This window comes from Panthera leo, chromosome D1, assembly GCF_018350215.1.
Source record: "Panthera leo isolate Ple1 chromosome D1, P.leo_Ple1_pat1.1, whole genome shotgun sequence".
Lineage (NCBI taxonomy): Eukaryota > Metazoa > Chordata > Mammalia > Carnivora > Felidae > Panthera > Panthera leo.
Genome location: NC_056688.1, coordinates 21,751,923 through 22,038,422, shown reverse-complemented (window position 1 = coordinate 22,038,422; position 286,500 = coordinate 21,751,923). Strand labels below are relative to the sequence as shown.

The following is a 286,500-nucleotide window of genomic DNA, read 5'->3' as shown; positions in this document are numbered from 1 at the left end:
ACTAAAACTGAAATAGTGGCTTTTCCTGGGTACTGAGCCTGTCAGCCTTTGTGTGTGTGTATTTTAAGTTTATTTATTTAAAGTAATCTCTATACCCATTGTGGGGCTCGAACTCACGACCCTGAGATCAAGAGCTGCATGCTCTACCAACTGAGTCAGCCAAGCACCCCAAGCCTGCCAGCCTTTGAATGGCAACTATATCATCAGCAATCCTGGTTCTGACTACAACTAAACCATTGATTCTCTTGCATCTCCAGCTTGCAGATCTTGGGACTTGTCAGTCTCAGTAATAATGTGAGCCAAATCCTTACAATAAATCATATGTATACCACACACACACACACACACACACACACACACACAAACACACACACACATTTTTGGTTCTGTTTCTCTGGACAACCCTAACTAATACAGAGGGAAAGAATGAGAAGGACATTAAGGAGAAAGAATGAACAAGTCTTAGCAACTGATAAAATATAGATTTGGAGGACAGGGGAAAGAGAGAGAAGATGACTCAACCAGAGGATTGTGTGCTTGAGATAAGTGAAGAGGACAAATAGATTTGGAGAAGAAGACAGTGCATCTGACTTACCCAGCCTGAGTTTGAAAGGCATGGGCTACACCCAGGGGTAGATGTACAGGTTCCTGGAGGGAACTTGGGACTTAGTTTTTGGAAAATAGTTCTAGTCATGAGACAACAATGGGAGTCATCTCTACAGAGAGAGTTGAAATTTTAGTGAATGAGACCATGTAGATTATTTCAAAGAACCTAACCAGCTCCAACTCTCTATAATGAGTTTGAATTCTGGGATTATAACTGTCCTGGTTCCAATATTCTTTTTAACGTTTATTTATTTTTGGGAGAAAGGCAGAACATGAGCAGGGGAGGGGCAGAGAGAGGCAGACACGGAATCTGAAGCAGGCTCCAGGCTCACAAGTCACGAGATCACAACCTGAGCCAATGCTGGATGCTTAACCAACTGAGAGCCACCCGGGCGTCCCTTCAATATTCTTAAAGGTATCTTGGTACCTAAGCCTTTCAAAAATTACAGAATTTATATTGCTGATTAGTGGTTCAGAGACCACTGCTGGAATCCCTCTCAGAACATCCCTGCTAGATGGTCACCCTGTATCTACTAAAGCCTACAGGGACAGGAAGCTCACTCCTTCACGAAGCAGTCCATTTCTCTTCAGTCTGGAGAATTCTTGAGAGAAGGCCAGAATGAAAAGGGGCTTCAGGGGAAGATTTGCCAGTAAAATAGAGGAAGCAGTAGGTGGACCACTGAGGAACAAAGGTATCAAGGAAATCAAAGAAGAGATCTATCAAGAAGTTACAGGAGAATCAGAACTTAGACTCCTGGAGTTATAGATGAGGAGGCTCCTGATGACTGGAGAGAAGATGATTCCAAACAAGTGGTAGAAACTAAAGTCAGATTCCCAGGGGCTAAAGACAGGTTTGGTGAGAGGAGTTAAGCGTGTTGACTGCTTCTTCAAGTGAGGGCCCTTTTAGGGGACTTTGCATTTCCCCTCTGTCAGCAAGGTGTATTTGAGCCTTTCTTGGTATTTGTAGGTGGAGAACCCACCTCTATTATGAATACTTGACTACATGAATACAATTTAGAGTGTAGGTATAGAAGAATCCACCTTTGAACGATTGCTTTATAAAGTAGGATTCATTTTGCAGATACAATTTTATAATGGCTCATATCCATACACAATTAGGCTGGAGTCATCTATTACTGCGTTACAAATCACCCCTACAACTTAATGGCAGAAAACAACAATAAAGACTTATCCCATTATTTTTGTGAGTCATGAATGTAGACAAGTCACAGTGGGGACAGCTTATCTCTGTTCTATGATATCTGGGGCCTCAACTGAGACTCAAATGCTGAGGAGCTAGAAACATCTAAAGGCTTAACTGACACTGGAAGATCCATTTCCGGACATGACTCATTCATGTGCCTGGCAAGTTCATGTTGGAAGTTGGTTCCTCCTGACATGATCTCCACAGTGTTGCCTGGATGTCCTCACAACAGGAAGTCTCACTTCCCAGAGTGAGCAATTCAAAGGGCCCAACGTGGAAGCTGCAATTTTGTTAATGATCTCACCTGGGGAGCCACACACCAGCAGTCTACAATATCCTATTGGTCACAGGACCAGCCCTCTTCATTGTGTAAGGGGTGAATACCAAGAGAACTGGGTCACTAGGGGCCAGCTTGGAGGCTGGTGGCCACACCTGGCATGACAGAGGTCAGTTAAAGCCAGACCAGAGCAGTACTGACAGAATGCTGAAGGTCAGGCAGCTGGCAGAGGCCCAAGCCTAACTGAGCTGGTTCACTGTCTTGGCTATTCTAGCCATGGGGTCTATAGATGCTGTGCTTGCTCTAACAGATTTTTCATTAGCCCAATCCATTAACCTTCCATAGGTGGAGAGTTTATAATTTCCCAAAAGGGAAGCATCAGCTGGGACCTTCAAACCAAAGCCACACAAAGCCGCTTTGCTGGGCTGGACAAACTCTCTGCTTGACACATGTCTATGGGATGCACATTTTCTGGAAGCACATTTTCTGTGGCTGCTAATGAATTTAGAGCTGAGTGGGAAGGGGGAGTGAAACAACAGCAGGACCTCAGAAATGATTCTCCATTGAGCAAAGCTAGAAAGAAATCTACATTAACATGGTAGATTTGCATGAAAATAGTCTTTTCATTCTTTGTAAGGAGCCATAAATATGGATGTGTGGTGACACGCAAAACTTTGCAGGAGCCAGCAGGAGTTTCCACTATGGTTTCATGCTGGAGCACCTACCTCTTCAGCTATTTTGCTGACCCACAGGAGAACGGAAGGCCTAACATTCTTCCTCCTCACCACCTCCTACATGCCCTGGTGGGAGCTTTCCTGCCCTTTTGCCTTTCCAGGTAGAATGATGTGGCTTAGAACAGCCTAGACAGCTCGTCCTGAATAGAAGGGCAGGGAAAACCAGTGGACAGGATGGAAAGGGAAAGGGTAAACATGTGGGAGATACTGAGGTGCCAGAAGCACAGTGGCCCCACTAGAGAAGCTTCACCTAGAAGGTGCTCTCTCTTCTTCTGGCGCAGAAGCACCTCAACAGGACTGCCCCACTTCTCAGCAGAGCTTGCTAAATCGGAGACCTGCTGCTTCTGAACAGCTAAGTCAAGGTGAAAAGGAAGGGATTTTCCTCCAGGAAAAACAAGGGCTTCTGTTTCCATTACACGGCCTTTGTTATTATCGTGCTGTGTGACCAGGGCAAGTCTCAATCTTTCCACCTGTAGTTTCTTCATCTGTGGATAAGAATAATCTGCTTCTCTGGAGTTTGGATATGTAGTTCAGTGCAGAAGGAATGAGTAATTATTCACCAGACTCCAAAGCACCACTAGGTGAAAGGCTTACTGGGGAAACAGGGCAAAAGTGTTACCTTGCTCTCCAGTAATTTCCTGGGCTTCCTTCAGAGCTGTGTGGCATTAAGACAGGACCACAGACTTGGGGGCCAAATGCCTGGACAAACTACTTGCCCTGCCTTCCTGTGTGCCTGGAACAGCACGGAGCTGTTCCCTAGGAGCATTCTCCCCTGCCACTTTAAAATAAGGGACTTGGCCAGTGGCCCTCTGTACAGTGCTTTCTGGTCTTTCATGGCCTTGAGTTTAAAGGCTGGAATGGCCACATGGTGAACTGTGGAATGTGGACCAGATGGACATGAGTTCTCCCCCACAGGTCTCCAGAAGAGCTCAGAGATTAACCCATCCCATTTCTTCACCTTTATTGATCACCTGGGGAACCTCGTAAAAAATATCAGTCCCCTGCCTCACCCAGACCAATTGAATAAAGATCTGAGGGCAGGGCCCCGCTTAGGTATAGTTTAAAAAGCTCCCTGGGTGATGCAGATGTGCATCAAAGCTGAAATCACTTAACCCATCATGATTTACAGCTCTCAGCAGAGAGGCTCAGGTCCAGGCACTGGCCCAAACACTCTTATTAGTTAGAAGCAGGGCTGGAAGTGGACCTTAAGGCTTGTGAACCCCAATCCCTGAAAAGTACCTAGAAGTGACTTCTGGAATCTCTATCTCCCCCACCTATGGAAACTCGTGGATTGTCTCAGTGAAAATTATGCCGCATCCTGAAGGTAGCAATGGAGAGACACCTCCAGAGTGGGAGGGCAGTTGGATCACACACTGACTTTCTGAGAGTCACCTTTCCCCTTGGCAATCTCATGAATCACAGGTGCCTAAGACACAAGACGCCTAATTTAAATTTTAGCTTTGCTAAAAGGGAAAATGGATGGGAAGCAGCCACAGAAAGTCACATATGCCAAGAAAATCCGCCCACTTCAGCTCACCTGTCTTCTGAGGGGGATGCCTGTTGGCTGCCTCCCTGCCTAGGCCCACGTGGTGGAGGCCATTTCCTTTCCCAACAGACCAGAAAGTTCTGCGAGGCCCACTGCAGTCCGTGAGGTCAGAGTCAAGGAGGAAGGCCAGGGATCTTCTATGTGCAAGCTTCCTCTCCTGCTGACATGGTAGAAGGGCCACCCTCCCTCCAGGCCCACATCTCCCCCAGCTGTCCCCTCACTGGTGCCCTCCCAGCTTCAGGAAATGCACCGAAAGTACGTAGCAGAGGGGTGGTTTTGCTATCCTGCTTCATCTTTTCCTGGCTAAGAGACCCAAGATTCAGTCACAACAGAAAGAATTGCTGGACCTGTAGTCGGCAGGTCTGCATTCAGGTTTCGAGTGTTGGATTTGCTTGCCACAAGACCTTGGTCTATTCCTTACTTCCTCTGAGCTTTTGGCACCTCAACTTAAAAATAGGGATCTAGAACCCCACTCTACCTCTGAGGGCTGTGACAAAGACCAGTCTCACTGATGTATGTGAAAAATCTTTGTAAGCCCTAGAGTCTGCTTGGGCGGGGGCCTTCATTATTAGGGAATTGAGGCTGGGATAAAAGTACAAATACTCAAAAGGACTGATTTTTCAGAGAAGTGGAATATTCTGCCCAAACCACTTCAGAGTTGGGAAATAGCTTCAAGGGATCCTTGTCTGGGTCTACAGCAGAACATCCCTGGTATTTATGGGTTCCCTGAGGGCACACAATGGGGCTTACAGAGGGAGGCCTCAGCACAGACCCTGTCCTCTCCTGGAGCCAGAGCCTCCATAAGGAAAGCTACACACTGTATTGCTGCCGAGCAAATGTGATGATCTTCGCTACTGTCATTTATTGTGTCTGGTCCACGGAAGATGCCCATAAAAACATTCGTGGAGTGAAGTGACTTCAATATAAGGTAATGCCCATGCTAATCTCATACCCTCTTGAGATCTTCAACTTGTCAAGGCAGAATTTATAGATATTATGGAGGATTAGATTAGTTGGAAGTGAAAAAGAAATAACCAAACAAATCTCTCCAAGGAGAATACATATATATCCATTGTGGTTAAGAAGTAGGGATTACAAGTATGTACAATACATACATGACAAAAAGAAATAAGAACATAGGGGCGCCTGGGTGGCTCAGTCGGTTGAGCGTCTGACTTTGGCTCAGGTCATGATCTCATGGCTCGTGGGTTCGAGCCCCGCGACGGGCTCTGTGCCGACAGCTCGGAGCCTGAAGCCTGCTTTGGATCTGTGTCTCCTTCTCTCTCTGCCCCTCCCCGGCTCACGTTCTGTCTCTCTCTCAAAAATAAACAAACATTAAAAAAATTAAAAAAAAAAAAGAAAGAAAGAAGAACACAACCCAGTTTCATAAAACTTTTTAGTGACAGCTATTAATACGTGCCCCCAAACTATGCTGGGCATTGTAGGCAGAGTATAGAAAGAAATCACCCGCAATGTTACAAGTGAGGTCAAAGACTGCATGGTGACTGAGGAAGGGGGATCAGGAAGGATTTGAGGAGGGGGTGGCATCTGATGCAGGCCGAAAAGGGGAACTGGGAGAACAATCCAACCAGGAAATCATGTGACAAATGGAAATTCTAGGGCATATTATGATTAAGTCACAACAGCTACTGCTTACTGAGCAGTGGCTATGAGTGGGTACCATGCTGAATGCTTTACATACAATGTCTCATTTGCTCCTCATGATACTCCCACGAGGTAGGTATTTTTATTCCCATTCTGCGTATGAAAAAACTGGATTTCAGATGGTCACAAAGCTAGTAAGTGGCAGGAACAGGGCTCAGACACTGATCTGATTCACAGCCCCCTGCCCTCAGTCCTTGATCTTCCGTAGTCCTGCATGAACGGAACGAATTGCTCATAGAGCGGCACACCGGGGGAAAAGACAGGATGAAGACAAATCATGTAATGTTTTGCTTATGGATTCTGAGGTGACTTTACTGAACAAAGAGGCTGGGGAGGGAGGCCACAGAAGGGCAAAGGTGGGGGAAGAACAAGATCAGAATTGTGCATTGAGATCACTCCAGTGGCCACGGGCACAGTGAACTAGAGACCACGTAAGAGCCTATGGCCGTGATCCAGGCTTGCCATCAAGCTTTGCCACTTGAGAGTGTAATCCTGGGAACAGCAGTTTGAGCTGCTTATCACCTTGAGTTTGTTAGAAATGCAGACTTGTGAGCCCCACCAAGACCTACTGAATCAGAATCTGTATTTTAACATCATACCCAGCTAAAGCTACCGCACACTGAAATCCAACCAGCACTGCCATAAAGGGCAGAAGCTGTGCCTGGCGGGGACCAAAGGGGGGGAGATAGACTCTCCTCCTGGAGGTGCACAGTTTTGGACAGCAGATGCCTTTGGGAATCCGAGGAAAGCCAAGGATCTCACCCCAGAAAAAAGTGCTGCTGCATACCAACATTAGCCTACAACTTTCAGGGCTTCACAGAGCCCTGCAGAGCCTGAGCCACTGCTGGGTCTGTAGGAAATCCCTGAATCTTAATTCATTCATAATTTAGATGGGAAGGAGTGGTAAGGAGTTTACCATTAAAACAAAATTCAAGTCTGAACCCACAGACAGTCATTTTAGTGAACTCTCTAGAGCCTGGATAAGGCTTTGGTCACTACAGCCAGGGAGGGCCAAGGCTCTGTTTCCATTCCCCGCCCCCCCCCCCCTCCACCCCCTTGCATTGTTCTCCAAATCCCCTGGTGATCTGAGCAGATACCCTGGCACTACAAAACAAGGCCTACCCTGGCCTCCTTGAGCTGGACCTGACCTGCCTGTCTGTTTTTCTTTTCTTTAGTCCCAGAAGAGCCAAAATTAGCCTCTCTTTTGTTCATTTTCTTAGGAGCCTCTACATTGTATCTCAGGAAAGGATTATCGTGCTCTGGGGACTCTACCTCACCATGGGATGTGAGGAAGGTGAGGAATGAACAGAAAATGGTCTTTGACAAATTGGTTCAATTCAGACATTCACATGACTTTCCAGGAACTGCCCACCATTGCTTCAGTAAAGCTATTGTTTCAGCTCCCAAATATTAGCCCAATAGGAGGCCAGGGAAAGTTGAGAAGCAGTCAGAGGTTTGAAAACATGACCATGTGAGCAAAGGACTTTTGTTGGCCGTCTTCTGACATTATACTGGAAATGGTGATACCCCAGAGGCTCTTGTCCCATGACTTGAGTTCTTTGTCACTAAGTGAGTCCTTTGGGGGTCAGGAGACACATTAGGGTCACTGCCAGAATGCAGAGAAGTGGGAGTAACTCCTGAGGTGTGGGCTTTGGAGGCCGTAGCATTTGAGCCTGGTTTAATTCTGCAATTACTGACTTCCTTTTACCTATTCTTTTACCTCTCACAATGAGCGCTGCTTGAAAAACAAAACCATGTGCAGTGAGCCGGGGGCAAAGGTGACATGAAAGGTCAGAGCTAAAGGTTTCACACAAAGAATTCAAGGTGTGATCAGGCATTTGCCTTATACAACTTCTCAAAAATTCCAGAGAGCTCCTGCTGACCTCATTCAGGCTTGCTCGGCCTCACCTCCTTGGACATTTGGGAAATGAAGCCAGTGGTGGCAGCAGCACGTGAGAATGTGTTGATGGGAAGAACATTTGCCCCTGGGCTCATGTGGTCACCAGTGACAGAAAGGAGCCATGAGGTGATCAGGGCCCAAGCCTTTCCCTGCTGCCCACCAGCAGCAGCTGTCTCCCCAGCCTGCATTCCCAGGGGTTCACCTCGCTCCCATGGAGAGTTCTGATATAGGGATTCCTACTTTGGACATACATTTTCTTCCATCTGCAAATATGTCCTGCTAGCCACACAGGGCATACAGTATTTGACGAGAGATTTGAGATTTAACTTTGAGAGCTGCACTATGTTCCACCTTCTGATGAGAACTACCTACCCAGGAAACCTCCCCGGTCTCGTACAACTCCCTGCTTAGGCTAACTATAAGGGCAACCTTCTGCCCACTCTGTCCACACCCTCCCCACGGGTCCCTTCCCACTAGGGCATCTCACTAGGATTTGGGACTCCCAGACTTACTGAATCAGCAAGACTTAAGAATCTGTATGATAAGCAGACCACCTCCGTGATTCTGCTGCACACCGGGGAGGGAATCACTGAGTCAGCTGATCTTGAAGGACAGACTTAGCTCCAATACGCTAGATCAAAATATTCCGAGGGATGGCAGCCTCCAGGAAATAAGCCTGCCTCCCAACTTGAAGAGGTGACTTTTACCAACCATTACATCTCAGTCTTCTTGTTTCAGTGATTCTCTACCTTGGCTGGATATTAGAACCAGGCATTGGGTTTAAAAAAATTACACATAATACAGGGGCACCTGGGTGGCTCACTTGGTTAAGCATCAGCTTGGGCTTAGGTCATGATCTCACAGTTTGTGAGCTTGAGCCTCATGTCGTGCTCTGTGCTGTATGGAACCTGCTTGGGATTCTCTCTCTCCCTCTCTGCCTGCCCCTGCCCTACTCATGCACGCACGTGCATGTATCTCTCTCTCAAAACAAATAAACTTAAAAAATTTTTTAAATTATACATAACACAGATTCAAGCAGAGATTAGATGTGTGGGTTTCACCTTCTCTAAGAAGCAAAACAGCGCCTTAAAATCCCCAACAATGGTTCCACCAGAAGAGTGTGTGTCAGCACCTGGTTATCTCGGGCAATATCCTTAATGAGGGTCAATCACGTGGCACCAAGGGGCAAGCAGCCTTTTGAACAAAGTAGGATGTGGGGACCCCAGGAATTACCCTAACGTCCTTTAAAAGACTACCTTCACTGGGGACAGGGCCGTGCCCAGACCCTTTAGGTTCTAAGATGGCCACAGAAGTGTTGTGGACCCCAGGGTGGATCTCTGTGGGGAAGAAGGTGGGAGAATGGAGGTTTTGGCTCCACCAGCTACAGGAGCTGGAACTAGTCCTGACTCAGCACTGCAGGGCCGGCCAGCATCCTGGCAGGAGCCTGCGTACACGAACTGCTGTATTAGGAGACCAAGTCAGGGTACAGTGGGCCACGGGTAGCAAAGGGGGAGGTGGTGGTCCCTTCTCAAAGGGCCACAGCTGGGCCTGAAAGGCTGCTAGGAGCAGCAGGCAAGCACGAGCTGATGACAAGGTAGGACGAGGGCCCAACAGTGACGCTGTAAGGCAGTGAGAGGTCACAGCAGAAGTAATGATAAATGCTAATATTTCTCTGGTGCTATTTGCCCAGCAATGACCTCAGTGCCTTGCACTTATTCATTCATTTAATCACATTTAATAACAGTTCTGTGAGGGAGTCATGACCAGCCCTATTGTAAAGAGAAGGAAACTGAGCTGTGGAGGTTATACAGAGAGTAGCCACCAGGCTGGGAGCCAGGGCAGTCTGGCTCCAGAGCCCACACCAGTAATCACCAGGTAGGCTTTGACGCCCCCATGACGACAGCCATTATTTACTGAGCACTTACTATGTGCTATTACGTTCTCTGTGCTCTTTTAGTCCTCACCACTATCTTATGAGGTGGGAACTGTTTTAATTTCCATTTCACAGATGAGAAAATTGAGGCACAGGGAAGATAAGTAGTGAACTGCTCATCGTCCATTCTATCCCCTCTGGGAACAGAAGCTGGGCTAACCCCACCCACGGCAGTTCCATCACTTTTTTAGAACTTCTAAGCCTTTAGGCTTATCAGAGAACCGAAGCTAGATGAGAATCTTTACTAGGTGATACTGAGCTTCCTGCAATAAAACACGTGCAGTTTTTAGTGAGAACTGGAAAAACAAAGATCATGTGACAATATTTCTACCTCCAAATGTGTAAAAGCAGATCATATCAATTTCAGCAGTCCTGCCCCAAACTTACTAAATCAGAATACATGAAAGGTGGAGCCACGGAATCTGAATTAAAACAACACCAAAAACAAACCACAGGTGATTCTGGTACATAGCCAGGGTTGAGAATTACTGTCTTTATTTCATAGTAATATTTTACAGCCCTCAATGAGCAAGCAGTATTTCCAAAAACCATCTTTAGTTTTCAAATCTTTTTGCTTAGAAAGAAGCTACGTGCGGGAGCTGACCAGAGGAGTGAGCTGGTTAAGGATGGGGGCAGGGAAGCAAAGCCCATGGGGCTTTAACACTCACATCCACGTGCACTTTGTTCATGCCCTCCCTTCGCCTTCTCCATTTGGAAAATCAACATCTGTTCTTCAAATACAGGCCCAAATGTCATATTCCTCGTGACACTTCCCCTGTCTAGCCTCCCTTCCTCCAGCCTTGCCCCGCCAAAGACTGCCACCCCGTAAGCCCACAGCACAAACCTCTCTAAGAGCACTGCTGATCTCATTCCTTCTCTGTATTCTCCCTGCACCACATTTGCAGGACTGGCAATAATTTACATGCTCCCCCTGGCCCAGCAGATGTCTGGGACATAATAACCTCTTGGAAAGTACTAGACGAATGAATATAAGGGAAAGAAAGAAGGGAAGAGCCGATACAGGGATAAAGAAGACAAAAATGGCCAAAGGGGTAACCACAGAGGGAGGATGGCTAGTGAAATCTGATTTAGTGCTGACCCCTTGAGCACATGTGATCCTTGCTCTGAACCATGGGACAGCCAGTCCAGGCACTCACTTGGTCAGCCTGGCACTGTGTGCAGAGTACTGAGAGTCACGTGAGAGCATTTATGATTACACCAGGAATCACTGCTTATTTCTGCTGAGCCTTAAAACAACCTTGTGAGATAAGCAGAGTAGATGTTGATAATCTCATTTTATAGCTGAGAAAACGAAGGCTCAGAAACCTGATAAACATGTCCAAGATCACATGGCTAGGAAGCAGAGCATGGATTAATTCAGATTCACTGCTAGATAAAAGTGGCTCATATTGTTAAGGTTGGAAGAGACCTAGCACATCATCTGATCCAACTCTCTGGTCAATGGCGCATCTTCCCCAGCTGCTCTTCAAGGAGGGGTGATGGAGCTGAGTCAGAGCATGGGGAGCTCTGTGCAACCATTGCAGCTTGGACAGGCCACATGAAAGTTCTCCCTGGCACTGAGTTAAAGTCTTTCTCTGTAGCATATACCTGCCAACTCAACCCCCTCCTCCTGAAGACTAACCAAAGGCACTGCTCCCGTCCCACTCTGCCAGTTCTGCTCTGCTGCCCCTGAGATGCCAAGGCCGATGGGCTGACATCCTGGACTGAGTGGAGGTCCCGCTTCCCTCCTTTGTAGCACTCTGACAGAGAGCTGCCAGTGCCGGCTCAGCCAGGACGCTGACATTCTGGACAGTGTGAGTGTGTCACCACTTGCCTGTGGGGATCTATTTCATCGGTTAAGGCATATCACAAGGGCATCGTCCTCTGCCATTCTCTGTTTGCTCAGGAGAAAATGAGCATCTCAAGGTATCTCAATCCTGCTTCCTCAGAGGTTTAAAGGACTTCACTCACACAACCTCGTAATAAAAATATATACTCAAGGCCTAAAAACCATCTAGCTGAGTTGCAAAACTAATTGTTTTGTGCCTACAAAGTAATAATAACAGATATCTCACTGGCCTTTAGGAGTTGAAAGGCCCTTTCGTGGTTTGTTTTCAGTTTTTGTAGCCCATCAAGAAGGCAGGCAGGAGAGAAGAAAACTGGTTTTTTGTGAACAAAAATAATGGGAATCAGCCTCACAGCTTACAAGTGTGGGATCCGGACTTACCCCAGGTGCTCTCAGTCTGAGGTCAGTGACTTGGACCCGCATGGCCCACCAGAGCAAACCCTGTGCAGACCAGCCAGCCAGGTGCTGACAGTGCCCAGCACCCACAGACTTCCGCTCAGGCCTGAGTGGTGGCTGCTCCCACTGGGACGGTAGCAGACTTCTGAGCACTGCTTCATTTTGTACTCTCTCATCTCAGTAGGAAAAGGCGATTCAGGAGAAGAACCTTTGTCATGGTGCTCCAGGTTTTCCAGGTGTCTAGCTTTCGAAGCCCTGGTTGATCCCCTGGGTCTGACCATTACTCATATCCATGGAGGCACCTTAGCAGGGCTATCTAAGATATAGGGCCTATTTTTATCTCAGTATCAGACAAACTGAATCTATCCACCCTTTGTGGCCTGACATCCCCCATTCAGCTGGCTCTGAATCCAGCCACACTGGGAAGCTGCTAGAGAAGCAGTCCCTAGTAATCCAGCTGCTTCCCTCTTACAAAGCCCTAGGATTTTAGGGACCTCTTCTGGCAAGTGTGGTGGAGAGCCATCTTCATGGTGGAGCTGATGGTGAGAGTCCAAACCATACCTTTGCCCCCAACTTTTTCCTCTGGACAGCTTCAAACCCACAGAAAACCTGAAGGAATAATACAATGAGCATGTGTACTATTCACCTAGATTCACCAGTTCTCATCTCGTCACATCTGCTTTATCACTTTCTCTCCATATACATACACAGCCAACCCCTGAACAACACAGGTTTGAACTGCACAGATCCATTTATACATGGATTCTTTTCAATACAGTCCAGTACTATAAATGTATTTTCTCTTCCTTATGATTTCCTTAATAATATTTTCTCTCCTCTAACTTACTGTATTCTAAGAATACAGTATATGATACACAAAACGCACAAAATATGTGCTAATCAACCATTTATGTCACCAGTAAGGCTTCCAGTCAACATTAGGCTATTTGTAGTTAAGTTTGGGGGGAGTCCAAAGTCATATGCAAATTTTCAACTGTGCAGGGCATCAGTATACCTAACCCCTACATTGTTCAAGGGTAAACTGTACAGATGGCAAACAAATATATTAAAAAATGCGGCATCGTATGCTATGAGGGAAATGCAAAATAAAACAATGAGATACCATGGCACAGCTATTAAAATAGCCAAAATCTAGGGGTGCCTGGGTGGCTCAGCTGGTTAAACATCTGACCTCGACTCAGTTCATGATCTCACAGTTTATGGGTTCAAGCCCCACGCTGGGCTCTATGCTGACAGCTCAGAGCCTGGAACCTGCTTCAGATTCTGTCTCCCTCTCTCTCCGCCCCTCTCCCATCACACTCTCTTTCCTCAAAAATGAATAAACATTAAAAAAAAAATTAAAAAAAAAGGATAGCCAAAATCTAGAACACTGTCACACCAAATGCTGACAAGGAGGTGGAGCAAAGAGAACCCTCACTCACTGCTAGCAGGAATACAAAATTGCACAGCCAGCTTACTCTTACCATATAATCTGGCAGTCACACTGCTTGGTATTTACCCAAAGGACTTCAAAACTTATATCCAAACAAAACCTGCACATGGATGTTTATTGCAGCTTTTTTCATAACTGCCAAATCTTGGAAGAAACCAAGATGTCCTTCAGTAGATGAACAGATAAATAAACTGTGATATACCCAGACAATGGAATATTGTTCAGTGGTAAAAAGAAATGAGCTACCAAGCCATGAAAAGACACAGAGAAACTTAAATGCATATTACTAATTGAAAGAAGCAATATGAAAAGGCTACATACTGTATGATCCCAACTACAGGTATCCCCAGATTTTCAAAAGTTTGTGTTATTCCACTTTGCTTTTACAAAAGCCTTACATTAACACCTATTTTCACTAACTGAAAGAAATCTGAAGATTTTTGCTTTTACGAAAAATGAAAACAGCGTTCAGTTTTTGTTTTGCAGTGAACCGTCACAGAGGGAGCCGGTACCCTCAGCAGTGAGAGTGGCACCACGAAGCTCCTTCCTTGGGAACTACACTCAGCAATCTCAGCATCAAGCCACCACCGCTGTGAAGGTTAGCATCTGTGATTCATCTTGATTTATTTTGTATATCCATTAGCATGATGTGTTCTAGAGTCAGAAAAGCTTAGGAGAGATTATTTTTTTGGGTCTAGGAACACTCAAAAATTTTTCTGTATCAATTAATGGTAATTGCTCCTTAGCTTTACACCATTTCAGCTTATGAAAGATCTCGTAGGAATGCTCTACTTTGGGATAGCAAGGGAAACCTGTGTATGACATTCTGAAAACAGCAAAACAGTGGAGACCGTGAAAAGATCAGTGGTTGCCAGAAGTTAGCAGGGGAGGGCAGGGTAGAAGGATGAATGGACAGAGCATCCAGGATTTCCAGGGCAGTAAAACTACTCTGTATGGTGTTATAAAGATAAATACATGCCGTTATACATTTGTCCCGACCCATAAATGTGCAACACCAACAGTGAACCCTAATGTAAACCGTGGACTTTGGGACTTAAGTTCATCATTTGTAACAAATGTGCCACGCTGGTAGAGTATGCTGATAACTGAGGTGGCTCTGAATGTTGGGGGACAAGGAGTATATGAGAAATTGCTGTACCTTCCTCTCAATTTTGCTGTGAACCTAAAACTGCTCTATAAAAATAATTTTAAAAATACACTGGATGGGATTACCAGCAGGTTAGATGTTACAGAAGCAAATCTGAAAGCATAAATGATAGAAATTATTTCAAATAAAGCACAGAAAAAAAATAATCCAAAAAGAAGCAAATAATCCAATTAAAAATGGATAAAAGGCTTGAACAGATTTTTCTCCAAAGATGATCTGTAAATGTCATCAGGCATAGTAAAAGTTGCTCAACGTCGCTAATCATTAGGAAATGCAAACCAAAACCTCAGTGAAATATCACCTCACACCCATCAGGATGGGTACGATCAAAAAAACAAAATAAGTGTTGGCGTGGATGTGAGCAATCGGAACCTTTGTGCACTGTCGGCAAGGAATGCAAAATGGAGCAACCACTGTGGAACATAGGATGGACATTCTTCAAAAAATTAAAAATAGAACTACCATATGATCTAGGAATCCCACTTCTGAGTATATATCCAAAAGAAGTGAAAGCAAGGTATTTGCACACCCATATCTGCAAACCCATATTCACTGTGGCGTTAAGAAGCAACACATGTCCATCTACAGATAAATAGCTAAATAAAATGTGCTATGTATATACAATAGAATATTAATATAATTCAACTTTCAAAAGGAAAGAAATATGGTAACATGGGAATCTTAAGGACATTATGCTAAGTCAAATAAGCCAGTCACAGAAAGACAAATAACATATGATTACACTAATACGAGGATGTAAAGTAGTCAAATTCATAGAAACAGAAAGTAGAATGGTCAATTACCAGAGGCTATGGGGTGAGGGGGAGTTGTTTAACAGTACAGAGTTTTCTATTTGCAAGATGAAAAAGTTCTGGAGATCTGCTTCATGGCAATGTGAATGTAACATTTATTTATTGACACTACTGAACTGTGCACTTTTTAAAAAGCATGTTAAATAGGGCACCTGGGTGGCTCAGTCGGTTGAGCATCTGACTTCAGCTCAGGTCATGATCTCACAGTTCATGGGTTTGAGCCCCACGTTGGGCTTTGTACTGACAGCTCAGAGCCTGGAACCTACTTCGGATTCTGTGTCTCCCTCTCTCTGCCCCTCCCCTGCTTGTGCTCTGTCTCTCTCTCTCAAAAATAAATGTTAAAAAAAAATTTTTTAAAGCATGTCATATAAATGAACAAATAAAAGGGAAAAATGAAACAAAGTTGTTCTTAGACCTACAAAAGCTAAAAGAATTCATTGCCAGCATACCAGCAACTACAAGAAATGTTAAAGGTTGCAAAATAATACTTTATCTTTTTTTTTTTTGCAAAATAATACTTTAGGTTATGTATATAACTATTCTTCTGGTGTCTTTAAATAATAGACTTTAAAAAATAATAATGTCGTTTGTACATAAAAGTAAAATGCATGGGGGCTCCTGGGTGGCTCAGTCAGTTAGGCGTCTGACTTTGGCTCAGGTCATGATCTCACGGTTCATGAGTTCGAGCCCCGTATTGGGCTCTGTGTTGACAGCTTGGAGCCTGGAGCCTGCTTCCGATTCTGTGTCTCCTTCTCTCTCTGCCCCTCCCCTGCTCGCACTCTGTCTCTGTATCTCTCAAAAATAAATAAATGTAAAAAAAAAAAAAAAAGTAAAATGCATGATAACAATAGGACAAAGGTTGGGATAGGAGAAATGGAAGTATATTCTTGCAAGATTCTTATACTATGATTTTTATGCTATATGTATAGTAGTATAATATCATTGGAAAGTAGACTGTAGAAAAGCTAGACATGTATACCACAAACCCTAGAATAACCAATAATATAACAAAAAAAAGTTATAGCTAACATGCAAAGGAGATCAAACAGAATTATAAAAACATAAAAGTAATTCAAAAGAAGGCAGAAAAAGAAAAAAAGGGGGGAACAAAAAGCAAATGGCACAAATAGAAAACAAATGGCAATATGATACTCTGATATCAAACCCTGTCAATAATCACATTAAAGGTAAATGATCTGAAACACCCCAATTAAAAGGCAGAAATTGTCAAATCTGACAAAAAGTCAAGAATTAATTATATGCTGCTGACAAGAAATGCACTTTAAATATAAAGGAACAAATTGGTTAAAAAATAAGAGGATGGAAAAAAATAAATTGCGCTAGCACTAATTAAAAGAAGGCTGAGTGACTACATTAATATCACACAATGTAGATTTCAGAGAAGACAAAATTCTCAGGGATAATGAAGATCACTTCATAATTATGGAGTTAATTCATTAAAGAGACATAACAACCTCAAACATTTATACATCTTATAACAGAACTTCAAAATATATGAAGCAAAGACTGATGGAACTATAAGGAGATGTGACAAATCCACAGAGATTTCAATACTACTGTCTCAATTACTGATGAAGTAAGTAAGCATAAAAATGGCAAGGACGGGGGTGCCTGGGTGGCTCAGTAGGTTAGGTGTCCAACTCCAGATTCTAGCTTGGGTGGTGATCTCAAAGTGGTTAGATCAAGCCCCATGTGGGACTCTGTGCTGAGTGAGGAGCCTGCTTAAGATTCACTCTCCTTCTGCCCCCTCCCCCAGCTCTCTCACACACTCACACACACACACACACACACTCTCTCTCTCTCTCTCTCTCTCTCTCTCTCAAAGTAAATAAACATTTAAAAAAAAGAGAGAAACTTGAAAATCACATATTTGGAAATTTTTTTTAATGTTTATTTTTGAGAGAGAGAGAGAGAGAGACAGGATGCGAGCAGGGGGAGGGGCAGAGAGAGAGGGAGACACAGAATCTGAAGCAGGCTCCATCCAGGCTCCCAGCTGTCAGCACAGAGCCCAACGCAGGGCTTGAACTCACAAACCATGACATCATGACCTCAGCTGAAATCCAACGGATGCTTAACTGACTGAGCCACCCAGGAGCCCCAAGTATTTGGAAATTAAATAATACACTTCTAAATAACCCAAGATCAAAGAGAAACAAAGGAAACATGAGCAAGTATTTGGAACTGAATGGAAATGAATCCATCAGGTGCTGTTAGAGTAGTGAATTATTTATATGAGAAAAGAAGAAAGGTATCAAATCAACGACCTACTCTTCTACATTAAGAACCCCCCCCCCAAAAAAAGGGAAATTAAGCCTAAAGTAAGCAGAAGAGACTAAATAATAAAGATCAAAACAGAAATCAATAAATTAGGGAACAGAAGAGTGAAAAAAAATGAAAAAGCTAGGTCTTTGAAAAGTTCTATAAAATTGATATATCTTCAGCCACCTAGATCACACATACAAAAAGAAGGAACAAATTATTAAGATACAAAATAAGAGGAGCAACAGAAGCAACATCACTACAGATTCTGCAGATAGTAAAAGAATGATAGAAGAACACTAAAGACAATGTTATGCCAAAGTGTTTAACAACTTAGATGAAATGACAAATTTGTTAAAAGACACAAACTACTAAAGCTTACTTAAGAAAATAGAGATAGCCTAAATAGCCCTGTATCTATTATCAACAGTGAAAATGTTGTTAATAACCTTTCCACAGGGGCGCCTGGGTGGCTCAGTCGGTTAAGTGGCCGACTTCGGCTCAGGCCATGATCTCGCGGTCCGTGAGTTCTAGCCCCGCGTCGGGCTCTGTGCTGACAGCTCAGAGCCTGGAGCCTGCTTCAGATTCTGTGTCTCCCTCTCTCTGACCCTCCCCTGTTCATGCTCTGTCTCTCCCTGTCTCAAAAATAAATAAACGTTAAAAAAAAATAACCTTTCCACAATGAAAAGTCTAGAGTCAGATGGGTTCATTGGCAAATTCTACCAAACGTTCAAGATAGAAATAATACCTATTCTGCATAAACTCTTCCAAAACAAAACAAAACAAAACTGGAGAGAATACTTCCCAACTCATTCTATCAGCCTCTGAAATGAAAACTAATCAAAGATATTACAAGGAAAGTATAAGCCAGTATCTCTTAGAACACAGATGTAAATTCTAAACAAAATTCTCAGCAAATCTAATCAAGCAATATATTAAAAGGACTATACATTGGGGTACCTGGCTGGCTCAGTCAGTTGAGCACCTGACTTTGGCTCAGGTCATGATGTTACGGTTTGTGGGTTCGAACCCTGCGTCAGGCTCTGTGCTGACAGCTAGGAGCCTGGATGGAGCCTGCTTCAGATTCTGTATCTCCCTCTCTCTCTGCTCCTCCCCCGCTCACACTCTCTCTCTCAAAAATAAATAAACATTAAAAGAAAAAGGATTATACATTATCACCAAGTGAGGTGTACCCCAGAAACACAGGGTTGGTTTAACATTCAACTATCAAACAATGTTATTCCCCATATTAATAAACTAAAAAAGAAAAACTATTATGGTCATCTCACTAGAGAGAAAAAGATTTTTGACGAAATCTAACAGCCATGCCTGATAACAATTCCCAACAAACTAAATGGCATCCATGAAAAAATGACAGCTGACATGACACTTAATGATGAAAGACTAAATGTTTTCCTGAGATCCAGGATTGTCCACTCTGAGCACTTCTATTCAACATTGTACTGAAGGTTCTAGCCAGTATAATCAGGCAAGAAAGAGAAAGAAAAGCCATCCAGCCAGATTTAAAGAAAGAAATACAAGTGTCTTTGAAGATAACACATGATCACCATGTAAATAAATCCAATGAATTAATAAGTAAGCTTATTAATAAGGTTGCAGGATATAAGATCCATACCCAAAAATCAATTGTGCATTTCCACATACTAGCAACAACAGCAAAAAATCAGAAACAAATAAAATAAACACCATTTACAAAGCCATTACCAAACACCATTACAAAAATATGAAATACTTAGGGACAGATATGATAAAAGACGTGAAAGACCTATACACTAAAAACCATAATTGAGAAAAACTAAAGAAGAGCTAAATAAATGGAACAATATACCTTTGTCACAGGTTGGAAGACTCAGTATCATAACATGTCAATTCTCCCCAAATTATCTATAGATTCGACACAATCAAAAAATCCAAGAAGGCTTTTCGTATGAATTGACAAACTTATTTTAAAATTCATATGAAAATGCAGGGGTGCCTGGATGGCTCAGTTGGTTGAGCGTCCGACTTTGGCTCAGGTCATGATTTCACGGTTCGTGGATTTGAGTCCCACATCAGGCTCTGTGCTGACAGCTCAGAGCCTGGAGCCTGCTTCGGATTCTGTGTCTCCCTCTCTCTCTGTTCCACCCCTGCTCACACTCTGTCTCTGTATGTCTCAAAAATAAACAAAGATTAAAATTCATATGGAAATGCAAAGGGCCTAGACGAGCCAAGACAGCTCTGGGGAAAAAAACCAGAGGGCTATCACTATGTGATTTCAAGCATTGTTATAAAACTACACTAATCAAAACTGCATGGTATTTGTACTTAGACAAATAGATCAGCAGAAAAGAAGAGCAAGTCCAGAAATAAACCAACACATATATGGAAAGCTCACTTTTTAAACACCTTTACTAAGATAAAATTTGAATGCCATACAGCTCACCATCACAGTAATATGAGAACCTGTTCATCGCTCCCAAAAGAAATCTTATATTGGAAAGAAACTCTGTATTCGTTAGCAGTCACTCTCCATCCCCTCCTTCCCAGACCTAGCAGAGTCTCTATAGATTTGCCTGTTCTAGACATTTCATATAACTGGGATCATACAATATGCAGCCTTTGTGACTGGCTTCTTTCACCTGGCATAATGTTTTCAAAGCCCTACATGTTGTAGCCTGAATCAGTGCTTCATTCCTTTTTATTGCTGATATTCCACTGTATAGATATACCACATTTTATTTCTCTATTCATCAGTTTTTGGACACGCGAGCTGCTTCCACTTCCTGGCTATTATGAATAATGCCGCCACGAACACGTGTGCAGGTTTCTGTGTGGATGTGCACTTCCAGTTCTCTTGGTTATATATCCAGGAGTGGAGCTGCTGAGTCATATGGTAAATCTGTTGAACCTTTCGAGGAATTGCTAAACTGTTTTCCAAAAACAACTGTACCAGTTGACATTCCCCACCAACAATGTATGGGAATTCTAATTCCTCCATATTCTTGTCAACACTTGTTAGTATTTGCTGTTTTTATAACAGCCATGCTCGTGGGTGTGAGGTTTTGATTTGCATTTCCCAATAACTCTTGAGGTTGAGCATCCTTTTAAGTGCTTATTAGCCATTTGTATGTTTGCCTGGGAGAAATGTCTATTTAAATCCTTTTTAATTTAATTGGGATTGTCCTTTTATTACTGAGTTGTAAGAGTTCTTTAAATATTCTGAATACAAGTCCCTTATTAGATATATGATTTGCAAATATTTTCTCCCATTCTGCAGCTGTTTTCTACTTTCTTGATGGTTTTAATTTAATGAAGTACAACTTATTAATTTTCCCTTCCATTTGTTGTACAACGGATTGTTGACATTGGCACAAGGCAATGCAGTGGAGAAAGGATAGCCTTTTTGACAAATTGATATCCACATGCAAAAAATAACTTCACACCATATATGAAAGTGAACTCAAACTAAATTACAAATCTAAATATAAAACCTTAAAGTGATCATCTTTCCAGAAGAAAGCAAAAAAAAAAAAAAAAAAAAAATTATGACCTTGGGTTAGGCAACGATTTCTTAAATATAACACCAAAAACATAATCTATTAAGGAACAAACTGAAAAACAGGTATTCATCAAAATTTATTCTGCTCTTTAAAAGACAGTGTTAAGATAAAAAGACAAACCACAGGATGGGAGAAAATCTTTGCAAAGCATATATCTGATAGAAAAGACTTGTATCTAGATTATACTAAAGAAGTCTTAAAACTCAGTAAGACAACTCAAAAACTTTGGGTTTGAACAGAAATGTTACCAAAAATGATATACAGATGGCAAATAAATACTTGAAAAGATGCTCAACACCTTCAGAGGTATAGGAAATGCAAACTAAAACCACAATGCGATACCATAACACACCTATTCAAATGGTTAAAATAAAAGACTGACTATACCAAATACCAAGTATTGGTGAAGATGTAAAAACTTGAACTCTCTTACACTGCTGGTGGTAAAATTAAATGCACAACCACTTTGGAAACCAGTATGACAGTTTCTTTAAAAATTTAAATATAAACTTACCATATGATCCAACCATTCTACTCCCAGCTATACTCCCAAGAGAAAAGGTAACATATTTCCAAAGACTTGTACATGAATGTTCATTGCAGTCTTTTTTCTAGTAGCCCTAAACTGGAAACAACCCAAATGTCCATCAAGCTATGAATGGATGGTGTGGTATATCTATAAAATGGAATACTATTGTACAACAAAAAGGAATCAGTCTTGATACTACAACAAGGATGAATCTAAAAATAATTATGCTGAGTAAAAGGAGCTGGGCACAAGAGTACATGTTGTAATGAGGCAGTATAGGAAAAATAAGAGGAATCTAATTCCTATAAAGTCACTGGTCTAAGGCCAGTTAAGTTTTCATATGCTTAAAGACAGATACCTCCTTCTGGGCAAGAGAACAAACAAGCAGTAACAACTGTTAGAGAATAAAGGTTGTTTGAGCAAAAACAAAAGAAACAGTTTACACAGAAGTAACAATTTAGAGTCAGCATGAGCAAATATTTCTATTTTTCAGGTACCCTAAAGAATGCTGACCATGGAAAAAGGTATCCTATGACTGTCTTGTGACCAAAGAGTGATATCACACTCTTTGGCCCAGGGGCTGGACCAAATGATCCAGGGGCTGAAGGGCACTTCCTCACTCCTAGTCCCCCTGTCCCTGGGAGGAGTGCCTTTATATGCCATGCATAGTACCCCTTCTGAGCAACATTCCTCTTTCTTGTTGGCTACTTTGTATCCAAGCTATCTCCAAACCAAATATTGACAGAAAGCAAAACAGTCCTTGGTTGCCTAGGGAGGTAGAGACAGGGAGCAAAAGAAAAGTGGGGCTACCAGGGGCATGAGTAAACTTTTGGGGATGATAATATGGTCACTATCTTGACTATGGTAATGGTTTCATGTATATATATGTCAAAACATCAAAGTTTGTACTTTAAATATGTGCAGTTAATTGAACATTAATTATATTTATTTTTTTAATCCACCTACAAGTAGAGAGGAAATAAGTAGCTCATAGAAAAAAAAATGAAAATCTAAGTAATGAGCTTTTGTTAAAAAAATATAACAGATTCAAGACTAAACCTTATACGCTGATAATGTCAACCGCTAAAAATTAATTTGAAACAAAAGAGCTGTTGTTTTCTGAACAGTAGTATGAGGCCAATTCACACCCATACCTCTTCAATAAAGCATGGACTGCTGAAAAATCTGGGCTTCTATCCATTTGTGGCAGGCTATTTACTCCAGGGGAATGATGGCCTTCCTTTTAGTTAGATTAACACAGGCATATACTAAAACCCAGGAAGTTGTCCTACAAAGGCTGAAAGATCAGGCACTGGAAAAGTACAAGAGACTCAGTAGTTGTATTGTATATGGAACTCAAGTCCATCCAGATTCTGACAGCTAATCAAGGCCACGTCTAGTAGAGTGACAAGACTACTTTAAACAAGGATTTTCTTACAACTGTTCTCCCACACTTGCCATTCTTTGCTAAGCCAAAACTCTAAGTCTAACTTGAATACTCCTCAAAGAGTATAAAACATAAGCATATCTTTTATAGTATGATTCAAACTCAAATGCAATGAGGTGAGAAATCTCATTATTGCAACTTGGGCAGACAGAGATGTTTTCATATCAGTGAAGATGAAGATAAAGGCACGTAAGGTGGTGTAGTAGGAATAGGAGAAAAGGTAATGTGTGTGGAAAGGCCAAGACAGGCACATACTCGTTCACAACTGACTTTAAAATATATGTCAACTTGCTTTCTTAAAACACAATGTGTGAAATAAGCAAGAGAATGACAGGAAAAGATTAAGAGTGCAAAAGTTAAAAGATGAGCCTAAGATCATGAAGGGGCTCTTGGCTAGGGATCTACATTTATAGAGATATTACACCAAAGACAGCCAGTAAAGAGAAGTTGTATTTTGAAGGCATTTATATTTTCTCAGTTCAATAACTCCTTATGTTGTGAAAAAGGCAAGCGGTAAAAGTTAATGTTCAGATAATGAACCAAATTGAGGTTTTCAATGGTAAAATTTAAACGGAGCCAAGTGAATGACAACGGAAAAGAGATTAGCTACTGGTATAATTCTCAAAACCAATTATCCTCTAAGCCAGAAAACTAAGATCTAAGGAAACATGTCAGCATTGTTTTTCAAATGTTGTCTCTTTAGATCTTGGTAATAAGACAGTTACTAGAAATAATGGAATCAGCCCTCACTCCCACCCCAACTATTCCTCACATCAAACGTCTTGTAAGAGTTGTGTAGACTTTCTGGTTCTATTTCCTGACCTCCTCACCTAAACCAATGTAGCTTATAGGCCCATCAATCACTGCATCAAAACAACTTTCTCCAAAGTCAATGGTAGTGGTGGTTTACAGGTCATTTAATCCATCTAGCACATATATCCTCAATGGGAGCAATATCGTACCCAAGGTAGCAAAAACTGATTTGAGAGAGCAAAAAAAATGTTACATATTAAAATAGTCTGTGGCCCTCCAAGAAGTCATAGTACCTAAGTAGAAATACAACATACCTAGGCATTCTTCCTTCACTTCTCACGCTGTAACTTCTCCCCAGGTGACTTTATGCATGCCACCTGCTTCAGTTCCCACCCACTAACACCTGTACCTCATAAAGCTACAGCTCATCATACACAGTTCCTCTGAGATTCAAACCTATTTAACTACCTGCCAATTTGACATCCCCATTTGAATATTTCAAAGGTATTTTCCTGGGGAAAAAATCCACAGCTTTGGTCAGATTCTCAGATTAAGAACTATTGCCATATGGTAATTTCAGAAAGGGTCATAAAGTCGAAAATGACAAAGCTAACTTACAAAGTTGACATAAACAGCTATTCTGTAAGTGAGTTCTTATTCTCTGATACCTGTAAGGCCTCTTGTGTAAACAGAACTTTCAGTTGATACACAATAGAAACTAAACTAGGTCAGAAATCAACATGTCAATGTATTGGTTGTTTCCAGAGCACTGAAGCAGGCAATGTAATGTACCTAGCTGTAACACCGAAAGTTATTCTGAAACTAGTGTCAGACTTGGAGTAAAAGAGAGTAAGAATACAAAACACTGCAAATTGGTCCGTACACTTGCTATGCTGAGTGTTGGCCCAACTAAACAAGTATATAGGTCAACACTGACACTTTGAAAAGAATCCTGAAGATAAAGCAGTGTCACAGGCAAACAGCATTTAAAATAGTTTTATCATTCCAACAGTTCAAAAATTCTTGTTGGCCATCCTCCATATTAATAAGGCCACACTACTAACCCTTTACAAAGTTAAACTAAAATACAGACCTGAAACTAAAAATGAGGCCTATCTTTTTGGCTCTATGGTAGTTTTCTTCCAGAGCCAGCAATGTGCCAACACCGATATTCTCAAATAAAAGGAATTCTGCATGTGGATTAAAACACAGGTCTATTTCAGGGGTTAAAGTGGTGCCCTGTTAGAAAAATAACTTCTCAAGGACATGAAAGAAATCTTCCTCTTTGGCACAACAGGATTAAGGTCTAATCTAGCAGGTCTAAATCTTTGCTTGCTGATCCTGTTTTTCTATTCAACCTTTCTGTCTGCTCACTTCCTGATTCTGATAAGTACTCTTCCTTAGTGATTTCTGAAATCATTATTAAAAATAACATAACATTTCCTACTGGATTCTCTAGTTGGATTTCCTTTAAGCACCTCAAACCCAGTATGCCCCAAACTAAACTTATTGTCTCCACATCTACCTCCTTCCAGGCAAATCTGTTTTAGATTTTACCTGGTGGCCTAATTCATAAACTTGGGACTTAACCCTGAATTCTCCTCTGACAAAATTTTATGCACTCTCTCTTATGCTCTTAAAATTGTCTCCTTCTCATTGCCTCCTTGGTTCTGGCTTATTTGAAAGGTGGTGTTACAGACTTCAAAGAGATTGGGTGCCTGAAATCCAATAAATTTGGGACTGAATTCCAGTTCTGCCATTGCTAAGTGTGATCTTAATCTTAGGCAAATTACTTAACCTCATCTTCTTTTCTACAAGATTAAAATAAAAATCAAATTTATCTCATAAGGTTATGGAAACAAGTAAATGAGCTAATGCCTCTAGAACACTCAACACAGTGCCGGGACACATTATAAACACTCAGTGAATGGCAGCTACCACTATCCTGCAGAATTGTATCAATTAAATGAGACCATAATGAATGTAAAGCATTTGACACACAGTAAGGACTTCATATAATAATCCTTTTTAAAAAACCAATTTCCTCTCTCATCTTCTAAGTGTATTATTTCAATAATCTCCTAACATCTAGTTCTTAATCACCTTATCCATTCTAAATGGCTCCTGCTTTCAGGATAAAATCCAAATCCCTTCTCATGACATACAAAGCTGTTTATGATCTTGTCTTTGTTTTTTAAGACTTACCTCTTGCCATTCTTTTAGCTCCAATCATATCCAACTCAGAAGTGTCATATTTTCTCAAGTCACTGCTTTTACAATGTTATTCCTTTTACCTAAGATTCCCATCTACTCTTTTCTCCAAACCAATTACAATTTTTTTTTAAAGTAAATTTCATGTCCAGTGTGGAGCCCAATGCAGGGCATTTACTCAACCGAGATCAAGAGTTGAAGGCTTGACTGATTGAGTCACCCAGGCACCTCCAACTACACTTCTGTCTCATACTACTGCTTCTAATCCTTCAAGACTCAGCCCAGGAAGCCTTGTGCTACAAACATACCCCCAATTCTGAGTTCAAAACACAGTTGCTGTACCCCCATATATTCTTGCGATTTTTTATTCTAATGATATTAAAAGAACTATTTTATTTTACTTGAGATTTTTATACTTATGTTGGTAAGAGAAATTAGTCTGTAACATTGCTTTATTGTAATGCCTTTGTCAGGTTGGCAGTGAGATTATACTGGCCTCTATAATTATTTGGGAAGTATTCCGGGTTTTCCATTCTCTGGAATAATGTAAAACTTGGTATTATTTTTCCTTAAATACTTGGCAACTAACATTTATCGAGCAGCTACTGTGCCAGATTGAGCACATTCATATGTTACCTCATTTAATTCTCATGGCAACTTCAGGAAGTATATACTGCTATTATCCCTTTCCCACACAGCTGGTAGGTAGCAGAGACGGGACCTGAACACATATCTCCACATGCTCTTAACCACATGCTATACTGTCTTGTAATACTTACTATATGGTATTAAACTATGTAATTCATTTGCCTGCTTCCCCATTCATGAGTGAAATCTATCTAGTAAGATCTTTGTGAAGAGTGGGATGATGTGTTTCATTTGTTGCAACCCCTAAGTCTAGCCATCATGTCTACCAATTAATAGATACTCAATAAATTGCTCCTAAATGAATGAATGAAAACATATTATTTGATTCTTAAAACAACTTATTATCAATTTCTGTCTAGAAAGAAGATATATGTTTATTTTAGAATGCTGCTAAAGTGGTTTTGCCTTTTTTTAAAGCTGTTTTGTCTTTCAGTTAAATCATAACTTCCATGCAAAAAAGGCATGCGTGATTTCATTTCTTCAACAAGGAAGAAGCAAAAAATAATAATTTTTAATTGTTTGCAAATGATTGACAACAGATTTAATTTTCTGATACCATCTGTAAGACAGAGACCTTCATATTTTTTCTGGGGTCAAGAGTATAAATCAAAGAAGGAAAAGATTATCCAGTGAGAAAATGGCAATACAACAAAAGCCTTAAGCAGAAAAGCTTTCAAAGAAGGTCAGCATATAGCTAAAGAAGAATTCCCCACTGACTATGCCATGTGGTAGGCATGTCATAAGAAGATTTAGGTTAGACATAAAACATCCACAGCAGGGATGTCCTGGCTTCAGTTATTTGAACTGAACTAAATTTCTGTTCTTTTGCTTGAAGAGTTGATAAAATGCTTACATACTGGCATTACAGAAATAAAAGGATTTTTTATGTAGATCAGATCATAATTATGGTTAAATGACTAGGTGATAGTAAGACAAATTGAGCCTATATATAAGAATGAACTTCCTGAGAACCAATGTCCTTAGATTCTGAAACTATTATCCAGGAAGATTATATAATTATGGCCCTGATGAACATTAAAAATAGAAAACAACCCTTGAAATATTTAAATAGAATCCTGGCTTAAAGGTTACCCTAGACAACATCATGAGGATTTTTTCAAGCCTCTTCCACCCCAATCCTAAACATGTACAGAAAATTTTTTATCGCAGCAGTTTCTGTCAAGCGGTTTTTAAGACAACAATATTCTAATATATCTTGAGGGGAGAAAAAGCATGTGAGAATACAAACATACTAAAGAACCTATTAAACACCTCAGAGGAAAACCATTCTCACCCATGAATTGCCACATAAAAGTTTCAGAAGTCCTTGTACTCTCTATTACGAAATACACAGGATATTCAGCAGCAAGGGGCCCCTGCAGATATTGTTTAGGCTCTCAAAGTCAAAAATACTAATGATAAAAAATTTGAAAAATTAAGAAACATGGAACAGGAGAAAATTATTTTTTATTTTTAGCATCCAAACACATTTCTCAAACATCTTGGAATGTTTTATTCTAGTCATTTTTTTCATCATCATTGGTTGTGCAAAAAGCTTTGTTTCCATTGGGTCCATGGTTTGGGAAAAGTTCAGGGGTGTTTAAGAAGCTGCCCTGGGGCAGGAGGCAGAGATTTGGGCAGAAGTTCCAAGGACAATCAGGCAAGATCGCCATGAAAATGAAATATTTTCATGTCAAGACAAAATTGCAAGTTTTCCATAATCCACTGCTAAAACAAAGAGGAGAATGGCTTTAAAAAAAGGAAAGAATTAGTTCCAAAGACAGGGGCATGCAAGAGTGCCCCTCAAAGGCCACTGGGCTACTATTTCACTTGGGATTTTACATTTATATTGAGGAGAGAAATTAGTCTGTAATGTTGCTTTCTTGTAATGTCCTTGTCAGGCTAGTATTAACGTTATGCTGGCCTCTACAATTATTCGGGGAGAATTCCCTATTTTCCATTCTCTAGAATAGTTTATGTAAAACTTGGTGTTGTTCTTCCTTTAAATATTTGGCAAGAATCCCCCAGTGAAGACATCTGAGTCTGGACCTGAACATGAATTTTTCTCTTTGGTAAGATTTTTTTTTTAAGCTTATTTATTTATTTTTGAAACACACACAATGAGAGAGAGAGAGAGAGAGAGAGAGACAACAAGCAGGGGAAGGGCAGAGAGAGAAGGAGAGAGAGAATCTGACGCAGGCTTCTCACTGCCAGCGTGGAGCCCGACCCAGGGCTCAAACCCATAAACCATGAGATCATGACCTGAGCCAAAATTAAGAGTCAATATTTAACTGACTCAGCCACCCAGGCACCTCTCTTTTTGGTAAGATTTTTAATAACTGATTTACTGTCTTTAAGTGGTATGGAGTGACTCAGATTTCTATTTCTTCTTGCACTGATATTTTTTATTTTTAAAGCAGTTTCTCTTTCATCAAAATGATCCAAATTTTTTAGCATGAAGTTGTTCATAATGTCCTTTTATATCATTTAATGTCTCTAGGCTCTGTAGTAATGGCTCATTTTTCATTCTAATATTGGTAGTGTTGTCTCTCTTTTCTTTTTTACTGATTAGTAAAAGTGGTATGTCCCTGGAAAAACTAAATTTTCAAAGAACTTTTGGCTTTGTTGATTTTCTCCATTGTATATTTGTTTTCCATTTCTGGATGATTTCTGCTCTTTATGACTTCCTTCCCCTTCTTTGATTTGCTATTTTTTCCTAGCTTCTTAAAGATGTAAAGTTAAAACATTGATTTTTACCCTCTTTACTTTTTCTGATAACTGCAATTAAGGCTCTAATATTCCTTCTAAGCACTGTTTTAGCTGCACCTGACAAGTTTTGATCTGTTACATTTTCATTATTCTCTTCACAGCACTTCCTGATAATTTCTATTGTAATTTTATTTTTCACTCAGAATTCCTTTAAAATGTACTGCTCATTGATTTCTAGCTTAACATCACTATAGTCAGAGAACATGTCTGGAAAATAAGCCAGGATATAATCAATCTCGGTAAATGTGCCACGGACACTTAAAAAGAGTATATTCTATCATTGTTCAGTGTTTTTATGAATACTTTTATTTTCCTTGAGGAAATATTTAGCAGCAAAGAGGATAGTTCGTAAGGTAGGTGTATGTTTAACTATATAATATACTAAACAGTTTCCAAACACTTTTCCACTTTCACTACCAATACATCAGTTGTAACTTGTCTACATCCTTGCCAATATCTGACACTGTTGATATTGTCTACATTGATGGAAGGGGCCAAGATGGCAGAACAGCATGGAAGTTTTTTTTGCATCTCTCATCCTTGAAATGCAGTCAGATCAACACTAAACCATCTTGCACACCTAGAAAACTGATTTGAGGATTAACACAATAATCTGCACAACCTGAACCACAGAATTCAGCAGGTACGCAGTGTGGAGAGGTAAACTGGGGACAGAGAAGCCATGGAAAGCAGGGAGCTGTTTTTGCTTGCAGAGAGAGGATGGAGACTGGGGGATATGGGATATAGGAAAAGCACCACCCCCCGAAAGCAGCTGGATAGAAAGTGGAAGACTGGAAACAGCTGCAAAGGACTGAACAAAAAAGGGAAAAAGGAGATAGGAGTTTAAATTCCATTTAGACTCTAAAAACAGGGGGAGTGCAGAGTCTGACACTCTGCAGCTTGACACCTGGCAGTGCTCTGGTGGGAAAGGCAAATCCCTAGGAGCAGAGAGCGAGGTCCAAGGGGTCCTTGGGCCACATGGGGAAAGGCAGTTCCCCTGCTGGGAGAATATTGGTAGAGGCGATGTGGCCTTCCCACAGGCAAAGGTCCCAGCAGATCTTGGAGAAGGGCCACCACATTCACTGGTGTTAGAACAAGGACATTAAGGGTGAAACCTGGTACCAGATGTGTGTTGTGATTTGCCAAAATCCCTGAAATGCTGCTGCTACACAATCGCAGGAACTTTTACTGGGGCTGGCTGGCACCCAGCCACAGTCTCTGAGCATCGGCAGCAGCATGGTCTCCCGAACATTCCTGGGGCCAGTCAAGCACCTGGCCATTGCTCAGTGAGACCCTCCCCCAGAGAGTTGGAGTGGGTAACAGTTGCAGTTGGGAAACACGGCCCCATCTGAGATAAAATTCTGGATGGAGGTGCCTCCTGGCAGCCTGACGGCTTGGTCACGGACAGTGTAGAAGCAGAGAATGGACTTAAGCTGGAGACAAAGGAGGGATGCTTGATTGCCGGTTGGGGAGTGCACAGAGTCCTGAAACTAGATACTGGGTAGCTGGGTGATGTCATTTTCACCCCTCCTGTGAATGCACATACATACCTACAACAATACACTCCAGTAAGCTAAGCAACACCATCTAGTAGAGAATGGAGCTATTACACTAAGCCCCGCCCAAATGGGCCAACTGCGCTCTTGACGAACACAAGTCTCTCTGCCTACTTAGTTTACAGACTATAAAATGCTTCATAGTGTGACTACTACAGGAAAACGGTTGTAATTTCAATTTGTTTTCATTCTGTTCGCTGGTACATCTATTCAATTTTTTTTCTTTTTCTCTTCTTATTCATGAATACAGAAAGGGAAAAATTTATTTTTATTTTCCATTTTTATTAAAAATATTTCTTTCATTTTTTTCTACAATAGTTTTTACTTTCTTGTATCTATCTTAAATTCTATTTTATTTTCATCATTTCATTTTATTCTACTTTATTGTATTCATTTTTTCAAATTTTCACATTTTCCTTTTTTTCCCTTTTTTTCCTTTTCTTATCTTTCCCTTTTTTCTCTAATCTATCAAGCTTCTTTCAACAACCAGACCAAAACACACCTAATATCTAGCATCCTTTATTTGATTTTTGTGTGTATTGTTTTTTAATTTTTTAATTTATTTTTTTTTACATTATTCCTTTTCTTACTTCAAAATGACGAAATGAAGGAATTCATCCCAAAAGAAAGGACAGGAAGAAATGACAGCCAGGGACTTAATCAACACAGATATAAGCAAGATGTCTGAACCAGAATTTAGAATCATGATAATAAGAATACTACCTGGGGTTGAAAACAGATTGGAATCGCTTTCTGTGAAGATAAAAGTCAGGATGAAATAAAAAATTCTATAACTGAGCTGCAATCTAGATGGTTGCTACGGCGGCAAGGATAGATGAAGCAGAGCAGTCAATCAGCAATACAGAGGACAAACTTACGGTGAATAATGAAGCAGGGGAAGACTAAGGCAAAAGAGCACAATATAAGAATTAGAGAATTCAGTGACTCATTAAAAAGGAATGCCATCAGAATCATAGGGGCCCCAGAAGATGAAGAGAGAGAAAATGGGGTAGGTTTATGTGAGCAAATCATGGTGGAAAACTTTCCTAACCTAGGGAAAGACACAGACATTAAAATCCAGGAAGCACAGAAGACTCCCATTAGATTCAACAAAAACCAACCATCAACAAGGCATATCATAATCAAATTCACAAAATACTCAGCAAGGAAAGAATCAGGAAAGCAGCAGGGAAAAAAAAAAGGATTTAACCTATAAGGGAAGACAGATCAGGTTTGCAGCAGACCTATCCACAGAAACTTGGCAGGCCAGAAAGGACTGGCAGTATATATTCAATGTGCTGAATCAGAAAAATATGCAGCCAAGAATTCCTTATCTAGAAGGCTGTCATTCAAAATAGAAGGAGAGATTAAAAGTTTCCCCAGTAAACAAAAACTAAAGGAGTTTGTGACCACTAAACCAGTCCTATAAGAACTTTCAAGGGGCACTCTCTGAAGGGAGAAAAGATGAAAAAACAAAAACAAACACGAAAACAAACAAAAAAGACCAAAAGCAACAAAGACTAGAAAGGACCAGAGAACAGAAACTCCAACTCTACAGGCAATATAATGGCAATAAATTCATATCTTTCAGTACTCACTCTAAATGTCAGTGGACTAAACGCTCCAATCAAAAGACACAAGGTAACAGAATGTATAAGAAAACAAGACCAATCTATATGCTGTTTACAAGAGATCCATTTTAGACCGAAAGACACCTTCAGACTGAAAGTAAGGGGATGGAGAACCATCTATCATGCTAATGGTCAACAAAAGAAAGCCAGAGTAGCCATACTTACATCAGGCAATCTAGACTTTAAAATAAGGACTGTATCAAGAGATGGAGAAGGGCATTATATCATAATTAAGGGGTCTATCCACCAAGAAGACCTAACAATTGTAAACATTTATGCGCCAAATGTGAGAGCACCCAAATATATAAGTCAATTAATCACAAACATAAAGAAACTCATTGATAGTAAGACCATAATAGTAGGGAATTTCAACACCCCACTCACAGCAATGGACAGATCATCTAATCAAAAAATCAACAAGGAAAGAATGGCTTTTAATGACACACTGGACCAGATGGATTTAACAGATATATTCAGAACATTTCATCCTAAATCAGCGGAATATACCTTCTTCTCCAGTGCACATGGAACGTTCTCCAGAATAGACCACATACTGGGTCTCAACAGCCCTCAACAAGTACAGAAAGACTGAGATCATACCATGCATATTTCAGACCACAACACTATAAAACTTGAAATCAACCACAAGAAAAAATGTGGAAAGATAACAAATACTTGGAGACTAAAGAACATCCTACTAAAGAATAAATGGGCGAACCAAGAAGTTAAAGAGGAAATTAAAAAGTACATGGAAGCCAATGAAAATGATAACACCACAGCCCAAAACCTCTGGGATGCAGCAAAGGCAGTCATAAGAAGGAAGCATACAGCAATCCAGGCCTTCCTAAAGAAGGAAGAAAGGTCTCAGATACACAACCTACCCTTATACCTTAAAGAGCTGGAAAAAGAACAGCAAGTAAAACCCCAAACAAGCATAAGACAGGAAATAATAATTAGAGCAGAAATCTATGCTATCAAAACCAAAAAAACAGAACAGATTAATGAAACCAGGAGCTGGTTCTTTGAAAGAATTAACAAAATTGACGAACTACTAGCCAGTTTGATCAAAAAGAAAAAGGAAAGGACCCAAATAAATAAAATCACGAATGATAGAGGAGAGATCACAACCAACACTGAAGAAATACAGACAATAATAAGAGAATATTACGAGCAATTGTACGCCAATAAAATGGGCAATCTGGAAGAAATGGACAAATTCCTAGAAACATATAAACTACCAAAACTGAAACAGGAAGAAATAGAAAATTAGAACAGACCCATAACCAGCAACATATTGAATTAGTAATCAAAAATCTCCCAAAAAACAAGAGTCCAAGGCCAGATGGCTTTCCAGTGGAATTCTACCAAACATTTAAAGAAGAGTTAACACCAATTCTTTTGAAGCTGTCCCAAAAAATAGAAATGGAAGGAAAACTTCAAACCTCATTCTTTAAAGCCAGCATTACCTTGATTCCAAAAGCAAAGACTCCACTAAAAAGGAGAACTACAGACCAATTTCCCTGATGAACATGGATCCAAAAATCCTCAACAAGATACTAGCTAACTGGATTCCACAATACATTAAAAGAATTACTCACCACAACCAAATGGGATTATAGCTGGGATGCAGAGCTGGCTCAATATCCACAAAACAATCAATGTGATATATCACATCAATCAAAGAAAGGACAAGAACCACATGATCCTCTCAATAGATGCAGAGAAAGCATTTGACAAAATATCCTTTCTTGATAAAAACCCTCAAGAAAGTAGGGATAGAAGGATCAAACCTCAAAATCATAAAAGCCATATGTGAAAGACCCACCAATACTATCATTCTCAGTGGGGAAAAACTGAGAGCTTTCCCCCTAAAGTCAGTATCACAACAGGGATATCCACTCTTGCCACTGTTATTCAACGCAGTATTGTAAGTCTTAGCCTCAGCAACCAGACAACACAAAGGAATAAAACTATACATTGAAAACTATAGAAAGCTTATGAAAGAAATTGAAGACACACAACAAAAAAGGAAAAATATTCCATGTTCCTGGATTAGAAGAACATTGTTAAAATGCCAATACTACCCAAAGCAATCTACATATTCAATGCAATCCCTATAAAAATAACACCAGCATTCTTCACAGAACTAGAACAAACAATCCTAAAACTTGTATGGAACCAGAAAAGACCCCGAATACCCAAAGTAATCTTGAAAAAGAAAACCGAAGCTGGAGGCATCACAATCCCAGACTTCAAGATGTATTACCAAGCTGTAATCATTAAGACAGTATGGTACTAGCACAAAAACAGACACTCAGATCAATGGAACAGAATAGAGAACCCAGAAATGGACCCACAAACATATGGCCAACTAATCTTTGACAAAGCAGGAAAGAATATCCAATGAAATAAAGACAGTCTCTTCAGCAAATGGTACTGAGAAAACTGAACACCAACATGCAGAAAAATGAACCTGGACCATTTTCTTACACCATACATAAAAATAAACTCAAAATGGATGAAGGACCTAAACGTAAGACAGGAAGCCATAAAAATCTTAAAGGAGAAAGCAGGCAAAAACCTCTTTGACCTCGGGCTCAGCAACTTCTTATTTAACATGTCTCCAGAGGCAGGGGAAACGAAAAAAAATAAACGAAAGCAAAAACGAAAAAAAAAAAGTCCTGAACTACCAGGACCTCATCAAGATAAAAAGCTTCTGCACAGCAAAGGAAACAATCAGCAAAACTAAAAGGCAACTGACAGAATGGGAGAAGACATTTGCAAATGACATATCAGATAAAGGGTTAGTATTCAAAATCTGTAAAGAATTTATGAAACTCAACACCCAAAAAAACAATCCAGAGAAGAAATGGGCAAAAGACATGAATAGACACTTCTCCAAAGAAGACATCCAGATGGATAACAGACACATGAAAAAATGCTCAACATCATTCATCATCAGGTTAATACAAATCAAAACCACAATGAGATACCACCTCACACCTGTCAGAATGGCTAACATTAACAACTCAGGCAACATATGTTGGCGAGGATGTGGAGAAAGAGGATCTCTTTCTCTGGTAAGATCTCTTTCTCTGCTGGTGGGAATGCAAACTGGTGCAGACACTCTGGAAAACAGTATGGAGGTTCCTCAAAAAATTAAAAATAGAACTAGCCTACAACCCAGCAATTGCACTACTAGGTTATTTATCCAAGGGGTACACATGTGCTGTTTTCAAGGGGCACGTGCACCCCAATGTTTACAGCAGCACTATCGACAAAAGCCAAAGTATGGAAAGAGCCCAAATGTCTACTGACAGATGAATGGATAAAGAAGATGTGGTATATATATACAATGGAGTATTACTCGGCAATCAAAAAGAATGAGATCTTGCCATTTGCAACTACGTGGATGGAACTAGAGGGTATTATGATAAGCAAAATTAGTCAGAGAAAGACAAATATATGAATTCACTCATATGAGACATTTAAGATACAAAACAGATGAACGTAAGGGAAGGGAAGCAAAAATAATATAAAAACAGGGAGGGGGACAAAACATAAGAGACTCTTAAATATAGAGAATAGAAGCTTGCTGGAGGGGTTGTAGGAGGGGGGATGGGCTAAATGGGTAAGGGGCATTAAGGAATCTACTCCTGAAATCATTGTTGCACTATATGCTAACTACCTTGGATATAAATTTAAAAATTAATTAATTAATTAATTAATTTTAAAAATACAACCACAAAAAATAATTGGATTTTATATGTATTAGCAACTATTAATAAATACATTTCTTGGTTTAAACTTAAGAAAAATACTGTCTACATCCTTACCAATATCTGATATCCCCTTCCCCCTCCTCCTTCTTCAAGCTATTCCAGTAAGTATGAAGTGGTATGTCATTGTGTATCTACTGAGTTACCATTTTAAGATTCTATTTGTCAATTCCAGACTTTCTATTTTATTCTATTTTATAGATTCCAATCTCTGGTGAAATTCTCCATATCTTCATCTATTTTTTTCATCTTTTCCTTTATTTACTTGAGTATAGTAATCAACTGTTTTAAAGTCCTTGTCTGCTAATACCAATATCTGTTTCATCTGTGAGTCTGCTTCTGTTGTCTCTTTTTCCTCTTGGCTTTTGGTCATCTGGTCCTATCTCTTGATATGCCTAAAAATTTCTGATTGAACACTGACTGTTGTTTTGAAACAAATTTAGAAGGACGCCTGGGTGGTTCAGTCTTAGGTTAAGCGTCTGACTTCATCTCACAATTTGTGAGTTTGAGCCCCACATCAGGCTCTGTGCTGACAGCTCAGAGCCCAGAGCCTGCTTTGCATTTTGTGTCTCCCTGTCTCTCTGCCCCTCTTCTGCTCATGGTGTGTGTGTGTGTGTGTGTGTGTGTGTGAGTGTGTGTGTGTGTGTGTGTGTGTGTGTGAAAAATAAATAGACATTAAAAACAAATTTTAAACAAATTTAGAAACACCAAATGATATTATCTATGATCAAAAAAAGTTCACTCTTTGCTAGGCAAAGAAGGCAGAGTACAACACCTTAATCCAATCAGACACTCTGCAGAATCAAGGCAGATTTACAGTTTAATTAAGGTTTATCCTACAGTTGGTTAGACCATCTTGTTAGTGTATAACTCTCCATATTCCTGTAGAAGTCTTCAGTCTCTTTTTGACTGAAAGTCTGGTATATTCGCTGGGTCCTAACTCCCCTACCTCGTGCTGGTGGGTCTATAATCTGTGAGATTATAGAAAATTTCTGTTTTCCAGAAGTTTTCAACTTAGACCTTCAGCCTTCTTTATTGCACAAATTTAGACATTGTCTTAAGGAGAAAACTGATAGAGTGTTTGAAGGCTCCTCAAAGTCTGCAATTTTGTTAGTTCAGCACCTGAAAACCAACAAAAGTTCCCCTTGAATCTCTGTCTCCCAGAAATAGCTCTGTTTTTGGTCTCAATTCATGTTGAAACACATACTAAAAATTCCTAAAGAAATCTTTAGTTCTCATTGCTGCCAGAACTCTAGTTCTTTTTTTTTTTCCCAAATGTGTATAGGTCAGCCCTCCCTTAATAGTCCAGAGGCTTCTCAATGTCCCAAATTGAACTTGCTAGCTTTTTTTTCAAATCTAGTTCTTCTTTGGGAATTCCCTACCTATGTTAATGGTACTACCCTTCCATTCAGTTATCCAAGAATAAAGTTAGAAACTACCCTTGATTCCTCTCAACACCAAACTCAATTAGTCATCAAGTCATATGGATTCTATTTTTTTAATTTTATTAAATATATGACTCCCTGTTCCCAATGTCCCCATCATCTCCTACCTGACCTACTAAAATAACTTATTAACTAGACTCTTTGCCTTAGTTTTCTGTCTTCTCCAGACCATTCTGTACTCTGCTGCCAGAGTAATCCTAAAATTATAAATCTGATCCTAAGACTTATGCCTTAAAATTTTTCAGCAGCCTTCTGAAAGCCCCTCTGCCACTTCACTGCCACCAATTTAGCCACCCCAAGTTTCCACACTGTCTCCCACACATACCTTATACTTTTACATGAAGTTTCATGATGATCTATCAAATTCCAATTCATGCTTCAAGACCCAGCTTGGGTATTAACTCATCTATATACAAACCTCCCTAGCCTGTCCCTGCCTTCTCATGTAGCATTATAATTATTATTTTCATCTCCTTTTCTTTATTTGTCTGGCCTTCCTTGGTATTCATCCTATTTACCTTCATCATCATCATCATCATCATCATCATCATCATTATCATCATCATCATCATCACTACCACCACCATAATAGTAATATATATTATTTACTATGATTTTATTAAATGCCAAATACAATGTTAAGTATTTTACATATATTTCTCCATTTAATTCTATCAACAACCTAGGAGACAGGTATTATAATCCTCATTTTATAATTAAAAACACTGAGTCTTGGAGGTTAAGAAATATGCTGAAGGTTACACAACTAATAAGTTGCACATTCAAACCCAAGACTATTTGATTCAAAACCTGTGCTATGAACCACTACCCTGCCACATACACATTTAATATTCTTGGCATATAATCAGCACCTGGCATGTGCCAGGCTCTCAATAAATGTTTGTTTGTTGAAAAATTCCAAAAAAATTACATATGAAAGCCCTTCTAAATTATAAAACTCTGTATGAATACTATTATTTGCTACCACTCTCAGTTTATGTTGATTTTTCTACTTTGCCATCCTTATCTGCTTCCCCAATAAACACACATTTATCCACCTAGGCCCAAGTGAAATGTAATAATTTCTCTAACTTTCCAGATGGAATCAGTAATCCCTCTTCTGTGTTCTCAGGGACTCTGTGCCTACTCCTTCTATTGTAATAATTATACTACTTATTTGTATACAATTATTCCCCCATTCACCTTAGATTATGAATTTCTCAAGCAAAGGAACCACTTTTTATTTATCTTTGTATTGCCTATGCCTAGGACAGTCCCATGATATGAAAGTGCCAGATTAATGTTTGCTGAATAAATGCAGAATCACTCTCAGACCAGCTGGATAAGAAGTGAAGTCCTTGCTTTGGAAATCACATTTTTCCCCCTCAGCTTTATTGAGAGATAATTGATAAACACATTGTGTAAATTTAAGGTGTACAATATGTATTAATGATTTCATATACATATATAGTGTGAACTGATTACCACAATATTAGTTAACACTTTCATCACTTCACAGTTACTGTGTGTTTGTGTGAGCATGATGAAAAAATTTAATATCTACTCTCTTAGAAAATTTCCAGTATGCAGTACAGTGCTGTAATGATAGTCACCACACTGTACATTATTAGGTCACCGGAACTCCTTTATCCTATAACTGAAAGTTTACAGCCTTTCACCAACATCCCATTGCCCCCATCCCCCAGGTCCTGGCAAACACCAATCTATCTCTGTTTCTATGAGTTCATTTTTTTAGATTTCACATATAAGTGATATCATAAAGTATTTCTTTCTCTGATTTATTTCATTTAGCATGATGCCTTCAAGGTTCATTTATGTTGTCACAAACGGCAGTATTTCCCTTTTTCATTGCTGAATAATATTCCATTATACATGTGCCATTTTCTTTATTCATTCATCTGCTGACAGACACTTAGGTTGCTTCCATGTTCTAGCTATTGTGAATAATGCTGAAATGGATATGGGGGTACAGACACCTCTTCCTTCAGATATAGACCCAGAAGTGGGATTGCCAGACCATATGTAGTTCTATTTTTTAATATTTTGAGGAACTTCCATTTTGTTTTCCATTGTGACTGCCCCAATTTATATTCCCACCAACAGTGTACAAGGGTTCCCTTTTCCCCACATCCTCGCCAGCACTTATCTCTTGTGTTTTTGATATAATAGCCATTCAAACAGGTGTGAGGTGATATCTCATTATGGTTTTGATTTGCATTTCCCTGATGATTAGTGATGTTGAGCACCTTTTCATATATTTATTGGTCATTTGTACGTCTTCTTGGAAAAAATGTCTATTCAGGTCCTTTGACCATTTTTTAATTGGGTTGTTTGAGTTTTTTCCTATTTAACTGTAGAACTTCCCTATATATTTTAGATATGTACATCTGACCAGATATATACTTTTCAAATATTCTCTCCTATTCCACAGGTTGCCTTTTCATTTTGTTGATTGTCTCCTTTGCTGTGCTGAAGTCGTTTAGTTTGATACAGTCCAACTTGATTCTTTTTGCTTTGTTGCTTATACTTACAACGTCATATTCAAAAATCATTGCCAAGGGGCAACTGGGTGGCTCAGTCAGTTGAGTGTTCAACTTCAGCTCAGGTCAATATCTCATGGTTTGTTGAGTTCAAGTCCCACACTGGGTTGCTGCTGTCAGCCTGTCAGTGCACAGCCCGCTTCAGATCCTCTGTCACCCTCTCTCTTCCCCTCCCCTGCTTGTACTCTCCCAAAAATAAAATAAGTATTTTAAAAAAGAAATCATTGCCAAGACCAATGTCAGAGCGCCTACCCCTATGTTTTCTTCTATGAGTTTTATAGTTTCAGGTTTTATGTTCAAGCCTTTAATCCATTTTGAGTTGATTTGTGAAGGTGTAAGTTGATTTGTGAAGGTGAAAACTGGAGCCACTTTTCATTCTTTTGCATGTGGATATCCAGTTTTCCCAACACCATTTATTGAAAAGACTATCCATTCCCCATTGTATATTCGTGACTGCTCTGCTGTAAATTATTTCTGGGCTCTTTATTCTGTCCCTGTATCTCTGTATTTGTTTTATGTCACTACCATCTGTTTTGATTACTATAGTTTTGTAATATAGCTTGAGATCAGGAAGTGTAATGCCTCCAGCTTTGTTCTCCTTTCTCAAGATTTCTTTCACTATTTGGGGTCTTTCGTGGTTCCATACAGAGTTTAGAATTTAGGACTGTCTTTCCCATTTCTGTCTTTAGAACTTTGATAAGAACTGCTTTAACTTTGTATACTGCTTTAGATAGTATGAACATTTTAAACAATATTAATTCTTCTAATTTATGAGCTTGGAATATCTTTCTATTTATTTGCATCTTCTTCAATTTCTTTCATCAGTGTTTTAGTTTTCGTGTATAGATCTTTCACTTCCTTGGTCAAATTTTTTCCTAAGTATTTTTTATTCTTTTTGATGTTTTTGCAAATAGGACTTTTTTCTTAATTTCTGTGATAGTTCATTGTTAATATACAGAAACTCAACTGATTTTTGTAAACTGATTTTGTATCTTGCAAAATACGGTATTACGGAGTTCATTTACTAGTTCTAACAAGTTTTAGGTGTTGTCTTTAGGGTTTTCCATACATAATATGTCATCTGCAAATAGAGTTTGATTATTCCTTTCCAATTTGGATGACTTTTATTTCTTCTTCTTATCTAACTGCTCTGGCTAGGACTTCTGGTACTAAACTGAATATAAGTGGGGAGAGTGGGCATCCTTGTCTTGTTCATGATCTTAAAGGATTTCAGCTTTTTTATTGAGTATGACGTTTAGCTGTAGGCTTATCATATAGGATACATTCCCTCTATACCAATTTATTGAGAGTTTCTTTTATCATGAATGGATGTTGAATTTTGTCAAATGCTTTTCTTGCATCTATTGAGATGATCACATGATTTTTATCGTTCATTCTGTTAATGCAGTGTATCATACTGATTGATCTGTGGTTTCTGAACCATTCTTGCATCGTTGGAGTAGATCCCACTTGTTCCTGATATATGACCCTTTTAATGTACTGTTGAATTCAGTTTGTTAATATTTTGTTGAAACTTTTCACATCAATATTCATCAGGATGACCTGTACTTTTCTTTTCGTGTAGCAACTTTGTCTGGTTTTGCTCTCAGGGTAATGCTGGCTTCATGATGAATCAAAATGTGTTTCCTTCTCTTCAGTTTTTTTGGAAGAGTTTAAGAAGACCTAGCATTAATTCTTCCTTAAATGTTTAGTAGATTCACCAATGAAGCCATCTGGTCCCGAACTTTTGTTTTGGGGAAGTTCTTGATTGCTGATTCAATCTTCTTATTTGCAGTTGGTCTGTTCAGATTTTCTATTTATTTATGTTTCAGCCTTGATAGGTTGCATGTTTCTAGAAATTTATCCATTTTTTTCTACGTTGTCCAATTTGTTGGCATATAAGTGTTCACAGTAGTCTCTTATGATCCTTTGTGTTTCTGTGGTATCAGCTGTAATGTCTCCTCTTTTGTTTATAATTTTACTGATTTGAGTCCTCATTTTTTTCTTGGTTAATCTAGCTAAGCATTTTCTTTCTTTTTTTTAACGTTTATTCATTTTTGAGAGAGAAAGGGAGAGAGAGAGAGAGAGAGAGAGAGAGAAGGAGGGAGCGAGCGGGGGAGGGGCAGAGAGAGACAGAAAGAGACAGAGAGAGACAGAATCTGAAACAGGCTCCAGGCTCTGAGATATCAGCACAGAGCCTGATGCAGGGCTTGAACTCACGAACTGTGAGATCATGACCTGAGCTGAAGTCAGACACCAAACTGACTGAGCCACCCAGGTGCCTCTAACTAAGTATTTTCAATTTTGTTTGTCTTTTCAAAAAACCAACTCTTAGTAACATTGATCTTTTGTATTTTTTCCTATTCTGCTCTAATCTTTATTATTTCCTTCCTTCTACTATCTTTGGGCTTACTTTGCTTATCTTTATCTAGTTTCTTGAGGTGTAAGATTAGGTTGTCGTTTTGAGATCATTTCTCTTTGAAGGCATTTTTAGCTATAAACTTTCCTTTTAGAATTGCTTTTGCTGCATACCATAAGATTTAGTATGTTGTATTTCCATTTTTGTTTGTCTAAACATTTTATTTCCCTTTTGATTTCTTCTTTGATCCATCGGTTATTCAGGATTGTGTTAATTTTCATATATTTGTGAATCTTCCAATTTTCCTCATTACTGATTTCTACCTTCATACCAATGTGTTTGGAAAAGATACCTGATATAATTTCAATCTTCTTGAATTTGTTAAGACTTGTGTTATGGCCTACGTGGCATATGATCTATCCTGAAGAATGGTCTGTGTGTTCTTGAGAACACACAGTCTGTTGCTGTTAGATAGAATGTTCTGCATATGTCTGTTAAGTCCATTTGGACTATAGTGTTGTTCAAAACCAGTTTCCTTATTAATTTTCTGCCTGAATGATCTATCCATTGTTTAAAGGAGGGTACTAAAGTCTCCCACTATTATTGTATTGGTGTTTATTTCTCCTTTCAATTCTGTTATTATTTGCTTTCTGTTTAGGTACTCTGATGTTGGGTGCGTAAATATTTTTAATTGTTATATCATATTGATGAATTTACATAAGAACCTTCTTTGTCTATTGTGACCCTTTTCAACTTAAAATCTATTTTGTCTTCTATAAGGATAGACACCCCCACTCTATTTTGGTGACCACTGACTGCATGGAATATCTTTTTCCATCCCTTCACTTTCAGCCTATATGTGTCCTTAAAGCTAAAGTGAGTCTCTCATAGGCATCATTTCTCTTTTAAGACAGTGTGGTATTGGCAAAAGAATTGACAAATAGGTCAGTGGAACAGAAAAGAGAGCCCAGAAATAGACCGGTATAAAGTTAACTGATCTCTGACAAAGGAGCAAAAGCAATACAGGGAAGCAGAGATAGTCTTTTCAACAAATGGTATAGGAACAACTGAATGTCCATGTGCAGAAAAATGAACCCAGACACAGATCTTACATCCCTTATAAAAATTAACTCAAAATGGATTATCAAGCTAAATGTAAAACACACAATGACAAAATTCTTAGGAGATAACACAAAAGAAAATCTAGGTGACTTTGAGTATGGCAAATAATTTTATATATATATATACTTTTCTGTTTTTTGAGAGAGAGAGAGAAAGTGCACGCGAGAGAGCACTGTCAGTACATAGCCCAACACAGGGCTCGATCTGATGAACCATGAGATCATGACCTGAGCTGAAATCAAGAGTCAAATGCTTATCCGACTGAGCCACCCAGGTACCCCAATTTTTTAGATACAATACCTAAGGCATGATAGATGAAAAAAAATAATTATAAGCTGGAGTTCATTAAAATTAAAATCTTCTGCTCTCCAAAAGACAGTATCAAAAGAATGAGATTTAAAGCCACAGATGAGGAGAAAATATTTGTAAAAGACACATTTGATAAAGGATTATTATCCAAAACAAAGAACCCTTAAAACTCCAGAATAAGAAAACAAATAGTCCAATTAAAAAGTGAGCCAAAAACCTAAACAGATACCTCACCAAAGAAAATGTACAGATGGCTAATAAGCATATGAAAAGGTGCTCCACATCATAGGTCATCAGCAAACTGCACATTAAAACAACAAGGTACTGCTACACAACTGTTAGAATGGCTGACAACCAAAACACTAACAAACCAAATGCTGGAGAGGATGTGGAACAACAGAAACTTTCATTCATTGTTGACAGAAATGCAAAATGGTACAGCCACTTTGGAATAAAGTTTGGCAGTTTCTTTCAAAACTAAACATACTCTTACCATATGATCCAGCAAGCATACTTCTTGGTATTTACCCAAAGGAGGTGAAAACTTACACCTAAATGAATCCTGCACATGAACATGTAGAGCAGCTTTATTTATAACTTCCGTATCTTTGAAGAAACCAAGAAGTCCTTCAGAAGCTGAATGGATAAACTCTGGTACATCCAGACAATAGAATATTACTCAGTGCTACAAAGAAATGAGCTGTCAAGCTATGAAAGGTATTAGAGGAAGCTTAAATGAATATTACTAAGTGAAAGGTAGCTAATTTGAGAAGGCTACATATTGTATCCCACCTATATAACATTCTGGAAAAACAATGGAGACAGTAAAAATATCATTGGTTACCATGGGCTGGGGAAGAGAAAGATGAAGAGGTGAAGCACAAAGCATTTTAGGGCAGTAAGACTATTCTGTATGACATCTGTATGACATCATATGTCATTTATTTGGATACAAGTCATTACACATTTGTCAAAATATATAAGAATGTATACAACACTAAGAGTGCATCCTAGTGTAAAATATGGATTATGATGTGTCAGTGGAAGTTTATCAGTTGTAACAACTGTACTACCATGCTATAGGATGTTGAGAGTGGAGAAGGCAGTCCATGTGTACAGGCAAAGGAGGTAAATAAAACTCTCTGTACTTTCTGCTTAATTTTGCTGTAAACTTAAGATTGTTCCAAAAAAAAAAAAATTCCACCAAAAAAAAAAAAAAAACCATAGCTCTTAACCAACTTTTCATACTTCTTTCCAGATCAAAAACACTTGTTTCTACTATGCCTAATGATTTCTAAAACCCAGTTTTCAAAATCATCTTAACTGGCAATTGAAGGCTCATAATAAGGATCAAAGAACTTACTTTTCAGCTTTCTTTTGATGTTCTTTTTGCCTTTGTTGTTCTTTTACTTGTTCTCTTTCAATATCCATGAAAAGTCGTCTGTATCGCAGGTATTGCTTTTGACGCTAAAGGAAAGAAGTTAAAATTTCTTAAGATTCTGCTCTCAGAGGACTTCCCAAGGAAGGAAAATTTCCTTGTGCCATAGACAAGAAAACTACATATTACAAAAGTTACATGGAATTAAGTCCTTAATTTCTTTTTTTTTTTTTAAGTTTATTTGTTTATTTTGAGAAGGAGAGAGGGAGAGCACATGTACATGTGCACATGCATGAAGGAGGGGTGGAGAGACAGGGAGAGAGAGAATGCCAAGCAGGCTGTGCTCAGGACAGAGCCTGACACAGAGCTCGATCCCACAACCACAAGATCATGACCTGAGCCAATATCAAGAGTCAGACACTTAACCGATTGAGCCACGCATGCGCCCAGTCCTTAATTTCTATTTATGGTGACCTAGGATAATATCACATACAGCAAGAGCTTTATATTCTCAAGCACATGGCTATTAGATATTACAGACAAATCAGAGAAAGAAGTATTGATTTTTGCCCTTAGTATAGTCCTTGGTCAACAGCACTTGAGGAAATGATTGTATAGGACATGATAAGATTTGGTACTATATTTACTCTGTGTTCCCAAGTTATTAAGTACCATAGAAAGCCAAAGAAAGAATGTGAGAGGTATTTTATGAAAGAAAAATAGTCACTTTAACTTTTCAAAATTAAAACCATATCACAAAAGTATACTCGAAACCAAGCCTAATACAGTGGAAAGAGGGAAGAAGGACTGGGAATATCTGAGCATCATACTTTTAAAGGGAACAAGTATAATAAAAGCAGTGCTACTGCCCTGTGTGTGACCTGTTCATACTTCTGGGTTTATACATTCTCTTTTAAGGACAGAAGCTACTCAAAGGGCACTAGTGCACACACAGACGTGGTTTTGCCCTTTGAGCAGCTGATGTCCTTTCGGTAAAAATTATGAGAGTCTAATAGCCAGTTCTTAATATTGAGGATACGTCACAATTATCAGTGGTGTTCTTTAAAAACACAGATGCCCCAAACCTACCTTTTCAGATACTGATCAGTATATCTGGTTTGGGTCAAGACATTTGTATTTTAAAAAAAGCTCCACATCTGATTCTAGCACATGGACAGTGTTAAAAACTGCTGGTTAAAACTAACATTAGACTGAGAAGGGAAAAAAGGAAGTCATAAGTTAAAACTCTTCCTTTAGGTCATTGTAACAAATATAGACTAATGGGAAAAATTCACTAGGATCAGATCTCTGATTTTACATCAAGGTTATCTTAAATCCTAGGGGCTTAGAAGAAAAGTTCAACACATTATAAAGAGTCGAGTAACTTCTTTGCCTTTATCCATGGAACTTGTAGTATTAGCTCTAAATGTGTAAGTACACAATAAATTGTTCCCAATTTCACACTATTATAGTAGAAAAGCTGGTGTCCAAAAGCAATTATCATTACATACCTCTTTCTTGTCTTCTTCTTGATCTACTCCAGACTGAAGTGCTGGTGGAATTTGGAATTCGGTGTTCAATCTTGACTGATATTCACCATACACCTGCTAGAAGTCCAGTCACACAAAGTGAAAAAACTGCCCAAAGCTAGCCCTGCACGTGCTTTTGCTATTTTCATCTATTGATTCTTTTCTCCTGCAACCCTGTGCTCTATTGGATAAAAACAAACAAAAACTCAATAAAATAAAATAAATTAAAAAAGAATGAAAGAAGCAGAGTCAGAAGGAAATAAACCAAACAAAAAACAATAAACCAAAGAAAATGATTCAGGTCAAAAACATGGATGAATTAGTAACAAATCAAAATGTTCAGAATGAAAGTTCTTCTAACATGATCGCTCGAAATCACTCTATTATGCATGTGCTTGGGATTGAATCCAGGATATAAAGCCAGATCCCTTATTATCTTAAATCTGTAATCAATTTCTATTTATACAACTCTTTGGTGGGTGTGAGCCCAGAGAAGAAGGGCCTGAAAATGTTATAACATCAATTGACATGGAAGGGAGGAAACTGAAGCTAAAGTTCCCCCAAATTACTATAAAAGCCTTATGATATAACCTGGTATACCTGCTTTGACACTCTATGAGTCAAATTATGATCTCTAACTTTCAGAAATTAAAGTCATTTTAATATTACTTTTTCTTAGCTTAGAAGTTATTTATCTTTTAGCAAAGTTTCAGGATAGAAGATCAGTATTGTATTTCTATTACTTGCAATGAACAATCTGAAAATGAAATTAGTGGAAAAATCCACTTAAAATACCATCAAAAACTTACTTAAAATAAATTTAACAGAGGAACTGTAAGTTTTATACTCTGAAACCTAAAAACATTGTTGGAAGAAATTTAAAAAGATCTAAATGAATAGAAAGACATCTCCTGCTCATGGATTGGAAGACTTAATATTGTTAAGATGGCAGTACTCTCCAAATTGATCAACAGATTTAACGCAATCTCCATCAAAATTTCAGATGACTTCTTTGCAGATGTTGGCAGGATGATCCTAAAATTCATATGAAAATGCAAGGGACCCAGAGTTGCTAAGATGGCTTTGAAACAGAAGAACAAAGTTGGAGCAATTACTCTTCCCAATTTCAAAACTTAACACAAAGCTACGGTAATCAAGATAGTGTGGTACTGCCACAAGAACAGATTTATGGGAAAAAAAAAAAAAGAAAAGAACAGACTTATAGATGAATGGAACAGAGCTGACAGTTCAGAAAGAAACCATTATGTTTACAAACAACAGATTTTTATCAAGAGTACAAAGAGAAATCAATGGGTAAGAAGAGTCATTTCGACAAATGATGTTGGGAGAACTGGATATCCACATGCAAAAGAATACCTTATACCACATGTGAAAATTAACTCAGAGCAGATCACAGACCTAAATGTAAGAGATATAAAATTCTTAGAGGAACACATTGGAATAAATCTTCATGATCCTGGATTAGGTTATGGTTTCTTAGATATGACATTAAAAGCACAAGCCACAAAGAAAAAAAAAACAACTAACTTAAACTTCTTCAAAACTTAAAACTTTTGTGCTACAAAGGAAACCATCAAGAAAACAAAAAGCCTACAAAATGGGAGAAAACATTTGTAAATCATATAATAAGGGGCTTATATGTAGGATACATTAGGAACTCACAAAACTCAATGATCAAAAGATAAGTAACTCAATTACAAATTGGACAGATAATCTAATAAGGAGTTTTGTAAAAAAAAATATCCAAATAGCGAATACACATGTGAAAAGATGCTCACCATTAACCATCAGAAAAATGTAAATCAAAACGACAATGAGATACCACTTCACACCCATTAAGAGAGCTATAATTAAAAAGACAGATAATAAGTATTAGTGAGAATGTGAAGCAATTGGACCCCTCATGCACTGTTGGAGGGAATGAAAAATAGTGCAGCCACTTTGGAAAAGAGTTCGGTGGTTCTTCAAAAGGTTAAGCATAGAGTCCCAGCAATTCCACATACAGGTACCCTCAAGAGAAATGAAAACACATCCACAAAAAAACTTGTATGCAAATGTTCACAGCAACATTATTCATAACAGCTAAGAAGTAGAGACAATTCAAATATTCATCAGCTGATGAGTGGATAAATAAAATGTGCTCTATGCATAAAATGTAATATTACCCAATGAATAGGAATACAGTACTACTACATGCTACAAGTCAGTGAACTCTGCAAATGTTACACTTAAGTGAAAAAAGCCAGTCACCAAAGACCATGGGTGATCATGGATTCCATGATCCCACTTATATGAAATGTCCAGAACAGGCAATCTCTAGACAGAGAAAGGGGTTACTGGTTGCCTAGGGCTGGGGGTGAGAGTGAGAGGAAAAAGGAATTGGCTGCTAATGGATAAGGACTTTTTGGGTATGATGAAAATGTTCTAAAATTCATGGTGGCAAAGTTTGCACAACCCTTAGAATATACTAAAAACACTGAATTGTATACTTTTTTTTTTTCTTTTTTTTTTTTAATTTTTTTTAACATTTATTTATTTTTGAGACAGAGAGAGACAGAGCATGAACGGGGGAGGGTCAGAGAGAGAGGGAGACACAGGATCTGAAACAGGCTCCAGGCTCTGAGCCATCAGCACAGAGCCTGACGCGGGGCTTGAACTCACGAACCGCGAGATCATGACCTGAGCCGAAGTCAGACGCCTAACCGACTGAGCCACCCAGGCGCCCCTGAATTGTATACTTTAGATTAATTATATGGTATGTGAATTACACTCATTTCTCAAAATCCCACACACCTTATCTGTGAATTTGCCTATTCACTAAAATTTGTTTGTAATCCCAAAATTAACACTTGCAATGCTTTTATGGTCATCTGCAGACATGTACAGAGCTGTGAAAAATTTGAGTCACCAGATGTGCATGTTGCCAGCTAAGGTCAAACAAGGTGATGCTTTTTGTTCTTTTTGTTTCAGCCTTCATACTGTAAACAAGTATTCTTTTCAAGGTCTATTTAGTGCCCAGGTTTTTGCATTTTTGTGCATTTTGTTGGTGATTTTGCTGTTTAAAATGGTTCCCAAGCACAATGCTGAAGTACTATCCAGTATTCCTGAGCATAAGAAGGCTGTGATGTGCCTTATGGAGAAAATACATGTATTAGATAAGCGTCATTCAGGAATGGGCTATAGTGTTATTGGCCCTGAGTCCAATGTTAATGAGTCAACACCATATATTAAATAAGGTATCTCTGAACAGAAATTCACATAAAATAAAGTTAGGTATTGATCAGTGACCAAAATGTTATGATCAGAAGCTCACAAAAACCTAACTCTGTTATCTTCCCTAGCAACATTGGCTCAGCATTCACCAATTCAGTGTGTGTGGCAACTTTATATAACTATCATAACAAGAATCGATTATATTATTTCATTCAAGCTCTTATGTTTAAAGCTATTTATCTATTTGTTATAGATAAAATCTGAAAATTATACACAACAGTGGCTGATGGTAGTCATCTCTGGAATTTTTGGTTATTTTTTCTTTTTGTTTATTTGTGTTTACTTTTGCTACAATAAAAATGGAAACATTTTCTGCTTTCAAAACAGTAAGAAAAACTGGACTTCCAGCACTGGGCAAAGAGTAAGCTCACTATGGACCTGTCTCTCTGTCTCTCTAATTTTGTCTCTGTTTCTAATTAAGAACTCCAGGAAATGTGGCCCATGGTATCGGGGGAGAGTATAGGGGGCTCATTCTTCTTATCCTGAAGAAGAATGAGCTAGAAAAGTGGATTCCTTAAATCTGTGTATGAATTGGCATACACCCCCAAATCACCCCTAAGCTGGGCATGCATGGGATGGACCTAAAGGAGTATAATGAAGGCTCTGAGAATCAAACATTAAAGACCCTATTCACAGGAAGTGAGAAAGAACTTATAGTATAAGTTTAAACCAGGTTGATTGCCTACTAGAACAAAGAAACAAATAACATTCTTCAGAGGATTTCATCAGTAGCCAGAGTCTCACAGTATAATATTCAAAATTGGATCCAGAAGAAAAGGTGGCAGAAGAATCCAGAATATGGTCCAAAGACAGTTAACTCTTCTTCTGAGATAGCAGGAATAGGTAAGAATGGCAAGAAAGCAAATGACTGAGGGAGTAATTGCGTGATGGCTTCTATTTTCTTCATGACAAGTCTGAGAGTATGGGGACACAGTAAGAACTTAAGAAGTATTTAAGGTTTACAGTTGTAAGTGTGGCCCATAGGAAGAGGGAGCTGACAAAATGCTAAGCGGCACAAGGGACCCAGCTGTGACTCTAAGCCCTAAGTATGAATGTGATCTAAATCTACACTATTGAAATGTTTTTTTCCAATAAGGCAGGATTATTTTGGGAGCCTAAAAAGGTAAAGGACGGATCCAGGGGTGAGGATTTTCAGGGCTTGTATGGCAGAAGGACATGAAGAAGAGGTTCTGACCACTTGGCAGCACCCTCGATCAAATGATCAGGGTTAGGTACCCCTCTTTTGTGTTCAGTTAATGCCCTCTGCACCTTCTACCTTCAGTCATGTTACTTAGTAATCATCTGCTTAGGTGTCAGTCTCTCTTCTTTAGACTGTCTGAAATTTGAGTTCTGATTCACAATTGTGTCTTTGATATTTAGTGCTTAACCAATGGCTAACACCTAACAAAGTGATAAATAAATGTTTGATTGATTAACTAATTCATTCAAAACATATTTAGCAAGAGATCATCAGGTACCAGGCACCATATTCTAAAGGCTGTCCATATATTGGTAAAAAAAACAGGTGTGGTACCTCTCCTCATAAAGCTTACACACCAGTGGAAAACATGTTAAATGAATAAATAATTACAAATTGTTTTGTGTACTGAGAAGGAAAGAGAATGCAAGGATAGAAAAAACAGAAGGGAGACCTATTTTTGACAAGGTGGTCGGGATAGTTTTTTTTAAGGAGCTTTTATTTTTTTTAACATTTTCATTTACTTTTGAGAGATAGAGGGAGACAAAGCATGAGCAGGGGAGGGGAAGAGAGAGAGGGAGACACAGAATCCAAAGCAGGCTCCAGGCTCTGAGCCGTCAGCACACAGCCCAAAATGGGGCTCGAACCCACAAACCGTGAGATCATGACCTGAGCCGAAGTTGGACGCTTAACTGACTGAGCCACCCAGGCGCCCCTCTAAGGAGATAACTTTTAAGCTGAAGCCTCAAGGAAGAGAAGGGACCAGCTTTGTGAAGAAAAAAAGAGATGGCTATCCAGATAAAGGAAAAAAACATATGCAACAGACCTGAGGTAGGAAAGAACCTGGCATACTTCAGAATACATGACAGTGTAGAATAAAACATGACAGCATCCCTCTAGGCCAACTTCATGGACCCAAACTAAAAATTACAAAAGAGCTGCTAAAAGTTTAGTCCTGAAAACCTCAGCCCAAATCCTACTTTCTGCCTTTCTTCTCCTTTTCTTCTTGTTCTCTTAAAAAGGCCAAAAGGAAATGTCTTTTTATCTGTTTTATATATCCTAACAACACCAGGTGCCTGAAGGCTCTGTTGTTAAAATAACATACAACCACAAGATAGAAATTATCCAGACAGTGGTAAATTCTAGTGGGAATAAACTAGACTTCACGAAACCATGGAAAAATCTTAGTAGGCCAGAATATTGTAACATTTTCTTGAAAAACTATAGATCTTAACTCAGTACATCAAAGCTTAGCTTATATATATAAACCCTAACAAGCTCTAGCCTGAACTCTGAACAGTTTATTTCTTGGTGATCCCATCTTATGCTCTCCCAACTTACTGACAGAGATCTAGGCCTGATCAATGGGTAGAAGATTCTCCTGCCCCTTCTCCCTCAGAAACCACTCATTTCTTCCCCTCTCACACCAGAAACAACACCTCTTCTAAAAGAATGTATATATAAAATATAGCTTTTCCAACAGGCAACAAGTGCCCCTGACAATACCCAAGGTTTCAGTGAGAGCAGTAATCTTATGTCAGGATAGGTTCTACACACTATGAAATAAAACAAGAATCTGCTTTTTGCTCACCCTGAGCACTTGCAGCCCAATCCTGTCTAAATTCCATTACTCATACTCCACCTGTCTTCTGCTGGAAGCCTCTCTCTGGTGCTTGGGTGGAAGTTGCTGATGGCCATCCAGAAACAAATCCTCTTGCCATCTTTCTGCTGTCCCAACAGACGGCTGCTGCCTGAAGCATAAGGTCTAAAACATACAAAAGCACTCACCAAAGCATGCGAGCAGTTAAATAATGCTAGTAAAAGTACTGTAGGCTGCAGTGATAGCCCTGACGTACTCCATGCAGGTCAGAATAATCTGATACGTTATGCATATGAGTATGCATTACACTTCCTGCCACTATTATGGATCTTAACTGTATTCACGAAGAAATCATCCATAAGCTTCTTCATCCATAAAACAAGGATAATAGTATCTATCTCCCAGGTTATTGTCAAAATGAGAAATGAGACAATGGACACAAAGTTCTAGAACTATTTTAATTATGGAAAGTGCTTAATGAATGTAAGCTGCTTTTCATAATATTATTGGCAATATTATTGACAGTATGAGTAAGAGAGAATACCACCAGCAGCAGCTGCAGCACTGTTGTTAGAAGCAAAGCTCTGGCAAGCCCAGATCAAACTCTAATTTACTTTCTGCTGTTTACTTTTTATTATACTCTCCTCTACCTGTTCTCTGGCAGAACGTGGATCCTGGATATCATGTAAAACATATTCACAGCACTCTGGAAATAACTCCTTTCTCCATCTCTCATCTGTCAAATTATGTAAGGCCTGCCCATAGCTCCTGTGCTAAAAGACACCGTAAACACTGAATATCAATTGCCTAAGCAGGAGCATCATGACGGGGCAATAGTAAAAGCTTCAGTAAAGAGGCCTGAAGCAGTTTCAACAGGTCAGAATGGTGTGATACATCACAGAACAAGAGGACATCACAGCTTTGCCCATTAATACTGACCTTAACACTAAATCCCTAAACAGTTACTATATTGCCCTATTAAATTTGAGCCAAAACCTAAGCAATTTATTCTCTGCTACTTATTCCTCACTCTACTCTGCTCTGCTTATTCCCTGAGAGAGGCTAGGTCTTAAACACTGGGTGAAACATACCGATGGCACTCCAGAAACAATTCTTCTTTCAATCTCCCATTTCTCAAAAGAGGCAGGTTGCTTGAGACACTTGTTCTAAAGGAAAAACAAAATATAAAACTGTGTAAGCAGAAATGATTTTAGACATCACTGACAAATCCAAAATAATGATACTAGCAGAGGATAATATAACAGAACTGGTGTGTACGTGTGCTTCCATCTGTTAGTACAAAATTCCCAAACATAAATCAAAGTAGGAAAGAAAATAGTATAATGCATCCCAAGATACCCATCCCCCAACTTCAATAATTAGTAACGTTTTTTTTCCATCTATCTCTTTTGCCACTTTTTTTCCTGGACTATTTGAAAGCAAATCCCAGATTATTCTGGTACCTTTTTTTTTTTTTTTTGCATGGGGTATCCCCTTATTCAACAAATGGAAGCAGATAAGGCAACAAAGCAGTATTTTTATAATGATGCTAACATTTTCCCAAGGTACAGCCAGAACACAAGCTTGTGTCATTTCCACAAGTACTCCTACTCAATGTCCCCAGTAACTGCATGCACAAACACTAGAGGTTCAGGAAGTTCTGAGGTGGCAAACAGCTTGTTTTGCCCTTCATCATAACTGGTTTGCAAACTGGATGCCTGGTTTTGGTGTACTGCCTCAGTTGGTCAAGAGTAGAAGCCCTTCAGTATTTACGAGACTAAATGTAGAAAGCCAAATAAGCCTCCAGGATATGAGTTTACAAAGAACGATTTACTGTTAACCAATCAATATTACATAAACCCTGTCTCTTGGTTAACCCCAATGACAGAGGTATGCTTTCTCACCTGGACAGACTTTAGGTCTGGCACATTTCAAAATAACTGAAGATGTTATGCTCTTATCTTCCCTCCAGCAGCTTTATTTCTATGTAGCTTACATGCAAACTAGCTTGATAAGCTCCAACCCCAATTTTAAGTAATTTTCTGTTACTATTTCAGGAAGGAGATAGTCCTCCCACTGTTTTTGCTCTACATGTTCTCTAGGAGAGGCTCAGTCCTGGCTTTAGGTTTAACATACTGATAGTACTCCAGAGGCAATTCATCACTCACTCTCTCTGCTCTCATAAAAGATGGCAGTTCCTTGAGAAACATGTTCTAAAGGAATAAAAACAGAAAACAAATCATCTGACCAGGGCAATGTGCTAATCTAATATTGTAGGCTTTGGTGAGAACTCCAGGGAAATGGTACCAGGTGAGGATATTCTGATACATTTGGACTTGAATAAGGATGTAACACGTTTAGCTCAACGCTGTAGACCTGAATTTGTAATCCTAAGCCATGAACAGAAGAGTCTGACAAACCCCTCATGTTTAGTAATTTAGGATCTGCCACTTTTTCCTGCACTATTCACGCAGGGACAGTATGTTTATGGTAATACTGTGGGCTTCAGCAGAAGTTGTAGCATCATCTTAGTAAACTGAAATGGTCTGATTCTACACTAAGAATATGAATGTGATTTATCAACCTTCCAAATGACAGAACTGATTTGATTGGATACATTCACTAGACCAGGGTCTTTTGCACCTGATTCTATACTTCACATTACCAATTACTGAGAATGTATAAAACCCAGTTACTTTATCTCCTGTTTATTTCCTTTTTATTCTGCTCTACCTGATCTCTGATGAAGGTATAGTCCTGGAGTTTAGGAGGCAGGTACTGATAACTTGCCAGGGAAAAGCCTTCTCTCCCTTTCTCACTTGACATATCAGAATATGACTCCTTGAAGCGTACTTTCTAAAAGAAAACAAAAACATTAATTATAAATTGCCCAGTGGAAGTAATATGCTAGTAATACTACAGACTTTATTGAAAGCCTTACAGTAATTGTTTAAACTCAAGATAATGTGAAATATGGAATAAAACAGAAAGCCATGATTTTTGTCATTTTTGAAGTCTAGCTGAAAACAACCATTGCAAGTTCCAAACTAAACCCAGAACAATTCAGCTCCTGCTGGTCTCTCTCCTTTTTCTATTCTACCTTGTCCCTGATGGAGGTCTGATCTTGACTGCTGTGTAGAAGATCCTGATGGACATCCAGAGGAAACGCCTCTCTCCCTCTCCTGTCTGTCAAAATTGATGCTGGCTGCTTCAAATTTGCCTTCTAAAAAAAGAACAAACACAAAATATCAATTGTTCATTTAAGAAAGACAAGTTAACCAATAATACTTTAGGCTGTGGTGAGAATTCTGGAATGAACTGAGGTCAGAATATAACTTAACATGGTATGGAATAAAAGAAAACATTATATACTCTATTCCATACACATCCAGTTATGACCCTATATAATTACTTCCTGTTGATCCCTTTCTTCTTATTTTCGGTCTAACTGATCTCTGGTAGAGGGCCGGCGCTGGAACCTAAATAGTAAAAGATAACTGTTGGCACACTTGTGGGCCATGCCTTTTTCCATCTTTCAGGTGTCAAAGCAGATAATGGCTGCCAGAATATTTTCCCTAATATGAAGATTTAAAAAAAAAAAAAAAAGTAAATTGTCCAGACAGGGGTAATATGCTGTTAATACTTTAACACTTAATGAGAACCCTAGACTTTTGAGAAATTAATGAGAAGACTACTTTTTCCAACTATGACTCTCCAAATCAGCTGCAATTGAGTCCTTCCAAACCCCACTCCAAAATTTAACTGGCTATTTTTTCTTCTTATATCTCCTTTCCACTCTATTTTACCTGATCTCTGGGTGGAAAATCCTGTGCTCTGGGGAGAACACACAGGTCTCTGAATAGAAAATGCTGGTGTTGGTCTCTGGGTAGAAAATCCTGGTCCTGAAATTTGGACTGAATATTCTGGTCTTCGGAGAGAACATGCTGGTCCTGACATTTGGGTAGAATATTCTGGTCTTTGGGTAGAAAAACCTGGTTTTTAGGTAGAAAGTCCTGGTCCTGACATCTGAGTAGAACATTCTGGTCTGTGGGAAGAACACACTGTTCTTTGGGTAGCAAATCTTGGACTTCAGATACAATACTCCCATCTTCTAGTTCAATATTCTGGGCTTCTGGCATAATATCCTGAGTTTCTGTCTTAACAGCCTGGGCATCAGGTTCAGTGGCCTGGGCTTCAGGTTCAACAGCCTGGGGTTCAGGCTCAATGGCCTGGGCTTCAGGCTCAACGGTCTGGATTTCAGGCTCAATGGCCTGGGCTTCAGGCTCAGTGGCTTGGCCTTCCACTTCAACAACCTGGGTGTTGACCTTTGGCTCAATACTCTTAGCTTCTAGCTCAACACTCTGGACTCTTGTCAAATCACCCTGGATTTTCAGCAGATCACCTTGGGCTTCTGGAAGATAATCCTGGGCTTCTGGCAGAATATCCTGAAGGCCTTGAAGATCTAACTGCTTTTGCTCTTCCTCTTTCATCACAGCAAATAATGGATTTTTGAATTGTGCTTTCTAAAAGTGAACATAAACATCAAATATAGAATGCCAGGTAGTAGCAACACTCTAGGTTTTCCATAAGACTCCTAAAATAATCTCAAAAAGATATAGTGGTCAAACAAATTACTATAATAAAATGGAAATCAGGATCTTTGCTCAACTTAACAAAACCAAAATCTATAATCCCAAACCAGTACAATACTGGCATCCCTAGTCCAAATCACAATTAGTTTAATTTCTATCATACTATCTCCTTTTACTCAGCTTTACCTGAACTCTGCTGAAAGGTTTGTCCCTGTCTTCAGAAAGGAGATCCTGTTGGTCTCCCCAAAACAAATTTTCTCTCCCTTTTTTATCTATCAAAATAGATGAAGATTCCTCAGAGTCAGGTTCCTACAAAACACACAATCAAAATGAAAAAAGAAATATCTATTACAGGTAGAAACAATGTTAATTACAATAAAATCCTAGGCTTCAGCACACTTTTAATATAATTTAGGAAGTAGGTCAATATAATCAAATATTATAAAAACAAGATATTACAAAAGAAGTATAAACTATATACTGAGAACTATAAAACACTGTTGAACAGAATTTAAAAATATCTAAATAAGTGGAAAAGCATCCCATGTTCATGGATCTCCGAAGACAATATTAAGACATCAATAAACCCTCACATTTACAGTCAACTGATTTTGAACAAGAGTGCCAAGAAAATTCAATGGAGAAAGAATAGTTTTTCAACAAATGGTACTGGGACAAGTGGTTATTCATATGCAAAAAGAATTAACTTAAAACACTTCCTTACACCACATATAAAAATTCACTGAAAATAGATCATGTAAGAACTAAAATTATAAAATTCTTAGGAGAACACATGGTAGAAAATATTGATGACTTGAAACTAAGCAATGGTTGGGGTGCCTGGGTGGCTCAGCCAGTTAAGTGTCTGGCTCTTGACTTCAGCTCAGGTCATGATCTCACAGTTTGTGGGTTCAAGTCCTGTAGTGGGGAGCCTTCTTGGGATTTTCTCTCTCCCCCTCTCTCTGCCCCTCCCATGCTCACGCACTCTATGTGTATGTGTGTGTGTGTGTCTCAAAACAAATAAATAGACAAACTTAAAAAAAAAAAGATTAAGCAATGGTTTATTAGGTATTAAATCAAAAGCATGCAACAAAAGAAAAAATAGATAAATTGAACTACACCAAAAGAAAAAATTTTGTACAAATGATAGCATTAAGAAAGTGAAATGTGACAATCTATAGAATAGGAGAAAATATTTGTAAATCATATATCTCATAAGGGACATGTATCCAGAATATATAAAGAACTCTTATAACTCAATAATGAAAAAACAAATAACTCAATCAAAAAATGGACACCACCACATTAGAATAGACACTTTCTCCACAAGACATATAAATGGGGCAATAAGCACATGAAAAGATACTCAAGATCATAAGTCATCAGGAAAACACAAATCAAAAGTACAGTGAGATATCACTTCATACCACTAAGATGGCAATAATCAAAAAGATGGACAATAGTAAGTATTGGAGAGGATGTGGAGAAATTGGAACCCACATATATTGCTAATGAAAAACAGCTTGGCAGTTTCTAAAAAGGTTAAACATAGAGTGACCCTATAACCTCCAAATTCCACTACTAAAAAAAAGAATGCCCACACAAAGACATGTACACAAGTGTCTGTAGCACAGTTATTCATAAAAGCCAAGAGGTCCATCAACTGATGAATGGATATACCAAATGTGATATAGATATAAAAGGAATATTATTCAGCAATAAAAAAGGAATGAAGTACTGACACATTCTACAATAAACTTTGAAAACATTAGGCAAAGCAAAAGAAGCCAGGTCACAAAAGACCATATATTATATATATGATTCCACTTATATGAAATGTCTAGAATAAGCAAATCTATAGAGACAGAAAGTAGATTAGTTGCTTAGGACTGGGGGTAGGGAAAGGGAGGGAACAGAAAGTGATGGCTAATGAGAATAGGGTTTCTTTTAGGGTTAAGGAAGTGTTATAAAGATTAGATTATGTTGACATTTGCACAAACCTGTGAATACACTAAAAATAACTGAAATGTATACTTTAAGTGGGTAAATAGTATAGTATATAAATTATATCTCAATACAACTGTTAGGAAAAAACACTACTGGTAAATAGTATAGTATATAAATTATATCTCAATAAAACTGTTAGAAAAAAAACACTACTGGACATTAGAATTTTAATCCTTAAACCCAACCTTAATTAGCTGTGGATGGCTCTAACAAGCCATTTTTCCCCCCTCTACTCTACATTTCCCTCCCTGATTTTCTATAAATTTCTGGTAATGCAAAGTAGTTAAAAGTCCAAAGGCCTTGATGGAACTTAAAGAGCAACTGTTCTTTTGTTCCTATATTTATCTTGAGGGATGATGGTTCCCTACAAAATGCTTTCTTAAAAAAACAAAAAAGAAAGAAAGAAAGAAAGAAAGAAAGAAAGAAAGAAAGAAAGAAAAAATGATACAGAAATAAATGGTCTAGAGAAAGTAATATGCTTATGATACTGGGTTGAGTTTTCGTGAAAGATCTGGAGTAATTTTAACAGATTAGGGTGGTTTAACATAGAATAAAGAAAAACAAGTAGTTAGTTCTACCTCAGATTTACAAATAAATCACTCACACATCAAACATATGGAAGGAAATATGCTGGTAGGAGAATATATTAACTTTATAAATGACCACTTGTTCCTATACCAGCCAGTAACAATTTTAGGAGGCTTATGATTTTGTCTTAGTGACCCAACAGTGGGCAAGCAAGTATATCTTCTAACTGTACCTCCAAATCTGGAAGAACAAAAACAACCAGACAGATTCTAAGGTCAGTAAAAATAAGTCTAACAAGGAAATGAAACAAGAGTTCAACCAGGTTACAGATTGTGTCCTTTCTGACTGGCAGATTTCCACTTCACAAAACTGAGGGGGTAGAAAACTATTCAGAATTGAGGGAACAACCACATACATGATATAAGAAATGTGAAAATTTTCACTAATTTCTTAGATCATTCTCATTTCTATGGAGATATGTTTCCAATGTTCTAGCTGAAAAATACACATGTATTCTTTGGAAGCAATAAGCAGAAAGTCTGAATACATCATCATCATCATCATCATGAATTACATTTAAATGGCATCTTTGACATATAAAACTGGTTTATAGAAGGATGTTACCTCAGACTTAATCCTTCTCCCTCTATTGGATAAGTATTTATTTCAGTACTTTTTCTGGAAAAGCATCAATTGAAAGGTTTGAACATATTCCACACAACATAAAATATCAGTCTCTAGGATCTGATAACCCTTTTTTTTCTGGTTTGCTAGAATGTGTCCAATCACTTCATTCTAATACTACTCTGAAGTCAGTACTGGCACAAACTACAGTCGCCAAATCCATAGTATGAAAACCGTCCAAAAACCAAGCCACTGAGAAGTTTGGTACAAAAGAAATTCTATCTTGAGAGTCCTAACAAGACAATGCTACAAAAGGGTAACCATACTAAACGTACCTGGGATGGAATGTCTTTTGTGATACACACCATATATTTATATATTTAACTATAAATATCTTACTATCACTGAAGAGGGAAACATAGATTAGTATTCTACAAATTACAAATACATAAAAGACAAATGTTTTTGATGGTTGTGTTGAGATACTTAAGAAAAAATACAAAAACATTTTTATATATATTTATATATATACCCATTTCTTTCCAAACACACACACACACACACACACACACACACACACACACACACACACACGTATATACATAATCTAGGAAGCAAAACTAAGAAAGAACTAAGAGACAGAGGTGATGAGGGCCACAAAAAAAATAGAGAGAGAAAAAAGATGAGATGGTCCATTTTACTAGATGCTTTCTATCAAAACTTGATATTCATGCCAAAATTAAGTACACACAGGAAAATACATGAGTTTATTTTTAGGATCCAAATCTGTGAACACTGAAATAAACAGCCACAGAACAATATCATTTTACAAGTATAGCCTTAAATATCCTTTTAAGTCTAGCTCTGCATCTATGTTCCAATTATTCACTCTAACCTTGTATTTTGAATCAAAAGAATTTCTTTTTAAATAATAACAGTATTGGGGCTCCTGGGTGGCTCAGTCGGTTAAGTGTCCGACTTCAGCTCAGGTCATGATCCCACAGTTCATGAGTTCAGGCCCCGCATCAGGCTCTGTGCCGACAGCTCAGAGCCTGGAGCCTGCTTTGGATTCTGTGTCCCTCTCTTGCTCTGCCCCTCCCCTGCTCATGCTCTGTCTCTCCCTCTCTCTCAAGAATAAACATTAAAAAAAAAATTTTAAATAACAGTACTGATTTTTTCCTAACTAGAAAGTAAAATATATACTTTATGGAAAATTTTTTAAATAGGGAAAACCAAGAGAAGAAAATAAAAATCACCTGTACTAACACTAACCATAAATAATCAGTATTAACCTCTTGGTCCATTTCTTTCCAGGCTTTTGTCTCTGCACATAGTATTCTCTTCCCATCGCTTTATCTTTATTTTTTCATTGTTTGAAAAATATTCTACATTTATTTGCTTATTATTTGCTTCCCTGCTAGCACAGATGCTCCTGGAGGGATCTTTGTCTATCTTTTTTTTCCTGCTTCTAGAACAATGCCTGGTAACGACAGACATTCTATAAACATTGGCTGCATAATTTTTTTTTAATTTAGAATATATTGTATATAATTTTGTATCCTACTTTTTTCACTTAATTTTGTATCACAGACACTTCTGTCTTTAGATATTCTTTGAAAGCATATTTTTTTACAATAGCTATATATGGATACACCATAATTTTTTAACCATTCCCTACCATTGGATATTTCAGGTTATTTCCAATTATTTTTACAGTTCTAAATAATGTTGAGATGTAAATAAATATTTATGTGTACTTTTTACAACAATTTATTAGAAATTAATTTACCTCTTGGTGGGGAAAGGTTTTTCTTCTACCATCTGGAAACACTGACACATTTTTTTTGTTCACAGTCTTAAATGATGCCAGTCGGTGACGAGCCTGTTTCATGGTTTGACTAAGCTGCCAGGGAAAGGGAAAAAAGAGCAAACAAAAACAGGCTAAAGTTTTAATACCAAATTCACTAAGTGTTCCAACAGGAAAACAGGCCCCTATTATTAAAAAATGCCAGACCTAAGACAAGAGGATTACCTGCAAAGGAGACTGTGGTTTGCTGACAGTACTTTTACAACATGACTTTCATTATTCTAAAATACTGTTATTTCATAACTTGATTTAAGGGCTGTTATTCAAATCATTTTTCAACAACATATGCTTTGTATTAAGAATGTACACAAAATATCAGAACCTAAAAGTTTTAATTAATAATTTTAGAAATTATGAGCAAATACATTCTTTACCTCCTATCCATCTTCTCAATAAGGAGTTATTTCTTCGACTAGTCTTTGCATGCCTAATCACTTTCATCACTCCTTGCTAGAGGACTCCATTCCTAGTCCCTCTAAAATCCTTTTTTCCTGTTTACAAGAATCCCTTCTTCACCCCTAACATTTGAAACCTGTAGCTATTCAAAGTCTTTTCTCAAACCCCCCTTCTTCCAGGAAGTCTTTCTAAGTTAACTCAGAACACAAACTCCAACATCTCAACAGAACCCATTTGTTTCAAGTACTCTAAGTAACAGCTGATAATGAGTATTAATATTAAATACATTGACTTTGTGTTCATTCCCTACATCTACCAGGTCATTTCAGTAAGCACCTGTTTTGATCTCTTTTTCAGAAGAGCATAGCCTATTTTATTTTTCACAAATCTGCACAGAATGTTCCCTTAAAGAAAATACAGAAATGAACAAAGTACCATGTTTTAGGCTAAGCACTACATCATGTAGAAGAAAAGCATATCCCTATACTACAAAGTAAAATTAAGGCAAAGTCAGGACCAGTTCCAACCAATCCAGTAAAAGTTAATGATATCAATTCTCCCTGGAAAGTAAATCATGACTATGATTTACAGATATAAATAACAAACACTTTGGTTTTTACTAATGGTGAGCTAGGGATAAAAACACTCTCACTACCGGTGCAGTTTCCCTACAGCATATCACCTGTTTTGTCCTTGCTTCTAAAGGTCTACACCTCTCACCAGAGAAATCAGCTTGAAACATTACTCTTTATTTTACTAAGAGGGGACTTATTTTTTTAAGAAAAATTTTTTTAATGTTTATTTTTGAGAGAGAGAGAGAGAGAGACAGAGAGCAAGCCAGGGAGGGGCAGAGAGAGAGGGAAACACAGAATCAGAAGCAGGCTCCAAGCTCTGAGCCGTCAGCACAGAGCCCGATGCGGGGCTCAAACTCACGAACCGTGAGATCATGACCTGAGCCTAAGTCGGTTGCTTAACCGACTGAGCCATCCAGGCACCCCTAAGAGGAGGACTTCTAAATTTGGTTAGCAGAATGGCTAAACGGATCAAGATAGAGGTAATCATACTATAAAAAGAGATATATGTACAGTTAAAGTTATAAAAAATACAGAGCCACAAATGTGCCTGCTTTTACTCATTGCCAAGTATAGTAGATGTTATTGCCCTGCACAATGTGACCAAGGATTCAAAATAGCTGTTGTAACAGATTTAAAATAAGGATACATAATCTACATCTCCCAACAAGTCCAAACCTCTATTAGAGTCACAGATTGATTTTAGTCCCTTAAGCAGGATATTTCAACTGGTCCAGCAGTTGGAATATACGTTATAGTCTTTCCATTTCTCTGTCATTACCATAACCCTTCATCAAACCTCAACCCGAAAGCCCTTTCAAGGACCAGCTATGAGGACTGTAATAGGCTGACTAATGGACACTCAAAGACACCAGGTCCTGATCCCTGAAACCTATAAACGTTACTTTATAAGAAAAAAGGGGCTTTGCAGATATTATTAAATTAAGGATCTTAAGATGAGGAGATAATCCTGGACTATCCATATGGGCCCTAAATGCCATCCCAACTGTCCTTATGAGAGAGATGGCAGAGGAAGATGTGGCATACAGAAAAGAAGAAGGTGATGTAAAGACAGAAGCAGTGATTGGTACAATGTAACCACAAGGAAAGGAAAGCCAGCAGACACCAAAAACTAGAAGAGTCGAGGAACAAATTTTCTCCTAGAATCTGTGGAAGAGACCCTGCTGATACCTTCATTTTGGCTCACTGAAACTGATTTTGGACTTCTGGCCTCGAGAACGTCAAGAGAATTAATTTGTCATTTCAAGTCGCTAAGTTTGAGGTAATTTGTTAACAGCAGACAAAAACGAATACAAGGACCAAAGTCAATGTTCATAAGCATTAAACAAAAATATAGAAAATAGGGGAATTTTACAAATCAAATTATTAAATGGGCCTCCCAAGCTATAGGCTCACCAATAACCTAGATCTTGCATAAAAAGGCAGGCTGGGATAATGAAGATTCCTTATCTTACATGATGAACTAGGAAGTATGAGAAATCAGACACAGGAACTGAACCTAAAAGGTCCGAAGCTGGAGAAAAGAGGCTAAAGGAGCCATAAGTATGCCTAAGTTTCAGAGCTGTGATGATGAGAATACCAGTAGTAGAAAAATTAAGCAAATAAGAGAGAAGCATATGTGTAGAGACAGGGAACACTCCCACTTTGCCTGGAACTGTCCAGGTTTAGCACTGAAGGTCTCATGTCCTCAGACAATAAGGAAGGTGGGTCACCCTATGAGAACAACTGAATCAATCAAGTTATTGATTAAATACTAGTTGTGAAAATCAAAGAACCTATGCTGTTGTGATCACTGGAGCTACCTCAGAGCCAGAAAAACTCCTCTGACTCCTTAAGGGAGTTTCTGATTCTGCCATTATCATCCCATGCATGTTCTTGAAATAAATGAAGTCTTGCAGCCAAAGAGCCTAACTCAAACAATAGTTTTCCAATGATAGATTAAGAAAACTTATCAGGTTATTTCACATTGCTTAAATCTTTCTTAATTACCAAAATTAATTGGTATTTCCAGGGTTGAAAAAGCTGGAAAGCCTGCATTACAAAGAGAGAATAAAAATAAAAAACAAGATAATAAAAGATTCAGTGAGAAATAAAAAGCTGAGATATCCCATGCTAGAAAATAGTGGTAAACTTAATAGTGTATTTAAAAAAAATTATTACATGGTGAGAATGAAACAATGATCAGCTGTTCATTGATTCCCAACCAAAATGAAGTTATCAAGGGACACAATAGAAACTCAATCCCTAGAGATAAATATCAGTCTGAACAAAAGCAGGGGGCTAGGCTAGTTCTATTTTATGGGAACACTTGAAATTTCTTCCAGTTTTATGATTATAGTGGCTAACTTTAGGTACCCAATCTTATCTATTTCAGAACAAGTAGGTAATACCAAGTATTATAAGTGAAGGCTGGGGTGGGGGTACAGAATAAGAGAGGTCCTAGCAAAATCACATGTTGGGGTACAGGGCTACATCCAGTTTTGAAGGCCATATTTGAAAAGAGCATATTTGAAAAACTAAATAGCATCCAGAAGAAATCAACCAAGATTATAATGACTGAAAGCATTAGGAATGTAAGAATCAAAAGAGAAAAATGGGGGGCGCCTGGGAGGCTCAGTTGGTTAAGCATCTGACTCTTGATTTTGGCTCAGGTCACAATCTCACAGTCATGAGATCAAGCCCTGTGTTGGGCTCCACGCTGGTCATTGAGCCTGCTTAAGATTCTCTCTCTCCCTCTCCTTCTCCCCTTCCCCCATGTGCACACACATGTGCGCGCGCGCACTCTCTCTCTCCCCACAAAAAAGAAAAAAAGAGACAGAAATGATAGCTATAATCAAATATAATCAAATACCTGAAGTGTCTTAGAGATGACCATGGTATTTTATTTTCTATTACTTGAGAGTGCAAAACTAGGCCCAATGGGTAAAAATTATAGGAACATTTTGACTTAGTATATTGATAAAATACTTGTAATAATTTCAAGACTTCTAAACATGAATAGCCTAAAAAGTGGTCAGTTGCTCAACAGTGGCAGTGTTCTAGCAGAAACTAGAGACAATATAAAAAGAATTCTTTAGAGAAAGAAAGGTTAGACTAGATAATGTCTTCTCTTTTCTAACATTTAATTAAAAATGTAAATAAATTCAGGGGCGCTTGGGTGGCTCAGTTGGTTGAGCATCCGACCCTTGATTTCAGCTCAGGTCATGATCTCACAGTTCATGAGTTTGAGCCCCACAAACTCTGTGCTGATAGCACAGAGCCTGCTTGGTATTCCCTGTATCCCTCTTTCTCTCTCTGCCTCTCTCTCAACAACAACAAAAAAGATCAACTTTTTAAAAAAGATTTTAAAAAATGTAAATAAATTCAAACATATTGGAAATGTCAAACATATAGTAGACAGAAGCTATAATGAATCCCACATACACACCCAAACAGTTTTAACATTATCAATCTGGCCCATCTTATTTTATCTATAATGCCTTACTTCACTTCACCCTTATATTACTTTGAAGTATACCCCAGATATCAAATCATTTCATCCTTAAGTATTTCAATATGTCAGATGAACTTTTAAAACCCTCCAGCTCCAGGATTCTATGGTTCTATCACTCCGTGGCACACGAAAACTGAAAAGTCCACCAATATTCAGAAAGTGAATTATATTCACCATTTACTCAACCACTTCTAGATAAATCAAGGGAGTTAGTGCTTGAACAATGCCTCACTGTCTAGTTCTTAGTGACATCTAGTGGATAAAAACTGCAACAGAGGAGTGGCTGGGTGGCTCAGTGTCAAATTCTTGGTTCCTCTCAGATCATGATCTCATGTCTTGAGTTCAAGCTCTGCGTTGGGCTCTCTGCTGAGCCTGCTTGGAATTCTCTCTTTCTCTCTGCCTCTCCCATGCATTCGCACATTCTCATTCTCTCTCTCTCACTCTCTCAGAAATAACTTTTAAAAAATTTTAAAAAGGGGTGCCTGGTGGCTCTGTGCTGACAGCTCAGAGCCTGGAGCCTGTTTCAGATTCTGTGTCTCCCTCTCTCTCTGCCCCTCCCCTGTTCATGCTCTGTCTCTCTCTGTCTCAAAAATAAATAAACGTTAAAAAAATTTTAAAAAAATTTAAAAAAAAACTGCAACAGAAACAGTAAGATTAAAAAGCATCTAATGTCAAGATGCTATTTGGGCAAAAGTTTATAGGCTTAAAGTAGTTTAGGTCACTGAACATTCTTTAGTAGTTCATCTTTTAAGAAAAAAACGGTATAAAATTTTTTTTTAGTTTTGTAACATTTCAGGCTTTTCATAACCTGATTTCGTCCTATGTAACCTCAATTTTCTGTCATCCTCCTCTATAAACTATCAATCAGAAAGGTTCCATCACTTATTCCCAAATATACCAAGCTCATTATACATCTACACTCTTAACTGTTCCTCCTATCTCAAAATTCTCTTCAATTCACCAATTCAATTCACCTTACCAATTCAAAATATACAACTCAATTCCACCTCTTCCAGGAAATATTTCCTTGGAACTGAAAAATTTTTGAAATTCCCTAGTGCAACTTTATCATCAAATATAGCAAATATCTCTATATTATTATCTAATAGATTGGGGTCTACCAGCTTTACATCTCTACTTGGAAATGTAAACCCCCATAAAGGGTCCCATTTCACATTTCATTCGTTCAATGTTTAAGAAACACAGTATATTCAAATATCTGTGAACTGATGTGTTCTACTTATATACTATACAGATGAAGTAAAATCCTCACTACGGTGGGATTATAGCCACAAGCACCACGAAGGCAACAACCGTGTCTGTTTTCATCAATGTTCTATCCCTTATACTTTATGAAGTGCCTGATTCAATAAATATTTGCTCAACAGATTGTTCATAACCTTAAAAAAGGAAACAAAAATGATTTTTAAAATGATTACTACAAACCAAATGGCAAGAAAAAGTCATAGTTTGGGCAAAGAAAAAAAATTTTTTAAGTATTTCAATATAATATATGCTTATAAAGCTTTCCCTAATTATACTAACAACTATACAATCCCTTCATACTTATGACCAAGCACGTCAGCAGTTACGAAATTTTTATTTTTGCATAATCATCATTTTCTACACTTTTGCTCTCCTCTCACTATCCCTAGAAATACATTTTAAATAAGATGAAGTATAATTCCTACAGCAGAGTTGAAGAATATGGTATCGAGTGGACAAAAGGCTCAGGTACACTAAGGAGAGTTGAGTGCACAGTCTCAAGTGATTTCAGCGGATGAACCTACTCATGGTGATTAATTTTTAAATAACAGATAATCAATTACTTAGGATATGTTACTTTTTTTTTAATTCTATGTCAAGAGTTTACTATGTTATTACTTGACCTATAGATCTATTTATTGTGATTATCAGACTAAAGGACAGAAATGAGGAAAAAGAGACAAAAATAATGAATGAAGTGCCCTGTATATGTACTGTACCTTTTTGCAATAGACGTTAGGAATCAGTTCTGTCCAGATACCATAAACAATAACTTACCCATAACACAATTCCAGTACAATTGGGAAAAAAATCTATGTTCTTTAACTTAAAGCTGTTTCTCATAAGTTTTTAACTCTAGAGTTTGGCAGCTTCCTTTAGATGATTCTAAATTGTCTTACCAAAAATAAATAAATTTAGAATATGTATAAAAAATAAACATCATTCCACTATTCCCCACTTTACAAAAGTAAAAAAAAAGAAGGTAATTAAAAGTGAAGTTGAGTAGGATACCTCCTAATCTCTACTTCATATTATAGATATGGCATGTATCTAAAGAAAATCATAAATAAAATGAGTATGTACTTACAGCCTGGGCTTGTTGTTGGAGTAATTCATTCTGATTCTCTCTATCTTCTAGTCCATCCCCCAGCACCTGGGAAGGAGGTAACCTAGCACTTCCAATTGCAGCATTCAAGTTCTTTGGAAAAACACTTGTTCTTTTAGGAGTTAAATGTGCTGGATCTGAGGACTGCATGGCTATAGAGCCTTCTTTTTCTGCCTACACAAAGGAAGAAAGAGTGAGATTCTTCTAGTGAGATTCTACTCCGGGCCAGTACAATCAAATAATGCCTATAAGTGGCCCAAAAGACTTTAAATCATGGTCAAGGATAGAAAGAGGAAAGCTTTAGCAAGCAATGAAACTAATATTTACCAGGCATCCCTAATGTGCTAATAATTTACCTATCAAATTCTCCTAACAACACTGTGAGACAAATATCATAGCCTCATTTTATAGATAAAGAAACTACAGTCCAGAGAAGTAATAGGCCCAAGGTAACAAAGCTAGCAAGCAGCAAAGCCAAAATTCAAACCCAAATCCAAAATTCTGACATTGTTTTTGATTATTTGGTGAAAACAAAAAAATGAGTCAGAACAACATAAGAATAAAATATGGTTTCTCTTTTGAACTTACTGCTTCATAAGATCTCTGAAGCTGATGCTTTTTTCGCAACCTGATTTGTTGATTTACTCGGCATTTGACTTGTCTCTGAAAATGCTTCAGAGCTTCTTGTTTTTTTCTTAGTTGTTCCTTTAGTTCTTCTTCAATCATATATGCTGAAGTCTTGAAAGATGAAAGAAAATAAACTTAAATGTCAGCAGTTTTGCCTGTTAGGACTGTTTTAAGCACAAAGCTGTCAAGGTACAATCCCAACAAAATAATTCAGTTCTATAATCCAAAATTCCCAGTATAGTAAGGAAATCACAGGAGTTCAGAAGCTGATAATCTAGACATAGCTACTGAGTACCAAGAACTCAAACCAAATCAAAAACTAAAAATTGGAATTTTTGTACTCAAATCAAATCTTAATTTTTCATTGAATTGACAACTAAAGTTGCCTTCATTAATTCTTAATGAACCAATTCAAACCTATCTTGTTACACATTTTCTAAAATGAATAAAACAGTCCAGATACACCAAATTGCTCACCGCTCACCAAACATGTCCTATTATAAAATGCCTTCACACTCAGATTTATGCTCCATTTTTAACCTTCCTGTCATCTCCATCTAGTAAAGTAAAGGTGGTACTCATTCTTTAAGACCATCTAATAACCAACCACCTTCCATAATTGGTTCTTCCTCTGAGCTTCCTGTGCTATAGTACCTCTCATTCTTATTAACATTGAGTGTAATACTTCTCAACTCCCCCATTAGATTAGGTACACTGTGAGGGCAGGAAATGTATTTATCCTCTTTTGTTTCTCCTACAGTATATGACACAGAGCCTTGAATATAAAGGCACTCAATATTTGTGTAATGCTCAATTCTAAAACACATTCTAAACGATCTAGAACATTTTATCCCATTTGAGTCCCTAATCAGTATTCACTTCCTCTGAATGCTTTGAATAACAACCACAGGCATAATTAAAAGCAGTTACTTTTTTTTTAGAGAGAGAGAGAGAGAGAGAGCACAAGCAGGAAAAAGGAGGAGAGGGAGAGAGAGAATCTTAAGCAGGCTCAATGCTCAGCACAGAACCCAACTCGGGGCTTGAACCCACAACCCTGGGATCATGACTTGAACTGAAACCAAGAGTCAAATGCTCAACCAATGAGCCACCCAGGTGCCCCAAGCAGTTATTATTATTAAAGATCTATTACAAGACAAGCACTTTAACCACATTATATCACTAAATCCCTAAAACTACCTCCAATAGAAGGTATTCTTATTCTTTATATTAAAGATGAGGAAATTGGGGCTCAGAAAGATTCATCTTTAGCCCAAGATCCTACAGCTGGCAAGCAGCAGAGCTACAAGTCTCTCTGACTCCAATACTTATGCCCTATACTGTTACTGCTTGTCTCTTGACTATGTCTCTCTTTCATAAGGGATCTTCAAATAAATAAAATCATACTCCTATCCAGCCCTTCTTCTAACACAGTGATTCCAAATTCTAATTCAGAAAAGTGCCTCAAATATTTCATAAGGCAATCATTAACTCTCAAAATGAAAAGAATTTAAATTCCAATAAAAATTACATTTTCCAAGAAGTCTATCCCATATTCTACACAAGTATATACCATAGGAATAGAGTGTACAAAACAAATATCAAAGAACAATTGGGTAAAATAATTCCAAAGGAGAGATATATGTAGTAAAGACTGAACAACTGACCAAAATTAACTCAGGCTCCAGAAAATTAAAGCCATCCTGCCTCTTTTATGTCCATTGTCTGTCTGCCCCCTTTTACCCCCATGCTGAGATTATTGAACATCTTATTAGTGTATGACTGATTCCAAATTGTGAATCTCAACTGTAAACCAAAGGTAAGAGTATACCATATTTTAGAAATATATTTTGCTCAGCAAACACCATTTTTATAAGGCAATCAGAACCCAAGAACATTGTCTCAGATTCTGGGACATTAAGAGATTCCCAGAGTCAAATAAATTTGAGAAATACTGGCTTAAGCAAAAATAGATATTGTTTCAATTGTACAACTAATTTCTCATAGACATAGACTTTTTGTACCCTAAGGACTATCCAAGGGGACAATATAGAAAGAAGTGTTTCTCGCAACAAACAAAGAACATTTTTGGATAATTCACGTATGATGAAACTTATGTTTAGTATTCACAGTAGTCTCCAAAGATGATCTCGCCTTCTCCCCACAGTGAATCAAGCCTCCCAGTATCAACGCTCTTGTGTAATAATCTCCCATACTGATTGTAGTCTGGCTCTGTATATATCCAACAGAATGAGGCAGAAGCATTGGCTCCATGACTTCTCAAGCAAGGTCTTAAAGCAACTTCCACCTACAGCTCTTGGAGTGCTCGCCCTAGGGGAAACGAGCCACCATATAAGAGTTCTACCCTGAGACCACCATGCTGAAAGGAAGCCCAAACTAGCCAGATAGAGAAACCATGCGGAAAGAGAAAGCAACCAAGCAAGCCCGCAGCCATTCTAGTCATCCTAGCCCAGTGCCAGACATGTGAGTGAGAAAGCCACCCTGGACATCACAGCCCAGTAGATGGCCAGATGAAGAGGAAACAAGAAATCCAACCAATAGCCAGAATCCAGTAGAGTTGTCCCAGACATCTCCAGCTATTTCAGCTGTCTCAACCGAGGCTTCAGACATCGTGTTGTAGACGAGCCATCCTCACTGTGCCCTGTTCTAAATCCTGACACACGGTATAATTTGCTTTATGCCACTAACATCTAGGGCAGTTTGCTATACAACAACAGATAATCAGATAAATTATAAAATAATGCGACAGCCATATATGCTGATAGAATACCAGTGTCCTTTGATGCTAATTTAATTAGTGGAAGGGGAGGTCTGAAGCTATGGTATTCTTAGGAATCTCAATGGCTCCTTGAAACTTTGAAACAAAAATGATTAAGAGTTTCCCTTTAAAATAAGCATGTATTAGGTCTACCACACTTTAAAAGTAACTATTCAGCATTTATTCTGAGCTGACAGAAGCTGCATCTGTCAATAAGAGTGGATTCCCCAGACTATACACACTAAATTGGTAGAGTTCTAGGAAATGCTTGATCAAATTGCCGTTGACTGGTACTGATCAAAATTCTGTAAGTGAGGGAAAGGAGACATATATTTTCCAAGACTAATATTTTGAGTTAAAGTTTGGGAACATGAGACTAAATTCTTTTTAACATAGAAAAAGAAAATTCTGGTGGTTTTTAGGCATTTTGATGCTACATTACAAAGATGCCAGGGGCACCTGGGTGGCTCAGGCGGTCAAGTGTCCGACTTCAGCTCAGGTCATGATCTCACGGTTCGTGGGTTCCAGCCCCGAGTCAGGCTCTGTGCTGACAGGTCAGAGCCTGGAGCCTGCCTCGGATTCTGTGTCTCCCTCTCTCTCTGTTCCTCCCCTGCTCTCACTCTGTCTCTCTCACTCTCTTAAAAATAAATAAAGATTAAAAAGAAACAAAGATGCCATAATTTGAGCAATGAAAATGAGGTGTCAATAACTTAAATACCAAAATACCTTTGTACCAAACCTTCTTAACTCTTCTGGGGTGTTTCTTACACTTATCCCTTTTCATTCCTACTTCAACCACCCTTTTTTAAAGCTTTCCCTTTCTATTCCTTATCATGAAACAAGTCCTGATGCCATACTTCATGGCTAAATTGTTACAATTATATCCTAATTCGTCCCCCAGAAGCCAATCTATATCTCACCTCAAAAAATTTTTGAAGCAATTAACCTAGTCAAAACATTGTTTTACCATATTTGTCTGTAAATATTACACAATGCATGAAGTCAATCCCTTATCCAAGATTTCCCTACAGCTGTGGTTCCCAACAGCTCCTATTTTCCACAATCCCACTACACATCCTCTCCAATCAATCTAATCTACCCTTAGAATCCTGAATATACCTCCCTCACTTCCTACTCTCCCCATTCTCCTTAATTGGAGAATCTTCCTCCTTCTTTGATTACCTAATTTCTTCATTAAGCTTGCCTGTATCACATCAACCCAAAGTCCTACCTTTCTTCCTTAAGTATCATAGCACTTAATCATATACTACTTAGACACTTCAAATCCTTTCTGGAAATAGGCAGAAGAGGAATAAATGAATATATATGAACATACATATAAAAAAATAAAATGAATATATGAAATTGCTTTGTTATTTAAAATTTACTTTAAACATGTCTCATTTCTTCTCTGAGATCAAGGACCACTCATATTTTTCGTCTCATGTTCAGCATTTTGTCTATATGTGCAGAATACCCTCACACAATTTGTGCATTCCATAAATACTTACCAAGTGCTTATATTTATCAGGCACTAAGACAAAGTTGGGGATGGTAAAAAATGAGATTTTTTTTTTTTCCCTTGTGCTCTGGAAGCTCACACTCCATCAGGAAAAGTAGACATGCATGCAACTTACTATAAATATAATGTGGTAAGTGCCACGATAAAATTCCAACAAATAGCTAAGGGGCACAGTTTGGTGAAAGACTATCAAAAACCTTCTTACAAAATTGTCCTCCTGCGCTAATTAGTACATATGAGAGTTATTATGGAAACAGGCGCACATGTAAACTTTGCAAAAGTTTCCCTTCACCTGAAATGCGCTTCCCTACGATCTATACTTACAGCATTTTCATTTCTTAAGGACTAACATAGGCTATATTTCCACACTCATTCATTCCACAAATATGTCCTTGAGACTTACTACATGACAGGACAGGAATGAACAAAATATAAAGGTCCGCGTCTTCCTGGAGTTTATAGTTAAAACTTCCTCAGGATCTCAGTCAGAATTAATCTCTTCTTTCCTTATTCTCTTACTGTATCTGAATCTTACAGAATCTCTATCACACACTTACCATAACTCTAAACAATCAATTCATGTTAAATTAAGTGCAGCAACTGTCATCCCTACTAGCTGCAGGGTGTCCAGAAGATACAGACAGTGCGTATGTCTTGTGCACAGCAAGCAATCAAGAGTTTGTGAAATACAGTTTTGGCAAATACATGTTTGTTCTACAATCCTAAGGCAAGAACATAACTATTTATAAAAGGACATCCCCCAGACAGTTCATCTTTATCTAAGCACCAGGGATTAGAGAAGGCTAATATGAAGAAGAAAAAACAAGAAACAAAAAACAAAAAAACAGAAACAAACAAACGAACAAAAACAGGGGAGGAACCCCACCACATCTGCATCAAACTGACACTCACATATGCTGGGACTTCCGAACTATCTGGCAAGGCAGGTTCCACCCAGGCCCCAACTGGCACTATAGCCTGGTTCCTTTCGGCCAGCACTGCCAACACGTCCTTGCTCTTCAGGGGGTTTAAAGCCAGGGGCAACCTTGCGGCATTTCGAGGCTTCTTGAGGGGGGCCATCCTTCCTGGCATGTGACCCCTGGATAGGAGAAAGGAGAAGCTTAAAATCTTCAAGCGACTGCGTTAAAAGCTCAATCTCCTAATCCATCAGCCACAGGCTCCTGGAAAGGAGAGAAACCTGGGAGGAGGCAGTAAGTAGCCTGACAGACAGTCGAAGAACAAGAATTCTGGAGAAGGAAATGGGAACAAATGAAAAGCGTTAAGTTTTAAAGACTGCCTTGTGCAAGGAATGGGGATGAGAGGGGAGAGAAAAGGGATCTACTGAGGGAACGAAGACTGTGCCCACTGGTGGCACCGCGAGGAAAGGGAGGAACGACCGTAGCAGCCAGAGAGGAAGGGGGCTGGTAGGGTCGGGTGGGAACCTGGGTCTGAGGCTGAGTCCAAAGAACTGCTATCCGGTTATGGAGGGAAGCGATGAATGCCGGGGAGTCCCGAGCCAGATAAAAGCCTGTTTCTTAGGCCTCGGGGGTCCCACTCCTGCTGAGATAGCACCGACCAAGCACCGGTGCACAGGTCGCCACACATTCAAACTACTCGGGATTCCTAGGTAACCGCCTCCAGCAAACCGCCACTTTCGGGAGGGCCGCCGGGCCCCGCCCAGTCCGGCCCCGCCCTTCGGTGGCCATGTATCGGCCCCTTCCGGTCTTGCATTCCTTCCCCGGGGATGGGAAAGCGTAAGGGGCGGGACTTCGAGCTCCGCGTCAACGTCACTTCCGCTTCATGTCTCATTCAGGGGGCGGGGTTTGTGAAGGCGCGAGGAGCGGGGCGGGGACGAGTGGTTTCGCGGAGCTGCTGAGTGATGCGACAGTTAAGGTGTGTAAGGCCCCTGGTGCAGAGATGGAGACCAGCACAAAACCTGCGGGAAAAGGTTACGTTGAACTGAAGAGCGCTGACTCAGAGGGCCAGGGGTCCCAATAGAGGGAAGCAGGGGAAAAGAATGGAAAAAACTGGGTCTGACAGAGCTTTCCAACAGGAACAAACTAAACTAACAGTAAATCATACCCATCCTGTGTACACATCATTACGTTTATAAGGCTATTTAATACATACATATTCTTATATTTGAACAGCGCAGCCTCGTCACCCTCTCTGCTCCAAGCTCTACTATAATTCTGGGGCACTTCATTACGTGAAGTACCCATTCATTCGTTCATTTAACATATCATTGAAAGCTTTTTGTATATCAGTACTGTTCTGGGCACTGGAAATATATAGCAGTGAAGAAAACAAATATCCCTTGTTCGTGGAATTTGTAATATGATGAGAAGTAACCGAATAAACACATGAGTAAGTAAATGTGCCTGAGGCTGATGAATACTGGAGAGGAAGAGCAGAGAAAGAAGATGAACAGTGTACTGGAGGGGAAGTGAAATTTTAGATAGTATGCCTTCACTGGGGTACTTTTGAGCAAAGGCTCCAATGCAAACCTCCATGAGATAATGGAACAAGCTACTGTGATCTTCAAAGGAGAGTTAAGTGTTCCAGGTAGAGGGAACAGCAAGTACAATCACTCCAAAGTGGGTATCTGTCTGGCTGTGAAACAGCAAGGAGGCTAGCGTGACTGGTACAGAGTGAGATGGGGAGAGTGTTGATATAGGAAGTCAAAAGTTAGGGGGTGGGCAATTATATAAAGCATTGTAAGCCATGGAAAGGCATTGAGATGGGGAACCACTGGAGGGTTTGAGCAAAGGAATGCCATAATGTGACTCAATTGTTTTTTCTTTAAATCACTGTGGCCACCATATTGAGAATAGACTGAGTGTGGCAGAAGTATAAGCAGTAGGCCAATTAAGAGGCTATTCCAGTAATCCCAATAGGAGATTATGATGTCTTGGATCAGGGAAGTAGTGGTAAAGATGGTGAGAAGTAGTTGGATTCTGAATATACTTGGGAGGCAGAACTTTCAGGACCTGTTGAAAGTTGGGATATGGAGTGTGTGTGAGAGAGAGAGAGAGAGAGAAGAGTCAAGAAAAATTCTAGTGATTTCATCCTGAGCAATTGACAGGATGGAGTTGCCATTTTACTCAGCTGGGGAAAATGGTGGAAGGAGTAGGTTTGAGAAAAAGATCAGGAGTTCAGTTTAAGTTGTGTTTAATTGACATCTAAGATATGATAGAAGTATGGTAGAAGTATCTGCAGTTCATAGGAGAGTTCTGGACTAGAAATATAAACTTGGGAGTTGTTAGCTTATAAATTTAAAGCCAGGAGATGAAATGAAATCATCAAGGGAGTGAATTATAGACAGATAAGAAAAGAGATCTAAGGACTGAGCCGTGGAGTATCCTAACAATAAAGAGGCTAAGAAGGGGAGAGGAATGCAGAAAGAGGGAAGGATCAGCTAGTAAGCTAAGGAAGAAAACCAAGAATGTGTGATAGCTTGAAATCCAAGTGGAGGAAATGTTTTATTGAAGAGAACAGACCATCATGTTAAATCCTGCTGATAGCTCAAATTGGATAACTAAGAATTGACTATTGGGTTTAACAATGTGGTCATTGATGACTTTTAAAAGAGCAGTGTTTTTGGAGTAGTTGGAGAGTATAAGCCTGATGGAGTAGACTTAAAAGAGAAGGGAAGGAGGATTTGGAGACAGCAATTTTAGACAACCTTTTCAATGGGTTTTGTTGTAAAGGGACATAGAGAAATGGGTAGCTGAAAGGAAAGATAGAATCACAAGATGATTCTTTAAAATCACAGCACACATTTTTTTGTTGTTGGGAATTATCCAGTAGATAGGAGAAAGCTGACAATGCAGGAGAGAGATGGGAAAATGTTTGCATCTGAGTCCTTAAGTGGGCAAGAGGGAATGGCCTTAGATCGCAGGAGGAAAAGTTCACTATAATAATAGCAGGGAAAGCAGACTATATACTGGTAATTGGGTAAGATAGTGGTGGGAGTTGGGGAAGTTCTCTTCTAACTGTTCCATTTTCTCTGTAAAATAGTATTGTAGTCAGCCTACAAGATAGCCTCTGATGTTCTCCACCTCCTGGTGTTCACACCCTCTGTAGTCCCCTTTTACACTGTACCAGGGTTGGTCTGGTGACCAATGGAATATGGCAGAAGTAATGATATATCACATCAGAGATTAGGATGTAAAGATGCTGTATTATGTCTCTCTCTTTCTCTCACTTGTTCCCACTCTCTCTCAGATCACTTGCTCGGAGGCCATTTATGTCACAAGCAGCTCTATAAAAAGGCCCACATGGCAAAGTACTTCTGCCAGCAGCCCTGTGAATGATCGTGAAAGTGGATCCTTCAGCCCCAATCAAATATTCAGAGACTATTGTCTTGGCCAACAACTTGACAGCAATCTCATAAAAGACCTCGAGCCAGACTATGCACCCAGAAACTGTGTGAGATAATGTTTGTTGTTTTAATATGCTAAATTTGGATTAGAAAGTGATAACTAACACAGATAGGAAGCAAGTTCATCGATTAATAGTATAGAGGAAGAAATGTTGGAGGTCTGAAGAAGGAAAATAAAGTACAAAATAGTTGTCCAGAAAAGTAAAATCAGAGACCTGTACAATTGCTAGATGGCTGTGAGGACCCATGTGAGATTCATGATTATGAATTTAAAGTGAGACCAGTCAGCATTGTTGATTGTTTTTCTTCAGTTGAATGGTTACAGGCAACAGTAGTAGAAAAATTAATTTTAACCAGGGTTGAGGTTTTACCAAAGTATTACTATCAGGCAAGAAATGAAGATTAGGGAGTTGAAGAGAGTTGAAGATTAGTGCAAGGAAGTAATTAAATGACTGACCATGAAACTTAAAATAGGTAATGTGGAACAGGAGGACAAGTGGGATGTAAGGGGCACTGTAAAGTTAGTAGGATCAAGAGATTAAAGGCTCCAGTGGAGATCTAAGGTTTGTTAAAGCAGGATACTGGAAAGAATGCACCGAAAAGATAAGAGGGGGGATGCTTGAAACTGAGAGTATGGAGACACTGCAGATTGGTCCTGTCAAAGTCTATGGTGGAACCAAGAGGAAGATTAAAAAACAAGATCACTGGGGAAGAAGTCATAGAACTTCTAGTTGCTTCTAGTCAAGCACTGGTTGAAATGTTCCTAAGGTTATCAAAATCACCAAAATATATGACAAGAATAGTGTTGGTGAGAAACAGGAACAACAGTCTTCAGGGAATTTTGAGAAAAGACCCGGAGGTTAGTAGACAAGAATAACTTGGAAAGCAGTGAGTGGTATGGCCTAACAACATTAGATTCAAAGTGAGGGGCGAAGCTAAGGAAAAGGAGGGAGAATGGTTTATAAATAACCAAGTAGCAAGAAGGTAACCTGTTCCACCTCCACCCAGATGGGCAAGGAACAGAAAAAAGCCACCCCTTGGGGCACCTGGGTGGCTCAGGCAATAGGGCATGCAACTCTTGATCTTGGGGTTGTAGGTTCAATTCTCACGCTGGGTGTAGAGATCACTTAAAAATAAAATCTTAGGGGCACCTGGGTGGCTCTGTCAGTTAAGCATCTGACTCTTGGTTTCAGCTCAGGTCACGATTTCACGGTTTCATGTATTTGGCCATACTTGCGATTCTCTCTCCCTCTCTGCCCTTCCCACACTTGTGCTGTCTCTCCCAAAATAAATAAATAAACTTAAAAAAAAATTTTGTAAAGAAAACAGCCATTTCCCTGAGAGGGCCAGAGCGAGATTGATATGTATTCCTACACACACACACACACACACAGAGCCTTCAACACTGGGGAGAGTGTGATTAGGTAGCTCCTTGCTCTCTCTAACTCTCTCTCTACCTCAAGGTCTATGCATCCCGCCAGCAGTTGTGCCAGTGGTTTCATGTGAATCTGTACTCTTGTGATGTCCACGGAGCTCACATCTTGAGCTCTGCTCCCATTTTCTGACCTTTTCACGTGGTTTATCTTCTCAATGGCTGGAGTTCATTTCTCAGCAAAGGGATCTGTTTGCTCAGGAACATGTGTTTTCTTCAGAAACTTAAAAGAATGAGTGTTTCTGGCACCAGAGTCTTGAGGTCCTATACCCCAGAACTCACCAGAGCTGAATTATCTCTGATGTATATGGCTGGGGGATCCCTGGCCATCTCTGCACAAAGCCCTGAGTCGCTGGGTCCTTGGCAACAGTCCACTCCACACAGAACCAATTGTTTGATGAGCAGTAAGAGGCAATTTGCTGTTTGTTTGCCACTGTGCTATTTGTGCCTGACTGACCCACACCGGTAACAAATCAGAAAACTTGATCACCAGTTAGTCCAAAGAGCCTACCTCAAAGAGATGGGAAACCTGCCTATTCCACTCTCATGGGGTCTGGATGGGATCTGGATGGGATCTAGATGTTGGGAACTCAACCCCAGGCAGCTGAATCATGCCCACTTTCACTCTCTTGCCCAAACTTGAGTTAGATTTCCCCAGAACTAACCAATGTTCTGGGCTATTTCCTGAAAGTAGACCATAGGACTGTCCTTCTTTGATCTTCCTCCTCCTTAGCCACCTCTCCAAATAACCTTCCTAACTGGTATATAATCTGTGAGGGTCCTTCTGCTTGCCTACACAGACCAGGTTTTTGTAGCAACAATTCATTGTAAATGGCACCAGTAGCAGATCACTCAGTTGTCTCAATAGCATCTGCCATACTGATCTTTGCAAAAGATTCTCTAATTTTATCATGGATACAGAAGTCTTTTCTCCTTTCTCTTGATGAGTGATTTAAAAAAATTAACATAGCAGTCTCAGCGTCTCTCCACGGTATCAAATACTCTTCTAGGATGGACACAGGGATGCACTTCCCAGATCCCGCTTCAAGGAAGGACTTGCTGGCTCAGCTTTGGGGAATGTTGTCATTTTTCCAGCTGTCAGCTCCTTCAGGGACTGCTTTGGCTCCAGATTGTTGCCCTGCCTTCCCATTGAGAAACAGCCATATCCAGTGACTGACCGATATGGGGATATAAAGGCCCAGAGGTTTCTGCCTAAGTTGGAACAACTCTGATGGGTCATCATTTCAGCTCCAGAGCTCCCTGTGGGGTCAGCTGAGGCTGCCTGGCCCGCGTCACGGCTTGACTTCTCCCTTGCCCACTCCTAGTCCATCCTCCTTTCCACAGGTGTCCATCTCAAGCACACTCCCTGATAAACATCCTGGACAGGAAATTCTGTCACAGAGTCTACTTCCTGGAGAACCCAACTCTGACACCCTCTGAGGGTTGTTAGGCCTCAGACACCAAAGCCCTGGCAGCTCTCAGACCATCTAAGTCCTAGTGCTAAAACCCATAGACTTCTGATCATTATTCTTTTCTTTTTCATCAAAGACACCTGCGATATTTCAAGGATAGGGTCTAACCACAGTTAAAGTCCTTCTTCCTATTCCCTGTTGACACGTTCTAGCCTCTGGATTAAGCTAACTCTCAAGACTTTCTCTAGATAGCCTCTAGACTTTGTAAATATGTGAGCTAATGAAGCTCTTTATTGTTAATGCCAATTTGCATTAGGTCTTATACTGTTGGTAACATAAAGAGCCCTGAGATACGCAAAATAGAGGGAGTCAGTTGGTCAAGAGAGGAGAACAGAGCAGATAAGCAGAAAGATTTAGAGTTACCTACAAAAATTGATTCCAGAAACTGCCCCAGTGTTTGAGCTCTCCTATTCCAGATCCATGCAATATGCCTCTCCTCTGATGGCAACTTCACGGGGATATCTGTTCTGTGTAGCCAGAGAAGTTTCACTAAGGACACTGCTTTAACATAAAGCAGATTTGGCCAAAATGAGTTTAATCTATCTATAAATTTTTATCTGTATTATCCACCATACTTTTGACTGTTTTAGAAAATGTACTCCTAAAATATAAAGGTTGCAATCATTAAACATACTTTAAAAATATGTCGCAGGTTCTTAAAGTATGTCAAAAGAAGAATTTTAAATATGTTTTCTAGAATAAGTAGCAAAGGACTCAAGGTAACTATTTGGAGAAAAACCAAGCCATTGATTTTTGTGTGTTCTGTTTTGATTGTTAATAATTCACTATTAATAGTCACATTTTCTGCATCCCAAACTTCTAGGGACAGCACATTAGCAGTCTAGAGAACAGAGCTTTGGATACAAACTTGGATTTGTATTCTAGCTCGGCAATTGACTGTCTGTTGTCAAATCACATAATCTGAGTCTTTGTTTCTTCATTTGTAAAATGGGAGCAATCAGGATTTTTCTGTGAGAATTCAGTAATATATATGAAATACATGATATGTAATAGGTTTTCAATAAATGCTTATTTTCTTATTTTTTTTATTTTATTTTTTTTTTAGGAATCAAGATAGAAGTCATCTCTTCTACCTTTAGAAGATTTTGATTTGTCTGCACAAGCCTCCCTTCTATTTTGAAGTAGGTAATAGACTGCCCCACCTCTGACTGTGAGGTTAGGCACATGGCCAAGCTGGGGTGGTATTCTATTCTGGTTATAATGATTGATCCAGAGCTGTGCATGTGACACAGGCTAAACCAACCACAGTCCTTCACCAAGATTTTTTTAAAACTAGCTTCATCTAAAATATCTCTGGATGACAAGAAGCACGGTCCCATATGTTAACCACTAGCTACATGTGGCTATTTAATTTTAAACTATTTAAAATTAGATAAAATGTATAATTCATATAATTATAAAATTTATAATTCATACAATTCAGTCCCACTAGCCACAATGTAAAGTACTGAATAGCCATGTGTGACTGTTAGCTACTATACTTCATAATGCAGATACAGAACATTTCCATCATCACAGAAAGTTATGTTGGACAGCATTGATAATCTATAGAATCTGGCAACCATCAAAAACTATAAGAAGGTTTGAGAAAATGAAGCTGATACCAAGAGCTAAGCAAGGGATGAGTAATAACCAAAATGGCTTTTAAGTATCTTAATTCCAATTATTCCAGCTCCCTTCAAGATTTTGTTACACAGTACAAGAAATTTTTCCCTTTTTGCCTCAAATAGTTCACATTGAACTATCACAGCCAAAAAGTCTTGACAAATCAAGACAGCAAACCAGATGCAGAATCCTGGAGGGCTAACTTGGGCAAAGAACTCTGAATAAGACAAAGCTGAACCCTACAAGTACCGCAACAAGGGGTGAAAACTTTGGCCTGTCTTCAAGGTCACCTTCCCTATAAGGGGTCCTCTTTTAAGAAAATTTGTTTCTCCCCCTGTTTCGTGTAACATAATCCATCTTAGTGGCCTTGGACTCACTATTGGGGACCCAATCATTCTCTTGCTGATTAGGCTTTGTTTTTTTAGGTCCTGTTGTCTGCCTTTGTTATGCCCAGAATTCGTGATCCCCAAATACCGCCAGGGAGCCGAGTCCGATGTAAAAGCAAAAGAGCCTTTATTCGAGCTAGCTCGAGCTCAATCCCCTACCTGCACCGACACAGCGGTGAGAAACCGGGGAGAGAGAGCGAGTTTCAAAAGGACAAAGGTTTTATTGGGGCCTAGGGGCAGTTGGTGAGGTAATGGCTATGGCCTCAGCCGATTGGCTGGGGAAGGGTCCTGGGGAAGGGTCCGAGTCCTGTTAGGCAGGTGAGGGGGGGGTTACTCAAGGGGAGGAGGTGTGGTCAAGGTGAAGGACACAGAACAAGATGGAGTCGGCCGGCGTAGGCCCGCCCTTTCACCTTATCCTTCTTTGTTTCACATCTTGTGTCAGAGCCTTCTTTTATTCTACTGACTTTTTACATCGGTGGGCAACCTCTTCCCGGAGTATAGTGTATATAAACACTAGACCAAGAAGCACAGGCTGAGTCTGGACCTTGCCAACTTACAAAACATGTGACTTTGAACAGGCGACTTAGCCTCCTTGATCTTCATGATGATCTTTAGGGAAAAAAAAATACCTGCCACAAAGGGTTGATATTAGATTAAATAAAATAATAATTTAAAAGGCAATTTGCAAGAGGCAATGCAAATGTATTAGCAATTATACTTGCTTACAGATTGAAATGTATCTCTCCCAACTATATTTAAGCACCTATATTGTGCTTAAATTGTGTCTTCCTTTCCTTTCGAATGCGCCGCCTTTCCTCTTATGCCACATCCCACTCCTCCTATTAACGTCTAGAACATGGAGTGCTCTTCACACAGTACGGAATTATTAGATGCTGGCTAGCTGATTTGCATTTCTGTGCCTCCCCCACTGGGAGGAGGGAGAGTGGGGGAGGGAGAGAGGGAGTGTGACAGCAAATTCTTCCCTGGGGGCAGGACAATGGTTGTTGGGAAGACACCATTTGAGGATCTAGAAGGGAAACAATGAAGCTTTTCATGAGTTGGGGGGGATTGTGGCTCCCCCAGGATTTTTCAACCTGTTTTTATTTAAGTACTGAAGCTTTACAAGAACAGAACTCCAGAGATGTCCTCTAGAATGTCCTCACTACATCTTAAATAGGTCTGCAAAAGCATGATCTTTACAACACTTTAATGCCAATTAATTTCCCTCCTTTGTTCCTCTGGAGAGTTGCTGAATAGGGCGCGTTCAGCAGCCAGGGACACAAGCCTGAGTTCCTCCCGGTTTCTGAGGGGGCGGGAATTCTATTCAGAAGTCAAATATTTACTCTCAGCATAAAAGACATTGATGTTTTTCCGTTTGCCAGCATGGAAACAGGCGCATCTCCTCTCTGCCTTACTGAAATTCACCCAGGACCCCTTGCTGTCCCAAGATCATATACTTCTCCCAACACACACCCCACTTTTTTGAGATACCCTATGTCTGCAGAGGGCTTTTCCTCTGAGGGACTCCTCACATTCGAACCGAAGGCCCTGAAAAGGGCAGGAAGAGCCTTTTAACCAGTCTCCACCTTCTATTTGACGTTTCTCAGAAGTAACCTGGAGTAAGGCTACCTAGGAGAACTTTAAATAGGAAAAGGAAAGACAAAATGTCCTTTGCCGGTGGGGGGTGGGGGGGTGGTGGTACATTTCTTGCTGTCCAGATCCCCAAAAAGCTTGTTTTGTTCAAAGGGAGCTAGCTAATCTGTCTCTTGTTCAGTGGTTGCTAGAGCAGCTAGGCCCTGCCTCCTTTGAATACAAAGCCTCACACAAATTCCTTGTTTCCCAGGCAATGCACTGCAGTTCTACAAATTCTCTGGCTGATGTTGGCATCCTGATTCCTCCCTCTCTCTCTGTTCTGGCAAGTTGAATTTATGTCAGGGACAACTCCAGCACCATTCACATATAGGTTTATGGAACCAAGAATCAAAAACAGCTTCAGCAATAATAGAGGGTATCAGGGGTGGACAGAGAGGGCCACCTTATGCTCCGGAGCTTAGCCAGAGAGTTGGTGCTGGGGGGTAAAAGATTAGACCAGGACGAAGACTCCAGCACAGGGGAAGTGGATTCCTATTGCTGAGTTAGGGAGGTGGTCAGAAGCCCCAGCTTTATTGGTGACCAGCCTGCACCTCTAATCCAAGCTCTGCCACTGAGTAGCTACAGGACCTCAGCAAGTTGCTAACTTCTTGGAATTTTAGATTTTCTTGTTTGCAAAGTGGGGTTATCATGTCTACCTAAAAGGGATATTAGGAGAATTAAAGGAACAAATAGATACACTATGCCTGACAGAGTACAATGAGGAGTAGTTTACACACACACACACACACACTCACAAACACACCTATATTAGTTTTTCATGCTGCATAACAAATAGCAACAAATTTAGCAGCTTAAAACAATATATACTTGTTAGCTTACAGTTCCTGTGGGTCAGGAGTGCAGGCTTCACTGGCGCATCTGCTCGAGGTCTCACCAGACTTCAGTTTAGGGGTTGGCTGGCCAGCATTCCTCTCCGAAGCTTGGGGTCCGCTTCCGGGCTTCCGTGGTTGTTGGGAGAATTCAGCTCCTTGTGATTGCAGGGCTGAGGTCCCAGGTTTCTGGCCACCTTTTGGCAGAGGGTCGCCCTCGGCTCTGAGAGGCCACTGGCAGTTCCTTTCCACTTGGCCTTTGCCCACCACACTGTTTACAACTTCAAAGCCAGCAGGACAATCCCTGTCTGGTCTGCTGAGCCTGAGTCTTCAACAACATAACCTAATCAAGGGAGTGGCTATTTTACTGCCTTTTGCCATATTCCATCAGCTAGAAGCACACACGTTCTGCATTTGTGTAGTGAACTTTTCTGGAAGTTTCGAAGAAGTCAAAGGAAGAAGAGTTTCACAGTGTAGCTGTGCGAGCTGTTTTTTTTTTTCTTCAGCGCCCCCCCACCCCCCCGCCCAGCAAGTGGCTTTCTCGTCCCTTCTGTCCCTTCTTTCCTTGACTTCTCTCCTCTCTGCCCGTCCCTTCCCCAAATTCCTGTTTATTTCTAAAACACAGCAGTTTACCTTTTTTGTTCCTTGACTTTTTATGCTTAAGACCTTACCTTCTACTCCATGTGATGTATTTAAATCTTTTCCTTGCTAAAGAAAATTCCCTCTCTAAGAGGGGTTTTGGTTCCATTTATTTGTTGATAGATTCTTTTTCATTCTGCTACTGAAGATTATTTACAATCTAGTGGAAGAACAGATATGGCTCAATTAATGCCAGGAAGTGAATGGAGAGAAAGAGAGGAGAGGGCTAAATATAAAAACCACCACTGGTATTATGGTATTAATCAAGCCAGAACCTCTCCAGTAGTATCATCAGTGCCAGCACAATCTTCCTGGATTCTGGAGACAAAGAAACAGGCCAGATGGGTGGAGACATTTTTAAATCTAATGGTCGAATTGTTAAAATTGGTACTTATATACCAATTTGTGTGTGTGTGTGTGTGTGTGTGTGTGTGTGTGTGTGTGTGTGTGTTTTACCTCTTCTTGCCTCTACTATAAAGTAACATTAGGAGTCCTGGGTTGATCATTACATAACAGGGCAAGTTACTTATCTTCTCTGTCTCTCAATTCCCTCATCTAAGAAATGAAGAAGTGGGACAAGGTAAATCTCAGATGTCTCTTGCTGTGGAGTAAGTCTACTGTTCTGCCATTCCTGCTAGACCTTCAGTTCTTTGAAGGTGGAGCTCATATTTACACTTCCCAATTCCCCAGCCAGGAATTGTATTTCCTTCTCCCCCTTTTTCCCATAGAGGTCTGTGTAGGGTGCTGACTTATTCAAAATCACTAAGTAACTGCTTCCTGTCCTGGGGATGGAATACTTGTGAGTTTAAGTAGGCAGGTGTGCGTGTGTGTGCGTGTGTGCGTGCTGGGGGCTCCATTCTGAGCCTTGGGGGCCCTATCCAGGTGCTCAGCACAGAGGTGTGAGTACAGCAGGCCAGGGCTGTCATGGGTGCAGGGATGAGGAGTTGGGATCCCAGACCCCCAGAGAAGGGGCCAGATGAGGAGCGGCCAGAAGCAAGTCTGTGTAGCAGAGCCAAGAGGACTGGGCCATGCTGCTCGGAAGAGGACAATGCCTCTGGAAATTCATCTATTGGAAGTGCTCAGAGGGGAGAGGGGCACAGGTCTTGGCTAAGCAAGGGCATTACTGTCAATCGGTCCATCAACATCATTTGTTTGAGCAGCCACATTAAGCAGAGCTCAGAATTGGGCCCTGCAAGGAGACTCATAAGAATGAAGAGTTATAGTCCCCGCACTGGAGAAGCTCCCAGGCTAATGAGGATATGGCCACAGTAACATTTTCTGATCTAAGAGTGGGGCATGAAGACTGACAAGTATTAATGGACTTAGAGTTGAAGAGACGTAATATTTATGATCAGGATATCCTTATGAAGTTTATCATCAGTAGTAAGATGAGACAGACATACCCATAGAACATATGGAAGGAGAAAACTAGGTAAGCCAGGACAGGTGGCATAAATGTTACATTATGTATGAGAATAAGTTGGCTTGACTGTTATCTTATGTCTCTGTAACCCAATTTCTTATCAGTACCGCCCCCCAAAAGTGAATCCCAGTTATTTCTGGGAATTCACAAAGAGGTGCTTTATCTGTGCTCACAAACTAGTCTATTGTCTTGCAGTCATTATTTGGTGCCCTCTGTGCACTCACTCCTCTGCCCCAGCTCCCCCTTCACGGCCATCCTCTATTGCATCCAGTTGCTTAAGGTGCCCCCCTCAAATTCTCATCCATGCAATATTCAGCAACTGTTTGCAGAGAACCTACTCTGCGCCCTGCCCTGTATTAGGCAGTAGGTCTACAGAGACCAGTAAGCCATAGTTCTTCAATAAGAGAGCTCTCTGTTTTAAGGGAGAAAGGTACATAAGCAGATACCATAAGCTTCTGTAGGCCTATTCATTTTAAAAAGACCTGAAGCAAGGGGCACCCACATGGCTCAGTGGGTTAAACATCCAACTCTTGACTTTAGCTCGGGTCATGATCTCACAGTTCATGAGTTTGAGCCCGCATCGGGCTGCTCGCTGAAAGTGTAAAGCCTGCTTGGGATATTCTCTCTCTCTCTCTCTCTCTCTCTCTCTCTGTCTCCCTCTCTCTCTCTCTCTCTCTGCCCACATATGTGAGCTTTCCCTCTCTCTCAAAATAAATAAACTTAAGAAAAAAAAAAGACCTGTAGCAGGATTGCAAGGGTGCTGGTTGGACACTCGGCCACAAAGCAACTGCAGTGTCTTCGTGCCCTTACAGCTGCTGTCACCTGCCACAGAAGCCACTCACAGCCCCCTAGGCAGCAGGGAAAAGCTAACTATTAGTCTATCCTGGTAAACTCACTCTGCCCCGACTATTTCAACATTCTCTTGAAGTGTCTCCGTCACTGCTTAGACAGCTCTGGCAACTGCTCATTCAATCTGTTTAGGTTCCTCCCCCAACCCAGCTCATCTCGAAGGAACGTTGGGGTGAGTGTAGGTGGTATGGCTTAGGTGACCTCGTGACAAGAGGGGAGATGGTGTCTGTAGGCCTGTGTGGCATTCTCAGGACCCCTGCTGGTCCCTGCACCCCTCGAGGTTGCTCCCTGGTGTGATGAGCTACATGCTGACCCCACACCAGCAGCTGTTGTCGGTTCTTTGCCTCTTGGCACTTCTGAGCCCCCTCGGGGGAACTTGTGGGCACTTTGGGGCACTCGCATATTCCATGGGTATAAGGAGCCTGAGGTTCCCCCCTAGGGCAAGAGAAGGGAGGATGTTGAGAAGTTAGATCCCACTTAGGTCTCCTGCTATCACAATTTCCTTTCCATCGTCCTTCAGGCTAAAAAAGGCAGACTCCAGCCTTTCTATTTCCTGAACATAATATCCTGCTTTTACTCTTAGACAATAAATAGCCTTTTGTCCTTTACAAAGACTGGCTCACAAGCCTTTTGTCTCACTACTGACTCTAAAATACTATTTTAGGGACACCTGGGTGGCTCAGTCGGTTGGTTAAACATCTGACTTCGTCTCAGGTCATGATCTCGTGGTTTGTGGGTTCAAGCCCTGTGTTGGGCTCTGTGCCAACAGCTCAGAGCCTGGAGCCTGCTTCAGATTCTGTGTCTCCCTCTCTCTCTGCCCCTCCCCGACTTGTATTTTGTCTGTCTCTCTCTCTCTGCCTCTCAAAAATAAACAAACATTAAAATTTTTAAATAAATAAATAAAACACTATTTTAGATGTCAGAAACTGGATATTGACTTTCTCCTTCTCATTGTATGTCTGCCAAAACAAAACTAACTTTACCAGAGGCAGACAGGTGCCTTGAGCTGTGTAGGGGAAAGTCATAGGCACAGAGATGCAAAATGAAAACAAGAATCTCATTTACATATTTCAGAATATTTTTTGGAGTTCCTCTGTAGAGTTAAAAATCAATGCTTCCCTCTTCTACTCTGCACCCTTAGGCTCAGCTGAGCCATGCAATGAGTCTTCAGTTCTAGAAACCTGACCTACTCAGGCTTTCTCCAGGATGTAACAAGAATATTTCCAAAGGTAGCCACCACATTTACACAACTAAGACCCGGCTTATAAACCAAGAGGGGAGCTGTAACTTTGGTCTCCTCAAAATGTAAAGATCACTACAGGAATGAAAAAGAAGAGGCAGGTTTACTTTTTAAGTTTAAAATGTTATCTCTCTAACAATTTCCAAGGTACCCCACTGTACTAAACTGTCATCAGTCCTCCCAACAATTCCTATAAGGAAGCTACTGTTTCCCCAATTTTTAGATGTGAAATTGGAGGCTTAACCAGACTGTGAGCCCTTCCCAAGATCTCAGTTAGTAAGCATACATTCCAGTGACAGTGCCCGTGAGAAGGTGTGGACACAGTCATGAGGGGTGAGGTGGAGCTAAGGGTGCTTTTCCTCATCACAGCCTCAAGACAAAAGGAGATATCGAGGCTGTGAAGCTGGTAACAGAACCCCAGGATGCTGGCTGTTAGAGTATTACCTTCATCTGTGCTCTGACATGTTCTAGAAAAGTGGCTGGAGGCAGGGGAATGAACAGAATGGCTTCTGGAAAGAGGTCCCCAGCATCTATGTGATTCTGTGATAGGAGAGAGAATCCCAAGCAGGACCAGGACAGGTATGAAAATAATAGAATTCAAGTCATTTTCCAATCTTCTTCCTTTGGGGTGGAACAGGGGTTTTCCATTCGTCAGCAGTTCTCTGGGATCTCTCTTTCTCCCAGCTTTTTAAAAGCTCCTCTCCCTCCCTTTTCAGAGCTTATTGGAGGTCTGTCCCTGGCACCCACCCTCCTTCGCAGGAACAAGGAGCGTGAGGTGGAGACAGGATAGGTTGGGACACAAGATCCAGTTCAGAGTGTGTCCCAGCCCAGTCCCCTCACGGAGCCCAGATCCTCATCTCCCCCTGGTAGTGGGGCTCAGCTCAAGCAGGCAAAGAACGGATGGGACCCATCAGATTAGAACCCACATTGGAGATTATATCCTAAGCAGATACCCCATTCTGAACTGGGGATGTAGCGCTTTGAAACTAGAAAATGCCAGGTCTGAAAGAGAGGAAAGAACAAGTCCAGCAATACACAGGGCTCTGTGTATTCAGAGGGAAGTTGGCAGAGTTGTGTTCGGGCAGAGAAACTCCGAGTGGTACAAAGGGACGTGCCCAGAGTGGAGAAATCATGCTAATTGTCTGCACCAGAGCTGGAGAACGCCACCCAAAATGAAGAGAGAAAGGGGAGCCCTGTCCAGAGCCTTCAGTGCCCTGAGCCTCACCCCTTTTGTCTACCTTCTTCTGATCCAGACAGGTAGGAGACCAGAAGGGTAAGAAACGGTCTGGAGAGGGGACCCGGTACTTTCAAAAGAGAGGGAGGGGGAGTTAAAGGGCAGAATGACTTTAGGTTGGGAGGAGGGGAGAGAGCTCAGCTGCCGCCCCGTGGGAAGCATCTCAGTGAATTCAGGCATTAGTGTTGAATGTATTTCTTCATTCTGTGTGCCTCCCGCCCAGCCCCTGCGCCCCTCCCCCAAAAGGCTGCATGACTTTGGAGCTCCCACGGCATTCAGTACATTAGATAGAGGGCAGTGAGCCATTTCTTATGGGATGTCTTGTTGGCGTGGGCCAGTCAGGCATTCTTTCCAAGGGATCATGATGGGCTTGGAGGGGTGGGGGAGATCTGGGGTTTGTGCCTCCCCAACCCCCACCCTGGCTTCTCTGAGCACAAAACAGCAAGGGAGATGAAATAAGCTTTGGAGATAATGAGCCTTTTGGTTTTTGGAAATAACACCAATCCATCCATAATTCACCCCATGCCCTAGACACCTACCTTCTGTACTGCCCCCTACCAACTCCTTAGAGAATTGATCTTACTTTAAATAGATGTGTTTCTGTGTGTGTGTGTGTGTGTGTGTGTGTGTGTGCATGCATGTGCGCACATGCACACACACATGCACTATTCCAGAGAGCCTAGAAATTCACAGTTTGGTGAAGCAAACAGATGCAGAGATCATTTTAATAAAATGCAGAAACTACTATGAGTCAGATACACAAAGGATGTCCAGGATCAGAGAGAGGTCACCTACTCCATCCAGAAAGCTGGTGCTAGAGGTGCAGGGTGGGGTGGGGGAACATCAGGGGAGGTTTCCTGGGAGTGTCTGGACTAAATTTTAAAGGATGAGAAAAAGAGGTAGGTGTGAGAGTGTGCATTATAGTTGGAGAAGTGGGTAAAGGTCAACATTTTAGAATAGCATCCTGTGTTTAGTAGGAGCCCAGCCATTCACCACTGCTAAAGAGGAAAATGTGAATCAGGCGAGAGCCTTGGAAACCATACTAAGATCCCTGGAATATAATCTGTAAACAGTGGAGGAGGGGAAGGGGTATTGGGCGGTTGGTAATCAGGACTGGCAGGACCAGATTTGTATTTCAGATAGCTCACTCTACAGGGAGACATTGGAGAAGAAACCAGAGGCAAACATGAGAGGAAAGGAAGCCTGTATCCATTTGCTAGGGCCGCTGTCATAGAGAATCACAAACTGGGTAGCTTAAACAACAGAAATGTATAGTATCACAGTTCTGCAGGCTGAAAGTCTGAGATAAGGTCACAGGCTCTTCAGGGCTCTAGGGAAGGATCTATTCCAGGCCTCTCTGCTCGCTTCAGGTAGTTCCTTGGCTGGTGCCAACATAACCTGTTTTCACAGGACATTCCCCCTGTGCTTGTGTCTGTGTCCAAACTTCCACTTTTTATCAGGACATGAGTCATGTTGGATTAAGGGCCCAGCCTACCCCAGGATGACCGCAGTTTAGCAATAATCCCATTGCCAAAGAAGGTCACACTCAATATACTGAGGTTAGGACTTCAATATATGGATTCAGGAGTGGACACAATTTAACCCATGACAAGGCTATTGCAATAGTTCAAGAGAGAAATCACATGAGCTGGAAATAGAATAAAAAGAGGGAGAAGCAGGCACATGGAGATAATATTTTGGAGGGAAAGTCAGGACCTAGTGATCGACAGGAAGTAGGAGGATCCAGAAAGGGAGGTAGGATTTCTGTGTGAAACTTGAACCGATCACTGGGATGGGGTCTGAAGTGTGATAATGAGTCCTGACCAGGTTGAGGTTGAAATGCCTAAGAGACATTTGTGGGGAAATGTTGAAAAGCCTGAAGTAGGGGTGGGGACAGGGGAGAGAGGTGAAGAGAGACAGGTGAAGCTCTCAGCCTATAGGTGAGATCCAAAACAGTGAGAATGGGTCATATCGCCTAGGGGGAGAAAATGGGCTAAACGTGGAGCACTGAGTAACCCCAGATTTGTAGGAGGTAGAGGGGGAAAAGGCCGGCTGAGGAGACCAAGAAGGAACACGCAAGAGGGACAGAGGGGAAACTAAAAGACTGTGGTGTCCAGAAAGGGAGTTGGAGTTTTTCTGATAGCATCAAAAGTGTCAAAGAGGTCCAGTATATCAAGGGCCAATTATATCTGCAACTATTATTATCATTATCATTATTATTATTATTATTATTATTATTATTATATTACAATTCAAAGAGTTTGTTGGATACAGAAATTCAGAGGCTAACTCTTAGCCTTAGTGAGAGCGGTCTAGTGGAAATTACAAGGTCAAAGGTAGGCAGTCAGTGGATTGGGAACACGAAGTGCTCAATGTAATATACCAATCGGAGTTCTCCCTAAACGCTTTCCAGGAATGGTAAGGAAACCGTTCATCGAATGGTAAGGAAAAAAATTATAGAAAGATCTTGTCAGTCAGCATGACCAAGGGAAAACAAAAAGTGACAAAGTCTCTTCTGTGTGGGAGCATGTTACTCAGTATATGCGGCAAAAAACATTCTAAATATAAATTATGCTAATAGGATGAGATTTATGACCTATGGTGGGTAAAGAGGTAAAGAAGTACAGGGTCAGGCCACTGTACTGCTGTGGACTCAAGAACAATAAAGAGCTGGGATTCCATAAAGAATTTCTGCCATCCTCACTATATTAGTTAGGAAGATACTAGCATCTGTAATGAATCCCAAAATTTACGTTCCTGGCACTAGCCATGTAATAGTACAGTGTGGTTCTAGACTAGGCCTGGGATGAGGAAGTGCTCTGATTCCTGAAGCTTTTTCAGGGACCAAGCTGATAAAGCTCTCTGTCAGCTTCCAGTAGTCACCCCGAGGTTTATCTCCATTTCTTTCAGGCAGAGAATTTTTTTTTTTTTAAAGGAAAAACATTTTTCTAAACTAGCCTAGAACTGGTACCTATCACTTCCACTGGTTCTACTGGCTGGAACTTGGTCACATGGCCATACCTACCTGCAAAGAAGACTGGGAAATGTAGTTTTTTAAGATTGACGCTTAAAGGGGGCAAGTAATAGTCTTTAATGCTTTGTCCCTAATAGGGACAAATGAGGCTTTCCTAAACTGATCACAGCCCAAGTCATGAAACATTCAAGCAAGGTTTTTCTAGAGGCTGACATATAAACATAAACATGGCATGCCATAAATCTACATAATCTGATTTGCAAAATTTTCCTCTCCCAGATCCTAGAACTATTCCATCCTCCAGGGACCCAATGGGAAGAAGTCCCCTACCTGGCTTCCACCCGTTTAGCCTTAAGATCACCTTCACATTGTAGGTGCTGTCCTTTTCTTCTAACAGAGATATGCACAGAAATGCATTGAGTGTAAGGATATGTTGATAAACCTTTAAAAAGTGAATGAACCCATGTAATCAGCCTCCAAGATCAAGAAATAGAATATTTCAGCATCTCAGAAGCACCTCCCCCAATACTTCAGTTACTATTGCCCTCCCCCAGGGATACAGTGATATCCTAACTTCTAATGCTGATTAATTTTTCATGTCTTTGAACTTCATATAAACTGAATCATATGCCTGCATTCTTTTGTATCTGGCTTCTTTGGCTGAACTCCAAATTTGTTGTTGTTGTTTTTGAAGGGGGGTGGGGGGACCAGAGGGTCCAAAGTGGGCTCGAACTTATGAACTGTGACATCAAGACCTGAGGTAAAGACTGATGCTTAACCAACTAAGCCACCCAGGCACCCCACAATTTGTAAGATTCATTCATGTTGTTGTTGAAATTATAATTTGTTTGGTCTCAGTGCTGTATGGTACTCCATTGTATGCATACACCACAATTTATTTATCTATTCGGGGCGCCTGGGTAGCTCAGTGGGTTAAGCATCCAACTCTTGATTTCAGCTCAGGTCATGATCTCACGGTTCATGAGACGGAGCCCCTCTGTGCTGACAGTGAGGAGCCTGCTTGGGATTCTCTCTCTCCCTCTCTCTCTGCCCCTCCCCTGCTTGCACACAAGCATGAGCGTGCTCTCTCGAAATAAATAAGTAAACATTAAAAAATTATCTATTAAACTTTTATAGACACTTTGGTTGTTTCTAGTTTGGGGCTTTGTCAATATAGTTGCTAAGATATTCTAGTGCCTGTCTTTTGGTGAACAGATGTACACATTTCTTTGGGGATACACCAAGGAGTTGAATTGTTGAGTTATATGTGGTTAGCCTTAGTAAGTATGGTCAAACAATTTTCAGAAGCGATTATGTCCATCTACATTCCCACCAGCAGTGTAACAGAGCTCCAGATACCCCACATCTTCACCAACAACTGTGTTTTCTCTTTTTCATGTTAGTCATCCTAATGAGTAGGCGGTGGTATCAAATTATAGTTTCAAATTGCATTCCCATGATTATTAATAAAGTTGTATCTTTTTCATACCATTATTTGCCATTTGGAGATCCTTTTTTGTGAAGTACCTCTTCTAAGTCTTTTGCCCATTTTCTACTAAGTTTTCTGGATTTTTAAAAAATTATCGATTTGTAGGAGTTTAAGAAATATATTTTGGATATGAGTCCCCTAAAGGGTATATGCATTGCAAATATCTCTCGCTCTGCAGCTTGCCTCTTCACTCTCTTAATGGCGTCTTTTGATGAACAGAAGCTCTTGATTTCACTGTGTCCAATGTATCTTTTTTCTCTTATGGGTACCACTTTTGTGTCCTGTTTAAGAAATCTGTGTCTGCCCTCAAGTCACAGAGATATTCTCCTATGTTTTCTTTTCTTTTTTTAATGTTTATTTATTTTTGAGAGAGGGAGGAGACAGAACATGAGCAGGGGAGGGGCCAAGTGAGAGAGACACACACAGAATGTGAAGCAGGCTCCAGACTCTGAGCTGTCAGCGCAGAGCCTGATGCAGGGCTCAAACTCACAGACTGTGAGATCACGACCTGAGCCGAAGTTGGATGCTTAGCCCACTGAGCCACCTAGACACCCCCTCCTATGTTTTCTTTTAAAAAAACACATTGTTTTACCTTTTGCATTTAGATCTGCAATCCATCTAGGATTGATATTTGTGTAAGGTGTGAGGTAAGGGTCACAATTCATTTCTTTCCTACATGGTCCAGCACCACTTATTAAAAAGATAATCCTTTTCCCAGTGCACTGCAATGTCACCTTTGTCGTTAGCCAAGTGATCATATATGTTTATTTTGGGCCTCTCTATCCTATTCCATTGATCTATTTGTCTATTCTTGTGCCACTATTACAAAGTAAACCTCCTGCGATTTTTATTGGTATTGTGGTAAACCTGTAAGTCGGTTTGGGAGAACTGACAGCTTAACAATAGTGCTAGTTCTGATCTAAAATAGGATAAATCTCCATGTGGCATCTTAATACCTAATAGCTAGGTATGCGTTACTGGACATCTATACTCTTTGAGCACAGATAAAAGGTATATGGACCCCTCTCTTCCTGGATCCCAAGGGCCTTCTTCACAATTTCTGTTTCCTGGCTTTCCCCTACGTTCCTGAGTGGTTGACACTTAAAATGATTTCACACTCTTGTAGGCCCTTGGAGGGCTCAATAGATACCAGTGTAAGAACACAACACAGGAACCTCAACATGTATGCAATCAGTGGTACACCTCTAAGGAGCAGAGGAGGGGGTTGTTTTCAGAGCATCGTTCGTTAGGAAGAATATGAAAAACCGAAAGCAGAAAGCAAAAAGTTTTCCATTTAGAAAATCATGCTGTGTGCTGTCTTTGGATTATTGTATTATTGTAGTTCTGGTCCCTGCACCTCAAAAAAGAAATAATAGAATTGGAGAAAGCCCAGAGAAGTGTGTCTATGATGGTCAAAGGGACTTCCTTGTGGTGACAGACACAAACGAGACAAAAAAACAAACACACACACACACACACACAAAGTCTATAACTGGAGTCAATGGTGTTAGTGAGTATGAATTAGGTGTATAAAGACCAAATCCTAGAATACATGTTTGGCATTGTTTCATCGACACTTCTAAAAGGAAAATTCAAGGCAAATACTGGTAAGAGAAAAATTTTGTTGTTTTTTTAAAAAAATTTTTTAACGTTTTATTTATTTTTGAGACAGGGAGAGACAGAGCATGAACAGGGGAGGGTCAGAGAGAGGGAGACACAGTATCTGAAACAGGCTCCAGGCTCTGAGCTGTCAGCACAGAGCCTGATGCAGGGCTCGAACTCACGGACTGCGAGATCATGACCTGAGCCAAAGTTGGCCACTTAACCGACCGAGCCACCCAGGTGCCCCAAGAGAAAAATTTTGGCAAGCATAAAGGAGCACATAAAGATCAGCAGATGATGGTTGCCTTAAAGGGAGAGGCTATGAAGGGAACCCAAAGCTACTGGCAGGTACATTCTCATGCTTTAAAGCTTGACATTCCTTGGTGTCACAGCTGGTCAAAATCCCACTTGAGAGGGGCCACCCATCTGACCCAGCATGGCATCATTTAAGTTGACAGGTAAATCTTGCTGTGATGTCAATTTCCTTTTGTTCAGCCTCCAGTGGGAACAGAGACTTTCTACATAATGATGCCTCAGAGACTCAAGCACCATGATTAAGTTAATCGCTTCTCAAGGTTGAATAGCCCTAGTCTCTTTTATTTCCACTGTGGATCCTAGTTGTTAGCCATTTCCTCATTTCTGTGTCCTGCTTTGGCATCCATCCCAGTTCACTGTGTCCCCTGTTAAGTTGTGGAACCCTGAACTTAATACCAACTCCAATTTTGGCTAGAGTTTTGGGAAACAGTGTTTGCTCAGCAAAATACTCTCTTTGTCAGCTTCCGAGAAAGACTGCTCCATTCACTTCTGAACATGTGTACAAACACCCCTGCAATTCGTGGGCATACCCATGTTCCTGCACATGAGGAAGGCGCCCACCTACAGGAGGGGGAAGCCTAGGGCAATCCATATGTTATAGGTTTTCCAATGTTTTTATGCAGAAGAATCAAGTTTAAACTGGCAGAAAGAACTGACCTGAGCTGGGAAGACATCACAAAAGGACCACGAGGACCTTGTACGGAATAGGAGAGATATAAGACAAGGGAAGCTCAAGGGAGGGCCAGAGAAGAACGAAGGAAGAGAGAATCCCTTTCACTTCTCTTTGGGGCTTGGACTATCACTTCTCAGCTTCCTAGAAGGAGGAAATGAGAACCCTCAAGGTTTGGTGGTTGGGGTGGCTAAGCCCCAAGACGCCTCTGCATATACCACCCTCACGTGCAAACCCCACTGCTGCAGACTATGTCCTGAATAGATGTTCCCCAACTATTTGATCACCACCACCCTGGCCTTTAATGAAACTCAATGACTCTTTTCAGGGCCACCTCAAGTCACACATACCAAAGTCTATTTGCCTCTTCAGGTTAATCCGAAAGCTTGCTTTTCCAAATCAAGCCAAGCCTGGGACCTAGCAGTTGCTAGGTAAGAAATCTTAAGAAATTAACAGTTGGAAGAAATCCTAAGGATTCTGTGGTTAAATGGATTTCAATCTGATACAGACAGCCAGAGGGATTCCTAGTAGCACCCCAAGTTATTGGGGAGGACAAGAGTCTAGTCTCCACCACCTCTTCTTCCAAATTGATGAGCCAGAACTAGATTTCATTTGTTTTCATCTTCATACATGTTCTATGGGAGCAAATATATCTTTTTTTAAATGTTTATTTATTTTGAGAGAGACAGAGTGTGAGTGGGGGAGGGGCAGAGAGAGAGGGAGAGAGAGAATCTCAAGCAGGCGCCATTCTGTCAGCACAGACAGAGCCTGATGCGGGGCTCGATCCCACAACCCATGAGATCATGACCTGAGCTGAAATCAAGAGTCAGATGCTTAACTGACTGAGCCACCTAGGCGCCCTACCAAATATCTTTAATAAAAAATATTTGAGGGGCACCTGGGTGGCTTAGCCAGTTCAGCATCACACTAGATCTCAGCTCAGGTCTTGATCTCAGGGTTGTGAGTTCAAGCCCCGCCTTGGAGGGGGGCTTATTCAAGCCACATGGAGCCTACTTAAAAAAAATTTTGACAATATTTGATTTGGCCATTCTACTTCCCCCAAATCAAAAATCCTCTCAATAACAAGCATATGATATTCATACATATGGCAGCTTTAATCATTCTAGGACTTAAGGTTTCATGATTCAACCTTCATACTTAAGGTTTCCTGATTCTAACAGACCTGGCAGGTATGGGATCATAGAATGTCAGAGATGAGAAGGCCCCTTGTGATCATCTGGCCCCAAAACCTTATTATGCAGAGGAGGAAACTGAGGCATAGAGAGGTGAAAGAACAACAATTGGCCTTTCCTTGACCCCTTCCAAAGATGATGAGCTTGCTACTTAACAAAGCATTTGTTCCAAAAATTGACTAAATACGTTTATTAAATTTGCTTCAATCTCCTCAATTCATCTTTTAGTTTAATTCCCTTTTGGTTTGGTCTGGGTCCTCTAAGCACAAGGAGAAGAATAAGGAAAGGAAAGGTACAATTTGCTTCCCCAAATCTAAACAGCAGTAGTAGCAGAGTGGGAAACTGGAGAGAAAGAAAGAGGGAACTTCAGGGGTGTGTTACCATCAAAGAGAGCAGCTGGGGGTGCAGAGAGACTGAGAACCTGACATGTATGTGTCTGTTTAGCTAAACTCAGCCCCGCTCCCAACTGACATCCCTCCCAAAAGAAGACCCTCCTTTGGGTGGTTGTGTTGCTCTGCAAGGCCATGTAACACCAATGAATGGCGTCTGTTCAGGTTCCAAAGCTTCTAAGAGGTCTCTGAAATATGAGATATGTCTCTAGATGGGGCAACCATTGGACAAGATAATAAAATCCCAGAATTTCAGGGCTGGAACAAATGAATGAGACATCAAGATTACCACTTATTTCACCTCTCTGAGTCCCGAACAGGTAAGTGACTTTTCCCAGGTCCTAAGTCAACAGTAAGGGCCCAAGTCTCTGATGCTCACTCTTGTGTTCTCTCCACTACACAATAATAACTGATGTATGTGTTGTGCTCTTCCATTGTGAACTTGATAAGGCAGTTGTTCTTGTTATTGTTTGCATCCTGAGTTTCTAAACAAGAAGAATGAGGCCTAGAATGATGGCTTGCCCAGGTCCACACAGCCTGTCAGTGGCGGAGCCCAATCTCATAAGGCCTTTTGATTCCAAACTTTGTTCTACCCATCCCAAATCCCTCTTCTATAGGGGTTGCAAGTTGGGCTGGCGTCTGGGTGTATTTCAAAACCTCAGTTGCAGGACTATTCGCCCCCAGGCAGGTCAAGTGAAGTGTTACATGCAGCAGGGGCAAGGAGAGGGGGAGACTCTTGGTACGAATGAAGAATGGTCTAGTTGTCTTCTGGCCCCTAAACTTCCCCTTTATTGGCACTGTCTTGTGACATACTCCTTTCTTTATGAATCTGTGTTCCCATGCTTCTCCATTCTCTACTTTCCCAATCCCCAATCAAGAAGAAAATCTGACAAATTCACCCTGAGATCTGTGTTTGTCTGTTTTGCTCACTGATCTATCGCGAGGACACAGAATAGTACTCAGTAAACGTTTCTGTGAACGGAGCACATAGCGCGTGCGTTGGCCACAGGTCCTCCTCGAGAGGAGGCAATGGAGAAAACTGCCAGAGGTAGAGAGCCAGGGAGAAGAAGGACTTAGGGCAAGGGCTGGGTGTGAGGGGTGATGGAGAATCAGAGGGGCCAGAACTGTAGTCGAGAGGCATGGCACCAAAGGTAAGAAGGAAGGACTGCCAGGGAGTGAAGGGCCCAGAGGGTGAGGCACAAAGACATCAGAGGACCTAAGGGAGGGAGCAGGAGTAGGGAGCCACGGGCCTGACACTGCCATCTCCCCATGGGCGTCTGTTCACAGAGCCCCTGGAGGGGGTGAACATCACCAGCCCGGTGCGCCTGATCCATGGCACGGTGGGGAAGTCAGCCCTGCTTTCCGTGCAGTACAGCAGCACCAGCAGTGACAAGCCCGTCGTGAAGTGGCAGCTGAAGCGGGACAAGCCAGTGACCGTGGTACAGTCCATCGGCACAGAGGTCATTGGCACCTTACGGCCTGACTACCGAGACCGCATCCGCCTCTTTGAAAACGGCTCCCTGCTTCTCAGTGACCTGCAGCTGGCCGATGAGGGCACCTATGAAGTTGAGATCTCCATCACGGATGACACGTTCACCGGGGAGAAGACGATCAACCTCACTGTAGATGGTAAAGTGCTCTGACAGGGAAGGGGGCAGGGCTGGTGCCTGGGACTGGGGCAGGGTCTGCCCTTACACTGGCCAGACCCTGGGAATCGCAACACAGAAGCCACCGGGGAGCTGAGAGAGAGACCACTGGACACCAGAAGTCGGCAGATAGGCCACAGTGAACGTGTATAGCGTGTTTACTACGTACCAGAAACTATTCTGTGTTTTGAAATATACTGACTCATTTAATGCTTATAATAAGGTAGGGATAGTTAGTATCATTATTCCCATTTTGTAGATGAGGAAATTGAGGCACGAAGAGGTTGAATAACTTGCCCAAAGTCACAGAGCTAGCACATGATAGAACCACTATTTGAACCCAGACATTTGGACCTAGGTTTCACTCAACTGAAATATGTTTCAGGCTGGGCCAGTTTACGACATCTTGAAAGGGCATTTGAGAAGAAGGAAGGGAAGGCCCATGAGGGCGGGGACCATGGCTATCTTGTTCAGCATTGTACCCTCTGCACTTAGTAGGTGCTCAGCAAATACTTGGTAAAGAAATGAATGAATGAACGAACGGATGGGTGGGTGATGGGGAAAGATGGGACCGAAGATCCCTGAAGGGCCTCTGAGACCACAAATTGAGTTGTGATATATTAGAAGGCGGGAGGTAAGAAGGGGAAGGGAAAAGCTGTCTGGCCCATGGCTCACAGCCTCTCTCACCCCCGGGACTCAGTGCCCATTTCCAGGCCACAGGTGTTAGTGGCTTCGACCACTGTGCTGGAGCTCAGCGAGGCCTTCACCCTGAACTGCTCACACGAGAACGGCACCAAGCCCAGCTACACCTGGCTGAAGGATGGCAAACCCCTCCTCAATGACTCGAGAATGCTCCTGTCCCCTGACCACAAGGTGCTCACCATCACCCGCGTGCTCATGGAGGACGACGACCTGTACAGCTGTGTGGTGGAGAACCCCATTAGCCAGGGCCGCAGCCTGCCCATCAAGATCACCGTATACAGTGAGTCTCCCTGCCCGCCTGCCCCTAGGACTCAAAACCCCGAGAGGCAAGTGCTATGAGGGACTGAGGACATCCCAGACAGAGTGCCCCTGGATGGGGAAAGGCAGAGGTGGGCCAACTTTCCATGGAGGACAGCAACAGTGGGCAGTGGGTTCAGTGAGTTCTGCCATGGGCCAGCCATGCTGCTTGGGGCTCCTTTTCTCTTCCTTCCGCTGCAGGAGCTCTGCTCACCATACTTGCGGCCCCTCTGAAGTCTCCCTCGCCTCTCTGCCTCTCTCTCTCCCTAGGAAGAAGTTCCCTCTACATCATCTTGTCCACAGGAGGCATCTTCCTCCTTGTGACCTTGGTGACAGTCTGTGCCTGCTGGAAACCCTCCAAAAAGTCTGGGTAACTCTCCAAGCTCCACACCCTGACACCCTAATCCTTCAATCTGTCCCCACCCCAAGCTCTGTTCTTTTCTTAGCCTTGTAGATACTTATCCTCCCAGGACCCTGCGCCTCTTCCCGGGAGATCCATCTTACCATTCCATGTGTTGCGTATGGAACGAACGACATCATGTGCTCACCACCCCCGACAGCCCGGTGCTGTAATAACGGTCACACTTGCAGGGCACCTTTTGTGGGCCAGGCACCAAGGTTGTGGGCAGTGAACTGCCTTTTAAGTATGATCATCTGCAGTTTACAGATAATAACACCCAGACTCAGATGTGTTAAGTGACTTGCCCTCAATGCTAGCCACAGACGCAGGATGCAAGCCTAGATGTGACTCATTCCAAAGCCTATGGACTATTGCTGCGCCCACTGTGCCCAGCCCATCTCCCTGTTACAAGGACTCTCCTACTGCCACCAGATTCCTCTAGGGACCCTGCCCCCAGGCCCTCTCCTGCTCATGCTCCACAGCTCTGTTCAGAAGCTGGTGGGTTGATTTGCAGGAAGAAGAGGAAGCTGGAGAAGCAAAACTCCCTGGAATATATGGACCAGAATGATGACCGTCTGAAACCAGAAGGTGAGCTCCCAGCCACCCACTCACCCATCCCATCGCCACTCAGATCAGTGGGCTGCTGGGAAAAGGCAGAACTGGGCCACAAGGAAGCCAGCTCTGCAGGGCCCCTTCCTCCACCAACTGCACGAAGACTGCAGAGCAGGGAGAGGTGCGGCCAAGGTAGGACCCCAGGTATTCTGGATCCTTTGGTGGAGGTTGTGTTGGGGCCTTGACTGGCCACTTGGGGAGCAAAGAGTACAGGTGCTGGCTGGTGGCAAGGGCTCTGTACCTGGGCCAGCCACCCCCATTCTTCACCCTGTGCAGCAGATACCCTCCCACGAAGTGGCGAGCAGGAGCGGAAGAACCCCATGGCACTGTATATCCTGAAGGACAAGGTGAGCGGCTTCCTGCTGGTGCCCCACAAACACACAGTGAGCCCTGCCACGTTCTGCTGCTGGGTAGCCATACCATGCTCGTGTCTCTTTCCAGCGCTCAGACTAACCCTGAGAAATATTTGCCTCACCTGCACTTTAGGGATTAGAAAACTAAGGCCTACAGAGGTGAAATGACTTGCCCAGGGTCGAACAAGTAAATACACATAAGTGGCAGATCTAGGCTTCAAACCTAGGTCTCTGGACACCAACTCTGGTGACTTCCCCCACTATACTACAACTAAGTCTGTCCCAGGCTGTCCAAGCCAAGCGGAAGAAGACAATAAGGGGACAAAGCAGTCAAGTTAGTGCATTTGAACATTTCCTGAGCACTTACTTACCAGGCACTATGCTAAGGGGTCTGTATTGCAAGAAAAACCAGACGTATGTCTGCCGCCTTCCACGAGGTGGGAGTGTGGAGGGAGCCGTGCCCGCCTCGGTATTCCCAGCGCCCTCGAGGGGACGCTCACCCCGCGGCGCGTGTCCTTGCAGGACTCCCCGGAGCCCGAGGAGAACCCTGCCCCGGAGCCTCGGAGCGCCACCGAGCCCGGCCCGCCAGGCTATTCCGTGTCGCCGGCGGTACCCGGCCGCTCGCCAGGGCTGCCCATCCGCTCGGCCCGCCGCTACCCGCGCTCTCCGGCGCGCTCCCCCGCCACGGGCCGGACGCACACGTCGCCGCCCCGGGCCCCGGGCTCGCCCGGCCGCTCGCGCAGCGCCTCGCGCACACTGCGGACTGCGGGCGTGCACCTGATCCGCGAGCAAGACGAGGCCAGCCCGGTGGAGATCAGCGCCTGAGCCGCCTCGGCACCCCCGGGGGGTTGGGGGGGGGGGGGAGCCCGGCAAAGCGGCCGGGGCCCGGGGGAAGGCGGGGGAACGCGGCCGCCGCCGCTGCCGCGAGGGGCCAGGGGAGGTCCCCGCGGGGACGAGTCTCGCGTGTGGGCGAGTGTGAGCATGCGCGGGTGGGGGACGCGGTGGGGCAGGGAGGAGTGGCTCTAGTGGTGAAACTGGGTCGCGTCTGCTCCTGTTTCACCAGCTGTGTTCTTAGTGGGTATGGGTTGTGCCCTCTTAGGACCATATAGATTATTAAATTTCTGGCCCAATCCCCCAAGGGTCTTATGAAAACTAACATCAGTAACCTAACTCCCGTGACTATGCAGTGCCCTTCCTAGGGAGCTCTAAGCTTCCACCCAACCTTCCTTCCCTCTGAATGAACGCCTGGTTCCCTAGGACACTTTTTTGGCAAGCTCAGATTAGTGAGGCCACTTGCCCAAGAGGAACAACTGTCCTAAACTAAGGGGAAATCAGATGCCGGTTACTGGGTGTGCAGAGAGGACTGTTCTGAGCATCCGGGGAATCACTGTGAAGGCAGTGCCTCGGAGCACCCTTCTCTGGACACCTGGTACCTGGGGACCTACCAGTTTGGTGAGGCAGGAGCCAAGTACATTGCTTTGGCCCCTGACCTGAACCCTAGCAAGGGCAAAGGATTCAAGCCCCTGCCCCGTGCTTGTGCTTGGCCTCCTCCCAAAGCCTCCCTCTGGGTATACCAAGAATTCTTTCCTCCTTTAGCCTCTATTCCTATAGAGAAAGGGGTTCTCCCTCCCCTGGCCCACAAAGCTACATCAAGTGAAGAACTTTTTAAAAACCCTCACACCTATGCCTTCTCCCTGGCTTCCTTACAAAACAAGCCTTTCAAACAATCATTGTCCCTGGGGAAGGTCCCTGGTCTTCCTTCAGCTGTAAGAGAATAAGGTTCCAGTCTGCAGAGTAATGGTGGGGGAGGGGAGGAGGAGGAGGTTTACTGCTCCCCAGGATGGCAGGGAGACAAGATCCAACCCTTGGCCTCCAGCCTCCCACCTGCCCTGCTCCCAGATGCTCAGATCCCAGGAGACAGAACAAGGGCAGACTCCCTAAGCACACAAACATAGAATACAGAGAGGCTGGGCCGCTGTGTCACTGGGCCATGCCCATGTTACTGAACTCTTGAACAGTTTGCAAGACAGACAGTAATCTACTGTGCAAGGAGTGAGGGCAATTAAAACACTGAAAGAGAAGGAGGGCCTCTGTGTTCTAACCTCTCTTCCGTGATGCCTTTGGGGCCCTTGCATCCCCGGCCCCTCTCCAACTTCCTGAGCTCCAGCCCTGACTCTCCGCTATCTCACAGAGACCCCCCTGTTCCCTGCCCCGCCCCTCCACACTGGGGCAGGTTTTGTGCCAACCCCAAGGGCAACAACATTTCTAATCGGCCCCCTTCACCCTGACCTCCACAGCATGCCCCTCCCAGCTCCCTCCCTGTCCCCATAGCCAGGACTGCTCCCCTCACTCTCCCAGGTGCCTCATCCAGAATGAGGTCATGCCTGGAGGGGAGAGTTGCTCAGGCAGGTGGAAGACGGAGGGCTTGGAGAAGGGGTGCAGGCTGCTCAGCCTTGCGAGGCGGGGTTGGAGTGAGGGAGATGAGAGCATGCTGCACCCCCTGCCCTGGTGCTGAACCCCTGACGGGCTGGCTTCCCAGGCTCAAGCCAAATCTGCCTTAAATCCGGGGGGGGGGGGGGGGGGGGGGGTAAGTAAGGAAGTGGTTTTGGTTTGGTTTGCTTTGGTTTTGATCTTCATCTTTGTATTACCAGCATCTAGCAGAGTGCCTGGCACATCCTGGATGCTCAATAAACTTTTAATGAAATGGAATGGCAACTTTATTGCTCTTGAGTGAGGAGAACAAAGCAGACAGCTTAAAAATACCAGTCCTTTCCCTTTTCCCTTTTCTTCTCATTTTCCATCGTCATTCTTCAGCCTCTTTGCAAATCCCAAATTGTCCGCTTCACAGCCATCACTCACTCACCATGTATTCATTCATTCATTCATTCATTCACTCATTCATTCCAGTGCTCTTTCATTTATTCAACAAATATTTGTTAACCTACCATGCACTAGGCCCTGTGCTAGACGTTGGGGAAACAGTGTAACTATGCCATGACCCCTACCCAGAAGATAGTCCCATGGAGTAAGCAGATCAGCACAATACAGTGTAAAAAATGCATGCCAGAGATAGATACAGTGTCATCTGACACCATGTAAAAGCATCATCCAACTTAGATTAGAGGTATCCGCAAAGGTATCTTAGAAGAGAAGGTCTGAACTTAGTCTTAGATTAGTTGATCAGGTGAAAAACAGGATGAAAGGACACATTCCAGGGAGAAGGGGCAACATGTATAAAAATTTGGAAGTAGAAGGTAAGTCCAGACTACTTAGCACTTATTAAGTGTGGATTACCTAGGGGAAAAGGTTTATTTTAGCACTATAATGGAAGACTAGACTTGGGCCAGTGGCCGGGTGAGAGGGCTGAGTCTGAGACTCCTGGATTAAGTTGGTATCATAGAAGGGAGTCCTAAACTTCTTTTTATTTTTTAATTTTTTTACATGTTTATTTATTTTTGAGAGAGCAGTGTGTGTGTGTGTGTGTGTGTGTGAGTAGGGGAGGGGCAGAGGGAGACAGACACAGAATCTGAAACGGCTCCAGACTCTGAGGTGTCAGCACAGAGCCTGATGCAGGCCTCGGACTCACAAGCCATGAGATCATGACCTAGGCCAAAGCCAGATGCTTCACCAACTGAACCACCCAGATGCCCCCACAAGCTTCTAAAATAAAAATGCAAATCCTTTTTGGAGAAAAGCATCTCCTAAAATTTTCAGAGTTTAAGACCAGTCAAAGATGAGTTGATCATGAAAGTCCATTAGAAGGAAACGAATCACCATGAGTGGGAGTCAGCAGTTATAAGAAGCAGTAGATTTAGAACCCTAAGACCTTCAGATATTGAAATTATCAGGTATAGAATTTAAATAATTAAAGGGGCGCCTGGGTGGCTCAGTCGGTTAGGCGTCCTACTTCAGCTCAGGTCATGATCTCGCGGTTTGTGGGTTCAAGCCCCTCATTGGGCTCTGTGCTGACAGCTCAGAGCCTGGAACCTGCTTCACTTTCTGTGTCTCCCTCTCTCTCTGCCCCTCCCCAGCTTGGACCCTGTCTCTCTGTCTGTCTCAAAAATAAATAAACACTAAAAAAAATATTCGAATTTAAATAATTATGAAATGCCAGAAGAAATGAAAGACAAAATTACAGAAATGAACGATCAATAAGAGACTGTCAAAAGCAACCAAAGTTGAACAGGAACAAAATGGAACTTTTATAAATAAAAATAAAATGTATTGAAATAAAAATGTAAATGAGGAAATTAAACAGCACATTACATACAGCTGAAGAGAGTTCGATTGGAAGATGTTTCTGAAGAAATGTAAGAGTAAGGCACAGACCAACAAGGGGATGAAAAATATGAAAAAGAGAATAAGGGATGTGACACACAGAATGAAAAGATCGAACATCTATTTCATCAAGAGCTCAAGGTGGAGAATAGAGAGATGGAGGAGAAACTATTTTAAGAGTAATGACTGAAGTTTTTGTAGAACTCATGGTAAGTGGAAATATATAGGAAGGTTAACACAGAGCATATGTAAAAAGGTTTCCACACCTCCATAAAATGTAGTAAAACCAGAGCACACCAAATACAAAGAGAAGATATTAAAAGCATCCAGAGAGGGAAAGACGGATCTTGTATGTTTAGACAACAACCATAATAGAAAGCCTTGGAAAGTGGAGTAGGACCTTCAAAATCATGGACACGAGTACCAACCCAGAAGATCGTACCTTGCCAAGCAATCTTCCAAATATGAGGGTAAAATAAAGATATTACCAGATGAACAAAAACTACAGTTTACCATCAACACTATAACAACTCCTTAAGGACATCTTTTGGGAAGAGGGAAAAGCAAGGTTTGAGAGACAAGAAACGATCATGAGTAGAAAGGTAGGCAAATCTAAACAGTGCCTTATAAAATGATAGTAATAGTATCTAACTTGTACTTTCCAAAACCTAACAAATAAAACACAGGGAAATAATAGCATGCAAATTGGGAGGGGGTTATCAGCATGAAACTATTGCAAGGTCCTGGAATTCTTTGGGGAAGGGAAGATGGTTAAGATATTAAACTTCAGACTTGATTAAATATTCAGGGGAATCTTATCAGAGTAACCACCGAAAGAATAAAATGAGAGAATTGGTATAATTTCCAAACCAGTAAAGGGAAAATAGAATAAAGAAACAATCACAAACACAATCAATTTTTTAAGCCAAGAAAAAAGAAAAAAAAATTGACACAGAAAAAGTGAGACAATAGAAAGCCAAAAATAAGGTGGTAGAAACAAGGCTAAATTATAAATAAATTGTAAATGGCCCAAATTCATCAGTTAAAATACAATCTGTTGGATTATATTTTTAATAATTCAGCTATCTGCCATTTAAATGAAATATACCCAAAACAAAGATTTGGAAAAGTTGAAAATAAAGTAATGGAAAAACATATACCAGGCATATAGCAAGTGAAAGGAAGGAAGCTGGGGTAGCTATTAACATAAGACAAATGGACTTTGGAACAAAAAGCCTAATTAGTAGGTTGACCTTACATCCTATTTGCCTGTGACAGTCCTGGCTTACTCCCATTATCCTAGCAACAACTAGTATGCTCTTTGACTCCCAAAAGTATCCCAATTAAATAGATGGACTCCTTAATAAGGTGCCTTGAATTTGAATGCAAATCATTTATTTCAGGAAATACCAGTAGAGTAGTAAGGAAGTAGATCAGGAAAGACATCAAAGTCAGTAAAGGACATGTTATCAAACCAGTTAATACTGTGGGAAACTAGAGCTCAATACTATGGGGAATCCTGAACGAATAGTTTGAAATCAGATTTTAGATAAACAAACTTCAGGATAATCCCAACTGAGAGGCAAGGTAATGGGGGTATTGATCCCTCAAATCCTCATCCATCATTCACTTAGGATAGAAGGCCCTCTTTTCGGGCCTTACCTCTTAGTGCTTCCAACTTGCCCTGCATGTGTCCAAATATGGTCCCCAAATAGAGCTCCATGTATTCACAGAAAGCAGCCTTCAGTGTAGAGGTAAATGCTGAGGAATTATAAATGGAGCCTCAATAGTGTTTGCTACAGAGGGTAACTATATAATATTAAATGATTTACTTCACCAAAAATTTTTTTTAATTGAATCATGTATATCTAATTAATTAACCTCAAAATATATGAAATATATACATATACACCACATTTTCTTTATCCACTCATCCATTGATGAGTGAATATGGCAACAGGTTGTTTCTGTATCTTGGCTATTGTGAGTAATACTGCAAAGAACATGGGGCTGCAGATATCTTTATGAGATCTTGATTTCAACACCTTTGGATATATACCCAGAAGTGGGATTGCTGGATCATAGGGTAGCTCTAGTTTTAATTTTTTAAAGAGCCTCGCTGTTTTCCACGGTGGCTGCACCAGTTTGCATTCCCACCAGCAGTGTACTGGGGTTACCCTTTCTCCATACCTTCATTGTCCCTTGTCTTTTTGATGATGGCCATTCTAACTGATGTGAGGCGTTATATTATTGTGGTTTTCATTTGCATTTCCCTGATAAACCACAGCTACGCATTCACCTGCTACAGGACATCTTGATTGCTTCCAAGTTTTGACAATTACGAATAAAGCTGCTGGAAACATCTGTGTGCAGATTTTTGCATGGACATAAGTTTTCAACTCCTTTGGGTAAGTACCAAAGAGTGCAATGGCCAGAATTCAAGAATAATTTAAACATACAAAATTCATAAATGTTATACACCACGTTTACAGATTAAAGGAGACAAACTATCTCAATAGATACCAAAAAAGATTTGTAGAATTTAAAACTTAATCATGATCAAAAGCTCTTAACAAGCTAGAAACAAGTGCCCTTTGCACTTTTGAAACCTGATAAATAGCATCTACAAAAACCATCTGCAAACCTCATTTTTTAAAAAATGTTCATTTTTGAGAGAGAGAGAGATCAGGGGAGGGGGCAGAGAGAGAGGGAGACAGAGGATCTGAAGCAGGCTCTGTGCTGACAGCAGAGAGCCCGATGTAGGGCTCGAACTTAAAAACCGTGAGATCATGACCTGAGCCGAAGCCGGACGCTCCACCAACTGAGCCACCCAGGTGCCCTGCAGACCTCACTCTTAATGGTAGAACTTTAGAAGAATTCTTTTTAAAATGAAAAAGTAAACAGAGATACCCACAATCACTCCTTGTACTCAGCATTGTACTGCAAAGCAAGAAAGAACAGAACGGTATAAAGATGGGAAACGAAAAACAAAAACAGCATATTTGGACTGCATAATTTCCTACACAGGCAACTCAGAAGAAACTACAAACTATATATCAAGGCATCTCAGTTCTTCTTTGCTTTGTAATGAACCACCCCAAAATTGAGTGACTTAAAAGAATATTGTTACAATTCTCTGTGTCAGCAGTTTGTGTTGGACTGGCTAGGTGATTCATTTGCTGGTGCTGCGTGAGGTCGCCTGTGTGACCACATCATCTGGTATCCTGAACTCGATCTGGATGCCTAGGATGGCCTCACGCACATGTCTGCTGACGGATACTGGCTGTTGGCCGGGAGGTTTAGGAATCTTCAGCTAGAATAGCTCACCTCTACTCCATGTAGCTAAACCAAGCCTCTTCACATGGCAGTCTCAGAGCGGTGTTTCAAAAAGTCAAGAGCAGAAGCTGCAAGCCCCCTAGAGGCTTAGACCAGAAGTTTCCACACATCACTTCTGTATTCCATTAGTCAAAGCAATTCACAAGGCCAGCCTAGCTTCAAGGTGTTGGGGAAAAGATTCCAGTTCTTTGTGGGAGGAAGGGTGACAACATTGCACAGGGACAAGTATACAAGATGGTAGGGATTATTGCAAATATCTTTGTTAATAGTCTCAACAGGAGGCTTACAAGTCAGCTAAAAACACATTTAACAAAAATATGTGTAATATTTATACAGAGCAAAATCTAAAACTTCATTGAAAGGCATCAAAGAAGGGCTAAATAAAAGGAGAGGTATACACGTTCATGATCGGGAAGGCTTAAGGTTATAACAAGTCAGTTCTTTCTATATGTTCAATCAGTTCACAAGGTTTTCAAGGAACCTGATAAGCTGAAACCCCAAGTAGAGCCAAGATACTTCTGAAAAAGAGGAAAGGACTCACCCTACCAGATATCAAAATTGATTAGACAGCTCTAATAATTGAGACGCTCTGATGTTCATGCAGGAATAGACAAATAGGCCAATGAAACAAGCTATACGTATATGGACATTTGATGTGTGACAAGGAATCATTGTAGGTGATTAAATAAGTAACGCTGGGATTATTGTTTACTATCTGAAATATATATACATATATATATATATATATATATATATATATATATATACACATAAGGCATATAAAATAATCAATTAGTGATAGATCAAAGACTTACATGTGAGATTTTTATAGTCTCAAAAGAAAATATGGGAGAATGCCATTTTGGCTTTAGTGCAGAAGAGGTTTTCTTCAAAAACAGAAAGAATGTACTAAACATAAAAATAAACATATCTACAGTAAAATTAAGAACATCTGTTACACCATAAAGAAAGAGGAAATTTAAGGCCAAATTTGTTTTTGCAGCATCTCTAATCCACAGAGAATTATTATCCAGAATATATAAAACTGAAGGTTACTGAGAAAAAGACAGATAAGAAATTAAAAAATGAGCAAAAGATGGAAATAAATACTTCCCAGAAGAAAAAATGCAAAGAGTGAGTAAACACTTGAAAAGATGTTCAGCTTTATTATTTAATCAGGCAAATGCAAATTAAGGCAATAATAAAATATTATTTTACATGTTAGATGGTCAAAAATTAAGAAGTCTACCAACGGTTCTGAGAATGTAGCTCAAGGACATTGGTACAACCAACTGTTTGGGAAAACTATTGTTACCATCTAAACTTGAATATTTGTATGCTCCAAGACCCGGAAATTTTACTACTAGGTTTATTTATTCCCTAGAGAAACTCTTGAACACTTATAGTCATATCAAAAGACATCTAAAATAAAGATTAGGGGCAGCACTGTTCATAATAGAAGAAGAAAAAACCACTTGATATACTACATGGCAAGGAAATTATCAAAGACACTCTTCTGCAAAGAATCATAGAATTGTTCCTGATTCTTGATAGCACCCAATTTAAAGCAAAGCTTCACTTCCTAAGACCTTCCCCAATATCACCCAGTCAAAGCCCAAATCCTAAAACAGGTTCTTTCTAGCACCTTAGTGTTACTAAATAACACTGAGTAAGTAAGTGTCTCTTACTGAGACACTACACAGTTCCCCATGGTATGTGCACACTCCTTAGTTGCAAGGAATAATAAATCCAACATGTTCAATAACAAGTGTGCTTGTAGTGGTCTTTGGCTGGAAGGCATTGACAAGTTGAACACAAAGTACAGTAACTGATGCCTTTTTCTTCTTGGACATGTGAGCAGATGGTTAAATGTTGATGCTAACAGCCTTTGAAATCTCCATTTGGCCCAATCTCCAATGTTTGGTCTAGGTGTGATCCATGGTCATTGGTGTTGAAAACCTCAAGAAACTGTGTGGTTGAAAGTGTTAGATGTAATATCCCCATGAACCTTGTTATTGCCCATGATGTTGATGGGACCAGGAACTAAGGACTAGATGCTATGCCAGTGAGATGGTATCAGGGCAACTTTCCCATTCACTTCCATTTCCCTCCAGCCATTGGCATCTTGCAACAAAGATGAGAATATGAGTAGTTGGGGCTGGCTGTGGCTGTGTCGATCAGGGACGGGGTATGGCATTCCCAGAACACTCAACAGATAATTAACATATATTTAGTATTAACATCTCCATATCTACTATCCATAAACCTCACACAAACATTTTACAGATAAGGAACGTGGGCTCAGAGAGGTCATGTGACTTATTCAAGGTCTCTCTGCCAGTAAGAGGTGAAACCAGGATCTATGCCTAAGTGTGACTGACTTCAAATCCTACCTGAATTCATACTTGCACCCTACCAGCTTGCCCAGCAGGAGTCCTGGCTGCATCTTCAGAGAACACAGAATAAGAAGCCAGAGAAGCCAGGAGCCAGAAGCAGAAAAAAATTTCCTCTGGAGGGTCCTTCAGAAGGACACTTAACTCCTCTCTTCTCTCTTCCCTCTTTTTTTTTTTTTTTTAATTTTTTTTTAATGTTTATTTATTTTTGAAACAGAGAGAGACAGAACATGAACGGGGGAGGGCCAGAGAGAGAGGGAGACACAGAATCAGAAGCAGGCTCCAGGCTCCGAGCCAACAACCCAGAGCCCGACGCGGGGCTCGAACTCACGGACCGCGAGATCGTGACCTGAGCTGAAGTCGGACGCTTAACCGACTGAGCCACCCAGGCGCCCCACTCTTCCCTCTTATACGCAACTAAAGAATTACTCACAAAAACACAAAACTCTAAAACCAAGAGGTGAAGGAAGATACTATATAACTGGTCACTGGCCCCAGAGCAGAACTTCCTTGAAATAACTGGGGGCAGCTCCCACTGACTAATCTCATCCTCATGACTCATCCGGTCGGCTCTTCCTTAGTGGGTGGAAATGAGACAATAGGGATGCTGCTAGGCCAGGTTGCTGGAAATGAGCACTGTGATCTCTGGGAGCCATCCAGACATACCCTACTGTTGGGAATTCCCCTTGGCCATCACGCCATGGATCTGTGAGTGCCCTGGATGCTTGGACTGAGTGAGGAGAGTCTTAATGGCCCCCAGGAACAGCTCAGTTCCCAGCCCTTGGCTCTCCAGAGTCTGGGAATGGAGACAGGCTGAGCTGAAGGCCATCTTCGGGGATGAGGTACGTGACTGAGGGGTAGGGGTTGTTGCTCAGGCTGCTGTAGCCTCAGGGGCTCCATTCTTGGGGCACGGCCCTGGAACTCGTCCTCACTGTGAACCTGCCTGTTCTCACTCAACTGAGGATGGGGCTGGTCACGAATCTGTACCATCTTTATGGATTGTAGAAATTTGAGGAAAATCAAGTTGGCATCAAATCATTAGTGGAGAACTTGGTTTGGCTCCCTAAGTCCAGTGTATAAGCAGAAGAGACTAAAGAAAGACTACTGATAGCAACGTTCTTGGGAGCAGGCAGTGGGGGGGAGGGGCAGACGGGCTTGGGGGCTCCGTACTTGGGAAAATCCTAAATTGTGGTACATGCAGGAAATCCACCTGTCCCGCCACATCCTTCCTTGTCTGGTCCTTGGATGACTTCAGTGTCCACATGAATACCCCCTTCATCACTCCAGCCTCCCAGACCCTTGACGTCATAACCTCTGCTCCACTCTGCCCGACACACGTGTGCCCATGCTCGTTCCAAGGACATTGTCATTGCCCTTAGCTCCTCCATTTCTGAAATACCAGACTCTGTTCTCTAACCCCAATTCCTATTCTTCCAGCCCTGTCACTACGTTGCTTTCACTCTGTCTATTCTTCACCAGCTGGAAATGCCCAGTTTGTAGAGACCATGGTGTTCTCTTGTTCTGATTGTCTTTATCAGTCTTGGTCTGCATTTGAGGGGAAAGAGAAGGTGGAGTGAAGGAGGCCTAGAGCTGTGGCTGCGGCTGGCACGGAGGTCGGGCTGGGAAGGGGGAGGAAGGGAGGGAGTCAGCTGCATTAGGGGCCCCACAGAGGAGCTGGCCGGGAACAATGGGGAACAAAGGCTGGACACTCTTCCGCTGAGCCTCAGCTCCTGGCCTTGGCCTTCCGGGAACAGCTCCAGGAAATGGCTGAGATTCCAGATTTGGGAGGAAGAGACGTGTAAACAGGAGCTGGGCTCTGAGAGGGGAGAGCAGCCTCTCTCTTGGGGGGGGGGGGTTGCGGTGGGGGAGGAGTGGCAGGGTGAGCACAGACTTTTCAGGTTCAGAAGCTATGAGGCTTGCCTGCTATAGCCACAAGGTTTCAGGGATGGAAAGACTCAGTAAAGTTCATTTACTCCAACCACGCTTCCAGGGCCTGAAAAGTATCCCTGCCAAAGATGCTCGAATAGTTTCGGTGATGGGATGTGCATAAAAATAAATAAATAGCAATATTGGCTAACCTTTACTGATCACTTAGAACGCATCAGGCACTGTACTAAGGATTTCATGCAATATCTCATCCCGTCCTTGCTCCAGCCCTTGAGGTGGGAACTATTATTATTATTCCTACTTATTTTTAAAATGTTTTTAAGTTTATTTATTTTGAGAGAGACAGAGACAGCGTGAGTCAGGGATGGGCTGAGAGAGAGGGAGACAGAGAATCCCAAGCAGGCTCTGCTCTGCCAGCGCAGAGCCTGATGCGGGGCTTGAACTCAGGAAACCGCAAGATCGTGACCTGAGCTGAAACCAAGAGTCAGACACTTAACCCACTGAGCCACCCAGGTGCCACATTATTACTCCTAGTTTACAGGTAAGGAAATGAGCTTGCAAGGATGAAAGGACTCTCTCAAGGTCTCAGAGAGCTTATTTGATTTGTCTGTGAGCTGAACAGGAACACACTGTGAGCTTCTCCCGGATTGTCCCAGAGCCTCTAAAGGCTTCCCATCTTCTGCCCTACCCACCGCCTATCCTCGGGCAACCGGGCTGTGGGATGACAATATGCTCCTGCTTCCCTCCCCTTAGCTGCCTCAGCCCACTTCTCTCTCCCCTCAGCTTCTTAGTGCCGTGCCCTGAGCCTCCACCTCTGGGTCCCCATTCCACTCTAGCAGGGAGCCACTCGGAGCAGAGGGGTAAGAACGGCCATCAAGGTTTAGATGGAGGCTGAAAGTTAAAGGACGAAGGCTGTGCTTTGGAACTACGTCAGTGTGAGGATGGCCTTTAGGAAATCCCAGACTAGATCACAAGGTAAACTTTAGGGCCGGGGCTGGAGTCAGGGGTGATGGCTAAAGGGTCAAGGGCAGAGAGTTTCTCTCTGCTGGTCTCCTCCCAGTTCTCCAAGGCACCGAGGGCCAGGCAGGAAGCATGGGTTTCCTCAAAGCTGCTTCCCTCCTGGGGCAGAGTCTCGGTCACAAACAACCACCACCACCCCACCCCGCCCCTCCTTCCCTCCGCTGTGAGCTCAGAGCTGCAGGACAAAGTGCCTGGGACCAGGAGAGAGGCCTGAGAGCAGCCATGGGCTCTGGAGGATCAGGCCTCCTCGGGGCCCCGGGGCCCCTGCCTCTCCTGCTTCTGCTTGTCACCGGTGAGTGTGGCCCTCCCCTCTCCTAGCCCCTGTTCCCTTGATCCAAGGCCTGGACAAGGGGAGAAGAGGTCCCCCTTGCTCCCTTGCTTCCCTTTTTTCATGGGGGTACCAGAGATGATGATGATGATGATGATGATGATGATGGTGTATATGTGAGACAGAGACAGACAGATTGAGAGCTCTGCAGATCCTTGCCTGAATGCCCTGCATACCAGCTCTCTCCCCTCCCAGATTGTTAATGGAAGTTATCTTCAGGCAAGAGAGGGCAGAAGAGATGTTCAGGCATTTGGGGGCCCTGTTGGTAGTCGGACTGGGCTCCGCCCCCCTTTCCCTTCCAGGAGGTATGGCTCAGGACTCCCCACCCCAGATCCTAGTCCATCCCCAGGACCAGCTGCTCCAGGGCCCCGGCCCCGCCAAGATGAGCTGCCGAGCCTCGGGCCAGCCGCCTCCCACCATCCGCTGGCTGCTGAACGGGCAGCCCCTGAGCATGGTGCCCCCAGACATACACCACCTCCTACCGGACGGAACGCTCCTACTGCTGCGGCCCCCTGCCCCGGGACGTGCCCACGACGACCAGGCCCTATCAACAGACCTGGGTGTCTATGCATGCGAGGCCAGCAACCGGCTGGGCACAGCGGTCAGCCGAGGCGCTCGGCTGTCTGTGGCGGGTAAGGCCTGGGAGGGGAGGCCCGGGGCGGGGTGCACCTGAGGCCAGATGCCTGAGGTGAAGACATATAGGGGGATATCTACGAGGGAAGGCCTGGGCTGGGTGAACTGAGGAGGGTGGGGCTCTGAAGAGTTAGCACAAGGCGGCGAAATGGTGGATAGACCAGAATGGGGCCAGTGTGGTAGGAGACACCAAGGCAGGACCTCTGCGGAGGGGAGCACTGGACGTTCCTCCCTGCTGACCCTCCATCATCCCTGCAGTCCTTCGGGAGGCTTTCCAGACCCAGCCTCAGGATACAGTGGCCACTGTGGGCAAGCAGGTGGTTCTGGAGTGCGGGCCGCCCTGGGGCCACCCAGAGCCCACCGTCTCGTGGTGGAAGGATGGAAAACCACTGGCCCTACAGCCAGGGCGGCACGTGGTGAGTGAGCCCCCCTTCCCCATACTTTCTCTGGTCCTGAGCATAACTGGGCACACCCTGAGGGAGTCACCTGCCCTCCAGCCGCCGTGTCCCCTGCAGAATTTGAGGAAGGGAAGGCAATGAGGCCTGAAGCTTCCCTCCCCAGTCTGAGCCCCTCCCACATGAGACACTTCACAAAGCGCCTGGCCCTGACAGGTCTCCAGGGGGTCGCTGCAGATGGCAAGAGCAGAGAAGAGCGACACAGGCACCTATATGTGTGTGGCCACCAACAGCGCAGGACGACGGGAGAGCCGGGCAGCCAGGGTGTCTGTCCAGGGTAAGTCGAGGGTGGTCAGCTAAAGTTAGGGCCTGGTTCTGGCTGGAGTCAGTGTACGTGGGGGTCAACCTGGGATCAGGATCAGAGTGACACGGGCCCCATCGAGAGGGATGTTCCCCAATCCTGGAGTAGAAATAGGAGTGCTCTAGACTGGGAAATCTAGGAGTTGTGGTTTCTCCAAGTCTGGGGGATGTTTCACCCCTCAGTCCCATCACTCTGGCCTACGGCCCCCAGCCCAGCCCTATGCTCTCCACAGAGCCCCAGAACTACAAGGAACCTCTGGAGTTGCTGGCTGTGCATATTCAGCTGGAAAATGTGACCCTGCTGAACCCAGACCCCGAAAAGAGCCCCAAGCCCGGGCCTGCTGTGTGGCTCAGCTGGAAGGTGAGGCCCAGGCCCTAGGGGTTGGTGCCAGTCCGAGCTCAAGAAAGAGCCGGCCGTGAACTCCTTGACCGCCTATCCTTCCTCTGGACTCTTTCCCAGGTGAGCGGCCCTGCTGCACCTGCTCAGTCGTACACAGCCCTGTTCAGGGTCCAGACGGCCCCAGGAGGCCCGGGAGCTCCCTGGGCAGAGGCCCTGCTGGCCGGCTGGCAGAGCGCGGAGCTTGGGGGCCTCCTCTGGGGCAAAGACTACGAGTTCAAAGTGAGACCGTTCTCCGGCCGGGCTCAAGGCCCTGACAGCAACGTGCTGCTCCTGAGGCTGCCTGAACAAGGTCAGAGACAGATGTCTAAAGGACCCAACAGTATACTCTCTGACACCTTCTTGTCTGCGGGCCCCTGGACTGTCCCACTCCAGTTTGGAGGGACGGTGGGCCTTACTCCTGGACTCCCTTCTGCCATGGCCAGGCAAGCAGAGCTGCAGGAATCTCTTATTCTTACCAGTGTGGTCTCTGACCGTGTCCCCATCCCAGATCTTTTTCCTAGAGTCCCCTCCTTCAGCATCCTTTACAGCCTGTTTTCCTCCCCTCCAGTGCCCAATGCCCCTCCCGGAGAGGTGACCTTAAAACCTGGCAACGGCAGTGTCCTTGTAAGCTGGGTCCCACCACCTGCTGAAAACCACAATGGCATCATCCGTGGCTACCAGGTACCCCCCCCACACCACCTGCCTAGTGGTGCCAGGACATCCTCTTGCCTGGCATCCTGCATACCCTTGTTCTGGGCACTAGGAAGCAGCACCTGTGCAGAGAAGCAAGGAAAACTTGCTGTCGCTGAGCAAGGGTCTGCCCGACACTGCCAGGCACTTTCCTATGTGATCTCATTTCATCTCAGAGTCCATCCTGGGTTATTATCCCTAATTTATGGACATGGAGAGTGAGGCCAAGGCCACAGGTGCAGGAAACAGAGCAGGAATCAAACCAGGCTGTGTCTGACTGTCAACTTCTAAGCCAGTGGGATCAGAATGTGGCTCTTGGGCCAGCAACACCAGCATCGCCTGACAACTTGTTAGAAATGCAAATCCTTGGGTCCTTCCCAGGCTGATGAATCAGAAACTCAGGGACGGACCTAGCAACCTGGATTGGTAACAAATCCTCCCAGTGACTGGAAAGCACAGTGAAATTGGAGAACCACGGTCTAACACCTATTTTAGCAGACTGTTTTTTGTCCCCCCTGCTGTCAGCCTAGAGAGAAGGCTCTCTCACTCTGTAGGGAGAAGGGAATAGGAAGTGCGGCTACATCGGGTGGGGGAGTGCTCCCAGGGGAACAGCGGGGCAGGATGACCACATGGCCAGTGGTGGAGGACTCGGCCGCTGGGATGGCGCAGGGGTTGGTGCGGGGTTGAGTGCCCATTTCCCCTTGTGCCTCAGGTCTGGAGCCTGGGCAACACTTCGTTGCCCCCAGCCAACTGGACTGTGGCGGGCGAGCAGACCCAGCTGGAGATGGCCACCCAGATGCCAGGTTCCTACTGCGTACAAGTGGCTGCGGTCACGGGCGCTGGGACTGGGCCCCCCAGTAGCCCTGTCTGCCTCCTCTTAGGTGAGGGCGGTGCCCACCCGTACCCCGCGAGCCCCCATCCCCACCTTCCTCTCGCCCTGTTCCCGCCTCACACGTCCAGCTCATTGTCCGCGTGACCCTCATAGCGCCACCCGCCCCTCCCACTGAGCTCAAATTCCCACATAGAGCGGACCATGGAGCGAGCCACTCAAGAACTCAGCGATGGTCCCTGGACCCTGGAGCAGCTGAGGGCCGCCCTAAGGCGGCCAGAAGTGATTGCTAGCGGTGGTGTCCTGCTCTGGCTGCTGCTGCTGGGCACTGCCGTGTGTGTCCACCGCCGGCGCAGAGCTGGGGTGCACCTGGGCCCGGGTAAGAGGATGGACCCCCGGGTGGCCCAGGCCGCACAATGCAGGGGCTTAGATCTCTGGCCAGATGTCAGGCCCTCTGGATTTAGCTCTCTTCCTTTTGCTCTCTCCCAGGTCTGTACAGATACACCAGTGAGGACGCCATCCTAAAACACAGGTGAGAGATGAAATGGGGGGGGGGGGGCTTGAGGTGAGGGGGCAGGTAGAGGGGCCAAGGGGCCGTGGAGCTGGGACAGAGAGTTGGATGGAATGCTGTCTCCTCTACTGCCAGCCAGTTCGGGACCCTACTACCCAAATCTCTCCTGAACTCCAAGTGAGAATTAATTTCTCTTTCATTAGTGTTCCTACCACACCGCTTGACAGTTGAGTAAACGGAGACGCGAGACTTAAGTGACTTTGCCCGAGGCTACACTGCTAGTAGCTGGCCTTCTGAATTCCCAATCTAGGACTCTTGTCACCCACCTCTCACTAATCCTCACTACACTCTCCTGCTGACCCATTCTGCTAGGTGGGGAGTAACTAGCACGGGACGACCAGCCTACTTTCTCATTTTCTCTGTAGACCCCGGGTCTGCCTAGCAGCGCCTTCGCATTCAGGAAATCACCCAAACAGGGAGTGATCTTCACAATAATCACCCACAGTTCCAGCAGAGGGCGCTCTACCCCTATGTTCTGAATTCTCACGCCTCGTTCTCAGTAGCAGGGTCAGCTTGCGGGTACACCTGCTCCAAGTGTCTTTGGCTGCCAAAGCAAGTCTGTGGTTATGAGACAGGGTGCCAAGAGAGAAAAGATACTTTTTTGTCCTATTGGCTGAGTTTCACACTAAATAACCATTTCATCTCTCTGCTCTTTTATCTCGTTGGATTTCCTCTGAAGGGCTTCACGTTCCAAGTCTGCATCTTTCAACAGAAGTTTATCAAGTACCTACAATGTGCCAGACACGTCCAGCCCTTGGGTTACCATTTTGCAAGGTTCCGAGCGGGCTGGGGCCATATATTCCTGCGTTATTCTGTGCTCACTGGCCTTTCTCTTCCAGCTACCTCCTGGCCTTTGTTCTGTCCCCGAACCTTCTCTGGCTCCCCTGGAACTTTATCCCTTGTCTCTCAAGGGGATTCCACTCTGATTCTCTTGTTCATCCATCTCTTTAGCACAGGCTCCGTCCACCGGACAGCCATGCCAGCATACGCATGCAATCGAGAGCTAGATGTGCGGAAACACGTAGAAGACACGTGGAAGAGGTGGGGTGGGGGAAAATTCCACGTTTACCCTGATGGTACGAAGGGGAAAGGCAGAAGAGCAGCGGGAAGAACTAGCCTGCTATGTTCATAGGGAAAGATAAGCTGTTTGGTCTGGCTAGGATGTAGGGTGCAAGATGTATCGGAGTAAAGGATAAGGTCAGGGAGCTGAAGGCCAGACCAACAAGGGTGCTGCTCGCCCTGCTAGGCAGCTGGTAAGTGGGGAGCCACTGACGGTTCTAGGCAGAGAAGTGCTTTGGTATGATCTCTGTTCTTGAAAGATTGCTCAGGCAGCCAGCAGGACGCCCGGTTCAAAGGGAACCAGACTAGAGGTAGAGAAGGCAAATTCCACGTAGCAAACTCTCGCTCTGCCAGCTGAGTGATCTCACATTTCCTCATTTCAACTCAAAACATCAGCCTTATATGGCAGCCCTTTTACAGATAAAGAACCAGGGCTTAGAGAGGCTAATAGACTTCTTTGCCCAGAGTCGCACACATAGGCTGTAGCAGATGGGGATTTTCACACTGGGTTTGTCTGTCCCCGGATCTGTGTTCCCTTTGTTTCAACACATAGCTGTCTCTCTTTAATGCCTCCTCATTCTGGGCCACTTGGACTTCCCCGGTCCCAGAATAAGAAAGGACCACTGAGTTTTGGGATGCCAGGTCAGAGATCCTAAGGAGTCTGTAAAGGCCTGGAAAGCAGCAAGAATAAAGCTGCTGCTACCCTCTACTCAACCCCTTCTGCTACCCTCTGAACCGGAGGTCTTGTCCAATGATGTTCTCGCTTCACCCCATTTCTTCTGCCCCCCCCCATTGTCCCAGGATGGATCACAGTGACTCTCCTTGGCTGGCAGACACTTGGCGTTCTACCTCTGGCTCTCGGGACCTGAGCAGCAGCAGCAGCCTCAGCAGCAGGCTGGGAGTGGACCCCGGGACCCACTAGACTGTCGTCGCTCCTGTGAGCATGCCCAGCGGGGCCAGGGCTCTGCAGTGGAGCAGGGATCCCAGGGCTGGAGATGGGCGTTGTGGGGGTGGGAGGCACTCACCGTAATTCTTTCTGTCATTTTTACCACAGTGATCTCCTGGGATCCCCGAAGCCCTGGTGTGCCCCTGCTTCCCGACACCAGCACTTTTTATGGCTCCCTCATCGCCGAGCTGCCTTCCAGCCCCCCAGCCCGGCCAAGCCCCCGGACCCCAGCTGTCAGGCGCCTCCCGCCCCAGCTGGCCCGGCTCTCCAGCCCGTGGCCCAGTCCAGACAGCCTCTGCAGCCACAGGGAACTCTCTTCTCCCCGCTTGCCTCTGGCCCCTGTGGAGGCTTGGAAGGCCAAAAAGAAGCAGGGTAAGGATGGGGAGCATAGACACAGCCCGAAGCGGGTGGCAGGAGGACCAGGAGTGGGAACGTGGTGGGACCGTGGCCTGGAGACCTCGAAGCCAGATGTGGGCTGTATCCCACCCACGGCTTCCAGGTCCCTGCCCTGGTGGACACCAGGTCTCTCCGCTATCACCAAGGCACTCAGCGAGGGGTGTGCTGGCCTCCGCTTTTCTTTACATGGTTGTCTGCTTCCGCTCGGCCCACACCAGCAGCGGGCCCTCTTTCTGCACGCAATTGAATTTGGCAAACATTTCGTAAGCACCACTGTAAGCCAGATGTGGGGACACAAGAGACAGTTCTTGCCGTCTAAGGGCTCAGAGTATGGTGACAGTGCCCGACCAGCACATAAGGAACTCTAGAACCTGGCGGTGTGCGACCGGTGCTAGCTTGAAGCCTCATCTCCATGGGCACTGTGCACGGGCCTCTCCAGGAACTGACTCCCCACTCACTTCCCAGAGAAGATTGAGTAATTCCATTCTTCCCAGATTCCTCTCCTGAATTCCAGCTACTTGCTTTGCCTTTCCAGAGAGAAATAATTACAGTCTCTGTTTCTTTTGGAACTACTATACGTTAGGTGCTTTGTTTCATTTAATCCCCCCAACCTATTGGCTAGATATTATTTCTCTAATTTTGCAGGTGGGGAAAGAGGATCAGAAATGAGTCACTTGTTCAAAATCCCACAAGTCAGTAATCTGCCGAACTCAGATTCGAAGCCGAAAAGGTCTGCTTCCTAAGGCCACCCTCTGAGAGCTCCCTTAGAAGATTCGATTCTATCACTATTTTCTCTTGTTTCTGAACGTGGGTCTGAGCCCCACCTGCTGTCTTCACAAGCCTTCTGTGCTGCTTAGTAAGACTTACGAATGTCCTACAGCCAATTCTTTTTTTCCCCCCAGTGAATATAATCCAAATTTCACAGAGACAAAGATGGATACAGAGTAATTAAGAGCTTGTCCAATATCCAGAACTTTATGACTCTAAATATTAGCAAAGCTGGCATTCTTTCCAGCTTCGCCTCAGATGCATTGCATTAGGAATCCTCAGTGGGCACAAAATAGCAGCTAAAAAGGGGTTGAAACAGTCCCATTTAAAACCCAGCCTTCCCACGGAGAACGGCACTGACCCGGATTTAATGTAGAGCTCATCTTCGACTGTTAATACTGCTGGGAAAAAAATGAGAAATTTTCTACAGCCAATTCTTCAGAAAGGTTCCAATTCCAAGATGAGACTTAGGTCCTCACTTCACCCTGTGTCTCTTCACCCCAGCCCCGCTGGTTGATCACAGTAAGGCCCCTGGGCTGGTGGACACTTAATGGCCCACCTCTGGCTCCTGGGACCTCAGCCACAGCAAGTTCGTGCTATGGTCTGGTCAGAGCCATGGAGTTTGGCTCTGCTGCTGTAAGTCCAAAAGACTGAGGATTCTTTGTCATCTAACACTGGCAAGCTCTCTCAGTGCCCCCTACTCCCTTGACCTGTTTATTCTTTTTTCTTATTATTTGCCCTTAGGTGGGTTTTTTTCTCCACCGCTTATATGCTCAGAACTGTACTCTCCCGTGTTTCATCCATTATATAAGGATGTTAGTTTCACTCTTCCAGATACGCCCACTGAATATCCTAATTAATTCATTAATTAATTAGTACAAATATTTATTGCCATTCAGGTGTGCCCAGTGAGATTTGACCTAACCTTCATAACATTTTTATGGTGTAGTTTGCTCAAATAACAGTGAAACTAAGATCCAAGTAATTACAAGCAGGGTGGAAGGAGGCTTTTTGTTATGAGAATCCTTTAGAGGAAATGAATGGATTGGGACAAATGTGGCCTTTTCTAGGACTGGCCTTTCCTCTTCCTCTTCCACACAAACCAACCAACCGACATGGGTCCCATTTCTGAGCTTACTCAGGAAGCCAGGCACCAGACGAGACAAAGCTGTTGAGAGCAGAGTTGGAGCACCTGAAGTTGGCCTCCAGAACTCCCTAGATCATACGACAACTAAAGGAAATTTAAAAAACAAAGCAGCCTAGGTACAAAAGGCAATTTTGATGGAGGAAGTCTAGCCATTGTGTGGGTTTTCATCCCAGAGGCTCAGAAGGTCTGGCCACTGTATAGGGATTCCCAGGGGCCAGATGGTCTCAGGGAATGCCGTAGCCTTGATCTCCTCCCTGCTCTGAACCTGCCCATGGTGGCCTCCAAATCTTTGAGGACAGCTGTGCCTTGAGGATCCTGCCTGGTCTCTGGTTTACCAAGGAAGGAACCCCCTTCCTAAATGAGCTTCTGATCATGTGGCACTAATCCGAAGACTGGTTCCTTTTTGCCTTTACTTGATAGTTTCCTGGTTCCTGGTCTTGAGGAAATCTCTTCCCTCTATCACCCTTCTGGTTCCCTTTTGGCTTAAACTGAGATCCATTTGGGGTTCGGCCTGACCAAGAAGCATGCGCTAGGGTCACTGCACCCAGCTAGGTCTGCTTCTTCAGTTACCTCAGCTTCTCCACTATCAGAGTTCACCGAGAGCCCTGTCTCTTAAGTGGCCATGTGAGCCGGATGGTAGCTGCAATCTTGTGATTCTTCTCACCTTGTGTTTACATCTACCCCTCTCATATTATCCATCTCTTTGTTCATTCATTCAACAAATATCACCGAATACCTACTGGTAGGGCACTGTCTCCCTGGGTGAGACCCACACTCTTCCTATTCTAGAGGTCCTCTCCTCCTCAGCTGACTCCTGTCCCACTCGGCATGGTGTGGGGTTGTCTTACCTACTCAGCTCAACTTGACAGCCCAACCCTTCTTCCCAAGTGAGAAACACTCGGGTTTCTCGGGCAAGGTTACCCACAACCATGTGAGATATTTGTAATGTGAGAAATGGAAATTAACAGATTCTCTTCAAGAAAAGAAGGGGTATTTGTCTTCACAGAGCCAAAATTCATGAGAAGAGTAGCAAGGTGGGGGGATAGAGATCAGGAAGATTGGGATGTATACATGAGGAAAAGAAAGTTGTCCAAGTATCTTTTAGGCACCAGGAACTTTCCAATCTGTTTTTAGAAATAAATTAAAATTGGCAAAACTATGGTTTCACTGGGTGTTCCCAAGTGAAACGGGAGCCCAGAAAATTTAGTGGATTTGCCTGAGGTCACACAGCAACTATGTAACTGCGCTGGGCTGTGAGCGCAGGTCTTTTGACTCCAAGCCTCGTACTACCTTCCTGCATGGAGGAAGGGGGGGCGGGGCAGAGGATGCAGGGAGGTTCTTCCCTCTTGTCTCTGAATTCAGGGACCCTAACGCCTGACTGAATGACAAGGCTGAACATAGAGCCTGTGGTTGGGGTCCGAAAGGCCCACCCTGGCTTGCCCCCCACCCACTGACTCTCCCCTTTGCAGAGCTGCACCAAGCCAACAGCTCCCCGCCCCTCCGGGCCAGCCACCCTATGGAGTTCTGGGCCTGGGAGTTGGGGAGTAAAGGCTCCAAGAACCTTTCCCAAAGTCCAGGTAAGAGGAGGCCCTGAGAGGAAAGTGAGGAGGTGAGGCAGGGTGTAGGGGTGGGAGTGGGAACAGGAAGCTGGGGGACAGGGTTGGGGCTGGGGCTCATGGGGGCCCTGCCATTCTCACCCCTAGGCTATTGTTCTCCAGGAGCCGTGCCCCAAGCTCTGGTTGCCTGGAGGGCCCTGGGACCACAGCTCCTCCGATCGTCCAATGAGCTGGTTTCGCGCCCTCTCCCCCCAGCACCCCTCGCTTCTCGCGGAGCCTCCACTCAGAGTCAGCAGACCCAGTAAGAGGGCATGGGGTCAGGAAGCAGGGGTGGGGGACTGGGGTGTGAGGGGTCTTTGCTGTGCTTGAACAGGGGCTGGGGGAGGGGGGGACAGGGGCTGCAGTAATGACCCTGTCATCACTCTCTTACCCCCATCAGGCCCTCGGTGGAGCCCCAAGCTCCCTCCTCCCTCCCACTGCCAGCCGCCCCCCTCCCCATCCCTGTCCCCTCCAGTCCCCCCAGTCCCTCCAGCCCCCAGGCCTCTTCCCTCTCTGGCCCCAGTCCACCTTCCAGTCGTCTGTCCAGCTCCTCGCTGTCATCCCTGGGGGATCAGGACAGTGTACTGACTCCTGAGGAGGTGGCCCTGTGCCTGGAGCTCAGTGACGGTGAGGAGACCCCCAGGTGAGTTGTCTGAGGGATGACCAAAGGACGGGAGATACGCACACAACAGGGGTATGCTTATCTCAACTGGAATGTCTCTGCTGTGCCAGTAGACCCACCTCAACCATAGCACTGTGTCCCATTTTGCCTTTTCTAGGAATAGCGTCTCTCCTATGCCAAGGGCTCCTTCACCCCCTGTCACCTACGGTTACATCAGCATCCCGACAGCCTCAGAGCTGGCGGACGTGGGCAGGGCCGGAGGAGGGGTGGGGTCCGAAGTGAGGGGCTTGCTGTGCCCACCCCGGCCCTGCCCCACCCCCACCCCCAGTGAGGGCTCCTTGGCCAACGGCTGGGGCTCAGCCTCCGAGGACAACGCCCCCAGCGCCAGAGCCAGCCTTGTCAGCTCCTCTGACGGCTCCTTCCTTGCGGACGCCCACTTTGCCCGGGCCCTGGCAATGGCTGTGGACAGCTTTGGCTTTGGTCTGGAGCCCAGGGAGGCTGACTGCGTCTTCATGGGTATGTGAGACCACCCTGCCTTCCTCCTCACCCCACCCCTTGGAATGAACTCAGATCCCATAAGAACCCCTCCCTCCTTTTCCCCAACCAAGAGGCAAGGCTTCCTAATCATTGTCTTTGTTTTTTTTTTTTTAAGTTTGTTTCTTTATTTTGAGAGAGAGAGAGAGAGAGAGCCCTCGTGAGCAGGGGGAGGGGCAGAGAGAAAGGAAGAGAAAGAAGTCCAAGCAGGCTCAGTGCTGTCAGCACAGAGCCTGATGTGGGGCTCGATCTAACAACCGTGAGACCATGACTTGAGCCAAAATTAAGAGGTGGGCGCTAAACCAACTGAGCCACCCAGACGCCCCCCAATCATTGTCTTTGTGGTTATCCTTAAAACAGCCAGCTTTTATTGAATGATCACTATGCCCCAGGCCCTGTGATAAGTGCTTTATATACATTCAATGTTAACAACTCTATGAAAAATATTCTTTATCTTTCTCTTCCAAATGAGGGAACTGTAAGTCAAACAGGTTTTTGAACTTGCCCAAGGTTGCCCACAAGAACAAGGACAAAATGTTCAAGTCTAAAGCCCAGAGGCAGCCAGTTGCATTGCCCTCCCCCCAGGTCCCTCGTCTTACCCAGACACCGATCACCAGGAAAGATTGCTCCCCACCTCTTCTATTTACTATTTACTCCAACCCCCTGTTTCAGATTCTCCTCATGATGGGAACTTCTGTTTTCTCTCTTATTTCCCACTGTGCTTGCAAGCCCTCCTCTTGTCCTGTCTGTGGCTGGGGTAAAGAGAAGATGGGCTCACTCCTTCACATGTCTACCAGAGTGGGACCATTATCTCCATGGCAACAGAAGGTAGCTCAGGCTCCCGGTGCCCCTTCCTCATACACTCTGTCAGATCCCCTATCGCCATCTTATGAACCCCAATAAAAACAACCAGGCTTGTAGTAAACGGGAAAGCAAGGATTATCCAGGGTAGAAGTGCCCACAACAGAAGGAGAAGAAAGGTGCCCGGGGAGAGGAAGGGTGAAGGGAAAGAGTATGGATAGAGGGCCAGAACTGGGGGGCACCTGGGTGGTTCAGTCAGTTAAGTGTCTGACTCTTGGTTTTGGCTCTGGTCGTGATCTCATGGTTTCCACACCAACAGTGTGGAGCCTGCTTGGGATTCTGTCTCCCTCTCCCTCTGCCCCTCCCCCCACTCACACTGCCTGTCTCTCTCAAAATAAATAAATAAATAAATAAATAAATAAATAAATAAATAAAAAGAAGGCCAGAGGTGGGCTAGGAGGAAACAGTTCAAGCTATTCTCCCTAAGAAACCAATGGACTCATTCCAGTGGCCCCCAGAATTGATGGGCCGAGTTGGGGCTAGGTTATCTTCTGGGTCGCATGTATGCCTTAAGCAGGTCCTAAGTGTTCTGCCCTAAACTGGTCCCTCAGAGTGAAGGCCAACCCTCCACAAACAAATCTACCCTCCCTGACAGATGCCTCCTCACCTCCCTCCCCCCGGGATGACCTCTTCCTGACCTCCACCCTCTCCCTGCCCCTGTGGGAGTGGAGGTCAGACTGGTTGGAGGACATGGAGAACAACCACAGCCAGCGGCTGGGAAGGGGGCTGCCTCCCTGGCCCCCCGACTCTCGGATCTCTTCCGGAAGAAGTCAGCTCAGCCGTCCTGAGCCCAAGGCCGGCAGTAAGTGCCTGTCTGCCATACTCTTGGTGGAGGGATTCTGGGGAGGAGCCAAGAGGGAACCCCTGGGGTTGGAGAGGTGAGATTAAGGAGGGTAACTCCATTCTCCTTCAACTTCCCTGCAGGCTCCTCATGAAGTGTACCTGAGACAGGAGACGGCCAAGAGGAGAATCAAAACCACCCCGCTGAGGAGTGTCAGTCTTGGCCTGTATTCTCTGCAGCTGGGGGACCACCTTGCCTCGCCACCAGGACAGTTCTCCTTCCGGGATTGTGAGAACAAATGAAAGCAAAACAAAATAAGAGCAAAGCAGACCTGGAGCCCCCAGTGAGCAAAAAGTCATCTCGGCCTGCCTCCTACCCCTTGCTTTCTCCTCTGCTCCATCCATCCCAAAACCGGGTCTTGTGGCCTGAGAAGCAGGCTTATCTCCTGATCTCCCCACCCCCCACACTTGCATCACCAGAAGTGGAAGAACCAGAGATCTTCCCGGAGGACAACAGCATCTTGTGGGACAGGCTGGTTAGGGGAGGAGCTTTATGGAGCCATGCCTCTCAGGAAGGCACCTTTCCTACGTAGGCAGGCTCACTTTTCCCCAGCCACACCCGTAAAGGAAGGACGGGAGGAACACCCAGTGAGGACCAACCTTGTTTCCAAGGCAGAGGGTCCAGAATGGACCTAGGGAGGGAGCCAAAGGAAGGGTGGTGGGAAAATGTGGGGCCAACACCCTCTTCATACTGTGGACTCTATGAGCTTAAGAAATTGATACCATTAAACTGAAATGACTTGAGTTTGTTGAGATCATCCCCCAGAGCACCATTCTGGGGAGGGTACCTGGAGGTATGGGAAGAATTCTCTCAGTTGGGGCGGAACTGAGCATTCGTTGGCACTCAGGGCGTGTCACTTATTTCTGTTCTGCAATTGAGGGAAGAATTACACGCGTCCATCAGATTTTCCCAGTCTGCTGGTCGTAGCAACTGGTCCTGGGAAGACACTCCTGTTTTCAGCGGTCCTGGTGCCCCGCTCCCCAGAGACCAGTCCCGGATGGTTAAGAACAGGTGTTTTCTTAAAATAGACAAAAGTAGCTAGATTCCACAAAAGGTAGGACCACCTATAATGGTTGCCTAGTGAGCACCCTTCAGACAAAACAACAGCACCGAGAAATGGAGCAGGACTGACAAGCCTGAGCCACAGAAAGCGGGGCAGGTGGGGGCTGGTCTTTTTTCTAACTTGGTGGGAAAGGCAGGGGCAGGACACACACAAGCTGCAGGGGATGGTGCTCCTGCATGTGACCAGGGCCACCGGAGGACATCTTTAAGGAGGGCTGACCAGGAAGCAGGCCCTGGAAGGGGGTGATAATCCCCCCCGAAACCAAGGCAGCTCTACCTGGAGGCCACTCTGAACTCAGAGGCTGCGTGAGGCCGAGCCTGGGGGACACGGTGCTGCCTGAACTACCTTAAACCCGCCCGTCTGGTCTGGAATGTCATAATCTCAGGATGAGAAATCTGCTCCGGATACATATCCGTTCCTCTCTATTTGCTTTTCCTTTTTTGGATTTTGTTTTTCTTTTAGTTTCCTGGTAAAATTCCTTTTGAAAACATTCCAACCCTGTTTGCCAGACCAAAGGAGAAAAAGGGATTTGTGCACACTTAGGTCAAAGTGGCAGGAGAGGTCAGAGGCCTGGGCTTGGGGTGGGGGTGGGGAGTAGTGGCCATCCCCTGAGAGCCCAGAGCAGTTCCTGAGCCTGGGGGTGAAAAAATGAGAAGGAAACAAACCACAGAAAACCAGTGAGTGGCATGGGCTGTGGGTGGGGGAGCAATGGTCACTATGGCATTCGGGGCCAATATTTTAAAAAATCCTGTGTCAGCCAAACCCATCACATTAGGGTCTCTCCTGGCCAGGAGGTATCTGTTTGCACACATCCAAGGTCAGGGAGCCTGACAAAAGCCTGTTTTCCCTTCTTGGCTGGGGTTTCCCCCATCAACTCCTTTCTATTATTTTTTTAAATTTTTTTAAATGTTTATTTATTTTTGAGAGAGTGACAGACAGACGGAGTGTGAATGGGGGAGGGGCAGATAGAGAGGGAGACACAGAATCTGAAGTGGGCTTCAGGCTTTAAGCTATCAGCACAGAGCCTGATGCAGGACTCGAACCCACGAACCATGAGATCATGACCTGACCCAAAGTTGGATGCCTAACTGACTGAGCCACCAAGGTGCCCCAACTCCTTTTTTGTATTATTATTGTTAGGGGCATATTTCCCCCTAGAGAAGAGATAGACCCCAGAGGAGGGCGCCAAGGGAGAGCCTGGCTTAGTTGTCTGAAGGTGGGACAAGTTTCAGCTCCTTCAGGAGGCAGGCCAGGCCAGCATCTCTTAGCCCCTGTCCTCAGCTGGTGCTTTTGACAGAAGAGTTTCAAGCGAGTGCCTTGATCTACACTGTCTCACAGTCTTTCTTCCCCATGCCCCGCATGAAACCAGACAAGCAGGGCCCAGAGCTCTGAACAGACTCTTTTTATTTGTCCCTTTTACACATGAGTTTCAGGTAGAAAGAGGTGGAAAGTTTCAGGTAGGAAGAGCTGGCTCTCTGGCTTTTAAGCATCATTGCTGGGAGGGAAGAGGCCCCCCCCTGCTCCTCTCTGCTCACACCCATTTACCAGGGGGAGGGGCTCCCATCCAAGGCTCCCGGCCCAGGGACAAGCCCTTCCCCGTGGAACTCCTGATAGCCTCATCCAGGGTCATCTTGGTTCCTAGAGAGAGAAAGAGGCTAGTTTGCAAGGCCCTAGGCCCTGGCAAACAGGCTATAGTGGGGGACGTGCCTCTTTTCTCCTCAGCCCTCCTCCTGAACCCACTCTCCTCTGGAGAGCCCAGGCTCCTCCACATATCACCTTGTCCTCACCCTTTGTCACCTGTTCTCCAGGATCCCTCCCTTCCCCCCTCACCCACTGGGTCCCCTCCTTTTTGACACTTGCTCAGAAAGCCCTTCTCTCCTTTCCTGTTTCCAATCATCCCTTGGCTCGCCCCTCCTAGTCTTCTCGTCTCCCATAGTTTGCCTACCCCAGCCCCCACCTCTCCGCGTTTCTGTCCTGGTCTTTGGCTCCGGCTCCGGCTCCGGCTCCGTCCAGGGCCCCGGGAGCCTCGGGAGCTGCTGGAGCCTCTGGAGGAGTTGCTGCCAGCTGTGGAACAGGTGCTGGTGCCCTGGCCCCGGGACAGGAAGCTGGGTCGGCTGTAAGGGAGCCAGGCCTCTTCTGCAGCACAAGAGAGAAGGGCCACCAGGCCCGGGCAGAGAACAGAACGTCACCGTTTGCCCACTGTACCACCTTGACCGCAATCCCAGATCTGGAAGGAGGGTGGAGGACAGGCATAGGGCCCAGGCCCTTCTGGGGGCTGAGGAGACATAGAACACCCAGCACATGGCCTTGACATAGCACCTGCTCAGACACCCAGAGGGAGCTCCCGGGCAGAGGGAGCCTTGGGAAAGGAGGGACAGAACACGGAGCCCCGCTCTTGCCTCTTCTGGGCTTCAGTCCTGGGAAACTATACAACTTGGCAACTTCTGGGGATCTTTCCCAGAGAGAGCTACAGAGACATGTGTAGGATTTGATCAAGTGCACGAACCCCGCTGAAGACGAGGGGTGAGCTGGGTGAACATTAGTCCTTCATGGCTGTACTACACTAGCCGCCAGTCCCACCTTCTTGGGTAGGGATGACCTTCTGGCCTTTCCTGGCCCTCCTTACCATCCAGGTGGGGACCCCGCTGGGCCCCCAAGGGCCCGGCCTGCACCATTCTCCTCTCTCCACTGCGCTCCCGTTCCCGTTCCAAGGAGGACATGCTGCCTGCTGCCCTCAGCCCTGTGGCCCAGCTTGCCTCTTCCTCTGGTGGCGGCAAGGGTGGCGGGGGCAAGTCTGGGGAGAGACCTGTTTTCAGCAGAGTCTCCCGCTCCTCCTGATACCAGTCTTCCTCCCACTCCTACTCCCTGGCACCAGGAGGCTGCGACTGAACAGCCCAAGATTTGGGTGCACGTGCTTCCTCCTCCAGCACCACCCCCCCCCCCCAAGCAGAGCTCACCCTTGGTTTCCTGCCTGTTCCCCCTCCTTTCACCATCTCTCAGGCCCCTGGCACCCTCACCCCCAGGACTGTGCTCCCGTCGGTAGGGAACAGCCTTGGGTTTCCGGATTCGGGCACGGGGCACTTGAAGTGGAGGAGTCATCTCCCCAGGCACCTGCCGGGTTCTCCCTGTAGCATTAGGGGACAGGAAGAGCAGGTGAGACAGAGGATCAGGAAACAGGCTTGAGGGTTAAGAAGAAAGAAGCTTCCGAAGGGTATGGAGAAGTAGGAGCAGGTTAAGGCTTCTGCAGACTCACCTGGGGCACTGCTGGCTGTACTAGGGACAGGGCTGGGGCTGAGGTGATGGGAGGCTGTGGGTCCAGCACCCAGGCCAGCAGGCCTCCCTTCATGGCTACTCAGAGTGGGCTGGGATACACTGAGAGGGGAACTTGGACCAAGGGGCACCCTCCTGCAATGACATGAGGCCTCAGCATTTGTTCATGCGACAAACGCTAAGTGCCTACCATGTGCTAGACACTCAGACGAATAAGGCACAGCCTGCCCCCAACAAGGCTCCCCAGCTAGTGAAGTATGAGGAGAGCCATGTCTTTGAAATGCCCAAGAAGCTTGCAGAACCAGTCCAATGGAGAAACAGTCTGAAGGGAGTGAGAGACCTTGTCAGCCTCCACGTTCCTTCCCAAATCACACTTCCACTGTGACGTGGCCATGAGACCTCTGCGTCCCAGATTCATCCATCCATCCATCCATTCATCTATCCATCCAGTCATCCACTCCATAGATATGTACCCAGGGCTTATAATGTGCAAGGCATCATATACCTCCCTACCTGGGCATCTGGTGGAGATGGGGGATGTCAGTGGGGGGCTGGGGAGGGTCAGGAGGTGAGGGGGTAAGAGTGGCTGTGGACTGCTGTCCATAGGAAGATGTGGGAGAGGGGGCTTCCCCTTGGGACGGAGGGACCAAGCACCCTCCACTGGAGCTGGGCTCTGCCAGGTGGCTCCTCTCAGGCATTGGTGGACACCACTCTTCTGGCTCTGAGCTGGGGGCAAACAGGGGTGACTGAGTAGCTTCCATACCTCCCCTTGGCCTTCCAGTTGCCCTCTTCCCTTCCTCTCCCAGCACCTCTGCCCTCCCCCTGCAGGAGACCCTGCAGTCCCATCTGTATAGGGCATCCGCAGCAGGGCACATCCTTACCCGCCCTCCAGCTCCTCCTCAGGCCCCTCTAGGCAGCTCAGTTCACAGGAAGGGGGAGGTGGTGGCAGGGCTTCTGGCCAGTTGAGAGAGGGCATCTGCACAGGTTTTCCCAGAAGCTTTACTTTGCCTCCCCTGGCTCCTGAGGAGGGTAGGATGGGGACACACCAAGATAGGAGGCAGATGAGAAATGTCAGAAAAAAAGTGCTGGGCTAGGTCCCAGAGGGGAACGGTAGAGGATATTCTTTGGGGATCCTCTGCTCAGAGCTAAAAGGGGGGGGTATCTGGAACTACAGTCATACCACTGTTCCCCTGGCTCCATTCTGGAGGAGCATACTGGCTCCAGGTGCCTGGATCCCCTGAGGGATTTGGGGGGAATCCCCCATGGAAGGTCTGCAGCTCCTCCCCAGCTGGGTCAATGGTGCTGTAGACAGGACCCTCAGTCGGGGCGGCAGGACCCCGGGCCGTCTGAGCCAGGTACAAGGAGATTCCTGCTTCTGAGGAAGAGAAAGAGGGAGGCCAGGGGGGGAGGCAAGGGGCAGGGGGCAGAGACAGAAAAATAGCGGACAACAGGAGAATGGAGGGCAAAAGGAGATCCCACCGGACCAACTTCTCCCCCTTCCCAAACCTTACTTCCAAACCGGGGTGAAGGTTAGGCATGAGAGAGGCTCCCCCAACTCATATCTTCCCCAAGGACTGACCAACCTCAGGAAGACTGGCAATCCTCGGCTCCCTTCAGTTTGCCCCAGTAGGTTGAGAGGAGAGAAGGGTGTTGGGGGCCAGGTGGGCCCCTGAGAGAATTAGAACTCCTCACCATTGTAATATCTGTCATCTGGGTCAGGATTGCTGGGGCAGCAGCTTCCCCTGGGCTCCGGGGCTGAGGGGCTTCGAGATGGGTGGGGCCACGAGTCTGCTAGCCATGGGTAGGGGGCGGGGCCAAGGCCCATGGGTGGCCTGAGGGAAAGCACGTGAACGCTGGGGACTGAGAGCCAGCGAATGTAAGAGTAACCAGGAGTCCTAGGGCAGTGATGGAGAATTTGGGGGTGACAGGTGGGAGGCAGTGTGGGGAGGCACTGAGGCCTGGGGAGGAAGGAGAATAGTCTCTTGAGGGAGGGGATTATCCTTGAGAGATGAATTAAGAGGATTACCTGGAACTGGCTCCAGAGAGGCCCTCTGAGTGTGGGAAGGACACTGGGGAAGATGAGGGGGACATTGAGTGAGAGAAGGGCCCGTACTTGGGGTCTGAACCCCACTGGAGCAGAGATATCTTACCTGCAGGTGTGTAGGCAAAGGAGGCTTCCGAAAAGAAATCCATGGGAGAAAGAGGAGGGTAAATGGAGAAAGGGTCAGAAATACTCACATTCTTGTCCCCTTCTTGGCCCTGGTCCCAATTCCACCACTCAACCTGTACCCTGGACCAATTTCCTCAGAATTTCTAGGAGTGGGACTCAAGCATCAGTATTTTTCTAAAGTTCCCAAGTGATTCTTATGTGTAGCCAAGATGGGGGGGCCCCCTGATCTCAGAGACCTCTGAATCTCTCCAGATACGCCCCTTATGGGGGAGCAGCAGAAATCAAGTCGCCCCTCTCAGCGGGACCCACCTTTCCGCCCAGATCCCGCCCCACAATTTAACGTCCAGGATCCTGGCCACCCACCTGCTGCTAGGCCCCGCCTTTCAGGAAGTGAGTTTTCCCCCTCTCCAGAATTGCCCCTTCTCTACAGAGACGGATGGCAAAGCCCGCTGTCTTATCGAGGCATCTTAGGGGGAAATTTTACCCCTCTCCCCAGATTCAGGTACGGGCCCCGCCGTTCCCCCAGTCCCGTCGGCTCCCTGCCCCATCTTTGCGTACCCTGCCCCTCTGCAAGGGGCTGAGCTGTAGTGCGACTCCTTCCTTCTGACCGCCCCCCCCCCCCCCCGCCCCCCTACTCACCGAGCCGTGAGCCCCTCCAGTCCCGCTCTCGGTTCCGCCCGCCTCCCTCCCTCCAGGCTCCGCCCACTCCAAGGCGCTCCTCTCGGTCTTCCCAAAGCCCAAGTGCGCCCCTCGGCCCGCGCAGGCCCCCAGGTCCCGCTCACCCGTGTAGTGACTGAGCTCCTTGCGCTGCCTCCGGCGCCGGTAGAGGACGCCGCAGAGCCCGAGGAGCAGCGCCCCGCACGCGGCGCCGCTGCCCGCGAGGAAGGCAGGCTCCCGCAGCACCTTCGCCAGCCGCTCCGCCAGCCCCGGGCCCACCTCGAGCCCAGGCTCCAATCCCGGCGGGGAAGCTGTAGGGGTCAGAGAGGTGAGGGGACTAGGGGCCTGGAAACCCGGGAGCGAGGAAGGGGTCATCCCTGACCCCGCAGGCACGGTTACACTAGGACCCCACTTCAGCTCCCCAGCGCACCCACCCCCACCCCCACCCCCACCCCTGGACTCACGCAGTTGCACTGACACCGGGGCACTGGCCACGCCCACGCCCACGCTGGTGGCCGCCGCGACCTGGGTCCGGTAGAGAACACCGGGCAGCAGTCCCCGGAGCACCGCGGAGCGTGCCCAGCCTGCCGCAGACCGGTTGAGGTGGAAGCGACTCTCATTGCCCAGGCACCATATCTGGGGAGACGAGACCCGGGTTCAGAGAGTCTGAAATGGGATCCTGGCCTCACGTGGAAACTTGAAGCTCTGAATGGTAGAGGGGGCTTAGCCAGGCATCGTTCAGCCTGGAGGGATACTCTTGAAACCTCTCTGCTTTCCCCCAACCTCATCTCCAACCCCAAAGCCAGTCCTGGGTTTCCTCCTCCCTAATCCTAGCCCCTAGGTCCTCCCTCTCCCTCCCCTCCCCAGTCCCTTCTCAAACCCTGTACCTGGTATTCCTTGATGATCCCATTTTGCTGGGAAGGGAGTGGAGGTTCCCAGGACACTGTGACACTGCTGTTGCCTTCACCCCCCAGGGCTACTGTCACTCCCTGGGGGGGACCACTGGGGGCTGGGCCAGGGTAGAGCATGGTGAGAAAGACACAGTCATGCCAGCTACCCTTCCTGCCCCAACCTGCCCCCTCCCAGGTTGACATCTTAGGGAAGGGAGGTATCTTTTCTTCCCACAACTCCCCTTGCTCTCCCCCCGCAAACCTTTATCCTCCCCCACTCCCTCTTTCCTGTTGTCTATTCATCAGCTCTGTGCACCACCTCCCTTACCCTCCTCAGGAATGCTTCTGGTCATGAAGGGACTTTCAGGCCCCAGCCCCTCCTGGCCTTGGGCTTGCACCTTGACCTGAATTTGGGTCCCTGGGGGGAGTCCTCTTAGCACAGTACTTTGCTGGCTTGGGGACTGTAGGTCCAGTACTGTCCAGTGTCCCCCATTAGGGCCTGCTACCTTCCAAGACACTCGGAAACCTTGCACCAGCTGGACTGGGCCATCTACCTACAGGAGACAGGACAAAGCATACCAGAAGGAGAGGTAAGGACCACACAAGTCCTCCAGGTCCTGTCCCTCCTCCACTTACCTGTCTTTCCCAGCCACTCACTTCCCACTTTCCTGTACCCATTCTTGGAGATCTCTACCACCCCCATCATCGTCCCTGCCCTTAACCTCGTCCCCATGCCACACTCACAGTCCAGGACACCTGCAAGGTCCGGGGCCCAAGGACTATGGGCTCCTGCATACGCACGGCCACTTCAGCCAGTCCCCTCTGGCCTCTCCATGGGTCCTCCACTGGCCTGGATGGGTTGCTGTCTGTTGACCAAAAAGCCCACTCAGCAAGGGCCACCAAGGACAGAGTCAGACTGAAAGTGTGCTGTACAGACTGTATCCTCAGTCCTCCAGAGCACACCCCAGCATCAGGAGGGGGCTGGTCAGGGGAATAGCTTCCAGAGGTGGGCCTGTGTGTCCAGCGAATGTGAATCTACTTTCTGCATAACCACATATGTAGCCTTTAAAGACCTCAGTTCCTCATCTCTAACATGAAGATGAACTCTCCAGTGTCCCTTCTAGTCCTCATAAGCTACGTTATCTGTGGGTAAAAGGCTCAGAAGTGAGGGGCTACCAGGATGACCCAGTTTCCCTCTCTCCCCTCTTCTCTTGTCCCTAGATGAGAGGGAGGCCTGACCTACTCCAGGCTGGGCCACAGTAGAGACATGACACAGCAGAAGAGAGTGGCTGTGCTCCCGTGGTTTGGGGGGAGGCGTGCTCTGCAGCATTTCATGCCATAGCCTTGAGCCAGGGACTCTGGCCCTACTCACCCCGGGTGCGGACAGGCTCAGAGACGGGGCTGGGCTCACTGAGGCCCCAGGCTCCCACAGCTCGTACCAGGAACAGATAGATGGTGTTGGGCTGCAGACCGCTGACAGTGTGTGTCTCCAGCTGCACGCCATCTGCCACTGTCCGCCACGTGTTGCCAGCTGCTTGGCTGCAACAGGAATGGGGTGACAGACTTGTCTGAGCCTGGGGACCCCTCATCCATTCTCTGTGGCCCCCTACTATCTCCTTGCCCTGGGAGAGGGAACTGGCAAAACTCTCCCCACCATAGCAAAGACCCTAAGGACATAAGATTCCCTTCTTCCAACTTTCCAGGTTTGCTTTCAACATTTTCTCCATACCTGAAGGCCTCTATCACGTAAGAGGTGACTGTGGCCCCGGCCTGCGGGTTGGGCTTCCAGGTCAGGGTAATGCTGTTCTTGGTGATCTCAGTGACCAGTGGCTGAGAGGGAGGCCCTGGAGGGGTACTGGGCTCCGTAGGGGGCTCTGATGAAACTCCCCAGTCCTCTGCAGTGAGGCGATAATCTTTCAGTAGAAGGATGGGAAAGGGACGGCACCTGCGTAACCCGCCTCCTTCCCAGAGAAGCTCTGGGGCTGTGGCATTTGTAATGGTGGAGACGGGGATGTGGTTACTGAACTGATCCCTCCTCACATCTGCCTCCCAAGGGCATCACTTCTGTCAAGCTCCTCCTCACCACCATGGCCGTGGCATTTGGAAGATAAATCAGTTCTGGGGCTCAGGGAGGTACTGAGTACCTTCGAAGCAAGTTTGGATGAAGGTGCTGGCAAAGCAAGGGGACAAACAAAACTCACCCCGCCTCCTAAGCCAGCTACTCCATGTGGCCTCCCCTGTGGAACTCTTGGCCACACAGCTGTAGAAACCCATGTCCATCTCCTGCAGGAGAGGGTAGAGGACTGGCAAACAGAGTGGATCAAGGTAGGGCGAGGGGGTGGCGGTGGGTATACAGAAAGGTGGGAAGGGCATTGTACACTTTAGACGGTCTAAGCAGAGGAGCAGAAATGGAGTTAATCCCAGAGGGTACTTCCGAGATTTGGGCATGCGGACTGTGTGGCCATTCTCGGTTACTCAGGGCCCAGGGGTGAGACTCACCTGCACCCTGGCGATGTACAGGGTACCGTTGGCCATTAGATTGAGTTGCACGTCGTCCCCCTGCAGCCACTGCCCGTCCTTCTTCCACTGGATGCTAGGTTGAGGGTTCCCAGTCACTCTGCATGGCAGCCACACAGAGGAGCCAAGTGCCAGCGTCTGATTGGCTGGTCCCTGGAGGATGATGGGAGGCAGCCCGTCCAAGGAGGAGGCTGAGAGAGGAAGAACTTGGGCACCTCAGGAGAGGATCCTGGGTTCAGGAAACCAGACCCTTGTCCTCCTTCTCTGCTCCTTCAGCCCTCCTTCCCCTGGAGATTGGAAGGGTTTCGATAATCATCTGTAGTCTCTGCCTAGAACCAGCCATCTATTACTGGCTTCTGTAGCTGATTTCCTAACTTCAAGGCCATGTCTCAGGAACACACCCCTCCCCTTGCAGACATATGATACAGAACCCAAGAAAAACAGATGTCCTTAAGCCATGATTTCCTTCCAGGCCATGGGGCCAGGCCTCTCTCCATGAGCACTTACCTGCTTTTACCTCCAACAGGGCCTTGGCCAGGATGCTGCCGGCCACACTAACAGCCTGACACACATAGTAGCCAGCGTCCCCACTCTGCACATCAGTAATGTTGAGCTGGCCTCTGGGAGAGACTGAGAAGCGCCCCTTGGGCTGAAGTGGCTGACTGGGGAAAAGCAGGACCTGTGGACAAAGCAAGGAACCGAGATAAGGAATGAACAGGCAGCTGGCAGAGAGATCCCCATTCCCATCAAACCCCCGAATTCAGAGAATCCCTAAGGTTCTAGTTCATACTGTCCCCAGCCAGTTATATGACCTTGGGCAAAATAGTTAGATTCACTCACAAAAATGTGGAAATTTTATGAGATGATATTGGGGTGCACTTCCCAGCTTTGTGATTACTAGTTGGGAAACTCTGAGCAACCTATTTAACCTTCCTGAGCCCCAGTTTCCACAAAGTTGATAGTCATGAGGATAGTCATGAGGATTAAATGATTAAACATATGAAAATCTTTTAATACATTGTGTGATAGTTGTCAAAAACTTTCCCCTTCTTTCTGGCTTTAACATTTTACGTTACCTAGATACATGGAAGTTAGGGAAGGTGGTTGGGTCACAGGTAAATGGCACCAGGCTGATCCCCTGATGGATACCTACTCCCACCCTCCACTACCACCAGCATTTTTATTCATTTAAAATACAGCAATCCCAGATGCTAGAGAAGATATTGGAAAATTGTGGCTGTGGATTTGAAATGAGGTAGTGGGAGAGCTGGTTTTCCAGGGAGGTGGAGTTAGGCAGACTTATTTTATTATACTGACCCTGCTTCCTAGGAGCAAAATGCCCACCTTTCACCTAGTGGGCGGGGCTCGTGTTGTAACTTAAGTTAATGTTCCTTCCTGTTGTGCAATCAGCAATTTGTTGCCGAAGATTGGAGAGGGGTGCCTGTGAGCTCCCCCTGGTGGAAGTCCCTTGTAAAATGATGAGCAAGTAATGCTGTTCGCTGAGCAGCTTTGGTACAGTACACACTTTCCAGAGCAGCATATTAAAGCCCAGACCCCAGGGGTCTGGGAGAGGAGGCATCCAAGTGGTTGTGCTACATCCTCAGGGCAGCCTTGCCTAAAATAGAAGGATTCTCCAAGGAATTACCATACAGGACTATTTCCTTTCACCTAAACATATTATCAGTTTTTTTTTTTTTTAAAGTGTTCAGTATGTTAGCTAGCCCTTTTATATTCATTATCTTATTTGACCCACCCAAATAACCTGCAAGCGTTTCTGGGAGGACCAAAGGTAAAACAGAGAGAAGTGTGCAGAGAATACAGAAGCAGGGAGGCTAAGACCCAGAGGAGAAGATTGTGGGAAGGCCCACCATGCAGCTGGCCACCTACTTGACTTCCCTCCTTCTGCCAGAAGATGGCAGGTGGGGGGTTTCCTTTGGTCTCGCATTGGAAAGCCACGCTCTCTCCAGGAGCTGCCATCTGGTCCTGGGGCTGGGTGACCAGCTGGGGAGGGACTGGGAAGGGGGAGGGGATAAAGGAACAGGGAGTCAGGGTACTCAGAAGGGAGACTGAGGGAACAGGAGAGAGAAGCCCAAGCTTGGCTTAACTAAGAGCAGATATCCATCTCTTGTTCAAGCCTGTTCAGCTCTCTCCTTCTAGAAGTGTCAAGGGATCCCCCACCACCACCATATCTCCCATTCTGTCCTTTGTCCCTCATTCTCCTCTTCATCCCATCCTCCCTGGTCCCTCATTTCATCCCTGCTTCTGACAGTCCCAGGCCGGCCCTCACCGTGAACACTGAGGGAGCCAGATGCTTCGGCACGGCCCACGCTGTTCTCAGCCACACAGGTGTACGTCCCCTCATCGTCCGCACTCACACGCCCGATCCAAAGGCTGTGGTCGCTCCGGATCTCATACCTGCTCCACTCCCCACCCCCAGAATGGGTTGGCCACAGCTAGAGACCCCTTCTCTCTCCCCCAGACAGACACCAGGATCAGGGTACGTAAAGACAAGGTAGGCCTCAACAGGGACAGAGGCTGGTACCCATGGACCCATAAAAGGAGCTGGGGACTGGAGAGGGGAGGGGCCACAGGCTCCAGGGTAACAGATTTCTCTGAGCTGTCAAGTGAGAGGGTGTCTGCCTGTCCCTTTTCTAGGGCAGGGTGTGCTCTTGAGTGGTTGGGTCTCCTTACAGGCAGGAGGAGGGGGCTTCTCACCTGCCTGTGGGTAGTTCCCCATCTTCCTTGCGCCATCTTAGACGAGGCGGGGGATCTCCTTGCACCTCACATGGGAAATCCACGGGGGCATCTGCCAGGACCACCTGATTCACAGGTCTACGCAGGAATGAGGGTCGCTCTATGGATCGGGAATGAGTGAATCATCAAGGGATCTGCACAGCTTCTTACTGCCCAGGCTGTACACCCCCATAATTCCCAAACTCCCTGTGCCTACCCAGGACCACAAGTTCGGCTGCCCCACTCTCCCGTTCTCCTGCCATGTTGGAGGCCACACACACATACATCCCTGCATCACTCTTGAGTGTATGTGACATCATCAGCTTCCCTCCACGAATCTGCAGAGTAATAATGGTAACTTTGGTCTTTTGTAACCATCAAAGTATATTTATTTATTTGATCCTCCTAGTAAACTAATGAAAACCTGTAAAGTTGACTCACTTATCAGATAAGGAATCCTTAAGTGATTTACCCAAGGTGGGGCTCAGGTCTGTGTTTGTTCCCACAGCCCAAACCACCTCCCACAAGTCCCTGGGGCATCTTGCTCCCCACCTAATTCATACCAGTTTCTTCCTATCCATCCTTAACTTATCCCTTACTTAATAGCTGCCTCTCAGCCTCTGGTCAGCTGATACCCTGACCTTAAATCTCCTGCCTTATCACATCTAAGACATTATTCCTCGCCCCTCCAAGACCCTGAGATTCACTGCTTCCTCCTTTGAGACATACCCAGCCCCCTAACCTGTGGTCCCACCTCTCATGATGGCTCTGGCCCTGGCCCTTAGTCAGATCCCTAGCCAGGGCACGCTTCCTCACCGTGATCCTTCCCTCCTCCTCCTTGAGTCTTGCACTGTCCTTCTTCCAAGACACGGAAGGCTCCGGGTGGCCACGGGGAGGCACGCATTCCATTACCGCTGGCTCCCCCACTGCCACCACCACGTTCCCAGGAGACTGCCGGAAATCATCACGGAGGACTGTAAAGAGAGACAGACAGACAAGGACAGAGACAGAGACAAAGAGACAGTGAGAATGAATGACCAGGGGAATAAACGGGAGTAACTGGGTTAAGACACAAGGCAATTGTTTTGGGGAGGGCTGTATCACCAAAGACGGGAACTCTTGCCCAGGGGCCAAAATACCAGGGCCACTTCCTCCCTCCGGTCAAGGCATGGATGTTAGAGACCAAAGGTCACGGTCTCCAAAGAAGATGTTGAAGGAGCTGAGATCGGGCTGGTTCTTGATCGGATTATCTGGTGCCCTCCCGCCTCCCCTAGGCTGGGGAAGCAACCAAAGGACAGTGCGGACTCTCACCTGCCACTTCTAGCGAGGCATTTCTACTAGCCGCTGCCCCCAGGTAGTTGCGTGCCACGCAAGTGTAGACACCTTCGTCGGGCCGCGCGCGGCGCCCGTGAACGATGCGCGGGAAGAAGAGTGCCCCGCTGGGCAGCAGCAGGCGGTGCGCGCGCGGGTCCTCGCGCGCAGTGGCCACTCGCGCCCCATTCTTGTACCACTCGATGTTGGGCCGGGGCCGGCCCTCCGCGCGACAGGGCAGAGTGGCCGGCTCGCCTCTGGAGACCAACAGATCAGGCGGCTGCTCCACGATGCGCGGCATCGCGTCCTCCGGCTCGACCCTTGACGCTAAGAGTAGGGGTGTTGGCACAGAGCATTTAGACCGGGAAATTAGGGGAGAGATTGAGGCTCCAGAGAGAAAAATAACCACTCCTGCCCACCCTGCCCACCCTTTCTCTGTAGGGTCCATTGTCTCCTCTGGGAAGGCGCTCCCACGTTCTTGGGCTGGTGAGGACACACCTTACAAACAGGCAGATCGGTAGAGGAATCAGGACACCAACTCCTAGGCTGGCTTTCTAGGCTGCCCAAAGACAGACACTAGCCTTCTCTCTGGCCAAGTTTGAGTGACAGGTCTTCCCCTCCAGCCCACTGTTATTCAGTCTCCCACCCTCACTGGTTTTCAGATTGTCCTTGCCCCTGAAGACCTGCACCAGAGCTAACACTTGTTTCTTGGCCCTCTGCATGGCCGCGGGTCATAAAAATGGAGAATGGGGACAAGCCTGGAGTCCCTCCCTTAGGAAAGGTAAGAGGAGAGTGATCCGACTAGAGACTGGACTAGAAGGGGTTCTTAATCTGGAGCCCATGAATGGACATGGAGCCCTTCTTCTTCTTCTTCTTCTTCTTCTTTTTCATTTCTTAAAAAAATTTTTTTTTTTTTATTAAGTAAACTCAATGCCCAACATGGGGCTCCAACTCACAACCTTGAGATCAAGAGTCACCTGCTCTCCCAACTGAGCCAGCCAGGTGCCCCTCTTACTGACACCCCAGACAATCATGCTTGGAAAAACCTGTAGAGTCACAGGACTTGAGTGAAAATGGTAGTGAAAATGTTAGTAGTGGCTCCTTTTCTAGAGGTGCAAAGTTTTCAACAGATTATTCTACAGGTTGATCGACAGAGGCTAAGAACCACTGGGAAGGGATTCCTCTCCTTCCTGTCTCATCAGATCCATTCACCTGGATGTTCTGTTCCTGCCTCTCACTTGGCCTACAGACTTCTGCTGGCTTCATCCTCTGCACTTGCCTTGGGATCCAGGATCCTGGAACCCATTAGGCTCAGACACTTCCAGCTTCTTCTGAAGTGGATTCGTAACCCATGGTGGCCAGTAGGCGCCGCTGCTGCCTCGCGTGATTTGGTGTCCTCCGATAACCAGGGACTACCCCCGCTTCTGTTCTCTACCTTACCCTTCCCCGCCCGCGCCCCTCCCACTCTGTTCCAAAACCCGCAGGGACCTCCCTGTAGCTTCACGCTTCGTGTGGGATGGGGTTTCATTTCCCCACCCCTACCCTGAGAAGTTCTTATGGAGACTAGGCCGGAAGGAGGTTGCCCCATGCTGGTACTGTCCCGGGGAGAATTTATTTAACTGGCTAGGACCAGATTAGTGTCCCTCCTACTTAGGGAAGGGAGTAATTTTTCTCCGGTTGCTTCCTTCCAAATGGAGATCTCTGCTTCTCGGTGGTCTCTTCCCCTGCACCTCGTCCCCGTCCGGTTTAGACAGACCTCCATCCTGAGCGACACTAGAGTGGTGAAGAGCTCAGGGGTCGTCCTGGAACCAAGTAGGGCTGGGATCTCAGATTTGACACTTCCTGACTGCAAGAACTTGGGCAAATTACTGAATTTGTTTGAGTCTCAGTTTATTTATTTTAAATATGGGAGTAGTGACAGGGTTGTGTTAAGATCATAATATATGTAAAGCAATTGAGGGAAGGCTCAATATATATGTCAGTTCTGTGATGACTTGAGGGCTCTCCCTCCCTGGCCTACCTTAGCTTATCTTGGCTACTATAGTCTATACCTGACTCAGATTCTAACAGGCCCCAATATTCCTTTGTTCCCCGTCACAAATCATTAGAGTGTACTGGAAATAGGTTTGTTATTGCTAAGCTTTACGTTGCTTCTGTGACCCCTGGGGTACTTTTCATCTTTTCTGAATTTGTTTCCTCACTTGCAAAATGTGGCCATCAACACCTTCCCTACATACCTCCTTACATTTTCCAGCTTGAATGAGACAGTGTGTGGTGGAACCTACACCGTAAGAGCGCTGGGGGAACGGAGGTGTGTCTGGGGCGTCTGTGAGAAGGGCTCTCTCTGTGCCTACCCTCCTGGGAATCTACAGCGGGTCAGGAATTTGGAGACCTCCGGCTCATTTCCGACTTTCTTCGTCCCTGCTCCCTCGTGTACATACCACACCCTTCTGGTCGGCCCTTTCCCCCTAATTCCTGTAGACACAGCTGCAGGCGCCCTTTCCCTGGAATTTCTTCCCTGTCATTCCCGGTCTCAGGAGAGGCTCAGACAGCAGCTAATGAATAGCTAATGATCATGCTAATAGGGCTCTGGGGCTCCTCCCCCAGCACCTGGAGTACCCCAGACACAAACACATGCACATTGTCTACGTCTCCTTTACCGTCATCTTCGAGTTTCCAGGACCGTGCTGCCCCTAGATTCGAGTGGGTGGATGTCAAGGGATGGGGACTGGGGAGGAACCACGGGGGAAATCACCCGCAAAGAGGTCCGGGAAAGCGGGGGATTCCCGACACCGCCCGCAGGGGGCGCGATCGGGCCTCTCCCCAGACTCCGGGAGATCAACTCTGGCCGCCTCCCCGCCGCGCTAGGGGCGAGCGCGCTGTCTAGTCATTTATTAATCACCGTAATTAGCGGTAACGACCTCGCCGCCGGCGCAGCCAGCCCGCCGCAGTTCCGCGGGGTGGGCCGGGGTGAGTTCCACCTCTGAGGGGCAAACTTCTGAGTTTCCCTAAAACGGTCTCAGCGTCTGTCGCCCTCTGTAATAAACACACCCAACATTTTAGCTTCCTCACCCTAATCCTAAGTGAGCTCTTGGAAAACTTAGGGTCCCGAAGGAAAACTTGCTACCTGGGTGAGTCACTAAGTGGCGCGGCTTGGCCACCGCGTTCCCTTCTCTGCCCTCCCTGCAGTGCGTCCCAGCCACTCTAAGCTCCGTAGCTGCCCGTCACCAGCCACGGTTCTCCTCACTTGGGGCGGCAGTGGCGGTCGGTGGGGCAGGTGGAGAGCAACGGACTTAGCAGCCATCTCCTCCGAAGCCCTCGATCTTCCGTCGATACCTCCACTCGGGTGCTAGAAGCTCCAAATTATCCCCTGGTCCCCAATCCGGAGGAGGCGCTAGGAGGCGCCGCTTGGTCCCAGTTTTTGGGACAGGAGCTCTTTGACCTCCCCTTCCACGACGCCCTCCCACCTTACTCCATCCCTTGATCTGAGGTCCCCATGGAGCAAGGTCTTACCGTTGAAAGAGGGATCGCCGGGGGGCAGCAGGCTGTGGTTGAGCGCCGCTACCGAGGAGTTGAAGCCGAAGAGCAGGTCACTGGAGTTGGAAATGTCCCCCGCCAGGGAGTCCGCGAACAAGTTCATCTGCAGCAGTGTTTTGAGCAGGTAGCGCAGCATGGCGCGACCCAACTGGGACCGGGGCGGGGGGCTCGGGGCCCAGCCCCTGGGTCTGAGACCCGCGGGCCGGGAGCCGTAAGCCCCTCCACAGCCTCTGCGCACTGCCCCAGCCACGGTGCCGCTCTCCTGCCGGCGCGCCTGGGTACGGTGCGTGCCTCCGCGTGCCCTCCTCCTTCCCTCGTCCTTCTCTCCACCCCCCAGTGCCGGGGTCCCCCGGGAGCTGGGCGGGCGGAAAGCAGGTGCCACGCCGATCACGGCGTAATTAAGGGATTAATCCGCCTCCTTCCACCCTCCCATCCCCACCCGGATGGCCGCTAGCAGGGCCAGAGACTAGAGTTGCGTAGCGCGCGAGTTGGAGTCCCCGCCCCGCGCCCCGCGTCCTGGTCGGGTTCTGGACACCGCAGGAGAGTTTCCCTCCTTTCTCAAAGCAGCCAAGATGAGGGGCGAGGCTCTGTCGGACTCTGCCCTTATGACTGACTTTAAAACAAGAATCCCATCACTCTTTTAACGGCCCTTAGGCAAAAGAGCAGGACCCTCTGGCTGTCAAAGCTCTGGCTTTCATTTCCTCCCAAGTCCGGGGTCTTAGCGGCGCAGTGCTGGAGGCTGGGGTGGTTTGGAGCGGAAGTTGGGAGTGGGTGAGGAATAACTGCATGGCACGTCCACCCCTTTACCCCGCGGCCGCCCGTTTGGCAGCCGAGAGGTCAGGGGACAAGGTGCCGAGTCTTGAACCGGAGTCCTGCTTCAGACGCTCTAATCTACTAGTTCTTGCAGGAGGCTAAGAACAAGGATAAAACCGGAGGGGGGGGCGGAGCCCCAGGCTCCCAGGCATTTAACAGCTATATGCATACCTCTGGCATCGATTTGCATACTTTTGCATTACTGTGCTCTGACATTGTCTATTAAATTGTTTCACCTTCTTGAGGAGACTGAATGAATCAGATAGTCCAGGACAAAGACAAAGAGAGCAACATTGTTTCTGTAAAGGCAAGTTCAAGAAAAGAGGAGGGGTTGATACAAAACTCGTGCACATCCTGATAACGGTCTTTCCCACGGGGAGCAGTGGGGAGAAACCATGATCCCCTCTCCTCCGTCCAGACTGCTTCTGAATTTTCTGCAGTTCTTTTTACCTGAAGATCTAGTCCCCCACCGCCCACCCACCCGTCCACTCGCGCGTGTACACACACACTCACTCGCTCACTTTCCTAGGCTGGAGATAGCATTGGGGTGTCAAGGGAAGAGAGACCGGGGGCTTCCTATCTGGGGTAAGGTCGTGTTGATGGCTGAGTGGTGGAGTTCTAGCTCAGTCATCAGTTTCTGTATGATGAGATCACCTTAGTGGGGTCGCTTCTTCTGACCTGGGAGATCACCTGGGGCTAGGTGAACAGGTCGAGATCCAGAGAGGCGTCTGCTATACGGTCGTAGAGCTCCACAGTAAGCACACTCAAGAGTTGGAGTATTCGGGCAGGCAGCGCTCCAGTGAACCGGAGACTTTGTCAAAGGATGGCAGGCTTGTCCCAAAACTCCACCCTCAATCCACACGCTGGCCCCTGTGGCCTCAAACTAACAAAGTAACAGGTGTTTAGGTATCTTCCTACCCTCTCCAGTCAGCTTTGCCCTGAATTTAGCAAAGCCGGAAGCAAAGGTGCTGGGGGTGGTGGGGGTGGTGGGGGTGGTGGGGGTTGGGGCGCGCAGACAGAATTGTGGGAGGCAGCGCCCTGGGAGCTGTTCTTTCAGCACCTCCTCTGCCCGTGCTGAACTTGGGGTCTGGCGCCCCACAAATGGCTTAAATCCGAGCAGACCATGAGGCTGAAATGAGTTGGGGTAGATGAGAGAGGGGGTAGCGACACATTCTCTCTAAAGCACCAGGATACTAAAAGATGGGATATGACGCCTGTCCCTTACCCCAGGGCCAGGTTGCATTCAGGTAACATAGAATCTAAGGGATAGGTTTCCCTCACCAGAAATCAACCCGTTCAGGAATGACCAGCCCAGAAATGCGTTCTGATCCCATATATGCCAATTAGAAGACACCATCGCTCTGGACTTCAATTTCCTCATCTGTTAAAGAGAAATTGTACTACTTTCTCTGCTCTGATGCTTCAGATTTCTGGCTGGGGGCCCTCTGCTCTGCCTCCTGCTGACTGGGGTCACCCAGGTTCCATCACACCAGGGCTAAGGCAGGACAGAAATCCGGGGTCCTGGCACCTGGCCCTGCTGTGGGGCGTGGAGGGTTGCAGCAGACAGGAAACTGCATCCTGCCATGTGGCTCCTGCCCCATCCTAATCCCCTGATTTGCTCCCTGTCGGCCTCTCAGCAAACACAGCGCCTGCCAGCGTCTAGGGGCTTGTCACCCTGTTAGCGGATTTGTTCCCTGAGACGGCGCAGTTAATTGGCCCTTTATGTGGGGATCAGGGCGTATTTGCTCAGGGTTCCCTGAGCGGAGGCTGCAATTCAGCCCATGGGCGAGGCTGCTTCCTAATCCCTGTCATCCTGATTTGGAGGTTTGACAAATAGTGGGGCCACTCTCCTTTCCGGGACCCTCCTGGCCTGAATCTCCCATTCCTCTTCTACACCTCACCCCTTCTTGGTACATTCTTTTTCCTATCCACACCTTTCTTCTTGTTTCTCTCTGTTCTTTCCTTCCTTTGTACTTCTCTGTATCTCCAGAATACTCTCCCATTAAACCAAGTCAGACCTAATGACAAAAATTAGGTGAATACTCAACTGGGGGTATACTGGAGAACAAATACCTCCCAAGTCTAAGTTCCCTCCCCCTGCCCAAGTGTTCCTAGAACCCTAGAACCCAGAGAAAAGACAGAGAAGGCCCAGCAGGGGTCACACCTTCCAGTTCTGCAGCCCACTCTTTCCCTTCCTTTCTTTACTTAAAGTCAAAGGGGCAGCATGAAAACTGGCCCTGCACCTTTTCAAGTACAACTTTTCTCTGGGCTATTCCCAGAGGCCATTATAGAAGGAGTTTGCCTCCTATTTGTCTCCTCACTGGCCGCCCCTCTCCTCCCACAAAATACCAAACTCTGGCTTCTACCTCTTACGTAGAGAGAGTAAGTAACTCTATCTCCATTTCCTGACTTGTAGACTGTAGGTGCTTGTGTAGCATCTGAAACACTATGTGTGCATTGCAATCACAGGGCCCTTGTGTAGGGATCCATTCAATTCATTTGTAAGTTTCCACCTTAGGCTGAAAAAAGAATCAGAGTCGAGTTCTGGGCCCATCCCTTCTACTGTGTCAGGAGACTACTTCTTTTCCAGAGACTTATCAGTAATAGAGTCTGCACTTTATTTTTTTTTTTATGTTTATTCATTTTTGAGAGGGGGGAGGGGCAGAGAGAGAGGGAGACAGAGGATCCAAAGCAGTCTCTGTGCTGACAGCAGAGAGCCCAATGTGGGGCTCAGACTCACGAACCCTGAGATCATGACCTGAGCTGAAGTCAGATGCTCAACTGACTGAGCCACCCAGGCGCCCTTAGAGTCTGCACTTTAAAAGGAAGTGTAAGGTAAGGAAGAGAAAAGGAAGTTTGGAAGTTAGCAGACAGAAGAGAGAGTAGCAGCAGGCAGGGAGGTTGGGGAAAGTTAAGCCTATGGAGAAAGAAGTTTGTTCTGATAGGGTTATGGTATCTAGGGGGAATGTGTGTGTGTGTGTGTGTATGTGTGTGTGTGTGTGTGTGTGTGTGTGTGTGCGTGTGTGTGTTGAGGGAGAGAGTAGTTACCCCAGGCCAACTTGCTTGGCCTAGGGCCAGCACAGAGGCCAGAGAAAGTGGCTGGGAATTTTCAGTGACCGAGCTGGGGGCTGTATAGGAGGCTTCTTGGTGGTCCAAAGCCTGCATGCCAGCTGGTAGTAGATGAAGCTGCTGGCATGTAATTGCCCAGGAGGGCAGTCTGAGGACAAACCTCCCCCCAATCCACACAGATTACTGCCACTGTCTGTCTCCCCAGTACGTTCGCATGTGCACACACCCACCCACACACCCACACATACATATCGCCCAGTCCATTTACATCCCCCTAGAGCCTGCAGCTCCTCTCCTCCATTACTCTCTCTGCCTGGACCTCTTCCCAGAGCACTGGTACACATTGAGCATATGTGTGTGTTTTGGGGAGGGGCAAGGAACTAACATCTGTCCTCCACCCCTACTAGGTTATGCCTGCGAATGGCCCAGCAGGGTCGCTGGCTTCAGAGTGAGGATGCCAGGGGGCAGTGACCCAGCCAGCAGGGGCCAGAGGGCCAAACAGTAGGGGGGATCAGAGAGCAAAGAGCAGACACCCGGCTGGAAAGCAGACAGCAGGAGCCTGCCCCCGGCAGGAGCCAGAGTTTGTTGGCTCGACCCCTGTAGCTGCTGAGATAATAAGCCAGGGACCCTGCCCAAGGGTACCCTTTCCCCCCAGGGCTCCAGTGGAGGAGCGTGCAGGGAGACACTGTGCAACACACTCCAGCAAGTCTGGAAATCTGGAGGCAACTGGGCAGAAATATCCACACCTCAGTCCAAACGGAACAACAATGACTGAGGGAGAAAGAGCTTTCTCAGTTCCTTTTATAAAACTTGGTATGGAGCAAGCACTCCGTAAATACTGGTTTAGTGATTACATCTGATTAACGCCTAGTCCTCACAACTGCGCCCTCAGAGCCCACTAGCCTTCTCTGCCTGGCTGCCTCCACCCTACTCCCCTTCTTATATTATTTCTGAGGCCTGCTGTTATGAAGTACCACAAACTAGTGGCCTCACACAGCAGAAATTTATTCTCTCACAGTTCTGGAGGCTAGAAGTCTGAAGCCAGTGGGTCAGCAGGGCTATGCCCTGTCTGAAGGCTTTAGGGGAAATCCTTCCTTGCCTCTTCCAGCCTCTGGTGGGTGCTGGCAGTCCTTGGCTTTTACAGCATCACTCCAATCCCCGCTTCCATTTTCATATGGCATTCTTCTGTGTGTGTGTGTGTGTGTGTGTGTGTGTGTGTGTGTGTGTGTTATAAGGACAGCAGTCATTGGATTAGAGCCCACATCAGTACAGCATGACCTCCTCTTAATTATCTCTTCAAAGATCCTAATTCCAAATAAGCTCACATTCTGAAGTTCTGGGTGGATATCAATTTGGGAGGATATTATTCAACACAATGTGCCTTCTTTTCCTGTTTTTCTTTCTCCCTTTCCCCCTCTACTGTTCCTGATGCTCTCCTAGGGGCCATATTTTGCTAGTTTTAAAAATAGTTTTGTTATTATAGGTATGATACATACGTGCACATGCAAAAATACCCAAGCAGAATAAGAGAGTATCAGATGGATGGTCAAAGTCCCCACCACTCTTAAGTCGTTCTTCATCCTATAGACCCATTTGCCTGGGGTAGCTACTGAAGGTTTCTTGTGTATCTTTCCAGACTTCTAAAAAGCATATCTCTATCTTTTTTAAAGCACAATTATCATCATACTATTTGTACTGTTTCACAGCTTGCTATTTTAAACTTATCAATATTTTTAGGGCATTGTTTCATGTCACTATATGCGTCTCCATCTTTTTTACTTCAATGACTGCCTAATATTCCATCGTGTGATTTATCATTCAATTGTAATCAGTCCCCTATTTATGGAAATTTGGATGGTTTCTTCTTTTTATAAATAAGCAAATCGACAAATAAACATACATGTATCTTTTCACGCATGCATATCTGTAGGGTAAATTCTCAGAAGTGAAGTTGTGGGGGCAAATAATAGCTAATGTTTATCGAGTGATTCTATTCCTTCAACCACCCAGCAGATGTTCACCACGCACCTACTATGCGCCAGATGTTTGGATGTGAGGGCTACCAGTGTGAGAAAGATAAGACAAGAAATCTGGCCTGAGCATTCTGAAAGCATATTCTTGTGCAATTTTCGCAGGAAATTTATGAGGTAGGTACTGTTCTCTCAAATTTTCAGATTAGGAAACTGGGCCTAAGAAAGGATAGTATGTAATTTTACTTAAGTAAACTGCCCAAAGTCACTCAGGAAAGCTTTTGAGCAGAGGAGTGACGTAATCTGGCTTATTTTAAACAGGATTTCTCTGGCTACTATGGTAGGAATACACTGAAGATGGGCAAAGGTAGAGAAGGGAAAACAAAACAGAATGCTTTTGCAATAACACAGTCAAGTGATGATGGTGATTAGGACCAGTCGTGATGAACAATAGCCAGATTCTGGATGTATTTTGAAATTAGAGCTGGCAAGATTTTACTGAGGTTGGGGAAACTCAGATTCAATGCATAATCTCAGGAAATTTCTCAGGAAATCTCAGGAAACCTAATTTCCTGTTAAGTTTGAGATGCATGTTCAAAATCTTGGTGGTGTCATCACATGGGCAGTTGGATGGATGACCTAGTCTGGAAGTTCAGAGGAACAGTCTAGGCTAGGGATATGAATTTGAGAGTCCTCATCATACAAATAGTATATGAAGCCACAGAACAAGATGAGATCATTAGAGGAGGTAGAAAAAACATGGACAAGTCCAAGGACTGGGCCTTTGGGTACTCTAACATTTAGAATTTAGGGAGTTGAGGATGAAGTGAAAAGAAAACTAAAAAGGGACCAGAGACCTAAGAAGGAATCTGGGAGAATGTGATGTCCTGGAACGCAAGTTAAGAAAGGGGAACCCAGGGGCGCCTGGGTGGCTCAGTTGGTTAAGCGTCCGACTTCGGCTCAGGTCATGATCTCACAGTCCGTGAGTTCAAGCCCCACGTCGGGCTCTGTGGTGACAGCTCGGAGCCTGCAGCCTGCTTTGGATTCTGTGTCTCCCTTTCTCTGCCCCTCCCCTGCTCATGCTCTGTCTCTCTCTGCCTTAAAAATAAGTAAAAACATTTAAAAATTTTTTTAAAAAAAGAAAGGGGAACCCAGGGGACAGAGGAGGGATCAACACTAAGTGGGGTAAGATCAATTAGGATGGAGACAAAGATGAACCACTGGATTTAGTAACGTGGAGGCCACTGTTGGCCATGTGAAAAGCAGTTTTGGTGGGTTGGTGGAGACAAAATCTAATTGGAGTGGATTCAAGAGTAAATGCAAGGAAAGAAATTAGTTTTGCTGAAATGAGAAGATTCATATGGAGATGGCTGGAAAAAAGTGGGATAAGAAATATCTTTACAAAGATATAAATTTGACTGAAATTACCTAATAGGGAAAGGAAATCCATGATGTAAAGAGGGAGAGCTCCTGGAGCAATGTCCTCAAATAGGAGAGAGGATGAAGTCTAGTCCATAAGTAAACAGGTTCAAGTAGTTAGTAACATCGTTCATCCACAGTAACAGACAAAGGGTAGGGTGTGTGGACACATACAAATAGGTGGTAAGGTGTGGTTGGAGCCAGTGGGAGCTCTCTTCTGATGGTTTCTCAATTGCCCATGAAATGGGAAGCAAAGTTATCAGCTAAGAATGAAGATAGGGAAAGAGGTGTGGACAGTTTGAGAAGAGATGAGAGTGTATGAGAGTTGTGTGGGAAAGCAGAAGACTTAACGACTGAGGAAATACAATATAACTGCTAGACAGCAGTAGAGGACTGCTTGAGGTTAGTAATCATGAATTAAAAGTGAGACAACTGTGCATGATTTTGTATTTTTTTTCCAGGTCCATTCAGGTGCTTGGGTGCAGGTACAGAAGAGGTAGAGAGTTGGATTTGACCAAATTTGTGCATTAGCCAAACAAGCTTATAGAAGTGAGAGTCATGGGGGAAGTTGAGAATGTATGCAAGAAACCAATCATGATGATTGATGATGGGAATTTATGCTGAGGAAAAAGGAAAATAGAGGGGTGCCTGGGTGGCTCAGTCAGTTGAGGGTCTGACTCTTGATATCAGCTCAGGTCATGATCCCAGGGTCATGGGATCAAGTCCTGAATCAAGGCCCCATGCTGAGTTTGGAGCCTGCTTAAGATTCTCTCTCTCTCTCTCTCTTCTCTCTCTCTCTCTCTCTCCTCCTGCCCTTCTTCCCTGCTTGCACGTGTGTGCACACTCCCTCCCTAAAATAAAATTTTAAAAAAGTGAAGTAGAGCCATGAGTTGATAAACCAAAAAAGTGATAGTGAAAAGGAGTTGAAATCAATGGGAAAAATTGATCAAAGGATTATGTTGATGGGGTCTAAGGTTTGTGGGAATTGGAATATCAGAAGAAGTGAACAGGAAAAAATAGGAGATGCTGATTAAAAATGAGAATGCTTGAAATTAAGATTATGGCTAATTAAGATTATTCGTTTATTGGTTATGACAAGGTCCACCAGGGTATGACCACAGGAATTAATGGCTAGGGTAGAGCAGACAACAAGATTGTCGTAGGAGAGATCAAGAGACTGAGCTGCAAAGGTACTGGATGGATCATCTAAGTGGCTATTAAAACCATCAAGAATTAGAGCAAGGGAAGAGCTAATGAGGGACAGTAAGCTGGGAGCTAAACCCCACAAGCAACAAGGTGGTATGCCCAGGAGGAGGTAGTGGGTGGTCCTGAGATGGTGGGTGAGTCTTATGACATTAGAGTCAAACTTGGAGAGTTTTTTAGGGAGGAGGGTGGGTGAATGGTTCAGATTCGACAATGAAGAGCAAGGAGTATGTTTATCCCCCTCTAGGACCAGTGGTACAGGTCTGCGGAGGAAAAAAGCCACCTCATTTTTATGTCCTTTAGTAACTTGAAAAGTTTTCATCATGTAGATCTTGAACACTCCTTGTTTGTTTATTCCAATGTTTATTATTGTTGTGTTTCAATTGTATACAGGATCTTTCTTTTAAATATATATTTTTTTAACATTTGCTTAATTTTGAGGGAGAAAGACAGAGTGTGAGTGGGGCAGGGGCGGAGAGAGAGGGAGACACAGAACCCAAAGCAGGCTCCAGGTTCTGAGCTGTCAGCATAGAGCCCGAGTCAGGATTTGAACCCACAAGCCACACAAGCCACATGAGCCGTGAGATCATGACCTGAGCCAAAGTCCGCTCAACTGACTGAGCCACCCAGGCGCCCCAATTCAGGATCTTTCTTTTGAGCTCTTTCTAACTTCTTCATATCCCCCTTAAACTCTGAACCCCAGAATGCTTGGGTGGCTCAGTCCATTAAGCATCTGACTCAATTTCAGCTCAGGTCATGATTTCACGGTTTGTCAGTTCAAGCTCCATGTCAGGGATTCCACACTGACAGTGAAGAGCCTGCTTGGGATTCACTCTCTCTCTCTCTCTCTCTCTCTCTGTCTCAAAATTAATAAACTTTAAAAAAAACCTCTGAAACCCAAGGTGAGCATGCCACTGCCGTGAGTTTTTGAGAGGCATTTCATCAGTTCTGTACCTCCTGCCCATCTCCAGTGCCATGGCCTCACTATCTTTCATTCTGACAATTGCAAACGAACTCCCTGCATCTACTCTCCCAGTGAGAGTCCATTCTCCACACTGCTGCTTAGGGGAGTTGTCCTATGGTTGTTCAACCCCCATTTAGTAAGCACCTACCAAGTACCGAGCTACATACTTAGCTCTAATGTTCAAAACTGATCATGTCGCTCACTCGAGAATTATAATGGCTCCTCAGTTCCTATGGGGTAGATCCCATATTCGTGGCACACCATTATGGCCATAGTCTGGATGCTATCTGTCTTTCCTCCTCCCCCCTGGCCATCTATATCCCACCACCAAGCTACCTTATTTCTGTAAAGGGTGGTGTTTCCCATCACCTCTTCCTGAAATGCCCTTTCCTCTCCATCTCCACCTGCTGGATTCCTTTTCTCCTGGCAATCCAGCTTTAGTCACCTGGTTAATGGAGCCTTCCCTGACTCTCCCACATAGACTACAGTGTTTCCCCAGACCACTTGGTTTATTCCCCTACTGTATAACTTAACATACGATGTTTTAATTATTTGCTTACATGTCTATCTTCCCCCATAAGCTCCAAGTTCTCCTTAAAGAATAGGGACTATATCTTATCTTTGCACCGCTGGTGCCTAACTTAATGGGTAGCATATAGTCAGTGTTCATTTAATGTTAAGGAAAACATGAATTACAATAGATAACATTTATTTTTTTTTTAATGTTTATTTAGTTTTGAGAGAGGGAGACAGAGCACGAGCAGGGAAGGGACAGAGAGAGATGGGGACACAGGATTTGAAGCAGGCTCCAGGCTCTGAGCTGTCAGCACAGAGCCCGACACAAGGCTTGAACCCATGAGCTATGGGATCATGACCCAAGCCGAAGTCTGACACTAATCGACTGAGCCACCCAGGCGCCCCACAATGGATAACATTGATTGCAAGCTTACTCTCACCAGGGCTGTTCTAAGTGCTTTATTCATGTAATTCTCCTAAAACTCTATGAACGGGTACTGTTATTACACTCGTTTTACATATGGAGAGATTGAGGCACAGAGTGATTAAGTTGCCCAAAGTTACTTGGCTTAACTCAGGCTAAGGCTACAGCTGTGTGCTTAGTATATCACAACTCTGCAAAAGACCTGCATCTGAGGATATCAGAAGGAAGACACCCCCACTTCCTCGTCCAACATTCTATGCTTACGTGTAATTCTAGTAACAGAATAACTTCACACTCGTGTTGTTGAGTATAATCAACTAAGACATTCATATCTTTTCCTTCCATTCTGTTTTTTGTTCCTAAATGCCCTAGTCCCTGGTACCTACCATTATAATCCTGCTGCTTTTTGTATTTGCTCATTTCTGTAATTCTGACACTTTTACAGCTTCAGGGAACCCAGAAATGGACTCTGTTTCTCTCTCTCTCTCTCTCTCTCTCTCTCTCTCTCTCTCTCCATGAGTATCAAATTCACAAAGGAAGAGACTAATTAAGATCTTCAATTCCTCCACATCCAACAGAGGATATCCCATTTTTCAATTAAAGATGACTGTTCCCTTGCCTCTAAGGATTTACATTCAGAAGGAAATGCTTTTGCATTAAATATATGTGAACGGTTTTCCACTTTACACTACTAAGTCTTTATTCCCTGTGTTACTTTGGTTGCTTGTGTGTGTATTCATAGATTTGTTTATATTTACCTTGAATACCATAACTATCTCCTGTATTTGCAGAGAGCCCTCTATCCTGGAGTCCCTCCATCCACCGTTCTACATGGATCTTTGGTTTTCTATACCATAAGGGGTTTCTTTTTATGACATATCCTGGAGCTCAGTTCCTTGGAATGAAGATGACGACGAGATCTCTGTGGGTCCCACAAAGAAGCACAGTCTGACCAAGGAAAGTTCAGCTTCACTGTGACCTCATTCCCCATCTCCACGATGAGTAGAGAATCACCTAGATTTTAAGAGCAGCAGAGAAGTCACTATTCTGACCAGTAATGGGAACCTTCCTCCCTCCCTCCCTCCCTCCCTCCCTCCCTCCCTCCCTCCCTTCCTTCCTTCCTTCTTTCCTTCCTTCCTTCCTTCCTTTCCTTTCATGTGCCCTTCTTCTTTTCCCATGGCTTCTCTGCCATGTCCTCTCCCCTTCCATTTTCTCTACTCCCATCTTGCTGCCTGTTTATTTTTAAAGCCTTACCTCCTAGGTCCTGATTGCATAGCTCATAAATATTCAACATTTCCTAGAAGCAACCTCTGAATGATATTTCACCGCTCAGTGTTGTTCCTTCATCTAATCAGAAATGGGGCTAGACTTTTCTCGGGGTCACCTGCCTCCACCCCTGAGCCCTGCACTTATCAGTATGGGTGCCTTACTTTCCTCTCCATGATCTTAATCATAAAGGGATTGCCCACTGAGACTTTGGAGCTCCTCACTGGCTCCAGCCTTGATAGGCCCTGAGACCCCTATCTCTCAATGTGAGAATTCTCAAATATTCTACGATGAGAAGGTTTACCTATTCTAGGGTAATAACCCTGGCATAAGAAGAGGAGAAGGAAATATAGGAACAGATCTGGAGTTATGATCGGAGTAGAAAAATTACAAGCATTCTGCTTGACCCACAGAAGACATTTAGCAAATATTTTCATCGTGCTGAATGATTTCCTATATGCATATAAAAATGGAAAGAGGGGTGCCTGGGTGGCTCAATCAGTTGAGCATCCTGACTTCGGTTCAGGTCATGGACTCGTGGTTCATGGGTTTGGACCCCGTGTCAGACTCTGTGCTGACGGCTTTGGAGCCTGCAGCCTGCTTCGGATTCTGTGTCTCCCTCTCTCTGCCCCTCCCCCACTTGTGCTTGTTCTCTCTCTCTCTCTCTCTCTCCCCCCCCCCAAAATAAATAAATAAACATTTTTAAAAATAGAAAGAAAAATAAACTGAAATATAAGCAATATTTGGTTAGGTGTGAGGGAATATCTACAATGTTTCCATCTTTTCTCCATTTAACAATATTTTGTTAATTAATAGTGGACAATATAAAAGTATAATTTTTAAAAAACAATTAATGTTTATTTATTTTTGAAGGAAAGAGAGACAGAGCGCAAGCAGGGGAGGGGCAGAGAGAAGGAGACACAGAATCTGAAGTAGGCTCCAGGCTCTGAGTTGTCAGCACAGAGTCCTATGTGGGGCTCAAACCCACAAGCCATGAGATTGTGACCTGAGCCAAAGTCAGACGCCTACTGACTGAGCTACCCAGGTGCCCCTAAAATTATCATTTTTAAAGTGTTAAGTAGAGGAAGGAAGACAGGGAGGTTATGGGTCCAGGACTCTCCTCAGGACATAAAGCCCCTGCTTCAGTGGGCATGAATGTAGGAGCAGCCCAACCCAGGCAGCAGCCAATCTCAACTTTCCTCCACTGGTTTGGAAAAAGGCCCAGCAAAGCCACCACTCTCTTCATGGGGGAAAGGAGCGAACAGAGATGAGGGAATAGGACATAAATGCAAGGAATCCAAGAGTGGTAGGTCCCTTTGCAAATATCCTCCCCAAACGTCCCTCTATGACATTTCAAACAGACCTTATCCAGCCTTGGCTTGAATCCTTCCAGAGACAGGGAGCTTAAAGGCTGGCAGGGAAGCCTAGTCCATGATGAGGCAGCTCCAACAAAGAGAACAGCTCTTTTCTGTGGATATCTGCTACAGACCTAGCTTTGTCTCTAGCTGAAGTATTGGTCAGGAAGTGGTTCGGAAGAGAAATGGGATCAAGGAACAGAGATGGAATCCAAGAATCAAAGGAAAAGAAATCTCTCGTTATGATTTCAATAACAGTTGAGACACTGGAGACTGAGGGCCAAGTTCCCCTTTTTAACATTGCCATGAGCCATCTCTGCCCAAAACCCACAAGAAGACCTAGATTGGCAGAGGTTGGGGATAGTGTGAACAGCAATGACTTGGGCCAGTGTCCAAAGAAGCAGCTTCATGGCCCCCTTTTGGGCCCTATTTTGGCACCGCTTAGGTTGGAGAGGGGAGTGAGGAAATATTCTATGGGACTATTTCAAAAGGCTAGGGCTGCTGTCAGAGGAAGCTGTAAAAGTGTGTGTGTGAGGGGGGAGGGTCGGTGTGGGGACAGGGCCCATGTGTTTTGGGCTCTATTAACTAACTCCCTCCCATCCATCACAGCCTCCCCCCGGGGCCGCTGCAGCCCTGGCAGCTGGGTCACCCCGGGGAGGCTGGGCTGGGGGTCCCTAAAGGGAGCCAGGCTTCAGGCAGAGGAGCGGAGACACATGTGTGCCTGGCTGGGTTGGGGCTGGCGCCTCATTGAGAAGGGGGCTCTCCAAGCTGGGCTTCATTAGGGCAGTGGCACTAATAGGGGAGGGGGTGCAGGGGGCTGGGCTGACAGCCAATTACTTGCTCGTCTGCATTATGGATTAACCCATCTGGGCCTGGGAGATTGGCTCTGAAAGGGGCACAAAAGGGGGGGCGTGACCACAATCACACACTGAATTATCCTGTCTGAGCGCAATTGTCCACCAACAAACGGGGCCTCAGGATGGGTGACCCCCTTGGGTTCTCTCCTTCCCCCACCCCTCACCCCACAAGAAGAGCCAGAGATAAACTGCTGCCTGGTTAAAAGGCAGGGTCTGGGACAAGGACAACAAGGATGCAGGTCCAGAGAGGCAGGGGATTTAGGGGAGGAGGCTGGGTTTGGGATGAAGTCAGAGAAGCCAGGAGCCAAGCAAAAGTTCTCCCAACAGACTTTTGTACTTCACTCCTCTACCTCAGAGGGAAAGCGTGACCTAAGAAGTTCCCCCATCTGAAATATGGAACAGAACCAGAGAGTAGAGGGTCTCAGCAGAGTCTAGGGAAAAGAATGAAAGGAAGGGCCCTCAGAGTCAGGTGTCTCACATCTCACCCATCACCTCTTCTAAGGCTAATTGATTCCAGACATGAATAAGGGGTCCTCAGATGGGGTCTTGGAGGACCCCTGCCCTGCTCTGGCATCTCTGATGCTCTCCCAGTGGGAGTGCCCGCACCCTCCCCCCACACCTCCTCCTCCAGGAGTAAGCCCAGGAGCAGGGTGAAGGAGAGAAGAATGGGAGGGGGCGGCAGGCAGGGGGGCTCTCTCTGGCTAATCCCCTCATTACCATCTCATAATCAGAATCACGCTTTCAATGTAAATGGGGATGTTAAATATTGGTTTCTCTAGGCACAAGCTCCTTTGGAGAAAATTACTGATGCTCCCCTTTTGCCAGTGCTGGCCAGCTCCCACAGTGAGGGGGGTGGTGTGGAACATTAGCGAGGGCTGGGGGCTTCAGTGTCCAGTTGGTGGGGAAGGTGGAGATGTCTGACAAGACAGGGCAGACAGATTTGGTTTTCGTTGGCCTGGGCAGCCTCCATTTCCGTGATTCTGCAGAAGAAACTCATCCAGAGGAAACTGGCTCATTTCAAGCTCACCAAGACTTTGTTGGAGCTGGTTGGCTTCTGGTCTCACACCACTCTTGACTGGAAGAAATCAATATGGAGTTGCAGATCCCAAAGTCAGATTACTGGGGTAAGGGAGGTATGTTCATCAGGGAGCTCAGGCGCTGTTGCCCATTGCTAGACCCGCCTGGCACACCCCAGGGGGAAGTGACCTGGACTCTCCTTCCAGCCATTTCCAGATACAGAGCACATCAAGTTACAAAAGCTTTTAAATGGAAAGCTTCGCGCCTGTCCTTTTACATCAGTCCCATGAAATAGGTATATGGCCGTTATCATTCCCAACTGGCAGGCTCGGCGTCCTCAAGCAACTCACTCAGGTTCACACGGATGGTCCATGGCAAAGTCATACTGTAACATGGTTTTTCTGAGTCCAGCCTCATTGTACCACACTCCAGCCTTTAAAACTGAGGCTACTGGCTACTGCTCGTATGCCACTTGTGGGGGCACAGAGGACACTTGGGGTGTCTGTAGTCTGACCATAGAAGTATGTGCCCGGAGGGGTAGGTACAGGGGGCTCATGCAGAGGCCATTTTCTGTTCTTCTCTATCAGCATGGTTAGGACACAAGGCCACAGACTGATGGAGAGGCCATCACACTGCCTGTCCTCTCTGTTCAGGATCTCCATCCCTCATTGCCTCCTCTCTACCCCAGGTTCAAAACTGGGAATGAAAGAACAACTATTTATTATTTTTAATTATTTTTAATGTTTGTTTATTTTTGAGAGGGGGTGTGTGTGGAGGGGCAGAGAGAGACACACACACACAGAACGGGAAGCAGGCTCCAGGCTCTGAGCTGTCACCACAGAGCCCCATCCAGGGCTCAAACTGGTGAACTGCAAGATCATGACCTGAGCCCAAGTAGAAGGCAACTGAGCCACCCGGGCGCCCCAAGAATGAAAGAAAGTATTGTCCATATTAATAATGGTGGCTTCTTCTCAGGTTTGCTTAGCATTTTACAGTTCACAAAGTCCTTTTCGTGTGTTATATGATTAGATTCTTGTAACCACCTCATGACCTAGCACCGTTGCTTAATGCTTAAGGACACAGGTTCTAGAGTCCCACTGTGGGTTTACTACACAGGCCTTCGTAGCTGGGTCATCCCAAGCAGGTAGCTAGGTGACCTCAGGTAGGTTATGTCCCATTCCCTGCCTCAATGTCCTTATCTATGGAATACAGATGATAACAACAGCCTACTTCCTAGAGTTGCTGGGGACAATAAAAGAGATTACAGGGGCGCCTGGGTGGCTCAGTTGGTTGGGCAACCAAGATTTCGGCTCAGGTCATGATCTCACAGTTCGTGAGTTCGAGTCCCGCATTGGGCTCTGTGCTGACAGCTCAGAGCCTGAAGCCTGCTTCAGATTCTGTGTCTCCCCCTCTCTCTACGCCTCCCCTGCTCACGCTCTGTGTCTCTCTGTCTCTCAGTAATAAATAAACATTAGAAAAAAATTTTAAAAGAGATTACACATCCCACCTGCTTAGGGTCTGGCATATACTAGGTTCTCAATCAGGGTTAGCCAGTTTGAAGGGGGTAATAAGGAGTATGACCCAATTTTACAGATGCAGAGACTGAGGCTCAGATTACCAGGAATTTGTTTAAGGTTACTCAGTTGATAACGACAGAGCTGATTTTTAATTCCAGGTGGGAATGGAATCTGCAGGTGGTCTGGGACTCCTACCCAAACGTTCCTCAAGGTGAAAAGAAAAGGGGCGGTCGATCTTCTGGGGTCCTTTGTTGTGTTGTGGTTGGCAAGGGCAGGTTCTTTTTCCGTTTAGCCAGGTTAGGCACACGCGGAGGAAGGAGAAGCGAGTCCCCCACTGTGGCCAGCGTGCGCCGGCAGCGACCCCTCCTCTCCCCGGCCGGAGGCGGTGAATGGAGCCAGGGGCACCATGTGGCTTGCGCTAAGCCTCTCCTGAAAAGAGAGGGCGGGAGATGCCTTCGGAGGGCCCCCTCCGGGGCCTCGGAGATGGCTTCCGCTGCTCAGCTCCCTCCGTTTAGCTTTCTCCTCATTAACTCCCCGGCCTCATTAATCAGCCCCGATGAAATGCGCCCCCGGGAACACTGCCGGCCAGCTCCGCCGTTTGGCGCTTTAATTATCCTCCCAGCGGGAGGAGGCGGGGTGGGCGAGGTGCTCGCGCGGACGGACGGACGCGCGCGCGCACACACACACACACACACACACACACACACACACACACACACACACCAGTCGGGGCGCGTGCACACACACCGATCCTCCCGCACGTTCGCGTGCACACACCAGCCCGCGGATGGCCAAGCCCAAGCAGGTCCTGGGTCGTGACCCAGCCAGGGCAGCAGACACCGGGCTCGGTTCCCAGGAAGCTCCATCAGCCCCAGGCAGCGCTAGCTTCTACTGGGCATCTGTCGAAGGAGTACTATAGAGTTGTCATTTACATCAAGTCCCCTTCCTACAAGGGAAGGGAGAACTTCTGTCCAAAAAAGTCCTCAAACCTTCAACTCTTTAGTCTAATTTCATTTACTCATCAAACCCTCGCTGCCCCGCCTGCTGTGTGCTGTGGTTTCAGGTGCTGGAGACACAGACACAGTGGCTGGTTAGGCTTCAGGGAGTTCCCACACCATCCAGGAGGGAGACAAATGGAAAAAAATCCAATACAACTTGAAAACGCAGCAACAAAAACAAAAACCCACCATGGCAAGGTGATGTTCTTAAAAGAAAGTATAGGATGCTACAGAAGTGCAGAAAAGGACCTGGAAAGAGGACAGGGCACGCCAAAAAAAAAAAAAAAAAGGTTTTTCCTGAGAGGATCACAGCTGGAAGTGGGACGAAAAGTCTAAGTGGGAGTTAGGTGGTGCCGGAGTAGTGCAAACAGCAAATACAGAGGACAAAATACAGGCAGCACTGTGTGTGCAAAGCCCTGTGGGTAATTTGATCTGGTTGGAGCACAGGGTCCTGACCACGGGACAGCACCCAGGTGATGAGGGGCTTTGTGTGCTATGCAAAGGAAGTTGACTTAGATCTAACCTAAACGCAACGGAGGAGTTACAGACGGATTTTAAAGCCAGACAGTGACATGATTAGACTAATGTTCTCGAAAAACCTCTTTGCCAGCGAGGAAGAGGATTTGGAGGAGGACAGGAATGGAGGCAGGGAGGCCAATTAACAAGTTAGGTGACTGACGTGGTGTGGGAGGAGAAAGAAGAGGGGGGGTTTCAAATATTCCCAAGTTTCCTCTGTAAAGGGTGGTTGTGGGAATTGGGAGGAAGATTATGTTGAGATATTCCAAGGTGTCTGACTCAACTCAAATTAGAGGGAAGGCTGACTCCAGCTACTTCTGCCCTTGTGGGAGGCAACCAGGAGATTTATCTTCCAGGCCTAGGTAAGTAAATTACCTCATCGGCTTTCTCGTCCATAAGATGAAACACGGATTGGATGGGGTTTACAAACTCACACCTGTAGGGTCCAAGGAAGATAAAAGAAAAGATCTAAGCAGACCAGGGTGAGAATAGGTGCCCACTAAGAGGGCAGTGCCCTTCAACCACAGACTACTCCAGCCATGCTGGAAAGAGGCTCAGGATTGCCAGATGATCTATAGGAAAAGCCAGAGCTCAGTATTTTTTTTAAGATTAAAAAAAAATTGTTAAAAGTAATCTCTACACCCAACATGGGGCTTGAACTCACAATCCTAAAATCAAAACTCCCATGCTCTACCGATGAAGCCAGCCAGGTGCTAGAGCTCAGTGTTTTTAATATGGTATCTCCTAATTTAAAAATACCCATGCAATTAAAACATACTTGGTTTGAAACATATCAAATATATTGAAGTCCATGAATTTGTAAAGATATATTTTTAGGTTTATTTATTTATTTTGAGAGAATGCAAACAGAGGAGGGACAGAGAGAGAGGAAGACAGAGAGAATCCCAAGCAGCTCCCTGCTATCGACACACTGAGCCAAAGCTGGTCGTACAGGGCTTGATCTCAGGAACCCCATGAGATCATGACCTGAACCAAAATCCAGAGTTGGAGGCTTAACTGCCTGAGCCACCGAGGTGCCCCCATAATTTTATATACATACATATATAATTACATTTATATTTATATATTTAAATCACTGCTCACCTTTAGATGATGCTAAGTAATCAACTTGTTATTTTGAGAAAGAGTGAAGAGAGAATCAAGCATTTATCCTACCTTTCCTATTCAGAATGTATCTCAGGATAAACAAATCGTCTATGACAGGTTTTCTTTTTGCTTTTTTTTTCCCTTAATGCTTATTCATCAATTTTTGAGAGAGAGACAAGAGCATAGCTGGGGAGGAACAGAGACAGGGAGACACAGAATCTGAAGCAGGCTCCAGGCTCTGAGCTGTCAGCACAGAGCCCGATGCGGGGCTCGAACTCACGAACTATGAGATCATGACCTGAGCTGAAAGTCAGACACTTAACCAACTGAGCCATCCAGGCACCCTGATGACAGGTTTTCTTTACAGAAGTATTCCAGCTAATAAATGAAGATGGAATCACAGAATTAGAATGTCACAATTTGGCAATCCTTAATGAAATAATGGGTCTGGGTAATAATCATTGCTGGATGCTAATATAACAACACAACAACAAAACAGACAAGCAGCCATTACTCTTGGGACAAACGATATTGCCTATGAAGTATTCGTGCAACAACAACAACAACAACAACAACAACAACAACAACAAACCCAGACATTAATTGATTGGGCTTCTATATCTGGCAACCAATTTACAGAAAATATAGGGGCAGAAGAACATGTTAAATGACACCATAGGGATACATTCTCACAAAATCCAGACTATGGGAAATTCTACAGAACAAATGACTCAGTTTTTCAACAAATAAATTGCAAGGGAAAAAGAGAGATTACGTGGAGAACATCAGGTTCAAAGAGTCATTGCACAGTACAGACTCATTTGGATTCTAATTTGAACGACAATACCAATGAAGAAAAATAATTGAGACAAGTGGGGAAGTTTGAACGTTGGTTATAGAGGATATATTTTAGGTTGATAATGGTGTTGTCATTACATTATGCAATGAGTCCTTACTTTTTAGAACTACATTGAAATATTTACAGAAGAAATATGATTTCCAAGATTTGCTTTCAAATCATGAGGGGAGTGTGGGGGTATAGATGATGGAGGTTGCCTTTCAATGGATAAGTGCTGAGGCTTGGTGATGGATATACAGGGCTATTCTATTATTCTATTATTCTATTATTCTCTCTAATTTGGGGTATTTTTATTATCCATAATATGCTCTTATCCATAGTAGAATGTTTTAAAAATACTTTATGGGCCAAAATGTGTCTGTTGCCTCAGTTTGGCTCATGGGCACCAGGTTGTGGTTCCACTCAACTCTAAATTGCCTGTGAACCAAACCATCAGTGGTGAGAACCTTTATTACTAGACCTCATCATCCCAAACCTCTTCCTGGTCCCTTTTCAGCTTCTTTCTCAGAGGTGCCCATCTCCCAGGGAACAGGAAATGGTGTGGCAGAGAGGAGCATCAACAAAGCCATGAACACTAGGAAGAGTTCCCTGGGACAGAAGACACAGGGATTAGGGAGACTTGGAACTGCAAGTTAAGAGCTGTCACAACCTAGCACCCTTCCTTAAAATCCCTGCCTGCGCCCTTCCCATATCCCACTCTTTCTCAACCTTAAAGGTACACACAGCATCCGGCTGGACCTCCCACCGTTTACCTCTGCGTTCCAGAACCCAGACAAAGGCATCCACTGCCCAGAAAACAAATAATAAAAGACAGGAATCTTCCCCGAGGCAGTTCAGGTTAGAGAAGAGCGTTGTCAGTATGGGGAGACAGAGCATTTGGGGTGCGGGCGGGGAGCGAGTGAAAGTCCCCTTATCCGCTGGCTCCTGTGGGGGACTGTGCTGGACCCGGGCTTAGTGCTTTTTCTGTGCAGCCTCTTCTGGTTTCATCCCCTCCTCCCTCCACCCCTACTTCTCCCTCCGCAGTGGACGACCCTTCCCCCGGCACGTGTCTGCGCTGCTAGCTGCTCATTTAGAGCCGAAGAGGCGGGCTGGGAGAATGAATTACGCGATCTGAAGGCTGAGGGTAGCGGCGGGGCCCGGGACGCCAGGCGGGCGCGGAGGGGAGACGGACAATAGGCAATCAGCAGACCCCGGGGCTGGGGAGCGGCGGAGGCGGGGGGGGGGGCGGGGGGGGGGAACGCCCACAGGGAGCGCGCTCCCAGGGCGCGTCCCGGCCCTCCCCAGCCTGCAGGCCTCTATTGTTCCTCGGCTCCTCCTCTCCCGCCCGGCCCTGGGAGCCCAGCTTGGCACCGGCCGTAGGGGTTTAGCAAGGGTCGGTTCCGGGCCGCTACCGAACCGGTGTCCTCTGTGCAGGCCTCGTCCCTCCACTGTCGCGCGCTTCGGCCCAGGGGTCTGCGAGCAATGGTCAGGAGGCCGGCCCTCCCTTGCTCCCAACTCTTTCATCATCCGCTCCTCTGCGGGTCCCGGTAATGAGCTCCTGGTCCCGCGCCATTGTGTACACGTTAGGGTGAAGGCGGGTCTCCGCGGTGCGATGGAGGGTGACCGCGCGCGCGGCTGCGACCCCCCGCTTCACACCTGCTCCCCGCCCCCAGCCCGGGGCCGACGCGGGTGTGTCCTCTCCCTCCCCGCGGGAGGGGTCTCAGCTGGGGCTGCACTTGGTAAAGAGGCCGTGGAGAGGACGGCAGCGGCCGGAGGAGCAGCTATAAATTTGGAGCAGATGCGGCCTGACAGTCACCCAACCCGGGGAGGTGGGGGGCGGGGAGGGCTCTGTGCCCCTCCCAGGCCCCATCTTCGAGTCTGCAGCTGAGTTAGACGCACTCCGGGCCGAGGTTGACCGGGACTTTGGACAGCCGGGGCCTGCCTCCTCGACTCACACCCTCGCTTCTGCTCTTTGTGTGCCCACGTTGGGGGGGGGGGGGAGGGGGGGGGAGGAGGAATGGAGGTCAGACAGATACCTGAATAAGTTTTATTATTTTTCTGCTTAAAAAAGGTGTTTTGTTTTTTGTGGTTTGTGTGTGTGTGTGTGTGTGTGTGTGTGTGTGTGTGTGTTTTCAGACGAGACTGACAAAGTCTGCGCCCCTGGCTCTGAGCTGGCACTTCTGGGCAGCAGCTAGAGGAAAATAGCAGAAGCATGCTAACGTTGTTCTTTCCACTCTTTTTTAAATCAAGTGCCCATTTTGTGCTAGAAATGCCAGGTAGGGAGGCTCAGGCAGACAGGATGAGGCTGGGGAGAGGAGAGTGGGAAAGGATGGGAAAAAAAAAAAAATGCCTGCCCTGAGTATTCTATATACAGCAATACTGTACATTTAAATAGCATTTCCTTTAGTAAGTAGTATTCTCCCCATTCAAAAGAGGAGGGAGCAGGGTCCAGAGTGCCACCAGAGGTTTGGTGGGTTACTGTTAAATCCAGGCATCCTGAACACTAGTGTGCATGGGGGCGGCGGGGGGGGGGGGGGCTTATCACTACACCACACTGCCAGGGAGGTCCAATGGGAAGAAAGCGGAGAGAGTTGGAGCTGAGCGTGGGTACCGGTGGCTTATCTTACCTGCCCTGGACGGCTCCCTCTCTAGAGTAGCATGAATTGAAGGCTGAGTCTGTGTTTCTAGTGTGAAGATCATGGTACCATAGCCAAGCCGACGTAGAGTGAATTTGGGGGTTAGTGTCCACAACACAGAGTTGCCAAAAGCCTCTGCAATGACTCTGTCATCCCTCTTTGCAGGTGTTCCTCTGCTTCCTCGAACACTGTGGGGCTAACTGCACTGGCTTGTAGGATCCATTGCTCTTTCTCTTCCCTTCCACTCTCACAAGTCTTGCTGGTCCATGCCCAATGGGTTACTAGACCAGTGGTTCTCAGACTTTAACTTGCATCGAAATTACTCGGAAATCTTAAAATACTTCCAGTTTCTGATTCAGTCAGTCTGTGGCAGGGTGTGAGAATCTGCATTTTTAAAAGTTTCCCAGGTGATGACCCTGCTGATGCCTGGGACCATACTCTGAGACCAGCCTAGGCAGAAAGGAAAAATAGGGGCTGGTGAATGAGGAAAGGACTGTAGTACTGTATGTGTGGTATTGGAAATGGTTATTGGCAGTTCAGGCTCTCAAGGGTACTGGAGTATCTTCTCTGTGAGGGAAAGATAGACTAAATCCCCAAGGAATTGTGGGCATAGTTCTGAATTAGCCCAGGGTATGATACTTTCCTGGAGACTTAGCACTCCCCTAATGGACTCTAATGATTCTGCACTTTCCTCAGCCTTACAAATGGCAGCAAGAATTACCCTAATTTTCCCAACCTAATTTGGTTCATCCACTCATCTCTTTGTCACTAAAGGAAGAGGGGTGTTGTCATATACATTTGTTTGCAAACTGGTTAGCATAGGTTTTTGCTATTCAGCAATGAATCAGTGAATGTGTATGAATTGTTTTTTTCTTCTCTATACGAGAGCCCTAACACTTACAAGTCCCCTCCTTCTCACCTTTGCTTCTCCCAGCTGTTCTAAAACACTTTAAAGGTGATTTAAGATGGTTGAATTCCAGATATTTGCTAGAAAATTCTCTTTGAGGTGTCAGTATCTTTATCACCAGTTAAGAGCCTTTGGCAGGTGGCAAGCAAGCAAGTCTTAAGTCAGAGGCTTAAGGATGGGTTTGCAAAAATTGAATTAAGGGTGAGGCGGCTAGGTGGCTCTGTCAGTTAAGCGTCAGACTTTGGCTCAGGTCATGATCTTATGGTTCATGAGTTCAAGCCCCACACTGGGTTATGCACTGACTATGAGAGCCTGCTTGGGATTCTCTCTTCACTCTCTCAAAATAAATACATTTAAAGAAAGGGAGGGAGGTAAGGAAGGAGGGAGAGAGATAGGATGAAAAAAGCAAGTGGCATTTTATTTCTTACCACCAGGTGGCAGACCATGCTTCATGAATGAGAAGAACCCTACATTTGAAGCCCAGCCTAAGCTCTACTTTTTTCAAATCAGAGCCAGGACAAAAGGGCTGTTCTCTAATTAGAAGACTTGGGAATTGAGGCAGGGAGACCAATTGCTTGTAAATACCTTAGTAACTGCTGCCAAGGTACTTGAGTGATTCCCTGAGCTTCCTCATCAGTGAGAAAGGGAGCAATGGAATGTTCTAGTTTTTCCTACCGGAAAAGAGGTACACCCTCTTTGCAGATTTAAGAAAATGGGTTATTTAACTAAGAAAAATACAAAGAATGTCACTTCAAACCAGAGGTTTCTGATGCCTTAAAGACATATGGCAACTCTAAACCACTTTATAGGCACATCTTTGTTCTGTTGTTCATACTGAACTTTTTTTGAACATAAAATTAAAGCTTTATTCTAACTCTAGAATCTGCTCAGGGGTTTTCTTACTAAATTCCAGTTGGCAATCTAAGGGACACGTGGATGGTCTCAAATGATCATGCCCTCAGATGATACTCAACAGTCAACAAAACCTAAATCCTCCAATAAGTAAGCAAGAGTTACACACGTACAGCACAAACATATGTATATATCTCTTACAGGAGGGCTCAATGAAAGTTTTGAGAGAAGGGAAGGTGAAGATTTCTGTTTTATACACCTTTCTCATTTCAGGTGTACCAACAAACACTGAAAATACAGTAGTATCCACCACAATGTCAAGGTCAGAACAGATCTATTCCTTACATAGAAAACAGGAAATTGTAGGGTTGCCTGGGTGGCTCAGTTGGTTAAGCATCTGACTTTGGCTCAGGACATGATCTCGTGGTTCATGGGATAGAGCCCTGCATTGGGCTCTGCACCAGCAGCAGGGACGGAGCCTGCTTGGGATTCTCTCTCTCTCCCTCTCTCTCTACTCCTGTACTACTCACTCACTCACTCTCTCTCCTGTAAGTAAGTAAATAAATAAATAAACTTAAAAAAAAGGGGGGGAACCAGGAAATTGTATATACCAGTATCAGGCTCTCTAACATAGATGGGATATTATCCTGTTAGCCTGCAGGGGACATTACTTCTCTTAGTTGATCAACTTTAGGCTTCCTCCCTCATTCGGGAGTGGGAAGATCCCAAGTACACACTGACCATCTCAGACTAAGCAAAGCTTCCCAGCCCAGAGTACTTCATTGATCAATTCTCTGCCACTGCAGCAGCCCCTTGTTCACTTTCAATGTTTATGGATATGAGTGGTAAAGACAGAGACCATGAGAAAAAAAATATGATTTAAATGGTACATATTTGGGGTTTTTTTCTTTGTGGGTTAACAAAGTCACTCAAAACATATTTATGGAATGCCTTCAGGGCACATAGCATGGCACTTCACCCTTCATTGAAAATCCATTAAAACAATTACCAGGTCATGCTTGGAAACTTTTTTTCACAAAGGAATTTGCTTTAGTTGTTGGGTTAGCAGAAACTAATTTGAGATGCAAAATTAACAACCCCGTTTGTACTAGGAAGGCCTTATGTAAACCGTCACACAGTGAAAATAATATATGTGAATTTATTATACCTATGTCTGAGCATATGGATTTAGAAGCTACAAACCTAATGAGACAGTGTTCATATGAGGGAAGAATGATTTTAGAAGTTAATGAATCATCTTCTATTAATGCTCCAAAGTTAAATGTTTACCTGGAAGGTTGTGCCCTGGTTATAGGCCATTAATGACCACCAAAAAATGAAATTATGTTCACATCTATAACACTTATGGAATGTCATATCCTCTTGACTCATACCAAGAATCTAGGCTCAAAAACAAAAAACAAAAAACAAACAAAAAACCCTACTTTTTACTGAGATACTGTTGATCAAGGCAAATATCCAGATTCATCCAAACCAATATCTCGTCTTTGAAATTAATTTATAATTGTTTCTTCCCACAGCTAACTTTAACAACCTTTATTAGCATATGTACGTATACAAAGTTGGTTCTGTCTTCTTTCATTATTCATTTCACAAGGAATTTCCATTGCCTACATAAGGCGCTGAAATGGAACTTTCCCCCACATCTTGAAAAGCCCAAGTTATCTAGCAGAGAGATGTTTGAAAGAGTTGTGGGGTCTTGTTAATGGTTCCCAGTCGCAGTAGGACTGCCACCATTCTATTTCTGTCCCTTGTTTCTAGTCCCAAATCTTTCTGCAACCAGTGTCTAATCCAAACTTCTCTACTGTATCCCCTGCCTTCTCAGGGCAGGAGGGGAGACAAAAACTAGAGATGGAGAGAGGGTCCAACTCTGCCTTAAAAGAAGGATACAGTTGAGGCACCTGAGTATCTCAGACGGTTAAGCATCCAACTCTTGATTTTGGCTCAGGTCACAATCTCATAGTTTGTGGGATTGAGCCCCAAGATGGGCTCTGTGCTGTCTGCAGAGAGCCTGCTTGGGATTCTCTCTCTCCCTTTCCCTCTGCCCCTCCCCCACTGGTACACGTGCTCTCGCTCTCTCTCAAAAATGAATAAACTTTTTTAAAAAAAGGAGACACTTTCCATCAAATTGTAGAGCTGACATAAGGTGATTAACATAAGAAAAATAATACAGGTTTAGAGCATAAACTGGTATCAGATAAACTCAGGTTTGAAGTTCAGATCCACCACTGACCAGTGATATGATTTGGGGCAAGTAACTTAACTTCTCTGAGCTTAAGCTAACTTCACTGTAAAGTGAGGTTTAAATAAGGTAATGCATATAAAATGCTTAGTGTAGTGTCTACTAGAAAGCATCAGTGAATGAAAGCTCTTAGTATCCACCAGACCCTAAGCTCTGTGACAACAGCAGCCTATATCACCCCTGTGGCTTCAGGTGATTTCTGGCAAACTTTTACCTGTGATGGAGAGAGTGTGAACAGACTAGCAATACAGCAGAAAGCTCATTGAACTGTCAGTAAACCAGGGTACTGCATCATAGCGACTTTCTTTTCTGGGAAAAAAAAAACAAAAACAAAAGCTCTGTTGTGAGTAAGTAAGTAAGTAAGTAAGTAAGTAAGACCCTCTCCCTTTCTTCTAATTGTCAGTAGGTTAGGTGGGTCCTTCCAGAGGTAGACACTGAGACAAAGATTAGAGAGCGAGGAGTTTATTTGGGGAAGAGGATTACCAGTAGGACAACAGAAGCGTGGGAGTGAAAGGAAGGAAGCCGATAAAGGCTGGGTTGCGGGTACCTGGCATTTTATCCCATTAGGGAACTCTGGGAGATGGCACAAGACACATCTCAGAGTTATACCATGTAGGAGCAAGAAGTTGGGCTATTTAGCTACTAACTCTCCATCCAGCATTGGTTAAGATCTGCTTCTGGGAATGTTTAAAAGGACGGACATGCAACAGGACCCTCAAGGTCTATCCTGCAGCCTTCCTAATGGAGCCTGCAAAGGACTATTGGCACAGGCGTCCACAACAAATGACACCAGCCTCCTGGAATCGACTAGTCTTACGGCCTAAGCAGTAAGGCCAGTGAAACTGCAGCCAGAACCTGCTGCAGGGAATCTGCCCTTGCTCTGGGCCCCCCTCAAAACTTGTTCCTCTATACACAGATTGAAGCAGTAATCCTAAGTGTGGTATATGTTGTCTCCAAAGTCCGAAGAGGCCTACCAGTAGGGCAGCTCTGAGTGGTAGCAAAGGCAAGTCACTTGTCCCCAAACTTGGTGTGGACATCTTGGCATCCTTCAGACACCCGGCCTCCTCGAAGCTTCACTGATGTGGTAGACCCCTGACTCATTTCAGCATTTGTTTCTTCCCCTCTGGTATTCAAGTGATCCAATTAACATAATGCCCTCAAAGTAGGGGAACTTTGTGTTGTTATATATACGGTCTTTTGGGCAATAGTTTGAGGCTGCTGTGGGAAAATATCCTGAAGATTCTCAGAAGCCCTAGTCGAGAGAGCCCTTTAGACATTACCTTAAATCATTCAGGGTCTTAACAAGGGTTTACAGCCATACTCTTTTTTTGATTTTTGGCCTCAGACTCTCTTACTATTTTTTTATTTAAAAAAAATTTTTTAGGGACGCCTGGGTGGCTCAGTCGGTTGAGCGCCCGACTTCGGCTCAGGTCACGATCTCACGGTCCGTGAGTTCGAGCCCCGCGTCGGGCTCTGGGCTGACTGCTCGGAGCCTGGAGCCTGTTTCAGATTCTGTGTCTCCCTCTCTCTCTGACCCTCCCCCGTTCATGCTCTGTCTCTCTCTGTCTCAAAAATAAATGAACGTTAAAAAAAAAAAAAATTTTTTTTTAAAAAATTTTTTAAGGTTTATTCATTTTTGGGAGAGACAGAGAGACAGACTGTGGGGGGGGGGGGGGGGAGGGGCAGAGAGAAAGGGAGACACAGAATCTGAAGCAGGCTCCAGGCTCTGAGCTGTCAGCACAGAGCCGGATGCAAGGCCCAAACCCACGGACCATGAGACCATGACCTGAGCCAAAGTCAGACTCTTAACAGACTGAGCCACCCAGGCATCCTGGCCTCAGACTCTTAGCTTTGAGAAATTTTTACCAGCTGGGAGAACTGGGGGAAAGTTATGTTTTCCAAACCAGCTAATCCTTGGGCTTTGAGATACCCTTGAGATTCTTCTTCTAAGTGCCATAGTTCTTGCTTTTGCTCATCTCTCTCTTCCTGCCCATTGTCATATGGTTAGAAGCAGCCAAATGGCACTTTCAACATTCTGTCTGGAAATCTCCTTAATCCTATTTCTGAAAGTCTATTAGGTATCTTTTCCATCTTTCACGTTTTCACAGGCAACCATTTGCCAGTTACTGCATCACTACACAACCAAAGTTGTCCTGTCTCCGGCCTCTGATAACCATTTTCTCACTGCATTCCCAGCCTCCAGCAACTGTTTGTCCTCCACTCCTCCAGTCTTTGCTAATAGCCTCTTTGGTGTTTCTCCAGCCTCTAGCCACCAACTGGTCCAAGGGCAGAATTCCAGGAGCATGAGAGTGGAAGTTACAAAGCGCTTGAGGTTAGGCTCTGGAACAGCATCACTTCTGCTACATTTTATTGTAGCAAGCCACAGGACCATTCCAGATTTAAGGAGTCTGGGGAAATAGACTCATCTTTTAATGGAAAGGCTTGTCAGACATTGTGACAATGCTTTGCAATCCACAGCAGACATCTTTACACTGTGTGTAGATACATCTTTAGAATAAATTCCTAAGAGTGAACTTGCTGATGAGTCCAGTGCAAATATGTATTTGTGAAATATTGCCAGTCACCCTTCACAGAGGTTATACAAATTTTGAAACTCACCAGCAACATATGAGGATGCCAGTTGAGGTTTCCCCAAATCTCACAACACAATGTGTTTTCCAAATTATTTTCTCTGCCAATCTGATAGGTAAAAATGACATCTTCTTGTAGTTTTAATTTGTATTTTGCATATTGTGAGTGAGATTGGGAATATTTTATTAAGAACCAATTATATTTTCTCTTCTTGAAACCAGCCGGTCATATGTTTGCCATTTTCCATTTGGTTTGTAGGTATGATGCATCATCTTCCAATGCACTTAAGAGTGGGATACTTGGATACCAACTCTGGGACAGGTTCTCTTGAGTCTCTGAACTAAAAGATTTCTTACATACCCAATTTTGGTCTTGCTGAGAGTAACAAATTTTCTCCCTTGGGAAAGGCAATTACTATGAGGAGACCATAAATGAGCTCTAAGGAAATATGTAGTTCTCTAACTGGAGAAGACCCAAGTTTCTAGATATCTTCCTCCAAATCTCACTGCCCCCAAAGGAGAAAATCAGGTGGGAGAGAATCCTAAGTCTGGAGGGACCCAGGTGCCTTCAGTTTCCTAAAAGGTGCTAATGGAGAACTGATCATAAAGATTCCCTGCCCTCTCCTGCATATGTGTTGTAACTGACTCCTGTAGCTTGTGGGCTCTGGTATAAGGAGTTCTGCACTGAAGTAGAAGGCCGTGTTTGAGTCTAGTGACTTCGGACAAGTGTCTTCCCCTTCACTTCAGTTTCTTCACGTGTAAAAGGAGGGTGATATTACCTGTTTTGAAGCTCAAATATGAAAGTAATTTGCAAAGGTAAGATACAAAAAAATATATGTTATGATGTTTACCTAGAGGTTCTAGATGCCATCCAGAATCTAATGCAACATGTGGAAACTCAACGATTCTAAACCATCATTGCCTGAAGGACACCACCATCTTTCTCAAGCTGAGATACTAGATATGCCTGCCCAACTTCTTCTAGTGCTACCACGAGGAGCCAGAGTTGAGGGTAAGGGCACAGTCCTCCAGGCTTCCAAGTGTACCCAAGACTCCAGGTACCAGCTGCAAGTTCAGGGACCCCTAGGGCCACCTTTACTTCCGATCAGCTGGCTACAAATTAGGGAGCTCTCATGACCACCATCAGGTTCAATAATTTGTTGGAATGACCCACAGAATTCAGGACTTATGATTACAGTTTTACTATAATGAAAGGATACAAATTAGAATGAACCAGAGGAAGAGACACATATGGCAGAATCTAGAAGTGAGAGGGTTCCGAATGCAAACTTTTGTGTCCTCAAGAATGGGTCTCCCTCCTAGCATTGATGTGTGGTAACATGCAGAGTGTTGCCAATCCAAGACGCTCATCCACAGGCCTTGTGTATTCAAGAAACAGCAAGGAAGCCAGTGTGACTGGAGGTTGGAGGCAGCAATAAGAGATGAGGTCAGAGAGGTAACTGAATGGAAGCAGGAAGACCACTTAAGCAGTTCTTGAAATAATCTAGGCAAAACATGATAATGACTTGGAACAGCAGTGGAAGCTGTAGGAGGTCATATTTTGAATTTGGAAGGTAGACCTAGCAGGATTGGCTGATAGCTTGGACACAGAGTGAGAAAGAGTCAATGACAATACCATGGTTTTTGGCCTTTGAACAGCTGGAATGATGAGGAAGACTGGAAGGAACAGGTTTGGAAGAGAAGATCAGAAGCTGTTTTGTACATTCAGTTGGAGAAGCCCATTATGTGACCATGTGGAAATGTCAAGCAGGCAGCATGTTATACAAGTGTGCAGTTTGGAAGAGAGGCCTTGCCTGGAGATATACATTTGAAAGCCATCAGCATATGGAGAATTATTGAAAACTGTGAGACTGGAGGAGATCACCAAGGAAATGAGTGTAGATGAAAAGGACAAGAAGTCTAAGAACTGGTTCGGAGGCACTAGCAAAGGAGACTGAGAAGGAGCAATAAATGTGGTAGGAGGAAAACAAGGAACCAGGAAAAGTATAGGTTTCTGAGAGCGAAGTGATGAAAACATTTGAAGGACGAAGGTGAGATCAACAGTGTCAAATAAGGCTGCCAGTTCAGGTAAGATAAAAATGAGATTGTGCCTATAGAACTTAGCAACATGGGGGCACCTGGGTGGCTCAGTCAGTTGAGCATCCGACTTTGGCTCAGGTCATGATCTCTCGGTCTGTGGTTGGAGCTCCACGTCAGGCTCTGTGCTGATAGCTCAGAGCCTGGAGCCTGCTTCGGATTCTGTGTCTCCCTCTCTCTCTGCCCCTCCCCTGCTCATGCTCTGTCTCTCTCTCTCTCTTTCTCTCTCTCTCTCTCTCTCAAAAATAAACATTAAAAACAAAAACAAAAAAACAAAACAAAAAACGGGTTTGGCAAGGGGCAGGAGGAAGGAGACAGGAATTGAACGTGAAATACTGAAACACTTTTGAGAAGCTTTGCTCAAGAGGGAAGAAGAGAGAGGATCATTTCTGGAATGGTAGTGTGAGGAGCTCTGCGGATGCCCTCTCCAGTGAAACAGCCATAACTGGTGAAAACTATTTCTTAAAAACCAATCTTTCAGTCCCTGTAAATTGTCCTAAGGGCATCAAGCAAACAAATATTTATTCAACAAAAGTGTATTAGATCTCAGTTTAAACAGGGAGAGTCTGTGACACTTAAGCCACAACACCCCTCCCCCTCTTGACCACTCTCCCATCTCAGCTGGATAGAAACTCTGCATGGCAGCAGTGGCCATGAAGACAGGGCTTCCTTTCTCTCCAGCTCCCAGTCACAGACTGTTATCTCCCCGTGCAGGGCAGGCTACCAGCATTTTCCATACCTCCAAACTCTGTGTGGCAGAGGTTAAATTCCAGGGAAGTGCTGCCAAGAGGCTGGAGTCTCTCCTCCTTCACCAAGCCCCATGTGTAGGTCGGAGGCTCTACCCAGGCGTGATAGGCCTAGAACACTGGGGCCCTCATCACTCACAGACAGAGGTTCCATACGGCCAGAAGGAAGCCAAGGAGATCAGATGGTTACTACCCCCACCCTGTGCCCTGCAGAGGCAGATCACTTTGAAATACTTGGACAACTGTCCCCGCCACTGGCCCTAAAGTGGTAGTGTAAGATTTTGCCCTAGAGGAGAAGTAGGCCATAAAAACAGAGAGTGCCAAGGCTTTCATCAAGGGAACGAACTTTATTTGGAACACAGTGTGGGGAAGTTCAAGCCTAAGGGCACTTTTGAAAACAATGGAGATTTTGGTGGTAAGCAATTAAAAGGCTGGTACCTCCATGAGGACAATAAGCTAAATTGTAAGCCAACAAGTTTACCAGCGAGAACTGGGGAAAGAGTCAGCTAAGAACAGCCCTCCTGGGGTCAGGACAAACCTCAAAAACTTACCTCAAAAACTACCCCTGCAGGGGGAGCCTGGCTGGCTCAGTAGGTGGAGCATGTGACTCTTGATCTAGGGGTTGTGAGTTCAAGCCCCACACTGGGTGTAGAGATTACTCAATAAAATCTTACACACACACACACACACCTACCCCAGCAAAGAGAACCAGATTTCATTGGTTCCCACTGTGGGACAATATGTGCCCCACTCTATTATAGAAAACAATAGACCAATCAGCTGGCAATTAGTGGTACCTAACTATCAAGTGTGAATGTAGATGTGAAAATCCTAAAAAGATAAAAATACTAATAAACTGAATCCAGCAACATATGGAAGGGATTATAATTCATAACCAAGTAGAATTTATCCCCAAAATACAAAGTTGTTTAAACATCTGAAAGTTCATTAATATAAGTCACCGTATCAATAAAGGACAAAAATCATGGACAAATGATCATCAATAAAGGACAAATGATCACCATATCAATAAAGGACAAATGATCATCTCAATAGAAGCTGAAAAAGTATTTGACAATATCTAACACTCCAATATCCCTTCATAATAAAAATATTCAACAAACTAGGAATAGTAGAGAGTGTCCTTAACTTGATAGAGGACATCTACCAAAAACTCACAGCTAACAGCATTAATGGTGAAAGACTTAATGCTTTTCCCCTTACCATCAGAAATAAGATAAGGAAATAAGATAATTACCTTCTAGCCAAGGTAGTTAGGTAAGAAAATGAAGTAAAAGACATTCATATTGGAAAGGAAGAAGTAAAAATATCTCAATTTTTTAAAAAAATTTTTTTTAACGTTTATTTTTGAGACAGAGAGAGACAGAGCATGAACGGGGGAGGGGCAGAGAGAGAGGGAGACACAGAATCTGAAACAGGCTCCAGGCTCTGAGCAGTCAGCACAGAGCCCAACGTGGGGCTCGAACCCACATACCACGAGATCGTGACCTGAGCCGAAGTCGGACGCTCAACCGACTGAGCCACCCAGGCGCCCCTAAAAATATCTCAATTTTTTAGATGAAAATCATGTAGAAATTATATAGAAAATTATATAGAAAATAATAAATAATTCACTAAAAAATTATTAGAATAAACAAGCTAACAAGGTTGCAGGCTACAAGATCAATTACATACATCAATAGGATTTCTAGACACTAGCAATGAACAATCTGATAATGAAATTAAGAAAATAATTCCACTTGGAGTAGCATCAAAAAGAATAAACTACCTAGGGATGTATTTAGCCACAAAAAGTGTAAAACTTATACTCTGAAAACCACAAAACTTGTTGAAAGGAATTAAAGAAGACCTAAATAAATGGAAAGATATTCTATTTTCATTGATTGGAAGATTTAATATTGTTAAGATGGAAATTGATGTACAGATAAGTTGCAATCACTACCAGATATATACTGGCTTTTTTGAGGGGGAGGGCAGAGCACAAATTAACAAGCTGATGCTAAAATTCATATAGACATACAAGGGACCCAGGATACCAAAACAATCTTGAATTTGAATTGGAGGACTCACTCTTCAGAATTTCAAAACTTACTATAAAGCTACAGTAATGAAGACAGTATGATTATGACAAAGTGATAGACAGAAGATCAGTGGAATAGAATTGAGAGTCCAGGGGTACCTGGGTAGCTCAGTCAGTTGAGCATCCAACTCTTGATTTTAGCTCAGGTCATGATCCCTGCATTGTAAGATCAAGTCCCATATATAGGGCTCCATGCTGAGCATGGAGCTTTCTTAAGATTCTCTCTCTCTCTCTCTCTCTCTCTCTCTCTCTCTCTCTCTCTCCCCCCCCCTTCCCCTCTCCGCTGTTTGTGCTCTCTTGCTCGCTCTAAAAATAAATAAATAAATAAATAAATAAATAAATAAATAAATAAAAGTCCAGAAATAAACCTCACATTTGCAATCAATTGATATTTGACAGGGAGGTGGGCAAAACAATTCAATTGGTAAAGAATAGTCTTCCCCACAGTGTTGGGACAACAGGATATCCAGATGCAAAAAAAAAAAAAAAAAAAAGGAAAAAAAAGTTGGACCCCTTCCTCATTTAATATGAGACAAACAAAGGCATCAAATAATCTAGTCGTGCAGGAGAGTGAGAGAATGAATGAGGGAAATAAAATGATTGTTCAACCATATCAAGGGGCCACTTGAGGTCAGCAATCACCATTTAATTGATAGGCAGACCAGTCATTCTGATTTGTGGTTTTCTCCAACCAACAGCAGCTGCATGGTGCAGGGTTCATAAGCAGACAGTTGGATTTAAACAGGATTGTGATTTTGCCAATGAGTGCTACAAAGACAGAAAAGGAGCAAGTGAACGAAAGATTACAGCCCTCGTTTATAAGGGTTGAAGCTGGAAGCTGGGGACAGCCAGGGTTTACTAGGAGCAAGAAGGTGCACAGAAGGGTCAGAGAAGAAACTGAGGACATAGAGAGTTTTTCTGATCACTGATCACAAACACTGGAGGACACAGGAGTTTGAAGGGGTGGGTAATGGAATCAGAAAAGAGAATTTACAGAGTTTCAGGGTTATTAAATTCCATGGCATTTAAGATGTCCTTATATTCCTGTGAGGAGTGACTTAAACAGGGAAAAGGGTGTGATGAGATTAGTTCTGATAGTCCCAAGTCTGATAGCGGTAGTGTAGAAGTAGCAGTCACAAAGCTGTCACTGTTGTATTGGGTCAGGCCTTGGGGTGGGAGCAGCTATCTTCTTTTTTTTTAAGTTTATGTAACCACCTTTAGAGAGAAAATGGACACACACACACACACGCACGCACGCACGCACGCACGCACGCACGTGCACGCCTGCTGGCGAGTTGGGGAGGGTCAGCGAGAGGTGGAGAGAGAGAAATCCCAAGCAGGCTCTGGGCACTATCAGCACAGAGCCCAATGATGACGTGGGGCTTATACTCCCAAGTGAACCATGAGATCATGACCTGAGCTGAAACCAAGAGTTGGATGCTCAACTGATTGAGCCACCCAGGCGCCCCAGCAGCTATCTTCTATTAAGTGCACTTTATCATTATCTTATCTATGTTTCATACATTTCCTAAGAGGTAGGCACTATGTCCCCATTTGGGAACAAATTGACACAGTCCACATGCAGTGTTATAGTGCCCACAAGTGCTACAGCCATGGGAGAGGGAAAATTATTGCATTACTTCTTCCAACACTTCTTTTTAAATTAACTGGGTCTTAAAAAGCAGAATCAGACCTGTAAACCCAAAGAACAGACTGATCATTGCCAGAGGGGAGGAGGGGTGAGAAGATGGGCAAAATGGGTGAAGGGAAATGGCAGGTACAGGCTTCCAGGTATGGAATGAGTAAGTCACGGGAATAAAAGGCACAGCATAAGGAATACAGTCAATTATACTGTAATAGTGTTGTAGGGCAACATATGGTAGCTATGCTTGTGGTGAGCACAGCATAATGTTTAAACTTGCGGAATCACTATGTTGTACACCTGAAACTAATGTAACATGTGTGTTAACTAAATAAATAAAATATTAAAATAAATAAAAATTTAAAAATTAATTAAAAAATAACTGAGTTTATTTTGTTTTCTTAGGTATCACAAAACCATCATTTTTTTTCTTTGTGAGAAAACAAAGATCAACAGCAAAATTAAAACCAGAATTAGATACAGGCAGTATTAAACCCTGTTGCATATTATTTCAACCCTTTTAAAAGTTAATAAATTGTATGGAAGCCTATTTTTCAATAAATTATTAATAGACATTTTTTTTTTCCTGCAGAGAGAGCAGCTTTAGGTTTACAGAAAAACTGAACAGAAAGTATGGACAGTCCTCCTCGCCCTGCAGTTTCCCCTATTATTAACATCTTGCTATCCTGGTACATTTGTCACAATTGATGAACTGGTCCTGAAACCTTACTATTAATTAAAGGCCACAGTTTACATTAGCATCTGCCCTTTATGTCCCAGAATTGTATGGGTTTTGGCAAATGTATAACGTCAGTATCCATGTATATGTCAGTATCATACAGAATATTTTCACTGCCCTAAAGATCCTGTGCTCCACCTATCCATCCCTTCCTCCCTTCCTGCCCAACCTCTGGCAACCACCGTTCTTGGTCTTTCCTCATTGTCTCCATTGTTTTGCCTTTTCCAAAACATCATATAGTTGGAATCATGTAGCTTTTCAGACTGGCTTCTCTCACTTAGCAATATGCATTCCTCTATGTCTTTTCATGGCTTGATAGCTCATTTCCTTTGTTCGTTGTGTGGATGTACCAGTTTTTTATTTTGTTTTATTTTTTTCCATTCACCTATTGAAGGACTTCTTGGTTGCTTTCTGGTTTGGACAATTACGAATAAGGCTGTTACAAACATTCACATGCAGGTGTTTGTGTGCATGTAAGCACCACCATTAGATCTCATAGTAAGACTATGATTAGATTTGTAAGTGGTTGTACCATTGCCTTGAAATCCATTGTTTCATATATTTTGTCTGGTTTTCTAGCTACTTAAGATAGGAGGGTATGTCTAGTCCCTGTTACTCCATCTTTGTTGATAGTGAAACCTGCCTGACACCATTCTAAGTGCTGGACCTATTAGAAGAGAACAAAATGGACACTCTTGGGCTTCAAACAGCTTACATTCTAGAGGGGGAGGGCAAACAATAAATACATGAAAGCAAAATAAATATGCATAAATAAATGATTTTGGAAAATGTGTATTTTTAAAATTTTTATTTATTTTTGAGAGAGAGAGTGTGAATGGGGGAGGGGCAGAGAGAGACGGAGACACAGAATCTGAAGGAGGCTCCAGGCTCTGAGCTGTTAGCACAGAGCCCTACGCGGGGCTCGAACTCAACAGACCACAAGATCATGACCTGAGCAGAGGTCAGACGCTTAACCGACTGAGTACCCTGGAAAATGTGTATTGATAAAATAAGATAGTAATGTGGTAGAGAGGCAGATAGAAAGACATCTCTAGGGAGGTGATTCATGTTTGAGGAGATGAATTATGAGAAGGAGGCTACCACTTAAAGAGTTAAGATAAGAGTGTTCTAAGACAAAGGATCTATGATCATCCCAAAGGCCTCAAAACAGAAATAAGCTTGACTTGTTTGATAGGACATATATAAGGCCAGTGTGGCTGGAGTGGGAGATGAGGTTGGTGAGGTAGGTAGATTGAGCTTAGAGTAAAAAGGGCCTTGTAGACCATTGTTCCAATTACCTATCACTGCATAACAAAACACCCTAGAAGTTAGTGGCACAGAACAACAACAATCATTAATTTTGCCCATGAATCTGGGGATACCTGGGGTCAGCTAGGCAGCTCTTGCTAGGGTCTCTCATGTGGGTACAGTCAGGTGGTGGCTGAGGCTAGGATTGTCTCAGAGCTTCTGCATTCACATGTCTGGCTAGGTACACAATAACTGGAGGCTGGAACATTTCTGGCTCCTTGGCTTTCTCTGTCCACATGGACATAGGGTAGCTCAATTTCTTACATGGTAGCTAGAGGTTTTCAGAGCAAGAGAAACTGGCAGAAGCTTCAGGGTATTTCTAAACCTATCCCTGAAAGTCACACAGTGTCCCTTCTACCACTTCTGGTTCATTCAGGCAATCACAAAGATTCACCCAGGTCCAAGGGGAGGGAATGCAGACTCACCTTCCTGTTGGAAGAGAGTCAAATAACATGTGAACATGTTTTAAAATCACCATGGTCACTGCGAAGAGTTTGGATTATATTTTTATAATAAGAAGCCATTGGTGGGTTTTTAACAAGGGAATGACATGTAATGATTTACAGTTTTAAAAGACTGTTCCATCAAGATTACTAGGTACAAAATAAACACGCAAGAATCAATTGTATTTTTACATACCAGCAAAAACAATTAGAGAATAAAATTTAAGAAATGATACCATTTATAAGAGTGTTAAAAAATATACCAACCACCCAGGGATAAATCCAACAAAGTGTATAGGACCTTTGTGTAGGAAACTATAAAATTTTATTGAGAGAAACTAACGACTAATGAAGGGATATCATTCCAAGGATACATCCCAAGAGATATCATTTCCTTTTCTTTTTTTCTTTTTCTTTTTCTTTAGAAAGAGAGAGTGTGAGTAGAGGATAGAGGCACGGGGAGAGGCGATCTTAAGCATGCCCCATGCTCGGTGGGGAGACTGACGAAGGGCTCGATCCCAGTGGGGAGCCCAATGTGCAGTTAATCCCACAACTCTGGGATCATGACCTGAGCTGAAATCAAGAGTCAGACGCTCAACCAACTGAGCTACCCAGGCACCTGAAGAGACATCATTTTCAAGGACTGTAAGACCAATTATTATAAAGATGTCAGTTTTTCTCAAATTGGTCTATAGATTCAGTGTAATACCAATCAAAATGCCCACAGCTTTTTCTGTAGAACTTGATAAGCTAATTCTAAAATGTATATGGAAATATTAAGGATCAAGAATAGAAAGCCACTCTTGAAAAAGGAGGAGGAAGAAAAGGAAGAGGAGGAGGAAGGACTTTCTCGACTTGACATAGCCTTATTATAAAGCCAGTGTGACTCATTATTGTGGCAGTGTGATATTGTGGCAGGGAACACAGAAAAATAGACAGACAAATAGACCAATGTAATATAAGAGCCCAGAAACAGACCCATGCACATATGGACACTCGATTTAAGTCAAAGATAGCATTGCAAAAGGAGGAGGGAAAGGATGGTCTTTTCAGAAAATGGAGTTGGAATAATTGGGTATACACATGGAAAGAAGGAAGAGAGGAAGAGAGGGAGGAAGGCATATACTCGACCATATGCGCTGGGAGACATGGACAAGAATGTTTGTAGCAGCATTTTTCATAATATCCTAAATTAGAAACAGCCCAAAATTCAATAGTAGGATGGATAAATAAAATTTGACGTATTCATAAAATAAGAGTATTTTACAGCAATGAAAATGAATAAACTGTAGCCTCATACAGAATAGATGACTCTTAATTAAAAACATAATACTGAATGAAAGAAGCCAGATATACAATACATGTAATTTCACTTACAAAAAAAAAAAAAAAAAAATCAAAACCAGGAAAAACTTTTAGTGATGTAGGATACAATGGTAAAATTATTGTTTTTTGGGGGGAGGGGTTCGACCAGCAAAGATTTGTTTTTTCTGCAGTGCCATATTTTTAAAAAAATAATGCAGGGGCGCCTGGGTGGCGCAGTCGGTTAAGCGTCCGACTTCAGCCAGGTCACGATCTCGCGGTCTGTGAGTTCGAGCCCCGCGTCAGGCTCTGGGCTGATGGCTCGGAGCCTGGAGCCTGTTTCCGATTCTGTGTCTCCCTCTCTCTCTGCCCCTCCCCCGTTCATGCTCTGTCTCTCTCTGTCCCAAAAATAAATAAAAAACGTTGAAAAAAAAATTAAAAAAAAAAAATAATGCAACATTTTAAAATTAAATTTAAAAAAATTTAAAAGCCAGACTTCTGGCCTTCCTTAAAAGTTGGAAGCTTGGCAAGGTGGGCCTACATTCCTTTCTGACAGTGCTTGGGTGGATGAGATACAGTGACAAAATTATAAAGAAAGGCAAGTCAGTATAGTGGTTATCTCTATAAGGGAGATAAGGGTTTAACATTGGGAAGGGATTATGGGGCAAAGCTTCTAGAGTGCTATCTACATTCTATTTCTTTGACTTGATTGTGGCTATGCACTATTTGCTTTATAATAAACCATACAGTAGTTGTACATGTATGTTTCATATACTCCTCTGTATTCATGTTACATTTCACAAGAAATAAGTTTTAAAAAACCAAATTCACCTTGGCTACTGTGTAAGCAGACAAGTGTGCACATAGAAAGTCCAGTTGTCCAGGAAAGACATGATGGAGGCTAGAGTTGAGAAGTAGTCAGATTTAGGAAAGATTTCAGAGGTAACAGGACTTGATGTGGAATATGAAGGGAAAAAAAGATGAAACAGCAAACACACTGACAGTCATAAAACACAGCAAGGGAGTAAGTATGTAACAGAATGAATAAAGCTTTTGAAACAGAAAACATTAATGTGAAATGCTAAATTGTGTGAGTGGGTACTAGACGGAGAACTTTTGTCCAACTGATTAGGAGAGGCTTCAGACAAAAGTTGGAAATACAAACACTGGGCACAGAGGAATATGCACTGGGAAATAGATGGTCTTTTCAACAAATAGTGCTGGGAAAACTGGACAGCCACATGCAAAAAAATGAAACTGGACCACTTTCTTTTTCAACTTTTTTTTTTTTTTTTTTTTTTTATTTTTGGGACAGAGAGAGACAGAGCATGAACGGGGGAGGGGCAGAGAGAGAGGGAGACACAGAATCGGAAACAGGCTCCAGGCTCTGAGCCATCAGCCCAGAGCCTGACGCGGGGCTCGAACTCACGGACCGCGAGATCGTGACCTGGCTGAAGTCGGACGCTTAACCGACTGCGCCATCCAGGCGCCCCTGGACCACTTTCTTTTAAAATAAACTCAAAATGGATTAAGGACCTAAATGTGAGACCTGAAACCACAAAACTCCTAAAATAGAACGTAGGCAGTAATTTCTTTGACATCAGCCATAACAACATTGTTCTAGATATGTCTCTTAAGGCAAGGGAAACAAACACAAAAATAAACTACAGGGACGACATCAAAAAGCTTCTGCACAGTGAAGGAAACCGTCGACAAAATGAAAAGGCTACTACTAAGTGGGAGAAGATATTTGCAAGTGATACATCTGAAAAGGGTTCATATGCAGACTATATAAAGAACTTATACAACTCAATACCCAAAAACTCCACAAACAATCCCTTTACAAACTGGGCACAGGACCTGAACAGACATTTCCAAAGAAAATATACAGATGGCCAACACACACATGACAGGATACTCAACATCACTAATCATCAGGGAAACGGAAATCAAAACCACAATGAGATTATCACCTTATACCTGCCTGAATGGCCAGAATAAAAAAGACAAGAGGGGCGCCTGGGTGGCTCAGTTGGTTAGTCCAACTTCAGCTCAGGTCATGATCTCACTGTCTGTGAGTTCAAGCCCTGCATCAGGCTCTGTGCTGACAGCTCAGAACCTGGAGCCTGCTTCAGATTCTGTGTCTCCCTGTCTCTCTACCTCTCCTCCACTCGCATTCTGTCTCTCTCTCTCTCAAAAATAAATAAACATTGGGGCGCCTGGGTGGCTCAGTCGGTTGGGCGGCCGACTTCAGCTCAGGTCATGATCTCACGGTCCCTGAGGGCTGTGAGTTCGAGCCCCGCGTCGGGCTCTGTGCTGACAGCTCAGAGCCTGGAGCCTGTTTCAGACTCTGTGTCTCCCTCTCTCTGACCCTCCCCTGTTCATGCTCTGTCTCTCTCTGTCTCAAAAATAAATAAATGTTAAAAAAAAAAAAATTAAAAAAAAAAAATAATAATAAATAAACATTAAAAAAATTAGAGTAAAAAAGACAAGAAATAAGTGTTGATGAGGATGTGGAGATAAAGGAACCCTCATGCACTGTTGGTGGGAATGTAAATTGGTATAGCCACTGAGAAAAATGGTATGGAATTTCCTCAAAAAACTAAAACAGAAATACCATACAATCTAATAATTCCACAATAGGGTACTTACCCAAAGGAAAATGAAAGCACCAATTTGAAAAGTTACATGCACCCCTATGTTTATTGAAGCATTATTTACAATAGCCAAGATATGGAAGCAACCCAAGTGTCCATTGACAGATGAATTGATAAAGAAGACATGGTATATACACAATTGAATATTACTCATCCATAAAAAGGATGAGATCTTGCCCTTTGTGACAACATGAATAGACCTAGCGAGTATAATACCAAGTGAATTAAGTCAAAGACAAATAGCATATGGTTTCACGTATATTTGGAATCCAAAAAACAAACCAAACAAACAAGCAAACAAAAAGCAGAAACAGACTCATAAATACAGAAAACAAAGTGATGGTTGCTGGAGGGGAGGGAGGTAAGGAAACGCACAAAAGAGATGTAGGGGAAGGGAAGATTCAGGCTTCTAGTTATGGAATGAACAGGTCATGGGAATAAAAGATACAGCATAGGGAAGATAATCAACGGGGGGGAAAAAAGAACGAAAAGTTGAGAAAACAAATACTGGGCATAGATTGTGGAGGAAATGGAAAAGGGGATGATGCAATTAAAGGGGATTACAGGTTGATGACTCTGTATCGGTCTGACCTCTTTTGCACATTGAGACATTGTATACATTATCTCTCAAATAGGTTTTTCATCTACTCATGCTATCATTTGAATCCACAAAAAGTGTAGTACATTACTTCAAACACATTCCAGAAATTCTGATTGAACTATGAAGCCTTGAAGGAGCACATCACACAGCTCCAGGAATCCAGGATCAGCCATGGTTAGCCAGCATGACAAGCACATGATCCAGGTTGCCTATGCAGCAATGCCTCCATACTGTGTAGTACATATTAATGGCTTTTATGTTATTGAATTAATTGTAACCTCAGGATATTACTGGAAATTTTATTTTTGACACTTTTTCTCATTGGATAGACTGATGAGCTGTGGGAATAAAGGGGGGGGGGCATATAGAAATAATGTCTAGAAACAGAAGTTTGTGGGAAGGGAGACTTCCCAGTCAACCCACTTTATCTAGGAAGGCTTCCTGCATGAGTCAGAGTTGATTTGAGAATCATCCAGAATTAACAAAAGAAGGAGGGAGGCTCTTTTTCAGGCTCCTGGGAAAATGAGAGCAGGATAAGCAGTGATTTTAAAACTCTTCGGAGTCTCTGATTTAGGCATGACTCTCCCCTTTCATGCACATTAAATACCTTATGACATTAAAAAACGTACTGTTGGGTGGAATAAGAGTGAATTTTGCTTTGACAGGTGTTTGAGATGCCATAAGAGCCCTTAAAAGAACTGAAAATGAAGACACTGAAAGCTAGTGGTGGAGAGAAAGCGACAAAGGAAAGAGTCTCTATTAACTAACCTACAGTAGTCCTCCTTATCCACAGAGGATTGGTCCAAGACCCCCAGTGGATGCCTGAAAGCACACATAGTCCCCAACTCTACATGTACTATGTTCTTTCATATACATACATACCTAAGATAAAGTTTAATTTATAAATTAGCCATGGTTAGAGATTAATGACAATAACAATAGCCCAATTATAACAACGTACTGTAACAAAAGTTATGTGAATGTGGTTCCTCTCTCAAAATACCTTATCGTACTGTACTCACCCTTCCTGCGATGATGTGAGATGAGATACTGCCTACACGATGAGATGAAGAGAAGTGACTGACAGAGGCATTGTGAGATAGCTTTAGGCTATTGAGCTTCTGGCCATAAATCAGGACGATCTGCTTCCTGACTGCCTTTTGGCACTGGCAACTGAAACCCTGAAAGTGAAATCGTGCAGAAGAGAGGACTGTCACATAGCCCAAATGAGATAATAGCTAATGTTCATCTAACGTTTACTGTGAACCAGGCACCCTTCTAAGGGCTTTACCTGTATCAACCCATTTAATTCTCATAACAATGCTGTGAGGTCATCCCCATTTTATAAATGAAGAAAGCAAGGTACTGAGAGATTGCTTAACTAAATTGGCTGAGGTTGCACAACTGGAATTTGAAGCCAGGCATTTCGACTCTAGAATCCAAACTTTTTTTTTTTTTTTAACCCCTTCCCAACTCCCATAGAATCCATACTCTTCACCAAGGTGTTTGACCATATCTTTTTCTTAGAAAAAGAGGAAAATATAGCATAAATTCTGGAACTTCTTTATGATTCCTCATACTGAAAACTATGGGGGCCTTTTAATATGATAGAGACGGTTACCTCCTCTACTTCATCCCTACTGCTTATTCCTTTGGCTTTCTAAGCATATTATTCTCTTAGTGTGATTCTAGGGTGTAGCTGACCTCAGCTCTATATTTATTTATTTATCCATTCATTCATTCATTCATTCATTCATTGTTTCCACACCGGGCAGGAGCCCAATAGGGGGCTTGAACTCACCACCCTGAACTCAACACCTGAGCTGAGATCAGGACTCGGACACTTGAGGGACTGAGCCACCCAGGCACCCCCTCAGCTCCATTTTCTTTTAAAAACCTAACAAATATTTGCTTTCCAAAAAAAATTCCACATATTTGAAAAAGATCCGCTGAGGCTTTTAAGTTAAGGATTCAAGATAAACAATCAGATATTTGGCTTTGAAGATTATTGAAATACCTTACAGCTACTATTGGCTTTGGCGTGCTAATGTTCATTAAACTGCAGCACTTTGAGGAGTATTCAGGAACGGCTGATAAACTAATTACCAGAGGTCACAAGAGCTGCCATAATTGGCAGCCGTCTTTTCAAACTCCTTACACTCCAGGGTGTGAAATACAGTAGGAAAACGAGGCAACTTCCAAATCAGGGATGATGGAGAATGGTTTTGGAAAGTAACTTTTCTGCCGGGCCCCAGAGTTCCTACATGTTTAAACTACAAAGTACAGACGCGATAAAGACATCTAAGTTTTTCTACACATGGTCACACCTACCCAGGCTAACTGGAAAACAGATCTTAACTGGAGCCAGAGTTGCTGTTCCTCAAATAATGGCGCAAGGGTTTCTCGAAAAGCCACAGCGAACCAACTCTAACCCTGGTCCACAACTGCTTTTTAAAGCCTCCCCCAGAAATGCTCTCCTTCAGCCTCGGCGCTTCCCGGAGAAGCCCTCGGCAGGTTTCCCCTGTCTCCGCCCTGGACGTCAGCCTCGGCGCCCCGAGGCCAGCTCAGAGGGAGGGGAGGCAGAGCGGAGGGAGAGAAGAGAGAGAGCGAGGGAAATGGTCAAGTCCTCCTTAACTCTGGGCCCCCTCGCGGGCCTCACCCCTCCTCCCGGGGGCTGAGATTGGAGAGGAAGTGGGAAGGCTCCAATCTGTTCCTCACACCAGCGCCCTCATGCCCCCACCCTTCTCGTCAGCTCGGGGCTTCGGCGCGCCTCATCCCCGCCCCTCACCCCGGGAGAGGAGCGGGCGGCGCGGTAGGGCCCGCGGAGAGAGGCCGGGGGAAGCGGACGGCCTCCGTTCGGCAGCAGGGGCCCGTAGCCGCCCGCCCTCGGGCGAGCCAGGCCCGAGGGCAGCCCCGGAGACCGCGGCGGCCGGATGCGCGGGCGCGTCACTTCCGGGCGGTGCAGCGGCGGCCGCTTGGAAGATGGCTGCGCCCTGTGGCTCGGAGCTGCCCGCCAACTCGCCGCTAAAAATCCCGAAGATGGAGGTGCTCTCCCCGGCTTCTCCTGGTGGCCTGAGCGACGGAAATCCATCGCTGTCCGACCCTTCCACGCCTCGGGGTGCCTCCCCGCTCGGGCCGGGCAGTGCGACGGGCTCGGGGGCAGCGGCGTCTGGGGGTCTCGGGCTGGGGCTGGGGGGCCGCAGCGCCGCCTCGTCCTCGGTCTCCTTCTCCCCTGGTGGCGGCGGTGGCGGGGCTGCGGCAGCCGCCGCCGCCGCCTGCCGGGGCATGTCGTGGACGCCGGCCGAGACGAACGCGCTCATCGCAGTATGGGGCAACGAGCGGCTGGTGGAGGCGCGGTACCAGCAGCTGGAGGGAGCCGGCACGGTGTTCGGCAGCAAGGCCCCTGGGCCAGCCATGTACGAGCGCGTGTCCCGGGCCCTGGCCGAGCTGGGCTACGAGCGGACCCCTTCCCAGTGCCGGGAGCGCATCAAGGTAACCGGCCGCCCGGCCTGGGGCAGCGAACCAGAGGCAGAGAGAAGGCGGGGAAGCGGGCCTCGGGGGCGGGGGCCGGTCTGAGCTCAGGGCTCCCCTCCGGGGCCCGGTGGGCGATTCGCATCTCCTCCGCCTTTTTCTTCTTTCCCTGGGAAGGGGGCTTTTTTCCAGATGGCCGCCAGCCCGTAGGTTTCCTGAGTTTGAAGTTGGGCGTGCCTGCCGCCGCCCCTCTTTCTTGCCAATTGATGTTCCTACGCTCTGAAGTTGGTAGTTTCTCATTGTGCGCTGTGCGGCAGTTCCCGTGTCGCTGGCGCCTCTCGCCCCCACCGCCGGGGCCCCTCGCTTTGTTCCAGGCTGAGGGGCTCCCAGGCCGAGGCTTACCAGCCGGGGCGGAATTGAGGAAGGATAGAAGAGGGGGGCCGGTGAGCCCTCAGTTTAGGAATTTTCAAATGAGTGGCAGTGCAGAGCCACGCAAAAAGCGCCTTTGGACGACTGGCCTTTGTGTCAGTCGCCTTGCTTTTCTAACTTGAGCTTCGAAGGATAAGACTTGAGATGCTTTGGAGAATTGAAGAGGCTCGGTTGTAGTCAGATAGTGTATTGTTATCGCGGAGTTAGGGGCACAATTAAAGTTAGCCTGGCTGAGAGTTGGTCTGGAATTTGTAGAGTGTCGATGTCTCCAGAGTTAGGTTGGCTTGAGGCCCTTCTATGTTTCTGACTAAGCTCCTTCACGAAAGCCAGTTTTTCCCTGCTTTAGTTATTGTGCCGGATGTGGTGAAAAGTAAAGCTCTCAGTGTGCATCTGGCTATCTGTGGATCTGAGTGTTCAGGTACAGAGGCTTAATTTGGGCTAGAAATTTTTACCACCAGCCAGGTTATCTTTCCGTTGTTTGTTTTGACCTTTAGGCTTTCAGATTTGTATTATTGGCAGAGAGGGAGTTGTCTTTTAGGTAAGCTAGTTCCCTTGTCATAGTATCTGCTAAAAGATTCTGGTAGGAATCTTTCTCCCAGTTTTCAATGAACTACTTCTTGTTAATAGTCATAGTATCTGTGTACTTCTCTTCTGGCAGGGATGGCACTTTCCCCCCCAGCTCCTTGGGTAAAAACCCAGTGAGAACAATCACAATCACGCTAACGGAGGAGATTGTTCCAAAGTTGGAGAGATCTTGGCTCAAGTAGTGTTCATCCCGGGACATTGTCGCTTAGAAAATTTGGTCCAGAAACTAAGATATTTCAAACTTATTGACTGTCGTTCAGGGAATTTGGCACCCACTTCTCAATTACAGAATTGAATTGGTTTACTTGATAATGTTTACATTTAGGTCTTCTTACGACCCTCTCTTTTTATACCCCCTTAACAAGGGTGTCATTAAAGTAGTAGTTTATAGACAGGATTAAAGTCGTAGCTAATAGGAGCCACTGTGTTCTGAATCTCATTGATTGTTCTATTAAAGAATAAAGTTATAAATTCAATTTCAAGGTCATTAAGGTTAAATTTCTGGGAGTTTTTGCACCGTGCTGGTTAGCATCCACCCATGAACTTTTCATGAGTTTAGAAGTGTACTTAGGCATTTGTAACTGTTTTGGCTTGATTGATTTTGTCCATAGAAATTTCCCAATCAAAAGGGTAAAGTGTTGTGCAATCAAAACCTCAATGAATATAAATCTCTCCATAAAACTGTTTCTCAAACAACCAGAAAATAGCTAGTTGCGTCTTTGTCCACTTATGAGAAGCATAACCTAAAGCAAGGAAAGGAGATTGAGCTTCTCTGAAGAATTGTTTTTAATTTTTTAAATGTTTATTTATTTTGAGAGAGAGAGAGCGAGCATGAGCAGGGGAGGAGCAGAGAGAGAATCCCAAGCAGGCTCCATGCTGTCACGCAGAGTTGGAAGCGGGGCTCAGACTCACAAACCATGATATCATGACCTGAGCCGAAATCAAGAGTCAGATGCTTAACCGACTGAGCCACCCAGCTGCCCCCCTGAAGAATTTTTAAAAGAGGATCTGTTCACCTGATGTCAAACAGATAAGACCAAATTGACCTCAAGCTCTTAGAATATTTTGAGAACATGTTGACAGTGAATCCACTGTCCACTCTGATCAACAGTTGTAGGTGACAGGAGGGCAGATAACTGTATGTATTTTTTTTTCTCTACTTGTTAAGTGATTTCAACCAAGGAACCAGATTTCTTCATTAACAATGTTGGTCTTTCCTGCCAGAATATAAGCTCTGTAAGGACAAGTTCTGGTTTCTCTTATTCACTGCCATATTTCCGTGCCTAGCACATAGTAGACACTGGACACATATTTATTAAATTTATCAAATACAGTCTAGAAGGAGAACTTTGGAAAGTATAGAGATCTAGATCAGTGTTACTCAGACTTTAATTCAAAGACATAGACTGAAACCCAGTTTGAAAAATTTTTCATTGAATACTAAGCTCTGTCCCTCTAGAAGACTTAGTATAAATGTAATCTTAAGCAAAGAAGCAAATGTCGTCACTGACACCGTAGCCTTACACAGTTATGAGGTGGATGTCCCCAAGTAATCCAGACAGAGTATGTTTATGAAAATAAAAACACAACTTTAAAAAATTCTCAGAGAGTCTCAGATACCTGAAAGCAAATCTTTAGATCCCAGTTTCAGAAATGCTTATTCAGAATGAGTAATTCGGAAATCTCTTCTTCTTGTTTTTTAAGTTTATTTATTTATTTTTGAGAGAAAAAGGGGGAGAGAAAGAATCCCAAGCAGGCTCCATGCTGTCAGCCCGGAGCCCGACTCAGTGCTCCATATCACGAACTCTGAGATCATGACCTGAGCCAAGATCAAGAGTCGGACGTTTCACCGACTGAGCCACCCAGGCGCAACCGGAAAGCTCTTCTTTTACTTTATTGTCTTGATGAGAACTGCAAAAAGAAATTCAACAATCTTTGTGCTTTGAATTTCACACAATAGAAAAAGTACAGTAAGATATGGACCATGAGGAACTTTTTGTACGGACTAATGTGCTCACTTAAATGTGAATTCATGTCAGAGGGTCACAGGGAAGGAATATCCTGTGTGTCCATTAAATTTCTGGCTCAATGCATTTGAAATATGCATTAAAATGCAATTATGAAAACTCAGTAAACAATTTCTTCCAAGTTTGAAAGGAGGGAAGAGGTATATAGGAACTTCGGTTTTTCCAGGAAACTTTCCTTTAATCATAGTTTCAGTACGTTGAGGTAGCAGCCTTCATCTCATCACAAGAAGGCATCAGAAAGCTGAGTCCCATCCCAGCCTCTTCCCTGGCTACCTTCCTGAATAACCTGAAAAACATATCACTTCCCTTTTTTGGACTGTTTTAGACTTCTTATCTATTGAAATTGTAAATTTTGAAATTAATAGTTCTTGGATTTTGCTACCAAAGTACTATTTTTGCATGCTATCTAAGTGAATGTGTATATTTCTAAGTGCACAGGGTTTTAGCTTAAAGTCAGATATAAACATTTGTTTATTGCTGCAAAGAGTTTCATTTTGAAGTCCGACATGTCCATTTATTGGTATTCGTTCAGTCATTTGGAAATGGATGTGTTTGATACTGCCTTACTGCACAGATTACTGTTTGGTTCTGAAGTTTTGTTGCTTTTTTTGTTCGTTTGCCAGAAGAAAATCCGTCCACTAACAATTCCAGCCTAATTTTGGAGCCAGATAAACAAATGGGTGGTTTTCTGTCTGGTGATTGCATGATTTTCCTCTTATTCTATAGGCCTTTTCATCATGTCTCCATTCACCATATAACTTGAGTGCTTACTATGTGCAGGGCTGTATGCTAGATGTTAGGATAAATAAAGAGCTTACAGTGCAGTTGAAGTATGTATAGACACATCAAAGAGTTAAAAGCTGGACAACACAAGGGATGGTATGTGATGGCAGTATTTGATTAAGTGTCATATGACTAAAGCAGACAATAAGTGTGATGACTTCAAAGGAGGGAGAGATCTCATCACAGTCCATACTGTAGTAGTTGAAAGATCTATCTAGACTTGGCATTCATGAAAGCATTCACTTCTGAGCCAGATGCTGTATTCACACTTCAGTCAGTTAATCTGATGCACTGCAAAACTCATTCTCAAGTCCCATATTTTTGGGTGTTCTCCAAAAATTTGCCTCTTGGGAGTTGGCTTTATGTCTTTGAAACAGATGTGTACTTCTAGCTCTGCCTCGAGATGAAATGCAAGGTGATTGTATGACCTAAAAAGCTTGTGTTTGCTGGATCAGTACTGGTTGCTCATCAGACAAATTTCAAAGTGGTAGGGAGTCTTCTGCCTAGCAACCAAAATGATCAGTGTTTTAGGGGTATTGCTTAGATTTATTCATTAGTAATTGTTATAATCTTTAGAACAAAATTCATGCTTTAGCAGACAAATTACATATTGACCTTTCGTTTTAGCCCTCAAGCCTTGTCATTTGTTTGTGAGAGCCAGTGAGGTAAAGATGGCTTGAAGCCAGCAGATAACCTGTGTCCCTGTGTAGCATTTTAATAGACTCCACCCACCTCTGAAGATTTCTCTCTGGTGTTTGCAGACAAGACGTTCCCTCTGTACGGTCATTGAAAGATTTCCGAGAAATATGGTATACCACTCAAATCGTTTGCAAGAAAGATTGGGTCAGATTTGTTTGCTTCCATTTTTTACATATTCTGTTTCTGTTGTTCCCATGCCACTGTCATCCAGAGGCTTGTGTGTTCCAGAACGCTTGCCTGCTTGTGAGTCTGATAGAGGCTTGATGTGTATCTTAAAGGAATAGACCATCTTGGACTACCGACCATACACTTACAGTCTTTCAGTTTAGGAGGTGAGGGTCTAACAAGCACATGTTAAAACTTTGGATGAATAGTCTTCTGAGTTTATTTCTTGGCATTTGGGGAAATCTAGTGAAGAGTGGAATGAAGTTATTATGGATCCTTCAATAAGATGATACGTAAAAAGAAAAAAGAATTTAGAAAGCACATAGTACAAACAGTGCTGTGTAATAAAACTTTCTGTGACGATGGACATGTTCTATATCTAACACAGTTCATTGTGATAGCTACCAGTCACTTGTGGCTGTTGAGACCTTGGAATGTGGCTAGTGTGCCCGAGGAACTGAATTTTAAATTGTGTTTCATTTTAATTAATTTAATTTTAAATTATAAATGCCACATGTGGCTAGTGGCTACCATATTGAACAGTGCAGGTAAAAAGTTGTTATTTGGAGTATTAAAGAAGTCTATTTTACGAAACAGTTTTCTTAGCTACATACTCAAACCTTTAGGGGAAGCTCAAAGTTCCTTTTTTTTTGCCCTCCCTGTGTCTTTACCCCAGAGTAGGAGGAACCTTGATACAAGTAAAGAAAAATGGTCCACCCTACTAGGGAGGAAGAGCTTTTAGTGCACAGAATAAAGTCTTATAATCTCAGTTAGCTAGGGCAAACAGTGTCATATTCTTGATTTTCTAGGACAATGCTGTCTGATAGAACTTTATGTGATATATGTGTCCTGTTGTCTGCACTGTCCATCAGCCACTGAGCAATAGCCACTAGCCACAGGTGGTTATTGAACACTTGAACTGTGGCTAGTGTGACGGTGTGAAACTGAATTTTTAATTTTCTTTAAGTTTAATTTAAATGGTCATATATATGTAGCCAGTGGCTACTGTATTGGCCAGAACAGCTTTGGAATAATGATATTCAAACTTTGTTTTTGTGCTCCCAAAAGACTTTTTGTACTCTCTTGAACATTTTAAAATGGACATTAAAGTTTTTTTGTTATAGGTGAAAGTTTACAGGATGTTAATAGGATATAGGAAATATTAAATCTAGTATGAGATGAATAAAATGAGCATTGACTGTAAAATGTACTCAGTAACGTACTATGAATCTGAAAAATCCACGCAACATTCGTATCTGTAGATTTTATCAAATGTATCTTGAGAATGTTGATGATCAGACAATATTCCACTTAACATTTAAAGAAAACCAATATCCCTAACCTATATTGCTTTGGTTATTTTAAATTCAGGGGCCAAGCTTTACATGTAAGAAATACATGCCAGCTGGAAATGCCAGGAATCCCTAAGGTTTTATGATGCCTTGATTAATCATGAAAGAGTAGGAATACCCCAGTGGGAGGCCACTGCTTTAGAACTCTGAGCATCTTTCTGATATCTTTCTTGGCAGCCGTAGCGGGACTGGACCCTTGAATTCCACTGTCCTTAGGAAGCAGGAGAAAGATGTGGAGCTTAACTCTTGGCTAAAGTGCAAGAATCTGTGGGAGGATTTGGAGATCTTACCCATTCCCTTTCATCAGACCCAGCTGACAGATTTCATCACAGGGTTTCTCCAAATACTAAAGTCTGAAATAGGGACTTACTTTTTTATTATTATTATTATTCACCACAAATATTTGAGTGCCTTGTGCAGTAGGTCCTAGAGATGCTGCAGTGTACCATTTACCGTCAGAGTGTCCACCTTCCAGTGAAAGATTCAGACTACAAAAGCGCCAGTTACAGGGTTGTGAGCAAGGTCTGTGTGACACGTTGACATTAAGCTCATGGTGCTTCAGGCATACACAGGAAAGGCACGTCATCATAGGCTTTCAGGAGGTGGATCCTGAAGGTAGAGTGCACTGAACTGAGTAGAAGAGGTTAGTTAGAGATGAGCACTTGGGGTAAAAGACCAGAGGCAGCATAACCTAGAACAGTGTAAACTGCCAGTATAGTAAAATATATTTTGTTCAAGAATCTTAAACTGGAAACATCCAAATACCGCATTTGTTCCAGAAAATTTATAAGTGACTATTTTTTCCCCCTTCCCTTCCCCCATGGTCTTCTAAGTTTCTCAAGATCCACATATGAGTGAAAACATATGATATCTGTCTTCCTCTGACTGACTTATTTCACTCAAAGAAGATTTATAAGTGGTAAGCTGTTTAAAAAGTCATCCCTTCTGGGGCACCTGGGTGGCTCAGTTGGTTAAGCGTCCCACTCTTGACCTCAGCTCAGGTCTTGATCTCAGCGTCTTGAGTTCAAGCCTCGTGTTGGGCTCCATACTGGTCATGAAGCCTACTTAAAAAAAAAAAATAAATTAATTAAATTAATTAAATAAAAAAGTCATGCCTTTCAACTGAATAACAGTTTGCTATAGTGCATGGCATTTGGTGAAGGTATGACTTAGAATCTACAAATGACTCGTTAGTGGTGTCTTAAAGAACCAAGAAAGGGTGGAGCAGATAGTTTTGGAATAACAGTATGGTGGGCATACCAATTCTAGACAATTTATATGTTTTGATAGATGACCTTTTTATAGTGTTAGATTGTAGTTGTGCAGGTATCTATTACATATCTCATTCTTATATACTGGAATAAAAAACCAAAGCAATGCATCTTTTGAACATATAGTAAGAAGAAATATATTTTACCCTGTGGCCTAATAGTCACGTAATATATATGTTTAACTGAAACATTTCCACAAAATAATAATGATTGTAGCCAACACTTCTGTAACATTTGCTATGTGCCATGCACTGTTCTAGGTGCTTTGCAAATATTCACTTATTTAATCCACAAAATGACGTGCTACTTAACTATGTGCAGTGCCCTCTGGTATGTTCTATTATATTCGAGCACAGCTAATCTGGCTCTAGAACCACCAGGTCATATGTCCTCTCGAGTATCATAAGTATACAGCACACGAACACACCCAACACATTGCCTGTACCTGGTAGGCTCTTTCTCTAGTCTCCTCCCTACAGGTACGTAGTCCTCCTCCACCACCACCACCACCACACCTCCTCTACCCCAGTACTTGGCAGCATTGCCTCCCCTTTTCACCACCCCCCCTCCTGGTACCTCTCATCCTTCCCTGCCCCAGCCACACACTCATTTGTCTCCAGAAGTTCCCTCACCTAAAACTGGTGCAAAGAAAACCTGGGCGGATGGGGGTGCCCGCTCCGACTGGTATTGGGCAGCTGGCTTACTCCTGGGGGACTGGCAGCTCAGGGTCACGTTGGTCCCCACACGGGCCACACCCAGGAGACGGCAGGACGGAGGAGCTGGAGGAACTAAAGCAGGGAGACAGGTTAAAAATTCAATCCCCAGGAACCAACAGACCCCCACCTCCACCACCTCCTACACTCCCCGCCTCCCTCTTCTGTCACTCCATCTGCCCTCCTCCAACCTTTACAGGCAGCCTTTTGGGAGAGACCTGCCTGACCTCCCTGGGGGCTGGGGCGGTATTGCAAAGTGTGTGCTTCACACTTACCCAGCACACTGAGTTCTAAAGTTTTGCTGCTGTGGCTCCTATTTATGCCTCGATGGTCTTGCACATTCACAGAGCAGCGGGAGGACCCAGAGTCTTTCTCCAGGAGGCCCTGCACCCGCAGCGACACGTTGTGGGAGGGCATGGAGTAGACCAGGGATACCCCAGGTTTGCTTGTCGTGGTCCTGCTGATGTACGCCAACACCTGGTGTGGGGTACGACGCCTCCCGGTTATCACATGTATGCACTGTGCCCGCGGGCTCAGCCAATCCCCTCCCCCACACTGGCAGTCTTCAAGTGCTCCTCCCCTGCACCCATCCCCTCCAACCTGTACCAGCTCCCCATTCACCCTGTTCTCCCTAGCCACCCTCACTGGCCCTGGGTCCTCTTTACCATGACGATTCTTGATCCCCTGTGCCTTGTCTCTTTATCTCCCACTTGGGGTGTTTAGAAAGGTGGTCACAACCTACTAAAATTGATTTCCCAACTCATCCCACTTGTGGGCTATAACCTGCAGTTAGATAAAAGAAAATTAGAAGATACTGAGGTGACATCGGCTTTTTTTTTTTTTCCAATCATTGTGCTCTTTTAGATTTAAGGCATCAAAACTTCAGAAGCATTAATTTGGAACAGGTCATGTCCCCAATAGTCTGGTGAAATGTTTTATGTGATGTAGTTCTAGCTAGCTGGAGCCTGAGGTTAGAGGGAAGAGGGTGAAAGGAGGTGGGAAGTGATCAGAAATGAGACTGGAGACATACATAAGAGGTGGGATGAGGTACTAGGGGGTTTAGACTTGACCCTAGACTTAGTCATCAAAGAGCTGTAAGCTGGGAAGTGGACATAGTCTTAGGTCCTAGGACTGGCTGTAATGTGGAAAATGAATTGGCAAGGGTAAGATGGGAAGGACAAAGATCACTCAGAGGCTTCTTGCAGTAAGCTAGACAAGAGGTACAATAAAACAGTGGCCATGAAAACAGAAGACAATCGATTTCAGATATACTAAAATCAGCAGGGCTGTTTAGGAATCTGAAAATTTTATGGGGTTTGTTAAATCTTCTACCAGCTTACACAGGATTCTTTGTTGTAGTCCTCAAAGATCATCACAGTGCTTCATTGCCTGAATTTTTAGAGTTGGTTCTAGAACCTAGTGAAATCCAACTAAAATACCATTTTGGCACAGCTCTGTTACCTCTAAGATGTACTCTAGACTCTTGGATTCTAATCTCCCTAAACTTCAGAAGTGATGATCCTGCCTTCTTTTTTCCCCTCTTTTTTTCTAACATTACCAGAGGGCAAGAACTAAAATTCACATCTCCAATTTCAGATATTGATTGTCATACAGGCACTCGGAAGTTGCTCATACTGCTAGGCTGAGGTAGAAGAGCAGTTTTCCCCCCTCTTGGAAGGTTGTATCTATGTAATGTTTAAAAAAGGCTTAAAAATGGCAGAAAGAATGTCTTGAGTTTCAAAAACAGACCAGGACCACAAAGAGCTTTAACTTTTAAACAGTTGATTGTTGGGACTGCTTTGATTATTGGGTACTCTTTAATCCTGGTTTGGGGCTGGGGAGCGGTTCATGCAGTGTGTTCTTCTCTGCCTACTGTTGACCATTGCAGAAACAGCATTCAGTATTCAGGATGAATGCTTAACAAATCTGGGCCTAGTATGCATATGTTGCAAATATCTGGAGTTTGTAAACTATGCGGAGTCTTCCCCCTACTGTTCCAAATCATTGGAAAATGTCTGCGAATGGAAAAAGGCATGTATTTAAATCTGTTTTAATTCTTACCTGTTGTAGTTGAGAGAGTCCTTGAGAGCCAATGGAAATGCTTACTTTTTTTTTCTTGGCACTAATCAAGTGAGTGTTCTCTTGTCACTTAGTGGGAAGTATTGTTATTCCTTAGTATAAAATACAAACCTGTGTTTATTCTCAGACATTTTAGGAATAACAGCCATCAGTTTATTTTTATATATGTGCTCTTGGCTGTATTCATAAATTACATATTTTGAGCTACCAAATAATATTTCAGTCAATATAAATTGATACAATAGAATGGAAGTTATTTACTTAGATACGTCTTCTAGTTGCCTTTTCTCAGCCTATGTAAGACTATTTTGTTGTAATAGCCTGAATTTTTGAAACTCACAGTATTATTGTCGCTCTACTATCTACCTTCAGATTTCATTTATTCAAATAAGTCAATTATGTTTGTAATTGGTATTAATAAAACCAGAATAAAGTTCGTATCTATCAAAAACTGCTTTTATTATTATTATTATTTTAAATTTGCAGATACTTTCTCTAAATGGGAAGAGCTGGTTTATGATTTAGAAAGAAGAGTGTGATAGGTCAAAAAGTACCTCAACCTTACGTTTAATCTCTCAACTGCCATATAAAATCTTAAGGAATTTTCTTTCATTCATTCATTCATTCATTCGTTTAGCAAAAACCCACTGAGCTGCTTCTGCGTGCTGGCCATTGATGTAGGTACTGGAAATACATCAGTGAACAAAATTGAAATAAACTCCTGCCTTCAAAGAGCTTACATTCTGGTAGAAACCAATATGATATTTAAAATATGCAATTCAAAACAATTAGCACAATAGAAAGAAATTGCCTCAAATATGATATTACTAGATATCAGCCTTGTTGACCTTAGAACATTAGAGCTCTTATTCATTATATGTTACTTTTGCCTTTACCAAATGTTACCATTTGCCTTTACTTTCTTAAGAATGATTTACATGACTTTATATCTTTTTATTGTGGTATGTCCAGTTGTCACTGGGGTTTGCCCCATCAAGCAGCAAAGTGCAACATTGTTAATAGTCATTCAGTCATTAGATTATGAGCACCCCTATTCAGTCTTCTGTATAACCAGGTAATGTCCCTTCTCTTTTGCAAATTAGAAGACATGGTTAATAGTTGGATTTTGAGGGATCAGATTGTACCTGTTTTAGAACAGTATAAAATATTTTTTCCTTTATATAAGTAATGTAAACCACATTATAAAATTAAGAGGAAAAATCAAGGGAGAAATTTTAACTTTATAGCAGAACTAACATATCTATGAAACCCTAATTTTCAAGAAGTGGTGGTCAATCCGATTTTACTTCCAGTAAATTTCCATGCACCAAAAAAGGAATGAGAGGTCTACATGTTTTTTGTTCCATTGAACTCCAGGAAAATATATGAGCCATTCATACTTCACTGTTTGTCTACCTACAGCTTCTTGTAAGCAGGCTGCCCAGTGAGTGAGGCATGTTCCTATGGTTAGTTAAGATTCCTTGTTTCCCCTTTGGTTTATATGTCAGTGTTAGTCACCATATTCTTGCCAGGACTACAAACCTTTGAAAATGGTTAGATAATTAGCTTTTATAAAGAAAGAGGAAATAAGAGCAAAAGGTTGAAGAAGTTATGCTAGTATAGCCAGGTGTTTCTGAAACTTGAATAATCTAAAGCATGTTTATACAACAATGTTACTTGATGTGTAACAAACCTAAATCTAGGTGTAAACTTGTTATTTGTAGATCTCGTGTGTTATCAAACAAAAATAACTGTAAAATACTTTTATGTACTAATAAAACTAAAATTCAGAAAATCAAGCTAGCATTCCTTTAACACTAGATGATGTGGTGTAACTGAAACTTGTTTTCCAAACGAGATTCTGATACTGACTGCTACAGTTTGTTATTCCTACCATGTGCTTTGTGATAAAACTTTGGGGTTACCTTTCCCTACTTGAACTAACCTTTATTTATAAGTGGTCTCCATGTGGTGTGACTATTATTTTTGTAACAATCAAAATGACTAACATTTATTGAGTATAAGCTCTTAGGCACTGTTTTAAGTGCTCTGTTTGTATTTTTTCATTGAACACTCACAGCAAACCTGTGATGGAGGTACTGTTATTAACCCCACCTAACAGATGGAGAAATTGAGGCACAATGAGATTAATTTGTATAATGTCACAAAGCCAGCAGGTGGTATATTGCCCCTTTATGAACCGTCAACCCACCTTTGAAAAATGTTGACAATTGAAGTAAGATTTTGGCAACAGTGTGATTATAAACGGTCCAATGCAATAGCCAAAACAGAGCAGTACAGATGGATGTTATGCTCATACATGTTACTTCTCACAGTAGGAAAACACAGGTTTTAAAAATTCTTGCAGATAATTCATGGTGTCCTAAGGTTATAAACACGTGAAAAACGTTTGATTTGGAACTCCCAAGGAAGAGTTGACAACAGGCATCAAAACATTTAGAATAGGCTTTTATTGTCAAAGACTCAGTTCACTCAAATCTTTATATAAATGATGGCATTTATTGAACTACCGACTCCTCTTGAAGTAAGTTTGAATTACAGAAGGAATTTGCAAAGTAGAAGTACTTTTTTCTGCAGTAAAAGGTTAAGGATGTGGCTTACCAAAAGGAGGCCATAGAGCGTCCATTACCTATGCCTAAGTGTTCTTAGAGATGACAAAGAGGAGATGGGTTGTTTAGAATATATAATGTAAACGTACGAAAAAAGCATATGCATATGAAGAAAGCTAAAAATAGAAAATGAGAGATCAGAGGGTGCAGTGAGTAACCCAGGTAAATATAGTTACATCCGCTAAATATTAAAATGAGCTGTGAACTTCCTGGCAACTATGGCAAAAAGGTAAACAAAGTGACTTTCTAGACTTTTCAATGTCTACTGAAGAGAGGAACACCAGGTCCTAGTTTTGAAACCTAAATTTACATTAAAGAAGTTCTGTTAGTGACTTTGGATAATAAGCTCTTACCTTTCCCTTAGCTCTCTATTCAGTTAAATAGAAATGCATCACATATCTTCCACGTACATGTGATATAGTCCCCAGACCCCTCCTCCAGGAATGAGACACCCAGCCCCTTCCCCAGCTGCCTGGAGCAACGATTGGTGACAGCTTCCAGTTGAATTCCTTCGCCCAAGGGAGCTGTCTCCCCCAAGGTAAGGCTCCCTCTCCAGGGAAGCCTGAATCCAGTGACTGGTCCGTGCTGAAATCCAAAGGAACAGTTTCCTTGCCCCAGTTCAGGACAAATCTGAAGGTTCATCCAGTTTCCACACCTCACTTTGGGTTAGCTGAGGCCTTTGCTGCAACTGTGTCTTCAACCAACATCTTCGTCCGCCCAACCCTGTTCCGGTCAGTTTCACAGGTATTCGTTCCCAAGAGCCCTCCCCAGTAAGCCTGCTGCACAGACTCCTCAGTCTGTTTCCTGGGACTCTCTCTTTTAGCATTAAAGTAAAAATTAGGAATAATAAATATAAACTGCTTAAGTCTCAACACACAGTAAGTAGGCACTGAGAAAATGGTAGTTATGGTTTTTGCCTTCATTGCACAGGACATTGAGCCACATATGGAAAATGTTTCATTTTTGTAGACAGTACATTTTTCATATGGCTATTACTTTTAGCAGTCCTCATAAAGGTAAGAGTAAAATATAAAAATGTTACCAAATGAGCTGTAAAAAGTATTATGATTGCCTGAATTTCTAACAACTTTCTAAATATGTTCAGGTTGCCTACAGACAGATGTATACACTTAAAACATGCTTATTTTCAGGTTTTTCATAGAGTATTTGTCAGCATATGAATATTTGTTCTTTTCATGCATTTATGATCTGTAGTTTACAGCATGTAAAATGCAAAAACAAAAAAACAAAAAAAACCCCAAAACAAAACCACTTTTTGAAGTAGAGTTGACCCTGAACAACATAGGTGTTAGGGACACTGATGCCCTGTTCAGTCAAAAATCTGGATATAACTTCTGACTCCCCAGAAACTTAACTACTAATAGCCTGCTGTTGATTAGAAGACTTACTGATAACATGAGCAGTGGATTAACGTATTTTGTATGTTACATCTATTCTATACTGTATTCTTACAACAGAATACTCCAGAGGAAAGAAATTGTTATTAAGATGATCATAAGGAGGAGAAAATACATTTGCAGTAATATATTTATTGAAAAAAAACCTTGTAGTTCAAATCCATGCTGTTCAAGGGTCAACTTTAAGTCAACATTTACCTTTTTAAAAAACACCTGACTGAGTCTTGACCCAGATTCAGGCGAGACTAATATTTGTACCCAGATACCTTGATGGAGGATTTCTAATAACCTTACTTTTTAGATGATTTTATCTAGATGTCACAGCCAAATACGTAAAAATTACTAATGGAAGGAATTTGTATTATAGATTATTTTTTCATTATAGATGGTAGTTTTTAGTAAAAAAAAAAAAAAAAAGACTACAAAACTTTCATGAAAGGAATAAAGTGACCTGTTTTGGAGGGGGTGGGGTAACTGCTCTGCACCATTTCCCTTTTAAACACAGGTCTTACCACCAGTAGAAAGTACCTTTGTGTTTGGGAAGCAATGTGATGTAATGGTAAAGCTGTGTGAGATGTTATTGTAATGTGTATGCATGCATGTGTAGTTCTTAAATTTTAGACATAGTTGATTATGGACCAGTTAGTGTGCAATTCAGGGTGTTTGTGTGGGAGGCCTTTAAAGGTGAATGATTCTCCCCTGCTGTCCTAGAAATACTGTAGATAATACTCAAATATGGTTTTTTTCCCTCACATATTAGTAAAAGTTAACATTTTAAATAAATATCATCTGAATACCACTTTGAGATGGTGCCCGGGGTGTGAAGTAAACAAAATCTAACAGAAACGCTAATATAGCAACTTCAGAGGTGATGTAGGAGGTCAGATGAAAACAACCTATCTAATCCAGGATAATTCTTTACCAGACAACTGGTTCCCACCCAACCCCTGCCCCACTAGATGGGAAGGAGGTTGTAGGCAAATAGAGGTATCTGACTGTCTTTGATGACTGTAATGTATCTGTTGCTGCTTATGTCTGAAATAGTTAAGTAGTTCACTAAAGCCCTAATGTTTTTACCCGTCTTCATGCCTGGAAGGATTCTTGTATCCCAAAGAAGTCCTTAAACAGGACTATGCTTACTAGGTATGGCTTTTATGATATTACTGCCAATAGGAGATATGATTTACCTACAGCATAGGGTTAAAAACTTTATGATCATATGAATATAGTTCCTTGAGCAATGGAAGGTGTTTGTTTTTGACAATTAGTATTGTCCTCCTGGAGGGTTTTTTTTTCTGTTCATAATCTGAATGGACAAGACCCTCACCAGCTAGCATGGAGGAACCTAGAAAACTTGGAGGAGTCGATCCTCACTGAGAATCAAAATTTCCTGAATTATTTGTTCCACACAAGAATCTCTCCCCGATGAAGACAGTACTGACCAGTTGTAGACAAAAAAGTGAGTCGTACATAGCCAGATTCGGAATGCAGTGCAAGTCGATAGCATTCAATCCTGGACAGTTCCCCACAGAGACTGGGGCTCCAGAGAGGTAAGATCTTTTGGTTTCTGGTGGTCGTTCTGTTTGACCCTCTCAGAATCTAGGAAACAATTGAGTCTTTTTCCTTTTCTATCTTTGACAGAACTCTGTATCCTTGAATATATTACTTATTCAATGTGTAAGGCATAAGAAATCATAAAATTTGGACAGAGCAACAGAGGTCTGTGTGGCAGGAGACCCCTCTCCCACCACCGAGAAAAATTTTAAAAACAAGAATGGTAGATCTTTTTACAATAACCTGGCCCTCTGCAGTTATTCCCTTTGTCACAAAGGGAATTTGCTTTGCTAATTTGAGCTGTATCTATGCTTCATACCATTTTCTGCTCCTGTTTTTTTCAAGTAGGAGCCTTACGTACCTTAGATTTATCGATTCTATAAATATAATCTACCATGTGGTTAAACAGTGAGTTTCTTGATTTTCTTTGGTAAGAAAAAAAATTTATCTTCTTGCTAATGATTTGCAATATTAAAATTACCTTAATTCATTTACTTAATAAATGTATATTGAACCTTTACATGATAGGCACTCTTCTGGGCTCAGAGAAACCGAGAACTAGGCAGACGTACCTAGTTCCTACCTCATAGAGTTGATGATCTAGTAGAGTAGTTCTCTTAGGAAGCATTCACATTACATGAGTGGCATTTGGTAATTTTTGTTTGTTTGTTTGTTTTCCAAATCCCCTTTGAAGAAATACTTGTCTTGGGGCCTTGGCTCCTCATTTGTTAAGTGAGAACTCTGTGATCTCTGAGGCTCTTTTCCATTCAAAACATCCATAATATTTTGGAAGTTTGGAACTTGGTTTGCTATTAGAGCCTTGGGCAGCTCCACCCACCCCCTGTCAATCAGTAGATTATATAAAAGAGATATTTGGCAAGGATAGTGTCATAGACAGATAGGCATTATATCAGGTGTTGCAGGAAAGTCAAATGAGTTAAGGACAAAGTTTGAGGGTCATTCTTCTCAGTAATTAAGAAATCGCTGACCATGATATGAATGGTTTCGGCAGAATAATAGATCAGACTGAGTCCCATTGGGTTAAGGATTGAATTAGTGTAGACATTGCCTATTCCTTTCAGACCCTTTGGTCTTTAGGCAGTATTAAAATGGGAAGATGCAAAAGCTTAGCCATCGTGACTACTAAGGAAAGTAGTCAAGGCTTCCTTTCCTATGCTTGTTCCAAGATACGTGAATTTCCTTTAGGTAATTTATGTAGCATCTGTATTGATAAGTGTATCAGATAATGAATGGTCAAGTATTATGTGATTCAATTGGGACAGATAATCAGCATAATTTATGAATCATTTAATATTGCTTAGTTTCCACTTCAGAAAAAGATTTCTTCCCTAGCAGGTGGGAAAAAAAAAAAACAAACTCCTATATTTTTGTGAAGAGTAAATTGATATCCCTGTGTGTTCTTACTGCTAGGAATTGTTTCTTTCAAAAAGCATGGGAATTTGACTAATTGGCCTCTTAAAGAAGATATTAATGCTGCTTTATCTAAATGAGCAGAATATGGAGCAAACTGGATAAATTTTACTTAAACTGGTTGTCCCAATCTTTATAATCTCTTGTCAAACCTAATGCACAAATTAAGTCTACCTTATTTTAGGGCTTCTGACTAATACCTGTTATATTCTTTTATGGAAGAAACAACCACATGGTATAGAGCAGTTTTTAACCCGAGGTTCTGGTATGGGCTCTTCAGAGTCCGTGTTCTTGAAATTGTATGGAACAGTTTTGTATGTGTGTTTTTTTCTGGGGATGGATCCATGACCCAAAAAAGAAAAGAACTTCTATTCTGGAGAGGAAAAGGAAAAGGAATATTTAAGAATAAAAAGCTTTCTCACTTGCCAAACCTCCCCTGTAGCGCTAAGAACTGGGGGAGTGTGATGCAAGGGCTATATTTTTGGTTTGAGTTTTGTTTTGTTAGGGTTTAGGGTTGGCTGGTTTTAAAGGATTAAGTGATTGGCAAATCAGTTTGCCAGATTTTGATGTATCGAAAACAGGTAGTAAATAGGTAGTAAAACTTCTGCTGGCCCCAGATAGATTTTGCCTTACGTGACTTCCTAATCATTAGTTCTAGCTCGGTGTAATATACATCTCTATGTAGGAATTTATGCTGTATTCATAATACCCCTCTTACTGTGTGCAGAAATGTGTTTATTTATTCTCCTACTTGGAGTTTTATTTTATTTTATTTTCTACCTTTTGTGCTCACAGTAAGAAACTAAAACTAATTAAAGACATATTGAGTCTCCAAAAGATATTGAAATAAATTCAATGGGTTTTTTGTTGTTGTTGTTGTTGTTGCCTCATTAAGAGCAACTAGTTGTAACAGTTACAATAAAGCGGTAACTTTAAAGGAAGAAGATTAATGTATTTCACAAAGACTTTTGCTTTAAAAATCCACATCTGCTAAGGCTGAGGTATTGTTTTTAATTCTTTTATAAACAGCTAGTCATTGGAGATTTGCCCCCAGTGTAATTTCCTCTATCTCTTGTGAAATATGATATGTGATTCTTAAGACTCTGACTGCAAATAAGTATATTCTTTATGGAATCATTTGGGTTAAAAAAAAAAAAAGCTAAAATTTATCATATTTAGTTTGCAGAGGGTTAAGATCATCTATGCAATCCATTTCTAGTGTGGCCAGTTTGACAACTACATTTGAAAATCTGTTTCACTGCTTGTTTTTTCTTATAACATTGTTTCCTGCTGTTATAACTAAGCTATCCTGCCCTGCGGTTTGACTTTTTCATCTGACATCTTAGGCTGATCATGCCAGTGTTTTCTGGACAACACATTTATGTAGCTATTATGCTACACATTTCCATTCCTCCTTATTATAGACCCTGTTCCACCTGTAGACAGTTCTGTTAGAACAGTGGTTTTGTCACGGTGATTATGTTTCAATTGGATGAAATGGGGCAAATTTTGAGAAAACAAGCCAGTAGCAGAATTGGTTGGCATATGCCCATATGATTTATTTAGTTGGCTTCCTGCTTTGCCATACCAGGGAAAAATTCAATTCCTCCCACTTCCTGAAAGTCAAAGGAGGGATTGAAGGACACTGAAGCGAAAGAAACCTTATTTTTACCCCCAAAGTAGCTTATATAATGTCAGGAAGGGCTTTGACGAAACCACTGGCCCTACTTATAGATCTTATTTTCCAAGCCTTTCATTATTTTATTTGCCCTTTTCTGAACTCTACAATTTCCCTCTCTTGTAGCTGGTTCGATGCCCAGAACTGAATGCTGTGCTCCAGCTGTGGCCTCACCGGTGCTGAATAGAGAGGAAGAGCCACCTTCATAGCTTACATGTGATTCCTCTGCTTATACAACCCAATACTGGATTTACTTACTTTGGCAAGATAGCTGCATTGTGCACTGTATTTAATGTTACATGTACTGTAACCCTGGGTCTTTCTCTGCATTGCTGCCGTTAAACCCCCAATCCTGCCAATCTAAAACTCCTACCTTTGTTTACCTGCCCCCTCCCCCGCAGACCTCCCCCCCACATTCATCCGCAATGAATGTCATCTTTATTCTCTCATTTCCTTTCCCTCCAATCTTAAACTTTGGCAGAACTTTCCCTCCGTCTATAAATTATCAGTTGTCAGCCATCTTGTTTTCCTCCCTGCTTTGGTAATGGGACATCTTTTAAGCCTTGTCTCTGGTTCTTTTCCTGTTGTGGTGATTAAACACTTGGCATTTCTTCCAAATCAAAGACCTACGAACTCTTCTGATTTGACCACCTGATGAAGTTGTTACCTACCCTTTAGTTCTTTCTAGATTCTCTTGACTCCTCCTGACCTCTATCCCTCTGACTTCCTTCAAGAATACAGTATTACCTCACTGCTCTTCCCCAGGGAGGAGACTGTAATATTGATTTACCATGGAAACTTCTAGCAATAAGGAAAGTGTTATTCTTCCTAATTGTGAATAGGCTGGTCTTTTAATAATTTTGAGCAAATTCTTCCCCCCCCAACTTCCCCCAAAATCTTAACTTTTAAAAGAAAATGCTAGAGGTTAAATTACCATACATTTCTAAGATGAGTGAGGTAAAGAAAGAAGGAAGGGGAGTAAGGTATTTGTGTTGGGTAGGAAACGGCCCTCCAAGAAAGCTAAACTTGAGGTTCTTGTTGGGTTTGGTGTGGCTGTCTGAAGTGGGAGGTGAGGCTTTGCTTTTCCTAGAGTTTGGAGCATTATCGTAACCTCAGATTTAGAGTAGATTTTTAAGTTGGCTTATTTAGGACTGTTGACACAGACACGCAGTCTTTTAATTGCGTGATTTGGTTCATCGTTCGGGGTGTAGGAAGTGTGACCTTTCTTGATTGGAAGGCCTCCATAGGTTCCTTTTATCTGTTTCTAAAGTCCCTGCAGCTTCACTGAGTTCAGTGTCTCCCACAGCGGTGGTCTTGCTCAGGTTTGAGTTCTCCCTTTCGTTTTCTATCTTAGTTGATGTGTCCTATTCAAACAGCCTCTCCTTGGATCCATGGATCCTTTGCTGAACCCAGAAGGTATCTCTTATGTGTATTTTATGTCTTGAGAGTGTTAAAATCAATTTGGAAGTCTTTTTAACATTATTCCAATATATCAAATTCCTATCGTATGGATTTAGGAATTACCAAGCATTTTTGCTCCAGACCCCTAAGAGATATTTTTCATATCAACACATGACACTATTAAAGTGTATCACAAAAGTACACTACAAGGAAAGAGGTGGCAAGATCTCATAGCCTTTTTCGATGAAATATAAAATACATCATCTGACTGTTCTTCTGTATCTAAAACCATTAGATATTGCTATTCACAATTACATAAGCCAAGTGAAATTTTAAGCTCAATTTGGTGGTTTCAAAGAAACCTGTCGTTTCCCACCATGTACATTGTCAAAAGATTGGTGGCTTTGCTTAAGATGCCCGTGTCACGACATTCCTTCAAAGGAACGTGAGTTTATTCCTTGACTTCTGAAATGACCCCCAGTGACAGAGGCGACTGGACTCTTGTGTGCTGCGTGCACTTCTCGAGGCAGCCAGAAAGTAGTGAGCAGTGACATCTCCATTTATGGCCTTGGCAGGGTGAAAGGGACACGGCCGGGACTCTCCATGTACGGTCCTTGGAGGAGTCGAAAAGAGCAGTTGGGGTGTTCTTGGAGGCAGAAACTAGACATTGTAAGATAAAAATAAGTTGGCAGGAGATGTTTGCAATTCAAATTCCAATCCCTGCAAGGAGGGCAGAGGGCACTGGGAAAGGGGAGTATATAGAAAATTAAATGAGATCTGCTGCTGGCATTTGTCTCCTTCCATTGGAAAAGTTACCCTGTGACGCATTCCCCAAGTTCATTTCTGACTTTTTTCTAGAAAGTTTTGTGTTATGTAGTTGTGACAATCTTTTACAAAGAGAAAGAGGGAACACTTTTAATCAGAAACCTTGGCTCTTTAAGGCATCATTTGAGGCACCAGAGATCTCAAGAAAGGGAGAAAGGCAGATGCTTATGCAGGGGGTAGACTGGCCGGTTTTGGGACAGGGTGACTAATCACCACTCTGTGTATGTCTGAGGAAGATCATCCTATGTGCCATGCTTTTATTACTGCTTTTGCCCATCTGGATTCCTGGCCTCAAGGGACAGATCTGCAAAGTATTTGACAGAGTGTCTTGTCATTTGTCACCTGTGATTTAAAGATACTGAACTTTCGTGGAGGCTCTGTAAAGATTATGAAGAGTTCTTTTAGTTTGGTGGGAATATGTGATATATTGGTATGGAAAGTAATCTCACATTTAGGAGAAACGTACAGTCTGACTAATGCATATAAATTAAGTCTGAAGTGAACCGGTTTTGCACAGTTGAGTCAGAAGGTATATGAGAGCCACCAGGGAAAAGGGGTCTTGTCTTTCAAGAAAATTCTGAGAGAAATTCAGTAAAGTAGAAGGGAGATTAGAAGGAGCAGAAAGAGCAGAGATGGGATAGAGACTGGATGTCAGTAAACTAAATTTGGATGCTGGGACTAAGTCCTTGGTTTATCTTTTGAAATACCATGTAAGACAGAGTAAAAGATGCCAATAATTAAGGAAACTGGGCCAATGATCAGAAACAAGTACGTGTTGGAAGACCATGAAGAAAATGGTTTGTGCAAGACATTAAAATGATCCAGGTTTTCCCTGTGGACTTGCATAGTGATTTTTATTTGCTGCGTAGCATAAGGCAGAAAAAGGAGTGCAATGGTATCCCTCCACCTCACTTTCCCCCCCAGGAAAGGAGATTATTGGTTTGTTTCCTGGCAGTCTGAGTTGGTAGAATAGATTAGAACTGGCTAATCTTTCGATGTAGGAATTAGCACATTGTTTCTTAATAGTTGATGTTTGAGACTGGGGCTCTGTAGCATAATTATTTGACCTCTTTTAAATTTAGCAATTTCCCTAAAGACCGAGTAATTTAGTAAGGACTGTGGACTTTGAGGGTAGTATGTTTTACTAGCTGATTCACTTAGGCGATTGTTTTTACCCTGATTTCCTTCTGAAGAGTAGGGAAGGTTATATTCTTCGCTTGGGAAATTCTTCTTTCTGTCCCCCTTCCCTCACTTTTTCCAAATTCTGGGCACAATAGCAGCTCTTTCTCTTCTGTGGCAGGTGTGCATCCTATTGGCTGGCTGGTATTTCTTGTTTTCTTTTTTTTTTTTTTTTCCTACTTCTTCTTTTTAAATGGGGGTGGGGGTATAAAAATATGTGTTATGGGGTACATGAAATAATGTTGTAATGTTTCTTGTTGTTTAATGGATGATTAATTGCAAAATAATTGTTTGAATTATAACATGTTTGAGTAAATGCTAAATTAGTTTTTTTTCTAATATAATAATGAATTTGAAATCTAGCATTCCTGTAACAATGTGTCTGTGTTTGTCTGTCTGTGTCTGTCTAATAGTAATTAATATCTGTGGTCCGTACCTGGAAGAGGAAGTACAGCTTTAAAGGAATAACAAAAGACTTTGTGTCTTAGACCCTTCGCAGGTGTTACAGTCGGGTGAAAGAACATGGTGTTGGGAAAAGAAAGAGCAGTTACACATTTGAACAGTTGGAACAGGTGTTTGGTCAGGGAGGATGGGATGCTCAGCCCTGCCAGCCTGTACTTATTAACAGTAGTGGCTTGTACCAGGAGCTGGAGTCAGATGGCAGCACTATGGAGGAGTATTCACAGGAGGACTGGGGAAACCACAGTCAGGATCTCCATGGCTATCCAACAGATCAGGAATTGGGTAAGAAAGCCAATATATATGATACTTAACGTGTGTGTGTGTGTGTGTGTGTGTGTGTGTGTGTGTGCACGCACGCCCCTTTATATGTGTATTTGTACTTAGTAGTTCAGTTCCTGCTGTCAGCACAAGGCACACAGCCAGCCCATTTGGGGCAATCTGGACATTGTTGGTTTTGCCCTCAATTGCCAGCTAGTGCCTGGTGTTAGTCATTTGGATTTGCGGACCAGCAAAAGTCCTAAAGACCCACAATTCCTAATCAGTGACAGGTAGAAGAATCCTATATGCCGTTTCAAATATCCTACACCTCCTTGTTCTAAGATAGCTGCCAAGAAGGTTAACTCTTGGCTCAAAACTGCTGTAGACATGACTTTCTTTTCATTGCTTTATTCCAAATACTTTTTATTTTCTGTTTGTGATTTGGAAAAGGTCCCCACCCACACTTTAGTCTGAACAAAAAAAAAAAAAAAAAACAGAAGAAGAAGAAGAAGAAGAAGAGAAGCCTCTGTTTATGTTGAAAAGAGATGATATTTGAATTTTATCAGTGATCATACTCCTTCAGAATTCATTAAGGATCCCATCTGAGCAGTGGCTGGAATGATTCAGACTTAGCACTAACAATGGAAAATAAAACTCCTGGCCATCAAATCTAAACGCGGGTGGCCTAATTAAGAGGGGATACGTAGTTAGTTTTTGTTTCTTTTTGCAACAGACTCTCCAGTTTGGATTTTTATAATTTGGAAGTGCTAATGGGTTTCTGCTGCAGTCACTGGGCTTCAGTAGCAAGTTGTGTGATGCGTGTTCCCTTACAAGTAAATGTTTTCTCCCCAGTGAGCTACTCGGGCAAGCTCCAAAGAAGTATAAGCAGGATTGGCACTATGAACGTGCTTCCCTGGCTTAAGATAAAAGTCCACAGGCATTGTTTTACAGAATTCCTGATGATAGAGAAATGCTAATGCAAAAGAAAAAGGATTAAATGCTAATATTTCTTTCAAATGCGATTTCTTTTTAAATCTCTCAAATATTGGAAGACAGGGAGAGAAGAAACTCTTAAACTGTAAAACTAATGCCATGTAAAAGAGAGACTTAAGGACTGGAAGAGTAAAAAGGGCAGATACCAAATGATCACTACCTTTTAATTTCCAAACAGTAGTAAGGTCTAAATTACTTTGGCATCCTGTAACTCTGGTTTTGCCATGGAGAATTAAGTCACCCAAACCTTTGGGAAAAAATAAAATAAAATAACATGCAGAGTATATTGATTCTGATATTGGGAGAATAGTTGCTGTGTAAAACCTACATAGAAAACCTAAATAGAAGAGAATTATTTTTCATTCTTGTTCCTTCAAAAATCATGTTTGCAGTGAAATTAAGCTTTAAGCTCCTAGCTAGAAATCCCACTGGTGACCTTGAAGAATTTTATACTTGTAGAGCTGGTTTCTGATCTTGCATATAAATGTATGCATCTCATTATATAAGAGTTATATTTATAAATCTGGCATTGGACAGTGTTTGACACTAGAATTACGGTCTTGCGTTGGAAAGTATGGAACAGACAGTAAACACAATGACTTATGTACATAAATGTCTGCTACTTAGAAAAATATAATCTCTTTCAAAAACCTTGCTTTTCAGATGAAATACCTGTCACAAAGAGAACATTAAAAATAAAACAAGAGTCTTCTGAAGAAGCACAGTAAGTAGATGCTTCTTTCTATAAAGTGTATTTACCTAAATGTAATGACCATTGGGAAGATGCAGAAAGTCATGGCTGTCGTTAGACTTGTGGTGGAAATTGTAGGCATGCCACTGAGGAAGCACGTGTGGTCATTGTTTCACATCTTCTTAGCTTAAGTTTGCCAGTGGTTAACCAAAAACATCGAGAATTTTGTGCACGACACAAAGAAATAAATGTATTACACAAAAATAAGTGTGTTTGTGGTGTTTGCCTGTACGTGAATGTGGATGTATGGATGTCCAGTTGTGGTACCGAGATGATCCATGGGGCCCTGAGTTTATCTGGGCTTAGGTGAGAGGACAGGAGGGCCAGAGGGACACTTACATTCTTTATGATATCACACTGTAAGAATCAAAAAGCAAGCTCTTAGACAGCCTTTTTATACATCTGGAAAAGAAAGCAGTTGCTGGAGGAAAGATTAACCTGGGCCAGGGCCCTTCACCTGGTCTCCACCCTAAGTTCAGCACTATCTCTTCTGTAAGGATATCACAGCTCTCTGAATTTCAGTGATACTATATTTGTGGTTCTTTTTTTTTTTTTTTTTTTTTTTAATTTTTTTTTTTAACGTTTTATTTATTTTTGAGACAGAGAGAGACAGAGCATGAACAGGGGAGGGGCAGAGAGAGAGGGAGACACAGAATCGGAAGCAGGCTCCAGGCTCTGAGCCATCAGCCCAGAGCCCGACGCGGGGCTCGAACTCACGGACCGCGAGATCGTGACCTGAGCCGAAGTCGGCTGCTTAACCGACTGAGCCACCCAGGCGCCCCTGTGGTTCTTTTATTTGTTTGTTTGTTTGTTTGTTTTTAAGAGAGAGACTGTGAGTGGGGTAGGGACAGAGAGAAGAGTGGGGGACAGAGGATCCAAAGCAGGCTCTGTACTGACAACAGCGAGCCCAACGTGGGGTTTGAACTCATGAACCAGGAGATCATGATGCTTAACCACCTGAGCCACCCAGGCGCCCCTGTTTGTGGTTATTTTGAATAGCTTTAAGTAAATCCCTGATTATATCTATGAAATATATTAAAAGATAAATTTAGTGGAAAAGTGGAGGGACACCATTTTTTTTTTAAGCCTGGTCATCACCCATTTTTTCTTCTGTACTTCATTCCATACATTCGATCTTGATGTTTGAGGGATGGTGGAGAAAGGGGGAACAGGCAAGACAGAAAGAGGTGTGATAGGCAACAAGCAATACAAAAAGGAAACTGATGTTTTCATTTACCAAACCACCACCACCACCACCCTTTGCAAACGCTCCTGCCTTTTTCAGAGCATCTGTGGGACCAAAGAATTCCCAATATCAGCTGCTTCCATGACTGGGGAGATGGTGAAAGTTTAGGGATCAAGAATTGTTCCTTAAAATTGTAACCACTCCCCACTCCTTAAAAAAGAAGTTTATGGCTCAAGTCAGTAAGTTTGAAGCCGTCTCTCGTTGGGAAGTAGGTCTGTTTTCAAATTGTGACATCGGAATGTCCCAAAGAAGGGTTAACTTTGATGAGTATTTTTAAAAATGCATTATTACAAGTCCATATCTTCAGACCCCTATTCTCCAAAAAGGCCATTCTCTCTCCTTCTTTAAAATGTCCCATCTCTCCCTTTCACCCAGGGGAGACCCAGTTGATGTAACTGGAGATGAAGTGAAACTTTACAGAATTGGTGTCACTATGTTCAGACCATCTGCACTTTTCTTGTGGTTGGAACTTCAGAAATCAGGAAGTATAATAGACAGTTCTCTGGAACCACTTAAGTACCTGGGTCTCGTTTTCACTGTGCTCTGTAGTTTTGCAAATGTGATGAGTCTTAAGCCCAGGGACCTTCAGGCTGAGGCAAGAAACTAAGCAGGGCAAGAAACTGACAGGCTATGTAGAAATAGACAGTTTTGCTGCCTCTTTTCGAGGTTTTGGCTCACAGGGGAAAAAATATTAGATTGATTCCTAGTAGGCCATTTATTTTCCAGTACAAGTTTCCCCAGAACTGTTTCTTATTGATGATTTAGGGCAATGACAGTGCTGAATAAAATAACTTCATTTGGGCTTTGGATTATGTTTTTCCTCTAAGTATAGGTGGGATTAGCCTGAGCCTGCTGACATAGCCTATAGTTAAAATATTCCATGCTTCATCCATAAAGAAGAGTCACCTAATCTGCTCATTCAGTCCACATTTATTTGTCAAGTGCCTCCTTTATGTCAGGCATTGGGACACGTCAGTGAGCAGAATAGATGAAAATCTCTGCCCTCCCTCCCAACTCCTTAGCCTGTCCTTGAAGTCAGTGTCACATTTCAAAAGAGGACAAGGAAGGATGTGGCTGTGAAAGATAACTTTTTTTGAAAGCGTTGACCCATGCAGAAACATGGTTCTATATCTTCACCTCACAAGCACCAAGCTAAATGTGAGAGAAGTGATCACTGAGTGCCTTTGTGTTCTCTGAGAAGAACAGTCCCCACTAATGCAGTGGTTTTGTCAAGGTGGCCACGCTGATACTTGGAACTTCCATGACAAACTCAAGAGCGGCCAATAAGTCCAGGGCAGTCTTTGGCTCCAAGAAGCAGCTGATAACCAAATATTGGCATTTTGTCATCTTGCAAAGAAAGCCAAATAGAGTACGAGCACAGACTGAGAATGGCTGTGTGGAAGATTCCCCATTTTGTTCCAAAAGCTCTTCCCCTCAAAGATACAAGAATTGAATAGGAAGCTTTCAAGTATCTGTCTCCTTACGAGAAGCCATTAGCAACCGATGTACATCCTCTTCTCTTGCCTGTTGGATTGTACATAAGGATGGTAGTTGAGTATTTTCGTAGTTTAAACCTATAACCGGTGTAGACTGTGATAGTTGGTTGCGAAGTTAATACAGAACAGACTTCAATCTTCCAATATCCGAGTTTTGCCATACCTGAGAAACAAACTTGTAATTACGTATCCTCATTATAGTACATGAATTATTGAAGCAGCAGTTACAATTATAGGAGTTAAGCAGCATGTGAAACAAGAACGTCCCAGCATTTTCTGCCTTACTCCTTAACTATCCAAATCAAAATTGAAATTGTCTCTATGCTTTTGTTCCCTGTTAGAAAGTATTTTGTTAAAAAAAATTTTTTTAACATTTTTATTTACTTTTGAGAGACAGACACAGAGCATGTGAGTGGGGGAGGGGCAGAGAGAGAGAGGGAGACACAGAATTGGAAGCAGGCTCCAGGGTCTGAGCTGTCAGCACAGAGCCCAACGCGGGGCTCCAACCCATGAACCACAAGATCATAACCTGAGCCCAAGTCAGGACACTTAACTGACTGAGCACCCAGGCGCCCCAAAAATATTTTCTAGAATAGGCTTGATTCATTCATTTTCCCCTCTTAAAACCTGAGCTTGATGTAGACCTTTTCCATCTGAATTCTCAGGTCTTAATTTTGTGCTTAACTGACAGTTCTTCTAAATTTGGGAGTAGTAATGAATTTTATTTTATTTTATTTTATTTTTTAATGTTTATTTATTTTTGAGACAGAGAGAGACAGAGCATGAACAGGGGAGGGTCAGAGAGAGAGGGAGACACAGAATCTGAAGCAGGCTCCAGGCTCTGAGCTGTCAGCACAGACAGCCCGATGCGGGGCTCGAACTCACGGACCGTGAGATCATGACCTGAGCCGAAGTCGGACGCTTAACCGACTGAGCCACCCAGGCGCCCCAGTAGTAATGAATTTTAGACAAATAGAAAATGTCATTTTGTTTTTGCATGAGGTCATTAGTCCTAATCAACTGTATATTTTCCTACAGCAAACACATATGGGCCAAAATTATTGAACTTTAAGAATTTCGAGGTTAGAAATTAAGCTGTTCATTATTTTAATTGATACTGAATACCTTTTTGAATACAACATCCTTTGTCTGCTTTTGGTACTTAGGTCTGAAGGCCACCATGTGCATTATAACAGCCACTTTATAAGTCACTCAGAGAAAGGCAAATACCATATGATTTTACTCATATGCGGAATTTAAGAAACATACAAGCAAAGGGAAGGGGTTACCAGAGGGGAGGTAGGTGGGGGATAGGTGAAATAGCTGAGGGGGATTAAGGAGTGCACTTGTGATGAGCACTGGGTGATGTATGGAATTGTTGAATCACTATATTGTACACCTGAAACTAATATGACACTATGTTAACAATAGTGGACTTAATAATAATAATTTTTAAAAACTCTTGATCCTTGGGATCCTTGGGATCAAGACCCTAGGATTTCTGAAACCCTAGGGTCTTAACGTATCAATAGTTACTAGGTTTAATACAGCCAGACTATTGAAGTAATGGAAAGCAGTTTGTCATTAATTCCTAGAAATTTCCTAGGAAGAGTGTTTCTCAGATTTTAATACTATGATTATCTAGACCTGCACTGTCTGATAAGGTAGCCATTAGTCACATGTGGCTATTTAAACTTAATTTCAAATTATGATTAAAAATGTAATAGTTCACTCACACTAGCCACATTTTCAGTGCTAATGGCTACCATATTGGACAGCACAGATGTAGAACATTTGCATCATTGCAGAAAGTTGTGTTGGACAGTGCTGATCTAGACACCTGGAGAACATGACTTGTGTTTCTCTTTCCAGGAAGAGAGACATCATGCAAAATATCGTACAGATTTTGGAATCAGTACAATTGAAATGGGAACTGTTTCAGAGCTGGACAGACTTTTCAAGGCTTCATCTTTCTAATAAACTGGCCATTTTTGGAATTGGTTATAACACCCGTTGGAAAGAGGATATCCGTTACCATTATGCTGAGATCAGCTCCCAGGTGCCCCTGGGTAAGCGACTCCGGGAGTACTTCAACTCCGAGAAGCCCGAGGGACGGATCATTATGACCCGCGTGCAGAAAATGAACTGGAAAAATGTTTACTACAAATTTTTAGAGATCACCATTAGTGAAGCTCGGTGCCTGGAGCTGCACATGGAAATTGACTGGATACCCATTGCCCATTCCAAACCAACTGGTGGGAACGTTGTTCAATATTTATTACCAGGAGGCATTCCCAAAAGTCCAGGCCTTTATGCCATTGGTTATGAAGAATGTATTGAGAGGCCCCCCTCACCCCACATGGAGCGACGTTCCCTAGACCCAGGAAAGGAGGGCCGGGTTGACTTGGAGACCCTGTCAGCACAAGCCTCATTACAGGTGGAAATCGAACCCACCCGAATAATCTATTGCTACCTCGGGATTGCTGAGGTCAGGACTCTCCAGCAATGCTTATTTTTACATTTCCAAGCAAATACCAAAACCTTCAGCAAAGATTGGGTTGGTATTAATGGGTTTTTGTCTCAGAACTGTATTGTGGATCCTGGAGTTTCCCCCAAATCCATCTATATCAAATTTGTCGAAGTAGAGAGGGATTTTCTTTCCGCTGGCTCTTTAGTTGAGTGCCTGGAAAAAGCCATTGGATACCCCTTAAAATTTAACAACTGAATGTCATCCTTCATAAGGATTTGGGCTCTTACCTCCCTCTTCTCTACTCACTTTCCATTACTCAGACTGCCCCTCATCCAGATGCTGCCATCAGACTCTTCATGGGAATTCTTTCCACAATTGGGCCAGTACAACTTCTACGGAATCATATTAGACTTTGGGCAGAAAAAACAGACCTCACCTGAAAATGCTCATTTTGAGCAAGCAAGATATACAGCGAACTTGCATGGTGGGTCAACTGTTTCTTTTTTAAAAACAAAAAACAATTTTTAAATGGATTTTAGAGCCCTAATATAAACAAATGTAGGTACATTCCATATTGGACAAAACTTATACTTTGAGTTTCATATGAAATTGAAAAATTGTATTTTTTTCACAATGTTTCATTTTTACACATCTCTATGTCTCTATATAAGTGTTATTTACAACCCTGAATAAATAAGCAATAGATAATGGCAAGTTAAATCTTGAGTCACCGTAAATAAGACTGTTTTTCAATATCACCCTTAGCTATATTGTATATAATTTAGAGTTTCATTTTTTTCACCAACCAAGTGTTTTGCTATTCCCGATCAGTGTTGCCTGCAAAGACCTTTGTTTCTGTGATGTACCAACTTTATGGTTGTGTTACCATTTAAACTTTTTAACAAAGAAATTATTAAAGTAATTCTTGACCTCTTGGAGTACTAGTTGAGCTTTTTGTAGCAGAGCTGAGAATGTATGGAACAAATGGGGCATTTCATTTCATATTTCCTTTTTTTTTTTTATTTTAAATGACTAGGATATTCCTGCTGACCCTAAGCATGTGGATTTGTAAGAGATTTTCATTCCTCATCTTTACACTCAGTAGTCAGGGGTGACTCTCTCAAAGAGTACAAGTGGAGAACTGTCATCATGCTGTTTACAAAAAAGGAGAGACGATCCAATAGAAACACCCAAAACGTTTTTGAAAGTGATCCACAGGGTAGGAGGTTGTAAGAAAGAAGTCCATTAGGAAAGTGGTTATCACATTTCGATCTCTCAGGGATTTCTTTGCATCAACTAGCACTTTACTTAGAGGTTAGTGCTCTTCACTAACGACTAGATTACTAGAAGGGCAGTCAAGGATCACTTTGGTCTTATGGCCAAGACTTGTTAGATTGATGATTTATCTTTAATGAGTCCCCCAACATCTCGCAGGTGCTCTGCTTTACACTGACTGCAAATCCAGGTAAGAGCTCTAATTTTCCCCATTTTTTAATACTATTGAAGATAAAATTGCACATTGATAAAAAATATTCTTTTCCTTCCTGCACCCTGGTCTCAAATCAGTGGTTTTCTCATCCTGATACCTCTTGGCTTGTTGAAGCTTATTTTTCAAATGGCTAGAGGGCTTCTAATCAGTGGGATGACTTTTATGAATGTCATTTTAGTCTGGGTTTAAGGAGTTGGCTGTTTTCTGATAGAAGCTGCTAAACAGGGTTTGCTAGTCGGGGTGCCTGGCTGGCTCGGTTGGTAGAGCATGCAATTCTTGATCTGGGGGTCATGAGTTCAACCCCCACATTGGGCGTAGAGATTACTGAAAATGATTTTTTTTTAATGGATGCTAGTTCAGTAAGAGTATAAATATTCTTGGAATTTGAGTGTAGCACCTCTTCTCCCTAGGTACAGTCTGTAGGTATGGGCCTTATGAAATTCTCATGAGCTTGCTTTTCTTTGAAACTTGGAATTACAGACCTAAAGGCTGAGGCTGCAGTGACCATCTTATAGCAGTAATTTCTTAATATTTCAGCGCTAAGTGCTGCAGGAAAATGCATTTCCAGAGTACCACACGGTATCCCCGAAACTTTGCCACTGACAAACCCCCAAACCAATGTGCTTCATGCATTTTTTCCACTCTATCCCACTTCCTGCTGCTGTTTAGTTACTTAGCTGGGGCAGATCATTTGGGGAACGTTTAGTGAGGATGTTTCAGACTGACCTAACATTACTGAGAATGGGGCACTACTAGACCACTGTGAGGAGCACGAAGAAGATGGCCAAGACTGGATCCAGGATCCAGTATGTTTTCACCATTTGGCTTCGGACGGATGAGCCGTAGCAGCAAGAGGACAAAACTGAACACTGGGAAATGGACGCTTGGAAAGAAAGTAGCTGCTGTTAACTGAATATCTAGTTTCTTTGTCCAGAACAATCTAGAAGAGAGGATAGCAGGGAATCAGATAACTATATGAGCTTTGCAAAATAAAACGGGGGGGGGGGGGTGAGGGGGCTTTAATGAAGCCTTATAATGAGTCAAGGGGGACGGAGACCCTATGTTCAGACATAAGAATCAGCATGAGAAGATACTTTGAGATATGAGGTATAATTGGAAGAAATACTGGTGACCTGCACGTCTCTTAAATACGAAACTATGAACTTAGCTCTTGCATGCAACATGTTTGTGGAAGCAGGCTTCAGGTCACTCACGGGTTATCTGCCAACATTCTCATTTTACACAAGGGTAGAGAATAGGGTTCGTCCCAAAATGCATCTTGGCACTTTCAGAAAGGAATAGAGCTGCTCTGCTAACTGCTGTCACTTTGACTGGCTCAGGGTCAGCAGAAAGAAGTGGTTGGAATAGGCGTTCCAGGGGGAAATGTTTTGGTTGGGGTCAAGGGCGGTGAAAGAGTCCTCACAGGACTGCCCCTGTGTCACATGGAGATTTTCACTGCCTACACATCTTTGGTTGCAGCTTTACTTCTGATGTTGCAAGTTATTTGGGATCTAAATTCCAAAGGAAAAGTTGGCTACAGAGAGTGTGTATATTGAGGCTCTAATATAGCACTTGATAGGTATGAGCACAGCCTGCGAAATTGGTTGCTTTGGCGTTCCTGAGATGCAGCCAAAAGACTTTGTACTTTCTTGGAGGGAGTTACTTATTAGGGGTACATTAACCCTGGTGTGGAAATGAAGGAGGAATGTTTACAGGAGCTGGTTTGCAGTGTAAACTAAAGGAAAATTTGAGTGTGATAGAATAGAAAAACCAAACCAACAGCCCCCTCCCCTAGTACACACACACACACACACACACACACACACACACACACAAAACACCTTGACAGTCTAAGCTTGTAGGTCCTCGAATAAAGGTATGAGACTGGCAGTAATCTATTTCTGTTGCCTTTGCTGCCGCTGAGCTGCCAAGTATTAGATTCCAGGGGTTACATGAGCGGTCTGGTGTTTGCATAGGCATTGCTCAAAGCCACTGCATGGCAGGTATTTGAAGAGCAGCCAGCAAAGTCACGCTAGGAAGAGGCATCTGAAAGGGTCTGTGGGGCACTGTGTACAAAAAGATCTTGTGCCGTGCAAGCACAAGGACCACACTCGGTGTTAAAACAGTGCAGAACTGTATGTGGAGTAAATGGAATCGGAGCCCTGACTGCTTTTCTTCCCAGTCCACTGCCACTCGGAGCAGGCAGCGCCAAGGATTCTTTGTTATGCTTTCTGCCCCCGGTGACCTTTGCTCGGCGGTTAAGCTGTGCCCGGATGTTTGAAGCATCCGTATTTTGGCTGCTGGACAGAGAAGCTAGAACAGGTGCGTCCCCTTCTGTAAGGGAGCTGCGGCCGCCAGAGGGCGCAGAGGTGCCTCTGGACAGACCCGGCGGAGGGGCGAGAGTGTGGGGGGCGGAACGGTTAAATTAAATTCGCAGCGAACGCGATCTAGTCCCGGGAATTAAAGGATCAGAGCCGGCACGATGACGGATAAGGGACAGTGAAGATACAAGGATAAAGAAATGGGGGGACTTTGTCCAGTTTACCTTCCCACAGCTGCTCCTTCCTCCCCAGTCAGCGTAAGGCCTATAAACCATTCTGGCTGGAGGTGAGGAGCTGGGAACCGAGCTCCTGTTTCCTCAGTTTCCTGCTCAGCATTGCTCCAGTCCTTTCCATGCTAGGGGTGTGGGGCACAAGACCCGGTCACCTTGAGGGCTGGGTTTTAGGGGGGGGGTCTCCGAGGACCTGCGGAGAGCGCCTCTCTTCGCCGCCCGCAGGTGCAGACGGTCCCCGCGCGCACCTGCGGGCGCGGCCCTAGGCCTGCCGGGTGGCAGCTGCGGGGGGCCCCTGCGAGGCAGGGTGGAGGCGGGGCGGCCGCATCTCTTCCCCGCCCGGCTCCGAGGAAAGCAGCTGTTGCGAGCGGGAGAACCGCGCCCCTTCCCGCCGCTCCGCCCCACACACTTCGGAAGCGCAGTGGCTCCGGGACAACGCGGCTCCCCTCTTCCTCCAGGAAGGCTGTCCGGCTTAGGCCGAGGACGCGGTCCCCCCAAGCCCGGAGCCAGAGCCCAGGCCGGCTACGGTGTCAGGCGTGCGGGTGGCTCCTGGACGTCGGAGGATCCCCAGACCTCCCTCCCTTCCCCGTCTTCCGTTCCCACCCCAAGCGAGCGGAGGGGGTAGGGCATGGCCCCAGTGTGGCAGTTCGGGACCTTCCCGTCTCCCCTGGCCCCCGGCCGGCTGTGGGGGCTGTGGGGACACCGCCACTTACCCGACCCCACCCTGCGTTCTGCCTGGGCGGAGGCCGCTAGGTCCGGCCGTCGGAGCGCGGGAGCCCTCCCCAACCCCCGCCCGCGGAGGGTCACCCGCACGCCCCGCCCGGGGAGACCGCGACCTCTCCGCCCCCTCCGGACGCCCCGCCCCCCTGTCCCCGTCGGTCCCCACCCCGCCGGCTGGACACGCGCGCACAGACTCCGGCTAGAGCCGCCCTTGGTGTCAGTGGCCGGGCTCCCGCGTCCGCCCCAGCTGCGGAGCCGCCTTAGCACCTGTCGGTCGCTGAGTCCCGGAGCCGGCGCCCCTGACTCCGTCGGGGCCAGGAAGGGGGGCCATGGTTTCCCTGCCCAGGTCCCCAGCGACCAACTTGCTGCGGTTTTTGTTCCTGGGGCTGAGTACCCTCGGTGAGTGCCACCCGGGACCGGGGGGGGGGGGGGGGGGGGTAACTTGAGATGGGAAATGGGATGAATACAGCCCCCGAGGGAGGTGGTTTGGGGCACTGGTGAGGAACTGGATGGAAGGGGACTCCCGCCTCTGACTCTCGTCCTCCTCCCCACACACTCCTCCGCCCTCTCCGCACCCAGCGAGGGCATCGCTGGCTGGTATTGACTTCTGTCTCCGTGTCGTCCTCGACAGCTACCGCTTTGGGTGCGGTGTGTGTGTAGTAGGGGAGAGGGGCAGGGCATCTAGCTGGGTAGACCTCTACCGGAGATATGGGAACATTCCTCATGCGTACTCCCCACCTCCACCCAGCAGAGCCGGATGAACTGAGCTACTAGATGAGACACTGGCTAAAGAGCTTAAGGACTTAACTCCAGCCCCCCTCATATCCCCCACCCCCCACACAAGCTGATGTGCAAGAACCCCCAGGAATTCCCTGGATCCCAGGCTTAACAAACGCACTTCGTGTCAATTCCCCGGCCCAGATCCTCTCTCTAGCCCCCTCCTGCTTCCTGCCCTGGGAATAAAGGGAGGTGCCCCAAAAGCATGACCGTGAGGTCACTTGGGACACAGGAAATGGGGGAGGGGTTTGAATGCCTAGAGGAGCAGAATTGTGACCCCCCCCCCAAGAGGTCCACCACCCCCATTGGTTCCCAGAGCCAAAGGGACAAAGGAAATAGAGAGGAAGTTCCTCAAAGAGTCAGAGAGGAAGGGTGCCTCCTTGGAGCAAGTGCCTAAGGAGTGTTGAGGGCTTCCATTCCTACATCTGGAGGGAAAAGGACCCATCATGAACTAAGCCCATTCTAAACTCCTTTCACTTACTCCAAGGCTTTCTTGCCATCTCTTTTCAAGGATCCCAAATAGGGTGAAGGGTGAGTTTGTCAAGGTCAACTTTAACCCCTTATTTCTCTCACTTTGGAAGTCACCAGATGCAGAGAGCTATGGAGTGCAATTCAGTCACAGTGATGGGGTCTCAGATGGGAACACCTAATGCTCACCCATGCCCCCTTTAGCTTTGTGCTGCAAGGTGTGGGGACATGAAGTGGGTCCCCAGACAAAGAGTGCTCTAGAGCAGCCCACCGGCCGCACTGAAGATGGAACATCTTTCTGCCCCTCTAGGCTTCGTGGGCCTACTCCAGGATCTCTTAACTTCTCAGGTCCCTTCTCCCAAGGTCAACCTCAATGCCCCTTTCCCCTTCTGCGTTTCCCCCATCTCCCTGCTGGGCATTTGGGAAGCAAGGGAAGAGAAAAGTCCAAGTTCATTGCTTGGGCCTGGTCTACATCTCTCCTGTAACATCTTCGTTTTCTATCCTAACTTTGAACCCCAGTTTTTACAGGACAGCCCAGGCTCAACGTCCCTAGCAGGCCACTGCAGGAGGGCTGCTGACCTCTCCGTGGCTGCTCTAGAGTTAATGGCACTCTGGCCGCCACCGGGCGCTTGGGGCAGGCATCCACTCTGCTGGGCTAGGCTGCACTGGGCTCTCCCGGAGGCCAGTCTGTTCCGCGCTCCTCCGCGGTTCTGCGCTGCTGCCCCTGGGGCGTGAGAAGCCGGCGGGGGGAGTTTCTCAGAGAAAGGGAGACTAAAAATAGTAGCCCCGGGAGCGGGCCCATTTTTGTGCTCTTTACGCCCTTGCCTGCTCTCTCACTCTGGTCTCAGAGTGGGCCAGAAGGGTCCCTTTCTTGGGGTGCCCCTGTGTCCTGCACTCAGACCCACTACTCCAGTGTCCTCTCCCCAGGGCACCACGGACCTTGTGAGCGAAAGGGGTTTCTGCTGCAGCGGGCACCCAGACCCGAGGGCAGGGAAGCCTCGGGCCCCCTTCAGCCATTGGTTTCTGACAGGGGCATGTGCCCAGACCCCAGTGTGTCCATCACTATCTTTTACCACCCCTAGTCTTCCTTTTGCAAAGTGGTAGGATAAATGCAGGACCTGGGGGAGGACGTCGGGGTCGCCTGTGGCGAAGAAGCTCTTGCCTCTCCCGGGACCCAGGCAGGGTTCCCAAGGGGAAACGTTTGTGGTCTCTCGGGAGTGTGCTCCAGAAAGGCCAGGGAAGATCCGGCACTGCCCGAAGGCCTCCCGGCGTCCCCGGCCTCCCCGCTCGGCCGAGCAGCGGGCCAGGTCCCCAGGGGGGTCGGGCTCCTTGAGGCAGAGGTTGTTTTCGCCTCTAGAGCCTCCGGTCTAGCTGCGCCTCCGTCATTGTCTTCTGCCTTATCACCGGGCACAAGTTTCCCGCCCGGCCCGCGGGGACCCGCCAGGAAATGGATAAGGGGGGTGCGGCGAAGGCCAAGGAATAGGGCCGGGGGTTCTGTAAAGACGCACAGCCGGAAAGCCGTGGGGGTGGCGCGCATCCTGGCCGGATCTGCGCCTGGCCCTTAGAGGCCTTTAGGGCCTGCTCCTGGAGGGCGGAAAGCCGGGCCTGCGTGCGGCCTCTGTCCGCGCCTTGGCCGCCTGGTCACCATGTAGAGATGGCGTCTCAGATTCCAATGCAGAGTGCTGAGGCCAAGGACTACGGTGGCCAGCATCCTCAGGCCTGGTCGGGTACAAGCCCGAGGTTATTCGCCCGCCCCCGGAAGGGTTTAGCATTGGGCTGCTCCATTGCCTCTCTGAAGGGCAGATACTGCCCATTGCCTCTGAAGGGCAGAACGTGAATGTTTCTGGACGCCATCGTGCAAGCATAGATTCCATTGTCCTCTCCTTGAAACTGACACCCCAGTCCACCGCCTGAACTCCATACGCAAGCAGACATAAGTTTTGTACTTGATTATCAGGGGACCATCATGCGTGTTCCCGCTCTGCCAAGAGTTCCTGTAACCTCACAGGACCCGTCCGGATCGCCTGGACCCAAAAAGGGCCCCCTTCTGGGTTCTCAACTCTCCGCTTTCCTGGGGAAGTCCCTGGGTCGGGACTGAGCCTGGGGGCCTGGGGAGCACTACCGTCAGTGGGCCAGGTGGAGCGCTAGATCAGAAGGAGCCGCGCGGGTTAATCGGTAACCGGCAGGCCTTCCAACCCCCTCTGCGCATCGCTGGCGACCCTCAGCAGCATCGAGACCCATTCTAGCCCAGGGAAATTGGGGGAGCAAGTGGGCTATGCAGAGTGTAGATGAAAAGTGTTAAACCTACCCTTCCTCTCAGATGTCTTCCCCTCCCCACTGGAAATCTGCCCCCTCTTCCTGGTGCTCTGAAATCTGGATATCAATAAATGCACAGAAATGTGTCCCTAACCCTGTTATGAACCCAGGAGCTGAGGTTGTGGAGAATAAGGTCTGATAAAATCCCAAAGCAGGACACTAGGTCTGCCGTCCCTGGGCAGTGTGGGATCTTGCAAGGTTTGTCCTCTCCTCTGCTGCCTTGGGCAGGGCCCTCAGGCAGAGTGGGAAGCCAGCCCTCCGTGCTCACACCTGTGGCTCTTGTCCCCAGCGTCCCCCTCGCAGGCCCAGCTGGAGCTCCACGTGCCCGCTGGCCTCACCAAGCTGAAGGCGGTGGAAGGAGCAGAAGTAGTGCTCCCGGTGTGGTACACCCTGCAAGGGCAGGTGTCCTCCGGCCAGACGTGGGAGTTGCTCGCTGTGATGTGGTTCTTGGAACAAGAAGGGAAGGATCTGAACCAGGTGAGGGAGCAAAGCATCTCAGCCAGAGGCTGGCTACACCCTGTGACTGAGGGCAGGGAAGAACTGAGGAGAACAGGAGGGTGGCCAGGGAATGGGGGACAGGGAAGGAGTTTCAGGAAAATACACGGTCCCTCATGGGCTCAGTTTTTGTTCTGAGCTTGGAGGCTGCCCCAAAGAATTTTCTTGTCCCCAGTTTTCCCTAGAAATCCAGCACACGAAACACTGGAAAGTGGAAAGGCATTTTGCTTTGCTTTGCTTTGAGGAGGGGCAGTGAGGATTGGGGTTTGAGGAGGGAGGAAGGGTTAGGGCAAGTATTACATCATTTTAAAAAGCTGAGCATCACCCTATTTTCATCTTCTCTGTGCTTTGGACACTGTCACAGGCCACTTCTCTTCCCACGTGATTATCTGTCCTGCTGCCCCTTCATACACTCCTTTGAGAGGCAAGCGGTAGGCTCCTGCCCCACCCCCCCTCCATCTCCTAACCTCAGACCTATTCTCAGAGGCAGATTTACTCAGAAGCCAATGAAATGTCATTTTCAGAGCCCCCTATTTGCATGAGCTCCTCCCTAGGCTCTGAAAAGTATGTTCTAGAAGTCATTTGATAAATAGGGGGTATGTGTGACAGAAATTGAGATTACAGGGGTAGATGTAAGTTTTGCAGGGCCTGAACTTATACATAGGGAAGGGGGGACATCTTCAAGAAAAAGAAGATTAAAAAAAGATATTTAAAAAATCCTGGATCGGGGCGCCTGGGTGGCTTGGTCGGTTAAGCGTCCGACTTCGGCTCAGGTCATGATCTCACGGTCCATGGGTTCGAGCCCCGCGTCGGGCTCTGTGCTGACAGCTCAGAGCCTGGAGCCTGCTTCAGATTCTGTGTCTCCCTCTCTCTCTGCCCCTCCCCTGTTCATGCTCTGTCTCTCTCTGTCTCAAAAATAAATAAACGTTAAAAAAAAAATCCTGGATCTATCCCTGAATTCTAAGTTTCTTTCATAAATACCCCCTGTTTACATTATCCCTCACCCATTATACCACCTTTCTAAACACCCCAAGTGGGAGATAAAGAGACAAGGCACAGGGGATCAAGAAGCGTCATGGTAAAGAGGACCCAGGGCCAGTGAGGGTGGCTAGGGGGGAACAGGGTGAATGGGGAGCTGGTACAGGTTCGAGGGGATGGGTGCAGGGGAGGAGCACTTGAAGACTGCCAGTGTGGGGGAGGGGATTGGCTGAGCCCGCGGGCACAGTGCATACATGTGATAACCGGGAGGCGTCGTACCCCACACCAGGTGTTGGCGTACATCAGCAAGACCATGACAAGCAAACCTGGGGTATCCCTGGTCTACTCCATGCCCTCCCACAACGTGTCGCTGCGGCTGCAGGGCCTCCAGGAGAAAGACTCTGGGTCCTACCGCTGCTCTGTGAATGTGCAAGACCATCGAGGCATAAATGGGAGCCACAGCAGCAAAACTTTAGAACTCAGTGTGCTGGGTAAGTGTGAAGCACACACTTTGCAATACCGCCCCAGCCCCCAGGGAGGTCAGGCAGGTCTCTCCCAAAAGGCTGCCTGTAAAGGTTGGAGGAGGGCAGATGGAGTGACAGAAGAGGGAGGCGGGGAGTGTAGGAGGTGGTGGAGGTGGGGGTCTGTTGGTTCCTGGGGATTGAATTTTTAACCTGTCTCCCTGCTTTAGTTCCTCCAGCTCCTCCGTCCTGCCGTCTCCTGGGTGTGGCCCGTGTGGGGACCAACGTGACCCTGAGCTGCCAGTCCCCCAGGAGTAAGCCAGCTGCCCAATACCAGTGGGAGCGGGCACCCCCATCCGCCCAGGTTTTCTTTGCACCAGTTTTAGGTGAGGGAACTTCTGGAGACAAATGAGTGTGTGGCTGGGGCAGGGAAGGATGAGAGGTACCAGGGGAGGGGGTGGTTGTGAAAAGGGGAGGCAATGCTGCCAGGTACTGGGGTGGAGGAGGACGTGGGGAGAAGGGTGGAAAAAGATGGCCCACCAGATGCAGGCACTGTGTTCAGGGCTTCTGCATGCTATGTACTTTTGTTACTGAAGAGGGTCTAGAGCAGATGATCTGCATTCGAATTCCAGCCCGGCCATTGACTAGCTGTGTGACTCTGTGCTTCCATTTCCTCATTTATTTATTTTTATTTTCAAAATTTTTACTGTTTCTTTTTGAGGGAGAGAGAGAGAGAGTGTGAGTGGGGGAGGGTCAGAGAGAGAGAAAGAGGGGCAGAGAGAGGGAGGGAGGGGCAGAGGAAGGGGGAGGGGCAGAGAGAGAGGGAGACAGAATCTGAAGCAGTCTCCATCCAGGCTCCCAGCTGTCAGCACAGAGCCCAACACAGGGCTCGAACTCACAAACCATGAGATCATGACCTGACCCGAAGTCAGACGCTTAACCAACTGAGCCATCCAGATGCCCCTCCATTTCCTCATTTGTAAAATGGGGATATCACAGCCCTGATTTGAACACACCAGCTACAAAACATATTTGGGGACAATTGGAACGTTTTCGATATGGATAATTAGATAGTTATTATTAGGTATTAGATCATTCTTTTAGAGAACTATTAATTTATTGGGTGTGGCAATGGTATTGTAGTTATGTGGTCAGGGTCCTTATTTTTTGGAGATTCATGCTGAAGTGCTTATTTTTAAATGTCTCACAAAAATTCTTTGGGGCTCCTGGGTGGCTCAGTTGGTTAAGTGTCCAACTTGGGCTCAGGTCATGATCTCACAGTGTGTGGGTTCCCAGCTCAGAGCCTAGAGCCTGCTTAGGATTGATTCTCTGTCTCCTTCTCTCTCTGCCCCTTCCTCGCTCATGCTCTGTCTCTCTTTCTCTCAAAAATAAATAAACATTAAAAAAATTTAAAAAAATCTCATGAAAAGAGAAATGAAATAAATATAGCAAAATGTTAGCAATTGTTGAATCTAAGTAGCGGGTATATGAGTTTTCAATTTGTCCCTTTTTCTACTTTTCATTTGACCAATTTTATAATGGGTTTATAAATATATAAAAATATATTTATTTTTTAAGCTACTTTTTTTTTTTTTTTTTTAAATTTTACAGAGGGGAGGAGGGGCAGAGGGAGAGAGGGAATCTTGAGCAGGCTCCACACTGAGCGGGCTCAATCCCAAGACCCTGGGATCAAGACCTGAGTTAAAATCGAGGTCAGACACACACCGACCCAGCCCCCCAGGCTTCCCAAAAGTTGTGTTGTTTTTTTTTTTTTAAACAGTGTTTATCTCATAGGTTTGTTGTGAAATTTTCACAAGTTTGTACACATAAGGGACTTAGTCTCTGGCATAGAGTAAGCAACCAATAAACTTTAACTGTTATAATAATTATTTCATATAATCCTTTTAATGCCATCATGGAGGTCATATTACCCCATTTTATAGATGAAGAAATTGGGCCCCAGGAAGAGGAAGTAACTTGTTTAAAGTCACATGGCCTATTCTGGAGCTCAGGTTTTCTGATTCCTAGCCTAATATTTTCTTTTTCACCACACCGCCAATCTGGAACAGAAGTAAAACTGATATTTGGGTTTCTCTGGGCATCAATTCCTCCTTAAATCTTTTTAGATTTCAGTTGGGGACACTGGGCAGAAGAAATGGAGAGGGGCATGGAGCTAGCAGCTTTGTACGTGGGGGGAGAACTCAGCATGGCGGTCACAACTTTTCCCACCATGAGTCTCCCAGAGAATCAAAGAGGGCATCCTGGAAGGGGCAGAATTTTTCAGTGGGAAAGAAGGTCCCTGGACTGATGGTCAAATTGTGTCCACAGATGCCATCCGGGGGTCTTTAAGCCTCACAAACCTTTCCAGTTCCATGTCCGGAGTCTATATCTGCAAGGCCCACAATGAGGTGGGCAGTGCCCAGTGCAATGTGACCTTGGAAGTGAGCACAGGTCAGTGAGGGGTAAGTGTGGTTAAGGAGAAGATTGGTCACTGGTGGGGGTGGGGCTGCAAGAGGAGAGGAGGCCTGTCTGCTTGTCCTGGTCAAATGTTTGTACAAATGTTTGGTCACTGGCTGGCTGACCATTTCCTGCTGACAGTCAACCCCTCTTCTTAACATGGAAAAAGAGAAAAACTGTTAATGGTGGCAGTGGGGTAGTGGGATTGGAGGGAGTGGAGAACGGCTGGGGATCTCCCTCTGACACCAAGGTCTCCCCAGGGCCAGGGCCTGCTGTTGTTGCTGGAGCTGTTGTAGGCACTCTGGTTGGACTAGGACTGCTCGCTGGGCTGGTCCTCTTGTACCATCGCCGGAGCAAGGCCCTAGAGGAGCCGGCCAATGACATTAAGTAAGTGTCCCCAGTCTCTGTCCCAATGGGGTTCTCCTAGCTTCCCTCAGCTGGGAGTTCAGGCAGCTGTCATCTAAAGGAAAGGTGGGCAGTGACTGAAACATCATTCCATTGGGGGATTTTAAGGGAGAGGAGAGTGAACTGGTGTGTGAGGGGGGAGTAAGACAAAGCAGGTAGAAATCCCCCCTCTTCCCCCATCCAGCTTCTGACATCTTATTGCTTCTTTGATGACTAGGGAGGACGCCATTGCTCCCCCGACCCTGCCCTGGCCCAAGGGCTCAGACACAATCTCCAAGAACGGGACCCTTTCATCTGTCACCTCAGCACGAGCCCTCCGGCAACCCCAAGGTCCTCCCAGGCCTGGTGCACTGACCCCCACACCCAGCCTTTCCAGTCAGGTGCGGCCCTCACCCAGGCTGCTCAGGACAGATGGGGCCCACCCTCAGCCAACATCCCCCAGCCCTGGTGGGGTGTCTTCCTCCACTCTGAGCCGCATGGGTGCTGTCCCCGTAATGGTGCCCGCCCAGAGTCAGGCTGGGTCTCTGGTGTGATGGTCCAGCCACTTGTCAGCTAAGCTATCTGGTTTATCCCCTTCTTCTAGCGGTCACCCCTAGTACAGAGGACTGAGTCTTGGGAGACCATCTTCTAGACCTCCAGTCCTCTGCCCCCACCTTTCTTTCCTATGGGAAAACTGAGTCTCAGTTAAGACTCAAATTTTCAGGAGGTAGAAGGGGAAGTGGACCTCAGATTATGAAGAGCGTCCGCCCCCTTGCCCAGTTCTCTCAGTGGCTCTAGTGAATGCTGCTGAGGTTGGCTACCTGCCCACTGGGGCCCTGGTGGGGACTGCCAGTCAGGGAGTCCTCCAGGCCCCCTTGATCTGTACTCCACCCCATCTAACATCACCCTTCACTCCTGAGCCAGCTCCCTGCATTCAGATAACCTGTCCTGCTGGCTTGGCTGGGTTTTGCTGGGGCAGGGGATAGAGAAGGTATTTTTTAAACTAACTTGAAATGTCTGTTTTTGTTTTTATTTTGCAAATTTTAATAAAGATGCACTGTGTTTGTATGGAAAGTGAGACTCAAATTGCCTTTTCAAACCCAAGAGCGCTTCTCCACACAGCTTCCCAGAATCTTTAAAAGGGTCATTTGCTATCAGGTGGCTGGGGGAAGGCCCCAGAAGCCTGAGGCTGGGAAGATCCTAATCCACTCTGGGGGGTAAGGGGATGAAATTTGGTGCCCTGTCTGCTAGAGCTTGAGTTCCCAAGGCTTGGGGTGTGGTGCTCTTAATCTCCAGCTTCTTCTTAAGCGGTGGGAAGAATCACCTGACTTATGCCTCTTTGTCCCAGACCACTGAGTCCTTAACAAACACATCTCCTTGCCCAGCCAACAGTGACCCCCTGGTAGTGGGGGAAAGCTGGACATGGTACAGGCAGGTGCCCCAATTCTGCCACACCCTTTCCTATCAAGAGTGGGGTCTCTCCTCCAAGACTTCTTTGCCCCTGAAATGGAGTGGCTCTGGGAGTGGGGACGTGGCTCTAGTTTCCACGGAGACTTCTACCTCACAGCAAGTGGTGATACAGGTGCCAAAGAAGGGATCTCAGAGAAAAGAAGAAGGGCTTGGAAGGAATAGGCATCTCTGAAGGGATCAGAAAGGGTCTTCTGTTCTACCCAGGTCTCATGCTTGGGGTGAGGCCCCAAAGCGGTGATGTCGTTTGTTATCAGAATGCCCCCCTCTTCTTCCAGGGTGACCATTTGCCTACAGAGAGCTCCAGTTCCGACCCCTTCCCCTTGGGTGCCCACCCAAGCCCAGCCCTTGTCCCAGAGCCTGACAGCTTCATTAGCTGGGGGGAAAGAGGACAGAAAAAAGGAGCATGGCTAGAATGATTCCAGTATTGGGCCTAGAGGAGGGAGGAGCATTTCTTTACCTGAGGGCACAGGCCTCTCCCCTTGTTTGCTCTGAGATAGCCAGTCTCGCTCCTGCCCAGCTCGAGGAGGCTGCCCTGTGGGTGCTGCCTTCCCTCCCCACCAGACCCAGACGCCCAGACCAACCCATAGACGGCTGTAAGGCAGGACTCGGCCATGGCCCGGCTTTCTGGGCTGTTGCTCTGTGGGGCCCTGCTGGGCTTCGCTTGCCTGGGTGAGGAGGCGGCTCGGAGGGACCGCGGTCAAAGCTGGGGTGGGGGGGGGGGGGGCGAGGCCTGACCTCCAGGCTCCTGGGGCCTGCTCAGTTCTGCTGGTCGGGCTGGGAGGAGGGGGCTCGGGACGGCGGGGGCGAGGCCGGGAGAGGGCGTCGGAGGCCTGTGGCGAGGGCCACAGGCGCGCAAGCGCAGGCGGGCAGGCAAGTTGGGTCTCCCCGGGAGGGTCTAACCACCACCCGACCATTGTTTTCCTTTCTCTGGCAAACACACCCGCGTACCTGACCCAGTCTCAGTCCTTTTACCCACAAAAAAACCGGCTGGGGTGTGTGCTCCTCCCTCCCGGAAACCTCAGGTTTCGAGAAGGGATGGGTTGCGGGGAGGTAGGTGAGCTCCGCAGGAGGGAGGGAGCCCCCAGCCTCGGCCTCGGGAGCCGAAGGTGGGGCCGGACCCTCAGACCGCCGGGATTTGGCGCCGGGCCTCCGCCCCACCCCAACCCCGGACCTGGCGCCGTCGAGCGCTCCTCCCGCCGGCCTCCCTCTGCGTCCCCCAGACCCCGGGGTAGCCGTGGAGGTGAAGGTGCCCGCCGAGCCCCTGAGCACCCCCGTGGGCAAGACCGCCGAGCTGACCTGCAGCTACAGCACGTCGGTGGGAGACAGCTTCGCCCTGGAGTGGAGCTTTGTGCCGCCGGGGAAGCCCCTCTCTGCGTCCCATCCCGTGAGTTGAGAGCAATTGCGCTCGAGCGGGGCGGCCCTCCTGCCTCTTGGTGGGGTTGGCTGGGAGGGGCTGGTACAGAGGGCCCACCCAGGATGAGGGAGCGGGGTCAGAGAGGGTGCGTTTGGGGATCAGTGTGCTCCGAGGAAAACATGAGTGGACTCTTTCTAGATCTTCTTAGGACCACAGCCTGCACGACCCTGTATCCCGTATATGGCTCTGTGTATCCGGCCTCCTCTCTCCTAGCTCCGACGTGCAACTCCCCTATTCTAGCGCAGTCCCAGTTTCCGTTAATAAACCCATTGAGGCTAAGCTCTGGAGACTGTTAGTAGGATCAAACGATGCCCCTTCCAGGAATATTTGCATTAATTCCCCAACCCTCTCTCCCCATCAAGAGCCATGCTTAGCTGAAAGCAATAAATCTAGCTCAAGTAGCACCTAGGAAGGGATGCTATTTGGGGACAGATAGACCTTGCTGGTTCTGACTCCAGAGCATCAGTTTCCCTGTCTGATGTAAAGGAAGGGCCTCTTTTTTTTTTTTTTTTTAAGTTTATTTATTTATTTTGAGAGGTGGGGAGGGAGAGGGAGAGAAAGAATCCCAAGCAGGTTTCAGGCTGTCAGCACAGAGCCGGATGCGGGACTCAATCCCACCAACCTCAAGATCATGACCTGAACCGAGATGGAGAGTCAGAAGCTCAACTGACTGAGCCACCCAGGTGCCCCTAAAGGAGGGGCCTCTTTGTTTTGGAGAAAGGACTGTAGAGTTGACACCAGGCAGAAAAAGGCACCCATGTGTGTCTTTTGCTTCTCCCCAGATCCTGTACTTCACCAATGGCCATCTGTATCCAACTGGTTCTCAGGCAAAGAGGGCCAGCCTGTTTCAGAACCCCCCCACAGGAGGGGTAGCCACCCTGAAACTGACTGACGTCCACCCCTCGGATACTGGAACCTACCTCTGCCAAGTTAATAACCCACCAGATTTCTACACAAATGGGTTGGGGCTAATCAACCTTACTGTGCTGGGTAAGGCCGGCTGGGGACCTACCAGACACCCATGTACCACGAAAGATTGCAGTGGCCCTGCTAAATCTGCTAAATCTCTCTACCACCCCCCTTCCCCACCCCATATCTCGATTTCCAGCCCAAGCATACAACTGCACTGGGGACCCCAAGGGAAAATGCCTCCTTCCCAAAGTCTTCTAATCTAGATGATCCTACTCCTGCCCCACCCTCCTTGAAGAACGACTCCTCCCTCGGCCCCTAGAAAAAAAAGATTCATGAGAGAGAAAGCCCTTCCCATACATAGGGATCTGAGTCATGGCCCCAACAACTCTATCTTTGAGAGAATGTCTCATTTGTAGCCCAGATTCTTTCTCTCCTTAGGTGAGTGGCAGAGAAGGAGAGTGGCCACTAAAGGAACAAGGGCCCCTCTCACAAAGCAGCAACTTTGTGCTCAGAGTTTCCATCTTACTCCAACCTAGAGCCTGCTCATGGATGAGCAAACAGAAACTATTAAAGAGGCTGGGGATATCTAGATGGAAAAGCGAAGGTTTAGGAGGTGTATAACAACAGCATTCAAATATCTGAAGGGTTGTCTTGTGGAAGAGAGATTTTTCATTTCTCTTTGTGGGCCTGGAGGGCAGAAATTAGGACCAAATGGGTGGATGGTATATTAACACAGATTTTGGCTCAGTATGAGGAAGAATTTGCTAACAATCAGAACTTCCAATAGTGGGAATCATTTCCTGGGGATGCAGTGGAATGTGAACAGAAGTGGACTACTATTTGGTAGGAGCATTGGAGCAGGAATTCTAGCATTTAATGGGAGTGAGGCTAAAAGATTGCTAAGGTACTTTCTGTGATTTTTGCAGTGCCTCCCAGTAGTCCCTTGTGCAGTAAGAGTGGTCAGACCTCTGTGGGGGGCTCTGCTGCACTGAAATGCAGTTCTTCCCAGGGAGCCCCCAGGCCAGTGTACAACTGGGTACGCCTTGGATCTTCCCCTACACCTTCTCTTGGCAGCATGGTGCAAGGTAAGGGCCCAGAACATCTGGGAAGAGAGGACTCAAGACTGGGGCAAATCTGTCTCTAGACTCCATATACCCACACTATCAATTCCATGCCTGTGGGTAGGAGACAAATTGCTATACCTTTCCCTGCATCTTTCTTGGTGTCCTGTATTGCTCCCTCCTGTCTATCTTCCTGCAACCTGTGGCTCTACGGTCCTGGGAGCATTTTTTAACTTAAACGTATTCCTGATATCTTAGAAGAGAGTGGAAGGCAGGGGGCATAAGATTCCCACTTTTGGGGATTTCTTAAGGGTCATGAATCATTGCCAAACTTCCTAGAGAGGAAACTGAGGCAGAGTAGCATGGACTGGCTTGAATCACAGTCAGTTTCTTTGGAGGAAACATATAATTGGGTAAGAGCCTTGGCTTCTCAGCCTCCTCATGCTTGCTCTAGCCCCAGCCCCAGCCAACTCCTTTATGGATCCAGAGAACCTTCCAGATCATCTGGTGTATGCTCTGCCTTCTAAAGGGAAAGTAAAAAGCTTAGGAAGACATTTGGGTGAGCTGAGTCACCCCAGAGGCTATAGCTTCTAACAATCAAGACTTCCCCCCCACTCCAACCAGAAACCTGACATCAGCTAGTAAGCATCCCTCCCCAATTCCTTGCCTTCTCCCCATCCTCTGAAAAGGCAGCTGTGTAGAGTGGAAAGAACACAGAAGTGGCAGTGGCTTTGGCACTTTCTGGGTCACCTTAGACAGTTACTTTCCTTCTCTGAGCCGGCTTCCCCACTTTTAATAAATGAGGTTAGCCCCTTCTTGACAGGATTGTTGTAAGGAGGTAGTGAAATTTGCTTTCATCTTAGTAGGTGCTCACTGTGATTCAAATGAATGATGGAAGGCTTCCTCCTTACCCTCTAGATGAGGTGTCTGGCCAACTCATTCTCACCAATCTGTCCCTGACCTATTCGGGCACCTACCGCTGTGTGGCCACCAACCAGATGGGCAGTGCATCCTGTGAGCTGACCCTCTCTGTGACTGGTAGGGGACACTGGGCAGAGGCCCAGCTGGCAGGTCTGGGTTGGAGAGGTTGCATGGAACTATCTGGGGAGGGGCCAAGGAAGGTCTGCTGCTCTGAGCTTCCTGTGTCTCCTTAGACCCATCCAAAGGCCGAGTGGCTGGGGCTCTGATTGGGGTGCTCCTGGGCGTGCTGTTGTTGTCAGTTGCTGCATTCTGCCTGATAAGGTTCCAGAAAGACAGGAGGAAGAGGCCCAAGGAGACATATGGGGGCAGTGACATTCGGTGAGCTGGAGGGCTGGGGGAGGGTACAGAAAGGGAGAAAAGGGCTTAGGTTATGAGTGGGTGACTCCAGCCCTCAAACTCTGACATCTTTAGGGGTGTTTGGGGGGTAAGGAGTGCTGTTCAGCTCTGGGATTTGGTGTGTGTGTGTGGGGGGGGCAGTACAGCAAATGCATCTGTGTGTGAGCAGTGTGCAGGGTGGGGGACTTGGTTCATGGCTTCCCTCAACCTCCTCACACTTCATAGAATTTTCAGTTTTTGAGGCCTTTTCATACATATCTACAGGATGTGGATGGCAGGAGTTGGATTTGCCCTGAGCCCTCAGCTGAGTTCAGTTTTTCTGTGTGGGGGTAGTAAGGAAAGGAGAGGCAAAAGCTGCCTGTGTCAACCGCTTTAGCTTGTCAACCTTTGGGTCCTGAATAGTGATCAGAGCGCTAGTTCTCAGAGTGTGGTCCTCAGATTACCTGGACAGAACATACCAGGAGCTTGTTAAACATTCAGATTCAGGCTGCTTCCTATCCCTCCTGAAGCAGAATCTGTGGGGGCGAGGGTGATGGACCTGGAATCTTCATTTCAGCCAAAATTCCACAGATGATTCTCATGCACAGTAAAAATGTGAAGTCCTCAGGTTAGAGGATGGGATGGGGGGCGGAGACCTCTGAGGGATGCCGCCAGCCTTCACTAAAAATTTGCTTATATCTACCAGGGAGGATGCCATTGCTCCTGGGATTTCTGAGCAAACTTCTGTGAGACCAGATTCTAGCAAAGGGCTCCTGCAGAGAACCCCCTCTTCCAGCAGTGTGACGACCACCAAGTCCAAGCTCCCTATGGTTGTCTGATTTCTCCCCCCTGTCCTTGAAGGGGAATATCAAGAATTAAAGCCTTTGGGTATCATATGGTCTCCCTCTTCTTTCTGCCGGCATAGCAAATTCCTTTTCACCAGTAAGAGACGGAATGGGCTGGGAGTCCTAGAGGTGATGCTGTAGGTGGGAAGTTTGGCTCCAAGGGAGTAGGTTTTAACAGAGGTCCTCTTCCCCTTTGCTCACCTCCACTTTTTGGTTTGATCAAGTGAAATTTGCCCAAGCTTCAGGTGGTGGCCTTATGCACCCAAACTCCCTCCCCTCTGGCACCCTCTGAATACTTGGACATTCCTCTTTATTGTTCACATTCCAACCCAGCACGGTCACATGCACACACGGAGATAAAAATCCTTCGGGCCACAACCCCAGGAGCCCGGCGGGGGCAGGGCTAGCAGGGGCGGGGGCGGGGCCGCGGCAGACTCCTCCTACCGAGCCTCCCAGGCGCTCGGCGTTTGCATAAACAAGGTGAGAGCTGGAGAGGCGGCTCTCGGGGTGCGCTGGGGGGGTGGGGCGGGGAAGCAGATTACAGGCAGGCGTGGGGTTATAGGTGCGAAATAGGTACTTCCCTTACGATCAGAGCAAGAGGCATCCGGCACCATGAAAACCCTCTTCCCCTCTCTCCTCGCCCCAGAGCCAAAATTCTGGGGCTAGGCTGGGGCGCGAACAGCACAGAGACGCAGAGCGCCCCCTTCAGCTGCGCACAGAACGAAAGGACTGTTTTTTTGTTTTTTCTTTTTAAGTGAGTATACTTGGGCGACGCTTAGGGCGCCCCCCGCAGTGCGCGCAGGGAAGTGCGCAGAGACTGCGGAGGCAGAGCTGCATGCGGGGTGCTGGCGGAGGTGGGCGAGAAGCAAAAGAAGGAAGATGTGGGAGCGCAGGGTTTGGGGCTAGGGTGAGAAGAAAGGGCGAATGGGGACCATTCTAGACTGGAGGACTAACTAAAAGGGCACAGACTTAGCGACTCCTCGATGGAGCCTGCCTGGGAGTGGGAGTCTCTGGGGACGCAGGGAGGGCTCCTGAAGCTGGCAGGTTGGTGGAAAGGAGAGGATCACAAACACGGCAGGGAAGTCTCATCACTGCGAAGGGGACGCGCCATCCGTCTCTCCTGGCAACTGAGGACAGAGAAGGTCTGAGCACCTGCCCTCACCGGTGCTTCCTCTCCTTCTTCCTTCTCCCTTCCCGAACCAGGACAAAAGGGCGGGAAGGGCCAGGGGACCCCAGTCACCCAGAACCCCCAACCCGAGTCACTGAGCTGAAATAAGCCAGCGGCCAGGGCGTGCGTGCGCCTCAGTGTGTTTATAGCCTCAGGCCGGGTTTGTGCAGCCAAATGGGGGTGGCTGCGGTTCTGTATAGGTCCAGGCGTGTCCCTGTCGCAGCCTCAGGCGTCCAGATGGATCAGGAAACCCTCAGGCTGGGAGGGGGTGAGGGCGGGCAGAGGGAAGGGTGGACGATTGGGTCCTTTTCTCCCACTCAGGCCTCCCACCCGTTTCCGAGTCGTATTCATTACCTTTGAAAATGCTCAGTTCTTCGGTCCAGGGCGGGGCAGGAGGGAGGGAGGAGAGAGAGGAACAGGTGAGCTCTCGGAGCCCGCAGCACCTTCAGCCTCCTCCCAGCCACCCACCTCACGTCCCGGGGGTAAGTTCCCCACCCTTAGCTCCCTCTCCACCTCTCCACCCGCTGCACGCCCTGAGTCCGCACTCTTTCCCGGGGTGGGGGGTGGGGAGCGGGGCCGCTCGCAGCAGGTCCCGGGCTTGGGAAAGGGGAACCCTGCGGCCCGCCGCGCCCCGCCCGCCTCACCTGGCCTAGTCTCCGCTGGGGCCGCCGCCCGCGCCTCCCCGGGCGCCCCCAGCTCCGCCCGTTCCCCCGTGGCCCGGGCCCTTCCGGCCGCGCTCTCCGCTCTTTATCTTCTTCCTTGCCATGTGGCCCCGGAAACTCGCCTGGATTTTGGCAGCGGCCGCGTTGGCGCCAGGATCGTCCAGCGGGATGTCTAGAATGTCGTCGTCCGGCTTGGAGCACGCGCTCTCCTGGGGGCGGGGCGGGGCAGGGGGTACTTGTGGGGTGACTGGGCCGAGACCCCGCGCGAGGGTAGGGTAGGAGTAGAGCCTTGCGGGGCTGAGACGAGGGAGACGCACGAGTGGGAAGCGCAGAGAGGGGAGCTGCGGGCGCGTCGAGAAGGGCTGAGGAAGGGCTGTGCGTGTGTGCGTGTGTGTGCGTGTGTGTGTGTGTGTGCGTGTGTGTGTGTGTCCCTCCTAGGGAACGGCAAGCAAAAAGGAAGGGTCAGGGGGTCAGGTGGCCACGGCCCTATTCCCAACTCGGGAAAGAGACGTGCACGGTGGGACGGGGTACAAGACAGCCAGATAGCCCTGAGGGAAGGGTCCTTCACCATCAGCAGGGCTGAGGAGCTGCAGAACTGATGGCTGGTGGGCTGGGAGGAGCAAAATAAACAATGAGAGGGACTGGTGGACGTGACTGCCCCTCCCTTTGTCCTCAGAGGGTGCCTCCGGCTCAGAAAGGCTCCTTGCAGGAGTCCAGGATTCCCTTGGACAGGGTGTAGAAGAATCAGGCCGGTCCCTTCCCTGAGTAAAATCACACCAGGACTCAGCGCTGGAATTAGGGTGAGAGTGGGGCTAGCCCCTGGAGTCAGCCTCCTTCTCCCTAGGGCTAGAGGCCCAGAGACTGCTTTGCCATGGACTCTTCCTTTTCTAATGTTCCCCAGGAGGCACTCAAACACAGAAGAGAGGAGATGGTCTGGAAGAAGCTGAGAAGGCTTCACTCCAAAAAAAGGCAAAGGAAAGATGAGTAGGAGCAAGTAGCCCTTAGCCTTGTGTGCTCCAGAAGAGAGGAATTATGACAATAGCTACCCATTAAGCACTTCCCTTGTTCCAGGCACAGTAACACAGTGTTTTACAGACATTATTTTATTTAGTCCTGGCAAAGCTATGACGCACCTTTTATTGTTATCCTAGTTTACCCCTACTAAAACAGATGACTTAAGTGTTTATAAACCTTACATGAGGTGATACAGATGGTTACTATGATTTAGATGGTATCTATGATTTAGACCCTTGTATGTCAGAGTCCAGAGTATATTTTTAACCCCTATTCCATAAAAATCAGCAGAGGCCGTCAAGAAAATGACCCGAGCTCTACCACTTGCTACCTGTGTGGTTTGGGACAAGTTCTCTAATGTCTCATATCAGCTCCTTCATCTGAAATCAGGATATAACATCTGCCTCTGTGGGTTGTGAGGAACAATAAACCCCATGATACACATAAAGTTTCTGGCACAATCTAGTCACTCAATGTATAGTATCTATTACTATGATTCTTTTAATTAATAAGTTTATGTGAAATAGTTGTTTCTGTAGGCCGAAAGTGGTCATATAAAAACAATTTCATATGGTTCCGCCTATAATAATCACATCCACCCCTACACCTCAGGTTTCTGTCTCCCATAACCTGCCCTATCTGACAGTGGAAAGGGTTAAGGAATAGATGGCGTTGATTTTAGAGGTAAGGCTCTGGAATGGAGAGGGCCTCCGTCCCTGTGCCCCTTTGTTGGTTAACATTACAGCATTAATGTGGGTTGGGATGCAGATAGTTACTATGGAGTTAAAAAGGCATTTTGCTTTTGCTTTGGCCCTCTGGCTTCTAAGAATTGTCCTTTTTTTCTCTCCCCTAAGGACTTCTACTATTTTAAAAATGGCTTCCGCTCATCATGCTTCACAATGCTGTTGTCATTTCCTGGGTTTCAGAGTTTTGCAATTTGTGCTCAAGATGCCCACGATTGATTTAAATGCAGTTAAAAGGAGTTATCCAGAAGCCAGTGTGGTTGTGGAGGGGACTGACACTCTTTTTGTCTTCTGCAGGTCTAGCCCTCTCTCTCTGACATCTTAGTCTCCACCTGTCATCAGAAACAACTCTTTTGGGTTCCTTGATTCTTAGAGCTCAGGCCTCTCTTGGGATATCCTTAGGGAACAGTGAAGTGTCTCCTCAACAGAGGACAATGATAACAACAACAACAACAACAACAACAACATAAACCCATTCCTGACCCACCTCTCTTTGGCCAGTAGCTGTGGAGGAAGGAGTAACTTCCCCCAGTCATGTTAAGGCCAACCTGCTGTCTCTACCCACCCCAGCTGGATACAGAATGGAAACCTGGAACAAGAGGAAAAGCCACCCAACACACTGTTCCTCCCCCAATCAGCCTCCTCTCACTCCAGCTGAATTCTCAGGGCAGAACTGCTAGAGAGAGTAAAAGGAATCTGGGAAGCGTCATGGTTCCTGGGCTGGTGCCTTCTAAAGCCAAGATCTGATGATGTGTGCCTGAGAGCTCTGTAGGAACTGGAGGTGCAAAGTGCACCAGTGGCTAAAACAGGAGCCAAGGCTTCTGGTCCCAAGTGGGCATATCCCTTCACCCCTGAGGGTCTGTTTCTTCAGCCACAAGTGGAATTTAGCCTAGATGAATAAATTCTTCTTTAGGTCCCAAATCCTAAAAGCTTTAAGAATTATCCCTTCCTAATGCTTATTGTATGCCAGGCCCTGTGCTAAGTGCTTCGCACACATTACCTCACTGAATCCCCATTTCAGAGGTCAAAAAACAGCCTCGGAGACATTTTGTAACTTACCAGAGGCCAGCAAAGCTAACAAATTGTGATGGGATTCAGAAGCCTGGCTGTTAATGACTGCCTCAGGACAGGTAATTATTTCTATGAGTTCAGCTAGACCTCTAAGTTCAACTAGACCAAGCAAAAGAAAGGAGTGGGATCCAAAAAAATGTCTTTGCCTTTTCATATTAAGTGAATGTAAGAAAGGCACATATATGTGACTATGTAAATCAGCAACTGGTACATTTGAATCGACAGCACTGCCTCTTAAAAAAAGAGGCAGGTTTTCTTCTCATTTCTGTCTGAGCCTCCTTACCAAGGGGTAAGAAGGAAATAAGGCAGGAGTAAGTGTTTCCCAAACACCAGGTCAGATGGTCAGCAAGGAGAGCCCCAGAATGAAAGATGAAGAGAGTCCTTCCTGCCTTGGGGTGCCTGGCTGGCTCAGTGGGTAGAACATGCGATTCTTGATCTTGAGGGGGTTGTGAATTCAAGCCTCACTTGGGCATAGAGCTTCCTTTAAAAAAAAAAAAAAGAGGGCCCTGCCTCTAGACCCCAGATGCACTCTGTTCTCTCCATGTCCCAGCTCCCTTCCAGCTAGGAGTCCACCTGCACATAATGGAGATGAGGTAGGAAGGTGCCCAGTTCCAGCCCTGTCCCAGCCCTCTGCCCTTGTCACCTCTTCTCCCTTTTCTTGCCCTCTGCACAGTTTGACAATCGGGCTGCCTCCTGCTCAGTCCTTTAGCTCTGCCCATCGAGGACAGGGCCTCATAGGGTTGTTGGGATGATTAAATATAAAGTCAGGCACATGGCAAACATTCACAAAGTGACAAATATTACTGATATTATTAAATCATAATAACTATCACAACAATTTGTCCCTAAGTTCTTTCTGCCTCTTGGTACGAAGTCTCACCTCTTATAAACTGGGCTATTCTTTCCTTCCAAACCTCACTTTTTTTTTTCTTTTGTAAGCCGTAGTGTGGAAGGTGGGGGGCAGGCAAAGTCATAACCTTATCGTTAGCCAGGTTGACTGAATGACAGAGAACGCAAGGGCTTTGGAGTGGTCCTTCTCCATAGATAGGGGCTAAAAATAAATAATAATTAAAAATAAAAAAAAATAAACACATTTTATATACGCATGATCACTGTATTCCTCTAGTGTGCAGGGAGCCAGGTCCTGTGCCGGGCGCCTTCATACCCAAGTCACCTTAACAGCAACCTACTTTGGCATTAGGCACTTGCCGCATCCAGGTCTCCGTGGGCGCTGACAAATTGCAGACACTTCCTTCCCTCGCCAGCAGGGCTCTCTCGCGGTCACTTCACCCAGCCCCCTTCCAGGGCTAGAAGGCGATGGGGGACGGGCCAACCCCTCCCCAGAACCAACTGACTAGGCTCTCTGCTGCCCATCATCATTACTGAGCTAACCGATATGAACTGACTGTCCTATCCTGCTCTGTACAGTGCACGAGGGTCATGGAGATCATCCCGTCTGCCCACCCACGGCGGTGGCAGTGGGATGGGGAACGGGGCGAGGGCAAAAGCCAGGGGGAAAGGATACCCAAAGGAGTCGCCGCAGCTTCGCTACACTTTACAGCGCCTCTCTGGAGGAAGTTCCTCTTCTCGTCTAACCTGCAGCTTCCTTGCTGCAGAGCCCTGCCGGGTTCCCAGTCCAACCTAGGCTGCCTGGCGGCTGGGCGCCCAGACGCCCCCGCGAGTTGGGGAGCATTTTTCCTAGGGCTCCAAGTCAGGCGAGTGCCTTCCACCACCCACCACCCACGTCTCAGCAGGCACCCCTATGGCTCTTGGGTCTTCTGCACCCTCAAATGCACTTCCATCCCTTACTCTCCCTGGGAGGGGGGGGTTCTTGGGGACCCCTTGCCCCAGATCAGGCAGAGTGCCGGTCCCCCCGGCCCTCTAACTTACGGTGCAGCAGTCCATGCTGGTGTTGGGGGTCCTTGGCTGGGGCACAGGCTGGCGCAGGGCAGGGGTGGGGTCTGGGTGGGGACTCTGGGGCCTTGGGGCGCCCGCTGACCAGCGTCGAAACAGCCGCTCTGCTCTCGGGTCCTCTCTCCCGCGCTCCGCTCTGCTTGCGAATGTAACCTGAGCCCTTCGGTCGAGAAGCCAATCAGGATAAGCCTTGGGCAGGGCGGGCGGGGATATTGCAGGGAGGACCACGCCCCCTCTCTGCTCCCTCCGCCTCCCTCCCCCTCCAGCCCCAACCCCTCCGCCTACACACTTCCATCCATTCCTCCTACACACCCCAGCTTCTCAAGCTCAACCCCCTTGTTTGCTGAGGCGGCAGACTGCCAGGCAGATGTATGCCGCCGCGGGCAGAAGGAGGCCCCCGGCTACCCGGGCACAAATACACTCACATCTGGGCACAACACCTCTCCCACCCATATGTAGAAAACCACGCACCTCTCACCCACCTCCCCACACTTGCACAACTTAGCTAGAGTCCCAAATATGGCTCGCTCTAACTCCTCCTCCCCTCACCCCCGCCAGTCCTCATAAAAAAGCCCCCTAAGACGTGCGTTTAAAAAGTCCCATCATCACTCTGCTAGGGAATCAAGAAAGCTGTTGATACATAACCTGGGGATGAGCACACATAAACACAAAAGCTCACAAGCCCCACATCTGCATATATGATACTGCCCGGGCTCACTAAAATGTGCACTTCTTCAACAGATTCTACAGACACAACCTACAAAAATAATTGCACAGAACTTGTACACACACGCTGTGCAGATAAATGCAGACGTGTGCATGCAGACGTATGACACAGGGGTAGTCACCCTATCCGAGATGTTGCATTACATCCTTATCTATCTATCTATCTATCTATCTATCTATCTATCACCTATCAATCATCCATCATCTATCTAATGTATATATTTATGCATAGATACTGGCTTCAGAGAAACATCCTTCCCTTCCCATACTAGAATCTCCCTAACCTCTTGGTATCTTGCTTCAGAATAAAACAAAAATGCCATTCTCACCTTGCCTGGGAGGAAGAAAAATACCCTAAACCCTAGTATTGGGAAATATAAAAAAAATCGTTGTCTTTTGGGGTCCGTGGCGGAGGAAGGATGTGGGCTTTTGTGAGAGGCTGGGAAAAGGAGATAGGGGAGGAGAATTGTGGAGCAGCAGCCTGACTGGATTGTGGTGGCCAGTGTCCCCTAGCCAGTCAGGGTACTGGAGCTGGCAGTGTGGCTTGTTAAATGGATAGAGTGGGCCATCTCGGAGGAAAGTAGAAAGAAAGTCTTTCTCAGCTAAGCTCCCAGAGGAGGGAAGGAAAGAAAGGATGGCTGTTGCTCAGGCTCAATAACTGAAGCGGGCAAGGAGGGGAAAATGCCCTGTGGTTCTGGTTGGGAGAGGGGATCTTAAAACAGCACTGCAGTGAATCCACAGCCACTGGCCAGTCATAGCATAGCTGTTGCATGCTTTCCTTCCTACCTGAATGTTTGGGCTACAGGCTCTGTTTGCCAAAGGGAAAATGAGTGGGAGGAAATTCTGGTGGCCACTCATGATGGGAATGGGGTTAGTCAGCTTAGGCTCCCAAACCGAGCTGGAAGCTGGCCGGGATTCCAGGGCTTGGGGCATAGGGGTGTCTCTCCCAGCATGTTTGGGACCCACCCACCCTTGTAACTGAAAATCTGTTCCCCAATCTGTCTCTGGCACATCCTCGATTCCCCCCCGCCCCGCCCCCCCCACCTCCACCAAATGGCAGGATGTCCTGGAACTCTGCCCCTTGCCTAAATCATGGGCACATCTGGGGCCTTGGTTTGTGCCAGCTCTTGTTGAACTTCAAATTCAGAATCCAGAGGGGAAAGGGAAGGAGGAAATTGGGGATAGAATGGGTATCAGGCCTGGACTCTGTGCTTTTCTCTTCCCAAATTAGAGCCGAGGAATTCGGGATTTAGCGAGTTTGCAGTAAAGTCTCCCAAGTTGCTAGGCAACATCCCTCTGCAGGCTGCGCTGCCTCTGGGCCCTTCTTCCTGCTGGTCAGAGCTGGGGGGGGGGGGGGAGGAGTATCTTTACAACATGCCCCCCCTGAACTCCCACACAGGCAGCCCAGCCCTTCCCTCTTCCTAAGACGCCCTTGTGTGGGGTGAGGGCGTCTCTGAACACTGGCGGCGGTGGAAGAGCAGAAATGGCAACTGTCAGTTCCATCCGCAAAACAAGCATTTCATCAACAGCCCACTTGAGGCGCCTACGCGGAACTGGCCACTGTGCTTGCCCTGGGGGATGGGCAATCTCTGAGGTAAGGAAAAGGTAGACAGAGAAAGGCAAGGACGGGAATCAAAGACAGACTCAAATAATCCCGAGGCAGGAGCAGCACCCCGTACAGCCTCATTTAAATGACACACACCCCGACCGAGAGGCACAGAAACACACACTGTTCACACATCCACAGAGATACATGCTGTGGGCACATTGCCACCCACTGCCATCCAAAGATATGCACAGAAGTGGACCCCTTCACTATCATGCATCGAGGGCACATGATTCTTTTTGGTAAGGGGTTCCTCTTTTGGACTAGGTGGCCAGAGTTTGTCAGCAAGACGGGCTGGCTGGAACTCTGAGCCTCCGCTTTTCTTTCGAATAGATGAGCTCAGAGAAGGGACAAGAGATGTGTGGAAGGCCTGGGTCCGGCTGCTTTGAGGAGCAGGCTGCCTCACTCTGCAAAGCTTGAGAGCTTGGCAGAGCAGTGCCGGAAGACCCTAGTGCCTGCCTGGGCTTAGGACCTGGGTGCCAAGGTCATCTTTTGGGGTGCCACCTATTTACCAGCTGGATATGGGCCCTGTCTGTCCTCCTGGACTCTTCGAATTTCATAAACTCTTCTCTATTTTCGGCGGCCCCCACAGCTCTCGAAGGAGAGGGACTGCAGGTCTGGAAATGAGATGAGCTCCGGAGGGCCAGGTTAGAGAGGGAGCTGGGGCATGGGGGTGAGGTGGGCTGTTTCTAACAGGGAGCATGGAGGTGGGGGGGCACGAAATAGAAGCCGAGGCCAGCAAAGGAAGAGATTTTAGACAAAAGAAAAGAGATGGATTAGTGGGAAGCTTCCGGGGTCCAATACAGATCCATCTGGGGACAGATGGTGGGGGATTTGGAGAGACTTGGTCCTCATAAGCAGAGAGAAAAGCCAAGACACATGGCAAGCTATTTGCCAATACTTGTGGCTTCCCTTCCTTGGAGTGGGCACTTTCTGAACATCATATCCCAGCTTAAGCCCACAGAGGGACTCCATGGTAAGATGGGGGTGGAAAGTAGGAGGCCTGTGCCTTCAGTGGAGATGATCTGGGGGCTTCTTAGGTCAGGATTTCACCCATTTGAATGGAGGGGGTGGGGGTAGCAGGAAATTCAGTTTTCTCTGCAAATATTTCAGCTTTTGCTGTAGTAGTATTTTTAGCAACTTGGTTGGCAGAGGAGGAGCCCGGGTACATTTTTAAAGGGGCCTCTGCCAGACTGGAGGCCTCCTCCCACCTTCACCCCACATGTCCTAAAGGAGAGGTCGGGGGGGAGTACATGGCTCAAGGTGCATTCAAATCAGCTTTGCTGGTCATTAGCTGATCATTAAGTGGTCTTCACCAATAGTCGTTATCAACCATCAGCGGCACCATTATCATTAGCAGCTTTATCAAGAAGAGGAAATACTCCTTGGACTTCTGTTGTGTGCAGGGCACTATTAGGGGCACAACACAGAAGGTCTAATATACTTGGAAAGATGGGGAAGGATCCAACACTTGTGAGCCTAGATGTCATGTGCCGTGCTAGCCACGTTATATATGTGGTTTCATTTAATTCTTATAACAATCCTACAACTTAGTCATTGTATTTCCAATTTATAGATGAAGAAGCAAAGGTATTGAAGAACTTACCCAAGGTTATATCGCCATTAAATGGAAGAATCTAGATCAAAACTCAGAGCAGAATAATAACATTATCCTAAATCTGGATAGTGCTTTACAAAGTGCTTCCAAATTCATGATTTAATTTGCTGCTCCTGAGAACTGTGTGAAGAGGTATTAGTATTTTTAATCTCTTTTCCTGAGGACAAAGTAAGGCCTAGAAAGGTTAAATGACTTGTCCAGAATGAGACCTCTGGTGAATTGCAGAACCAGGACTAAAAGGTAGGAGTTCTAACTTTGAATTCTGTGTTTTCACCTCTGAACTGCTCTAATATCCGGCCCTCGTACTGGGCTACATGGACTGGATTACAGTGGTTAGCAGATCAGATATAGTCTCTTCTCTCTTGGATTTTATAACCTGATGATAAAAGTACATTATGTATATGTGTGCAGGTATACGTGTATAGATGTATAGCTATAGATGTGTGTTTATGTGTGTGTGTATGTGTGTGTATGAGGTATATTTATATCTCCTAAAGTAATAAATGATGGATGCCAAATGAATGATGCAGATGGTAAGTGTTATGGGAGAATTGATTGAGAATTTGAATGATCCAGGAAGGCTTCCTGGAAGAGGAGGCTGGAAATGGGCAGAAGGACATCTTAGGCAGGAGAAGATGTTGTGAGACTTGCACTGCATTTAGTGTCACTGTGCTTCTGCTACCCCAGTCCAGAAAGGCCCTGAGGACAGCAATTGCAATAACTTTCCCCCCACACAAGGTTTTATGTCTGAAGTTTGGTGCCCTGATTTTATCTATGGCAACATATCGAAGCACTCCAGGACCGGCAGGTGCACACCAAATGTGTGCTTGTGCCCCCTCTGCAGCCCTGCTGTTCCTGGTTCTTGCACACACGCTTGCCCTTTGCTTCTACTGGTGTGGTACGAATCTGTCTCCTGCCTACCCCACCCCTGTCCCCCTTGTTCTCTGGGCCTATGTAGTTCAAAGTCCTGGATGTAGTTTACTCCCGTTCCTGCATTGCCCTAAACATCTACTGGTTTTATTCCCCTTCGCTTCCCTTTCCTCAGTTTGCTTCCCCACCTTTCCTTATGAATAACAGCTAGTGATGGCTGAGCAATGTGTTGTACCTTCTGGGCTGCCACATCCCATCTGTAAACATGGGACCTACACAATCATTCTTATAACAAGGGAACAACGATCTTGATAATATTTTGACGCCAAACTCTAGCACAAGCCTAATAACCATCTCAATTTTGGTCCAGACAAATGCCTGTTTTAATTAATTTTTATAAAAAGGCTTACATGGGGGCACTTGGGTGGCTGAGTCAGTTAAGCGTCCGACTTCAGCTCAGGTCATGATCTCAGGGTTCGTGGGTTCCAGCCCCTGCACCAGGCTCTGTACTGACAGCTCAGACCCTGGAGCCTGCTTCAGATTCTGTGTCTCCCTCTCTTTCTGCCCCTCCCCTTCTCATGCTCTGTTTTTCTCTTTCTTTCTCTCTCTCTCAAAACAAACAAACAAACAAACAAACATTAAAAAGAAAGACTCACATGAGGCATAAATCTGACTTCTTTTTTAGTCCACTTAAAGACTCTTTCTGGTGTAGTTCAGCCAGACATTCAGCTAAAAGAAATTCTTGGTTCTACCAGGAATGAGTCAAGTGAGGTTCAGGTCATTCTCCCTGTCATTGTCTACCTCAGGGCAGAAAGAAACTCTTATCCAGGAGATGGAGACCCTCTTACTGTCGTCGAGAATGAGCATCTCTTGGAGTCTGTGTATGCGGTCAGTATCCCAGCCTCACAATTCTTCGCGTTGACACTGTCTAATCTGAGAGCTCGGAGTAGTGGATTTGATCTGGATCCACTGGCCATGGCTCTCATTCATTCAGCATCTACCAACGCAGTCTTTTTTTTTTTTTTTTTAACCTTTTGTCTTATTTTAGAAAATTTAAACTCTTGCAAAAGTCAAGTAATATATATTGAACCCCACTGTACCCGTTACCTACGTTCAACAATTCTCATCTCATCACCAAACTCATTTAACCTATTTTCTTTATGATTCCCCCATCATCATTTCATTCATAAATATTTAAGTGTGTGTCCTTGAAACATACTAACACTTTAATGCCTATTTTTAAAGCATATGTTCCTTAGCCTGGAAGCTCCATAAGGAAAGAGATTAAGAGCTGTTTTCTTTATCCCTGTAGTCTTAGCACAATGTCTGGGACATAGTGGACTCAGTAAATATTTTTTGAATGATTGAATGAATAAGAGGGTGAATGAATAATACTTCAAAAGGAAACAAGAGGTAAAAAAAAAAGTGCATGTATCTGTGATCATGTATGATCTAATTTGCAGTGAGATTCTGTTAGAGGCCGGGTATGTCTTCAGCAAGAACTTAGTAGGTGGGCCTTATATACAGAGTCAACTCTTCATCTCTCTGAGATTCAGTCTTAGGCCTGCCATTCTGAGAAGCTGAGACACAGACCCATGTGTTCCTTGGAAGTCCATGCAGAAGTGGACCGTTTCTGGGAACAGCATGGCAGATGAAGCATGACAGGGACCTAAGATCTTGGGAAGGAGCCATGCCTATAAAGCAGTTTATTGAGTTTAATGTTTCTATTTCTGTCTTATTATTTCTTTCACCTGGGTTAAGCATTTCAACTTTGTCTTAGTTATGAAAGGGGGGCATTTAAGGAAGAGTTATATACTCAGTCTCAGACCAGAGAGCCCATGGTGGAACAGCCAACTTGGTGGCAACAGCCATTAGCGAGGCATGTTACAAGGAAGGTGGCTCTCAGGGGTCAGAGTCCAGCTTTGTGGTCTTGCTCCCCTGTTCCATTTTGAGATTCTTTTCCCATTGCTAACCTTGGAGAGTTTTGTTTTGTTTTGTATTTTTTAGAGGAGGAAGTTTAATTGGGTGGTCTGACCATGATTGATTCCAATTGCCTTGAACAAGTTTATGTATTAATATTTTCTGCCTACCAGGCCAAACCAGTGGCCTGGTCAGTAGATGAAAACCAGTCTGCCACTGTCATTTATAAGGAATTAAGGGCTTACCACCTATCACTTTCCTTAAGCCAATACAGATGAGGCATATGGCTTGAGATGGTGTTACCAACAATCATCTTCTACTGCATTTCCGTATGAACTTCTGTGAGAACAGTATATGTTGGTATGGAAAGGTGTCTTACTCTAAACTTCAAAAAGAAGGAGAATTGACAGAATTGCCCTAGCAGACTGTCATCCAATATGGCCAGGATATGGGGGAACAGATACTGGAATTCAGCCATTGTAAAGCCGGGGTGGCAGGCCATCTACCTGCAAGAGAAAGCTTCCTTAAAGGTACCACCCAAAATGAAAGACACATCACACACCCCTGGAACTGGATGACACAGGAATATGGTAATTAATTCAAATATCTTTCCCTATGTAAAAATGGCGGGGGGGAGTAGTTCTACCCAGCTTAATGGTGCCTCTAACCTTGGAAAGTGATGTTTGTTTTGTTTGAATTTTTTTCTTTTTTGGTCAGATGGAAGCACTGAAAGTAAGGGATTATTAACTACAAGCTTTTGTTATTCTGTAATTTGGATGGAGCATTTGAGTTTAACGAGGTAAGCACTAGTAGTTATTTGGGGTTGATATACTTCTGTTATTTTTGCTTTGCCTGCCGTGGGATTGTGTGTTGGAGTGGGGTGAGTGGAGAGTGCTGGAACATGAGCTGTTTTGGGACTGGGGTGTTTGTTAGTGGAAATGTTCCTGCTGTTTAGATAGAAGGCATGCCAGGTAAAACTACCCTGTCCTTTTGACCTTGAAGCCTTAAGGTATTTAAGTAGTCTTTCTGTCTGTATTCAGTGTTCACATATATGCAGAAGGCAGAGTCAAAGGTCTATACTGTAGACACAATCCTATGTCGTAGATATTCCTCAGAAGCAAAAGAGTATAAAGCCTGGTCCTTAAAAAAGAACGTTTGTTGTTCTACTGGGAACAGCGTCATGGAGCTATGCTATGTTATGATTTGCTAAACATATGTCAGATCATAACAGCAGGAAAGTTCCACATTTGGGAAACTATGTGAGGATGTGTATAGATCTTACGAAAACCATCATGGCAGATACTATTGGCTTCCTAGCCAATATCTACGCATTTCCGCTTCTTGCTTGCTAACAGAACTGCGATTTTGTTGCGAGCAGTCATGGGTCCGGACCTGACATGGTGCCATAATCAGTCTAAGTCTGTTCCCACTTCAGCTTTTATGACAGCTAAGGCTGGTCACAAGACCCAGATATGGCCAATAAGATATAAGCAAATTTCTGCTGAGAAATCCTCTGGGAAAGCTTTTGCTTTCCCGAGAGGAGGAGGCAGAGGCAGCTGGCACCACCAGCCCCCTTCTTTCTGCCTTAAATACAGACCTGAAGTCTGGAGATACATCCACTATCTTTCCACCATGCAGCAAGTCAAATACTGAAATCACGAAGTAAAAAAAGACCCTCCTTTATATTTAAGCCGTCATCATTCAAACTTTCTATAAGGTTTACACAAATGAACCCCTAAGATGACATAATAATACAAGAAAGGTTCAAGTGCAGATCAAGACGCCTATCACTGACAAGACAGGGACTGCATGTGCAAGTTATTTCCAGGGATTCTTTGATGACAGACCTGAAAATTCTAAGTTAAAATAGCTAGTAATTCAGACACAAGTGTATGGGATCCTGTACAGCTTGACGTCCTAATTGATTGCCCTAGATCGCCTCTGCTTAATTAAAGGAACCATTGTAGGATTCTAAGTGACCATTTATAGTTCCTGTAGTCACGCTCGAAGACTTTGTCCCTGGCTTGTTGACATTGCTATCACATCACCCTCTCTCAGTGGTCCCATGAATGGTGCGTGGGTTGGCTATAATTAGAATTACTGACAATTAAGGAAAATTCCTTTAGGACAGAGACAAGAATCCAGAGATAGATGAGGACTGGACGGGTTTGGGCATTTTATCTCTAGCCGGATGTCTGATCTATATTGGTTTTTAAAAAGTTATAGGTGATAGATCCTTAATTCCTTATAAATGGTGGAGACAGGCTGATCTTCATCCACCCAATAGACCACTGGTTTAGTTTGGTAAGGACGAGTCATTAACATATAAACTTATTCAAGATAGGGGCACCTGGGTGGCTCAAAGCGTCTGACTTTGGCTCAGGTCATGATCTCATAGTTCGTGGGTTTGAGCCCCACATTGGGCTTCACGTTGGCATTGCGGAGCCTGCTTGGGATTCTCTCTCCTCTCTCCCTGCCCCTCCCCTGCTCATGCTATCACCCTCTCTCTCAAAATAAATAAATAAACTTTAAAAAATTTATTCAAGGGAATTGGGATCCACCATATCAGACCCCCCAATGAAGCAAGTTCCCACTTCTTTCAGTAAAAATAAAACGCTCCAAGGTTATCTCTGGAAAGAGATAGATTCAAAGAAGAGTAGATATTCGTCCAGAATCTCTGTTTGTACAGACTTCACAGCTCTTTTCAGGACACGCTCCTCTCCTCCATCATTCCTGCAGACGGTGCTGGTAGTCCACATGAAGTTGCCTGTCTCATCGGGCTGATATTCTGAAGGGTTAATTAGCTATCCCTAGGATGAAGATTCTCTATCAGTCCTTTGGCTAACGAAGGTTGCCTCCTTTAAAATGGGCATGACTTTTAACCACTACAATGGAATGCTTTGTACCTATCAGCAGAAGCCTCTGGGATACTGGAAGGGCACTTATTATTATTGTATACCAGTATATACATGCCAGGACTCCTGAATTGACCTTAAATTAAAGATTTCATAAGTCTGGAAGGTCTCAAACCATTTTCCTTGAAGCACTTTCTGTGCCAAATATTTATTTTGAGTGTTTATTATGTGCCATCTGCTTCATACGAAGGACATCACATGCTGTATTAATCAAGATCCTCTTGGTTGTAAGGGATAGAAACCCAATTTACATGAACAAAAGCATCAGTTCACTGCAAGGACACAGGTGGAGCTTCAGGAACAACCAAATCCAGGAATATAAAATATTAATAGCACCCTCTTCCCTTTTAATTTCTTGTCTTTGTTTCTTTCTGCATAATGCTGCCATCCTCACATGGCTGGAACTATGGCTGCAGGCAGCTTTGAACTTAAACCATTATAGCCTTGAAACCAAAGAGGAAATATCATTCCTCAATCCCAACTTTGTTAATAATAATTAAAAAGTTCCCAGGAGAGGCCTCTGATTCGATCATACCTCAGTGTCATGCCCATCCCCACGCCAATCCCTATGGCTAGGAGAATGAAGTGCTGTAATTGACCCAGCCTGTGGCACAGCCATGTGGCCAGCTGGATTATATGATTGGCGGTGCCCTCCAGAAGTTCGGTCAGAGTGGGGAAGAGCCGTTCCACAAAAGTGAGTTGTTCCCGACCAGGCTGACCGAATACCGTAGGTCTATTTCAGTCCATTAAGTCAGGAAATGCTCATAATAGTCCAGTGAAGCAATTACTATTATCCATGTTTTATAGACAAGGAATATGTGGGGAAACAGAGAGGTTAAGTACCTTGAACAAGGTCACACGGCAGGTAGGCAACAGAGCTGCGATTCCACTCGAGTCTGTTTATCTCCAAAGAGATTCCATCACCTGACCACCTCTCCTCCCTAGTTGAGTTTCTCCTCAATCTGTATATCTTAGAGTCATGGAGCCATTAAAACAAATTACCCAGACAAATATCATATGACTTCATGCATATGAGGACTTTAAGATACAAAACAGATGAACATAAGGGAAGGGAAGCAAAAATAATATAAAAACAGGGAGGGGGACAAAACATAAGAGACTCTTAAACATGGAGAACAAATAGAGGGTTCCTGGAGGGGTTGTGGGAGGGGGGATGGGCTAAATGGGTAAGGGGCATTAAGGAATCTACTCCTGAAATCATTGTTGCACTATATGCTAACTAACTTGGATGTAAATTAAAAAGAAATAAATTAAATAAAAATACAAAAAAGAAAGAAAGAAAGAAAGAAAGAAAGAAAGAAAGAAAGAAGACAAATTACCCTAAGTTTGCACACATGGAAGCCGCCTTCTACCTTTCAACCACCCCCCAGGAACCCCCATCTCTTGGTACTGCAGGCTCTTTCCAGGCTTTTACTTCCTCTGGAGTTGCTAGCTGAAACAAAAACAAGGATTTAGGGGGTCACTTGATTGAGTTGGCATGGCTGGACTCAGGGGCTTAGAATGGTGTTACAGAACTCTGTTTTCCTTTCCATTTCTCAGCAGTGCTTCCCTCAGAGTCTCTCTGGGTTAGATTTACCCTCGGATTGGTGAGAAGGCTGCAGACACGACCCCAAACTACAAAAGAGAGACCATCTCTCTCTATGCGTCCTTATACCAAATTCTGTGGAACGGTTCTGCACTGCCCTTCTTGGGTATGTGCTCACATAGCTACAAATACTTCTGGACAACAGAGACCGGGCCAACCCTTGGACGGGATGCTGGCAGTCATATGCATGGTCACACCAATGCCCAGCAAGGTGGAATCATAGAGAGTAAAGAGTTGTGATCAGTCCTTCCTTCTGTATATCCCCTGGGACGTGTGTGTGCTTTATCAGCAGTTACCACACTACTCAGTAATTGTTTACATCTTATCTTCCTCAAAGGCTGTGAATGCCCATAGAATCAGAACTTGGTCTTTGATTCTGATGTCTCAGGATCTAGCATAGTGCCTGAAATGCAGTAGAAATTCGATCAGTGTTTATTGGTTGAATGAATATAATATAATGCTGTGGTTTGCAATGCTCCGGTTAAAAAAACAAGCACTCTCCAGGGGTCTGGCATGCACAGCAATAGTAAGAGCTACCACTTAGATGCCACTGTATAATTTACAAAGTAAACGATAACTACTTTGCCGAAAAATGTTATATGTGCATCTCATTTAAACCTAAATGCAATGAAAATGTATGTGCTGCTTCTTATAAGCTTTGCACTTAGCTGGGTGCAGAGGAGGGTGAGGGAGGTTCCAGAAGCAGAGGATGAAATCTGTAACAGAGTTTAGTCTTATGGAGAGGGAAGATAACAAAGTCAATTTAGCAAACTTCTCTGAGACAGTATGCAGTAAATTGATCTTCAGGGGCTCCCTGGCGAGGGTCCAGTGTCTGATCACGGGCCAGGGAGGAAGCTGGAGATATAATCGGAGCAGGGTTAGAAGAGTAACAAGGAGATCAGCTAAAAAAACATGACGTGTGTGGCAAGGTTATGACTCAGGTGGGAGAACAGAAGGCCCAGAGGAAATGGAATCGTTTTCTTCAAGACAAAGAAGGGCTCCCTTGCTGGGGGATGGTGACCAGCTGTCCTTCTTTGCCTCTGCATTCAGAGCAAGGGGAAATGGGCTTAGACCGAAGGCAGGGCTAAGATTAGAGAGAAGAAAGAACTTGGCAGTGAGGGGATGTTGTATAACCTAGTTTTCGAGACACTTGGGGACTGAGGAGACTCCCACACTCCTGGTCTGGGCCCAGTGGACGTGTATTTGGGGATGGTCTGGCATGCTGGCTGGGGACAGAGGAGGGGGTCCTGTGGGCCTCCTGTGTGTGGCCTGATCTTTCCTGGTGTCCTCAATTTCCCGTTGGAAGTTAAGCTCCCCAATTTTGGAGCTGGCAAGGCAGCACCTCCCCGCCCCCCCCCCCCCCCCCCCCCCCACGCACTGCACCAGTGTTCTGGGCTGGGTAATAATGCCTGTCATTTCCTCTCCCCGGGGGAGGGGGGCTGCAACCGCCCTGACAACCCCGAGGGATTGAAGGCAACTAAAAATAGTGCATTAAATGGAATCTGTTGAGGGGCACATTTGCATTGCTTTTCTTTCCCCCTTGCCTGTCTCTTAGTCCTTTTGGGCAGGCTAGGCCCTGGGTCTAGCTCTGGGCACTGGGAGTCAGTTCTGAGTTGCAGCAGCTCCCATTTTGTTGCAGAAGGGTTGTTTACACAAGAGATCCGAGAGAGCACATCCATAAAGTACAATCGAGGGACTCAGGGGTGTCCAGTACCACTCCTCGTCACTTTCCCTTGGGCCCTCTGGGCCCCGAGGCACAGGGAGGGAAGCTGGGAGTAGGGGAGGCAGTGTCGAGAAGGAGAACGGGCTCTGGCTGTGTTCTCCCGTCAGCCACTTCCGTCTGCTACATAATCTCTGAGGTTAAATATTAATTAAGAGCAGAATGACAAGGAGAGCTGAGCAGTGTCACTTTTTGTCCCAACACAAATGCTAATTTCCTTCCTGGTATAAAGTGACTTTGGAGTGGGATTGGCAGCCCAGGGAGAATAGGTGGGGAGGCAGAAGAAGGGGAGGTAGGGAGAGATGGGTGGCCCTGCGTTAAAACCCCTAAGAGGAATGAGGCAGGGGAGGTACTGGTGCTGGAATTGGAGAGGGAAGTAGACGGCTTGTCAGGTTATTAGAGGACATGGTCACAACACAATCCTAGGTTCCCCCCACTGGAATGGGATAATCTAAGCAGCCGCGGTAGAGCGGGCTCTCCCCACATGTCTAAAGCAAGGTTCTTTTAACCTGGGGTCCAATGCATTGGCGTCAAGGCTCCCCAAACCCTGGAAATCGTTTGCAAAACTGTGTGTACACACACAAACAGCTTTTTGGGGACAGTAGTGAATTTCTGTCAGAGCTGCAGAATCATCCTCAGCATGTGGTACCCACCTTTGAGGTCACCTCATAGCCCAAGATGGCTACTAGATAGACTTAGATGAACATCTATCTTCTGGGCAGGAAGTGGAAGAGAGGAGGGGGTGGGCAGAGGGGGGCTAAAAGATCCACTCCCTTTTTCTGTCCCCCTGTTAGGAAGCTATTCACCTCCATCTGACTGTCCATACCCACCTGCAGGAGAGGCTGCGAAGTAGGGCCTTTCGGCTGACTTCATATAATGTCAGTGTTTCTGTTAATAAGGAAAAGGAGAGGATGGCACACAAGTAGGAATTTCTGCTGCAGTCTCTGTCTCACTAAAGGTCAAGAATCGCGGATTTGGCGGAGGAGATTTTGCCATCTGTGCAAAGGTTGCATGCCCACTGCCCAGACAGAGCTGCCTAAAGAGGCTGAGCGTCTGGGTGCCTGCTTTGTTCACACAGAGTCCTCTCATCCCCTCGTGAGTTGACAGTTGGTCTTCAGAGGCTGGTCCTACCAAGGGAGATTGGTAGCGTGAGCCTCTGACAAAGATGGCTAGTTGAAAGGAGGCTAACTAAATGGGCGCTTGTTCAAGCCAGCACCCACTGAGGAATGTGGCTCCACAGGGGGCTTTGTGGTATGTGTTTAGGAACAGCTTTGTTTGGTGTCTCATAATTATCTTCTTTCTGGCAGCGTTTTGCTCCCCACAGCCTGGAATAGGTGGCTGAGGAGAGGGAGGACATTGTGACTTTTTGAGGAAAGATGCTAATCAGGGATGGATCAGCTGAGTGAGGGTCAGAGGTGGATTCCAGCCTGAGATCCCACTTGTCAAGCACCTGGGTTGTATATTCAATTCAATCTTTTTTTTTTTTTTTTTTTTTTTTTTTTTTTTGGTCTTTGAACCTTTACCTGAGCTCTTCCTGATTGAAGTGGCCATCCCATGGTGGATGTTCATCCCTCTTCAAGAGTAAGCTCCATGAAACCGTTCCTGATTTTTCTTGCTCATTTTCCACCCCACCCTTACCCCTGCCTCAGGAAACTTCTTGCAATTCTGGACATACTTTTATTACAACATTCATCACATTGTTTAAAACTGTTTTCTTGTCTTCCTCCACGGGGACAAGAGCTCCTAAATGATAGAGAATGTTTTGTGATTACTTATGGTGTGTAAGTCCTGGTAGGGCTCAATACATGCCTGATGGGGCTGAACAAATTTTAAAAGTGTTAATGAACATCTATTGTGAGCAAATATTCTAGAAGTAAGAAGGGGATTGAAAAACAAAAATTGCAAAGACACCGCCTTCTAGGAGTTCAACACTCTTGTGGGCAAGACAGAAGAATAGATTAATGATCCGAAACAAATCATGGTGATAAGATGCAGGTGTTTTTAGAACTGGGAGGGAGAGATTAATTGAACAAAAGGGGACCTGGGAAGGTTCAATATAATGATTTATAAGATGTATATATATATGTATATATATGTATATACACACATATATGATTTATAAATCAATTTACATTTATAAATCAATGATTTGTAAGCTATATATCTTATATGACATATATATATCTTCAAGATATGATATATATATATGTCATATAAGATATGATACATAAGATATGATACATCTTTGGTCATTCACATCACCAAAATGTATTTATCAGCTGTATTTGGTCTTCATCCACAGTTTCTGAAAACATTTCAGAGCCATGAGGTGAACCGGGTGTCTCATTATAAATGCAAGTGACTTTTGGACCCCACCTAAGGGCGGGGGCTGGTTGCCAGGAGGACCAACCTGTGATTAAAGGCTTGGAACTTTCATCTCCCTCCTCTAACCTCTGGGAGTAGAGAGGGGCTGGAGGTTGAATCGGCCAATAGGCAATACTTAGTCAATCATGACTATGTAATGAAGCCTCCATAAAAACCCAAGAAGACAATGTTTTGGTTCTTTTTAGGTGAGCTTCCATGCTTGGGGAACCAGAATGCTTCCACATGCAACCGAGCAGAGCCCTGAGCTCCTTGAGGACAAAGCTCCTTTGTTCAGGATCTCACTCTGCATCCTTCATTCGGCTGTTGATTTGCATCCTTTATCATATCCTGTAATAAACTGGTAAATGTAAGTAAGTGTTTCCATGGGTTCTGTAAGCTGCTCTAGCAAATTAATCAAACCTAGGGATGAGGTCATTGGAGCCTCCAATCTGTAGCTGGTGGGCCAGAAGCAAAAGTAACAGCCTGGGGCTTGTGACTGTTATCTTAAGTGGGGGATGGGGGACAGTCTTGTAGGACTGAACCCTTAACCTGTGGAATCTGATGTTATCTCTGGGTACTTAGCATCAGAATTGAGTCGAATTCTTAGACACCAGCAGGCTATCTGAGAATTGCTTGGCATTGTGCGCGCGCACCGCGCGTGCGTGTGTGTGTGTGTGTGTGTGTGTGTGTGTGTGTGTGTGAGATCTCCCCCCCACCCATTGGAATTGGGTTTGGGAACCCTAAAAGAGAAGGTAACACTGATTTCTGTGAGGTCTTGAGGGAAAAGCCAAGCCTCCATCTTTAAGGCAGGCCTGGAGAGAAGTGGCAAGGGAAAGGAGGAAACATAAGCCATCTTTGGAGATGACGTGTCTTGACAGAGTTGGAAATCCTTATAGGAATCTAGAAGTGGCTTAAAATTTTTTTCATGTTTATTTATTTTGAAAGAGAGAGAACACATGCATGTGAAAGTGGAGGAGGGGCACAGAGAGAGGGAGAGAGAGAATCTCAAGCAGGCACCGCACTACAGGCACAGAGCCCGTGTGATCATGCCCTGAGCCGAAATCAAGAGTCAGATGTTTAACTGACTGAACCAGAATCTAGAGGCGTTTTCATCTAAGATGGGGACACTGGTGCTCTGTGTGTGTTAGGTTGAGTTACATGGCCTAATCTTTTAGGCATAGAAGAAGAAGACTGTTGTTCTGCTCCCGGATAGCTTGACAATGCTTGTAAAGGTGTCAGCACTGGGAGACGGTGCTGTTCCGGGAAGCGCAAGAAAGAGGCCTGGATGGGGCCTGGGTCTGGGATGGGTGGCGTCTGGGTGTTTTCGACGCCTTTGGGAAGGAGGTCCCATGCGAGGTGCTCCCCTCACCCTTCCCTTTTCTGTCTTTCTTAAAATACCCTGTGTTCCTGCAGCAGTGCGGCTGCTAATCTAAAATAAAAACAGCAGGAAATGCAAATGGTCAGGTTCTCCTAGCAACAGGAGCCAACCCACGCAGGGCGTGTGGAGCAGAGCAGAGCTGTCCCAAGGCTGGGATGCGGGTGGCTGGGCAAGGGGCAAGTCTCCTCTTACAGCTTCGTCCTCTAATGTCATGGAGTGGCTGTCTGGTGGGCACCTGCTGCACAGAAGAAACTCTCCAGGAACTGGATGGGGGCAGAGGTGCTGGGGAGCAGGTGCAAGGGTAGGGGAGATAGACCATGGCAGTGGTTGGAACCGGTGCTTCTCAGAGCCTGACGCTAGAGGACTAACTAGGTGCGTGACTGAGGAAGGGCCTGGATTTGTGTGCCTGTTTCTGTGTGTTTGTTTCAATCAGGCCACGGAGTCTTGTCATTCCTAAGGTTATGAAAAAAAAGGAAGTAAGGTTTCCCCCGCTATCCAAAAGTAGAGCTTTCCTAAGAAACCATCCCTAAATCGAAATGGTACAAAATGGTATAAATTGCAAAGAAGCAATTACATGTTAATTTATACGGAACATTTTTTAGCAGTAGCAGACCCCAAAAATAACCTCTCTTAGGACTTTCTGATACCTTAGGACACATCTTGCTGACGGGTGCACAAAATAAATCAAGATAAAGCTAGCTGCTCGCAGACACACGTCAAAGCTCTGGTGGGGTCACTCTCACTGTTTGGGGGCATGGATGCGTGCACTGCCTCTTTGGAACAAACACGCAACACTATTTTCGCTTTTGGCCTTTTGTCATAAAAGCGAAAATCCCCTTTGGATTTCTTTCAGTTAGCGAAAACAGGTGCTATGATATGTCTTTGGTAAAAGCAAAGTGGTGGAAGGCGAACTTTCAGAAAGTGGAGGATACCTGTAAAAGAGGATCTGGTTCCTAGGCAAGGGGATCAAAATCAGGAAACTGCAAAGAACTCTTAGAGACATCTGGCTCGGTCCCCTTCTGTTAAAAATGAAGAAACCGAGTTCCAGAGAGGTAAGTGACTTTCCCAAGACAGATCTAATTAGTGGCAGAAGTGGTGCTAGGAAACAGCTCGCCAGGCCAAGACTCTTTCCATTTTAAGTCAAAGCTGCTGTTGGCAATCCTTTGTACACAGCTAGATAATTAGAAGCCGTGATAACCTTACTGGGGCCCTGGGGGAAAAAGGTCTGAGGTGCATCAAATAAGTCTAAAGGCATTGGAGAGACCAATGGCTGGGGGGGGGGGGGGCGGGGAACACAACCCCTGTGGAGTACCATGGAAAAGTGAGCACCCCAAGGTGAGAGGCATTGGCTGGGGGTTAGAGACAAAAGGATGTCACTCAGAGTGCCACACAGCTCCAGTGCTATAGGCATTCCCCTGGCGGCCTCTCAGTGGGAAATGGGAGGAAGATCATCCTTCTGTCAAGGTTACATGGGGGAAAATGGGAGGTGTGGGCGATTTGCTCAAGGGGACAGATCCAAGTGTGGCAGATCTTGGAACAGAACTCTGGAATCCTGGCTCCCTGACTCCCAGAGTGGTCCATGTGGCCTAGACTGTGTGGTTTCCTATTACATAAGCAACTCTTTTCATTACTCACGCTCTGGCTTCCTCCTGCCTGTCTCCAGCAGCATCTCCCCCAGAAAACACAGTGGAAGAAAAACGTTCTTCGTTCCAGTGGAGTCTTGGTAACTTAAATACATGGTCAATCTTAAGGATTCCAGGGCGGGTAAGCAGGGTGCATCACAGACACAAGCCATGTCAGGGAAAGTGGCTGGTGTGCTCAGAGCTTGATTTCAGAACCACTGACATAGGAATAATCTACACATCTGCACGCTTCACTTCCCTGTGGCCCTGTGCCCCCCTCCCCTGCCCCCCACCACAGTCAAAGTCCTGGAGAGGTGCCTTCTGTCCTCACCTTCCCAAGCTGCCCCACCTCTCTGGCCCAAAGCCCAAACTGAGGCAGTCCGTTGATGAACCGAAGAAGGAACATGGGCTTTGGTGCCAGCAGCCTGAGCTCAAACTCTAGCTTAGTCGCTAACTCTATGACCTTAAGCAACTAAAGTTAGCTTTTGAGAATTGGATTCTTTATCTGTAAAATGAGAGCAATTGTGTCTACCTCATAAAGCCATATCCCATAGATGTATGTAAAGTGTTAGCACAGCCAGACATACAGGAGGCACGCAACAGATACTGGCTTCTGCACTTCTTACTTATGGTTGCTGTTGCTTAGGGACCAGGTGGGAATTTCAGCTGCGATTGCCAAGGCAAGGAATGCTATTTTCCAGGTAGCCCAAGATGGAGCTCAGAATATAATTCTACCACACACAAAAATTAGTTTGTCTTTATTATTGATTAAATAGGTTTTTATGGATTGATCTGAGATTGTAACTTCTATGTCTGTTTTTCACCATTGTGTCCCCAGTACCTGGGATAGCACCCGCTCAATAAACAAGTGTTGAGTGAATGAACAAATGTGTTGTTTATGTCAGAAGAGGCATTTTAAATGAAAGATAATCAGCTTACAAAAGAATATTTGAAACATAAGGAGTTTATAAGTTTGGTCTGCTTACAGAATCTCTTTGAGGCTAGGCCCAGAGAAGATAGGTCAGGGTCCAGGTTGGGCACCTGATTTGCCAGTGGGTCTATGATGCCATGACATGTAGCTCCGGACAACTCTGGAAGGTTCCTGGCTCAGACAAGGCCACAGGCTGCAGTCATTCACATAAATGGGTTTTGTTGGAGAGGGTCTTCCCAGGAGATCTCTGAGGAGATCCTCTCTGGGAGGGGAGATCTCTTGGGGCCAGTAAATGAATAGCCTTGGCCTTGGCAGCTCCATTGTCTATCCATTCTCCCAGCAAATGAGGGGCATATTCAACTGAGATCTGCTCCAATGCGTGATTTGTTCTGTCTCCACCCAGCCCAGCCCAACCATCTCGTTGTCTCTGTCTCTCTCTCTGTCTCCCTCTGTGTTTCTCTCTCTCTCTCTCTCTCTCTCTCACACACACACACACACACACATTATATATGTGTATATTATGTATACACACACATATGAGTTTGGATATTGATTTTACCATTTTAACTCCAAAAACTGTTTCTCAAGTGTGGACAGTTCTGGCTTATTCACTTATTGCTGGAGTTGTCATAAAAATCAATTTCCCATTGCTGAAATAGTAGTTCCCTGTGTCTCTTGGGGACTCAGCAGGGAAGATGGCCTCCCCGTTGGACCTCTGGGAAATCACAGAGGCTGTTATACTTGTGGGCTCAGCATGTGACAGTCCCGAGGGGATTACCGGCTATTCCTCCTGGGAGGAGTGCACCTGCTGCTTATTTGCATACTCCTTGAGTCCCCAACTCATTGAAGTGTTCACATCCTCTTCTTTATGCTTCCTACACAGGACACACTATAGACCTGCAGAATTCAGAATCCCTGAGTGAGGGGCCTTAGCTTTTTCCTTTCTAAAAATAAGGGTCTTCGATCCCTGGAAGCAGGCTGATAGCAGTATCCGGGAAACCCGGGGGAGAGTAAGAAATGGGTGGGAAATCAGGTCATCCTCGCCTAAGGTATCGAATACTCCCCGGGCTGTGGAGAGCGGGTTCTGGTTTCTACCCAGAAAAACTATAGAGGAAAACTGTGGCTGCCTACTACTGAGTATCAGGGGAAAAAGCGGAGATATTTTTAACATACGGAATATCAGTGAACAGAATGCTAAGGAACTAGAAAACTTATTCCAATAAATATGAAGCATATGCTCTGCCTAAAGCAAACCCAGCTTTTGCTATATACAAATTTCATGAAGAAAAAAAAATGTCGGAAATTGCAGAAATATCTGGCCGTAAGTGGGCTACAACCATTTGTTGCGGTAGACCTGGAAGGCTGTGCAGGTGGCATGGCCAAAGTGATTGGGTGGGCCCAGGGCGCGTGGGGGCCTTGGCCATGTCCTCACGCAGGTCTGGGGACTTGTCCAGCGCCCTCTGGAGTCCCCAGAGCACAGGCACCAGATGGACATTCCCACACACGCAACCCCAGCCTGTAATGTCAGGGTGTGCGTCACCGACAATCAGAACATCTTCTCAAGCTCCCCTACCCTGAATCCTCAGACATGGAAAATGCCTGCAGAATAAAAGGCACTTGGGGTTTTAAGCGGCAGGTTCTTCCTCTTGCAGCTAGGAAGGGCGATGTGTACTCATCTCATTAGTGAGGTTCCAGTAATTGGGGGATATTAATTTCATCGCTAAACCTGACAAATACTGCATTCCCAACAGCCTCTGCTTTTGTGCTGCCAGATGGAAAGGATGCGTATTTGCCATTTTCATTAATACAATTAGTACCTCAGCCTGACGCCTGCCCCCTCCCGGGCTGCACGCTGCCTGCCAGGGACGGGGACGGGGACCGGGGACGGGGACCCGGGGGTGGGGGAGGAGGAAGCGGGAGCCCCGCCTGCGGGCCGGGGTCGCGGCGTCCGCGGAGGACGGCCCGGGAGCCGGGGAGCCGGCGTGCACAGCGGGGGGAGGCAAGGCGCTGCCACGCGCTAAACCGCGGCAATAAAAACACCACCGCTAACAACTGTGTGGTTGACCAGAAACAGATCATTATGCCGCCTAGAGCTCCCCCGGCAGCAGCTCGGCCCCGGAGCGCCTCCCCGCGCCCAGGGCACCGCCGCCCGAGTGGGCGCGCGGCCGCCCGGCCTCCCCTGCAGCCTGGCCGCCGCCGCCGCCCCCAGCTGTCCCCACGCCTGGGCGCTTCTCTCCTCCGGGGCGGCCCCGGCGAGGTGCTGCAAAGCCTGCAGGGAAGGGGTGCGTTCGCAGCAGGCAGGTATTTGAAAATCTGTTCCTTTTCCTCCAGGAGTAGGAGCCAGAATACCTCTCAGGCTGCCTGGGCCTCCATGTTGCTCTCTGGATCATTCGCTACTCCGTTCCCATTGGGGAAGCTGCTAACTTTGCCAAATATTTACTACGCCCTTGCCAGCCTCCTCAGCCATCACAGGACTCTGAGTGGCAGACGCCTGCTTCTGACACAGTTTCTGTCCCTGAGAGAGAGATGGGGGCAAGGGCAGTCGCGGTGCTGGGGATGGACTTGAGCTTGGGTCTCCAGGTTCCTTTCTGCTGGTCTCGCCAACGACACCCACGATTCTCTGACCGCTCCCTGAGTCCCCTGGAGTCCTTGCTGTCAGGGAGCAGCTGGGTGCAGGGTGCCATTTATTTCCGACTTCGCCAAAGCCAGAGGGAAGGCAGAACCAGACAGGGCGCCTTTTCCCGCCCTTCCCCTTCCTCTGGCCTCAGTGTGGATTTGGGAACCCTTAAGGGAAGTTTCCAGAGAGAAACCACCTCCAAGACAGCCCTAGTCCGCTCCCAGGAAGGAGTCTGTCCTTCAAGGGACTATGGTGGTTACACAACGGAAAACAATTTTTAAAAAATCATCCTTGAATATATTAGGTAAGAGTGGCCATAGCCCCTACGCTGTGAAGATTGACCCAGAGGTATCACATTCATTTTCCCCATTTTGGGTCGCCTCCCTGTATCATATCAACAGAGACAGCGTTGGTGGCAAAGATTTACTTTACATTGGGGTCTGGAGGAACTTGGGGAGAATTAAGCCCATGATCCCTAATCCTGGTTGTGTCACCAGAGTACAGGAATCTCTGAACTTCATGGGACCTCTCCCTTCCTGGGACCAGGGTTTTGGAAACAAAGCTAAATGGAAATACACAAACTTTTATTTTATTTATTTATTTATTCATTTACTTATTTTAATTTTTTTAATGTTTATTTCTTTTTGACAGAGAGAGAGAAAGAGAGACAGAGCATGAGCGGGGGAGGGGCAGAGAGAGAGGGAGACACAGAATCCAAAACAGGCTCCAGGCTCCGAGCTGAGCTGTCGGGGCTCCAGGCTCTGAGCTGTCGGGGCTCCAGGCTCTGAGCTGTCGGGGCTCCAGGCTCTGAGCTGTCGGGGCTCCAGGCTCTGAGCTGTCGGGGCTCCAGGCTCTGAGCTGTGGAGCCCGACGCAGGGCTTGAACTCACAGATGGTGAGATCATGACCTGAGCCAAAGTAGGATGCTCAACCAACTGAGCCACCCAGGAGCCCCGGAAACGCACAAGCTTTTAGCTGTTTTCCCTGACTGGGATGGACTCCTGCTTCCTTTCCGCTATAATCTCATAGCTCTTCTTCCCCAAAGAAAAGTTCCTTGGCCCTAAGTGTGCAAAATAATCCTCATGGAAGATTCACTTACCTTTAGACAGCATGTGCTCCATTCACCTAACTTTAGACAGCATTGCTCTATACAATTAAAAGTGGAGGTATATCTTGGTCAGCAACCTGTTTGCAAAGTCTTTTCTTGTTTAGTGCTACCTCAAATTGACAGCCTTATTATGAGTTTCTTGATGAATGAGTAGGAGCAACACACTCATATGTAGTATATGTTGCCTCTAAAATCCAAAGGGTCCTGTCAAATATTTGCCTCTTTTTTATGGATGGATGCAACCAATTGTCTTTTCCTTTAGAGAGTATATCTTGGCATGAACTAGACCACTAGATCCTTAGGGACTTTACTGATGTGGTCAGCCCTTGAGCTTTCTATCATGTTAAGAGTGGAATGGACTAGTATGATGTTCTAGAAGATATCAAGACAATCAAGGATTCTCCAGACTATATTATGACAGAAAACAGGATTATTAACAGTGAAGGTATACCGTTGTCCCTGCCCCATGAAGTCAAATTCCTTCTGCTTATTTCTGTTGATACAGATGGAGAGTCGGGGGGAATTTGTTAATTTAATATCTGCATACCAAGGGCTCTGTTGTTTTGCTCAACAAAGTAGCCACAAGCAGAACTGGCTGTAAATGGCACCACTGATTAAGTGTGTGATAATCTACAGCTATTCCCCAGGACCATCTGGCTTTTACAAGAGCCAGGAAGGAAGTTAAATGGAGATGTGATTGAAATCACACCTCTGCTTCTTTCAAGTTTTAATGGTGGCATTAACTTTGTCATTCTTCCAGGATGCTGGATTTGCTTTTGGATTACTAGTTTGGCAGGGGGAAATGGGTTGGGGTAGGGCAGTTCTAGGGCCTTCTACAGTGGTTCTCCCATCTGGCCATAATAGACCTCACTCTGTGGATCAGGGAACCAAAATGAAGATTCTTCCAGTTACTAGGTACATCTGTTCAAAATATAGCTTCTGAGAACCATGAAATAGATTCATGGTTCCACTGGACTTAAATGAAAACTCCATTTTTTTTACCTTTCATAAACACACTCTGATTAGTGATCCAAGGTAGTATTTTAGGATTAACTCAATTCAATTAATTTCTTAATACCCTGAAGAATAGAGTACCTATCCTCTGGGGCCTCCTGAAGGAATAGGGATGGGGGTGTTTGAGCAGGTTGCGTATAACAGATCCGTTTTAACATTCTCATATTCTGTAGCATTTAGATCTCTTCTTCCATCTATAATATGCCAAGAAGTTCTGACATTTTGATCTTACTGGATGTAGCTTATGGTTGATATTGGCCAACTTACTTGTCTAGTAATGCCACTTCCCAAACCATAACATTAAATCCCAATTCCCAGCATCCATTAAAAAAAATTTAGCTAATCAAGTCTTAAGGTATGTTCTTCTTCGTCTAACAAAGTTAGAATCCACTTAAATACATGCTCCTCAGACTCCTGTTGATAAAGTTGATGAAGTCCTGCAACTCTTTTGGCATATAGTCTCTCTCCTCTAGGCCAAGGGCTGGTACTTTACAGTCTGAACTATGCGGCCATTTACCTTTCCTTGAGGATCTGGAAGCAATGACGGTAGTGGAGGTGAGTCCTGAGGGAAATTGACTTCCTTGGTTCAGTCATTGAAAAGTTTTTATTCAGTGGCAAAAGGGTTGCAGGATATTCAAGGGAGGTTTAGGAGGATTTGAGCATTCAAGTTCTCAGTCCCATCTTGTCTGCATAAACATGTCCATCCTATATCTTGGGGCCCCACTTCCTTCCCATCAGTACCCTCAGCTTACTGTAAGAGACTGAAACTGAAGAATTTGAGTATTTAACTAGGTTTGCAACTCTGTAACCATTAAAATCGTTTCCTAGACTTGGTCTTCATCCATATTAATTCAGAGGCTACAGGACATGGGGTCCTTTAGAGCTACCGTAGACACTGTCTTCCGCCTGGTTCTCAGTTGGGTATTGGAGGCTTTCAACATGTCCTTTTCACTGTTTACTCTCTGGGGAGCCATCAGAAGCAGCCAGCCGACTCCACAGTCTTTACAATCACGATTGTCACCATGGAGACTAAGTACCACAGTAACTTTATTTCTATTGTCCCCCACCTGCACTTCATTCCTTGCCACCATGTGTGAGAAGCTGAGTCACTGTGATGCCACTGAATGCCATGGACTAGCAGTAGCCCATTTTCTCCAGGTAAGGAGGTTAGTTCTGTGCTTTTCAAATAGGAGAGCAGTGGAATATCAGAATCCTGTTTTGGGGACGGTTTCTTGGGCCCTCCTTCCTGGTATCTTATTCTTACATCAGTCTAGAGCCAAGAAGGCAACACGTGGCACACTCAAATAATGTAATTGAGGTGGATTTAATAAGGCAACGATTTATAAAGGTTAGTGCAGGGATGGTAGAGGGAGTAGAGCTCAATTCTTCATCCCTATCTTTATCCACACCATTTCACGTCCTCCTTATGGGTGGAGTGTACTTCCTTGCCTCATAGCTTTAGACTGAGTCATGTGACTTTTTGGCCAATGACATGCGGGTGGAAGTGAGAGGATGTCAGTTCCAAGCTTAGGCCTCAAGAGGAGTCACATGTTCTTGTATGTTCTTACGAGCCTCTGTCATCACCATGACCGAAGCATGCATACTAGCCCAAGGAGGATGAGAGAGACATGTGGAACAGAGTTGGTCCAACTGTCCCATAGACCTACAGTGAGAAGCAGCACAGCTGCTGTGGCTATCAGAGCATGAAGTAAAGATGCCCAACTGAACCCAGCCTAAATCAGCCAAGTTCTAGCTGACTTGCAGATGTATGAGAACAAATGGTTGTTTTAGGACATTGAACTTTGGAGAGGTGGATACGTAGATTAGTATAGCAATAGCTAGCTGGTCCACTAGAATAAAGACCAGTGAGGTGAGGCAGAACCTCAGAGATGTTGATAGTAGGCTTAAAGGATGAAGGGGAGGAAGAAGTTACCAGAACCTGGAAAGAGTAGCTACAGGACAGGATGTTTGACAGCAGCTGTGGCCTTTGGTAAGGGGATGTAGACAATTCATAGAAACCAGAGAGGGAGGCAAAGGGAATAAATATCACCCCCTTGCTCTCCTCCTAAACTCTGACTTCCTGCTAGTGTCTCTTAGCATCAAACCTAGAAGGCAGGGGAAACTATTGGTGCAGGTCATTTAAAAAAATTCTCCTAGTGCACAAAGCAGGATGAAAGGCTGCAAGGGAAAATGGAAAATACCCAACATACTTTGCATGTCTGAAAATGTCTTGGCTTCATTATACTTGTACGATAGTTTGGTGGGATATAGAATAATTTTTTTCAAAATTCAAAGAAATGTCCAGTGCGGTATAGCTCTTGAGAAACCTCTCTTTTTTCTCTCTTGAAATTAGTAGAGTCTTTTTACTGTCCTTAAGTATTCACAGATTTTCTCCATGTGCTTTGTAGTGGATTTACTTTTATCTTTCGTTCTAGATACTCATAGGCTCTTTTAAATCTGGAAACTGTGTCCTCCAGTTCTGGAAATGTTTCTAGAATGATTTCATTGATGATTTACCTTATTCTGTTTTCCTGCTCTCTTTTCCCCTAAATTTCTAATTTTCTCCTATTTCCCATCTTTGCCTTTTTGCCCTTCTTTCTGGGAAATTTCCCCAAACTTTCCCTTCAATATTTGTATCAAATTTTATTTTAATAGCATTCAAAATTGAGATATACCTCACAGAACATACAATTTGCTACTTTAAAGTGTGTGCTTCAGTGATTTTTAGTATATCACTATGTTGGGCAACCATTACCGCTATAAATTCCAGGACATTTCTAACATCCCAAGAAGATCAGGACATTTCTAACATCTCTGTACCTATTAGCAGTTAATCCCAATTCCCTCCTACTCCCATCCCCTGCAAATCATTAGTATATTTTCCGTGTTTATGGATTTGCCTACTCTGGACATTTCATATAAATGGAATCATATTAATATGTGGCCTTTTGTGTCTAACTTTTTTCACTTAGTATAGTCTGTTTAAGGTTCACCCATGTTGTAGAGTGTAACAATGCTTTATTCTTTTTTTATGGCAGAATAACATTCCATTGTGTGGATATACCATATCTTGTTTACCCATTAATCTGTTGATGGACATTTGGGTTATTTCCACTTTGGGGATACTGTGAATAATGCTGCTATGGACATTTACGTACAAGTTTTGGTGTCAACATATGTTTTCAATTCTTCTGGGTATACACCCAGAGGTGGAATTGTTGGGTTATATTGCATTTCTAAACTTTCTTAGGAACTGCCAAACTCCACTGAGTTTTGAAGTTCTACTGTCAAGTTTAATAACTCTAAGAGCTCCTTTTAACATTTCCTGAATGTTCTTCTTTTTAAAAATGGAATGTAATATCTTCCCCTCTGAGAATATCAATGATATATATTCTTTGAGAATTCTTCTTCCTGCATAGTTGTCTCACAAAGTTAATTTAATTTGATTTAAAAAAATCTGTTTCTATGTTAAAGGCTTTGCCCACAGTCTATGTCTCATAACCTTAGGCTGATCAAGAATGATTTTATTCAACAATGAGGAACCAGAAAGCTGATTGGATCATGTTGCCTATCATGTGGGTAGTCTTGTTGGCTATGAATGTCAAAGTGATTTGATGGGCTATTTGTTGAGAACCCCTAATGCCAGTTATTTAGGTCAGATTCTTCAGAGAAGAGCCTTCCAGTCTCCTGTGGATCTTTCTACCTGTACTCTGGGGGATGGCGAGGAACGAAGGCTGGAGGTCTCTGGATACATGATTCAATATGCACATGGTCACTTCATAGCCTTCTTTGGGCATGGTGTTTCTGTCCTCAAATAGGCCTGGTAGTTCCTGGTCTGGAGGCTGTTTCTGTTCTCTCGGGACTGTAAGCCATCAGATTTCTGCTAAGATGGGGGTGGGACAGGTTCCTAGTGGCATGGAGTGGGAAAAATGAACCTAAGGATCTAACTGCTGCTCAAACAGCTTTTAGTCAGTTTTATTTAGCCTTTCCCCTTTTTCCTCTAGTTCCTGTGTTAACTGACACTGTCTATTTCTGTAACTTTTGTGAGTTTTGTCATGCAATTGTCTTGATTCTCAGTCTTCCTCACTTTGGGTTTGGGACTTGGTTCTTTTGGTTCTGCTGAATATGGTTTCCAGTTTCCAAAACTTGTTGATTTTGTCTCATTTCCTATTGCACTAATCATGTTTTAATTAAAAAAAAAGTTCATTTGCTGTTGCTTTTTGTTTTTGTAATTTTTTTAATGTTTATTTTTAAGGAGAGACAGAGCGTGAGCAGGGGAGGGGCAGAGAGAGAGAGAGACACAGAATTTGAAGCAGGTTCCAGGCTCTGAGCTGTCAGCACACAGCCCAATGCGGGGCTTGAACCTGTGAGCTGTGAGATCATGACCTGAGCTGAAGTCAGAATCTTAACTAACTGAGCCACCCATTCGCCCTGATTTGCTGTTGCTTTGATGGAGTTTCTGGATGATATGGAATTGGATGCATGTCTTCAGCCTTCCGTCTTAATCCAGAAGTCTCCAATCCACTATTCTAAGTAAAAAAAAAAAAAAAAAAAACACAAAAACCAAAAAACCAAAAAACCCAAAACTCTTGATAAAACAACAACAACAAAAACAACAACAAAAAAAACCCCAAAAACAAAAAAAAACAAAAAAACCCAAAACTCCCATCTGAATTCGTCATGACCTAATCAAGGGACAAAAACCCTATACTTACTTTAATAGAATTTAACATAAAGAATTGTTAATCAGGTATAAAGAATTGTTACATGGCGACTAAAAAAAGCTAAAATAGAAAACTCAGCTATTACGGAGATGGCAATTGTGGGAAGCAGCTACTGCTGGACCTGGAGAACAAAGAGAGGAAGTTGGGATTACTAAAAGTTCGAAACTTAGTGAAAGGGCCTCGGAGAGCTGAAACTCCCGGCATCTGAGGAAGAACGCTGCCTGATGCTGGTTGTCTCTGGGGGGGACGTGAGGCGGGCTATGAGTACTGGAAAGCTGGGTTCAATTGCTTCTGAACTGCTGCTCTGGGGTGAGGAAGAAGCAATGTTGAGTGACATTAACAGGAAATCAACCAGAAATGAAACAGGAGCATGTGCCACCTCCCTCCTCCAGCCTTTAAGTCTCTCCTTGATGGCCCTTGTAGTCACAGCTTGAAAGAAATCTGGCTGGGGCACCTGGGTGGCTCGGTAGGTTGAGCATCTGACTCTGGCTCAGGTCATGGTCTCGCAGTTCCTGAGTTGGAGCCCCACATCGGGTTGTCTGCTGTCACAACAGAGCCCGCTTTGGATCCTCTCTGCCCCACTCTCTCTCTACCCCTCGCCCACGTTCTCTCTCTCTCTCAAATAAATAAACATTAAAGAGAGAGAGAGAGAGAGAGAGAGAGAGAGAGAGGGCTCCAGCTGGCAAAGGGGAACGTGTGGTGTGCAGAGCCCAGTTCCAATGCCACGAAGCCAAGAAGGTGGAATTGAAGCTGAGGACAATAGTTTAGTAACCGGTGTAGTTTACCCTGTCGGCTACTAGGATTATAATCCACCCAACTAAACCTATTTGAAATTCCATACAGCAATGAAATCAACTCTATGTTTCTACCTTTTTGCAAAATCATTCTTTTTTTTTTTAATGTTTATTTATTTTTGAGAGTGCGAGGGACAGAGAGACAGAGAGACAGATAGAATATGAGCAGTGGAGGGTCAGAGAGAGAGGGGGGCAGAAGATCCGAAGTGGGCTCTGTGACGGCAGTGAGCCCAACACGGGGCTCAAACTCACGAACTATGAGATCATGACCTGAGCCAAGGTCAGATGCTCAACCAAGTGAGCCACCCAGGCACCCCTTTATGAAGTCATTCTTACCCTCTCCTCAAAGTAAGGAGACACAAAGTCCAAATAGCAATTGTATCCATATGTGGGAGATAGTCTTACTATTTCTGAGCTATGTTAATTACTGATCATAGTTCCATCTGAATATTCTGTTTCTAAATGTTATCTTTTGATCCCAGTTTTTCTCTTCCATTTCCCTCATTTGGTTCAGAATTTGGGTGGGGAAGAAAGGAGTATTATATATTGACCTCTTTAAACACTAACAAGTATGCTTATTGTCAACAAGTTTACTTGCTAATGTACCAATCAATGTACATGCATCCCCAAGAGCGGTATGAATTCCAGTTGTTCTACGTCATCTACTTTTAAGTTTTGCCAATCTACGCATGAGAAATTGTATCTCACCATTGTTCAATCTACATGTCCCTTACTGGGGAGAATGAACATCTTTTTTCCATATGTTTACTGGACCAGCGTTTCCTCTTCTGCTCATATATGTGCCGATTTCCCTAATTTTTCTTCTTAATGATTTGCAGGAACTCAATTTTTTTTTTTTTTTGTAAAATGTATTTGAAATGTATTGGTAAGAATAGAGGCTAATATAAAAAACATTCATGTTCCTACCACCCAGACTTATTAAATTGTCTTATTTGTATTCATTCGTTGTCTTACTTCAGGTTTTGTTTTAAAGAAACAAAACCTGTACACACCTGAGATCCTTTTGGCCCCCTTCTTCAATCTCATTTTTTTCCATTCTCCTCAATAATCACTATCATGAATTTAGTGTATCATTCCCATGCTAAGTTTTTATACTGAGTGGAAGTTATATTCTGGATACTAACCCTTTGTTAATTTTATGCGTTTTGAATTGCAAATATCTCCTCTCATTCTGTGCTGTGTTTTTCACTTTGCTTATGGTGTTTTTTGATATATGAAAGTTTAAATTTTAATGTGATCATATTTATCAGATGTTTCTTTTATGGTTTGTGCTTTTTGTGTTACATTTTAAAAATCCTTTTTCTATCTTTCCTGTATTCTTTGTATGTCTTATCTTTTTGATAAATGTCTATACTCCCTTGAGGAAAGGATCATCCTCTACCATGTTACTTCCAGGGACTCCCAACAGCTAGGTCAAAAAGCCCCACCTGGTCCACAGCAGCATGTCGTCTTTCTTTGCATATCTGGCTTTAGCTGCTGAGCCCTTTAGTCACTACCTTGTGCTCTTTCCTCTGTTTTCCTTTTTCTCTGTGTCTGCTTAACTCCTGCCTATTCTTTTATGCCAGAGTGATGAGTTTAGAAGAGTATCAGTTACAGCTGAAACCATTAAAAACAAATAGTCTCATGCAAGTGGAAAGTCCTCAGACTTTCCTCATTCTGTAGGTCATTGACCAGATACAGTGTATTTCTGTCTTTTTGACCCGCTTCCTACTAGGTCAGCTTTATTCTAAAGCTCCCTTGCCGCCACATGACATTTTTATGCCTAATTCAGTGACATTTGGGCTAGATAATTCTTTGTTGGGGGAGTGTGTGTCTATCTTGAGCATAATAGGATGTTAAGCATCTCTGGCTTCCACCCATTAGGTACCAATACCATTCCTCTCCACCCTGAATTGGGGCAGCCAAAAATGGCTCCAGACATTGCCAAACATCTCCTGGCGTGGGGGTAGGGTGAAATCAGCCCTCGTTGAGAAATTCTCACCTAATTAGACAGGCCTAAATCCCATGTCTGGTCCTGAAACAATGACAGAAAGTGCTACTTGGCTTAAGCCAATCTGGACTTATCTGTAGAGCTGGTGCAAGTTTTGGTCTGTGTTGATGAAGTGTAGAAATCCAAGGGAAAAGCTAGGTGCTAATGGGAAGGGGGACGGTGGAAGTGATACTTGATCAAGAAATGGCCACCCCCAGAAAAATCTGATATGATGCCCAATGTGGCAGTTAAGTGGCCATTGTCATTGTTCTCCCAATATAATACCTGGTAATTAATGAATCCTAAGCCCTCACCATTAACTCCTCCGTTATAATGGAAAGAAGAGAGAGAGGGAAAGGGATAGAAAGAGAGAGAGATTTCTGATGTCTCTTATTAGGACCCTAATTTCATCATGAGGACTTCATCTAAACCAAAGTATCTCCCAAAGTCCCCATATCCAAATACTATCACATTGAGGGTTAGGGCCTCAACACATGAATTTGGGAGGAAGCACAGTTCAGTACGTAGTATTAATATTTGGAATTTTGGCAATTATAATTCATTTAGAGAAGAAATAGAAATGTGTATTTTTTTTGTTATGGATTAGCTTCTGATCAGCAGGTGTGTCCATCCCTGAATTTTTATGACATCACAGGAAGCAAAGAGTTTATATATGTGCAGGTATGTCAGAGACTTTCAACTTAATTATCATGGGTCAGGTTCCTTGGAAATGTTTTTTGACACTGATGGTTTTGGGAGTTTGAGTAGAGGTGGTTTACTGAACAACACTTGTAAGGATGGTAGGGAAGCAGGACTGGATAGAGGAGGAAGTTGAATTGTGATAAAGTTGCAACAGAAACTCAGCCAGTCCTATGTCTCAGAGCTGGGATGGCCGTTCAGAGTGGTCTCAATTTAAGGCAAGGGGCTATGCCCTTGTACCACTGTAGTCATTAGATGCAAGCTGTCTCCAAGGAGGGTACAACCTAGGGTGAAGCAGCTGCCTAACAATGAAGGCAATTTCTAGAAAGGAAGTAGACTTTGGTTAGACTTTGGTCCTGACAAATTGGGGTGGGCATGGGGGCAGGTCTGAGCAGCACACCACAGCTTTCATTATGTTACCTGCACTATCTATTTTTTTTTTTAACGTTTTATTTATTTTTTTTTTGAGACAGAGAGAGACAGAGCATGAACAGGGGAGGGGCAAAGAGAGAGGGAGACACAGAATCTGAAGCAGGCTCCAGGCTCTGAGCCATCAGCCCAGAGCCCGACGCGGGGCTCGAACTCATGGACCGCGAGATCGTGACCTGAGCCAAAGTCGGACGCCCAACCGACTGAGCCACCCAGGCGCCCCTGTTACCTGCACTATCTAAAAGCAGGTGACTCTAAGGGCACCTGGGTGGCTCAGTCAGCTAAGCATCCGCCTCTCGGTTTCAGCTCAGGTCATGATCTCGCGGTTTCATGGGTGTGAGCCCCGCGTCAGGCTCTGTGCTGGCATCGTGGAGCCTGGTTGGGATTGTCTCTCTCCTTCTCCCTCTGTCTCTGGCCCTTCCCCACTAGTACTGTCTCTGTCTCCCTCAAAATAAAGAAATAAACTTAAAAAAAATTTAAAAGCAGGTGACTCTAAACTCATTGTTGGGTTAGCACTGCAGGGATCATGTTTCTTTTTAATTGCTCAAGTCTTTCAGGCAAGCATTGTTGGATTGGTACTGCAGGGATCATGTTTCCTTTCTAATTGCTCAAGTCTTCCTTTCTATTGTCTCAAGGATTTAAAAAATAAGTCTCTCTGACAGTTTCCAAAAGCAGCTTAATGCCTGGTTTATCAGACTGAGCCTTACTTCTTAGTAATACAATTTCAATGGAATAAAATGCTTGAGTTTTTGGTCAGAAGCCCCTGAGACAGGTGTCTTCAGGGATACAATGATAGCAGACATTCATACCTTCTCCTTCTCCTACCTATCTGAGCCCCTTGGGAAAGTATATTCCTTCCTGTGGGGATCTCTTGGGTCGTAGAGTGCTGACAGTCCTTTGCCAAGGTATTTGGCAATGAGTGTGGTGGCTCTTGAGATTTTAGGTGTAGTAACATCACTGCCCAGCAGGCTTTTATATTTTGGCTCTATACAACAGAGGCTGCGTATTCCCAAGCACATTTCATCACGGAAGTGTTTTCATGTTCCGAAGTATTGTATTTTGCATGTCCACTCTCTTCTGAGAGCCTCACAGTCCTAAGTAATTGTCAATCCCAGTAGCTATATTTGTAAAAAGCACTTCAGATCGGATATAAGTTTATCACCATCATAAATCGATACAAAATGGGTCATTGTATGTTCATTACAGATATAAGGGAGAGGAAAAAAAGGACTAAAAACAAAGAGCCAAAGTCCTAGTGTTATATTTGTAAACTGCTTTTTAGAAGTACCCTCAGGGCAAGAGGGGCGCCTGGGTGGCTTAGTCCGTTGGGCGTCAGACTTCAGCTCAGGTCATGATCTCGCAGTTTGTGAGTTCGAGCCCCGCATCGGGCTCTGTGCTAACAGCTCGGAGCCTGGAGCCTGCTTCGGATTCTGTGTCTTCCCCTCTCTGTGCCCCTCCCCCGCTCCTGCTCTGTCTCTCTCAAAAAATAAATAAACATTAAAAAATTAAAAAAAAAAAAAAAAAGAAATACCCTCAGGGCAAGAGAGCTCCTTGTAGGAAATTAATACCTGGCTCTTATACAGCCTCCCTTCCCTCCCATAAAACAGGAACATGGAAAAAATTCCATAGGACAAAACCCAGTTTGGAGAAAATCTGATACCTGTTGAAATGTTTCCAAATACTAGAAAACTCAAGGTAGATTGAAGTATGGAGAAACTACTGGGTCACTTTTATTGAGAAGTTAGGGAAGCCACTGTTGAGTTTGCTTTAAGACTAACAACAATGGTGGATGATGTCACGTTTAAAGACAGAAGGGCAGCAACAATTCAGATTTTTTCTCTAGGTACAGTGTTCTTAATGTTTTATGAAAGCCTCATGGCCACAGATTCTCACCCTTAGCCTCCCACAGAACAAAATTTTGCATGTAAGTTAAAAAATTTTTTTTAATGTTTATTTTTGAGAGAGAGACACACACAAAGTATGAGTGGGGGAGGGGCAGAGAGAGGGGGAGACACAGAATGTGAAGCAGGCTCCAGGCTCTGAGCTGTCAGCACAGAGCCTGATTCAGGGCTGGAACTCATGAACTGTGAGATCATGACCTGAGCCAAAGTCGGAAGCTTAACTGACTGAGCCACCCAGGTGCCTGTTTTAAAAACAGTTTAGGTTCTTTCTCACATGATGTTTCATGTTCTCCTGGACTCCAAAGCTCTTTCTCTTGGGAGATTTCCCTGTCTGCATTGCACAACTCCAAGTGGCGGGGCGGGGGGGGGGGGGGGGGGCGTTAACATTGCAATTTACGTGGCAGGTGACTCAGATCCCTACATTGCCATGTTTGTTAGCCCCTCGTTTGTTGTTTTAAGTTTTTCCTTTCATTTGTGATACTTC

General features: G+C 44.7%; 8 protein-coding genes and 2 long non-coding RNA genes across 25 annotated transcripts in view; 6 read left to right on the top strand and 4 right to left on the bottom strand.

The window, feature by feature from the left end:
* The window catches only part of CCDC15 (coiled-coil domain containing 15), an 84,221-nt gene extending 7,606 nt beyond the window's left edge, over positions 1-76,615 (bottom strand). Inside the window, exons 1-15 of one of the 7 annotated variants that reach the window (XM_042904726.1) lie at positions 76,337-76,615; positions 75,807-75,993; positions 70,558-70,707; positions 69,952-70,143; positions 63,039-63,152; positions 58,277-58,399; positions 57,305-58,021; positions 56,599-56,721; positions 56,232-56,354; positions 54,590-54,664; positions 54,149-54,271; positions 53,541-53,663; positions 47,389-47,484; positions 45,863-45,966; positions 37,526-37,825 (exon numbers count right to left, since the gene is read on the bottom strand). In XM_042904726.1, the coding sequence (XP_042760660.1) occupies positions 37,819-37,825; positions 45,863-45,966; positions 47,389-47,484; positions 53,541-53,663; positions 54,149-54,271; positions 54,590-54,664; positions 56,232-56,354; positions 56,599-56,721; positions 57,305-58,021; positions 58,277-58,399; positions 63,039-63,152; positions 69,952-70,143; positions 70,558-70,707; positions 75,807-75,986 (2,250 nt within the window). In that variant the 5' untranslated portion in view covers positions 75,987-75,993; positions 76,337-76,615 and the 3' untranslated portion in view covers positions 37,526-37,818. Of the gene's footprint in view, positions 1-37,525; positions 37,826-45,862; positions 45,967-47,388; positions 47,485-53,489; positions 53,664-54,148; positions 54,272-54,589; positions 54,665-56,231; positions 56,355-56,598; positions 56,722-57,304; positions 58,022-58,276; positions 58,400-63,038; positions 63,153-69,951; positions 70,144-70,557; positions 70,708-75,806; positions 75,994-76,336 lie in introns of those variants that run through there. The other 6 variants (XM_042904727.1, XM_042904728.1, XM_042904729.1 and 3 more) reach the window with 6 other exon arrangements.
* A 118-nt stretch (positions 76,616-76,733) lies between these two features.
* On the top strand, positions 76,734-84,275 carry LOC122199575. 2 transcript variants are annotated; one of them, XR_006193566.1, is made up of 4 exons: positions 76,734-76,787; positions 79,122-79,325; positions 83,249-83,324; positions 84,234-84,275. It is a non-coding gene; the product is annotated as an uncharacterized LOC122199575 (long non-coding RNA). The 2 variants fall into 2 exon arrangements; XR_006193567.1 differs by lacking the exon at positions 79,122-79,325 and having other exon boundaries at positions 76,740-76,787.
* A 7,589-nt stretch (positions 84,276-91,864) lies between these two features.
* On the top strand, positions 91,865-105,508 carry HEPACAM (hepatic and glial cell adhesion molecule). The gene is made up of 7 exons (XM_042904733.1): positions 91,865-92,064; positions 101,961-102,302; positions 103,020-103,301; positions 103,589-103,688; positions 104,233-104,306; positions 104,607-104,677; positions 105,206-105,508. The coding sequence occupies exons 1-7, from the start codon at positions 91,980-91,982 to the stop codon at positions 105,506-105,508; spliced, it is 1,257 nt and encodes a 418-aa protein (XP_042760667.1). The 5' UTR covers positions 91,865-91,979.
* A 12,069-nt stretch (positions 105,509-117,577) lies between these two features.
* ROBO4 (roundabout guidance receptor 4) lies at positions 117,578-131,294 on the top strand. The gene is given in 19 exon segments (XM_042906320.1): positions 117,578-117,889; positions 118,228-118,557; positions 118,817-118,974; positions 119,170-119,290; positions 119,547-119,674; positions 119,774-120,002; positions 120,261-120,373; positions 121,095-121,263; positions 121,408-121,590; positions 121,701-121,743; positions 123,643-123,746; positions 123,749-123,778; positions 123,896-124,159; positions 127,568-127,675; positions 127,817-127,955; positions 128,094-128,336; positions 128,473-128,831; positions 130,306-130,512; positions 130,635-131,294. Coding segments are annotated over 19 exon segments (3,159 nt in total). The 5' UTR covers positions 117,578-117,669; the 3' UTR covers positions 130,646-131,294.
* A 1,735-nt stretch (positions 131,295-133,029) lies between these two features.
* On the bottom strand, positions 133,030-148,835 carry ROBO3 (roundabout guidance receptor 3). Its single transcript, XM_042906623.1, has 28 exons — positions 148,676-148,835; positions 145,163-145,489; positions 144,668-144,825; positions 144,069-144,189; positions 143,834-143,972; positions 143,406-143,533; positions 143,006-143,130; positions 141,626-141,797; positions 141,101-141,309; positions 140,803-140,884; positions 140,331-140,496; positions 139,974-140,140; positions 139,346-139,467; positions 138,930-139,155; positions 138,599-138,720; positions 138,176-138,347; positions 137,837-138,022; positions 137,035-137,058; positions 136,911-136,953; positions 136,577-136,716; positions 136,065-136,259; positions 135,766-135,904; positions 135,398-135,610; positions 134,868-135,019; positions 134,632-134,739; positions 134,241-134,408; positions 133,572-133,750; positions 133,030-133,252 (listed from the first exon to the last, which is right to left on the bottom strand). Exons 1-28 carry the CDS (start codon positions 148,833-148,835, stop codon positions 133,241-133,243), a joined length of 4,155 nt encoding a protein of 1,384 aa, XP_042762557.1. The 3' UTR covers positions 133,030-133,240.
* A 10,261-nt stretch (positions 148,836-159,096) lies between these two features.
* On the bottom strand, positions 159,097-195,398 carry LOC122199368. Of its 3 annotated transcripts, none has more exons than XR_006193491.1 (5): positions 194,222-195,398; positions 192,456-192,614; positions 175,421-175,515; positions 171,176-171,634; positions 159,097-160,091 (listed from the first exon to the last, which is right to left on the bottom strand). It is a non-coding gene; the product is annotated as an uncharacterized LOC122199368 (long non-coding RNA). The 3 variants fall into 3 exon arrangements; XR_006193490.1 differs by lacking the exons at positions 171,176-171,634; positions 194,222-195,398 and adding exons at positions 166,979-167,039; positions 193,765-194,204; XR_006193489.1 differs by lacking the exon at positions 171,176-171,634 and having other exon boundaries at positions 194,222-195,372.
* On the top strand, positions 194,411-225,737 carry MSANTD2 (Myb/SANT DNA binding domain containing 2). Of its 6 annotated transcripts, XM_042904358.1 has the most exons (5): positions 209,396-210,605; positions 213,845-213,934; positions 217,768-217,867; positions 219,500-219,560; positions 224,202-225,737. In XM_042904358.1, exons 3-5 carry the CDS (start codon positions 217,792-217,794, stop codon positions 225,052-225,054), a joined length of 990 nt encoding a protein of 329 aa, XP_042760292.1. In that variant the 5' UTR covers positions 209,396-210,605; positions 213,845-213,934; positions 217,768-217,791; the 3' UTR covers positions 225,055-225,737. The 6 variants fall into 6 exon arrangements, with proteins under 6 accessions (XP_042760291.1, XP_042760290.1, XP_042760294.1 ...); XM_042904357.1 differs by lacking the exons at positions 209,396-210,605; positions 213,845-213,934 and adding an exon at positions 194,411-194,925; XM_042904356.1 differs by lacking the exons at positions 209,396-210,605; positions 213,845-213,934 and adding an exon at positions 194,411-194,925 and having other exon boundaries at positions 217,612-217,867.
* A 3,999-nt stretch (positions 225,738-229,736) lies between these two features.
* On the top strand, positions 229,737-238,969 carry ESAM (endothelial cell adhesion molecule). The gene is made up of 7 exons (XM_042906661.1): positions 229,737-229,958; positions 233,410-233,597; positions 234,883-235,084; positions 235,285-235,440; positions 237,383-237,505; positions 237,772-237,898; positions 238,134-238,969. The coding sequence occupies exons 1-7, from the start codon at positions 229,889-229,891 to the stop codon at positions 238,447-238,449; spliced, it is 1,182 nt and encodes a 393-aa protein (XP_042762595.1). The 5' UTR covers positions 229,737-229,888; the 3' UTR covers positions 238,450-238,969.
* A 981-nt stretch (positions 238,970-239,950) lies between these two features.
* On the top strand, positions 239,951-245,527 carry VSIG2 (V-set and immunoglobulin domain containing 2). Its single transcript, XM_042906364.1, has 7 exons — positions 239,951-240,034; positions 240,586-240,749; positions 241,562-241,769; positions 242,618-242,776; positions 243,671-243,790; positions 243,907-244,051; positions 244,755-245,527. Exons 1-7 carry the CDS (start codon positions 239,977-239,979, stop codon positions 244,885-244,887), a joined length of 987 nt encoding a protein of 328 aa, XP_042762298.1. The 5' UTR covers positions 239,951-239,976; the 3' UTR covers positions 244,888-245,527.
* A 113-nt stretch (positions 245,528-245,640) lies between these two features.
* On the bottom strand, positions 245,641-251,634 carry NRGN (neurogranin). 2 transcript variants are annotated; one of them, XM_042906365.1, is made up of 4 exons: positions 251,442-251,634; positions 246,706-246,932; positions 246,416-246,433; positions 245,641-246,020 (listed from the first exon to the last, which is right to left on the bottom strand). In XM_042906365.1, exons 1-2 carry the CDS (start codon positions 251,454-251,456, stop codon positions 246,711-246,713), a joined length of 237 nt encoding a protein of 78 aa, XP_042762299.1. In that variant the 5' UTR covers positions 251,457-251,634; the 3' UTR covers positions 245,641-246,020; positions 246,416-246,433; positions 246,706-246,710. The 2 variants fall into 2 exon arrangements, with proteins under 2 accessions (XP_042762299.1, XP_042762300.1); XM_042906366.1 differs by lacking the exon at positions 245,641-246,020 and adding an exon at positions 246,039-246,319.
* Positions 251,635-286,500: the final 34,866 nt, after the last annotated feature.

Bases quoted from the DNA above. Each gene is read 5' to 3' on its own strand.
- HEPACAM (XM_042904733.1), top strand. From the start codon at position 91,980: ATGAAGAGAGAAAGGGGAGCCCTGTCCAGAGCCTTCAGTGCCCTGAGC. The intron at 102,303-103,019 runs GTAAAGTGCTCT...CCCGGGACTCAG, and splicing joins GATCAACCTCACTGTAGATG to TGCCCATTTCCAGGCCACAG. The intron at 103,689-104,232 runs GTAACTCTCCAA...GTTGATTTGCAG, and splicing joins AAACCCTCCAAAAAGTCTGG to GAAGAAGAGGAAGCTGGAGA.
- ESAM (XM_042906661.1), top strand. From the start codon at position 229,889: ATGGTTTCCCTGCCCAGGTCCCCAGCGACCAACTTGCTGCGGTTTTTG. The intron at 235,441-237,382 runs GTGAGGGAACTT...TTGTGTCCACAG, and splicing joins TTTCTTTGCACCAGTTTTAG to ATGCCATCCGGGGGTCTTTA. The intron at 237,899-238,133 runs GTAAGTGTCCCC...TTTGATGACTAG, and splicing joins GAGCCGGCCAATGACATTAA to GGAGGACGCCATTGCTCCCC.
- ROBO3 (XM_042906623.1), bottom strand. From the start codon at position 148,835: ATGCTGCGCTACCTGCTCAAAACACTGCTGCAGATGAACTTGTTCGCG. The intron at 136,717-136,910 runs GTAATCCTCTTA...GCTTTCCCTCAG, and splicing joins CTCTCTGGAGCCAGTTCCAG to GCCACCCATGGGCCTTGGCC. The intron at 133,751-134,240 runs GTAAGGAGGGCC...CTTGTGCTGCAG, and splicing joins GCGGGGTCCCCACCTGGATG to AAGAGGCCTGGCTCCCTTAC.
- VSIG2 (XM_042906364.1), top strand. From the start codon at position 239,977: ATGGCCCGGCTTTCTGGGCTGTTGCTCTGTGGGGCCCTGCTGGGCTTC. The intron at 243,791-243,906 runs GTAGGGGACACT...GTGTCTCCTTAG, and splicing joins GCTGACCCTCTCTGTGACTG to ACCCATCCAAAGGCCGAGTG. The intron at 244,052-244,754 runs GTGAGCTGGAGG...TATATCTACCAG, and splicing joins TATGGGGGCAGTGACATTCG to GGAGGATGCCATTGCTCCTG.
- MSANTD2 (XM_042904356.1), top strand. From the start codon at position 194,416: ATGGCTGCGCCCTGTGGCTCGGAGCTGCCCGCCAACTCGCCGCTAAAA. The intron at 194,926-217,611 runs GTAACCGGCCGC...TTTGTGTCTTAG, and splicing joins AGTGCCGGGAGCGCATCAAG to ACCCTTCGCAGGTGTTACAG. The intron at 219,561-224,201 runs GTAAGTAGATGC...TTCTCTTTCCAG, and splicing joins GAGTCTTCTGAAGAAGCACA to GAAGAGAGACATCATGCAAA.